The sequence below is a fragment of the Capricornis sumatraensis genome, chromosome X, assembly GCF_032405125.1.
Source record: "Capricornis sumatraensis isolate serow.1 chromosome X, serow.2, whole genome shotgun sequence".
Classification (NCBI taxonomy): Eukaryota; Metazoa; Chordata; class Mammalia; order Artiodactyla; family Bovidae; genus Capricornis; species Capricornis sumatraensis.
This window is the reverse complement of record NC_091092.1, coordinates 17,187,815-17,428,198: the sequence shown is the minus strand read 5'-3', so window position 1 is coordinate 17,428,198 and position 240,384 is coordinate 17,187,815. Positions and strand designations below refer to the sequence as shown.

At 43.4% G+C, this 240,384-nt stretch overlaps 1 protein-coding gene and 1 non-coding gene across 5 annotated transcripts; both read right to left on the bottom strand.

Moving 5' to 3' along the window:
- Positions 1-21,142: 21,142 nt before the first annotated feature.
- Positions 21,143-198,195, bottom strand: TMEM164 (transmembrane protein 164). Of its 4 annotated transcripts, none has more exons than XM_068962581.1 (6): positions 197,806-198,195; positions 128,259-128,308; positions 97,920-97,986; positions 51,605-51,683; positions 24,446-24,546; positions 21,143-22,761 (listed from the first exon to the last, which is right to left on the bottom strand). In XM_068962581.1, exons 1-6 carry the CDS (start codon positions 198,193-198,195, stop codon positions 22,555-22,557), a joined length of 894 nt encoding a protein of 297 aa, XP_068818682.1. In that variant the 3' UTR covers positions 21,143-22,554. The 4 variants fall into 4 exon arrangements, with proteins under 4 accessions (XP_068818682.1, XP_068818684.1, XP_068818685.1 ...); XM_068962583.1 differs by lacking the exon at positions 197,806-198,195 and adding an exon at positions 144,882-144,950; XM_068962584.1 differs by lacking the exon at positions 128,259-128,308 and having other exon boundaries at positions 197,806-197,863.
- On the bottom strand, positions 96,840-96,912 carry TRNAC-ACA (transfer RNA cysteine (anticodon ACA)). The gene has a single exon. It is a non-coding gene; the product is annotated as a tRNA-Cys (tRNA).
- Positions 198,196-240,384: the final 42,189 nt, after the last annotated feature.

Below are 240,384 nucleotides of genomic sequence, written 5' to 3'. Positions count from 1 at the left end.
GCATATATCAGGAAGAGAGCAGATACAGAATTTAGTGCCTTTGAGAAGAATATAATGAAGTGGAATTAAGAAGGGTTAGAAAAAAGGCAATTTAGAGAAATATTCTTATAAAATTTTATTGTTTGTATATGTGAAACAACAGATTAGACAAATTGCTTACTCTTGAGTATTTTTTTAAGCTGAAAAAAATTATTTTGAGCAAATAACCAAAAAGAGACACATTTCTATTATATATTAATTTAAATTTGTTAGCCTTAGGTTTCAATAAGTCATGATTGGCCAGAGACAATTTTAGCTACCATTTAAAGAAATGGTAATGATAATCTAGTGAAACAAAAGTTCATACATGTCGTGATTTTAGACATGTTTATCATGGGGACAATACTGGAGTTTTAGAAATACTATAAAATCGCTTGAATCTCTTTCTGCACTACATACTTTTGATAGAAACACATTTACTATATTGAGAAGATGTTATGTTACCCCTGCATAAATAGAATTGGCATTTAGGTATGATATAGTTGCTAGAGCCCAGCGCATTTGCCCGCTTGTTTTCCCATTATGTATACACAGAGAACTTCCTCGTGCCAATGGGAGGTCTGTATGTATACCCCAGGAAAAATGACAGATGACTCTGGAGAAAGATCATCTTCATATTTTGGTAGTTCAGTTCAGTTGAGTTCAGTTGAGTTCAGTCGCTCAGTCGTGTCTGACTCTTTGCGACCCCATGAATATATATAAATATATGTGTGTGTGTAAACATTTTTTTTCAAACAGGAAACAAAGATTTCAAGTGATGAATATAAGTACGGTGCAGAACATATAGTCTGAAACTACACGATGTCACTGAATATCAAGATGGCATATTATACATGTAGTTGCTGTGACAAGTAACAGACTGCTAGTTCAGAATTTGAAAACCCTTTTCTAGTTTGTGAGGTGAATTGGCTGAATTTCTTCTGCTGGCCCTTGCAGCAAAGCCAGCTGCTTTTGTTTTTGATCAGAGTTCTCAGAAGTTTTTTGGTATTCCTTCATCCACAGCATCCGTTGTTGAAATAACCATTTTCAGTTGTGATGCCTTAACTAAGAAGCCAGTTGTTAGCCTGAAATGGAACCTCGGTAGCCAGTTCCATTGAACCTAGAGATTAGTTAGAGAAACCTAGCTGTTGGCCTTTAGAAAAGGATTTTGAGTCCTTTCATTTCTACTTGGGAGCATTTTGGAGCAGATTAGTCTTTCAGTATAAAAACAAGTGGCTACCTGATGGAAATTTTTTCTTGCCCTTTTAGGGAAACTGAGCACAAGCTGAATGATATTGTCTGCTGCAAAAAAAAAAAAAGTAAATCAAACAAGCAAACTGAAGAGAGACAGAATAGACCAATATTGATCCATCTTATCCATCATCTCATCAGTTCAACAGGCTCCTCATCCTGGGTGAGCTCATGGTTAGAAGTTTTTTTTTTTTTTTTTTTTTTTAAAGAAAAGATCTATTACATGCATATGTGAGTGTGTATACAATATATACATATGTGTGTATTAATGTATTTAACGGTGCTAATCAATCTTGAGCAGGTCACGTGACTGGTCATGCGGACTCTAAAATCATATCAGATTTTTTAAAATTCTTGATATATGCAGATGTTATACAGATTTTCTTACCAGTGTAATAATGTTATACTGAAGAAATAACCATCCTGCAGGCTTCAGAGGACGAGGTCAGCAATATTTCCCACCGTGGCTTGGGGGAAAAGGATAGTTTTGTCTCCTTTTATATTCAAATTAATGCACAGTGCATTTTTTGTGTCTAAGTAGCTGTTGACTAAATGATTTTGTAGTGTAAAAGGTGTTATACAAACTTGTAATGGTGTGCTTCAAACAAATGCTAGACCCTTTCACCTTTGTCATATATTACAAAGCTGTTAAATATGTGGTTTGAATTAACTTTGAACATGTTGAAATATGTAGCATGTGTTTTTAACTCAGACGAAGATTCTAATTGCACAGGTTGTGTTCTAGCCAGTTGTGGTTTATTTGTTCAGAAACACAAATGTGAATTGCACTCTTATCACCAGAATATTGTATAAGTTCAGTGATCTCTAAACAGCTCAGAAGTAATACTTGAACTTCATTTGAGTAGCACAAAGTTTACATAGCCCCCCTTTTAAATGTTAATTAGTTCCATTTATGTTTTCTGTTTTTCAAGTGCAACTGGGTTTTTTTTTCCTCTTGGAAAATAGTACGTATTTTACTTTGGTATGTAGCAAAAGGCTTCCATTTCTGGAAGGGTTCTCTTGTTGTTAAACAAGGTCAGCCAGGTACCAGATTCTAAAAGAACAATTGCCCCTCCCCCTTCTCCCCTTAAGTGGCCTTCTGACTGTAGGAGAATGTGCTACTGCCCTGCCCGTCTCCCCTATCATGAGAGGCCGGTGTGATTGATGGAGGAAGTGCAAGGCTTGCTCTTTACCCACCCCATCCCCCAGGCGCTCTTAAAGCAGTTATAAGATTTTCAGTCCACTGCATACAACCCCAATGCCCAGCACACCGGAAGTTTGTATACTGGCCTCTTTTCATGTCTTCAAATGTGCAGGAAATTCAAAAACTGTCACCTGGAATAGGTCCCATCTCTTCTGTGTGTTAGATCAAACCAAAGAAGCCCCCAGCCATGCCCAAATGCTGCTCCAAAAGCCTGCCTTCCAGTCCTTACAAAAACCTTGCAGGATTAAATGTGTTAACTTTTTTATTTTTGTACAGTTTCTAAGTGATTTTTGCTAGTGATGTTAAATTGAATTAAGTTTATTTGAGGGGTGTGAGCACCTCCTCCATTGAAATAAACTGGTGACTTTCCTTTTATTTTTTAAGAGCGGAAGCCCATTGTGTGCCTCTCGATTTAAGGGTTTCTGATTACATTATTCTTAAGACCAGCATTGATCCTTTATATACAAAGATATGTTTTCCTTGTTTTTTATTACTGTTTCAGAAGAAAATAAACCTTTTATTTTGCTCTGGACCCAGTAACTGCGCTGGTACATAGACGCACTGAGAAAACAAACTTTTGTAACCACCTCTGACTGTTTTTGTATATGAAAGTTGATTACTTTTGAAATATTTGGATCTAGTTTCTAAGTTATTTTAGTGTTTTATATGTTCCCCAAAATTACTTTGAATCAGTCACCAGCATAATGAGTTCTTGGTGATGCAGTGGTGAGACTTGTAATGAGCAAAGCTACCTGGAGTAGCTCTCTCGTCCTCCCTTTCTTAGTACCCTGTTTTTTGATTACAGTAAGACATCACCAATTATGTGTAACCCCTTCAAGTATAACTAGATCCGCCTTCCTTCCACATTTAATTGCTTAATAGTTTGAAGAAACTATTGGAAATGGGCATTTTATATGACATGTATGGCTTTAAAATATTATTAAATGAAGAAAAAGAAAAATGAGAAGGTTTATGTGGGTCTGTAAGGTATGGCTGTGGAAAGATATTGTAGTAGTTTTGACACTATTGTTATTACCTTTAAAATCATTTACCCAATAAAATGTTAAAACTGAATTACCATTTGTGGTTTCTTTCTTTAAGCTGCCTCACCAGAGGATTTGGGCCTCGTGGGTACTCCTTAACTAAAAGCTAACAGTTGAAGCTGCTGAAATAATATGTGTGCAGGCTCAGTCGCTTGCTCAGTCGTATCCAACTCTTTGTGACCCCATGGACTGTAACCACCAGGCTCCTCTGTCCATAGAATTTTCCAGGCAAGAATACTGGAGTAGGTTGCCATTTCCTCCTCCAGGGATCTGCCCAACTCAGGGATTGAATCTGTGTCTCTTGCGTCTCCTGCATTGGCAGGCAGATTCTTTACCACTGCTCCACCTGGGAAATAATATACTTAGGAATGGACACAGATTTCTTTCCAAACTGGCACTTGGGAAACCTCATCTGCTTACAGCTGTTCCCTACCATATGAGTTACCTATGTCATTCTTGTGCCCAGCCCTAAATCCTGGCCTACTGATATTCAGTTCAGTTCAGTCACTCAGTCGTGTCCGACTCTGCGACCCTATGAATTGCAGCATGCCAGGCCTCCCTGTCCATCACCAGCTCCCGGAGTTCACCCAAACCCACATCCATCGAGTCGGTGATGCCATCCAGCCATCTCATCCTCTGTCGTCCCCTTTTCCTCCTGCCCCCAATCCCTCCCAGCATCAGAGTCTTTTCCAGTGAGTCAACTCTTTGCATGAGGTGGACAAAGTACTGGAGTTTCAGCTTTAGCATCATTCCTTCTAAAGAACACCCAGGACTGATCTCCTTTAGAATGGACTGGTTGGATCTCCTTGCAGTCCAAGGGACTCTCAAGAGTCTTTCCCAACACCACAGTTCAAAAGCATCAATTCTTCGGTGCTCAGCTTTCTTCACAGTCCAGCTCTCACATCCATACATGACTACTGGAAAAACCATAGCCCTTACTAGACAGACCTTTGTTGTCAAAGTAATGTCTCTGCTTTTGAATATGTTATCTAGGTTCGTCATAACTTTCCTTCCAAGAAGTAAGCGTCTTTTAATTTCATGGCTGCAATCACCACCTGCAGTGATTTTGGAGCCCCAAAAAATAAAGTCTGACGCTGTTTCCTCTGTTTCCCCATCTATTTCCCATGAAGTCATGGGACCAGATGCCATGATCTTCATTTTCTGAATGCTGAGCTTTAAGCCAACTTTTTCACTCTCCTCTTTCACTTTCATCAAGAGGCTCTTTAGTTCCTCTTCACTTTCTGCCATCAGGGTGGTGTCATCTGCATATCTGAGGTTATTGATATTTCTCCCGGCAGTCTTGATTCCAGCTTGTGCTTCTTCCAGCCCAGCGTTTCTCATGATGTACTCTACATATAACTTAAATAAGCAGGGTGACAATATACAGTCTTGATGTACTCCTTTTCCTATTTGGAACCAGTCTTTTGTTCCATGTCCAGTTCTAACTGTTGCTTCCTGACCTGCATACAGATTTCTCAAGAGGCAGGTCAGGTGGTCTGGTATTTCCATCTCTTGAAGAAATTTCCACATCTCTTGAAGAATTTTCCACAGTTTATTGTTATCCACACAGTCAAAGGCTTTGGCATAGTCAATAAAGCAGAAATAGATGTTTTTCTGGAACTCTGTTGCTTTTTGGATGATCCAGCGGATGTTGGCAATTTGATCTCTGGTTCCTCTGTCTTTTCGAAAACCAGCTTGAACATCTGGAAGTTCACGGTTCACGTATTGCTGATGCCTGGCTTGGAGAATTTTGAGCACTACTTTACTAGCGTGTGAGATGAGTGCAATTGTGTGCCTACTGATATAGTCTAGCCTTTATTGGGCAGTCTACCCTGGCCATGGATCTGAGGCAAGCATCAGACTTCAATTCCAGTGGCAACATGGCTATACTTAAGCCTGTTCCCAATTTCTTCCAGATCAGTGTATTACTGGGTCTTCCCCTCTGGGAGCTGGTAGGGGGTAGTAGCAGTGCCATCAGGGTACATCACATATGTAAACTTATTACCAATTTTCCAGTTCCAAAGTGATATGAGATGAACCCTATTTGCCACTTGAGCCTGGGGAAAACATCTGCATATCAGGCAAGGTAACTAGTGCTACTGCCATCCAAGCGCCAGATAGGAGCCCACATCAAGCAAGGGATCTCTTGGTGTCCTATCTCTATCAGCTGTTGCCTTATCTCTTTCTCTGCAGAAAGGCCATCAAGGACATTGCTGAAATACCTCTGGCTCTTTCTAAATCATTTGCTGTCTCAGTTTCATAATGCATATTTCAGGATTAATTGCTAATGAATATATGCAGGACAATTTTCTGTTTCATCGCCCCAAAGCCCCACTCCCTGTGTGAATTTGATGACATGTGCTCATGTCAATCACAGTGGCTAAAAACAGCCATCTTGGCTCTAGAGGACTATTGTGGTTTGGAATAGTGCTCCATTAAGGCAGCCATCTGCTCAGAGGCAGTTTCATCATTCATGTTTAATGGTACACAGGATTTTTTAATGATTTAGATGATATTAATAGGTTCAGGTAGAATGAAGTAATTTAATGAGCCCACAGCGTTCTTTTTTAATAGCATTAGTGGTTAACTCAGTGATCTGGACCGATTTCAACTTCAGTAATCACACTCCACCTACCTAAATTCTTCCCAGAGTTTCAGCACTTCCCCTCTTTAGACTTCATGCCCCACTGGGCACCTTTTAAATTGCTCCACTGCTTCAGAGGGCAAGTGTGACTGTGTGGAATGCGGCAGTTCCTCTCTGTTGATGGGAAATACTGTCATATCCAGGGGGTCCCATCACTGTGAGCTGGGAGGAAGTCTGCTGTGGGAAAAATCACACCTGGATTCAGAGCTGCCGCTCAGGAGAGCCCAGTTAGTGAATGGCAACCATTTTCAGAGTATGGCTTCTCCCACTTTCTGCAGCTCTTAACCGCATGAGCTAAGACACGTGTGGGTTTTGGCCAAGCTCTGATGGCTTCCCATCTGTCTGTCCAGGCTTTTCCCCTTCTGGAGGAATAGCTGAATGGAAGGATGCAACTGAGGCACGCCCTGGATACACTGCTTTGGCTATTACATTCAGAGGACTTCCTTGATTCCTTTAACCCTGTTCCAAACCCCAAGCCTGTTGGAAGAAATCTTTTCAAGAATCAGAAAAAACTGCCTTAGGACCCAAACCAGTCTACCTCTTCATCCCAATAACTTAGTTATCACTATGATTTAAAATGACCCTTTTCTTACTATGTTCCAAGTATATGGACTATGCCTCTCAAATAGTTTCAATGGACCCACCCAGAGGGCTAGTAGAAGGCATGTGCTTTACATAAATGAACACTGACCTATGCTTGCAGATTTCCATCCTGACAGATGATCACATTAGCTCAACAGAGGCTAGCAACAGAGGTTAGCTGTAAGATGCACTAAGACAGGAGCACTGGGTGGTGTCTGCATTACGGGCCTCTGTGCTCACAAGTGCCCTGGTGTCCTTGAGTGCCTACTCCCTCTCTAAAAGGACACAGCCAAGTCACAAGGGGCTGGTAATTTGTTCAGCCTTTAGTGTCCCTCCATGCTGGAAGAACCTCTTTGCTTTTTAATCAGAATCTTAGCTGGCACCTCATTAAGTTACAAGTATGAGATTAAAAACAGTATTTCATTGTTTTAAAGTACAAATGTATACCAGTTACTCAGAAAGTTAATGAGAACGACGAGGCTGTTTGGGTGAATATAAAAATTTGTAATTGGGGTGACAGATGACAGAGTCTCAGCGCTCCATTGATTTCTGTATTGTTTTGGCTGTACAGCAGCAACAAGGTCTTGATTTGCAAACAGAAGAGGTAGTATTGTGTAGTTTTATGAAAGTGAGTACACATTGGCCTAAATTCTAAAACCCCAGTGCAGACACAGCCTTCTGAACCAGACCTGACAAGGAAGGCCTGCAAGAAGTTTGGCATCTTGCCAGAGGTTTGAACATAATATGTCAACTTGATGGTTCCTGCTGACCCACTCGTGGTCTTCAACTGCCATTCTGAATGCAACACATTATAGATGTTTTAGTTAGGTGGGGTTTTTTTTTTTCAGTTTGTATTAGTGTTTCAATATTATACATTTAAAGACACACACTTTTTTTGAATCAAATGTTTATGGAAACTTCAATCAGTTCCAACAGAATGCCAGGTCCCGTGGGACAATCTGAAAACCACTGCTGCCGTCCCAACATGCCCAGTTATTTTGAGAGCCTTTGGCAAAGCGTCATTTCATCTCCTTTTCCATTTTGGCCTTTTCTTCCCAAATGTCAGGCTCAACGTGATCCATCAATATTTACTGAGTGCCTGTCCCCCCAGAGGCAGGGCACTGTGCTTGGTTACAGAATAAAGATAGTATCATTTTGTAAGACAAATTAACAGTCCACTCTGAGCTAAGAGTTGTGAGCAGCATATAAGTGTGTTCCAGCTGGCAAAAGTCATTGACTGGGGCCCAGATGATACTGGGATGGCTTTATAGGGTTTCTCTAAATGGCTCCCACCTCACCGTGGCATTAGAAGAGAGTTGTGGCAGCCTTGTTGGGAAATGGCATTTCTTTGGCCCTCCTATGTATCAGCAGTAGAGACCACCCAGAAACCAGGCACTGTCATGGTTCCTTTTTTTTTTTTTTTTGTCATGGTTCCTTGAGTGGAGGACATGCTTTGGTCTCACAGTGAGGCTGTCTTGCTCCCTAGCAGGAGTGCCAAGGTGGCTGGGCAAGAAATTACATGATTGTATAAGAAATAGGTCTGTGTAAAAGCAGAATGGCATTTGGTGTCACAAAGTTTTTTTTTTTTTTTTTTTACTGCAAAGCTGTCCTCTGGAAGGCATCAGAACCTTCCCATGACCAGGAGAGAGAGAACTAGGCTGTTTGCTCTATGAGGCTGCCTTGCAGCCAGAAGAAAGTTCCCAGCATGTCAACTAATGGAAAAATCCATTCATGGGGCAGGAGGAGAGATAAGATAGTGAGGGAAACCCACCCAGAGAGGGAAATCAGAGTCACCTTCTGAATCACCCGCTACACAGAAAGGGCAGGAAGGCAGTATTAAATTTGGATATTGTAAAACAGGAAACACAACTGGTACACAATAGAATGTTTAAATCACGTCTTAACTGACAGGAAGCTGCGGAGAGTCACAGCCATTGCCTAAACACCAGGCAGATTTGAAACTAGGAGTTGCTCTTGTCACTTTTCATCCAACTAGCATTTTCATCTCAATATTCTGGAAGGATCCAAGGTTAGCATATGTGTTAATATGTGTAAATGGATTTGTGCGTCTCAGCATAGGAGACAGGGGTGGGCCAGACAGCTGGCTGGGCCAGTCAGGATCCCCACTCCCACATAGCCTGCCAGAGCCAGAAAGGGGGTCATGGATTGGAAAGAGTAAGAAATCCCCATCTTGTTGAAAGGACAGTACTAGTGTAACACAAACATTTCCTTAAACTTTCTCTACTTCAGTCAAATGAATTCCAGGAACTCTGCATGGAGACATTGCCACCCTGCTGGCATAGGTGTCAGCAATGGCCCCTTTCCCAGAACTGTGGTCAGTGACATGGTTGTTTACCTTGCCTAGCCTATGTGGTCCATGGCACTCATGAATGATGGGGTTGAAAAGAGGAACCCCGGGTTAATCCAGTCATTCAAAAAGGCTGGGATTGCTCCTACAGGGTACATGGTCCTCCTTGGGCCCCTCCTTCCCCATTTTGGTTTGTACCACTCCAGTAGAATCTGTGGCTTTGAAGAAGGTCAAATAGAAATTGATAATGGTCAGCCCTAGGCTGGTAAAGCGCAGGCAACACATTTGCTCTTGGGAAGGTTATCCAGTGAGTCCCGCGAGCAGGGTGCACAGGGCACTTGAGAGTTTAAAAGAAATTTCGTTCTTTTCACCTCCTTTTATTGACTTTTTTTAAATTAAAGTAAAATCCACAAAACACAATGAGCCACTTGAAAGTGTACAGTTCAGTGGTTTTAGTGTCTTTGCAATGTTGTACAACCAGCAGCTCTCTCTGGTTTTACAATTTTTTCATCACTCCATAAAACATTCCATCTCTATTAAGAAGTCATTCCCCTTTTTCCCTTGGCCATCACCTAAGTAACCACTAATCTCTGTCTCTCTGAATTTGCTTAATCTGGACATATCATATAAATGGAGTCATTCAACATGTGACCTTTTGTCACTGACTTCTTATACTTAGCATAATATTTTCAAAGTTCATTCAAGTTGCTGCGTGTTTCAGTACTTCATTCCTTTTGATGGCTGAATACTATTTCATTGTATGTATAGACCACGATTTGTTTATTTAATGTCCACTGATGGACATTTGGGCTGTTTCAATCATTTGGCATTTACAAATAATGCTGCTACAAATGTGTGTCTTAACTTTTCTGTGTGGACACAGGTTTTCATTTCTCTTGGGTAGATACTTAAGGATAGAATTGCCAGATCATGTGGTAATTCTATGTTTAACTTTTTGAGAAACAAACTATCTTCCATAGTGACTGTACCATTTTACATTCCCACCAGTATGAAGGTTCCAGTTTCTCCACATCCTCACCAATACCTGTTATTATCTTTATGATAACCATTCTAGTGTGTATGAAGTAGTATCTCATTTGTAGTTTTGACCTGCATTTCCTTAATGACCAGTGATGTTGAGCACCTCTTCATGTGCTTATTGGTCATTTGTAGTCTTCATTGGAGAAATGTCTATTTGAGTCCTTTGCCCAATTTTTAGTTGTGTTGTCTTTCTGGTAAGTTTTAAGAGTTCATTATATATTCAGGATATTAAACACTTACAGATATATGATTTGAAAATATTTTTTCCCATTCTCTAAGTTTTTTTCACATTCTTAATAAGGCCTTTAGAAGGACAAAATTTTTAAATTCTTATTAAGTCTAATTTATCTAATTTTAATTTTGTTGCTCTTGTTTTTGGTGACAAATCTAATAATCTATTGCCAAATCCTAGGTCATAAAAATTTAGCCCTGTTTTCTTCTAATAGTTTTAGCTCTTATATTTAGGTTGTTGGTCTGTGTTGAGTTAATTTTCCTACATAGTGTACTGCCATGGTTGATTTTCTTATGTTGAACCACTCTCACGTTCCTGGGGTAAATTCCACTTTGTCATGGTGTATGATCCTCTCAAAGTGTTGTTGGATTTGGTTTGCTGGTATTTTGTGGAGGATTCTTTGTATCTATATTATAAGGATACTGGTCTGTGATTTTCTTGCGGTATCTTTGTCTTGCTTTGGTATTAGGGTAATGCTGGCCTTATAGAATGTGTTACGAAGTATTCCTTCCTCTTCTTTTTTTTTTTTTTTTTTTTGAAAGAGTTTGAATAGGATTAATGTTAAAATTTTAAATGCTTGGTACAATTCACCAGTGAAGTCTGGGTTTTGGTGGGGAGGTTTTGGATTACTGATTCAGTCTCTTTACTTGTAGATCTGTTCATGTTTTATATTTCTTCTTGAGTCAGTTTTGGTAATTTCCATGTTTCTAGCAACTTTTCCATTTCATCAAGACTAATTTGTTGGCATACAACTGCTTATAGTATTTTCTTATAATCCTTTTAATTTTTGTAAGGTTGGTAGTAACATCTCTGCTTTCGTTTCGAATTTTAGTTGTCTTTTTTTCTTAATGAGTCTAGCTAAAGAGTTATCAATTTCATTGATTCTGTATATCCATTCTTTTTTTATATGCCAATAAAAAAAGAATGGATATACATTTAAGCATAACTAGCTTATTTTGCTGTACTGCTGAAACATGGCATTGTAAATCATATTCCAATAAAATTAATAATAAAAACTAAGCATATTGCAAGAAATATATGCAGAAATTTTAAAAATTGGGTACATTGTACTTACATTTTCATTCATCCCAAAGCATTTTCTAATTTCCTTAGTGATTTCTTCTTTTTAACTATAATTGGTTATTGTAGTGTGTTGTTTGATTTCCACATATTTGCAATATTATCAGTTTTCCTTCTGTTTTGGATTTCTAGCTTCATTCTATTTGGTCAGATAAGATACTTTCTATAATCCCAATCTTTTAAAATTTATTGATAGTTGCTTCATGGCCTAATATATGATCTATCCTGGAGAATGTTCCATGTATACTTGAGAAGAATGCATGTTCTGCTCTTGCTGGGTAGAGTATTTTGTATATGTCTCTTAGGTCTAATTGGTTTATAGTGCTGTTGAAGTCTTCTATTCTTCACATATATATTGTCTAAATTTTACCCATTATCTAAAGTGGAATACAGTAGTCTCCACCTATTATTGGAGAACTGTTTCTGTCAAATGGACAGGTCTGTCAATTTCCCTTCATATCTTATGGAGCTCTGTTGTTTGGTGTGTATGAATATACTTGTTATATCTTCTTAATGAATTGATCCTTTTATCAATAAAAGGATAACATTGTCTCTTGTAAAAATTTTACACTTAAAATTTCTTTTGCCTGATATTTTGTAGCCACCTCCACTTTCTTTTGGTTATTATTTGCATTAAATATCTTTTTCCATCCTTTCACTTTAAATCTCTCTGGATCTAAATTGAGTCTCCTGTAGTCAGCATATAGTGGATGTCATTCAGTCACTAAGTCATGTCTGACTCTTTCTGACCCCATGGACTGCAGCATGCCAGACTCCTCTGTCTTCCACTATCTCCCAGAATTTGCTCAAATTCCTGTCCATTGAGTGGGTGATGCTTTCTAACCATCTCGTCCTCTGCAGCTCTGTTCTCCTGTTGCCCTCAATCTTTCCCGGCATCAGTCATTTCCAATGAGTTGGCTCATCAACTCATTGCCAGAACCCCCTGGACAGTATATAGTTAGATCATGTCTTTTTAAAATTCATTTTGCCAAAAGAAAAGAAAAACAATTCATTTTGCCAATATCTGTCTTTTAATTGGTGAGTTTAGCCCATTTACATTTAAAGTGATTACTGATAATGAAGACCTTTTTTTCCCTGCCATTGTGCTGTTTGTTTTCTACATGTCACATCTCTTTTTCCTCCAATACAGTTTTCATTTGTGTTTGATGGACTTTTTTCTAGTGTACCATGTTGATTCCCTCTTCATTTCCTTTTCTGTATCTTTTATTTTCTTAGTGGTTACCATGGGGATAGAATTAACATTCTAAATTTATATAGCAATCTAGTTTGATAAACTTTCTTTTCCTTTTAAATAGACTATAATTTCAGAGCAGTTTTAGGTTCACAGCAAAGCAGAGCAAAAAGTACACTGAACTCTCCATACATTGCCTGCCCCACCTCCTCCACCTCATACACACATAGCCTCTCCTACTATCAACATCCCACACCACAGTGCTACATTTGTTGACTGATGAACCTGTATTGATACCAATCCAGAGTTTACATTAGGATTCACTCTTGATACTGTATATTCTGTAGGTTTTGACAAATATATCTACCATTATAGTATCATAGAGAGTAGATTCCCTGTCCTAGAAATCCGGTGCTTCACATATTCATGCCTCCCCCCAACTCTTGGTAACCACTGACCTTGATCAGCCCCTTTTTAATAACTACAATAGCCAATATTTATGAAGTGCTTACTATATAAAGAGGACCATATTATACACTTTTCAAACAGCCTTATGAATTGCCCATTTTACAGAATCTAGATCAAAGAAGTTACCAGTTACCCAAAGCCACCTAGCTACAAAGTGGCAGAGCCAGGATTCAAACTGAGTTTGTCAGAGTCGAGAGACAGCTTTTTATCATTCACCCTGCTGTCTTGATGAAGATGAAGATGATGGTGAGAATGGTGGTGGCAATCATGGCAGTAATGGTAGCAATAATGGCATCTAACATTTATGGAAGTAGTGCTTACACTGTGCCAGGCACTGTGTCAAGTGTCTTATCTATTTAATCTTCACACCTACTCTAGGAAATAGTTATTACTATTATAACAGCAATCTCCCTCAAATGCACAGAACCTACTAAGTAGAGGCTAGCGACTATGACTGCAGACTTCATTTTGACTATCCACCATCTCTCTCTAGGTCTAAAGATGGCAAAAACATAGGACAAGTTCTTTCCCTGAAAATTGGTTGGCTTGGTTTTTGAAGTTCAAAATCCAAGGACTTAGACTTGACGTCATTAGACTCCTTCTTTTCCAAGAACACATGAGGTCTGACAGCACTGCTCTCCGACGGGCAGGGCAGATTCTGCCTTTGGCTGTCCAGCCTTAGTTATTGTCTTTCTTGTCAAAGGAGGACTACCCCCAGGCTTCTAGGTACACAAGTAGGGCTCAGAAATAACCCCCTAATCGGCCTCATCAGCTTTGAAGGAGGCCTCTGCAGGAGGGGCCTAAGTAGGCCACCACTTTAACCCAGTTACATGAGGGCAGCTGTAATCCAGGCTGATCATGTCTTGCTAAGCTCTCTCAGCGGGGTGGGGGAAATGTCCAAAAACTGCTTCCTGTGCCCAATTATCCCTGGATCTCACTGCAGACACTCCTTCCCTTTCTGGAAGAGCCTGGCTTCAAGACTACAAGGGCCAAGTTTAATTAGAGTGGCTGCCAGGACTGAGGGAAGGTTGGAGGCAATTTCCAACTGTAGTGAATGTCCATGGGTTAGGCTACCCTAGGTGCTGCCAAGGTGCTGCTTTTCCTTGAAAGGCCCACCACGTAACGCTTCTTCCACCTTGCTGGAGGAGGTGAGGAAGTCATTGTCTACCTCTGTACGGGCCAGACAACTGCTTACGTCAACCCAGGGAGTTCAGGACAGGCTGCGCTCCTTTCCCCTGCACACACCCCCCCACCCCCTGCTCATCTCTGGCAATAAGCAGCCCCAGAGATCCCCAGGGAAGCAGGCTGAGCCGTCTGGCCAGGCTCTGGTTGGGAAATAAAGAAACCAGAGCTGCTGGGGGTGGCTGGCCTGGCTCCCTCCCTGTCAGTTGGCACAGTGGGCTTCCCTGTGTAGGTACACTCCATCTCCTTTCTCTCGCCCATGAAACACCTGCCCCGAGAGAGAGCTCAACAAAGGGGGCTCCCTCAGATCAAGAAGCTGAAAGTTTGCCTGGCCTGGGTGGATGCTGGCAGGGAAGAAAGAGAGGATGGAGTATCAGGAGGAGACTATATGCTAAAGTTTAGAAGTTTTTCCAAATGGATTTTCTCTACCAGGAGGGTGACTCTCATGGAAAAGAGGAAGAAGAATCAAAAGTTAACAATGATGGCATTTCAGTGACTCTACGATACTTCAGGTTGAAAGATGGCTATTTTATGTACTATTGAAAAAGTTGCCAATTAAACTGTCATGCCACTGACTGTAAGGTGCATTCCAAATCTGGAGATATTAAAATTATATTTTTAGAAAGTGTCTTCGCGTCAATGAAATACAGAAAAAAATGCCTTAAAACTGAGGTTATCAGTCTCTTACACACCCCACAGACCCCAACCACACAGGGCACAAGAAAGCACAGTGGGTGAGTATAGTCAAAAGCCCAAGCAACTCCTACCCTCTGAGAACAAGCCTAGTAACCATACTGCCTGGAAACAGGACCCCCTTACACTGGACAGGACACTGCAGTTTATAAAGCCCTCTCACACTCATTTATCTCACTTGATGTCTCACCTGGAGTTCAGAGAGGTCTGACTTTGCCAAGGGGACCTGGGATCTAAGAATGGATAGAGAGCCGGGACCACAGCCCCCATCTGCTGAGCTCCACCACAAGACTCTTCCAACGACCACAGAATGACCACTACCTTAGAGAGGGTAGAAGACAGACTAGTGAGGGTGTAACGAAGTGACTTTTAAACTCTCTTCCCAATGAAACTACTTACAGAACCTCAGTGTACAAAGCAGAATAAACGTGAAGTTGTTTTGGGTGAAACAAGGGGAAAGGCCGGAACCTAACCCACTCTGCCCCCACCCAGCCCTCATCCTGAGATGGCCCCTCAGAAAGCTCCCCAGAGTTCCTGAAACTCTAAGGAACAATCTCCGAACCTCTGGGATTAAGGGGCTTCAACTCTCTTCGTAATATTCTTTTTCAAAGTTGGATTTAGACATTCTTCTTCATAACCTTTTGGCATGTCTTAAAATTTTCATTAAGAAATGGCACTGGTATAGATGGGCAGGTCAAAGAGCTGACTCACAACCTGGAAGCTTAAAGTCAGAACAAAACCAAACAAAAAGTTTGCTTTGAATTACGGGCTGGGCTGAGGCCTGGGTATTGAGATTCTTTGTAAAGCTCCCTAGGTGATTCTAATACGAAGGAAAATTTACAAGCCCCTGTATCAACAGCATCCCATCAGCTCCAACACTCTGGAAATCTGAGGGTGTCCTGGACCACACAGGAAGGCCTCTAGGGGGCAGAATACTGGAGAATCCTGGGTCTTCCTAAAAACATGAGGAGATTGGGGACTCCTGGTAACTAGGGAAGGAGCGGCTGAAGGGACAGCAAAGCGGGCAGCACCTCTTGCAGGACCCTGGATGTCGAGGGAAGGGGGAGGGGAAGGTGGCAGAGAGCAGGGAGAACTGGCGGCTGGAGCAGAGATGCAGCTGGGGATGGGTCATTCGTCAGCCTGACATCTGTGGGTCTCTGTCCCTCTGCTGGCCTTGGCAAACCAGGACAAGGGGAAACCTCATTGGGGGATCAGATTGTAACCATTCGAGCTGCTCCCTATGCCTCAGAGGTGACACATTCCACGGGCTGGTGGGGCTTTTGCCACGCAAACACCAACACTGCCTATGTGCCCCAGGGAGTGGAAGGGGGACCCTGGAGGGGATGAACAGCTGCAGGGGATGCGGAAAAGCAGTTGCTGCCTGGCCCACCCCCCAACCAGAGGTCTAGAGAAGGGTCAGGCGAAAGAGATGCTGTCTCTGTTCTCTAGCCTCACAACACTGCCTCCTCAGCCTGAATCCCAGCTACATGCGACCCCTAAAGAGGAGCAAGATGGGGCCTTCCAGCTGCAGCTTGAGGTATCCAGGCCAAAGGCACACAGGCCCATGCAGGAGAACTCAAGAGATGGGCCATAGCTTGTGTGGCCAAGGTTTCTCACTCGGGGTGCCTCCCACCATTTTGCAAAACTCGGGGATAAGAGTGTGGTTCACAGAACACGTTCCAAGGACCAGGTCCTTATCCTCAAGGAGCTCAGCGTCTACAGAGGGACAGAGCACCCTAGTGAATTTGAAAATGGGGAGGCAAAGCAGTGTCCTGGAGTGAGCACCAGGGGCTACAGGAGCTGAGTGGAAGGGTACCTCATGGATACTGGAGCTCACAGAAGACTGCATGCAGGAGCCTGCACTGGAGCTGAGTGAGACCTTTGGACAAGCAGGGAGATGGGGGCAGCTGAGAAGCAAGCGCAAAGGACAAGGCAAAGAAGTGGGAAACCGCAGGGCGTGACCAAGGGGAGTTCAATACGGCTGGAACAAAGGGTCTGCTATGGATGGGTCTTCATGGAACATGGAGGTGAGGAGATGAAGCCTAGGTGTTTACAAGGCCCCAGGGAAGTGATGCAGTCAGATCTCCACTGGAAACTGTTGCCTGCAGTAGAGTGTACAGACTGGAACAGAGACCGTCGGCAGACGCATGAGCCCTGGAGAGAGGTTGCCGTGAACTATGTCATCTTTCTGACATGGAAGACACACAGAAGGGCCACAGGACCACCTTCTCTCACCTCCCTCTGGCAGCCTCTGCCCCTGGGGCAGCCCTGGCCTGGCCCTGTGCAGCGCCATCTTGTTTACTTGGAGGCCTTTCAGCTCTGCTCTGCAGCTCGCCAGGGTCAGGTAGGTCTGCTGGTAGCAAAGGAAAAGATGGGCCTGACTCCCCTGCCTCAGCACTCGCACAGTCCACCTTCTGCAGCACTGCCTGTTTCTCCTCCCGTTCCTCTCAGACCTGGAGCCCCCTGCTGAGGGTCTGCCCAGTCATCCCAGCACCCCAGATGGGCAGCAGAGCCCAGGGGTCAGGGTGCCAAGCACCTAACCTCTGGAGCCTCACAAAACTGGCTCCTAGGCCAGCTCCTCCATTGGTTAGCTCTGAGTCCCAGTTTTCTCAGTGTCTGCCTATACCATAGGAACAGCACGACCAGTCCACTCACCGTGCTTTTGAGGGGATCACATCCTGGAAGGCATGTGGAGGGACTTAGTGCCCTGCGTGTCACATGGGTGCAGCTATAGTTTTACTGACAAGAGAACCTGGGGTCGCAAGCAAACGAGTGACTTGCCCAAGCTTGTGGTTTTGTGGTCCAGGATGGCAGGGCCCATCCACTCTGAAGGCCAAGGCTTCTGACTCCTGGCCAGTGAAGGAAGCCCACTTGCCCTGGAGGCCCCTGTGGCTAGCTGTGTCCCCTGTAGAAGCAGCAGCACCAGCCAAAGTCTGAGTACAGTGTCTCTCTGGTGTGAAGGTGGGCATGGCTAATCATAGTCACCACGGGGTTCTCAGTCAGGAGCCCTAGAAAGCCAGGTCCAACTGTTCCCCAGGGGCAAATTACCTCCACATGGCACGGTCTGACCTGTGTCAGCCTTGGCCCTGTGCTGAACAGAGCTGGCCCCCGAGAAACTTGGGATGAAGGAGCCTGATCGCATCTGGTTTTAGAGCTGCCTCCTGTAGTTCAGTCTTCTAGCACGTGTGAGGTCCCTTGAGGCCAGGGTCCCTCGAGGCCAGCAGATATCCCCAGCTAACAAGCCCTGTGAAGAGCATAAGGCCTGCTGGGTCCCTGGTGGCAGCAGGCAGTGGGGGGGGCTTCAAGGCCACACGACTTGAGCCATGCGACTCCAGGGGCGGAGCTGTGCTGAGCAAGCCCACTGCCCCATGGTGGTCCTCCACAGCCTGGATGGCCAATGGCCCCTTTTGTCTACTTTTCAGAGCAGCGGCCCTTCCTTCTGAGAGGCTTCTGGGAAGCAAGGCCAAGACTCATTGGTTCTCACAAATCTTTTAATAACAGTAAATGAAGGAAACATTTAACAGTAAGTGCCATGGTGAGGGTTCCTTTTCATTCAGGGATCTTCAACAACAGAAACACCTCAATCTAACATTCAGAGTGCAAAGTACACGAATGAATGATCATTTATTTCCAAAGGTGACTGCAGAAACCATTTTGGTACAATCAAAAGGGCTTTACAAAACAGAGAGAACATTACAAAATGTCCCAAGAGGTGAGCAAACTGGCAGGGGCACAGAGCACCCAAGAAGCAGCTTGGCGAAAGTACTCATCTACTCATCCTGCAGCTGGTTAGGGGACTCACAAAAACTGGTTCTCCAAGGGAGTCACTTCGGGGGCAAGCGCCAGGGAGGGGGTCTGCCCAGGACATAGCAATCTCCCCTTGAGAATGAGGAAGGGCTGTGGGGGGGTGGGGCGGCAACAGAGGCAGCGCCAATTTCCTGGCAGAAAGAGTTACAAGCTGAGCTATCTTAGTCTCTCTACCACAATAACACCAACAGAAATGAAGAAATTCTTCCAAATGTAATACAAAGCTGACACCAAAAGAAAGCAGGTTTCCAAAACAATAGTTTGGCTTGCAATGACTTTTTTGTTTTGTGTGTTTCGTGCCCCGAGTAGCTAACCAGTGTAGAAAACGTCACGAGAGCAACAATAAGCGACTAGGTTTTCCTGAGCACAAGGGACTCACTGTATGCACAGAAGAGGAAGGCTCATTTCCACTTACAGACCCTCCCCAACCTCAGAGGGCAGGGCAGCCTGTGCAGTGAGGACGCCCCTCCTCATAGTCTGGGGCTTTGCTCCTGATGCCCTCCCTGAGGCCTGCTCCCCATTTACCAAAACCAACACTGGCATTTTGTCTTACAGTGGCCATACCGGCCCTTCTTCTCCCCTTGCCCACCTCCCCATCTCCCCTTCAGATGACCAACATCTACAAATCCAAGGAATTCTTTTTTGCCAAGGTATGTGTGTGGGGGGAGATGAACGGTCTTCCACTAGCCCCCCACCACCAGCACCATGCTGACAACCCGGTCTCTGTGTGCCGCTGTGTCTGCCCCACAGAACAGTGCACTGACGTATCAACGACCCCAACTGCAAAACCCTGAGGGAGGCTGCAGCCGAGGGGCTGGTCTGAGAGCTGGACTTGAGGCACCAGATGGGAAAGGGCCCCGAACTCCCTGCCCCACATCATGGCCACCCTGCCCGCAGCTTCCGTGAATGCTGAGAAGCCAGTCCCGAGAGAGAGAGAGAAGGTTGAGTGGGGGAAACTGAGTCTATGGCTTCCTCACAAGCTGACAGAGAAACACATCACTGGGCCTCCAGAAAGAAGATGGACCAAATCATCTTTGGTATGCAGAACCAAATAGAAGGGGTGGAGGGTGGGGTGGGGTGGGGGCTACAAGCAGGTGGGACCAGTTCTCTGTTATTTGGAGCTGATGCCCGTAAGTTGGCCAGCTGAACAGACTGTTCTCATTGGCCCAGATCCTCAGCCGAGGCTACCTAGGGGCTGGAGGGAATACTCCTTTTCCCTTGCTAGGGCTGTTGTAAAAGAAAAGTGCCCACTTCTACAAACACCCTTCCAGACACATATGGAGCTCCCACACACTGGCAAACGGCATATGGAAACTTGGCCAGGCTGGCTGGGGAAGCTCCTTGGCACTGACAGGAGAGCCCCAGAGAGGCGCAGGAAAGCCTGGCCCCATGGTGGTGGGGGCCACCCTCCAAGGCAGGCCACTGAGGGTCGGGCCAGGTCACCTCTCCACGTGGGCCTGGCCTAAGGGAAGAGTCAGGTACAGCCCAGTTCAGATGCCTGCTGCTCCCCAGCACCTCACAGGCCATGGCTCCCTGTGGACCCAGTGGACAGGGCTTGCTCTCTGTCCCTTCCCCTCTGTGTTTCTGAGCAGTGCACCCCCAGAAGCAGTGCACCCCCCTTCCGTGGACAGGTACACCTGCTGCCGGCCTGGTCAAGCCAGGCACATGGCTTACACTTTCTTCTTTCCTGCCAAGCAGCAGCAAAGTGCCAGCCAGCCAGGGGCACTGAGCCACAGCCAGGGCAAAGACGAGCTTTCGGAGGCAGGCCAATGTGAGGAAAGCGTGAGCTGACTGGCACCCTGCACCAGGCCCGAGACAGGGAGGAAAAGAGTGCTCTGCCACTGTGCCCTTGGTGGCGCAGCGTCTGTGCCACCCAGGCTGCTGGCCCCCAGCTGAGGCAGAGATTCCAGCCCTGGTCAGGACAGACCCCCAGGGGCTCCTCCTATGACCTCACTCTAACCTTGTATTTTATAAAGAGGTCAAAGGAGCACTGAGGCCTGGCCTCCTTGGCCAAACCCATGCACAGCCAGTAGACGGGGTGAAACCAGCCACTCAAGAGGTACCTCTTCTGGTGGCAACCCAGAGCATACCACACTCCTGCAACCCCACACCCTGGGAATTGATGGCATCAATGCCAGCATCCCTCTGCAAAGAGATGGGCCCCTCCATGGACGCCTCCCTGGGCCTCGCCCTGCTAGAAGAGATCTCCTCCATTCTGCTGCCTCCAGTAAGTCCACTTGCTAAAATAATGACTACTGAATCACTGAAACTCAGTCTAGGTCTGAAACAGTACACCTGGAATACTGAAGGAGCCCAGGGCAAGTGGGCTGCCTAGACTGGGAGACAGGGTGGGGGATGGGGCAATCAGAGAAGGTCACAGAACTAGCTTTTGTTATTAAGTAATCTCTTTTTAGTAAGCACCGACAAAGAGTCAGCAAATGCTACCACCTCCCTTCTGGAGGTCCACGTATGACTGAGGCTATCCTGCAGCCAAAGGTCTTCCTTTCTGAGCACTTGAACCTCTAACCAAGGGGACCTGATTTTTTGGTACCTGCCTTTCAATCTAGACATGTGCTATAGGGGTGGGGAGCATGTGACGTTCCCCCGCCTCAAACAATTCAGCTCTGATGCTGGCTGCAGTGATGACATCTAGTCCTAGGGAAACCATGCTGCAGGACCTGTATCCTCCCAAACCTAGGATGCTCATATATCCTGTAAAACCACGAAATGGACAGACAGGTGTCCTCCAGAGACAAGCCCTAACGCAAGGATTCTCTGAAGTCAAACATCCCCAAACAAATAAAGAAACAAAACCCCGAAAGCCAAAAAAGCCCAACTCTAGCTCATCTTTCCCTGAAGCTGCCTTTAAAGAGACAGCGAGCATTTAAGAGGCACTCAAAATTAAAATGTCATCTGTTATCAACATTACACTAAAAGCAAGCCTATGATTCAAATCACAGTTTTCTCAAGTTACTACTTCTGTTGATTAATTTCTATGCTCACTTCTGACAGGGATATGGGTCAGGTCTCAGCTCTCAAGTAGAATCTCCCCAAGGTCCCAAACTAGTATTAGCTGTGGATATTTTGACCTAGTTCCCTTTGGATTTGCTGTTGTAACAGCACTCATGGGCCTCAGTGGAATCTAGCCCCTCGGATGGTAGCACCCCTAAACCCCACCTCTGGCAGTATCTGGAGGGAGTGACTGGTTGGCTGCTTGCTTTGAGTCACGGGACACCAGTGGGAGGAATCTGGCCAGTTCTATTTTGGCCATGAGCTGGGAAATCCCTTGGCTCTTAGCTTGCCGCTGGTATAGAAACAAGGCCTCGGTCCCCTTATGGCGGGGGCTGTGCTGGAGACAAAAGGGGACCCCAGCGTACGCCTGGAGATCCCTGGCAGTGGAGAAATCAAACACATCCGCATCGAAAAGAACTACTGCTTGTTGTTCCCTTTCTCCTCAACCAGCTGTTGTTAAAGCGCCAACAAGCAGAGTGAAAGCCACTGACTACTGTCTCACCACATACGGCCTCAAGGAGCAGGGAGAGCGAGCCCTCAGCACTACACCCCAGGCTCCAGGAGCCATCCTGGGGGAAGAGGTGGGGAAGGAAACGTGTTGGAAGAAAGGGGCAGAGAAGAGGGAAGAAGAAATACACTCGGCGAGCTACTGCCCTCTCCCATGAGTCCATCAAGAACTGGGTGTCCTCCAAGTCAAGTCAGGACTTGTTTCCTCAAGGGGAGAAAAAAACAAAACAAAACCCCAAACAAAACAAAACAAACAAACAAACAAACAAACAAAAAAACCACAAGCACCTTCAGTCTATTTTCTTGGCTGGAAGCCGGAGCAAATCCAGCAGATATTTACACAAGGGCCCAGCCATGTATGAGAACAGGATGACCAGCTTCCCGTGGGTCATGGTCATGAGAGTCTGGTGTCCCGAGGCCCAGATGCGGTACCAGGGGCCGTAGAATGGGTCTGAGATGGCCGGACACAGCATGTTGTTCAAATTCACTTCGGTGACCTGCAGGGACAAGGGAGGTAGAGTGAGCGTTCACCATCCTGAGGCTTTCTCTGGCTTCTGCCAGTTCAGCCGTGTCTACCTAAGGGGGACTAGACAAGGAGGGATTGACAAATCCCCACCTGTTCATAGCGGGATCTTTCTCCCCTAAGTTTGGGTCATGGCCAGAGCCCTTTGGAGGTGATGGAGGAGGCTATCCAGTGGAAAAGCTGGTCTTGCCTTTGGGTTGGGCCCAGAGTCCGCTGACGTTCCTAAGTATTTACTATGTGCCTAGACCCGGACAGGTGTTGTGGGATAAGAGAGCCATCAGCTGCATCGTCCCTGCCTCTGCATAACTAGGCACCAATCAAGTTGGGGTGATTAGTCTACTACAGCTGACCTCAAACCAGACGGTGCTCACTGGCTCTTGCCCACCATAAGATCTGAGGTGTGTACAGAACGGGGGCGGCAGAGACCTCAGATAAGATCTGATGAGGGAAGTCATACCATTCTGAATGGACTCATGAAGAATGGATGGAAGTAATGCTGAGGAATGGAGTGAACAGAGCCCTCCATGTAGGAGGCACAGGCTGAGCGAGGTCTGGAGGTGAGACCGAACATGGTATGTATGGTGACATGGAGACACTGACTCCTGTGGAATCGAGGAGTCACAGTGGAGACAGGTGTGAAGGGAAGGGCGTGATGGTCATACTGCTTCCTTCTGAGAGCACAGGGGGCAACCGTGCTATTGGCAAGGAGCTCAAACCACCCCCAGGCCAACCAGAACAGAGCAACACACCAGGGTGGGGAAGAGGAAATGACCGCGTTGACAAAGGCACTGGTGACATCAGTTACGTGCCCTAGTCCAGCCAGGTCCCACAAGACTCCACGCGGCTAACGGTACATTTAATGCTGCTCACACACAAAACCAGGTATGCCACTCCTGCCCCGAGGACGGCCACGACAGCTGCCTTCCAAAGTCCTTCAAGCCCATTCTCCTTAAAAACAAGTCCTCACCACCTCTCAAGAGAGGTGGGGGTTTGTGCTGTGTCACAGATGGGTGGAGAACACGCTGCCCTGAAGGATAGATAACGTGACACCCAGAGCAGTGGCAGAGCCAGGACTTGAACTTGGGTCTCCTACCCAAGCCCCAGCCTACTGGTAGTCACTTTGCCACCAACAGATACACCACCTGGGCACCGAGCAATCTTGGGCTCTGGATAACTCAACTACTGAGTCCAGTTATCAGCCACACTCCAGGTAGGTCTGAACGTCCCAGAAGGCTACGGGGGTCACCAACACCACACTTCCACTGGCCACGCAGCTTTGGGCCTGGTGGTAGGCCAAGAATGGACCCAAGGTCAGAAGCCTCCCCAGGGCCAGGGTCAGGGTCCTGCCTCCCACACAGGCCACAGCAAACCACTGTCCAGTGCAGCTCACTAATTCCGACCCAAGTGGCCATGAGTGAAGGGCCTCCTTGCCTCTCCAGGGATGAAAGAAACAGTCATTACTGAAGGATTCAGAAAGCTCTTTGGAGAGGCCAAAACTGTGGATTGTAAATCAGTAACCCAGACACAACAATCTGACAGTGTGGCCTTTGGCATCTCGTATTTTCAAAACAAAATGATATACCAGCGCCAACCAGGATTATCAAGATTTATGAAGAACTCCAAACAGAAGGGATAAAATGGGATAGAACCAAGCTTACCAGGCCTAGGATCTGCAAGATGCTGAAGTGGTAGAAGAACATGAGGCCAGTTGAGAGAAGGGCCCACCGGAAACTGCTGAGGGGCTCCGGGGTGTAAGCACCTGGAGAAAAAGGGACATGGTGAGACAGCAGGGGTGGTGACCCTTCTCCCTCACCCCCCGAGGGTGCAGGTGCTGAGGCCATAGCCGCCATCTGCTGTTTTACCCACTTCCGCTGCCCTGTGACAGCTGCTCAATAGACAGCCCCACTGATGAGCTGGGTGACTCTTACCACCTCTTCCCAACCTCTGTTCTGCCACGTAATGCTGGGGCCATTCTAGAGAGGACTTTTTTTTTTTAAACTTCTGTTATAATAGTAACAAAGTTGGCCCTTTGTATCTACAGATTCCACATCCCCAGGTTCCACCAACTGGATTGGTCCATGATAAGTTGATCTTGCAGGTTCCACAACTGCAGATGCAGACAGCCAAGTGTATTACACCATTTTATGTGAGGTGCTTGAGCATCCTTGCATTTTCGTATCTGCAGGGGTCCTGAAACCAGTTCCCCTTGGATACTGAGGGACAACTGCACATGCTCACTAAAGGAAATTTCGAAAATGTTAAAAAGGTAGAAATGAGATGGAGGAAAAGAATACACCCCCAACACTCTACTTACTAGCTGAATGTGACCACTGCTAGAATCTGGTGTGTCTCCTTGGTTCTTTTTGCCTTGAGAGTTTCTCTTCCTTCTTCTTCTGATTACTGATTGGAATGTTACTGTATACACAACTGCACAGCCTTCATTTTCACCTTTATTCCTATCACTCCCTCAAGATTCTAAAGAGAAACATCATTGAGGAAGTGTGGCATGGTGGCTGAGCATGCTAACTTTGACATCACACAGATTTGGTTTCAAACCTGGATGCTACCACTTACTGCCTGCTTGACCCAGGAAATGTTCTTTAAACTCCGTGTTCCTCACTTTACTTGTCTGTAAAATGGGGCTACTTCCAAGAGTAGTTGTGAGGAGTAAAGGAAAGAATATGCTGAGAGCTCTCAGTATGGAATGTGGTGCAATGAAAGTGTTCAGTATGTGTCAGGTACTGTCATTATTGCATTATTATTATTATCATCCAGATAACTAAAGAATGTGTCATATCCAGTTATCATGCCATTTCCTGATCTTTAGACAACTCTCTCCCACTGCAACAGCAAAAACTATGTATTTGTCCTCTATCATCACTCAGAACTCCCATCCCAGTAGGCTTGGGTATATGCTAGACCTTGCACAGTAGGGAATAGCTCATAGAATGCTCTGGGTGCAGGCATCCTATAATGGGGGTACTCCACAATGAAAGAAATGTGGAATGCTCATCTCAAGCAAGTAGGCAGCAACAGGAGGAGTATTTTCCCAAGTCAGTCTTTCACGGATCTATCCACTTATTCACCAGTTATTAAACACCTATTATATTCCAAGCCCTGTGCCAAGCATTGGGGATAGGCACACAAAGGAGCTGGGCTCCCTGCTGCCTCAGACTCATGATCTGGTGGAGGCGGCAGACAAGCTAGGCAACAGTGAGAAGCTGGCGCAATGACCCAGGTCTGTGCCACGTATAATGGGGGGACGGAACTCAGCTTGGCAGAGGGGGCACAGAGCTGAGTCCTACTGGACAAATGGGACTAAAAGAAGGGCCTAGGAAAGCAGACATTTCTACTGCTGCTAAGTCGCTTCAGTCGTGTCCGACTCTGTGCAACCCCATAGACGGCAGCCCACCAGGCTCCCCCGTCCATGGGGTTTTCCAGGCAAGAGTACTGGAGTGGGGTGCCGTTGCCTTCTCCGAGACATTTCTGGGAGTGAGCCAATTCACAGAACTATGGGGAAGCACTGAGACTATAGAGGCCAGTGTGATGGGGCAGTGAGCAGGAATAGGCCTCAGAGGTTCGTAGGGTTAGGCTGCTCCCAGCTGGGCCACATAGGACCTTAGGAGCCGTGCTGAGGGCTTTGGGCTTCATTTTGTGCTGCAGGGTCATGACACTAAATGCCTGAAGCCTCAGGCAGGCAATTAACTGGGAGCAAGGGAGCGACCAGGGACAATGAGCCATCAGGGATACTGGAGACCCACCAACTGGAAAGGCTAGGCCCCTTCTGAAGAGGGCAGTCCCCACTCAGCACCACCCAGTCTCTGCCTTACAGAGACCTGGGCCCAGAGCTGACAGTGTTTTCACTTTTGCAAGAAAAGCCAGAAGTGGGGCACTTTCATACGGAATTTCCTGATTTTTAAATGTTGGCAAATAATTCAAAATGTTTTAAGACTGTTCAACGGACCAAACAAAACATGTCTTCTTGGAGAGCTCTCAGCCCAGGGGTGGCCAGCTTCAAGCTCTGCTGCAGAGCCACAGAAAGCAGAAGAGAGTATGTGAAGCAGGAAAGTGAGGTTGATCATACGTGTGCTTGAAAAAGACCACCCTGGCCTCGGTGTAAGGGATGGGCTACAATAGGCGGGGCAACCAAGAAAGAGAGTGCTTCTGGAGCCCAAAGACAGAGGAGGATGGATGGCTTTGAAGATAACAACAGTGGCCCTGGCTTCTAGCTGGGCATCACTGGGTTGATGGTGCCACTTGCTGTGATGGAGAAGAGGAAAAGGCAGATTTTGGAGAGAAGGTGGAGAAATGAGGCCAATTTTAGACATGTTGGAGTTGAGGCGTCCATGAAATACCCCAGTGAAAGTGTCTCTTGGGCTGTATGCACTCTGGGAAATACAGCGTGATGGGGGTGGCGGTGTGGGCACTGGAGCTGGGCATTCATGGGTTCTCAAATCCTGGCTCTGGTTGCTTAGCGACCTCAGGGTCGTGCACCAAGCACTGTATCTCAAACTCAATTTCACTCATCTACAAAATAGGGTGCTGTGGCCTACTTCACAGGGTAGATAAGATCATTTAAGCCATGATTGGAGTGCCATATCTGGGATTTAACAAACGCTGATTATTTTCATTATGATATGAACTGCAATCTCAATGAAAAGGACAGGACAGAGCATCCAGCCACGGGTGTCATGAGCACAGGACGGTAACCAAAGTCACAGGAGCCTATATAGACACAGCAAGGAAGAAGGCCAGAGGCAGAACACCATCATCAGGAGGGGGAGGAGCAGAGACAGGGGGACCAAAGCCTCCTGGGTCTTCTGGGGAAGAAGCTCAGGCTTGCTCCATGAACAAGGTGCAGGATCACTGCACACCTGAGGCAGAAAGCCCTTTGAGAGCGTCAGAGTCATCTGTCCACTTTATAGATGGACAAACTGAGGCCAAGAGATGGCCAGCACCACAGCCAATGTCAACAGCAGAGTACTGGGCTCTCAGACAGTGCCAAGGGACTCAGTGCCCTCACTGCCACCTCTCCAGACCTCCATCACACCACACTGTACCAGCTCTTTGTCTACCCATCGAGATGAGGGCCTCGGAGTTGAGGACCGAGTGGGATTCCTTCCCGAGTTCCTAGCATCTAGCACAGCACATGGAATGCACTTACACTGGGTGCGTTTTCCTGCCTACGGAATGAGTGGGAACTGAGCCCTGTGTTTTCATCCTGGCTGTTGAGGACATGAAAGGGAAGAGGGAACCTGGAGGATCCACAGGTGCCTAGAACCCTGCTGAGCAGGTTTTCCCAGGTATCCCTTCCCTTCAGCCTGTGCTTGGCTCCCCTTGGTGGCATCTGGGCAGTAGTAACAACCCTGTGGGTGGTAGCTGGGGGGAAGGGGGGACAGGAAGGACAAGACAGGGAAGTATCCTCTGCCACGCTTCAGCAACCCTCCCCTGTCCTCCCCTAAAGGCCCTGTCCCACCCTATGGTAAGGGGTCAGGGCGGGAGCACTCAGATACTGCCAGGGGGTCCCGTGTCTCAGTGCTCTTACTGCCTCTAGTTCAAACCCCGACTTGAATACCATTCCTTCTGTGTGGCATCATCCATCTCTAAAGGCTGACAACCGAAGAATAGATGCTTTTGAACTGTGGTGTTGGAGAAGACTCTTGAGAGTCCCTTGGACTGCAAGGAGATCCAACCAGTCCGTCCTAAAGGAAATCAATCCTGAATATTTATTGGAAGGACTGATGCTGAAGCTGAAACTCCAATACTTTGGCCACCAGATGAGAAGAGCCGACTCACTGGAAAAGACCCTGATGCTGGGAAAGACTGAAGGCAGGAGAAGGGGATGACTGAGGATGATGGTCGGATGGCATCACTGATTCAGTGGACAGGAGTTTGAGCAAGCTCCGAAATGATGAAGCACAGGGAAGCCTGGTGTGCTGCAGTCCATGGGGTCACAAAGAGTCGGACACGACTGAACAACAACAAAATCCATCTCAAGTCAGACTATCAGGTCTCTGAGGGGCGGGCAGGTTCTGAATCCCTACTTCACCTCCAGCACCAGATACACAGTAGGCACTCAAAAAACAATCACTGCTGCAGAAAAGGGTGGTACAGACTTTCTGGAGCATCCATAACCTCTAAACCTTTTGGCTCAACAATGTTACTTTGAGGACTGCTGCCGAATACCTCACACACCCAGCAAACAGCCTGTATTTACACAAAGACATTTACACTTGCACTATGTACTGCAGTGGGACACTGGAAACAAACCAATGCGGGAGATAAGTACACTCTGGTGCCTCAATATTATGCAATAGTCCCTGCCACTCAAATGACAACCAGACAAACTATATACCTGTGCAGAAAAGTCCCCAGCTCGTGATGCCAAGTGTAAGTGACGGAACCAAACAGTATATCAATGATGAGAAATGTGGCTTAGTGGTTTAAAACAAAGGCCTTATGGTCAGACAGCCTTGGGTGTGAGTCCTGCCTCTGCCATGGCCTAGAGTGTTGACCTTGGGCAAATTGCGCCACCCCTCTAAGCCTGTTTCCTGTAGTAACGTCTATCTCTCGGGGCTGCTAAGTGGAGTAAGAAATATAAAAAAGTAAACACAGCAGCTAGCCTGGCACACAGATGGCAGCTGCTATTTTTATCATGGCAACCACAGCCATCCAAAATCTCAGAAAAGAATGGAAGACAAGAAATCTTGTAAAGAGGTGAGCTTTTTCTATGAAGGGGGACTTTGATTGTGGTTTCCTCTGACTTTTCACTGCTGATGGATTTTTTTTCACTGCAAAGGTGATCAAATATTCAATTTCTTTTACAAAAGAAGAAAAAGAGAAAGCACCGTGAGAATAGATGACCCAGTCTACACAGCTATATGCAAATTGTATGCAAACACACATCATTCCTTTTTTATATACCTGGATGTGGCCCCTGGGAAAATCTCAGTGAAAAACCAGTTTTCTTTTAAAGGAAAATAGAAACTTAGGCACTTTCAGAAAAATTAAACACATAAAACTTTTTTTTAAACTTTTAAGAAAAAATAAATGTGACATTTGCTGCTAGCATCTTCTACCCCAGGAGGATAGAAGCATTTCAACTCTAAAGGTAGGAGGAAACCGAGATAATAGCTTTTTCTGAAATCGATTTCTGCCAGAAGGAAGCTTTAAGAGCGCTGGGAGAGATGTCAATGTGCACCAGCAGCCACGACAGACCCCCAGAGGCCTCTCCCAAGGGTCTGTTCTCTAATCCTCTAATCCCAGATGGGAAGGCCTTACACCAAGGGGATGAGACAGGGCAAGGCAGCATCCTATTCACCAATCTTCTTCCCACTGCATTCAACTCATTCACTTTTACATGTTATCCATTCATTCAACATGGACTGGGTACATGTTGGGCAGACTTCATGCTAGGAAGTGGTGATGCGGAGGCACAGGTAGGCCTGTGAGCAATGAGACAGCGTGATAAGCTGTGCCCTGTGTGTGCGTGATCAGTCATGTCCGACTTTTTGCAGCCCCCAGGCTCCTCTGTCCATGGAATTTTGCAGGCAAGAATACTGGAGTGGGTTGCATTTCCTCCTCCAAGGGATCTTCCCAACCTAGGGATCAAACCCGCATCTCTTGCATCAACAGGTGAGTTCTTTTTACCACTAGCACCACCTGGTAAGCCCAATAAGGTCAGCACCTCTAAGTAATGGGCACCCCGAGGAAAAGGAGCTGGAGAAGATAACAGTTGGGGTGAGTTTTGAAGAAAAAGGAGGAGATGAGGACAGGAGCTTAAATGAAGGGAAGAACATTCTAGGCAGCGAGTACAACCTGGGAAAAGGCATGGAGACATGGAACAGCATGCTGTTTGCGTGGAATCCCAAGCAGGTCTGTGTTGCTGGAGCATCAGGTGGGAGGGGGACATGTGCCACGAAATGAAACTGGAGAGAGGTAAGAGGGCTCAGGTCAGGAAGAGCTTTGTCTGCTGTGCCCAGGAACTTGGCCTTTATCCTTTATACAAGAAGAAGCCATTGAGAGGTTTGAAACAGGCAAATAAATGCAAGATCAGATTTCGGTTTCAGCTAGCTTGACTGCTCTGGCAGCAGTGTGGATGATGGGCAGGAGAAGGAGAAGACTGCAGACCAGGTTGAGTGCTGCTGCAGAGATGGATGACTTGGCGATTTGGACATGGAGGAGGTTTCTAGGGTGACCCCCTAGGTCAATGAGTTCAGGAACAGAGAGGAATCGATTTAGGGGAGAGGAGAGCTCAGGTTGGGGGCATGCTGACACTGAATGCCTACAGAGTACCCCAGGTCTAGAGCTCAGGAGAGGGAGATGGCCTGGAAACAGAGCTTGGGGTATGGGTAAGAACAACAAGCAAGAGTACACAGAATGAGATTAAAGGACCAAGGACAGAGCCTGAAGAACACCAATACACAGAAGATCCCAGAAGAACACAGAAGATGGTCTTCTGTCAGGAGAAAGAAGATCCATGAGAAGACAGGACTGAAGACAAGATTAAAGACTGTAACAAGCCACATGTGGCCATTTCCATTTAAATGGATTAAGATGAAGTAAAATTAGAACTCTGATTCCTCAGTAGCGCCAGTCACATTTCAAGTGCTTGATAACCACACATGGTTAGTGGCTACCATACTGGACGGGGAAGAGATAGAACATTCCCATCATCACAGAAAACTGCTGGGAACACACTTCTCTACAGAGTGCAATAAATACAACTATTTCCACTGGGTTTGGCAACATGCTGATCCCTGGTGATCTCTGCTGGAGCAATTTCGGGAAAGTAGTGAGGCATGAGCTGAGTGGTAAAAGATTGAAGAAAAGGCTTCCACGTAGCTACGGTAAGGAAGAGAATGCCAGGAAAAGGGAACAGGATATGCAAACTTACAGAGAAATCATCAGCCACACTCCCAGTGTCTCAATCAACTCTCTGAATGACCCTTTCACATCCTTTTGCTCTTTCATGATCTACCACTTGACACAAAGACCCTGCTTTATCTCTAGTACTGTAAAGCAGTCATCGGTTTTTTTCCTTGGGCTCATACAGGAAGAGTGCGTGCCAAGTTGCTACAGTCGTGTCCAACTCTTTGTGACCCTATGGACTGTAGCCTGCCAGGCTCCTCTGTCCATGGGATTCTCCAGGCCAGAACACTGGAGTGGGTTGCCATGCCCTCCTCCAGGGGATCTTTCTGACCCAGGGATGGAACTGTAGTCTCTTACATCTCCTGCATCGGCAGGAGTAGGAAACGTCTTTCTTTGCATTGTTCTCTCCAGACCATTGTCCTTCCTTTCTCCCGAAAACCCCACAACCACCATACTGTACCACCCACCAACTACCCTTCCCTTTTACAGCTGCCTACAGACGTACAGGTCATGGCTTTCAATATTCCTCAAGGATATTAGTACCTGGCTCAGCACCCCTCTCTCTAAAAAACACTGCTGCCATAGCTCTTGCTCATTTCAACATGTATCTAATAGGAACCCTTGCCTCTCGGCTCCTCTCCTCAATGATTTTGTCCCCATCTCACCTCAGCCAGTCATTCTCAAGGTCATGCCTGAGATCTGATAATTATGAATATCTGTAGCCCCTCATTAAGTCGAGTATTCACCACTTGTATCTTTCCAGCTGGCCCCCTTTGGCCCCACTGGAGTCTGCGGTCCATGGGTCCTGCCATCTTTTTTGTTGTCCCTCACAGTTCCTTCTCTCCTGCATTTCCATGGCTCATCACTCGAATGATCCCTGCCGTACACCTTTGATAGCACGGCAACTCTCATCACGCCTGTACTCATCTTGAAAAAACCCCAGCCCTGCTTAAGTCAGTCCCAACCTGCTCTCCTTCCCTGCTTGCACCTATACAGTTCAGTGCGGCTGGAGAAAAACAACAGTGCTGGCTGTTCTCATTTCAGTTTCGTGATCACACACCTGAAGGGCATCTTTCGTGTTGCCAGGCAATCATAGTACACTCCCCCAGCGCATTCACTCTCTCAGGTCACAATTTAATATTGTCTCCTCGCTTCAATACTTGTATCCCATCCTCACTCTCAGATGAGGACCCTGATTCCTACTTCACTATGAAAAAAGAAATCAGACAAAAATTCCCATAAGCACTCATGATCGCATCTAAGCATGTAGCCACATCAGCACCCAACGTGCTGTGCCTTCATCTTGTCCCCACGGATGAACTGCCCAGGATCCTACCCAAGGCAGGCCTTCCCTTTTGTACCCCAATGCCATCTGCTCTTGCCTCCTCAATATTTCCCCAAAAACTCTTTCCTCTTTCATCGAGTTCCTCCTCTCTACTGGATTATTCCTATTGGCATATAAACTAAACACACTGTAACTAACAGCTCCCATTCTAAAACAAACGCACACACACTTGACCTCACTTCGCCCCTGCACATTCCATTTCTCTGCTCATCTTTACAGCAAAACTCCTTGAGAGAATTCTCCATACCTGATATGGAGATATGGTAGCCACTGCCATTCATGGCTAGTTAACATTTGAGATTTGGCTAGTCTGAACTGAGATATGCTATTAGTGTAAAAAACACTACCGGATTTCAAAGGATGTAAAATATCCCAGTAATGATTTTACAGATTATTCGGGAAGGATAATATTTTAGATACAGTGGGTTAAAATCAGTTACATTATTAAAATTAATTTCACCCGTTTCTTTTACCTTTCTTTAGTGTGACTACAAGGACATTTGCTATCACTTGTGTTGCTACCAAGCTTTTACTGGACAGCACTTGTCTACACTGCCATGGCTACAATTCCTTTCTTCCAGGTCTCTCTCAACCCGAGGTCATCAGACTTCCGCATCTACCTCCCCGTTCTCACCCACCCCACCTCCACCGCACCAAAACAGCTCCTGTCCAGGTCACAAATAACCTTTCCATTGCTAAATCCAATGGCCAGTTCTCAGGCCTCATCTTAGGCACCCTCTGTGTCTTGCAACGTTCTTCACGTGGCTTCTGGGATGCTGCTGTCACTGCTTCCTCCTCAGCTCCTTGACCTCTAGATGATGGAGAGAATCAGGCTGCAGGACTCAAGAGCTTTTCTCTTCTCTACAGACTTTCATTCCCTAGGTTATGTCAACCAATCGCGTGGCTTTAATACCTGCTGATGACTCCAACGTTTGCATCTCAGTCTGGACTGCTGCCTTGAACTCCAGGCTCACACAGCTCACAGTTTGCTTACTATCTGCACTTGGATATCTAAGTGGGCGTCTTTCTCTTAAACCCAGCTTTTGATTTTGTCTTCTATGGTAGATCGTTACAGCACTGGTTTCCAGTGTCCACACCCTTATGAATTCCTTTCCCACACTGATTTGGCCATATGGCCCATCTGGCTAAGCCAGGCAACTTGCTTTGATCAATGGGACTTCAAAAAGATGGGATCAGAGGCTTGATAAGTTCTCATGCACTGGGGCTTGCCCTCTTGGAATGCTGCCTGAGACCCCCATGTCATGAAATGCTTCGTCAATAGAGAGGCCCAGCCATTCCAACTGTACCAGTTGAGTCCAGGCAGGACCAGTAAGTAGAAAAAAAATGTTTTAGCTCAGGCAGCTATAGCAAAATACCATAAACTGGGTGGCTCAAACATTAGACATTTATTTCTCACAGTTCTGAAGGCTGACAAGTCCAGGATCAAGGCCCCGGTAGACTCGTTTGGTGAGAACCCACTTCTCTGTCCACAGACAGACAACTTTTGGCTGTGTTCCCACATGGTAGAAGGAGCTAGGGAACGCTATGGCCTCTTCATCACGGCACTAATCACAATTGTGAAAGCCCCACCCCCATGACCTCATCCAACCCTGATTATGTTCCAAAGACTCCCACCTCCAAATATCATCACATTGGGGGGTTAGGACTTCAACATATGAATTTTAGGGTTGGACACACATATTAAGTCCATGACAAAGAATTACTCAGCTAACCTACACAACTGTGAAAAATAACAAGTCATTGTTTTAAGCTACTAAGTTTGGGGCATACTATACAACACTAGGTCACTGACGAGCACTCCCACCTCTCCAAAAAAGCAATAAACAAGCACAAAACCCCTTCTGCCAGGCTTCCTTATCTTCATAAATGGCAATCCATTTAAGTTACTCAGGTCAAAAACCTTAGAGTTATCTGTGAGTCCTCTCTCTCACATCCCACGTCTGATCCATCAGCAAATCCTGTTGGCTCTCCCTTCTGTATGTATCTGGAATCCAATGAGTTTTCTCCGCCTCTACTGTTAGTGCTCAAGCCACTGGTACCTCCTTCCTCTTTTATTACAAACATTACTTACAGATCTCCCTACTTCTACCCTGTGCCCTTACAGGACAGTCAAATTTCAGCATAGCAACTACGTGATCCCTTGAAAGACGAACTCAGATCATGTCAGTCCTCTGCTCAAATCCCTCCAATGGCCTCCCATTTCCCTAAGAAAACAGCAAGTTCTTAATGGTCTATGAGACCCTAGATATGATTTGTCCCTCACCTATATCAACTCTCTGACTTCCTCTCCTATTACTTTCCCCTTCCTTCACATGGCTCTAGACATACTGACCAACTTGCTATTGCTAGAATACTCTAGAAAGACTCCTGTCTCTGGGTTTTTACACTCATTATTTTCTCTGCTTTGTATACTCTACCAGATATCCAGAAACCTGCAAGCCTTTGCTCAAATGTCATATTCTCAGCATGGCTGTCCTTCACTCTCCCCACCCACTCAGCAGCACTATGCCCCTCACCAGCTTAACTCTGCCTGTATACACCTAACATCATCTGACTTGCTATATATTTTACTTATTGCTATTTACTTATTTCTTTACTGTCTCCTCCCACAAAAGAATATAAGCTCTGTGAAAGCAAGAATATGTATTCCTTTTACTCGCTGCTTTATCCCCACAAGTGCCTAACAGCAAGTAGGGGGTTTAATTCCTATTTGCTGAAAGAATGAGGCAAGTGGCCCAGTATATTCAAGAACTTTATATCATTGAGTCTCAATGGACTATCAAGTGGAGACAGAGGCATAAACAGGAGATGAGGGCCAGTTCTTTAAGAAGTCTTTTTGCAACACTGGAGACGGGAATGGCAACCCACTCCAGTATTCTTGCCTGGAAAATCCCATGGACAGAAGAGCCTGGCAGGATACAGTCCATGGGGTCTCGAAGAGTTGGACATGACTGAGCAGCTTCCACTTTGCAACATTAGATATACTGAACTTTACAAGTCACCTTGAGGTCCAGTTAAAAGGTGGGCTCTGAGGCAGTCTGGGGTGGGGGCTGGAGACTCTGCATTTCTAACTGGCTCCCAGGTGCTGCTGGTCCTGAGACTATACTTTACATGGTAACAGACAGGGCTCCTCATCTGGCGCCTGATTGAAATAGGGCAAGATAAGAGGCAGGGAGACCAGTATTGAAGCTGCTGTAATAGACCAAGTCAGGGATGAACAGATCTGAACTAAATAAAACGAAAGGTGTGTTATGTACTAAGTTGCTTCAGTTGTGTCCAACTGTTTGCAATACTATGGACTATAGCCTGCCAGGCTCCTCTGTCCATGGATTTCCTAGGCAAGAATACTGGAGTGGGTTGCCATTTCCTTCTCCAGGGGATCTTCCTGACCCAGGGATCAAATCGCCTCTCCTGTATTGGCAGGCAAGCCCTTTACCACTAGTGCCACCTGGGAAGCCCAAACTAGGAGTAGTAGGAATGAATTTGAGAAATGATCAGATCCAATTGATTGGATTGGATGGGAGGGGGGTGGTAAAAGGCCAATGATTATCTTTAGATTTCTGGTGTGGGTGGTGGTGCCACTCAGTGGGATGCTGAACATCGGAGAAGGTGTAGATTTGGCGAAAGGGGATGAAACGACAAGTCTAGTTCCCGACAACGTCACGCCACCTCTGCTGCCCTCTAAATGAGAAACCTTCATTTTTTTGCCTTTTTTTGGCCACACCCATATGGGATCTTAGTTCCCCAATCAGGGATCGAACCCATGGTCTCTGCATTGGAAGCATGGAGTCTTAACCACTGGACCCCCAGGGAAGTCCCAGAACCTTCACTTTTAGCTTCTGCCATAGTTACCCAGAAGACAGATGATCATGGACGTGTGACTTCCCATCTTTGGCTATTGAGTGCAGGCCCAAGTCAGGACTCCTGCCATCTGGGCACCGGATCAAATGAACTATACCCTCTAGCCTGCTTAATATAGGGGGAAGTGGAGACTGTCCCAAGTTGGGGGTCCATGTGGAAGGTCAACTTGGTTGACCTTTTTATCCTGAGGGGTTGGAGAGCCCACTCTGGCTAGGCCTCACCCTCAAGTGCCCAGTGGGCCACTTACCTACGGTGAAGACACATAAAGACCCACCTTCACCCGTGAGGATCAGAAAACCAGCCCTCTGCGAAAAGCAGAGTGAGGACCCTGAGCTGGCAAAGACTTCAACAGGGGGACCTGACCTAGCAGACAGGCTAGGAGTCCAGACCCAGGTCCCAACTTCCGTTCTTCCCCAGTTGCTGTGAGACCTGCTGTGTGGATCAAAACCCCTCTAAGCCTCAGAGCCCTGCTGGGGGATCTAATCTCAGGCTCTCCGTACCTTACAGGAGCATGTAGGGGTAGAGAAGCTAAAGGGGCACAGAGGTACTTTAGAGGAAAGTACTATTTAAACACAAGCCCCACTATGCCTCACACACGTTCTGCAGTTAGTACTGGTTGGGTCTCTGGTGAGCTTTCATCAAGGGGAAGTCAGCTCTTGGGTCATTTGATGCAATGAGGCTACACCTTCCATCTGTATCAGAATCCCCTGGAGGGCTTGTTAAAAGGCATCTTTGCTGGGTCCCACCCAGGACTTTCTGATTCAGTAGGTCTGAGATGGGGCCTAGAATCCAGAATCTGCATTCGCATTTCTAATACATTCTCTGATTAGGCTGCTAGTCCCAGGACCACGATGCAAGAGACATAGGCTTCCCCACTGTCTCAGCAGTAAAGAATCCACCTGCAAGTCTGGAGCTGCAGGAGACATGGGTTCGATCCCTGGATCGGGAAGATCCCCTGGAGGAAGGCATGGCAACACAGAATACTCCAGTATTTTTGCCTGGGAAATCCCATGGACAAAGGAGACTGGCAGGCTGCAGGCCATGGAGTCGCAAAGAATAGGACACGACTGAGCGCCTGAACAACAAGCAGCACATCAGGTGAGTCTGATGCTAAGTCTTCCAACCACGCTGCCTTAAGAGGAATTCTGGAGCTGGAAGATGTACCAAGAGGTCTAGGGAAAACTACCAGTGTGGGAGGCCTTGGTCTGGTCAGATGTGAGGAGCAGTGTCTCCTGGAAGCTGATAAAATTAAGGCAGGAAATACTTGACTTAATCCACTGCTACCACAAAGCACTCCTGAGCCCCAAATACTTCCTCTTCAGCAGGGAAAGTCTTACAGTCTTCAGAAACTCACCTACCCACCCTCCTCCACAGGGCTCAACCCAGGGCCAATTTCTCAAATTCCCCGCTCTTCCCTCACTCAAAACACCCCTCAGGAGACTTCAGAATCCACCCGAATCCCTTAGCCTTTCCCCTGCCCCTCACCCCCATCAGCCAAGTGGAACTGAGAAGCCAGTGAAAGAGAAATTCCCCAGCATCCTAAAGCTAGACAGACACCAGGGTAGTGAGCTAACCTGGGGTAAGGAAGAAACAAAGGGCACCACCTGGAACTGAGGGTGGTATGAAAACCTGGGGACATCACAGGCCAAAGCACTCTTGCTTTAACTGTCCTAGAAGCTAGCACGGGGCTGTATTGCAACCCTCACCTTGCAAAAGATAAGTGTAAAGCTCAGATCAAACAACATGGGAGTTCTCACATTCCAGTTTCCTGCGTGTGTGTGCTCAGTCACATCCAACTATTTGAGCCCCATGGACTGTAATCTGCCAGGCTCCTCTGTCTGTGGGATTCTCCAGGCAAGAATACTGGAGTGGGTTGCCAGGCCTTCCTCCTCCAAGGAATCTTCCCAACCTATGGATCAAACCCACATCTCATATCTGCTGCATTGACAGGTGGGTTCTTTAGCACTAGCGCCACCTGGGAAGCCCTTGGGAAGCCTGAGATGTCCCCTTGGACTTCAAAAGAACCTTGTCACTTTGCTGCAAGCCTGAGTGTCCACTGTTCCAAGTCTGAGTGTCCACTGTTCCAAGTCTGAAACAAGAGCGCCCTCTAGTGAAGCACATAGGGGTTTCCAAAGAGCCTGGCGGCAGGGCTTGCTAGCTTGCCTGTGCCTGGCTGAGTACATGAGGACACTGACGAATCCCTTCTCAGGACAGTGTTTTACACGCATAAAATAAAATGCAGAGGGTTACCAAAGAAGCCAATGACATTAAGAGATGATTATCAAAATATTTAAACAGATTTGTAATACAGTACTTATGCTTCTTTACTAATGTGTTTAATAATAAGAGCTAGCAGCTACTATAATTTCAAAGTAGTGATGAGCATAAACAGCACTCTGAGCTCTCTGCCACAACTGTAACCTGATAGGAAGCCATCTGCGATTGCTATTGACAACAAAGCCACAGGTAGGACTCATTCCTACATTCATGTGCTGCGTTTCTGCTGGAGGTTAGTGAAAACAAAAATATGATTATTTTTCTCATCCAAGTTAATGGATTGCTTAATTCCTACTTGTGGATCCCAGGTTAAGAAACCGTGCTTAGATGAAAACTGCCACAACGAACCAACCAAAGAACCCCCACAAGGATGGAGAAGAGGGAGTTCCCAGAGCGGGGAGTTGTGCCACCAGCCCCACAGGTCCTCAAGCTGGCTGTCATCCAAGCTATCCCGCTGGAAACCCAGGGAAACCCAACATGGTGGCCCCACCAGTGTCAACTCCCTCTGAACCTGCCACCTGTGCACAGAATGGCCCCTCCGCCTCTCCAGCCCAAGGAGACCTGGCTCTTAGGATCCAGAGCAGGAAACTATATGAGGTGTCAACACCAAAGCTGCAAGTTCTCTCGCCCAGTCCTGCTGCCACAGAGGTGCTGGGTGCCTGCTCAGCTGACATTAAAACAGCCCATTTTCATTGTTCCTTGGATGACCCTTCTTTCAACCCAGATGCGGAGTCCTCCTGAAGAAAACTGGGTGACCGGACAGACTAGTACTGGAAGAACCCAAGGAAATGTTTCAGGGGGAACCCCCTCAGTGCTGGCCACCAACTAGAAGGTTGAAGAAGAGCTACACTGTCCAACGTAGCAATAGCTGTTTCCACTGCAATTCAAGTTTATTAAATGTAGAAATTCCCCAGTCCTAGCTCTTCAGCCGCACTATCCATATTTCATCTGCTCAGGAGCCACCTGGAGCTGGTGGCTGCAATAATGAACAGAGTGGATACAGAATATCTTTTTTATCACAGCATATCACAGCACTGGAACAATCTAGACTTATCTCCTCCTCCCATTTCCCGCAGCACTTACTTCTCTTGTCATTACCCTCCTCAGTCTGCCATCAAGCCCTTTCATCCTCAGCAGCTGTCATCGCCTTGTAAGTCATCCATTTCCCTTTCTCTCGATGCCTTCCATGCACCTTCTCACAACCAGCCTTCATCTTGGCACCTAAAGGTGCCCAGCCTTAGCCAGAGAGGAAGGGGAGGAGGGGAAAGCGGGGCAGAGGGGCCCTTCCCTTGGCTCTGCAAGGCCCTTCAGCCCTCCTTCCTTAACACTCTTAAGCACCTCCTCCCCATCCCTTCTCCAGTGGCCTTACTTCGCTGGAATCCTCTGAAACAATGAGGCACTCTGGGGTCACCAGTCCTTTCATGACAATTTCTCCTGCCTTAGCTACCAGGAAAACCAGCCACTCCTCCGGTTGCTCTGACGATTCCTGCCATCTCCTTACATTCTTCTTCCTGTCTATTTGCAGGCTGATGCCCCCAAGGCCTTATTTGCAGGCTGATTGCCCCCAAGGCCTTTTTCTAAGTACTGATTCTTCCACCTACACAGCCAGCCTGAATCATCTCATCTACTCCCGTGTTTACATCCACCACTTTGATACCAAAGACATTGAAGTCCGCCTCCAGCCCAGACCCCAGAATATTCCAGAAGAATATTCCAGAAGAACTCCAGAATATTCCACCCAACTGTGTCCTAGACATCTTAGTCTGATGAGCCTAGAAGTACCTTAAACTCAAGTAAACTCATCTTCCTCCTTAAAATATGCTCCTTCCTTCTGAGTTCCCTCTCCATGAGGGGCACTCAATCCCCCAATCACACTATGGCTAACCAGACCAATATCCTGGGGCCTCAGAAGACTTCATCCTCTCCCTGGCTCCTATAGCATCTTATTTATAATAAATACTAGTAATTTAGTGAACATTAATTTAAATTCAAATAAAACATGATCTTAATTATCGTCATCTCCTGAAATGATGAAAAGACAAGACTGCCACCTAGTGGCTAAACACAGATTAAACAATTAGATACAGAATTATTAAAAGTATATGGAACTTTCAGGAAAATGTGCCTTAGGTCGCCTAGGAAAGTCAGACATAGATCCAGAGACGAGTTGCTCCTTTGGGCTGATTTGTAGGGGAGGACACAGACTTTGCCAGGCCAAAGCAGAGAAGCTGGTGTGTATATGCGGTGGGGGGTGGGGGAGGGGAGGTGGGGGCAGCAAGAGTGGAAGCAGGTGGGGCTTTGAAAGTAAGGAAATGGGAGCTGAAGTCTAAGTGATGGGAAATGAGGTCAAAGAGACAGGCAAGCGTCAGATTGTGAACAGTCTCGAACGCCCATAAGGCAGGAGTTTGGTCTTTATCCTGCATGAGAATTTGAAGCAGTGGAGAGAATTCTTATCAGATTTGCTCTCTTTAGAAAGGTATTCTGGAGACTGGACAGTAGGCAGACTGGGTGGGAGGTAGGGGTGATCGGGGAGGGGGGCAGGGAGACGAGGCAAGAAACAAAGTACTAGTCCCAGCAATGGAGGCTGAGACCCTGCGCTAGGACAGGTTGGGGGGACAGAGAGGAACGTCCAGTGTGCAAGCATTTGGAGAATCTGGATCCTCAGAACTTCTGAACTGATTGGTACTGGGGGTGAGGCAGAGGAGGGGATCCAGGAAGCTGGCAGGAACTGGGGCTTTGGCACTAAGTAGAGGAGGAGGGAGAAGAGCAGCTTGCAAGGAGGAGCATGGAACTGAGGAGGCTGGCCAAAGATATCTCCTCAGGCCTGCAGTCAGAGCTACAGACGTGGAATGCCAGGATCGCCGAGACAGGCAGCGCAAAGGAGCCCAAGGAGAAATGGCCAGAGGAGGAGAATAACCAGGAGACAGGTGAGGCATGGGATTCAAAGGAGAAGCAGACATCTAAAAGGAGGGCTGCCAGCAAAGGCAAGTCCACTGACAGACACTCTGCATGGGCAAGGCTGCGGCTTCAGAAGTCAGCAAGGCACAACCTGACCCCAAGAACCCACAGTATACTTGGAAGGTAAGATTTGCAATTAACAAGAGGCAGTGAAGTGGTTAAAAATAATAACAGCAGCAGTAATAATACCAGAAAAAGAGAATATACCATTTACCATGTATCAGGACCTTTACATACGTGAGCTCACTGACCCCTCACAACACACCTACCAATCCCCATTCTACAAATGAGAAAATATGCAGATGGGTGAAGGCACTAGCCCGAGGGCCAACACCAAGATTTGAACGCAATGTCCAAACCTAGCAACTACCTATAGTGGTTTCAAATGGCAGTTTAAGCTCTAGTGCAGGGGTGTCACAAATTCCTTGGGCACTTCGGGGCTCTGGCTCAAAATAAAGCTGCTAAGTATAAAAATTAAAAAGATACAGGGTCATGAAAGAAAACAATACAATATCAAAATACAGTTATTAAAATACTTTTAAAAACTTTTAAAAATGTTGAGGTGATGATGAAGTGCAAATGATTTTCCAAGAGATCTGAGCAGTTGAAACAAGCAGAAAGTATCCGATTTATATGAATGGCAACTTGCCAAGGAGTGCAAATGCAACCCAAGGACTGTGGTTTGCTGTGATTCAGAACTGAAGGAAATACTACATTTCAGTTGGAGTTAATGCAAATGAAGATGTGATTCTCCCCCTACCCCCACTCCCCGTATCCAGTATCATGGACTGCATAAGTCTAGTGAACTTTGTGCAGATTCAATCAGCTCAACATTGCCCTATGAAACTCTTACCGAGTGCTTAGTCCATGGAAAGCGCACAATAAATGTTAGCTTGTAAGATGTCTAACAGAATATGGGCAATGTGCAGTGTGTGGATATACAGTCTTTCATTCAGTCCAGAAATATGAAGAACAAGAGAATAATTCCTGTCCTTGGGGTGATGGGCATGTAAACAGACACTTAAACCAAATCACTAACATAGCAAAAGAAAATAAGGGATATTTTTTTAATGACCTTGGAGTAAGGAAGGGCTTTCTAGTCCTGACTCAAATTCAGATGCCATGAAATAACAGATACATTACACAGAAATATAAACATCCTACATGGCAAAAATAAATCATGCGCAAAGCCACCCTGGTGGCTCAGATGGTAAAGAATCTGCCTGCAATGCAAGAGATCTGGGCTCAATCCCTGGGTTGGGAAAATCCCCTAGAAGAGGACATGGAAACCCACTCTAATATTCTTGTCTGGAGAACCCCCATGAACAGAGGAGCCTGGCGGGCTACAGACCATGGGGTCACAAAGAGTGAGAAATGACTGAGCAACTATACTTTCACTTTAAAGTTATAAAACAGATGACAAAAGTGGGGGAAATATCTGCAGGTATATTACAAAAGACTAAAGAGCTCCCAGGATTCAATTTTGTATTTAAAAAAAAAATCAACAAGAGAAGAATGAGCACATGAGAGGAACACATAATTCAAGGACAAGGAAATCGAATGCCAATTTAAACATGTATAAAGAGGCTCAGCCTGACTCAAAGTAAGAGAAATTCAAATTAAAAGTGGATCAATATACCATTAGTTTTACCCATCAGATGGGAAGAAAGTGGAAAGTTTGGAAATATACTCCTTTGGTGAGGCTGTGTGGAAACACACTCTTCCATATTGCTAAGAAACATTTAAATTGATAGAACTTTTGGGGGTCTGGAATTATTCATCAAATTTACAAACACATATACTCTCTAACTCAGCAGTTCCACTTAGGGGGATTTATTCTTTAGATACCCTTGCATACTTGGAAAATGGTATTATAGGTTCAAGGTCATTCGGCACATTGTTATTTATATTAGCAAGAGGCTGGAAACAAAGTGAATGTCTACCAAGAGGAGAAGGAATAAATAAACAAAGTGTTGTAGTCTTGTGTCTAAAAGCCTCGCAAGTTGGGTTCAAATCCTGGGTCGGCTACTTACTATCTGAATACCAGTTTCCTCATCTACAAAACAGAGGTAACAGTAACACCTACCCGAAGGACTGTGGTGGGGATTCAATGGGGTAATGTTATGTGAAGAGCTGGAAACAATGTCTGACGCCTGTCACAGAGGGGCTTTGGAAAGGCAGATTGAAAAGGGTCAGGTAACCTTTCATTTCTTTTATTAAAGAAGAATTGATTTATAGTATCATACCAGTTTCATGTGTACAACGTGTGGGTGCTTAGTCACGTCTGACTCTGTGTGATCCTGTGGACTGTAGCCCGCCAGGCTCCTCTGTCCATGGGATTCTCCAGGCAAGAATATCAGAGTGGGTTGCCATATGCGCTTGTAAAAACATGTCCCTTTACTTCAGAGTACGGAGGTCAATTCTAACTCAACATTCATTTGTGTGATTATTCAATTCACACCTGGCTCCTCCCCCAACATTATGAATTCTATGAGAGGAGGGGTGGGATGGGGTCTGATTTTCACTCATCAGGGCATCCCAATGGCCAGCATAGAGCCTGGTTAGAAAGAAGTGAGGTGAGGTGAGGTGAAGTCGCTCAGTCGTGTCTGACTCTTTGCGACCCCGTGGACTGTAACCTACTAGGCTTCTCTGTCCATGGAATTCTCCAGGCAAGAATACTGGAGTGGATTGCCATTTCCTTCTCCAGGGGATCTTCCAGACCCAGGGATCGAACCCGGGTCTCCCGCATTGGAGGCAGACGCTTTAACCTCTGAGCCACCAGGGAAGCCCCGAAGGCACATATAAATATGCTGCTATGGTTTGAATGTCTGTGTCACCAAAAATAAATGTGGTAAAATTCCAACCCCCGAACGTGAAGGTATTGGGGGCTGGGGCCTTTGGGAGGTGCTTAAGCCATGAGGGTGGAGCCTGGGAAGTCTGAGATAAAAATCACCAGCATGGTCACCTTCTTGTGAGGCCCCTCTTCCTGGCTCATAGCCGGCCCCTTCTTTTATAAAAGACACACCAAAAGGATCCCTCGTCCCATCCACCATGTGAGGCCACAAAAAGAAGGGGCCAGCTGTGAACCAGGAGGAGGGGCCTCACAAGAAGGTGAGCACACTGGTGACTTTATCTCAGACTTTCCAGCCTCCAGAACTGTGAGCAATAAGTTTCTCTTGTTTGTAACCAGCCTCCAGAACTGTGAGCAATAAGTTTCTCTTGTTTGTAAGCTACCCAGTCAGTAGTATTTGCTTGTGGCAGTCCAAATGGATGAAGACATATGTGTTACATGCATGGATGAAACAGATGCGGGGGTAGAGATGATTCCCTGCTTCTAGCTGGAGTGACTGAGTGGTGCCATCTGTCAAAAACCACAGGGCGAGAAGCAGGGCTGACGGGAAGATGAGTGCACGCGGGTAGGCCAAGCTGCGGTGTGCTTGACACATTCAGGAAGACATGCTGGAGTGAACTATGTGAAAAGGAATCTCCTAAGATTAAGGGCTGCCGAAGGTGACCTCATGGCCATCACAGCACGGGCTGGTAGCTAAATTGTGTAAGCACGTGAGACCACAACAGGACTAGCAGAGCAAGAGGTGAGCCCAGAACAGAACTCTGGGGAAATCAACATCTCAGAGGACAGAGGACTGCAAGAGACTTGGGAAGGCATGGATGGTGAGATGGGGATGGAGTGGGGGGTGGATACTGGAAGCCTTGAGAGTAGAATATTCCAAAAGGGAGTGGTCAACAACATCCAGTGTAGCAGAGGGCAGGCAGGATAAAGCCTATGAGACGGTCACCACATTTGGTCACATAGTTGTTGGAAATCTTTAGAAGAGTTCTTCCCATAAAGAGGTGGGCAGTGAGGTAGACATCTGATGGTGATGTTCTGATGAATGAAAATAACTGAGAGGAAGGCTCATCAGATGTAAACAAGTGTCACTCAAAGTTATGTCCTATTCATGACATGATTTCAAGTGGTAAATAGATAAACATTTAACTTAAAAGTGATATATTTAAAGTGTATTAAAATAGGACTTCCCTGGTGGTCCAGCGGTTAAGAATCCAGCTGCCAATGCAGGGGACATGGTGTCAGTCTCTGGTTTGGGAAGATTCTGTACGCCGTGGGGCAGCTAAGCCTATGTGCTGCAACTACTCAGCCTGCAATTAAGAGCCCACGAGCGGCAAGCACTGAAGCCTGTGCGCCCTAGAGCCTGTGTTCCGCAACAAGAGAAGCCACCGCAATCCGCAGCCTGCACACTGCAACTAGCGAAAGCCCAGGCACAGCAAGTAGAGGCTCGCCACAGCCAAAAATAAAGAAAATCTTAAAAAGTGTACTAAAATAGATAATCAGTGTACTGAATCTAGGATTTCACAAGCTTCTCTTAAAAACAAATATATCTTAGGAAAAAAATTAATAGGTTTAATATCACATACATAATAATAGATGCGAATACATGGATAAGGCAAAAAATATTATGTCTTAAGAACTAAAACTTGGGAAATATTGTCTGGACTACTTTATGATGTGAGAGGAGGATAAAAGATATAGTTGGGTGGAGTTAAAGATTTTTAGACTAGGGAAGACTTTAGTATACTGAAAATCCAAGCACTGATGATCACGTGACCAATTGAGGGCTAGAGGTTCCAGAGGAGGCGGAAGGGACGCAGTGGAACCACAGCCGGGTGTGACCGGCCATGGCCACGAGCAGGAGGAATACCGCTCCCTCCAAGATCGGAGGGAGGAACGTAAGGATGGGCGTGGGTAGCGTGGAGGGAAGTGGCTGAGGGAATTCCCACTCGAAAATCTCTTATTTCCCCAGTCATTTGTTGGGAGAATATCTACTGAGAGTGGAAAGGATTGGAAGTTTGAATAGACTGGACAGGAAGTTTGGAGTGGGAGGCCAAGCTTTGTCACAAGATTTCTGAGGGCAGAGTGTAGAGACACAGAGTGAGTGAGTGATGGTGCTGACTATGATAATAGAGATCATGGGATTTCACTGGCCCAAACCTGAAAGAGTTAAGAAGTTTTCTCACAAGACTAACAGTCGGCACTGGGATTGGACACTAATCTGAGTGCAAGGCACAAGGGAGTGAGATATGCTCAGGAACTGGTAAAGGGAAAGTTCCAGTAACTTGTCATGGTGGTACAGCTGATTTGGAGAAAAGGGGAGGTTGGAAGAAGCACAGATTTGGGTCAAAGAAAAGGACATAATGCTTATGATCTCGGAAGAGTTTTAGGGGAAAGCAAGGTCCTGAAAGGGGAACAGAAGTCACTATAATTAACAAGCTCACACACTGAGAAGCTGGGGGTGGGATGAGCAGTCCTCACCCAAAAGGTTCTCAGGATGCTGGCTAGAGCTGTATTGAAAATAGTGAGAGTGCCATGGGCCAAAGGTACCTAGGAATGCAGGGAAAGTGACCAAGAGGTTCGAATGATGGTGGAAATCAAAGAAAGAGGTAAAGAGGATGGTAAAGAAAAAAGCACCCACACATAAGGCAGAGACGAAAAAATGGTCTGGAAGAGACAGTGGAGAGATGGGTGGCATATGGGGCTGGGCAGATACAACAGCCTCAGTTAGATGGTTTCAGGCAAGAGATGGGAGGACTCTGTGTTTTGTGAAGAGCTGAGGCTGGGGTTATAAAACATGTAGGTCCACATTTCAGAGCTGACAGGAAAGGAAACAGAAACAAAGAGTGTGGCTGGAGGAAGGAGGAAGAAAAGCACAGCGTGGACAGGAGAGGCCATGTTTACTACGAAGGTGCCAAATGGCTGTAGCAATGATGAGAGAGAGATTCCCATTAAGCAGGACCTTCCCTTTCAGGGACACAGGGCTCCTTAGCATGGGGGGTACTGGAGAGGAGACCTAGTCTGGCCTTGGGTAAAAACTTCTCAAACACTTATTTCTACAAAATTACAAGAATTCTATTAGGGAAGAGAAGACCCAAACTCTCAGCTTTTTGATTTCCAGGAAATCCTCTTTCCCCTGTTCACTCCAGTTCCATGTTCCCTCTGGAAGGCCGACATCAGGCTCATCCTAAGGTGAAACAACATCAGGAAACCCAGATTTCCCCAAATGCTCATGATTTCCCCCAAGTGAACAGCAGATGGCAGCAAAGAGCCAGAAAGGAAGCTGAGAACACAAGAACCCAGAAATGGTAAAGCAGGGAAGGTAGAAAGGCTTCAAAAACCCTATGACACTCTCAGTTGTGTCTATCCTCTCAAACAGGCACTCCTTGTGAAAGGACTGGGCCTGTCTGGTTCGTCTCTGATTCCCTGGCACAAATCCTCTGCACACAGTAGGTGTTCAACAAGCACAGGCATACCTCGGAGTTACTGCAGGTCCAGTTCAAGACCATTGCCATAAGGCAAGTGAGATGGATTTTTTGGTTTCTCAGCACATATCAAGGTTACGTTTATACTCTACTGAAGAAGAACTAAAGAACCTCTTGTTCAAAGTGAAAGAAGAGAGTGAAAAAGTTGGCTTAAAACTTAACATTCAGAAAACTAAGATCATGGCATCTGGTCCCATCACTTCATAGCAAATAGATGGGGAAACAATGGAAACAGTGACAGACTATTTTTTGGGCTCCAAAATCACTGCAGATGGTGACTACAGCCATGAAATTAAAAGATGCTTACTCCTTGGAAGGAAAGTTATGACCAACCTAGACAGCATATTAAAAAGCAGAGACATTACTTTGCCAACAAAGGTCCATCTAGTCAAGGCTATGTTTTTTCCAGTAGTCATTCATGTATGGATGTGAGAGTTGGACTATAAAGAAAGCTGAGTGCTGAAGAATTGATGCTTTTGAACTGTGGTGTTGGAGAAGACTCTTGAGAGTCCCTTGGACTGCAAGGAGATCCAACCAGTCCATCCCAAAGGAAATCAGTCCTGAATATTCATTGGAAGGATTGATGCTGAAGCTGAAACTCCAATATTTTGGCCACCTGATGAGAAGAACTGACTCACTGGAAAAGACCCTGATGCTGGGAAAGATTGAAGGCAGGAGGAGAAGGGGACAACAGAGGATGAGATGGGTAGATGGCATCACCGACTCAATGGACATGAATTTGAGTAAACTCTGGGAGTTGGTGATGGCCAGGGAGGCCTGGCGAGCTGTAGTCCATGGGGTCGCAAAGAGTCAGACATGACTGAGCGATTGAACTGAACTGATACTGCAGTCTATTAAGTGTGCAAGAGCATTATGGCTTAAAAAAGACCAATAAACTATTTTCTAACAAAGATATATACATTGCTTTTATGTTTTACACAAAACATGCCTAGCACAGCATCCTGCACACAGAAAACACTGAATGAAAAGTAGGCATTGATGGTTATACTGTGGTTGTTATTACTGTTACTATTATTATAGCCTCTTTTCAAGGCCAGGCACCAGAGGAAAAGGGAAAGACTCAGGGGCAGTGGGTGAACGCACAAATTGGATCTAACAGAGTGTGTGTGTATAAATCTGAATCCCTTTCTTAGCTTGGTTCCCCCAAACAGTGCAGCTATAGATTCAATAGAAGGCTGCAGTGGAGTCAGTCACTTCTAGAAAGTGTAGCTTCCCAGATGGGATTTTTTGAAGAGGTGGGGGAGGTAAAGGCTGCTATCAGACCACTCTGACTCAGCCAACCAGCAGACTTTTATAATGCCTCAGAATACAAATAGTTTTAACTAATATCCGTGCACATTTGGTCAAAACTTGCATCCCACACCTCAGGAACCATGAGCGGTGGGGGTCTGGAGGCCTGGGACAGCTTCCTGTCTGGTTCCCTTCAGAATGATTGTACCTCTGAGACTTAAATATTACTAGGAAGCTCTTTCCTGAGAAATGGCATAGGTCACCTGGATATGGAAAGTCAGACTTCTCTTAAAGCTCAGTCAGGAAAAAGGGTGTGTTTAGAGCAAATTAAAAAGAAGTGCTCTTTGACAATGTGAGCCCCCATGTGGCAGCACAGGTAAAAAACAGCCTCAAAGAACAGAGCTAGAAGACTCCTAATTGACAGAAAGCAGGGAGTCTTGACTCCATGGAGAGCAACAGTTTCCATCCTCCTACATGACCCCCAGTTGATGGGTACTTAAGGCTCCCTCGTGCTGGGAGTTCTTAAAAATTAGCTAGAATTTCTGAGTTAGAGGAAGCACAACTTCCAAACCATCTCCCAGAAGGCTTTAGGGTCCATGTGGCTTCATGGAATTTTTAATGTGATAGAAATGAAACCCCTGCTGCCCTGGGTGAGGTTAGTCTCCCAGCAAAGTCCCAGGAACCAAGATAGAGAGGCTGGTGGCTCAGACTAGAAGAGATTGACTTCCAGGTATGGGGCCTTTCAGGAAGGTCAGAACATTAAGAAGGGCCGGGGGGGGGGGAGGGGGCGGGTCTCACAACTAGTGTAGAATGAGTGAACTCCCCTTTCCTTTAGTCTAACCCAACAGAAGGAGGTGGATCATTTAAGGGTCTTTGTTTGGCTATGGTTTTTCCAGTAGTCACGTATGGATGTGAGAGTTGGACTGTGAAGAAAGCTGAGCGCCGAAGAATTGATGCTTTTGAACTGTGGTGTTGGAGAAGACTCTTGAGAGTCCCTTGGACTGCAAGGAGATCCAACCAGTCCATGCTGAAGGAGATCAGCCCTGGGATTTCTTTGGAAGGAATGATGCTAAAGCTGAAGCTCCAGTACTTTGGCCACCTTATGTGAAGAGTTGACTCATTGGAAAAGACTCTGATGCTGGGAGGGATTGGGGGCAGGAGGAGAAGGGGACAACAGAGGATGAGATGGCTGGATGGCATCACTGACTCAATGGACGTGAGTCTGAGTGAACTCCGGGAGTTGGTGATGGACAGGGAGGCCTGGCGTGCCGCGATTCATGGGGTCGCAAAGAGTCGGACACGACTGAGCGACTGAACTGAACTAAACTGTGAGGTCACAAACAGATCAGCCTCTTGACCAGGTTGGTTGTCTCTCCCTTTGATCAAATGAAGGTTTCCATGGTCTGTTTTACATGAAGATGGCTGCTCCTTCACTAGCCTTTTCCCTTAATCCCATAATCCCAAATTCCTGGACATCTTGCCCCTTTCAGTATCTTTTCTGGTTCAGACAGGATGCATATAATGAGCAAAAGCACAAGGTCCCTCTACCCTCTGCTGCACGCTGAGGCAGGGAGAAGGCAAGAGCAGAAGTGAGTGACAGAGTGTGGGCACACTCTGTCCATGCAAGCCCAAGGCCACCACGGACAAACAGCCTGAGGCCTCGGCCCTGGGACGGGCTGTCAGTGGCCTTGAGCTCACGCACACAAAGGATGAGAAACCACCAGGCTCTGTGCAGGCCTCAGCTGTGCCCATTTTTCCACTGCCTGGTGTCTGGCATGAAACATACTGCAGAGACTCAGTCAGGGAGATAAGACACCCAAGAGGTTGTGACTGCCCCCCTCAACAGAAGAAGAGAAGGTAGGTGTGGAGCTGGCACAGGGATGGGGTTTGCTGGCCTTACCTCCTTTCCAGAGCAGGTAGATGGGCACCACGTAGAGCATAACATGCTGAATGTAGTAAATCTCCAATTCAAAGGGGAGCTGCAAGGACAGGAGGGAGAGGCGTTTCAGAGCAGGAAGCACTCATTCTAAGAGATTCTTGAGTTGAATGCCTGCCCTCCTCTCAAGGACCCACAGCTTAGCAAGCCCACACACTTTAACCAGTTCAACTCCCTTCACAATTAGAGAAGAAACAATGAAATGACTATACCTATGACCTAGGCTAGTCTTCCAAAGTGCATTTTGTAGAGATAGTACTTGAAAAATGCTCCACTCAGACAGTGTGGTTAAAAATTTAAGAAAGGTTAAACACAATCTATCTCCTCCTCCCTTGGAAATTCACCGTGTAGGTCAGTGGTAGATTAAGGACCTGAAAGTAAGAAGACTGCTTAACATTGTTTGTTTGGTATTTCCTAAACTTGGTTAGCTAGTGCATTTGTTTAAAAAAAAAAAAAAAGCACTTCGTGTTCTGCAGAATATACTTGAAGAAACACAGCCTTACATCACTTCCTGCTCCTACTGAGTAGCTGGTGGACTACTTAAAAGTTTATGTCTCATTGGACAAGAAGAACATACAGGGTAGGATTTATTATTCCCAGTTTCCAGATTTAAAGGTACTGATTGCCAAGTCTGGTTAAGTCGCGATCCAAGAATAAAGAGTTTCTCCACTGGATACTTGGGGTCAGTCCAGGGTTAGCCCTAATTTTGGGCAAAGACTAAGCAGCTGGGCCAATTCTGGCATGGCTTGCCAGAAAAGAGTATCCCCACCCTCCTTCCAACCAACATGCTCATTCATTCACTCCTGCTTCCCATTTCGCTCAAAATGGAAGCTCTAAATTACCAAAGTGGAGTGTGCTTTCAACCTGGCACAGGGACCGTGCTTCAGCGCTTGGCAGCGGGTGGAGAGTGGAAACAGCTGTGCAGTCTAACTCGATTCCGGGAAAAGAACTGCAGCCGCTGGCGAGAGGCCTGGCCTCCAGGGCTTACACAGCCCTACACACACAGACACACAGATACACACACCCCCCACCAAGGGGAGGCCCAAGGAAACAAGGACACCCAATGCAATGATCAGCTGCCTCTCTACGAGCGAGCACAGAACCAAGCCTGTGAGCTCATGAGAGGGCCCAGTTCTGGGCTCCCCACACCCAGGAACCCAAGGCCTTGTGCCAAGGAGTGAAACCAAAAGATGGCAGAGCTCCAAGACTGGGAGCTGGGAGGACTGTGGACCCTGCTCTGGCTACTGAAAATAAAACTCACGCAGAAGGAAAATTTCCCACTGACACAGATGATTATTTTGTACTCAAGGAAATGTAAAATCCCAGAAAAAGAAACAAGGCTCCCAGTGGGTCTGTAGAATAGGGTCGTGGGGTTTCACAGTGAGTGAGCACCACCAGCAGGAGCTAACTTTGGATGCCTGAGAGGTCCACGGGGTCCCTCAGAGCAATGTGGTCTGGGATCACCCTACTATTAATAAATTAACTGACTTGATTGCAGTCCCACAGAGAGCAGGCAAAAGTTTCAGGAAGGCTCAACTCTCTGGCTGTTAAGCCGAATCTTCAGGTATCTAAAGGACTAGAGCTCTTCCCAAAATGGGGTCTGGGACTGCAGGCTGCTCGCCCACTGCACGGAGCAGAAAACCGGGCAGAGGGCCGGCAGCTCCTGGTCCCAGGTCTCCAGGCAGCACCCTTGCTTAACTCCCAGACTCAAGCGTTATTTACCCACCTGGACTCGCGGGGCCCCCTGACTTCCCCTCCCTCACACCTCTCCTGGAAAGCAGACTCCCCACCTGCACGTCCAGGGAGGCAGGTCAGCGCTGCGGCCGCAAGCACAGACTCTGGAGTCGGTCAAAGCCCTGTTCCCGATTTGATTCTGCCGCTTAATAATAGCTCCATGGCCTTGGGCAAGTCAGTTAACCTCTCTACCCTACTTCTGGCACTGGTAAAATTGAAATGAGAGTGTTGTAAAAATCAATTTTTGAACGATTTTACTAGAACAAATATTTGTAGAGTCCCTATTGTGTGCCAGGAACCATTAAGCAATTTGCTCACTATCAGTTCACCTATTAATTCACCTGCGCTGCTCCCATTAGCTCCATTTTACAGATGAGAAACTGAGGCACAGAGAAGTTGAGAGAACTTACCCAAGGGCACACAACTATTTGCTGACGCAGCCCAGATTTAAACCCAGGTGGGCTGGCTCTAAGTTCCCAGTCTTAGCTTATAGCCTCTGCTACCCCACGCCCTGCTCCTTCCCGCCCACAAAAACGCTAACACCTGGGACATACACCCTGGTAACAAGCGGGGAGGCAACAGAAGCACATTAGGGGCAGCAGGAGCAGCAAGTGTCCTTCACCTGGGGACTAGGCCCAGTCCCTCCCTGTTCACAGGATCCCCACCCTCATGGCCTGCTCTGCCCCATGTGGCAACAGGCTCCACATCACACAGTGGCTAAGCGTGGCCTCCAAAACAGACCTCCCAGCTCCCACTGGAGCTCTGGAGACACGTCAGTCACAGATCTCAGCTGGGCTGCCCAGGAGACTGCCCCCATCAGCAGTGTCTTTCCTGCCTGTTTCTCCTCCTATTCCAAGAGTTCTCTACCTCAGAAGGCCACAGAGAGTGTTCAGCTAGGTGTGGGCACCACTGACAGCCAAGGCCAGGGAGAGGAACGGAAGGGGATGAAAGAGGAGAGCAACATAAGAAAACCGTGAAGCGGCAGGAAGCAGAGAGCTGAAGGCAAGCAGGAAGCTAGCTACTAGTGGTCCTTTAATAACAAAGAATATTTAGAAAGTACTTGTGTGCCATGCCCTGTGTTAAATGCTTAACATGTGTTATCTCACTTGATTATTGTAAGGTTCCTATGAAGCAGGGACTGTGGTCATCCCCATCACACAGATAAGGAAACTAAGGCACAGAAAGGTTAAATAACATCCAAAGAAGAAGAGGCACGGCAGCGATGGGGATAAAGGACATACAGCAATTGAGCAGAAAAGGCAGCTTGCTTTACAGAGCACTGAACCTGAGCCCAGGAACTCTGTCATGGAGGCTTCCCTTTCTGTTTTCCTCATTTGATAAACATTTTCTCTGAAATGTCATACTTCCCCCAGAAGTTCTATTCAGCTAATTCATCTCTGCCCTCTAGAATGGACATCTGGAGCTCCACTCTAATGTACATATCAGCTGTACATGTCCTTTTCAGTGGGGGGATTCCCAGAGCTTTAGACAAAATGTCCCATCATTGCAGTTGAAAGCCAAAGGCAATAAAAACATTTTCAGCTACATAGGTTGTAACATCCTTCTCATGTCCAAGTCAACACCTTTTTTTTCCCCCCCTTTTTTTAAGAATTAAAAGAGCAGACAGCTAAAGTTCTCCAGGCTTCTCAAGTCAAATTGCCTGAAGCATGAAGTGCATGGGCTCCATCCATGGAGATCTGGGGCCTCCTTCCTCCCGACCTTCCACCCTGACAGTCACACACCCACACTCTGCTGTGGAGACGACCCACACCCTGTGTGCCCTACAGCCCGTCCCAGTGTGCCCTATGTCCCTGGTTACTTTTGCCACCATAAGAAGTCCAATACTCCCAGGTCACCAGCCAATGCATGAACTCTAATCCCCACATGGCTTCCCACAAATTCCCAGATCCAAGACCACCTTCCACTGCTCCCCAGTGCTTGAAATCCTTCCCCTCTATCCTCTGGAACCCACTATTATTTGCAAAGCCCCTCTATCTTCAAACTCTTTTCTGAGCAGTCAGTTCCTTCACCTTCTTTGGTGAAAACCTGGCCCCTTCTCTAAGGACATGGCTATCTCTACAGCCCCCTCAAGTGGTGGGTGCTTTCCCTCCCATGTTGCCTTGTAACCCTGGGCCAAGAAGACTCCGGTCTGCTCCCAGAACATTCTTTCTTCCTTCTTCCTAACCACTCCCTGGGTCTGAACATTCTTTCTACCTTCTTCCTAACCACTCCCTGGGTCTGAACCTCATGTCATCAGACTCTCCCACCCTCTACTGTTCTTGCTGTACTCATCCTAGGGACCTTTCTTCTTACTGCTTTCCAATCTGCCTTTGTCAAAATTTCTATGTTTTCAATATTTAGCAAACACCAGTCTGTAATGCTTTGACCTCCATTCCCCTCGAGTTTTCACCTCCATCTCACCTCAGCTCTTTATTCCCATGGTCACACCCACCACTACCAACACCTGCAGCCCTTCTGTAAACTCTGCCATGCACTCCACTCTGCAACCAACACCACCAGTCTACCCAACTCACTCCACGCCCTGGGACCTACATCTACTGGCCCTACCACTGTTCTATGGGCCCTCACAAGCTCATGTCCTCACCTCTTTACTTGCCCATCACTCCCTTCCATATGTTCTAAACCCTTTTCCCTACTTGCCTTGAAAAACCATATTCCTGGTTAAACTGAACTCTCTGCCTTCACGTTCCTCTGCTACGCAAGTAAGCGTAGTTGGAGAAAAATGTAAAGCTATGCTGTTAACTCTTAAAATTCATAACTGCAAATTTTGAGTGGACCCTTAATGCAACCTTATAATTCAATTATATTCCCAAGTCCATGCACTCTCATCTCTCCTGGATGATTCCTACCCTTATTTTCACAACTTCTGCGGTCCTCAAACCTTTTCCCATCCACCCTCTCAGCTAGTGGCATGGCTCTCTATTTCACTGGGGAAAAGGAAGCAGCTGGAAGAGAACATCAACAAGCTCCCAGCTTCACACCACCCTCCTCCCTATACCATCCCATCACTGCCTCCTCTGCCCCTGCTCTGGAGGAACCAGCCATGCTACTGGTTAAGGCTAGTCCCGGGTTCCCAGGCTAGATCCCTTCCCCTCTCGCCTACTCAAGGACACACCAGCGATTGTCCCATTTTCACTAGATCGTTCCCATCAGAAAACAAACAAGCTACAAAATCTTCCAACTAAGACAAAACCTTGATCCCACTCCCTCCTCCAGCTGTCACCCCGTATCTGCTTCCCTCGACAGCAAATCTCCTCAAATGGCTTGTGTCTCCTCACTGCCATCATTCCCCTCCTCTGAATTATCCTTCCATCCACTCCAATCACATTTTCACGCCCACCACTCCCCCGAAATTGCTTTGACTGAGGTTACCAATGACCTCTATGTTCCTAATTCCTCTACACACTGAAGGAGCCCAGAACCACGTCCTTGGTTCTTTTTTTCTCCCTACTCTCACTTACTGGATAACATTATCCAGGTTCCTGGTTCTAAACACTTATCCATATACTAATGACTCCCAAATGAGTATTTCCAGCCTAGAGTCAGGCTGTTAAGACTGAAATTCTAGGACTTCCCTGGTGGTCCAGAGGCTAAGACTCCGTGTTCCCAATGCAGACAGCCTGGGTTCAATCCCTGCTCAGGGAACTAGATCCCACATGCCACAGCTAAAGATCCTACATGCCATAAGTAAGACCTGGCAGAGCCAAAATAAAAATATGCTTTTAAAAAAGACTGAAATTCTAGCTCCATCATTTAGTTACTATGCACCTTTGGGCCAATCACAATCTTGTAAAACAGGAATGACAACAGTACCTACCTCATCAAGTTGTGATAAAGTTTGGTGAAATAATGCATGGAGAGCTCCTGGTCCAGTGCTAGAATATGATATATATATATACTCAATAAATGCTAGCTGTTGTTATCATCCTCCTCTTCAACATCAATGCAGCCAGTGAGTGGTGAAGCCAGGATCTCAACTCCGGCTCACAAGACTAATGCCAGGTCTCTCTGGGTCAAAAGGTGGAGCTCATTTCATCCCATTATTCCACCCTGGCAAGAGCCTCCAGCAAGAGATGGTGACCAACCTGGGCCAGCCCACAGCCCTAAGCCACAAATCACTATTTCATCAGATGACTGCTAGGATAACTTTAGCTTGCCAGCTCAATCCATTTTTTGGCCCACCTTTAAGTGACTTTCTCCTGGAGACTTCTTTATTTCTCAAAGAAATTTCAACACTGTTCTCTTCTTCTCACCCCTGACAGTCCCATTCTTACACTCAGCCAACCAATTGGAAAAAAAAGCCAACCATTTACTGAGACACTCCCAGGTGGCAGGTAATGTGCCCAGTTCTGGGTATGCAGCCACGATGAAGACATAGTCCCTGTCCTACAGGAGCTCACAGTCTAGTTGAGAAAGCTCACAGACAAAGGGATAAGGTCAGCACAGCAGAACAGCATGGAGGGAACTGTAGATCAAGCATTGGATTTGGCCTGATTTTTTTCTTTAAAAGTTAAGGGATGGTCCTGTATGATGTGCAAGGGATATTGGTAGAGGCAGGCAGACCAATTAGCAGCTGGCAATAGCAATGTCGAAATGAAGCTTGAGGGACTTGCCTGGTGGTCCAGTGGTTAAGAATCTGCTGTGCAATGCAGGGGACACAGGTTCTATCCCTGATGGGGGAACTAAGATCCCACCTACCTCGGAGCGACTAAGCCCACGCACCGCAACTGCTGAAGCCCACATCCCACAACTAGAGAGTTCATGTGCTGCAACGAAGATCCCACGTGGCGTAAACAGGACCCAATGCAGACAAATAAATGAGTATTTTTTAAAAAATCGAACTTGGAGGCAGAGACAGCAAGAGAACATAGGATGGGAAGGTTTGAGAGAAGGTAAGGAAGTTGAATCACCAGAACTAAGTAACTGATATGGATGAGGGTACATAGGAGTAAGAGGAGAAGTGAAAGAGAACTCCCAGGCTGATGGCCTAGGTGGCTGGTGCGATGTCGGGGCTTCTCTCTAAGCTGGGGACTACAACAAGGAAGCAGGTTGGAGGAGGAGAGGCATAAGAAAACAAAGTAAGACCTTTGTTCTTTGCTGAATTTGTGAACCCAGTAGGAAAACCTGGTGGAAATGCTCATCAATCAGTGGGAATGTGGGCTGGATCTCAAGGAGGCTGGAGAGGATGAGAAGAATTGAAAGGCAAATGATATACACATATGTAAAACGCAAATACAAAAAAGGATGAAATCCTAAAAGGCAATAGAAGTGCTGAGATTCTCTTTACACACCCCAATACAACACGTTATACAGCCCACTCTACAGACCCCTGGTCTATGGTATTCTTTCAAGGGTGAATGGGTGGCAAGAAATGGAAGTCGTAACTCCAGGGGAATATCAATAGAATTGGGAGAGACCTGAACATAGTTACAGGTGAAAGGAAGGAGCCAGTGGGGAGATGCAAGATGACGAAGCAAGAAGGGCAGGAGGCACTGGATGGTGACAGGTACTGGAAGTGGGACCCAGAGCACATGGAGATGAGGAGGGAAGGACAAGTTGAAGTGAGAACAGCTGTAAGAGGGAAAGACATGCTGGGAGTGGAGGCAGCTCATGACCCAGGGGGTCCCACTAACCTGGCTGGGAACTTGTGTTACCAAAGGATCCATGGCTGCTGATGAAGTGCAGAGTGAGTGTGGGTGATTACAAAGCGAGGACCCTGCTCTCAACTCAGCCCCAGATTGCAGCCTCGCCAAAGAAATCAGGGGATCAAACTGGATCACGGTATGGTCTGAATGCCTGTGTCTCCCTCAAATTCATGTCTGATGGGATGGTATTAGGAGGTGGAGCCTTTAGGAGATTAGGTCATGATGAAATCAGAGGCCAAGAGCTCCCTTACCCCTCCCACCCTGTGACCCAGAAGAGGGCCCCCACTTGACTCTGCTGGTACCTGGATCTCAGATTTCCAGCCTCCAGAACTGTGAGAAATTTCTGAGGTTTAGAAACCACACAGTTCATGGCATTTTCTTTTAGGAGCCTGAACAGACTAAAACAATAGTCTGCCTTCAAGGTAAAAGGCTGAAGCCTTTGGTAATGTTCTGGCCAACCAAGCTGGGCTTTGGAACACTCTTCATTAACTGACCACAGACTTCGACTGGGGCTATTGGTGCTGCAAATTCCTTGGGACTAAATACCACTCGTTAGAAGAGCCCAAAAGGAATGCCCACAACCTAAAATCAACCACAATGCATTCACAAAACAGAATACCATGTGCTATGAAAAACAACAAGGTGCCCTGACAAACACTCAGACAAATCCAAATCTGGAACATTCTGGCAAAATGACTGGCCCAGACTCATCAAAATGTCAGTGTTATGAAGGAGAGGGTGTGTATGGGGGGGAACTGTCCCTAGACTTTCAAAAAGTAAAATTAACAAAACCTGACGAGATATACAATCAAAACCAAACATGAAAGTCAACTTGATCCTGATTTTAAAAAGTAAAAAAAGACATTCTTGGAATGAGTTGGGAAAATTTGAATATAAACAGATTATTAGATAAAGCAGTATTACAGAATGCTGATAATTTTGTTGAGTGTGATTATGGTATTGTGGATATACAAGAGAATGTCTTTTTCCTTGAGTGCTGCAGGCTGAAGAATTTAGAACTGAAGTGTCAAAATGTCCACAATCTGGGGGGAAATGATTCAGCAAACATAAACAGAAAAACAGAGACAGTGAATAAGGAAAACCGGCAACTGTCGAACCTAGCTTGAGGGTATATAGTCGTTGTTCATTATACTTTTCTGTTTCAACTCTTCAGGATGTTTGAAAATTTTTATAATAAAAAGTTGGGAAATTTTTTTAAAGTAAGTAAATTTAAAGAAGGTAAATCTATATGAACTCATATGGCAAAGTAACAAATACTTGCATATATGAACAAAGCTATATACATAAAGATGTTCACTGCAACATTATCTGTAATAACAAGAAGTATCTAATAACAGAAAAGCTAACTGAATGTCCACTGGTAGAAAAATCATCAAAAAAAAAAGTACTCTGGAAGACTAACTCTGCAACCACTTACAAAAAAGGAGGTATAACCATTTATAGGCAAAACTGAGCCAATCTATTGAACAAAGCATGATCCTTCTTGTAGAAGAAAAGGGACTGATTAGTTTTTGTACTTCTATGTTTTTTTTTTTTTGATGTGGACCATTTTAAAACTCTTTATTAAATCTGTTACAATACTGTTTCTGTTTTTTATATTTTGGTTTTTTTGGCTGTGAGGCAAGTGGGATCTTGGCTCCCTGAGTAGGAATCAAACCTGCACCCTGTGCATTGATTGGCAAAGTCTTAATCCCTGCACTGACTGCCAGGGAAATTCCAGTCTTCGTACTTTCAGATGTCTGTCAATGAATACAAAAAGGACTGGGATGATATTTACCAAACTCAGCAGGGGAACAGGACTGGGGAGGACAGGCTGGCGCAGGGAAGGGGAGACTTAGACTTGGTTTCTAGATATTTGTATAGTTGGATTTTTATGTATTCATTTATTAATCATGTAGCTAAAAGTTTAAAAGTCAAAAAAAGAAAAGGTCAAAAGAGTAATGTTCCTCTTAGCAGCAATTACCTTTGGGGAGTAGGCAGGGAGAACTTTCATGTTATAGTCTTATCTCTCTATTGCAGGAATCCTTAACCAAGAGGTTGCATTAAGCTATTACGGATGATCAGTGTTTAGGAACCCCCTCTCTTAGAGTATCTGAATATGTTCTAGACCCCCTCACAAGTTCCTTGTTCTCAATTTATCGTCCCTTGGGACCCAACTCCCACCCCCAGTACAGACAAGCTACCCATGGCCCTACCAGGCACGTGGAATTCCATCTTACACTCAAGGTCTGATGTGGACCATAAAGAAGGCTGAGCATTGAAGAACTGACGCTTTTGAACTGTGGTGCTGGAAAAGACTCTTGAGAGTCCCTTGGACTGCAAGGAGATCAAACCAATCAATCCTAAAGAAAATTAACCCTGAATATTCATTGGAAGGACTGACGCTGAAGCTGAAGTTCCTAGTCACCCGATGCGAAGAGCCAACTCATTAGAAAAGACCCTGATGCTGGGAAAGATCGAAGGCAGGAGGAGAAGGGGAAGACAGAGGATGAGATGGTTGGATGGCATCACCAACTCAATGGACATGAGTTTGGGAATGCTCTGGGAGATGGTGAAGGACAGGGAAGCGTGGTGTGCTGCAGTCCAGGGGGTTGCAAAGAGCCGGACATGCCTGAGCGACTGAACAACAACAAAGTTCCTGGGTTGGTTTCACAGTTGTTTATAATATTCTCCATGAATAAATAAACATACTTATGAATAAAATTAAAGCATGCCATGTATGGACCAATGTTGAAATTTGCTACGAATCGAGAATTATAAATATGATTTCTTTACAAAGCTCTGTCTAAAAGAAAAAGGATAGGGGTTTCACTAAATGACTTGTCCAAGGTCTCAAGGCTGAACCAGAATGTGAACCCAGGCAACTTGGCTCCAGAATGCATGACCTGAACCACTGTTGTCTGTTGTCTATACCAGGCTGTTCCCCTGATAGAAAAAAAATAGGGACTACTATGAAGCCTGAAGACCTGACCCAACCCCTAGCTACCACGATACAGGCACTAGCCATCCAAGACCCCAGGGGGCTCCGAAGCCCCCGAATCCAGATTTACTACTTCTTTAGACTGAGCCAGAGCTCGAATTTCATGTGGAAGAAGGAGTTTAGCATTAAGTACACAAGAAGGTACTTCAGGACTTAGAAGTCCAGCCCTGAACATGTCATTTGACTTTCTACTCAAGGATGGAAAGTAAATATTTGCACGGCTCTCTCCACAGAACTCTGCAGAAAGGCTCATGACACAGATTGTTCAAAAGGTCTACAAAGGAACCAGGGCAGCTGCAAGTCAAAAGACAGTCGGCTTGTATACAGAGGCCAAGGCACAACTGCAGAATGACGGTGCCAGGGCTGGCCTTCCTGCTCGGAGTATGTGACTAGGGGCCCCAAGAGGGCCTTTAGCGCCACTGACAAGAGCAAGGCCTCACTCTCCTCCGCCTTGGGTTACAGATTCCACACAGAAAATGTAAGCCATGTAGATTGGGAGGGACGAGAGTAAGGGTACTAAACTTCCAGGCCCTCATCTGCCCCAGCACTCTGTGATGCCATCTGGGTCAATTTAGCACCTTCAAAGGACTTGAGCATCAGATGGCTTGAAATAAGGCCAACCCCAGACTAGCACTAGAGCAAAGGAAAGGATAAACACATCTGAGATTTGGCTCTTAGCCCAGCAAAACAGCTGGACACTCAGTACCCAGTACTCACTGCCCTCAACCAAACAACCACAGTGTCTGGTTAACCTTCTACTCCTTGGGGGCCCTTGCTTGAAGGCAACCAGTGGGCCAGGCAGCCATTTGTAAGGCAGGCTTCCAGACACTGTTGCTTCCAACATGTTCCCCTAACGAGGCCCATCACCTCTGCTACCAGCTGGAGTCAGGTTCAGGAATCTTTTCAAGCAAGGGAAGGCAAATGTCACATGTCCCCTTGAGGCACGTGCCTTGAGAAGAGGCCAGGAGATGGTGCTAGACCACCTCCTGACATTAGTAGACTCTGTTCACTTCTCTTTCTACTTCTCTCCTGTTTCATTCTCCCGTTCTCAATCTCTTCCCAGGCTCCGAGACTGCTTCCAGGATTTCTACGAGCACTGGAGAGTAATAAACTAGTAGCTCCTGGCTAATCTGACACACAGAGGATGCGCAGAATCTTTATTTTCATCACACATTTTTAGACAAAGAATCTTTTTGACCCACTGGGATGGGGCCCAACATTTCATATTTCAGTGAGGATCTCAAAGGTAATCTGGATACAGGAGTGCTTAACTTACTCTTAGAGAAATACTACAGTAGGTTATCCTCCAAATGACAGGTGTGAATTTACAATATTTTCTTCCAGAAATGACAGGCAGTTCCCAGGATAATGTACTGATAAGGATAATGATGCAACTAGTGTTCAAACTTGAACTAGGAGCTATTCCATGTTCAAGGTCAGGAGGGGCGGAAGTGAGATGCCCCTTGTCCAAGGTAAGGAGCAGCGGCTGAGCTTTGCTGGAGCAGCCATGAAGAGATACACCATGTCCAAGGTAAGAGAAACCCAAGTAAGACAGTAGGTGTTGCAAGAGGGCATCAGAGGGCAGCACACTGAAACCATACTCACAGAAAACCAGTCAATCTAATCACACTAGGACCACAGCCTTGTCTAACTTAATGAAACTAAGCCATGCCCGTGGGGCCACCCAAGATGGGCAGGTCATGGTGGAGAGGTCTGACAGAATGTGGTCCACTGGAGAAGGGAATGGCAAACCACTTCAGTATTCTTGCCTTGAGAACTCCATGAACAGTATGAAAAGGCAAAATGATAGGATACTGGAAGAGGAACTTCACAGGTCGGTAAGTGCCCAATATGCTACTGGAGATCAGTGGAGAAATGACTCCAGAAAGAATGAAGGGATGGAGCCAAAGCAAAAACAATACCCAGCTCTGGATGTGACTGGTGATAGAAGCAAGGTCCAATGCTGTAAAGAGCAATACTGCATAGGAACCTGGAATGTCAGGTCCATGAATCAAGGCAAATTGGAAGTGGTCAAAGAAGAGATGGCGAGGGTGAACGTCAACATTCTAGGAATCAGCGAACTAAAATGGACTGGAATGGGTGAATTTAACTCAGATGACCATTATATCTACTACTGCGGGCAGGTATCCCTCAGAAGAAATGGAGTAGCCATCATGGTCAACAAAAGAGTCTGAAATGCAGTACTTGGATGCAAAAATGACAGAATGATCTCTGTTCGTTTCCAAGGCAAACCATTCAATATCACAGTTATCCAAGTCTATGCCCCAACCTGTAATGCTGAAGAAGCTAAAGTTGAACAGTTTTATGAAGACCTACAAGACCTTTTAGAATTAACACTCAAAAAAGATGTCCTTTTCATTATAGGGGACTGGAATGCAAAAGTAAGAAGTCAAGAAACACCTAGAGAAACAGGCAAATTTGCCCTTGGAATACAGAATGAAGCAGGGCAAAGACTATTAGAGTTCTGCCAAGAAAATGCACTGGTCAGAGCAAACACCCTCTTCCAACAACACAAGAGAAGACTCTACACATGGACATCACCAGATGGTCAACACCGAAATCAGATTGATTATATTCTTTGCAGCCAAAGATGGAGAAGCTCTATACAGTCAACAAAAACAAGACCAGGAGCTGACTGTGACTCAGATCATGAACTCCTTATTACCAAATTCAGACATACATTGAAGAAAGTAGGGAAAACCACTAGACCATTCAGGTATGACCTAAATCAAATCCCTTATGATTATACAGTGGAAGTGAGAAATAGATTTAAGGGACTAGATCTGATAGATAGAGTGCCTGATGAACTATGGAATGAGGTTCGTGACAATGTACAGGAGACAGGGATCAAGACCATCCCCATGGAAAAGAAATGCAAAAAAGCAAAATGGCTGTCTGGGGAGGCCTTACAAATAGCTGTTGAAAAGAAGAGAAGGAAAAGCAAAGGAGAAAAGGAAAGATATAAGCATCTGAATGCAGAGTTCCAAAGAATAGCAAGAAGAGATAAGAAAGCCTTCCTCAGAGATCAATGCAAAGAAATAGAGAAAAACAACAGAATGGGAAAGACTAGAGATCTCTTCAAGAAAATTAGAGATACCAAGGGAACATTTCATGGAAAGATGGGCTCGATAAAGGACAGAAATGGTACGGACCTAACAGAAGCAGAAGATATTAAGAAGAGGTGGCAGGAATACACAGAAGTACTCTACAAAAAAGATCTTCACAACCAAGATAATCACGATGGTGTGATCACTCACTTAGAGCCAGACATCCTTGAATGTGAAGTCAAGTGGGCCTTAGAAAGCATCACTACACACCCATGGCAGATTCATGTTGATGTATGGCAAAACCAATACAGTATTGTAAAGTAAAATTAAAAAAGAATAAATAAATAAAAATAAATTAAATGAAAAAAAAAGAAAGAAAGCATCACTATGAACAAAGCTAGTGGAGGTGATGGAATTCCAGTTGAGCTACTTCAAATCCTGAAAGATGATGCTGTGAAAGTGCTGCACTCAATATGCCAGGAAATTTGGAAAACTCAGCAGTGGCCACAGGATTGGAAAAGGTCAGTTTTCATTCCAATCACAAAGAAAGGCAATACCAAAGAATGCTCAAACTACCAGAAAATTGCACTCATCTTACACGCTAGTAATGCTCAAAATTCTACTAGCCAGGCTTTAGCAATACATGAACCGTGAACTTCCAGATGTTCAAGCTGGTTTTAGAAAAGGCAGAGGAACCAGAAATCAAACTGCCAACATCCGCTGGATCATGGAAAAAGCAAGAGAGTTCCAGAAAAACATCTATTTCTGCTTTATTGACTATGCCAAAGCCTTTGACTGTGTGGATCACATTAAATTGTGGAAAATTCTGAAAGAGATGGGAATACCAGATCACCTGACCTGCCTCTTGAGAAACCTATATGCAGGTCAGGAAGCAACAGTTAGAACTGGACATGGAACAACAGACTGGCTCCAAATAGGAAAAGGAGTACATCAAGGCTGTATCTTGTCACCCTGCTTATTTAATTTGTACGCAGAGTACATCATGAGAAATGCTGGGCTGGAAGAAGCACAAGCTGGAATCAAGATTGCCGGGAGAAATATCAATAACCTCAGATACGCAGATGACACCACCCTGATGGCAGAAAGTCAAGAGGAACTAAAAAGCCTCTTGATGAAAGTGAAAGTGGAGAGTTAAAAAGTTGGCTTAAAGCTCAACATTCAGAAAACGAAGATCATGGCATCCGGTCCCATCACTTCATGGGAAATAGATGGGGAAACAGTGGCAACAGTGTCAGACTTTATTTTTTTGGGCTCCAGAATCACTGCAGATGGTTACGGCAGCCATGAAATTAAAAGACACTTACTCCTTGGAAGAAAAGTTATGACCAACCTAGATAGCATATTCAAAAGCAGAGACATTACTTTGCCAACAAAGGTCCGTCTAGTCAAGGCTACGGTTTTTCCTGTGGTCATGTATGGATGTGAGAGTTGGACTGTGAAGAAGGCTGAGCGCTGAAGCATTGATGCTTTTGAACTGTGGTGTTGGAGAAGACTCTTGAGAGTCCCTTGGACTGCAAGGAGATCCAACAAGTCCATGCTGAAGGAGATCAGCCCTGGGATTTCTTTGGAAGGAATGATGCTAAAGCTGAAGCTCCAGTACTTTGGCCACCTCATGTGAAGAGTTGACTCATTAGAAAAGACTCTGATGCTGGGTGGGATTGGGGGCATGAGGAGAAGGGGACGACAGAGGATGAGATGGCTGGATGGCATCACGGACTCGATGGACGTTGAGTCTGAGTGAACTCCGGGAGATGGTGATGGACAGGGAGGCCTGGCGTGCTGCGATTCATGGGGTTGCAAAGAGTCAGACACGACTGAGTGATTGAACTGAACTGAACTATCAGCTTATATAGAGATATTTCAGGGGAACACTGAAAACAGAAAGATGGCCAAACCAATGAATCATCATCCTGATGAACATCCTCCTGACTGCCCCAACAGGAAGGACATAGACATAAGAGAGTTGGAAAACAGGACCCAAACTTTCACTTCTGGTAATAACAAATGCTAGTTAGTACTTAAAAGGATCCATAATCCCCAAAAGCCACACTTCATTGTAGAAGTATACTGGAAATACAAATTACTCTACCCCTAATGGTAAGGAAAATTCAGTTTCAAATCTTAATGATGAGCTGGAGTAATAAGGGAAGAAACTAGTTAGTTCCACTAAAATCTTGTAACCGCCAGCCAGCCCTCACATGGGTTTACAACCCAAATTTATATAACCTGGGTAATCCAAAAATGCTAGGTTGAGAGTTTTATTTAGCATGATTCCAGACTGGTAGCCCTCAGGCACCTGATAAGAACAAAAACATATCTTCTCTAGAGAAATCCAGGACTCAAAAAAAAAATCCCCACAGAATTTTTTTAAAAAAATAAGTAATGTACAATAAAGAACAATAATAAACAACAGTAATATTTAAAACAAAACCTAAAGAAGCTAAGAACCAGTAAAAACAGAGCTTTAAAGACCTCAGAATAGTTACAGACTATGTTTAGTATATTTGGAAAAAGGAAAAATAATTGAGATTTAAAATTCTTGATAGCTTTAATTTATATGTTTAATTACTAATTAGAGGTAAAGAGATAAGGGAAATACAGAGCTGAAGAAATTGTCCACAAAGCAGTAAAAAGTAGGAACAAAAAAGATTAAGATGTGGAAGACAGAGTAAGAGGAGCTAACATAGTTCTATATGCAGTCCTAGAAGAAGAAAAGAGAAGGGAGATGCAATAGTCGAAGGCAAAATAACTACCGATGTTCAGAAACCTGATGAACATGTATTCACAGATCCAAAAAGTTCAAAGACCCTCAAACAGAATAAGCCAAAACAAATCAACATTGAAACAAATCCTACTAAAACTGCAGAACACCAAAGACAGAAAATCTTAAAACCAACCAGAAAGAAGAGATTTACTTTCCAAGGAGTCAAAGTTAGGACTGAGCAATTACTTTTCAAGGCAATGCTGGAAGACAGAATATAGTAAAATTATATCTTCATTGTGCTGGGAGAAAAATAATTATGAACCAAGACTTTTATAGCCCGTGAAAATCTCTTTCAAGAATCAATAAGGAAAACAAACATTTTTAGGCAAAAAAAAAAAAAAAAAATTTTGTCTTCGATAGGTCATCTCTAAAGATATTTCTAAAAGATAAAATTGCAGCAAAGGCAAAGTTGTGTCAAATGGAAGGTGTGAGATGCAATAAAAAATAGCGAGCAAAGTGGTAATTATGTAGGTAAATCTGAATGAACTTTTTTACCTAACATAAATGTCTTATTTTAAAGAGCTAAAATAATACAGAATTAAAATACATGACAATATAAGCACATAAGTTGAGGGTAATGAATAGAGTTTAAATATTAAAAGGTCCACAGGCAAAGAATAAAGTAGTAACTATTTCACAGCATACATACTCCAAAGAATATACTCGAGTAAAAAAAAACAAAAAAAAAAACTATCAAAAAAATGTCTACATAGTTATACATGAATTTTCATAGCAGCATTATTCAAAACAGCTATAAAGTGGAAACAATCCAAATGTCTATCAACAGGTAAATGGATTAAAAAAGTACTGTATATCCATACAATTGAATTTTAGTAGCCAATATAAAGAAATGGCATATTAATAGATGTTACAACATGGATGAATCTCAAAACGTTATGCTAAGTGAAAGAAGCCAAAAACCAAAGGACAAATAAATATTTTCTGATTCCATTAATATGAAATGTCCAGAACAGACCAATCTATAGAGATAGATATTGGATCAGCTGTTACTTAGGATTGGGGGTTGAAGGGGCGGTGGATGTAAGCAGACAGAAAGATGATAGCTGAATAGTACAGTTTCCTTTAGGGGTGTATAAAAATGTACTAAAAGTGAAGTGTGATGGCTGCACAATTCTGTGAATATACTTAAAAAACTTTAAATTTCACACTTTAAATGAGTGAATAAACTCAACAAAACAAGGACCAACAAAATGTTATAAGATCCTTGTATTATTTGAGAGAAAAGGTCTGACTAATTCTAGCTCTGGATATCTTTGTTAACATTGGTAGGATAAACATTAAAAAGAAAAACCCAATAACTGAAATACTGTGTACAACTTCTAAATCAGTAAAAGGAAAAAAAGAATAAGAAAAGATCCAATAAATGCCCTCAAAAGCCTAGACGAAAGGGGGGGAAAAAAAGACAAAATGCTCCAACCTGGATTTATAAGCTGTATCAAATGGTGGCAGACCAAGTGACATCCAGCAGTAGGCGCTGGAGTTTGGGTAAGTGAGCTCACATTCTACCCAACCTGCTTCATGAAGAGGTTCTCTGGAGAAACACACTCCTTACTGAAGACTTGGACCCGCCAAATAAATACCACCTTGGGATAAGACATCTCCTTTTGGTCTGCAGGGATCAGAGGTATTCCTCCAATTAGTTAAGGCCTAGAGGTCCTGGGTTTTAAAGGAAAATAAGTAATTCCGTGCTGAGAGGTCATCTGAGTTTTGACACACAAGCTAGTTTGAATTATCAACAGTGAAATGGGTGGATAACTTGTATACATAGGGCTCAGTGTAAGAATGCCTGGCTGCTTCAATAAAATCATGAGTGCACTTTGCATTTGCTGTCATAGACAGGGCTCCTACATCTCTCTCTAAGGCAGCCTGGTGTCACAGGATACGTATTTGTGCTGTGGTTATCCCATGTATTGGAGCTGATTGATGGGAATGCTGTCCAGTCCCTGACCAGAGGAGGTGTGTTGGGAGGGGGGTGCTCCCCCAATTCTGGCTGCTGCGCTGGCACAGCAGGGGAGGGAAAGTAAAACTGAAATACATCTGGAATGACTCTTCTTGCCTCAGAGCTTACTCAGTTAAAGAAAAAGATTTTTTTCTGGTCCCACCTTTGGAACTAACAGTTTAGTCTTTAGCCACATAATAATACCCTGCCAGAAGAAAGTTCCAGATGATATTTTCTCATGGACAGCTCTAGCCCTGCATGTGCCAACAGCAAACCCCTGGCCCCTACTCCACAGGGCAAGTCGCCATCACTTTGCTCAACACTGGAAAACAGAACAGGGGGCATCCCTTTTCCCCATATGGAAGCTGACCTCTGGACTAGTTTGAAGAGTAGGAAATAGCAGTTATGTACAGTGAATGTGGTATAAGGCCCAAGTATGAGTGGTCTAATTCTTTTGACACTGTCTAGATCACCTACAAATTGGACTTCTTTCTCATCAGTCATTATCTGGAACACCCACTCCATATAGAACCATGTCGTGTGTCCTCACACTCCTCCAGCACACATGTGCATGTGCACGCATGCACCACACACACACATCCCTAAAGCCCTGTTCATCAATTCTTGTTTCCATTGGTTGTGTTCAGTGTGCGCTAAGTGGCTTCAGTCGTGTCTGACTCTTTGTGACCCTATGGACTGCAGCCTGCCAGGCTTCTCGGTCCATGGGATTCTCCAAGCAAGAATACTGAAGTGGGTTGCCAGTCCCTTCTCCAGGGGATCTTCCTGACCCAGCGGTTGAACTTGCGACTCTTACGTCTCCTGCATTGGCAGGCGGGTTCTTTACCATTACCACCACCTGGGAAGCCCTGTGTTTCAGTGTGCCTCCATAAAATGTAAGTGGAGAGCAGCAGTTAATGTCTACTTGGAAACAAATTCTGGAAATCCGAAAGCCACAGGTAAACCTCTTTCCTGGCTAAAGACGTCTTGGTAGCATCTGGAGCCAACAGGGTGCACCTGTCGCAGGTCAGCGGCTGATGCGAATACAAGAGTGGAGGGTTCCTTCTGCTTTGATACTCGCTGTCCTTGGAGGAGGGGGGGAAGCATGCCCGGGATCAGCAGGGGGAAAGATGCAGCATTCTCACCTTCTTGTCAGCCTGACCTCTGCCCCCATGGGACAGCCCCCAGAGGGCACCTGTGAGTCAGATCAGAAGCAGGGGGGAACCAGGCAGCTTCTAGAAGATTCGTGGTCTTCTCTTCCTCTCCATTCACCCTCCAAATAGTCATTTCTAAGTGGCTGTCATCTTAGAAAAACATACTTCCTGGTCTATATGGACATGTTCTGCTTCTTTAGCGCCCCTGTCTACATCCCCTCACCCCCACCTATTTTGGGCCTACATAATTTACAACTCCCAGAAATGCCTGAGAAGCGGCATATGCGCTTCTGGTGCCAAGCCTGACCAGTTTTACAGATTTTCATTTAGCAGGTGTCTGTTGCTAAATCAGTAGCAGCTGCTAATTGCTTTTCCTCCCTCTAACCTTCAGACAAAATGAAACATCTGGTGTTCTCTCACTTTGGGTTAAAATCAGCTACCTTACCATCCCTCCTCTGGGCTCCATTTTTATTAAAAAGCTGTCAGCTGATGCCTGGAGCTGGCAACAGAGAGCCAGGTGGCCCCTGACAAAGGGCAATGATTCTAATGGCAACTTGGCAGGCTAAGGCCGCCTCCTGGCCCCAGACCTTAGGGACAGACAAGGGATTGCTTGGGCACCAGTCCCCACCAGGTGGAGCCTGAAGTCCATGACCACCCAAGTTACATGGAGCTTCATTTCTTGAGTGAGGACTCTGAGGATCTTGCCCCCTCTTGCTGGCAGTGCCTGCCCTACCCTGAATCTGTTCCAGAGGTGGGACCCTACATGTCATGTCGCTTCGCTCTCTCTTCCAGGGGAGGAGAGTGGCTATTCAATGCACACATGCTTCTACCGCCATGAGCTGGAATCTCAAGGGTAATAAACTATATACGGTGGTGGAAATTATGAGGACCCCATCATTTATAACTTCAATTTGTACCAGTGTTCTTTTGTAGCTTTTTCAGTCACCTTTTGGTTCTGCCGTTTCCTTCCCACCCCCCAAAAAAATCTGTTGGCTGGGACTCATAACTGCTTTTTTGATTCTAAGTCAAAACCATTCTTAAAGGTACCTTTATAGCAACTCAGATATTTTACATTATTAATAAATAATAATCACAGCTAATCTTTATTGAGCACTTACTACTGTGCATCAGGCATTGGGGTAAGCACTTTACATGCATTACCTTATTGAAGATTTAGAAATGATTAGGACCGCCCTCATTTACAGTAGGCAACAGGCTCAGAGAAGGCCTACTGATGTCGTGGAAGCAAGACTGGAACTGTGATTTAGGTGGATAAGAAGTCTGTGCTTTGCTGATTGGGTATTTGATGATATTAAGGAATTAGTGATAATGATAACAGATACGATAATGGCATTATGATTATATATATGAGTCCTTATATATTAAAAGGTGTATAATGAAATATCTACAGTTAAATTTCCATGAAATTTCCTTTAAAATCATCCAGGTAAGAGAAATGAGTAAGAGAGAGAGACAGTGTGTGTGTGTGTTTGTGAAGGTGGGGAAGCAGTTTGAGATAGAGTAAGGTATACTGATGAAAAAAAAACACTAGCCATGAGTTGATCCTTGTTGAAACTGGGTGGGTAATGGATTTTTTTTTTTTACTTTTATATATATTTCCATTTTCTTTAATATAAAATTATACACATACTGTACACTATATATATATTTTTTTACTTTATTTTACTTTACAATACTGTATTGGTTTTGCCATACATCAACATGAATCTGCTACGGGTGTACACGAGTTCCCCATCCTGAACACCCCACCCCCCACCTCTCCCCCATACCATCTCTCTGGGTCATCCCAGTGCACCAGCCCCAAGCATCCTGTAAGTTGCATTGAACCTAGACTGGCGATTCATTTCTTACATGATATTATACATGTTTCAATGCCATTCTCCCAAATCATCCCACCCTCACCCTCTCCCACAGAGTCCGAAAGTCTGTTCTATACATCTGTGTCTCTTTTGCTTTCTTGCATACAGGGTTATCGTTACCATCTTTCTAAATTCCATATATATGTGTTAGTATACTGTATTGGTGTTTTTCTTTCTGGCTTACTTCACTCTGTATAATCGACTCCAGTTTCACCCACCTCATTAGAACTGATTCGAATGTACTCTTTTTAATGGCTGTGTAATACTCCATTGTGTATATGTACCACAGCTTTCTTATCCATTCATCTGCTGATGGACATCTAGGTTGCTTCCATGTCCCGGCTATTATAAACATTGCTGCGATGAACACTGGGGTACATGTGTCTCTTTCAATTCTGGCTTCCTCGATGTGTATGCCCAGCAGTGGGATTGCTGGGTCATAAGGCAGTTCTATTTCCAGTTTTTTAAGGAATCTTCACACTGTTCTCCATAGTGGCTGTGTTAGTTTGCATTCCCACCAGCAGTGTAGGAGGGTTCCCTTTTCTCCACACCCTCTCCAGCATTTATTGCTTATAGACTTTTGGATCACAGCCATTCTGACTGGTGTGAAATGGTACCTCATTGTGGTCTTGATTTGCATTTCTCTGATGAGTGTACACTATATTCTACAACCTCCTGACTTGAGCAAGATCTTCCTTATCCCTAACTTCTCAGCTCCTACCATCAAACTTTCTTCATTTGCTACCCATGCAGTAACCACCCTCCCCTTGGAGTTACTAAACCCTGTTTGTCTTCAAGTTTCCAGTCATTTTACTCAAGGTCCTCGGTGTGTGGAACATAAGGGGAGGCTAGGAGGGCCAGATGCTGAGGTAAGAGGAGGGCATCATAAAGACTCTATTTCTCCATTCTTTTTATGCAACAAAAAACTAAATTCATCTTTTCACTACTGCTGCTGCTGCTAAGTCGCTTCAGTTGTGTCCGATTCTGTGCGATCCCATAGATGGCAGCCCCCTAGGCTCCTCTGTCCCTGGGATTCTCCAGGCAAGAATACTGGAGTGGGTTGCCGTTTCCCTCTCCAATGCATATATATGTGTTAAGTCGCTTCCATCATGTCCAACTCTGTGCGACCCCACGGACAGCAGCCCACCAGGTTCCTCTGTCCACGGGATACTCCAGGCAAGAGTACTGGAGTGGGTTGCCATTTCCGTCTCCGTTTTTTCAGCGACCACCTGACAAAGGAGTATTTGATTGAAGCCTTAAATAACTATGTGGTAGGTAACATTATTATTCCTGTTTTACAGATGAGGAAACTGGATGAAGTAGCTCAAGTAAACCCTGAAGTCCTTCCTAAGAACAGGCACTGCCCAAGGGCATCTGTGGTATAGTAAGAAATAGATTTGGTATTTGTCCCCATTCCAGGCACAAAACTCCTAAAACTCTTTTAGGCATTTCCTAGTCAAGGCTATGGTTTTTCCAGTGGTCATGTGTGGATGTGAGAGTTGGACTATAAAGAAAGCTGAACACCGAAGAATTGATGCTTTTGAACTGTGGTGTTGGAGAAGACTCTTGAGAGTCCCTTGGACTGCAAGGAGATCCAACCAGTCCATCCTAAAGGAGATAAGTCTTAGGTGTTCATTGGAAGGACTGATGTTGAAGCTGAAACTCCAATACTTTGGCCACCTCATGCGAAGAGTTGATTCATTGGAAAAGACTCTGATACTGGGAAAGATTGAGGGCAGGAGGAGAAGGGGACAACAGAGGAAGAGATAGTTGGATGGCATCACCAACTCAATGGACATGGGTTTGGGTGGACTCCAGGAGTTGGTGATGGACAGGGAGGCCTGACGTGCTGCGATTCATGGGGTCGCAAGGAGTCAGACACGACTGAGTGACTGAATTGAAGTGATAGGAGTGTCTTTTGTTATTCATGAGGAGCTCCTTTTGAGCACACCCAAGTTTATGCTGAGAGAACTTAGGGGAGGGCCCCCTAGATAACCACAGGATGGGGCTGGTCCCCAGGAAGTGATAAGGAGGGTGGAAATTTGTAGCTGCACCCACTGCTCTCTGGGAAAGGGTGGCTAAGGATTAAGCTCTATAAAAACTCTTGAATAGGAAGAGTTGATAAGCTTCCCAGTGGGTGAACACATCTGTAGGCCAGGAGGGGTGGTACACCCTAGTTTCATGGAAGAAGTGTCTGTGCTTGGGACCCTTCTGGACTCCATCCTCTATACCTCTTCATCTGGCTGTTCATCTGCTTTCTTTAAAATATACTTCCTAAAAAAGCAGATTGGTAGTGTTTCATTGCTAAGTTGTGTCCAACTATTTGCAACCCCATGGACTGTAGCCCAGCAAGCTTCTCTGTCCATGGGATTCTCCAGGCAACAATACTGGAGTGGGTTACTATGCCCTCCTGCAGGGATCTTCCCGACTCAGGGACTGAACCCATGTCTCTTGCAATGCAGGCAGATTCTTTACCACTTAGCTACCAGGAAGCCCCAAATAACTGGTAAACAAAAGCAATGATTCTCTGAGTTCAGTGAGCAGCACCTGCAAGTTAATGGAACCTGAGGAGGGAGTTCATGGAACCTCTAATTTTTGGCATATCACTCAGAAGCATAGGTAACAACCTGTACTTGTAACAGGTACCTGAAGTGGGGGCAGTCTTATATGACTCAGTCCTTAACCATTGGGATCTGATGCTATCTGCCAAGAGTGTCACACAGAATTAAACTGTAGGTCATCCAGCTGATGCTACAAAACTGTTTGGTGTGGGGAGCCCCCCACCACACACAGAACATCCCATTCAGCATTTATGCAACAGGAGAGGTGGAAAGGGCACTAGTCTGGGAGCCGCAGACCTGAGTGGGGATCCTAGAGCTGCTACTCACTGGCTGTGTGGCCTCAGGCAGGTCATTCACCCTTTCTGGTCTTTATTACTGGTAAAATGACATAGGTGGATGACATGAAATTCTCAGGCCCACCAAACCTCTAAAGTTCTAGGATCTGGTTACTTTTTTAATTCAAGTTTTTGAACTTGACCTTTACTCCTCTCGGTTCCACTAATGTTATCTTTCAGGACTTTTTTCGAATATTGAAACTGGTACCCAATATAATATAGCTTTCCTTCTGAGCTTTGGGCCACAAGCAAATCTGACACTTCAGTCAGTCATCTGTGCCTTAATGTAAATCAGTTCAACAAACCACTAGCCAGCTAACTGTATTACCCATTACCATAGGTAATGATTCAAAAATCAAAATCAAAATAGCTCTTCAACCTGATTTGGGGCACCTCACCTGTTTATGCCCTGTGCTCAGTCGTGTCCATTTCTTTGTGAGCCCATGGACTGTAGTTCACGAAGCTTCTCTGTCCAGGGGATTTCTGAGGCAGAAATACTGGAGCCAGGTGGCATTTCCTACTCCAGATTGAACCCAGGTCTCTTGTGTCTCCTGCATTAGCAGCTGGATTCTTTACCACTAACACCACTAACACCACGTTATGCTAGTGGTAAAGAATTTCAAATTCACCTGCAGTGGATTTCAGGTTCTAATATTAACTTTTTTTTTTTATTGAAATCTAACTTACATATGGGGACTTCCCTGGTGGCTCAGATAGTAAAGAATCTACCTGCCAATGCAGGAGACTTGGGTTTGATCCCTGGGTTGAGAAGATACCCTGGAGGAGGGCAAGACAACCCACTGCAGTATTCTTGCATGGGAAATTCCATGGACAGAGGAGCCTGGAGGGTTATACTCCATGGGGTCACAAAGAATTGGACAGGACTGAGCAACTAACACTTTCACTTTCAACTTACATAAAGTGCAAAATATCGTAACTTTTGTCAAGCCCTACAGTGTAGGCCTCATTTATATTAGTTGAATGACTGACTAGGAAGACTTCCGCCTTTATCAGGTACTGTTCCAACCATACCTGTTCAAAGACAGGTGTCCTTAAAGGAAAGAACAGAAGCAGAACAAGAATTTAGCAGTACTGAGCTGCCTTTTCCCCTTTCTACACTAGATACTGGTTGTTTCGCTTTCTCTCAGCCTTGCTTCCCAGGCCTTTCCAACTGTCATGCACACAGCAATCCAAAGAGATCTTGTTAGAATGCAGAGTTTCATTTGGTAAGTCTGGGATAAGGCCCAAGGCTATGAATTTCTAACGAGTTCCCAAGGGAGGCCAATTCTGCTGGCCTGTGGAACACATTTTGAGCTGCAAGGACTCAGCGCATAGTGAGGAAGGTGCAGTGGTGGAGTGGAGAGAGAGTGGGCTTTGTAAACAGAAACCTGGGTTCTACCTTGCAACTTTTTCCACTCACTAGCTCAGTGCCTTTGGGTAGACTGCTTCATCTCTTTGCATCTCAGCTTACTCCTTATAAAAATGAGATGAGTTTCATCTCAGGGCAGCTGTGAGGATTAACTGAGATGAGGGAGGTAATAAATCTAGCACTGTTCTGGGCATATACCTCTTGTGCTTCTGCTCAGTCGTGTCCGACTCTTTGCGACCCCATGGACTGTAGCCCGCCAGGCTCCTCTGTCCATGGGGTTTCCCAGTCAAGAATACTGGAGTGGGCTGCCATTTTCTCCTCCAGAGGATCTTCCCAACCCAGGGATCAAACCTGCGCCTTTTATGTCTCCTGCATTGGTGGGCAGATTCTTTACCACTAGTGCCATGAAATGGTAGCTATTTTCGTGAAAGTCGAACCATGTCTGCCATTCCCTACCTTTGCTGTTATGAATCCTAAAGATTCAGATTTGCCAGTGCCACACCTGGTGTGTATAATATTCTAACCTTCTGCTGTGCATTACATGTTTGTGTGCCCGCCCCACCAAATTTACATGAAGCCCTAAATCCCAATGTGATGGTATCTGGAGGTAGGGCCTTTGGGAGGTAGCTAGTTTTAGATGAGGTCATAAGGGTGGAGTTCTCCAGATAGGATTAGTGTCCTTATAAGAAGAAACACTAGAGAGCAAGAGGGCTCTGTCTTAAACTTGTGAGGACTCAGCAAGGTGGCCATCCACAAGCTAAGAGAGCCCTCACCAGAACCTGACCTTGCTAGGCTAACATTGTGAGCTCAGATGTCAGGCCTCCAGATTGGTGAGAAATTTCTGTTGTTGAAGTCAGTCTATAGTTTTGTTATGGCAGTTGAAGCTGACTAATAACACCTCCTCTAAGCATACCAGCTATCCAGTAAACATTTATTGAGCTCCTACTGTATGCCAGCCCTGAAGCCTTTCAATTCCCTCTAGTTCCCTCACAGCAATGCAACATCACTGTACTTTAAAAGAAACTCTAGAGAACAAGATGGCAGAGGAGTAGGTGGACGCAGAGTACATCTCTCTCCACGGATACATCAGGAATACACCATCAGACACAGAAGTGCATGCAGAACACCAGCTGAGAGTGGACAGGAGTACCTGACCAGTGGAAAAGAATATAGAGAATCACACAAAACTCGGTAGGATGAAGGAACTAGGGGGAGAAACACGAGTGTTAGTAGAACTGGACCTGCCCTTTGCGGATGGCGGAACTGAAGCAGGGGTCTGATCCCCACAGCAGAGCAACTGTCTGAGTCAGAAGAGAAACATTTAAGGCTGAGAGTGAAACAGCTGATCTGTGGCAGCCTAAATGGAATAAAAATCAGACAGTCCTTGCCCACAGCCATACATACCCTGGGCAGGAATGCTGGTCTCCTGGAAGGGGCAGAGGCTGGGAGCAATCCCAGGGCAAGGGCTGCTGTTGAATGCAGAGACGGGTGGAGGGGATGTGAGGGAGGAGACAGTGGTGAGAAATGCTAGTAGAGGAAAGCCAGGCAGCCATGGCAGCATGGTGATACCACTGAGTCACGCACAGGGGGTGGAGCCATCACCATAGTCTCTCTCTCCCCACATGCCAGCATCAGTGCTGAACAACAGAGAAGCTGGCCCATCAAACGCCTGAGGCACTGAACTACACAGTAGGCCCCCACCCAGGGTGCTCCTTTAAGTGCCTCAGGCGCCAATCTACAAAGTAGGACCACAGTTAGGGAGGACCCTAGCTGAACAACAGAGCAGGACCACAGGTAAGGGACCCCTCTAAGTGCACGAATGGGTGGAGCTACAGAGAAAGACTGGCCAAAGATGACTTCTAATCACCAGCTAGAAGAGGCTCAATAAAAGACTGATAGGGCCATAACTCCTGTGGTGGAGGCAGTCTATGTCCCTGCACACTTGGTGCCACCAGGGTTCCCGCAAGCCAAGCAGCTGCACCACCTTCACGCTCAACTCTCACTGGGGCAGAGCTGCCACAGGCAGAAAAAAAAGTCTTGCATTTATGGATGCAAGGTCACTTCAATCATGTCCGACTCTTTTCAACCCTGTAGACTGTTGTCTGCCAGACTTCTCTGTCAGAGAGGGGCTTCTCCAGGCAAGAATACTGGAGCGTACTGGCCAAGACTGGTGGCCATACACTTCTAAAGCACTATATTTCCTACTCCCCCAGCCTCCAATCCCTCTGAGTACCTGGTGCTGCCAGAACCCCAGTGACCCAAGCAGCTGCACCACCTCCACACCTGGCCTTCAAAGGGGTAAACCCAACCCCTCCAGGGTAGCCTCAGGAGCAAACTCCAGTGGACGACCCACATATAGAGGTGGAAATAAAACCACAACTGAAAGCCAGGGGCAGGGTGGCAAAAGAAGAAGATCCAAAACCTTCTGACCAGCTGTACAAGCTGCAGATTAAATCCACATGATCAACTAAGCAGACTCTGTGTCTGTGGAATATATAAAAGGCCATAGAGAGTGCCCACACAAGAAAATGCACTAGCTCTGATAGCTGTGGACATTGGAAGCAGAACACACGGGAGTAGGACCAGACTGGAAACTGAGCAGCCCCCACAGCAGGTCCAGAGATCAGTAGACTATTGGAGGGCACCCTAGGGAGGTAAGGTAAGGACTCTGACAGCAGTGACTCAAGAAAAATTATTATGCTTATTTTTTGACTTGTTCCGTAGATTCTTTAGGATTTCTTCTTTTTTTTTTTTCCCTTTCTTCCCCCTCCGTTGTAGTTGTCAATTTTATTGGCACTAAGAAATCCAATTAAGCTTTGATCTCTTTTTTTTCCTCACTCACATTTTCAAAAGTTGTCATAAATCTCTGCCTCTACATTGGGCTTTTGAAGTTCTATGGAATTTTCCCTTTTTCCCCTTTGTTCTTTCTTCTTCCTTTTTTCTCTTTTCTCATCTTATAATTTTAATTTTTAATTTTTTTATTAATTTTTTTAAAATTTTTTTTTGTGTAGCTTTAATTTTTTTTTTTAATATTTTTACTTTATTTTACTTTACAATACTGTATTGGTTTCGACATACATTGACCTGAATCCACCACGGGTGTACATGCGATCCCAACATGAACCCCCCTCCCACCTCCCTCCCCACAACATCCCTCCCTCTTATACTTTTTCTATATTTATTCCTTTGTTTGCCTTTCCTACTGTTATTTTCCCCTTACAGTTAATCTTTAATGTATATAAATCTTCATCTACCTCTTTCTAACTTTGCATATCTATTCTTTCTTTCTTTCCTTTCCTCACAGCATATTTGTTAGTTTTGTTTTCATTGCTTTATTCCCACTTGGAACCTTGCTTTACTTTTGTTTTCCAGTTTCTGCTAAAATTAGTTTTGTTCTCAACTCGTAAATATAATTTTTGATTTCCTTTGTTCATGGATGAATCTACTGCACCTTATTTTTGTTGGACTGTTTTGGCTTCGCTCATGGACGTATATGTATATGTGTATATTCCATTACTTTAATTATTATTTGCCTGCTTTTATAACTGCCATTTGTCTGGGGTTTATCTTTGGTTTCTCGTTTTTGGATATTTGTTTTCCTCTCCCTTAATGCCATTACAAACCACTTGTGGAATCGTCATTCCTGACCAGAGAGCCTTTGGAATGGGAGGACTGACTCCAAGACCCTAGACTACCAGAGAAATAACCCTGGGGAGTATCAAATAGTGAGAACTCACACAAAAGAGACCACTTGAATACCAGACCCAGCATCACCCAACCACCAGTAGCACCCTGGGCAGGATGCCTCATCTAAACAACAAATAAAACAAAAACACACACCAAGTCATCAGCAGACAGGATTACCACCTCACTCAGCCTTGCCCATCAGAGGAAAAACGAACCAACAAACAAATAAACTCAACACAAATCTTACTCTATACGAAGCTCACACAAAACACTGGACCAACCTGAGGAGGGCAGAAACGAAAAGGAAGAAAGAATTCAACTTTGAAGCCTGGGAAAAGGAGACCTTAAACACAATAAGTTAAAAAAAATAATGAAAAGGCAGAGAAATACTACACAAATGAAGGAACAACCTAGAAACACAGAAGTCCAAATAAATGACAAGGAAATAGGCAAACTACCTGAAAAAATAATTCAGAATAATGATAGTAAAGATGATCAAAAACCTTGAAAACAAAATGGAGAAAATGCAAGAATCAATTAACAAAGACCTAGAAGAATTAAAGAACAAACATACAGAGACAAAGAACACAATTACTGAACTTAAAAATACTCTAGAAGGAATCAATAGCAGAATATCTGAAGCAGAAGAACAAATCAGTGAGCTGGAAGATAAATGGTGGAAATAACTTCTGAAGAGCAGAATAAAGTAAAAAGAAGGAAAAGAACTGAGGACAGTATCAGAGACCTTTGGGACAACATCAAATGCACCAACATTTGAATTATAGGGGTCCCCGAAGAAGAAGAGAAAAAGAAAAGGTATGAGAAAATTTTTGAAGAGATTATAGTTGAAAATTTCCCCAACATGGAAAAGGAAATAGTCAATCAAGTTCAAGAGGCACAAAGAGTCCCATACAGGATAAAACCAAGGAGAAACTCACCAAGACACGTACTAATCAAACTAACAAAGACTAAACACAAAGAAAGAATATTAAAAGCATCAAGGGAGAAGCAACAAGTAACATACAAGGGAAATCCCATTCACTCAACAGCTGATCTTTCAGCAGAAACTCTACAGCCCAGAAGAGAACAGCAGGATATATTTAAAGTAATGAAAGGGAAATATCTACAACTAAGATTACTGTACCCAGCAAGGATCTCATTCAAAATTGACAGAGAAATAAAAAGCTTTTCAGACAAGCAAAAGTTAAGAGAATTCAGTACCACCAAACCAGCTTTACAACAAATGTTAAAGGGACTTCTATGATCAAGAAATACAACAGAAGGAAAAAGATCTATAAAATCAACCCCGAACAATTAGAAAATGGTAATAGGAACATATATATCAATAATTATTTTAAATGTAAGTGGGTTAAATGTTCCAACCAAAAAACAGACTGGCTGAATGGATACAAAATCAAGACCCATATATATGCTGTCTACAAGAAACCCACTTCAGACCTAAAGACACATAGGGACTGAAAGTGAGAGGATGGAAAAATACATTCCATGCAAATGGGAAGCAAAAGAAGGCTGGACTAGCAGTCCTCATATCAGACAAAATAGACCTTACAATAAAGAAGATTACAAGGGATAAGGAAGGACACTACATAATGATCAAGGGATCAATCAAGAGGAAGACAAAACAATTGTAAATATCTATGCACCCAACATAGGAGGACCTCAATACATAAGACAAACACTAACAGACGTAAAAGGAGAGTTTGACAGTAACACAATAATAGTAGGAGACTTTAACACCCCACTCACACCAATGGACAGATCATCAAAACAAAATTAATAAGGAAACACAAGTCTTAAGTGATACATTAGATGAGATGGATCTCACTGATATCTTCAGGACATTCCATCCAAATGCACAAGAATACACCTTCTTCTCAAGTGCACATGGAACATTCTCCAGGATACAGCACATCTTGGGTCACAAATCAAACCTCAGTAAATTTAACAAAATTTAAATCGTATCAAGCATCTTCTCTAACCACAACGCTATGAGACTAGATATCACTTACAAGAAAAAAGAAAAAAAAACTGTAAGAATCACAAACACATGGAGATTAAACAACACATTTCTAAATAACCAACAGGTTACTAAAGAAACGAAAAGGGAAACCAAAAATATTCTAGAAACAAATAACAATGGAAACTCAACAAGTCAAAACCTATGGGATGCAGCAAAAGCAATTCTAAGAGGAAAGTATATAGCAATCCAATCCTACCTCAAGAAACAAGAAAAACATAGAATAGACAACCTAACTTTACACCTAAAGTAACTGGAAAAAGAAGAACAAAAAACCCCCAAAATTAGTAGAAGGAAAGAAATCATAAAGATCCAAGCAGAAATAAATGAAAAAGAAATGAAAGAATAATAAAGATTAATAAAACTAAAAGCTGGTTCTTTGAGAAGATAAACAAAATGGACAAGCCTTTAGCCAGACTCATCAAGAAAAAAAGAGAAGAATCAAATCAACAAAATTAGAAATGAGAACAGAGAGGTTACAACAGACAATGCAGAAATATAAGGATTATAAGAGACTAGAGACTATTATGAACAACTATATGGCAATAAAATGGATAAACTGGGAGAATGGACAGATTCTTCAAAAAGTTCAATCTTACAAGACTGAACCAGGAAGAAAAAGAAATTATGAACAACCCAATTACAAGCACTGAAATTGAATCTGTGATTAAAAAAAAAAAAATCTCCCTAAAAACAAAAGCCCAGCACCAGATGACTTCACAGGAGAATTCTATTAAACATTTAGAGGAGAGCTAATGCCTATCCTTCTAAACCTCTTTCAAAAAACTGCAGAGGAAAGAACACTTCCAAACTCATTCTACAAGGCCACCATCACCCTGATACCAAAACCAGACAAAGATGACACACAAAAAGAAAAGTACAGGCCAATATCACTGATGAACATAGATGCAAAAATCCTCAACAAAATTTTAGCAAACAGAAATCAGCTACACATCAAAAAGCTTATACACCATGATCAAGTTGGGTTTATTCCAGGTCTGCAAGGATTCTTCAATATATGCAAATCAATCAACGTGATACACCATATTAACAAACTGAAAGATAAAAATCATATGATCATCTCAATAGATGCAGAAAACCTTTGACAAAATTCAGCATCCATTTATGATTAAAACTCTTCAAAAAATGGGCATAGAAGGAATCTACTTCAACATAGTAAAGGGTATATATGATAAGCCTACAGCAAACATTCTCGATGGTGACAAACTGAAAGCATTCCCCCTAAGATCAGGAACAAGACAAGAGTATCCACTTTGCCATTATTATTCAACATAGTTCTGGAAGTCCTAGCTAAAGCAGACAAGAAAAAGAAATAAAAGGAATCCAGATCAGAAAAGAAGAAGTAAAACTCTCACTGTTTGCAGATGACATGATATGATACCTAGAAAACCCTAAAGATAGTATCAGAAAATTACTAGAACTAATCAGTGAATTTAGCAAAGTTGCAGGATACAAAATCAATACCCAGAAATCATTTGCATTTCTATATACAATGAAAAATCAGAAAGAGAAATTAAGGCATCAATCACCTTCACCAGTGCAACAAAAATAATTAAATATCTAGGAATAAACTTATCTAAGGAGACAAAAGGACTGTACACAGAAAATTATAAGACACTAATGGAAGAAATCAAAGACAGCATAAACAGATGAAGAGATATTCCATGTTCCTGCATAGGAAGAATCAATATTGTGAAAATGGCTATACTACAAAATGAAATCTACATATTCAATGCAATCCCTATCAAATTACCAATGGCATTTTTCACAGAACTAGAACAAAAATTTTCACAATTCATATGGCAAAACAAAAGACCCTGAATAGCCAAAGCGGTCCTGAGAAAGAAGAATGGAGCTGGAGGAATCAACCTTCCTGACTTCAGATTATACTACAAAGCTACAGTCATCAACACAGTATGGTACTGGCACAAAAACAGAAATATAGACCAATGGAACAAGATAGAAAGCCCAGAAAAAAACCATGCACCTAAAAAAAAAAAAAGAAAGAAAGAAAGAAACCATGCACCTATGGGTACCTTATTTTTGACAAAGTAGGCAAGAATATACAACGGGGCAAAGACAGCCTCTTCAGTCACTGGAGCTGGGAAAACTGGACAGCTACATGTAAAAGAATGAATTAGAACACTTCCTAACACCATACACAAAGAGAAACTCGAATAGGATTAAAGACCTATATGTAAGACCAGAAACTATAAAACTCTTAAAGGAAAACAGGCAGAACACTCAATGACATAAATCAAAGCAAGATCGTCTATGATCCACCTCCTAGAGTAATGTAAATAAAAACAAAAGTAAAGAAGTGGGACCTGCTTAAACGTAAAAGCTTTTGCACAGCAAAGGAAACTATAAGCAAGGTGAAAAGACAAACTTCAGAATGGGAGAAAACAATAGCAAATGAAGCAAATGACAAAGGATTAATTTCTAAAATATATAAGCAGCTCATACAGCTCAATGCCAGAAAAACAAACAGCCCAATTAAAAAGTGGGAAAAAGACCTAAACAGACATTTCTCCAAAGAAGACACAAAGATGGCTAACAAACACATGAAAAGATCCTCAACATCACTCCTTATTAGAGAAATGCAAATCAAAACTGCAATGAGATATCACCTCACACTGGTCAGAATGGCCCTCATCAAAATGTCTACAAACAATAAATCCTGGAGAGGGTGTGGAGAAAAGGGAACACTCTTGCACTGTTGCTGAGGATGTAAATTGATACAGCCACTATGGAACACGGTATAGAGATTCCTTAAAAAACTAGGAATAAAACCACCGTATAACCCAGCAATCCCACTCCTAGGCATATACCCTGAGGAAACCAGGGTTGAAAAGGACACGTGTATCCCATTGTTCACTGCAGCACTATTTACAATAGCTAGAACATGGAAGCAACCTAGATGTCCATCAACAGATGAATGGATAAAGAAGTTGTGGTACATATACACAATGGACTATTACTCAGCCATAAAAAGGAAAGCATTTGCGTCAGTTCTAATGAGGTGGATGAATGTAGAACCTATTATACAGAGTGAAGTGAGTCAGAAAGAGAAAGATAAATACCGTATTCTAACGCATATATCCGGAATCTAGAAAAATGGTACTGAAGAATTGATTTACAGGGCAGCAATGGAGAAACAGACATAGAGAATAGACTTATGGACATGGGGAGAGGGGAGGAGAGGGTGACACATATGGAAAGAGTAACATGGAAACTTACATTACCATATGTAAAACAGATAGTCAACAGGAATTTGCTGAATGGCTCAGGAAAGTCAAACAGGGGCTCTGGATCAACCTAGAGGGATGGGATAGGGAGGGAGATTCAAAAGGGAGGGGATATATGTATACCTATGGCTGACTCATGTTGAGGTTTGACAGAAAACAGCAAAATTCCGTAAAGCAATTATCCTTCAGTAAAAAAATAAAAAAGAAACTATAAGCTTTCACTTTTCTTTTAAATATGCTTAAGATTCCTTTCTTTAATTTGCATGTAGGTGATTTTAAACCCTGAAGCATTACAATGCCTTCCTTGGAAAGATATTTCCCACCACAAGCAATTCTAAACTGTGAATGACTAAGTACCTCACCATTAAAAAACTCTACTACCCTCGGTTCCCCAAGGACAGATATTTATTAAAATTTACTAAAGGAACTTCCTCAACTTGATAAGGGCATGTGCAAAAAACCTACAGCTAAAGTCATACTCAATGATGAAAGACTGCATGCTTTTCCCCTAAGGTAAGATATAAGACAAGGATATCCATTCTCGCCACTTCTACGTAACACTGTACTGGAAGTTGTAGCCAGGGCAATTTGCCATGAAAAAAAAATACAAGGCACCCAGATTGGAAAGTAGAAGTTAACCTATCTCTGTTCATAGATAACACAACCTTATCTACAGAAAATCTTAAAAAATACACACACACACACACGTTATTAGCAGTAATAAAAAAGTTCTGAAAGGTTATAAGATTGATACAGAAAAATGAACTGTAATGAGCAATCTGAAAATGAAATGAAGAAAACAATTCCATTTGCAGAGGCATCAAAAAGAATAAAATACATAGGAATACATTTAACCCAAAAAAGTGTGAAATCTATATTCCAAAAAACTAACAAAATGTCACTGAAAAAAAATTAAAGAAGACCTAAATACATAGACAGACATCCTGTGTTCATAGATTGAAAGACTTAATATTGTTAAAATGACAATATTCCTGCCATTACTCTATAGTCAATGTAACTCCTATCAGCATCCCAGCTGGCTGTTCTGCAACAAATTACAAGATGATCCTGAAATTCATATGGAAATACAAGGGCCCCAGAATGGCCAAAATTATCTTGAAAAAGAATAACAAATTTGAATGACACACTTCTCACTTTCAAAACTTTCTACAACTCTACAGTGATCATCAAGACAGTGTGGTGCCAGGATAAGAATAGACATATACATTAATGGAACAAAACTGATGGTCTAGAAATAAACTCTAGTTGATTGATTTTTGATAAGGGTTCCAAGACATTTCAACAGGGAAGAGTCTTTTCAACAAATAATGCTGGGACAACTGGATATCCACATGCAACAGAATGAATTTGGATCCCTTCTTCACATGATATATAAAAAGTCCTAAATGCAAGATCTAACACTATGAAACTCTTAAAGGATATTTGTAAGACCTCATGAACTTGATTACATACTATTGTGTTAGACATAACACCAAAGGCACAAGCAGTCAAAGACAAATTAAAGAGAGTAAACTTCATCAGTGTTTAAAGATTTTGTATTTTAAAGGATGCTATCAATAAAATGCAAAGACAACCCAAAGGATGAGAGAAAATATTTCAAGTCATATACCAGATAAGGGTCTACTATCCCAACACATAAGAACTATCACAATTGAACAATAAAAAACAAATAACCCAATTTAAACATGGGAAAGGATTTGAAAAGCCATTTCCCCTCAGAACACATAAAAATGGCCAATAAGTACATGAAAGGGTGTTCAACATCATTAGTTATCAGGGAAATACAAATCAAAACCACAGGGAGATACCATTTTACACCTTCCCAAATGGTTATAATGGGGAAAAATCAGGTAATAAAAATTGTTGGCAAGGAGGCAGCAAAACCAGAACCCTCAATATATTGCTAGCAGGAATAAAAAAACAGGGAAGCCACTCTGGAAAGCAATCTGGCAGTTCCTCGAAAGGTTATTTAAACATGGAGTTACCATATGACCCAGAAATTTCACTTCTAGGTATACACCCCAAAGCAGTCAAGATTGTACCCCACCAGGCTCCTCTGTCCATGGAATTCTCCAGGCAAGAATACTGGAGTGGGTAGCCATTTCCTTCTCCAGGGGATCTTCCCAACCCATGAACAGAACCCAAGTCTCCTGCATTGCAGCCAGATTCTTTACCGTCTGAGCCAACAGGGAAGTTTAGTCAAGCAGGTATCTTTCCAGGACCATTCACAGTATCACTATTCACAACAGCCTAAAGGTGGAAACAACCCAAATGTCCATCAATGTGTGAACGGATAAACAAAATATAAGATAGCCAACAAAGACCTGCCATACAGCACAGAGAACTATACTCAGTATTTTGTAATGCCCTCTATGAGGGAAGGCAATCTGACACACTGATCACTGTGCTGTACACTTGAAGCTGGCACAACATTGTAGATACAGTATACTTCCATTTTTCAAAATGTGGTATACTCTACAAAGGACTATTATTATTCAGGCATAAAAAGGACTGAAGTATTGATACACGCAACAACCTGGATGAACTTGAAAACTATGCTCAGTGAAATAAGTCAGTCAGAAAAATGATATGATTCTATTTACATGAGATCTAGAAAAAGCAAATCCACAGGGACAGAAAGGAGAGGAGTGGTTGCCAGGGTCTGTGGAGGGGAGGAGTAGAGAGACATCACTAATGCTTTTGGTGGGGGTGGGGGAGAATGACGAAAATATTCTAAGATTAAATAGTGGCAATGGTTGTACAACTCTGTAATACACTGAATTAGACATTGAATTATACACTTCAAATGGATATACTTGTATTAATAGATTTTATCTCAATTAACACTCCCCCCTCAAAAAAGTGACAACAGGGAGAGAGAAAGAGGCAAGGACTCATTGCCTCTTTGTGGCGTGCTTTTAAATGTTCAAAGCTCTTTGCTAATTCTTCTGTTATCTTTTGTTATCTGCTACCTTTTCTTCAAAAAGCTATCTGTGAGGTAGACAGAGCAGATATCACTAAGCCCATTTGACAAATGGGGAAACTGATGCTTGATGGGAAGGAAGCAAACTCAGTCAAAGTCCCAAGGTCAGCGGCAGCAGACCAGGCAGGGCCCTAAGCAGTGCTGCCAGCACACTGGAATTGCCTGGGGTGCTTTTGGAAAATGCTTACATTTTGAAATTGGCTCTGCTGCTTCTAGGGTGCAGTCAGAGCTGAGAACCACTGATCCACACAGATTGGGGAAACGGAACTCACCCACTAGATAAGGCTTTGACTGCACAAAGAAACACTGCTGACCACTCGAGACTGTACTGCTTACAACTTGTTCAACAAATCTTGCCTGCTTGATCTAAAAAAAACAAAAAAGAAACATGGCTTGGGGGAGTGGCTCGAGGTCAAGGGAGAAATATTGGTTGAAAGAGTCAGAGGCTGTGCCTTCTAATCGCCATTTTTGGAAAACAGAACTAGTGCAAAGAACTATTAAACTGGAGGCAAAGAGGCTGCTGCCTGTCATCCTCACTCATGGCTGCCACTCTCCGCGAGAGCGGGGAGCTTGGGTGTTACTGAAAAACCCAGGGGTCTCGACATTTCATTCAAATGGGAAGAAACACCAGGAGTGGGCCTAATTCACCTGTCAGGAGGGAAGAGAGAGAGATGGCCAGTTCCCTAATCCAACAGTCTGTCTGGGAAACACACACACACACTGCTAGTCAATGTGGAAAAGAAATCCTGCCAGGGAATTTTAATCTCACTCCACAAAGCTAATTCAGAAACAAAGCCCTCTTCACATCAACATCACCCAACCAGGGAGCTGGAGCCAAGGCCCTGAAGGCTAACATAAAATAATACAGGCCAACAGGAGCCCAGTTCGACCTCTATTTGGAGTAGTAGTAACAACAGGAGCATCTAACACTTATTAAACACTTACTGCGTGCCAGGCACTAGACTAAGTGCTTACCTTATGTATCTCCATTCGTTCAAGCTCCCATCTACAGATAAGAAAACAAGGTCACTGAAGTGTGTAACTTACCCACGATCACATGGATAAAGACAGACGAGCCAGCCATAAAAGCAAGGATCTGCCCACTCCAGAGTCAGCCACCTGACCACTACATTATACTAACTCTTAACAACCACACAGAGATGAGAAGACTTTGAGAATATGCTGCAAACAATCTGAACATCTGTTAACTATTCAATGATCCTATTTCAGTTTTTTTCTGTATTTTCTTTATTTGCTATTATGAAGATATTACTTTTGTAAAGAAAACATTTACACAATTTCAAGGACAGAGGCACAGAAGCCTCATGCTTTTGGTGTTTTTCTTTTTTTTAATATGTTGAAAAATAACCCCTTTTGCATTGATGGTACTTATTTTTTATTTCTACTTTCCCGTATTTTACAAATTTTCATCACTAAATATGTCTTTTGCTGTCATCAGGAAAACAGCACTATTTTAAGTGGTTTAAAAATAATTCACTTGGGAAAAATATCTCTCATCCCTCTGGTATCACACCTAAGACATCATACTGGACATGTGTGCAAAAGATCCCTGGAATTCCTCTGCAATAATCGGGTTGATGGACTAATTCACTTATTCTATCTGTGGATACCACCATGTGCTGGCTGCCCTGCATAGAGCAGATACCACAAAAGACACTATCCTTGCCCACAGACGCTAGTTATGATGCAGGCCTGGGAGCCTGGCAAGAGGCTGAATATACACTTCAACCAAACTATGGAGTGCTAAGCAGCTATTGGAAAACAACTGAGCTATGTCCACACCTGAAGAGATTACAGATTCTACAGTTAGGTTAAAGGAAAATACACTGGAGGAATGTTTGCAGTTCAATGCCGATTGTTCAAGAAACCTACAACCAAACAAACCAACAACCCTAGAAATGTGAACATCTCCATCTGCACTTATGGGCAAAAGAAAAATGTGGAAACATATACAAACAATTAACACAACTTACCCCTGGGAAGACAGGATTGAAAGTTGATGAGGTTAAAAGATTGGCTTTCTCTTTATACTTGTTTGATTAAATGGTTTTTTCAAGGAGCATATCCTTGAAAAAAAAAATCCTGAGAGTATAATCAGTCCTCCAAATCTCTAACGGATATTGTATAAAATTTACACAAAAACTTAACTTGGCTAAATACTTGAAAATAAAAGGAAAGAGGTGGAAGGAAACCCTTGAGCTTTCATATCAGAAAGACAGACATTCTCAGGCCAGTTCTGTCAATTCTTGTGTATCCCTGAGCAAGTTATGTAAACTTTCTAAGGTTTAATCTGTTAAATGGCAGTGCTAACCAGATGGCTCAGTGGTAAAGAATCTGCCTGCCAGTGCAGGAGACATGGGTTTGATCCTTGGGTCAGGAAGATCCCCTGAAAAAGGAAATGGCAATTCACTCCAGTATTCTTGCCTGGGAAATTCCATAGACAGAGGAGCCCGACGGGCTACCATCTATGGGGTCTCAAAGAATCAGACATGACTTAGCAACTAAGTAACAACAACAAATGAAACCAAGGGCAGTCATCAGCTACATTTCTTAAACCATAACTTGCTTAATAAGTAACATCCTGTAACCTGCCTTCGCCAACCAAGCTCTCCTTAATTGTTCTTGCAAACTGTGTACCTTCCAAGCTACGTAGAGCTTAGACAATATATCACAAGACTCCTTTAGGCATCCCCTATAGATAACAGCTCTGATATTATAGTAATGGTTGCTTAAGTTGTTTTTTCAGGAACATGGAGCCAGTCTAGCCCATTTCAAAGTAGTCAAGACCATCAACCATTCAGCTGGGACTGAGAGTTATCTGATGGATTACCTTTTGGTATCAGAGAGCCAAAAACTCCATCCTCAGATCATGCTAAGGTCACCATTTTCTGAACATGCATCTCAAGAAGAAGTAGGTAACTCAGCTACACTTGCACAGAACGCTGATTACTTCATCTTTTTCTTCCCTCCAGCCATCTTTCCCCAGACCTCAGACCACCCTGCTTCCTTGTACCATAAATATCCTAAGCCCCTCAACTTGGGGCAGGTGGATTTGAGATTGGTTTTCCTCGCTTGGCTGCCTTGTAGGGCAAACCTCAGCATCTCAGCATTTGGCTTCCTGCACACTGGGCAATGGAACCTGGTACAGTAACACTAATACCCACCTTTCACAGGGTTTCTGTGAAGATCAAAGACTAATAATTAACAACTAACGCTGATGGAGGACTTCCCATCTGCCAGGTGCTGTGCTACATGCTTTACACATACTAACCGCTTTAATCCTCAGAGCAGCTTTAGGAGGGAGGCACTATGATCACCTCCATATCATAGGTGAGAGCGTGGAAGCCCATTCAAGTTAAGTAACTTAGCCAAGTTCCCTTTCTCCCTCCCTCTCATACACACACAGCACAGTCAGGGTATGAACCTGGAAAATCAGATCCCTGAGTTCATACTCTTAACAACTCTACTAGGGTGACATATTTGTACTTGTGAAAGATTTTGTGGTTGAAAAGCCCCATCTCCCTGTAAGAATTCTTACTGGTGGTGGAAAAGGTAAGAAGTACACATAAAATCAAAACACTCCAAGGGCTAAAAGACGTGACAGAATCAGTGTCACAGGATGTCTTCTGGTGATTGGCAAGTAAGTGGCAAAGTCTATATAGGCAAATTGGAGTTCATGACTCTCCATCCTGCTCTTTAGACTCTCAAGGAGAGTCTACTATTTCTTACCTCCATACCTCTGGTCCCTTAGTTGAACTATCACTTTCCTCTGCAGTTTGCATGCACATTCTAATAGCCCTTCAAGGCTTGGTTCAGGCTTTACTTCTGCATGGAGCATTTCTGGACCACTTCATCCAATGACCTCTTCAGGACACAGTGCATTAGAGCTCAAAGTCTTTAGGTTTAGTTTTAGTACTTACAAATCATGTATCTCAGAGAAGGCAATGGCACCCCACTCCAGTACTCTTGCCTGGAAAATCCCATGGACGGAGGAGCCTGGAAGGCTGCAGTCCACGGGGTCGCTGAGGGTCGAACACGAGTGAACGACTTCACTTTCACTTTTCACTTTCATGTATTGGAGAAGGAAATGGCAACCCACTCCAGTGTTCTTGCCTGGAGAATCCCAGGGACGGGAGAGCCTGGTGGGCTGCCATCTATGGGGCTGCACAGAGTCGGACACGACTGAAATGACTTAGCAAGCAATCATGTAACTCTGAGCAAGTCATTTAGCTTCTCCAAACCTCAGTTTCCTCACAGGTAAAATCAGGTTCTTGTGAGAATTAAATAAGAATATTCATAAATTACCTGGCACACATTCACATTAGATGCTCAATAAATGCTGATATTAATCTTCTTCCCATTTTTGTAGAACTTGGAACAATTACAATTTAGCTATTAAGCCTGTATTGCCTTGCAATTCTCCTTTCTCATGATTTTGACTCTAACATTGCAATCACATCTAAGGCATTTGTGCCTTATCCTTCTAACTAAACAACAAGTTCCTTGAGGGCTGGGAATGAACTCTGGTTGCTTTTCCATCTCCTGAAGCATATAGCACAATATTTAACAAAAAATGTGCTCAATAAAAATTTGGATTGACTGGCATTCTGTAAGACTTTCAAAGATTAATCTCAAAATACAGGCAGTAATTAGACCTATTCTAGGCCAGTCCCTAGAATTTGCTGGAACCCCAGGCTTTCTCAACACCATCCATGTCCCCATATACTTTGCATTCATCTGATCAGAAACATACTGGCCTTTGTAGAAGGTTGAGGCACAATTTTGGCTGAATCAATTCTTCAGAAAGCTAAGGCCTCTTTTGAAAACAAGCTTTTTCTATTTTAAGTACTGTCAAAAAGCAAAGGGACATTCTGTCCCTAGTTCAAGTCCAAAACCCAAACTATAACTTTTAAAATAGCTCAATTTGCCACTTACAGAAATAACTTTTCTAGGTCAATTAGCACGTTTCAATGTACCAATTAGCAAAGAGTAACATTCTCAAGCCGATTTGCATCCGTGACAGCAAAGTGTTCCCAGCAGCACACACGGGTACAAGGTGTGCCGGCGGCAGTCACATCTCCAAAACATGATGGTGGATAGGGAGCAGCTGCCCCAGGAATGGGAAAAATCATTATTAACCTCTTCCACTCAGTCTGAGAGGTAGGAACATTCAAGAGAAACATCTAACAGAGAACAGGAACTGGGTAAAAGGGGAGGGGTGGTAAAGGAGGAAGACAGGAACTAATGTAACAGATCAACATGGCTACACAATAGGGCAATTTTTGATAATGAGATAATAATATACTAGAGGCTTTGAGCCTTGATGAAGAAAGGAGCTTGATGAAAAGAATCATTATCATTCATCTCCTTATTGTTCTAGTAGAAGACAGATGGCTACAAACATAAATAAATATAGGCCAGGCTAGGGCTCTGGTTGGAGAAGGGGCTGACACAGTGCTGTTTCTTTTCTCCCTCGCTCAGAATACTTCATATTCATAAGAAGTTGTCATGGACATTTGAGGGTAAAAGGCTCAGGGTTGGGAATGCAGCTTGGGTCCCGTGCCTCATTCTGAGGACCAGATCAACAGCTCTGCAAGGTCTAAGAGCTATAACTGAAAAGCTAATATGTAACCAAGTTCCATGGGCACCCTGCTTAGCTCCCATGTCTTGGCTTGCACTTTCCAGGAGGTGGTTTAGCCTGAAATGGATGACATTCTCTGCAAAGTCATGGGTACAGATAAGGAACCTCATTACCATCAGACTGAAAAACCACTGGCTATACAAGCAGCTACTAGGCAGTTCATCTATTCTCTACGCCATGGACTACTTACTGACAGCTGGGGCTGGGGATCTCAACAAGGAATCCATGGATGGGCTTCTGGGAGAAAGGGGCAGGAGGTGGCGGTCTGTGTCCCTCCTGAAATTGTATGCAAACTTGTCTTTGTGCATCTGGGAAGAGGCTCTACAGTGCTCATCAACTTATCAAAGAAGCCTACGACCCAACTCTTCTAGACCCAACTCTTCTACTTCGAGAGAAGCTAAGCAGCATCTCCAGCGTCTTAATTCACTAGCATTCATATTCAAACTCACCCTAAATGTCAGTCAAACAAAGGAAAAGGGCTCTGAAGTCTGAGTTAGGAGACCTGGGTTCTAGGGGCATCCACCTTGGCTTCTTAGGCAAGTCATTTATCCATCTAAGTCCCCCTCGGGGCTTCCCTGGTGGCTCAGATGGTAAAGAATCCATCTGCAATGCAGGAGTCCTGGGTTCGATCCCTGGGTTGGGAAGATCCCCTGGAGGAGGGCGTGGCAACAACCCTCTCTTGTATTCTTGCTTGGAGAATCCCCAGGGACAGAGGAGCCTGGCAGGCTACAGTCCATGGGGTTGCAAAGAGCAGGACATGACTGAGCGACTAAGCACAAGTTTCCCCTCTAGAAGATTAGCTCAGACAAGCTTTCAGCTCTCTGATAATCTAATAATAGTTCCATGATACATTTCCCTTCCTTCCCTCCAAGAAACAAAAGTGAAATTGCCCTTAAGGCACTTCATCTGAAGTCAAAAAGAGACCTACTCTGAAATCCTGGTGGTGAAGAGTACTTACTTGTAATATGGGCCATTGGAATAAATCTTCTTTCTTCTAAGGTGTCAGCTTCTAAGATGAAGAACCAGGAGGAAGTTGGAGCTGGGCATTCTCTAGCTGGTCTGCAAGCCCCAGTGCCAATAAGGCACAGGGCAGAAGACCACATGGAAATTCACTGATGATCCACATCCTTTAGCTGACTGTGGAAATTTCCTCTAACTCCCTCACTGTCTTTATATGAATGTATATATGTTTGTATTACTGGTATACACACCAATTAGCTCATTCTATTTTCCTTGTTTCCTCATTATAGCTAAGGAGGAAAAAGAGGATTAAAAAGCATCAAGGGCCAAGAAGGAAGAAAGGGCAAAAAAAGTCCAGAATTGACTTCCTGCCTAATTAGATCATCAGGCTTAAAGAGTTGCCTACCTTCCTGTGCCTTATTTTGTCAATCTGAGCTCAAATAAGGGGTTGCAAAGTAAAAAGTCCTGAAGGTCAGGGTAGCCTAGGAGGGGTCCCAGCCATTTAAAGTAACCAGACCAAAGCCAACTGTCAAGACATATGCAAATAGAGCCACCATCCTGAGCTTTTATTTTAGAAAAGGAATACAAGATTATTTACCAGCCCGACTGGAATTGCTAGTTAACACAGAGTTCATCAAAGAAATTTCTATGTTAAGAAAAGTTACTTGGATATTCTTGATAAGCTCGCTGACTAAAGCTTGACATTTATTTAGAAAGTACTGGGGGTCATAACGAATAGAATAACAAATCTGCCATTAGAGAGGGGAAGAAGAGGAAAGGGGGAAAGGGAGGGAAGGAAGGAAGGACAAAGGAGGGATGGACGAAAGGAAAGAATTTCTACTGATGGACTCTCTGAACGTCAGTTTCCTCCTCTATAAAAAGAGGCTATAATACTCAGCCTTCACACAACTTAATAGCTACCTCCCACAACTGTTATTTGAAGTGAATTCGCTCAGTCATGTTCGACTCTTTGCAACCCCATGGACTATAGCGTACCAGGCTCCTCTGTCCATGGAATTTTCCAGGCAAGAATACTGGAGTGGGTTGCCATTTCCTCCTCCAGGGGATCTTCCCAACCCAGGAATCGAACCCAGGTCTCCTGCATTGTAGGCAGACGCTTTTACCATCTGAGCCACCAGGGAAGTCTATTATTTGAAACGACCTTGTAAACTATGAAATGCTATCCAAAGAGGAAGGATTATCATTTTGAGATTTAAACTGTGATATTAATGCATGAGGCAAATTTAAGTCATAAAAACAGAAAGCAGCAGGAATTATTTCATGTGTGAGTTCTTGTCCTGAGTTTTCTCAGCCAGCCTGCTAATCCCTCTGCAACCCCACATATGGGAGTCTGAGGACGGGGCCCGGCCACTCAAGCCCTACACTCCCACTTCTCTCTGTACTGGTTTAGCACCCAGCCACCTGCCACAGTGGGGTTCTACTTGCTAGCCACTGGGGAGATGTGAGGGCCAGACTTCTCTGTGGGTTTGGGGGAACAGGGAAGAAATCTAATTCTTGCCCAAAGGTGTCTCTGGCAAAGCAGGCTGACTTTGAGGCTCCCCAGTAGATTATTCTGGACCAATGTGGCTGAATCCACACTGGAGGCCCTTAGAACACCTGGAAGCCTTGGTTGAATGGGTGGAGCCTCCTTTCTGTTCACCAAACCCTTCCAAAAGCTTCTATAGGCTTTTCTGATCTGTTCTGCTTCTGGCCTAAACCCTTACTAAAGCCCCAGAGTTCCATACCATACTCTCACCCTCATCAAGCTCCATTACATCCAAACAGGGTTGCATCAAATTGCAACACTGAATGTGTAGGTATGTAAAAACTTACATGGAGGGGTCAAAGGTAGAAATTACCATGATTAATATAAATAAGCTAAAAGGATATATTGCATAGCACAGAGAATATAGCCAATATTTCATAATAATCTTAAATGGAGCTTAACCTATAAAAACATTGAATCACTATGCTATACATCTAAAACTAATATAATACTCCCAATCACCTATACTTTAATAAAAAAGATTAAAAAATAAAATCTCACATGGGGACATGACTCAAGGATGAGGACAAGCACTGGATAACACAGCAGCGAGCAAATACCATTTTGTATGTTGCTGGTATATTTCTAGAAGGGGCCACTTACCAGCCGCGTATTCACCACAGGAAACAGCAGAGCAAGAAGAGCTCCATTCAACATGTGCATCTGTAGCCTGGAGAGGAAAAAAGATAAAGTGCAGGTCACACTCTGACTGTGATGCAGAGGCAGACAAAAATGTGTCAGGTTATGCCATGCCAGATGGGAGAGTGTGTATACAAGAGGTTGTGTGAGTGAAACAGAGCACTGGAGTTGGCACACATGCGTAATAAATTAAAAGCAGCACATTTTGCATGAGCTGAAATGTTCTGAAGAGCACCAGCGCCACCTCAAAATCCCCCAAACACTTGGTGAACAGGCTTTGGTTACAACACTTCATTGCATAATTAGCTCTGCGCTCCCTAAACATTCAGTCCGTCCCAATCTCAGCTCCAACTGCTGTGGCTCAGGCAGCCTAACAAAGGGGCACTGCGGGAGCCAGGTGTTATTACACGACTGTGTTATTACACGACTGTGTTATTACAGTAGAGACCTATTTCTCAGAGCCAGGTTGCTTATTTACACAGCCAGGTCCAATCCTCCTCCCCAAACAGAGACCTAGGCAGGAAAAGGGCAGCAAATACAACCCAGGAAGACAACTTCAGTGTTTTGCAAATAGGCTCCCTTGCTTTCTTAGAAATACCTTCGGGCAGAAGTGGCAGCCTTCCAAGCTTTCTTTTATCTATTTTATATATGGGGTTCTGTGACTAAAAAGCAAAACAAAAAAGAAAAGGAGAAAACCACTAGTCTCCAGCATTGGGTAGTGATCCTGTTTCCCAAATCCAGACTTGTTAAAACACATGCTAGGAACCCTTTATCAGTCAAGAACAAGCAGGTCAGGAACAAACTCCGCCTGTGTGAGCTGTGGGAATAGGCTGAAGCAGCTTCCTTTATCATTCAAGGCAAGTGGGCCCTGAAGATTGAGGGAGAAGCAAAGAGTGACATTCTGTTCCTCCTGCAGAAAAGCTAATTTGATGGGGCACATACAACCACCACTGAGTCAATGTGGCTTCTGGACCTCAAGCTCACTCTTGTGAGCACACACACACACACACACACACACACACACACACACACACACACACACACACTCACACACTCACAGCAGTCTCATGATAACTAGGATCTCTCTTATGCCCTTACTGGGACCTAGAAGAACATGAGCTCTTCTCTTGGAACTCACGGACCTGTGCCTAAGACTAAGAGACCATGTAAGGAGTCCCCAAGGGAACACCACACAAGCCCCAAGGCTGCTTTTGGTTCCCCCCAGTCTGTTTCTTTCAGCTGCTTGTTGCTGGCAATGCTGTGATGATGGTGATCTGCACTTAACATATCCCAGGCAAGTATCAAAGTAACTGCTTTAGGTAAACTCTCTCACTGAACTTTTACAGCACTTTTATGAGATGGGTACAATTATTTGTCACATTTTGTGGATGAGGAAACCAGGCTCAGAAAGGTGAAGTGACTTCATCAATGCCATAGGACAGTAGAGTCACAATGCAAACCCAGGTTTATCTGACTCTGAACTTGTATGTCCATCTCGCTATCTTGCATCATAGCCTGCCTCCCTTCCTCCACTGCAAATATGACCTCAAGTAGTTAGGGGTGCTCCACTTTCCTTCTTTTTGCTTTCAGGGGTCTCTCTTACCACCTTCTTCATCCCCTGCTCCAGGTTTAATGAGCTTTCAGGTGATGACTGTCAGGAGCTTGCTCTTAGGCCACATCAGACCAGCAGTCCTACAGTTTAAGAGGGCTTAGCTTGATCCATAAAAGGGAGGGGGCAACATCAATGCAATGTCACTCCTGCCTCCCTGGATTGGCACATTTTTAAAACAGGGTCTTTCTAGGAGGCACCTCATACTCTCAAAAACTGATTGGTGAAAACTCTGGCTCAAGCCTCAATGCCTGGAGCAGGGGTCCTTAACAGCCATTCTGCGGCTGTTAAGGGGGTGAAGTAACACGTGCCCAACTCTGTCCCTGGACACTCCTAAGTGACAATCACAGCTAAAACACTCACTCTGGCAGAGAAAAAAAATCTCACTGAGAGTAGAGGTAAAGCTGACCTCTAGTAACAGGCTTTGCCGCTGGCCTTAAAAGAATATCATTTACACAAGGCCAAGTAGATACTTGGGCACCAAACCTTAAATCCTGAGGATGATGGAACTGATTCCAAAGGCCCATGAATGGCCAAAGATAAAGAAAATAAAAGTCAACATCCAGATTCAAAATAAACAACCGAGATAAAGACAAGTCTTGTTCTGGGCCCTCAAAATTCAGTTCCACAAGCTACATACAGGCCAAAAGGTCTTACATATCACTAATTTAAAATATATCTAATGCATCAATATATTGGGCAATTTCATGTGCCAATCACTGGACTAAATATTCAAATGCATCATCTCATTGAATCTGCATGTTTTTTATGATAATCAGTACCATTTTCAACCTCATAGCTGAGAAAAACAAAGCACTAAGTGATTAAGTGACTTGCCCAAGATCAAATGGATAATAAGGGGCAGAGGGAGAGGTCACATTCAGATTTCATCAAGTTCCAAGCCGGTGTTTCTGCTGCTGTATCCTGCACTTTAAATCCATCATATGAACATTACAAATGTTGTATGTGTGTGTGTGCATGCCAGACAAGAGACCATGGGGCAGGGAAGATCATTCCTAAGAGCAACAGAAGTCCTTATGTGTTCTGTGGCAAAGCTGGCCCAACTACCCAGCTGCACTGCCCTCTACAGACACAGGGCACAATACAACAGGTCAATGATTGCCCAATCAGAGTTTTTGCTTTGTAGCACCTCCAGCCTGCCTCCCAGATTACTATTAGATACTGGAAATGGATAATGAACCACTAGAAAAGCCAGTGAGAGGGCTTCCCTGGTGGCTCAGTGGTCAAGAATCTGCCAGCCAATGCAAGAGACACAGGTTTAATTCATGATCTGGGAATATCCCACATGCCTTGGATCCACTAAGCCCGTGCACCACAACTATTGAGCCCACATACCACAACTATGGAAGCTGGGGCGCCCTAGAGCCTGTGCTTTGCAATGAGAAAAGCCACTGCAATGAGAAGCCCGCAACCAGAGAAAAGCCATGCAGCAATGAAGACCCAGCAGAGCCAAAGCATAAAATAAACAAAATTGTTCAGAAAAAAACAAAGAACATCCAGTGAGAGTTCCCTCATCTGTACAATGGGAATAATAATAGTACCAACTCACAAAATTATAAGTGGTTGATATCTATAAAGTGCTTTTAAAAAGTGCATGGCATATATTAAGACTCAGATATACGTTTCTTAAATAAATGGTGAAGAGCTCATCTAAAAGCCTCAAGATTAAAAGGGGAGAGGGATCATGAACCACTGGGGAAAGCTTAACTGTTATAAAAGTTCAAAGTGTGAAAAAAGGTCAAGAGGGAGCAAAAGGACAGACTGAAGGCCAGAACCATACAGTAGAGACTGGAGCTGGACCCCAGGTCAGTCACGCTTATGAACCTTCTGGCTGGCTCTAACACTTGGCCATTACCATTGTCACAAATATTTTGCCAGCTTTTTCTGTTTCTATGTAGGATACTAAGCTAAGTTATCTTAGTTGGTAAGAACCTGGGGCAAAATGGCAATAGTCATGGGTTTGATTCTCTGTCACGTCAATTATTTCATTGAATTTTGGCTACAACCGTTTGTCCACTACTGTGTGTTAATATCATTCCAGGTGCTATAGAGAAATGTGCTTAGTTGCTGAGTCTTATCTGACTCTTTGCGACCCCATGGACTGTAGCCCACCAGGCTTCTCTGTCCATGGGATTTCCCAGGCAAGAATACTGGAGTGGGCTGCCATTCCCTTTTCCAGGGGATCTTCCTGACCCAGATATCAAACCTGGGTTTCCTGCATTGCAGGCAGATTCTTTACTGTCTAAGCCACCAGGGAAGCCCAGAGAAAAGGAGATCAATATAATTAAGATGTAGTCTATTTGTCCTCAAGAAAGCTGACAATCTTATTAAGAAGCCCAAAAATTGAAAATTTAGAGGAAAAGTAGTATAATGGTTAAGAACTTTGTTTTGAATCAAAAGTGAAAGAAAGTGAAGTCACTTAGTTATGTCTGACTCTTTGAGACCCCAGGGACTATAGCCTACAAGGTTCCTCCGTCCAAGGGATTTTCCAGGCAAGAATACTGGAGTGGGCTGCCATTCCCTTTTCAAGGGGATCTTCCCGACCCAGGGATTGAACCCGGGTCTCCTGCATTGTAGGCAGACGCATTACCGTCTGTGTGAGCCACCAGGGAAGTCATCAGTTCAGTTCAGTTCAGTCGCTCAGTCGTGTCTGACTCTTTGTGACCCCATGAATCGCAGCACGCCAGGCCTCCGTGTCTATCACCAACTCCCGGAGTTCACGCAGACTCACGTCCATCGAGTCTGTGACGCCATCCAGTCATCTCATCCTCTGTCGTCCCATTCTTCTCCTGCCCCCAATCCCTCCCAGCATCAGAGTCTTTTCCAATGAGTCAACTCGTCGCATGAGGTGGCCAAAGGACTGGAGTTTCAGCTTTAGCATCATTCCTTCCAAAGAAATCCCAGGGCTGATCTCCTTCAGAATGGACTGGTTGGATCTCCTTGTAGTCCAAGGGACTCTCAAGAGTCTTCTCCAACACTACAGTTCAAAAGCATCAGTTCTTTGGTGCTCAGCCTTCTTCACAGTCGAACTCTCACATCCAGTTCTGACTGTTGCTTCCTGACCTGCATATAGGTTTCTCAAGAGGCAGGTCAGGTGGTCTGGTATTCCCATCTCTTTCAGAATTTTCCACAGTTTATTGTGATCCACACAGTCAAAGGCTTTGGCATAGTCAAGAAAGCAGAAATAGATGTTTTTCTGGAACTCTCTTGCTTTTTCCATGATCCAGCAGATGTTGGCAATTTGATCTCTGGTTCCTCTGCCTTTTCTAAAACCAGCTTGAACATCAGGAAGTTCGCAGTTCATGTATTGCTGAAGCCTAGCTTGGAGAATTTTGAGCATTACTTTACTAGCATGTGAGATGAGTGCAATTGTGTGGTAGTTTGGGCATTCTTTGGCATTGCCTTTCTTTGGGATTGGAATGAAAACTGACCTTTTCCAGTCCTGTGGCCACTGCTGAGTTTTCCAAATTTGCTGGCATATTGAGTGCAGCACTTTCACAGCATCACCTTTCAGGATTTGAAATAGCTCAACTGGAATTCCATCACCTCCACTAGCTTTGTTCATAGTGATGCTTTCTAAGGCCCACTTGACTTCACATTCAAGGATGTCAGGTTCTAGATGAGTGATCACACCATCGTGATTATCCGGGTCGTGAAGATCCTTTGTACAGTTCTTCTGTGTATTCTTGCCACCTTTTCTTAATATCTTCTGCTTCTGTTAGGTCCATACCATTTCTGTCCTTTATCAAGCCCATCTTTGCATGAAATGTTCCCTTGATATCTCTCATTTTCTTGAAGAGATCTCTAGTCTTTCCCATTCTGTTGTTTTCCTCTATTTCTTTGCATTGATCACTGAAGAAGGCTTTCTTATCTCTTCTTGCTATTCTTTGGAACTCTGCATTCAGATGCTTATATCCTTCCTTTTCTCCTACATTCAAATCTCAGCTCTACTACTTACTGGCTGAGTGACTTTGGACAAACCACTTAAGATATGTGATTCAAGCACTTCCCTGGTGGTCCAGTGGCTAAGACTCTGCACTTCCACTACAGGGGATACAGGTTCAAGCCCTTGTTGGGAAACTAAGATCCCATATGCCCCATGGCACAGGCAAATGAATAAGCAAATAATAAAAAGATTTTAAAAAATAAAGAAAAAATATGTGATTCAGTCTTCTCAGTAATAAAATGGGGCTAATAACAGCACCAATTAAAAGAATTGTTGAGAGATGTAGTAAGACTATGTAAAGTGATCAACACAGTACCTAGGACATAGTAAGAACTCAATGCATCATAACTATTATAATCCTTAATGAAGCAAGGTAAATGAATATCGTATTATTCATAATAGATAAAGCTATTACAAAATCCTCACGAGATGATGTATATTTGAATTTAACACTTGATTACAACCAGGAATCTAAAGATATAGAACAGATAAAACTTCTTTGAGTGCCTGGAAAGGAAACTTTATAGAAAGGAACTCTCAAATGAAATTATAAAATATTTTGAATGGAACAAAAAATTACATTAAAATACAACATGTGAAAATGTGTAAGATGCTTATAACTGAAAATTCTTATTTTAGGAAAAAAGTATGATCTCAAAGCAGTAAACCAAGATTCTAACTTGAGAATCCAGAGAAAGAAAAGGACAATAACCCCAAAGCAAGCAGAAGGAATGAAATAATAAAGGCAGAAATCAATGAATATAAAAACAAATACAATAAATGAAGCCAAAAGTTCACCTTTGAAAAACCAATATAATTGCGAAACCTATAGGCAGTATCACGTGGATAAAAAGAGAATGCTAAAGCTATCAATATCAGGAAGTAAAGAAGGGATATCACTACAGATCCCCAGGAATTAATAAGATAATAAGAATATACTATGAATATTTCTATGTACATAATTCAACAACTTAGATAAAATGGAGAATTTCCTCTAAAGCCACAAGCCACTACAACTCACCAAAGATGAAACAGGTTTAACCTGAATAGTTCTATTAAAGAAATTATGTACACACACACACTGGAATATTATTCAGCCACAAAAAAAGAAACCTTGCTATTTGTGACAACATGGATGAAACTTGAGGGCATCATGCTAAGTGAAATAAGATAGAGAAAGACAAATTACTGCATGATCTCACTTATATGGAGAATCTAAAAACAAACAAACAAAACAATAAACTCATAGATTTGGAGAACAGACTGGTAGTTGCCAGAGGCTGGGAGTGTGGGATGGGCACACTGGGTGAAGGAGGTCAAAACTTCTAGTTGTAAAATAGATAAGTCATGGTGATGTAATGTACATGACATTACATGGTGACTATAGTTACTGCAATGGATATTTGAAAGTTGCTTAACAGGACAAATCTCAAAAATTCTTGTCACAAGAAAAAAAAAAGTAACTATGTGTGGTGATAGATATTAACCAGACTTACTATGGTGATCATTTCACAGTATACACAAATATCAAACCATTATATGATATACTGGAAACTAAGACTCTGATGCTGGGAGGGATTGGGGGCAGGAGGAGAAGGGGACGACAGAGGATGAGATGGCTGGATGGCATCACCGACTCGATAGACGTGAGTCTGAGTGAACTCTGGGAGTTGGTGATGGACAGGGAGGCCTGGCATGCTGTGATTCATGGGGTTGCAAAGAGTAGGACATGACTGAGCGACTGAACTGAACTGAATATAAAGTTATATGTCAATTACACCTCAATAAAAAATGTGTAGTTAAAAATATTCTGAATAAGACTCACATGGCTTCAGTAACCAAATCTACCAGATATTTATACAATCTGGTTCAGAACACTGAAAAGGAGTAAGTATGTCTCAACTCATTTTACGAGGTCATTATTACCCAGATACCAAAACTAGTGCCGAAGAATTGATGCTTTTTAATTGTGGTGCAGGAGAAGACTCTTAAGAGTCCCTTGGACTGCAAGGAGATCAAACCAGTCAATCTTAAAGAAAATCAACCCTGAATATTCATTGGAAAAACTAATGCTGAAGCTGAAGCTCCAATACTTTGGCCACCTGATGTGAAGACATTAATCATTGGAAAAGACCTTGATGCTGGAAGAGATTGAAAGCAAAAGGAGAAGGGGGACAGCAGAGGATGAGATGGTTAGACAGCATCACCAACTCAATGAACAAGAATTTGGGTGAACTCCGGGAGATAGCGGAGGACAGAGGAGCCTGGCTTGCTGCAGTCCAGGGTGTCACAAAGAGTCAGCCATGACTTGGCAACTGAACAAACACCACCAAAACTAGAGAGGAATGGGTGCGAGGGGAGGTGGGATGTTGAGTGGAAGAGGAGGAGGAGGAGGAGAAAGAGGAAAATTAAAAATAAACTAAAATCTTCACGAACACAAACACTAATATCCTCAATAAAATGGTAGCAAATCTAATGCAGCAATATAAAAAGAACACTACTCCATGACCAAAAAGGGCCTGTCCTCATCATGAAAGGTTGATTCAATATCTGGAATTCAATTAATGAATTTCACCAAATTAACAGTATAAAGAATAAAAAGTGTATGATCATATCAATTCATACTAAAAGGCATGTGTCAAAATTTAACACCTATTTATGATTTTAAAAAACCAATAAACTAGCAATTGGAGGGAACTTCCTCAACCTGATGGCTTCCCGGGTGGCTCAATGGTAAAAGAATCTGCCTGCCCATGCAGGAGATCAAGGAGATCTCCCTACCCAGGAGATTCAATTCCTGAGTAAGGAAGATGCCCTGAAGTAGAAAATGGCAACCCACTCCACTGTTCTTGCCTGGGAAATCCCATGGATAGAGGAGGCTGGCGGGCTACAGTCCAAGGGGTCACAAAAAGTTGGACATGACTGAGCACACATGCACTCCTCAACCTGATAAAGGACATCTAAAAAATGTTATGCCCCAAATCATACTAAATGATGAAAGACAGAATTCTCCCCTCCCATTAACATCAGGATCAAGACAAGGATGCCCACTCGCAGCACACCAATTCAACATCATGCCAGTAGTCTTACCCAGTGCAGTAAAACAACAAAAATAATAGAGATTGGAAAGGAAGAAATAATACTGTCTCTGTTTTCAAAGACGGAGAGGGCAATGGCACCCCACTCCAGTACTCTTGCCTGGAAAATCCCATGGACAGAGGAGCCTGGTAGGCTGCAGTCCATGGGGTCGCTGAGGGTCAGACATGACTGAGCGACTTCACTTTCATTTTTCACTTTCATGCATTGGAGAAGGCAATGTCAACCCACTCCAGTGTTCTTGCCTGGAGAATCCCAGGGACAGGGGAGCCTGGTGGGCTGCCGTCTATGGGGTCACACAAAGTCGGACACAACTGCAGTGACTTAGCAGCAGTTTTCGAAGAATTATTATATGTGTAGAAAATTCCAAGGAATCAACAAAAAAGTTCCTAAAACTAATATATGATTAGCAAGGTTAGTTGCTAAAACTAATATATAATTAGCTAAGTTTAAGGATTGCAAGGTCAACACAAACATTTCTGCATAACAGCAGGGTAAAACTGGAAATCAAAATTTTTAAAATATATACTATTTACATGATCTCTTCCAAAACTGAAATACTTGGGTATAAATCTAATAATATATGTACATAATCTATATGCTGAGAACTACAAAAGACTGCAAAATCTATATGCTGAGAACTACAAAATGCTGATTAAATAAACTAGAGATCTAAATATATAAAGACATACTGTATTCAAGGATTGAAAGGCTCAACATAGAAAAGATATCAATCCTCACCAAAATTATCAATAGATTCAATGCAATCTAATCAAAACCATAGAAGGGTATTTTGTAGAAAACAGTGAACTTACTCTAAAATGTATATGAAAGGGCAAAGAAAGAAAAACTAGAATAAATTTGAAAAAGCAGAAGATGAAAGAATCACACTACCTTATTTTAAGGCTTACTATATAAAATTATAGACTTCCCTGCCTGGTGGGCTGCCGTCTCTGAGGTCGCACAGAGTCAGACACGACTGAAGCAACTTAGCAGCAGCAGCAGCTGTAGCTCAAACAGTAAAGAATCTGCCTGCGATGCAGGAGACCAGGGTTCGATCCCTAGGTTGTGAAGTTCCTCTGGAGAAGGGAATGGCAATCCACTCCAGTATTCCTGCCTGGAGAATTCCATGGACAGAGAAGCCTGGCAGGCTACAGTCCATGGGGTTGCAAAGAGTTGGATACAACTGAGCGACTAACACACACACACACACACACACGTATAAAATTATAGTAATCAAAACAATGCAATACTTGCCAAGAAAAGCCATATCAGTCAACAAAACAGAACAGTCCACAAATAGACCCACACTGATATTGTAATTTGATTTTTCATCAGAAGCTTTGCAGGCCAGAAAGCATGGGCTGATACATATTCAAAGTGCTAAATAGGAAAAAAAGAAAAAAAAAACCTGTCAACCATGAATCCTATATCCTTCAAAATAGGGAAATTAAGACATTTCCAGAAAAGCAAACACTGAAGGAGTTTGTTATGACTTGACCTACCCTGTAAGAAATGCTAAGGGAGTCCTGCAGACTGAAATGAAAGAACATATCAGACAGTAAACCAAAGCTGTATGAAGAAATAAATATCTTCATAGAGGAGAAGACATGGGCAATTATAAAAACTAGTATTAGTGTAACAACAGTTTGAAAGAATAATTTTATCTACATGATTTAAGAGAGTAATACATTTCTAAAAACACATTAGTCTAAAAGCTAGTGTTACTATTACTTTGGTTTATAATTCCACATTTTGCTTTCTGTATAATTTAAGAGACTAATGCATGTAAAATGATTAAGTTTGGGGGCATATTTGTATACAGATATAATTTTGTGACATCTCTAACTTAAAGGGGTGGTGATGAAACTGTAAAGGAGCAGAGTTTTTGTATATTATTGAAATTAAGCTAATACAAATTCAGTGTAAACAGTAATAAATTTAGGATGTTATATGCAATCTTCATAATAATCGCAAAGAAAATATTGGGTTCCCAAAAAAACTCATTCAGGTTTTTCTATAACGGTTTATGGAAAAACCCAAATTAACTTTTTGGCCAACCTAATAGTTTCAGAATACATGTAAGAGGAAACAAGTATTAAATTGTTATACTACCAAAAGAATCAGCTAAACACAAAAGAGGACAGTAACAAAAGAAATATGTGACAAAAGTTTATAAAGTATATAGAAAACAAACAGCAACATGACAGAACTCCCTGCTTATCAATATTAACTTTAAATGTAAATGGATTAAACTCTCCAACTGAAAGATAGAGATTTATGGAATGGATTAAAAAATATGATCTAACTATATGCTGTCTACAAGAGATGTACTTTAAATCCAAAGACAGAAATAGGTTGAAAGTAAAAGGATAGAAAAAGATATTCCATGCAAATGGTAATGAGAGCAGGGGTGGCTATAATAAAATCAGACAAAAAAGCTATAAGAGTTTACAAGAGATGAAGAAGAATATTATTTACTAGTAAAAGTTTCAATAGAGCAAGAAGACATGACAATTACAAACATTTATGTACCTGATAACAGACTATCAAAATATATGAAGCAAAAACTGACCAAACAGACAGAAGGAATAGACCTACAAAAGGAGTCATAGACTTCAATACTCCACTCTCAACAGTCAGACAGAAGAAAAGCAAGAAATTCGAGGACTTGAACAACACAATACACCAACTAGATCTAACAAACATATACTTTATAACGAACACTTTGTTTTATAAAGTGTTTTATAACAAAACACTATTTTTCATAACAAACACTTTATTTTACTTGACAACAAAATTTCTATTCTTCTCAAGTGCATGTGGGTCATTTTCCAGGATAGACCATAGATCAGGTGGCAAACTATTTTGATAAATATTAAAAGATAGATATTATACAAAATATCTTCCCTAACCATAACAGGATGAAGTTAGCAATCATTAACAGAAGTATAGATGACCCTTGAACAACGAGGCGTGGGGTTAGGAGCACCAATACCCCATGCAATGGAAACCTGTGTATAACTCTATAGTTGGCCCTCTGGATCCAAAGTTCCATATCCATGGACCTAACCAACCACAAACTGTGTAGTATTATAGTATTTATTGAAAAAACCTGGGTATAAGTGGACCCATAAAGGACAAATCCATGTTATTGAAGAGCCAACTGTAAAAAGGGAAAATTTACAAATTTGTAAAAATTAAATACATTCTTAAAAATCAGCAGATCAAAGAAGAAATCACAAGGGAAAGTAGAAAATGAAATGCAGATCAAAATCATAGTAACAGACTATCTTACACCATTAGAATGGCTACTATGAAAAACAGAAAATAACAAATGTTGGCAAAGATATGGACAAATTGGAACTCTTACACACTGTTGGTGGGACTATAAAATGGTATAGCTGCTGTGTAAAAGAGTATGGCAGCTCTTCCAAAAATTAAAAATAGAAATATTACATGATCCAGCAATTTAAATTCTGGGCATATACCCAAAAGAATTGAACTCGGGGATTCTGTGGGATATTTGTATTCCCTTGTTCATTGCAGCATTATTTACAATAGCTAAAACATGGAAGCGACCTAAGAAGTGTCCATCAACAAGTGAATGGATAAACAAAATGTGATATATACATACAAAGAAAGACCATTTTGTCTTAGAAATTCTGATACATGCTACAATGTGGATGAACCTTGAAGACATTATGCTAAGTGAAACAAGAACAAATTTTGTATGCTCCCACTTACATGAGGTATCTACCTACAGTAGTCAAAATCGTAAAGACAGAAATGCTGGTTGCCAGGGACTGGGGATAGGAGGTATTGGAAATCACTGTTTAACAGGTCCAGAGTTTCAGTTTTTGCCAAATGAAAGAGTTCTGGAGATGGAGAGTGGTGGTGTTTGCACAACAACATGAATGTACTTAATGCCACTGAACTACACAGTTAAAAATGGTTAAGATGTTATATAAGTTAAAGTATATTTTATCATAAAAAAAAGAAAAAAGATCTCACAGAACTGTACACCAAAAAGCCAACCCTACTGTGGCCTAATTAAATAAAATTCAAAAATATATAAGAAGCAAAACACTGAACTCTCCCAGCCTCAGCTTTTAAAACTACAGTGATTCAAGATTCTAAGCCTTTTAAACAATGCTTTTTCACTCTAGCTTTAACACTAAAATCTATCAACATACAGAAAGGTATAAATATAATAAAAACCTCTATGTCCAGCATCTCATTTTAACAAATTTAAACATTACTGGTTTGGCTGAAGTCTCATGTAACCTTCCTGAATACCATCTCTTCCATTCCTTAACCAGATGGAGCCTTTATTCTGAAGGTGTTGGGAGTCATTCTGATGTTTTATACATTGTGAAACTTGTACATATCCACAAGCGATACATGTTATTATTTTATGTTTAGTCATTAAATAAATGATAAATGATATACTCTGTGTGTCTTCTGCAAATTACATTTCATTCAACAGGGCTTCTTCTAATTATCTGTGCTGACACATGTAATCTGTTTTTCACTGCTGTAAATTATTCAATTATATGACTATATTAGAAGGAAGTTATACACTGTCATGTTGATGGAAGTCTGGATCTACTTTTTTCCCTTCAGCCAGGAACTATGTTGAGATTTGCTTTCTGTAATTTGTATTCTAAAAACAATAGATATATTTCCATCACCCCAGAGCCTAGGGTTATTACACTCTGACCTTCTGTTTCCATAAGCCCTTGGTTTGACAGTGCATACATTCTGCCCACTGTGTGAGGCCCCACAGCACAGGCCTGTTATACAGCAGGGAATGCAGTTAGGATCTTACCTCTTTTAATGTGTTTAGCAGAAAGCATGACAAAATCACTGAATCTAGGTGGAGGTCATACCCATCTTTGGCATTCTGTTCACCCTCCAATATGTTTGAAAATTTTCAGAATAAAAGTGTGAAAAAAAAAACAAACCAAGTAAAGGAAAACAAACAAGTACAACAGGAAGGCTTAGCTGGCTTGGCCTGTGGGCACAAAGATAACTTCCTGGCTGCAACTGGTGGTTTCCCACTTCCTTGCTCTGAACCAAATACAGCCACACAACTGCAGAGGCTCCAAAACCTTGCTTTCTGTTAATTTCAGGAAGTTGGCCAAAGGCTCCATCTGTAAGGCACCTAATAACAGGCATTACTTATCTGAAGGCACCTTTCATTCTGAAATTCTACTTATCTGTGTAAGTGCAATTTCCTTCCGTGGGATCCTAAGTCTAACAGTGAAGTAAGTACGCATATGGTAAAGCATCAGGACAAGGATAATTCTGTTATTATTAACATCTATTGACTACTTAGTCTATGTGAGGTTTCATGCTAAGAGATTAACATGGATCATCGCTCATCTAATTGTCACCGCCAAAGAAGTAGTTACTATTCATGGCCTTCTTTGACAAAGGAGGAAATAGATGCTAAGCCCTTAAGCCTTGCTCAGCAGGTTTAAGAAGTAGCAGAACCACATCTATAACATGAGAGCAATAAGCCATCTACTTCCATTGCTCTCTTCAAGATTTCATCAAATCACATCTATCCAAGAAACCAAATGTCAAATAACAGAGCATAAATACATATTATGTCCATTCAAATGATGAAATATTATGCAGTCATTAGAAATCATGTTTAGAAGAATATTTAGTAACATGGGAAAATAATCATGGCATATTAGCTTTTAATATATTGCAAAGTAGCATGTATAGAATAATCTCAATTTTTTTTTTTTCAAGAAAAGGCATATATACACAGAAGACTGGGAGGAAACTACACCAACACATAAATGGAGGAATTTCAGTTATTCTTATTTTCTGTAACATTTGATGTTTTCCTTCTAGTGAGCATGGATTATTTTTATAATGAGACTGAAACATGTCTTCTTCATGTCTACTTACTTTTCTTTTTCTTTTCTTTTCTTTTTTTTTTTTTTTGCTGCACTACGCAGCATGCAGGATCTTAGTTCCCAGACCAGGGACTGAACCCTTGCACCCTGCAGTGGAAGCATGGAATCCTAACTACTGGACCATCAGGGAAGTCCCCCTACTTTTTCATTACCCACTGCACAGCCCCTACATAGCTTGCCTAAACCTTATCTATTATGTTGTATGATTTTTCCCTCCTAGAATTACTTTGGCCAGTAATTAGCAGAGTAGATTTTGAATTTGGCTTCCAAAAGGACTAGGTGAGCTAACAAAGTACAGAGAGGCCCCAAAATGATCAGTCCCCATTCCTCTGCTGAGAACTCTTTTCCATGCTTCCCCAGATGGGAAAAGTCATCTGTATCCCCAGTCTTGCTTTCACCAGGAAACAGTATACACCCAAACACATGTTGAAAGCAGAACAGCCCAAGGAGGAAGAAAAAAAAAAAAAAAAAGTAGTCCCTGCTCCAAAAACCTTCAGAGAGACTTTCAGGAGAGAATTTGGGGAAATGAAAATGCTAAATCAGAAATTATGGACCAAGACTGTAGAAGTCCAAGTCCCCAGGAGAGAACAAAACTGAGTATGTACACATGGAGAGCAAGGCTGCCTCTGCTGTATACAGAAGGGAAGGAGAGCTGTGAATAATCTGAAAGCACCTTCTGTCTTCTGAGCATTAAGAGTATTAAGGAAGAATATGTATAGTCGCAAGGCAGCAACCTGGCAATGGCTCCCAGGACAGAAGACATCAGAGAAGCTTCTGCATCAGAAAGGAAATTGGGCTCCTTGAATTGCTGCTTATTTACTATGGATTTTCTAGGTTCCTGATCTCTTTCCCTCTGACATCAGCAGCATTCATATGTAGGGTTTCCTCTCCCTTGCCCAGAACAGAGTCTTAAGAAAGCTGCTCAGGTCAGAGGCAGTTTCCCAAACACCCTTTTCAGAAATAAGTCCAAAGCTAGACCAGGTGAGATGCCAAAAGGCTGTTCCTCTGGGGGTTCTGAAGCAGCTGGTCTGTTGCACACTGGGAAAGGGGGTGCTGAGATAGATGGTGAAACCAGTCAGTTACAACAGGTTCAGCCTAAGCCAAGCTCAGAAACTCAGGACAGTCCTAGAGATAGGAGTCTCTCTGGGGAGAATCCTGCTGCTTAAAAATTGGAATGGGATCTAGAAAAACAGATGGTCACGAGGCTACTGAACTCTCATAAGGCCAACAGGGCATCAATCTTGCAATGCCAAGATCACATGTCAGGTTGTCCTAATTGCCCTTATGCACCCCCATGCTTCCCTCACCCATCTTGGCTCACACCCGGCCTACAGTCCTCTCTCCAACCAGCAATACACCCCCCTGCTCTCTGTGGCACAGATGAAATTTCATCTCATCTCCTTTAAAAGCCTCTCCAGACTGAGTCAGCAGACACTCATGACCAAATAATTCTTCCTGCATCAAAGATCCACTACCCCCATGTGTACATGAAAACGAACAGATTGAAGGGGTTCAGTATTGGGGTTGCAGGTCCCCATAACCTATACTTTCTGAGGCACAGATGTAGGCCAGCTCTGGGCTATGTAATTTTCTCACCTGGGGTGGGGTAGGGGAAGAGCTCTCTGCCATTCCAAGTGCACAGATCAGTGACTCCTTCCACAAGTACTCCCACCCTCACGAGTGCACAATCAGAAAACCAGGCACCTTAAGCAGTGGGTGTTTGCAAGGCAGCTAAGCTACCTGATAACAACCCAAAGCCAGTTAAGTTTCCTTTTCCTTCATCTATTCCTTCAAAACACCCCAGCTCAGAGAGAGGAGCATCCCCAAAGGCTGCTTTCTCTAAGCAGAGCACTGTGTGTGCATGTGTGCCTGCTCAGTCGTGTCCAACTCTGCAACCCCATGGACTGCAGCCCGCCAGGCTCCTCTGTCCATGGGATGCTCCAGGCAAGAATACTGGAAGGGGTTGCCATGCCCTCCTCCAGGGGATCTTCGTGACCTGGGAATCAAACCTGCATTGCCTGCATTGCAGGTGGATTCTTTACCAAGGGCTCCTAGCACCTTGGGAAACCAAGAATTCCATCCTTTTCTAAAAACAGCAGCCTGGGCACCAAACAGGAAGCTGAAAACTAAGGCTACCAGCACTCCAGCCCTCTATGGTGGCGGGATCCATGGAGACTGGGCAGGGGGAGGGAGCGCTTGACACCCAGTGATGATGACACCTTCCTTCCTTCAGCCTGGAGAACAGATTCCAACAGAGACCAGGAAGCTCTCAAACCACCCAGCGCTGCCCAAGGCTGCTCCTGGCCACATCTGCAGGTCCCGTGACTGGTGGCCCTATGGCACCAGCCCCACCACTCAGCTGCCATGGAGACCTCTTAGATTTCCTCCAGCGTCACCTTCAGATGGGATAGTTAGTGTTAGTTAGTCAGTCGTATCTGACTCTTTGTGATCCCATGGACAGTAGCCTGCCAGGCTCTTCTTTCTGTCCATGGGATGCTCCAGGCAAGATACTTGAGTGGGTAGCCATTTCCTTCTGCAGGGGGTCTTCCTGAGTCAAGAATCGAACCTGGGTCTCCTGCATTGCAGGCAGATTCTTCACCGTCTAAGTCACGAAGGAGGCTCTTTAGATGGGGAGGATCGTGTAAATGGATGTGGGTATGCTAACTCTGCTCCAAAAACAGCATTAGATGCACCTGCTTCCCCTGTGGAGATGGGAGGCCATGCATGGCTAGACTTTAGGCTCTTTCTTTCCAGGTCTGGGAAAAGCTGAGAGCTGGGGAGGAGGAGCCCGTCCACACCACCAAAGGAAATGTGGTCTGGGGTCCCCAGGGCAGCACTGTTTCCAGAGGCCAAGGGCCCTGGTCTCCAGCTGACGAGTAAATCCCAGTGGCAGATCCTGGTAAAGAGGTACCGTAGCAGCTGATTCAGACTAGTGGCTGCTTCTCTTTATCCAGGGAGCCTGTTGTGGTTAGTAACTGAAAACCCAGAATCTTCCAGCCTTGGGAAGAGAGCAGGTCATCTACAGGAAGCATGACCAGTCACAAAGAACAAAGGCCGGGCTGGCTTTTCAGTTGCATCTGATATGAACCCTTGTGACAGCTGCAGAGGCTCCCCAAGCCTCACAAGGACAACAAATCCCTGCTCAGATCCTTATGCTGAAAAGTGTGACTGTCAGCTATGTATCTCTATTCCTAAAGAGCATGGGATGCTATGACGAGGATGAACTGTGAAGTTCCCGAACTCACCCCCCTCTAACTATGATATGCCTTTTAACTGCTACTCCAGAAATCTATCTCACTGCCTTGAAGCTTCAAGCAAAGTCCCCCTCTTACTGTAGGCATGGATTTCCTCTTTCTTCCCTCTTTCTGTATGGTAATTTTTAAAATTTATTTATTTTTGGCTGTGCTGGGTCTTTGTTGCTGCGTGGGGTTTTCTCTAGTTGTAGCGAGCAGGGGCTACTCATCATTGCATTGCACAGCCTTCTCAATGCAGGGGCGTCTTTTGTTGCAGAGCATAGGCTGAAGGGCACCAAGCTTCAGTAGTTGTGGCACTTAGGGTCAATAGTTGCTTTTCCCAGGCTCTAGAGCACAGGCTCAATAATTGTGACCAATGGGCTGAGTTGCTCCACAGCATGTGGGATCTTTCTAGATCAGGGATCAGACTCGAGTCTCCTGCATTGGTGGGAGGATTCTACCACTGAGCCACCAGGGAAGCCCCTATCTTAACCATTTTTAAATATATAGTTTAGAGGTATTAAGTACCTTCACAGTGTTGCACAACCATCACCGTCACCCATCTCCAAAACTTGTTCAGCTGGTCCTCCTGTTTTTGAAAAGTTTGATTAGAACACCACCAAACTCATTTGTATACATACAGTACTGGTCTATGCTACTTTCAAGCTCCGGCAATACTTATGGAGTTAAAACAAAGATCAGATCAGATTATACACAACATCCAAAACACTTACTATCTGGCGCTTTAAGGGAAAAGGTTGCTATCTCTGCTCTAAACCAAAGCATAAGGAATTCCCTGGTGGTCCAGTGGTTAGGACTCCATGTTTTCACTGCCAAGAGCATGGGTTTAATCCCTGGTCAGGGAATTAAAATCCCACAAGCTAGGCGGCATAGCCAAAATTAGAAAAAAAAAAAAAAAGTATTTACACACACACACATTGGATTTATAGTTTAAAATAGTATTTGCTTAACTACCACTAACACAGCTTCTCCTAGCTCCCCACTAAAATACCTATCAAGATACAGAGAATGATAAAACTCCCCCAAATTACTTAAAACTTAGACTGATGGGCATCCTACTATGATTATCTGGGAGAAATCTCCATTAACATTAAAACTAATGCTGAAATGAGGAAAAAACAATCTGGAGCCAAGTCTTGCAGCAGAAATCTGAAACAAGACAGTAAAACATTGAGTGGTTATACCACAGTCAGCCTCACAGCTTAGCAATGGAGAGTTCATCTCACAGCTGGGGCAAAACCAGCCAGGCCTCCACTCCAGGGCTACCGTTTGCAAGGGAAATCAACAACTCCCCAAGCCGGTCTATATCCACTTGGAGACTCCTCCCATAAACCAAAAGGGCTGAAGTGATTGCTTTAGTGCCTTCACACTGCATTCTGGAAATGGGAAACTTCACAAGTAAAACTCAGGTACCAATGCATATGGGAGGCTGCAGTTCTTCATCCAGTTTATATGTTCAGAGTGTCAGAGAATCTAGTAAGTAGGAATAAGCAATTCCATATGGGTCCAGCAAAACCCACCAGATGAAGCTGTTAGACACTGGGAAACAGGCTGGAAGCTCAGTGCATCAACCTGGCCACCAGGAGTGGGGCTGAGAAGGGGTTCTAGCCAATACCAAAGAGAATATGAGGAGAGTCAAATGAAATCCACATAATCTATGTCTTTAACAAAGCCTAAATCAATCTTCCTTCAAATATGCATCAACATACACCACAGACTGCATGCTTCCTATGAAAACCTCTAGCAGCAGAAGGGAAATGTATAGCATTCTGAAGAGTTTGAAGAACCACAAAAGCCTTCATTTAGTGTCGGAACCGGAAGAAATATTTTAGAAAATTGCATCCTCAAGAGAATACAAGAAAACATGAATTCTATGAAATAGGTATAGAAAGCCATTGGAATAAAACATATCAAGAAAGAAAGATAACAAAACTGGACTGAAAAGAGAGTTTAGCAAACCAAGGAAGAATTACAAAACATATTGTAGCAGCAGAATTAAACTTCACATTGGAGATGGCAAAGAGCCAAATCTATCAATTCATAATATGGAGGCCAAATCTGAACCTCTCCCAAGTATGCAGAGGAAATGGAAAGCTGACCATAGAAATGTGACAAATTATTAGAAAATCTATTAATGTAACAGATGAAATGGGGAGATCAAAGGAGAAAACCCAAATGAACCTCTCAATAGATTCTCAAAAAACATTAGCCAAATTCAACAACAATTCCTGATTTTATAGTTCGGGGTGGGGGGTGATGGTGATTTTAAAATAAGATAATTCTTTAACATTATAAAGGATGTTTTATTTTAACCAATAACCAACATCAGAATTAAACGTGAAAACACTAGGAACATTTCCATTAAAATCAGAAACAAGGCAAGAATTCCTGCCAATACTACTATCATTTAACACTGTCCAGGAAGTTCTAGCTAAAACAATCAGGCTTGAAAAAAGTTTTGCTCATTAAAAGAAGACCAAGTTATCATACCAGAGTTGATACTTTTAATTTCCAAAGTAATCAAAGTGAAGTAACTGAAAAACTACTAGAAGAGTTAAGCATGGTGGTCAAATATAAAATAAACATATAAAATCAAAATCTTTCCTATGTACCAGTAATAATCAGTTTGAACATAGAATAAATCATATCACAAACTATAAACTCTCCAGAAATTACATTAATAAGAAATCTGTGGGATATACAATCTGCACACATCTCTAAAGAACATACAAGAGAACTTGAATAAATTAAGAAATCTACCTTGTCTTTTCTTACATAGACTCATTATGGTAAGGACATTAATGAAATTTTATATTTAAAGTAATTCCAATCACAACAACAGGATTTGGGGGAAGAGTCTGTCAAAAACTTTTTTTTTTCCTTTTTTTTCTTTTACTTTATTTTACTTTACAATACTGTATTGGTTTTGCCATACATCAACAGGAATCTGCCACGGGTGGGAACTCATGACAAAAACATTTTAAGTTCATCTGGAAGGGGAAAAAATGGTTCAGATGAGCTATGAAAAAAGTGTAAGTAAAGTAACAGTCTGGGAAGAATGGTGAAGAGAAATCTGGCCTGCGAACTGTTGCAAATACAAGAGTCTGAAACTGGTGGTGAACCCAACAGAGACACTGACGGAATGGTATAACAAGCCATCCGAATAAACCTCAGTGTCAGGGAGGAAGAAATTTTCCTCTGGCCTTCTGGGTTCTTCTGGCTAGTCTAAGAATTCAATTGACGTGAGACCAATTAACAGGAGAAAATCATAAAAAAGTTTAATGACATGTATACAAGGGAGAGACCCAGGAGAACTGAGTAACTTGCCAAAATAGCTGAAACCCTCAGCGTAAATACCATCTTAGAGAACAGATATGTGAACACAGCAAGAGAAGGAGAGGGTGGGAATGAACTGAGAGAGTAGCATTAACATATACACACTACCATGTATAAAACAGATAGCTAGTGCTGTAAAACACAAGACGATCAGCTTGGTGCTCTGTGATGACCTAGGGGAGTGAGATGGGGAGCAGGGTAGAAGGCTCAAGAGGGAGGGGATATATGTGTATTTATAGGTGATTCATTTCATTGCACTGCAGAAATACAACTCTGCAAAACAATTATCCTCCAATTAAAAAAAAAAACATCCTATGACAAACCATAATGGAAAAGAATATTAAAAAAGAATGTGTGTGTATATATAACCAAATCACTTTGCTGTACAATAGGAATTAACATTTTAAATCAATCATATTTCAATAAAAATAAATAAAGACAAAACAGGATGATAGAGGTAGGGGTTTGGGACTTAAAAGGGGAGAAAGGCAAGTCAAATGGAGATGGGAAAACAAATGTTTGGTAAACAAATGCTTGCTGGGCCATGAAGAGAATGAGACACAGAAAACTCAGTTTCCCCCACCACACCTAGCTCATGCTCTGTAGATTATCTCTGGTGAGAGCAGTATGTCAAAAATCAGCCCTTTATTATACTTGAGGCAGCTAAGAAGGAGGTAAAAAGGAAGACTTTCTGAGTCTTCTGTTAATCTTTAAACTAAGAACATATGTAAATTAATCCTCATGCCACAGTGACGGGGTGGCAAATTTTGCTCCCCTATGCTGGCATATATAAGAATTTATGTATGATAAAAACGTAACAGCAGTAACCATAGGGAAATAGTTAATCAACAAACAGTGCTCAAATAAATGACAATTTGGGCAAAAATATTCTACATCCCTACCTCATACTACGTACAAAATGAATTTTAGATGAACTGACAGCTAAAATATTTGAAAACAGATTAAAAAGCTAGATTGTCTACCTGATCTTAGAATGGTAAATCTCTTCAAGCATAAAAGCACTGGTAAAAGTAACCACGGTCTGAAGGTGGTACAGAAACCAATCAATGTAACCAATAAAAATGTAGAATATACATCAAAAGCATTGTCAACAAATTAGAAGGCAGTCCGGGAAAAACATTTACTGCAAAGGTGATAAAGGGTTAATACTCTTTATATATGGACAAGTCATGCAGATCCACAAGAGGAGAAATAATTTTATATAAAAACAAAAATGACAAAAAAGTGACATTTCACAAATTAAAATAAGTAATGTGTAATAAGCATAGTATGCATCTGTTGGAAATTTTCTATAATGAAATTTGAAGCAGAAAAAAAAAATGAGGAAAGGGCAAAAAGAAAAAGAAAAGCTACCAGAGGAGCTGGGGAGTACCTGCTCTCTTTCCTTTTTTTGGGTGGCAAAAGAGAATCTAATTTATTAAGAACCCAAAAGGCAGGCTGATTCATATTATGCAACAGGGTATTTTCCCTAAAGGTAACTGCAAAAGGTACCTTTTTTGAAGTCAGTAGCAGGAGAGAAAGCACAGAATGGCCTCTAAGGATATAATACTCAAACTTGAGTGGGAGAAAGACTTCTGTGGCTTCGATGTTGAAGATGGTAGATAGCTCTTTAGATGAGAATCACTCAAAACAGCCAAATGAATAAAAAGAAAATGGCTCAGACTCAGAGACATAGACCAACACTGCCTGTACAGACTCGATACAACATGCATCCACAGCATGGAAGAGCTGGTAACGGGATGGGGGATAAGGGGCCAAATGCTGCCAGGCTGGCATTCTAGGACATGGACATCAACCATGCCCAAGGTTGCTGCAGTGGAGGCTCCATGTTTGAGGGACATGTTTCTCCCTTGGGCAGCCAGTTACAGCAGCTGACTAAGCAGGTCACATGTCAACTGTGGGGCACATAAAGGGAGCACTCTGGGACCCAGCCAGAACACTGGGGAACCATCATTCCCTCTTGTCAAGTGCAGCGTGGGAACCCTGTGGAGAGTTCCGCCCCTTTCCCACCCTAAAGAGAATTGCCAGCCCCTGCGCAGCACAGTGCTTGCAGCCTGCTGGGCACACCATACCCCTTTCCTGCAGTGACTGGGCATGCCTCCATGAAAAGCATGCCAGCCCCTGCTTCGCTGGGAAGCAAACAAACTCACGTGTGGCTGACACAGCAAAGGGCCGCTAGAAAAAACAAGAGATGGGTAGGTAGCACTAGTCAATGCACCCACAGCAGGGCCTGTCTGTGTACACTGAAATTTATGAAATTTTAAATCAGATCATGGTTGTTAACCCTTTCTTTCAATAGTACCAGAAGAACAGAAAATACTCTCTTAAGCAACATAAGGCAGTGATTAGGAGCACTGGTCCTGCAGTCAGAGAGATACTGGATCAAATCCCACCTACACCACTTACAAGCCACTTAAATCACATAAACTTTCAGAGCCTGTTGTCTTGGATCAAATCCCACCTACACCACTTACAAGCCACTTAAATCACATAAACTTTCAGAGCCTGTTGTCTTGATCTGAGGGTACCGTTTGTACCTCCTACATAGGTGTGCTGGGAGGACTAAATGAGATATCCATGTTAAATATTCCCCACCTTGACTACACACAATAAACCCGATTAAAAGCATTAGCAGGAAGAGGAAGAAAGGGAATCCTGACTCTGCCACTATGTAATCTTCAGTTCAGTCGCTCAGTTGTGTCCTACTCTTTGTGACCCCATGAACCGCAGCACGCCAGGCCTCCCTGTCCATCACCAACTCCCAGAGCTTACTCAAACTCATATGTCCATTGAGCCGATAATGCCATCCAACTGTCTCATCCTGTCGTCCCCTTCTCCCCCTGCCTTCAATCTTTCCCAGCATCAGGGTCTTTTCCAATAAGTCAGTTCTTCGAATCAGGTGGCCAAATTATTGGAGTTTCAGCTTCAGCATCATCAGTCCTTCCAATGAACATTCAGGACTGATTTCCTTTAGGATGGACTGGTTGGATCTCCTTGCAGTCCAAGGGACTCTCACGAGTCTTCTCCAACATCACAGTTTAAAAGCATGTAATCTTAGCCAAGTTATCTAAAATCTCTTGGCCCCAACTGATTTATTTGTCATGTGTATAAAATATACTCCCTATCTCATGACATTAGTTGGAGGGTTAGATAAGATCCTTTAAGACAAAGTCCTTTAAAAACAGTAAACGGAGCTGTACTATTAGAGTTATCTACTTTCTAAAACAATGATTTTCAACCTCACACTGCACATAGTATTTTCACAGTGGAATAATAAGTACCCATGAAAAATTATGTGTATGGTTAAAAACTTGGATGAATCTCCAAGGAATTATGCTAAATTAAAAAAAAAAAAAAAGCTAATCCCAAAGGTGACATACTGTATGACTGCATTTATATCAACATTTTTGAAATGACAAATTTAAAGACATGGTGAACAGATGAGTTGCCAGGGGTCAGAAAAAACATGCAAGTGGGAGGGAACGAATTTGGCTTTAAAAAGACAACAGGAGGGATCCTCATGGTGATGAAACTATTCTTTGTATTGACTGTATGTTTGTGATATCATAGCACAGTTTTGCAATAGGTTACAACTGGAGGAAACTAATTAAAGGGTATATGGGATCTCTCTGTATTTTTCTTATAACTTATACATCATAATGATGTTTGTTATATTTTATTTTACATATCTTCTCAAAATATAAAATTTAATTTAAAAATGATGTGAGCAATGTGAGTACATGATAATAGGGGAAAACCTGTGATATCATCAAGTGAAAAAAAGCAGAATAAAAACTATGATTAAAGAAGACAAAAAGTAAAGAAATAAGCATAAATCTTGAGAGATTAGGCAAAAAATAGGAAAAGAAAATAAATATAAAAAGTTGAAAATTAAGTAAATATATATATGAAAAGTGAAAGTGAAAGTCACTCACTCGTGTCCAACTCTTTGTGACCCTATACAAAGTCCATGGAATTCTCCAGGCCAGAATACTGGAGAGGGTAGCCTTTCCCTTCTCCAGACATCTTCCCAACCCAGGAATCAAACCCAGGTCTCCCGCATTGCAGGCAGATTCTTTACCAGCTGAGCCACAGGGGAAGCCCCCCTCCCCAAATATATATATATATATATATATATATATATATTAAAAAAATCAAAATAAGGTAAAAGGGATAAATATATCCAAAACCAGGTTCTATAAAGCCACCAAAAATAGATAAAAGTGCTTACTAAACTGACTAATATATAAAATGAGACAGAACATAGAGTCAGAAAAGACTAAGCCCAAGAAAGAAAAATATGACTACAATGAGGAGAAAGGCTTCTTTAAGTACAAAACTATATGCTCAACTAAATTCATGGCAATATTTTTGAAAACGTAGAATAGATAACTCCTCAGTTCAGTTCAGTTCAGTTACTCAGTCGTGTCTGACTCTTTGTGACTCCATGAGTCGCAGCATGCCAGGCCTCCCTGTCCATCACCAACTCCCGGCGTTCACTCAGACTCATGTCGATCGAGTCGGTGATGCCATCCAGCCATCTCATCCTCTGTCATCCCCTTCTCCTCCTGCCCCCAATCCCTCCCAGCATCAGAGTCTTTTCCAATGAGTCACTCTTCGCATGAGGTGGCCAAAGTACTGGAGTTTCAGCTTTAGCATCAGTCCTTCCAAAGAACACCCAGGGCTGATGTCCTTTAGAATGGACTGGTTGGATCTCCTTGCAGCCCATGGGACTCTCAAGAGTCTTCTCCAACACCACAGTTCAAAAGCATCAATTCTTCGGCACTTAGCCTTCTTCACAGTCCAACTCTCACATCCATGCATGACCAATGGAAAAACCACAGCCTTGACTAGACAGACCTTTGTTGGCAAAGTAATGTCTCTGCTTTTCAATATGCTGTCTAGATTAGTCATAACTTTTCTTCCAAGGAGTAAGCGTCTTTTAATTTCATGGCTGCCGTCACCATCTGCAGTGATTTTGGACCATACAAATGATCAAAATGTACCCCAAATGATTTGAATATATGATTTACCATATAAAACACTGGAAAGGTGATTAAGGGTCTACCAATTGAAAAAGGTACTGAGACTTCATATTTGGGCTTTACAGTTGAGTTTTATCTGATCTCAAAAAACAAACAAACAAAAAAAACCCACATAATTTCTAAGGGTAGTTAAAGTATTCCAGGCCAGAGAAAAGAAGAAAATTCTGCAGTTCATTTTATGTAACCTACATAATTTTAATCCTTATACCTGAAGAAAAGAATCCAATAAAAAATGACTCCAATCTCACTTATGAATACTGAGGCCAGGCTCTAATGGCATTGAAACATGTATACTATCAGATAAGAAATGAATCACCAGTCTATGTTCGATACAGGATACAGGATGCTTGAGGCTGGTGCACGGGGGTGATTCAGAGAGATGATATGGGGTGGGAGGTGGGAGGGGGGTTCAAGATTGGGAACTCATGTACACCCGTGGTTGATTCATGTCAATGTATGGCAAAACCAATACAGTATTGTAAAGCAAAATAAAGTAAAAATAAAAATTAGAAAAAAAAAGATTGACATAGAATCCAGCAATGTATCAAAATAGTAATATATTATTTCAGTAATGTAAGAGTTGTTCAAAACCAGATATCTAATTACATAATTCACTATATCAAAAACTTAAAAAAGATGAGAAATCATTGAAAAAGCATTTGACAAAACACAAAAACATTCCCTTTTAAAATATCGCAAAGTAAATGTGGAAACTACTTAAAAATACCAACAGCAAATATGGAAAAACACAGAAAACATTTCTATTTAAAACTGGTTATAGACAAAGTGGCCCACCAGCATCGTTTTTATTTAATGCCGTCTTTGAGTTTCTAGCAAAAAATAGAAGAAAATTAAATAATTAGAATAACCATTGGAAAGAAAAGATAAACTATCCATTCCAGTATTCTTGCCTGTAAAATTCTATGGACAGAGGAGCCTGGTGGGCTACAGTCCATGGAGTCACAGAGTCCGACATTACTGAGCACAAACAAACACACAAGGCCCCACCCTAAATCCAGGGTGATCTCATCTCAAATTCCACAATTACATGTGCAAAGATAGTTCTTCCAAACAAGGTCACCTTTGCAGGTTCTGGGGTTACAACTTGGGCATAACTTTGGGGGCCACTATTAAATCTGCTGCAATCTGATAAGAAAAAAAAGATAAAACTAAAATAAAAGTTACTGGAGCTAACAAGACAATTTGGTAAAATAGCTAGATATGAAAAGTATTTTTTTAATTAATAAACTTTTTCTATTTTAGCAAGAGGCATTTAGGAATGGAAAGGAGGACAATATTGCACTCCTAATGAACAAAAAAGCTCTTAATTCTTTAGAATAAATGTATCAAGAATGGTATAAAATAAGATCTGAACAGGAGGAAAGAAATAACCATTTCTTAGACAAAAAGAGCTATGTATTTAAAAAGTGATTCTCACAAAATTGAAATATAAATTTGATGCAGTTCTAATTAGAATCACAATAGGATGGGGTTGGGGGACTGATTAAATGATATTAAAATGTATATAAAGAAAAAATGCCAATGAATAGCCAAAATAAATATTTTTAAGCTAATTTAATCTAATCAACATGACTATGGTAAATAAGACACAGATAAAACAAGAGAATTCATAAATGGATCCCTGTATATAAAAGGTTTAATGACAAAGATAGTAGTTTAATTTACAAGGGAAAGTAGGAATTACTTAACATATTCTGCTACTACCACTGGTTATCCATCTTTGAGAAAACAGTCTCAACAAAGACTGGGAACCCAGAAGCTATAAAAAACATTATCATATTTGGATATGAAAAAAAGTATGTAGAAAAAATTATGTGGCAAAATATACGATCAGTAAAATCAACATATACAGATTTGGGAAATATGTCTGTAATAAAGATGGTAGCCTGAGGGCCAATATCCAAAATATACAAAGAGGCCTTACAAGTTAAAAAAAAATACAAACAACCCCTAGGAAATGGGTAGGTAATATGAGCAGAAAATTCAAAGAGCAAATCCAACTGGACAAAAAATGAGAGAATACTGAAATGCATTATTAGCCAAGGAAATACATCCATTAAGTTGTCAAAATTATAAAAGAATCCTAAAACTTGACGCTGATAGGGATGTGAAAAAAAGGATAATCTCATATATTACATACAAAGAGAAAAAGTGAATTATAACAGCCTGTTTTTATAAATTGATATGGTAACAAATATTTATTTACAAATAAACATTTGTGTGTGTGTATACATGTGTATAAATTGAAAGCACCAGTATATAAGGGCATAAGCACAATGATGTTTAAATTCAGCATGGACTGTAGTGGCCAAAATCTGGAAAGAATGTATATGTTCATTAGTAGGGAAATGGCTAAATAAATTGTGCATCCACAAAATATTTTCTAGCCTTTTAAAAGACAAAGAGCTATACCAAGAGGTTTCACGGATTTTCATGGGATATTGTTGAGTGAAAATAAGCAGGATGTATATATAGGATTCTATTTTTATAAAACAATGAACAAAAACAACAAAACATTTCAAAACCCATTTGTGTGTGTGTGTGTGTGTGTGTGTGTGTATACCTACAAGCATGAATAAAAATATAGAAGAAAACATACTGGTTTGGTAATATACAGGGACAATGTGGAAAGACAGGGCAAAGGCCAAACCAAACGAGGAAAACGAGGGGCAGGGGAGGACTACTAAAACAAACAAATCCAGCAATTATATTTATGTATTTTATATGTACAAACACATATAAATTGAATTAAGTTTAGAAAGGATACAGTAAAAAAGAAAACAAAACAAAAAACAAAATATGGTCTCTGCTTGTTTAAAAACAAGGAGGGCAGTAACCAAAATAATTTCTTGGTAGGATTAGTAATGGTGTTTATTTTCTTTTTGTGTGTGTTTTTGCATTTTCTATAATGAAAATTACAACTCCCATAATAATGAAATAAAAACCAATAAATGTTACTTTTAAAACATTTCACTGAAAGACTGAGTCCATTTTGGGAAATCAAGGGAAGGAAACAGGGTTAAACACCCCTTTCTCCTTAGGAGTTGTCCAAGTAAGAAACTTATGAAATCGGGACCAATCATTACCCCTCATCCAGCAGAAGGTTATTCACCTAAGGCAAGAGAATAAGTGGCTATTCCAAGGAGCTATTTAAAGCAACAAATGGGGTATATTTTCCCCTACCTCACACTTTAATGACTTAGTAAATCAGAAAGTCATTTACGCCACTCTCAATTATCCAAGGATCTGCTGGGCTCTCTACTTTTTGCCCCCTCCCTCTGGTTTGGGGCCATTTCCCTGCTCAGAAACAGCTCCAAAATGGGGGCTGGGGAAGGGGGAAAGAAATGAAATTCATTGGGTCGATTTAGCGTCTCATTAGCAACTCTAATAAAAGGTTTGATAAGCGAAATGGTCACAACTCCTGGTTTACATGAGGCTTCCAGGACTCTTGAGAATTTCATTTAAGTAAACTTGCTTTCAGACAAACACGATTTGCCTGCAATACACTTTAATAGATTTGGATGCTTGTTATTTTAAAGAAAGTCAGGGCTTGTAATAAGGTGATATTTTTCTCTCCTCACTTTAATTTGCATTTTAACAACAACAAGAGCAATAAAAGATAAAAACACAAGAACACAGGCCTTCAAAGTATCCTCAATGGAACAAGAGAACCACAGTACAAAGATCTGTGAGTAGAGGAGGGCTGTCTGGCCGCCAGCAGGCTCTCAAGAGAAACTTTAGGAGGGTGGCAACCTTCCAAGGGAGTATGTCTTGGCCATAGACCACCACCACAAGGAATCGCTAAAAGGGATCTGCCAGAGCTTACCGAAAGCACAAAGGCCAAATCTCTACATAAAACATCTCCCTGTTTCATTGGACCCTTGAAGACATTTGTCTCTTGGGAAGCCCAGACACACAGCATCACAGGTTCAATGTGCTCACAATGTGTTCACCATCCTATTTTACCAAGCAGACAAAGCAATTCAGCAACAGCAACAGGAAAACAATTTGCCCTTACTTGAAGATGACGATTGCTCCTGGACATGGAGGGCAGGCCAGGAGAAAGATCTGCAATGGAAGAAAAATTAATTATGGTTATCACAAGAGATGCTGGACACAGTGAGACAGTGTTACTTTAATAATGCTAATTCTAATGCTACTAAATAATAAAATAACCAAACTCTTACACAGAAAAATATATATATAATATAAAAAACTTTAAAAGACAAGCAAGTGGTTTTCTAAACATGTTTGTGTTTGTACATGCATTTATGTGTGCCTGTCGTGGCTGTGTGTGTGATGGGGAAGGTGGGGGAAAGGGGAAAGAGATGGATGGAGAGTGGAAGAAGTAACTGTTTGGAGGGTAGGAGATGGGGAGAGCTTTTCCTTAAGCCATTTCAGCCTCACTTCCTTTTAACCTCTAGAACACTCAATTTTTCACAACTTCGGTATAATACAAGTAGCCAGGATAAGAAGTTTTTAAACCAGGACAAGTAAAAATGGATTCTGAGCATAGGATAAGCACACAAATACCCTCCGATTTGCCTCCCATGGGGGAAGGTGGGTTAATCAATGATTAACTTTGCCAGATTTAGCAAACAAAAACACAGGATACCAAGTTAAATTTGAACTTCAGATAAACAATGAACAATGTTTTAGTATCAGTATATCCTGGAACATGGAACATACATGTGCTAAAACATTATTCATGATCAAAATTCAAGGTTAACTGGACAGCTTGTATTTTTCATCTGGCAATCCTATTGACTTTGCCACCCCCAGGCTCTTAATTTCCCTTTGATTTTGAAGGGGAGCTGAATTTGCTACCCCATAGTTTGTTTGTTTGGCACAAGGATTATTTTAGGCTGATTGTTTTTAAGAAACAACAGACATAGGAAAAGCTCTGAAAACTGTGTAGAAGTTACCTTTCTGTATAATATATTTACATTTATATGGAAAATCTCCATTTGTTCAGGTGTCTCCCTCTAGGAAAAGGTAACTCTAAATCTTTATACTCTCTCAAGGGGGAAGGCAAGGACCTAAATCTGTGTAACAACCTTACCCTTGTTTACTGCACTCTTCCTGGTCACCTCCAGGAACTGGCCTTCTCCTCCACCCCTACCTCTCAACCACTACCCAACATGTTTATCTTTAGCTAGAGATGGTATTTAAGGTGGTAGCTTAGGCCATTTCAAGGAGTTCATTTTCCTGGGTCTCCCCCATGTATATAGGAGGTATACATATTATTAAACTTCCATTGTTTTATTATTTTATTATTAGCTTCCTGTTAATCTTACTGTGGAGGGGGGGTGTGTCTCAGCCAGGAACCTAGAAGAGTAGATGGAAAATTATTTTTCTTCCCCCACATTTGATTGGTTTGTTTCAAAGCCTGACTAGTTGGCTCCTCTTCTATTCTCCCTGCTCAAACCAAACAAAAAGAACCTGATCCTTCTAAGAGACCATCAGTTCCATGCTCCTTGGTTTGAACTAGCCTTAGAAACCCACAGCAGTGGCAGTTTGACTGCACCAAGTCAAACCTTGTTTGACTTTGCTCAAGGGGGACAAAGAAAGCCCTGCAGAGCAGTTGTACAATGTGCAAATTCCTGGGCTCTCCCCATGAGGAATGCTGATTCCATAAGTCAGGGGTTCCAGGAATCTGTGCATTTTAACAAAAGCCCTAGGAGATTCAACTATTCTAAGCAGCCAAGTGTACTCAAGGTTTGATCAAAGACATTCAGCAGGACAAAAGATTGACCAAAGAATGAAACTCATGTTTATGGAGTGACTTCACCTACGGCGACATAATGGTGCAGATTTACAAAATCATTGCTATGTGTTCCTCTCTTGTGGTGAGCATTTATGAATAGACATTATTGGCATTATGGGCCGGTTTGGCTTTGTCCCGGGTATCTTCTTTATATTCTGTTCTTCAGTTCTCTCAGAATCTACATTTAAAAGGAAAGGGTACTCTAAGGAAAATCACTCTAAGTATAGATACCTGAATCCCTGCAGATTAAGAGAAAGAATGGGGAAGAAAGGGTCCTGAAAGGAACACAGCCGGGAGTCCATCACTCACACAATACCTCACCAGAGAACCCACCAAGAAAAAAATCCATTGAGAATGTTACTTTCCCCTGTAGATCAATTTGATTAAAAGTGCAAAGCCAATGATAATTACAGGTCCACAATCCTTTATTTGCAATCGCCAAATCCAAAAAGGTCTAAGAAACAGAACGTGGGGTTTGGTTTAAAAAAAAAAAAAAACTAATTTGGTAGCAGACGTGACATGATCTGAGCTGAGGCTCTTTATAGACTGTCTTTATTCCATTTATGGTGAGTATTCATATGTTTTCCACAATAAGAATGCACTTTGATTACAGGGTGCTGTCCCAGATCCCATTGGCAGTGTCTGTAAAACACTCCACACTCTCAGTATTGCCTTTCTAAAATCCAAAATATTCAAGACTTCTGAAATACATCTGACCTTCATGGTTTGGGATAAGGACTGTCAACTTGGAATTTCAATCACCCAAACATGAACTTAACCCCACTTCCCCACCCTACCCGTCAGAACAGTACAAGAGAGAAAGAAACCAAGCTGGTGTTCTTTACCACTGACCGGGAAGCAAAGTTACTCACCTTAGGCAAGGGACCAAGTTGGAGGCTGTACATAGTTACCCAGCATCAGGCCATCAAAGGCTACACTCAGAAGCTACAGTATACAGAAAGCAGACAGGGGCCCCCAAGCACCTTGGAAAGAATTCTTCTGGAGTCACCTAAGAGTCATGCTAGCAATCTTTCTGAGCTTCTGGAATACCCTAGATACTTCCAACACACTAAAACAGAGAAGCAAAAATGCAACACGCCCCCCTGACCCCACTTTTCTATATACACATCCGAGGAGATAAGCAGATTCTTGGGGGAGGGAGGGGCAATTTCCCTGTAACTGCCCCATTTGGCTGGTTCAGATCCCCTATGTCCCTATACGGGGGAGCCCAAAAACCTCCTGAAGAAAGCAAGCCTCCAGTCCCAACTTAATCATGGATCTGATTTCTTTCGAGGCAGCCCATCTAGTCTTGACTCTTAAGTGAGTTTTCCAATAGTTACTTGCCTGTGGTCATGTCATTTCCAACCAACACACTGGCTTTCCTCATCTTGCCTATCTATCCCCAATACCAGGATAGAGGGTATCTTCTCCAAGCAACTTTTAAAATCAGATACATGGAGAACATCAAAAAAGCAGGCTTGAAAAAGGACCCCGACCCCATTCTATTTCTTTTCCAGTAAACTTATGGTCTCCTCTGGCAACTTCCTAGATTTATGGCACTAAACCTCTCTGCTTTGTCATGCTGGAGCCACATCCATAATCACCATCAACCAAAGGATCAGAGTGAAGATAAGATGTTAATTCAGAGGCCCAAAGGCCCCCAGCATTGGCCCAAATATCGCTGCTCTCTTCTTTGGTTGGCTGCCAATGGCCTCCAAATTTTGTTGGCGTGTGTTTTAGCCTAGCAGACGGAAAGCTAAACTATCTCTTCAGCTGCAAATAGAGTGGGAAGAGAGGACACTTGAAAGCGCAAACAAAGAGGGCAGGAAGATGAGAAGGCATCTGAGTACATCCCAGCACCGCCGCGGCACTTTGTCTTCTTGCTGCCATCTGCCCGGATAGGCATCTGAAGAAAAGAGCAGGGAGCATAACAGAGAAATGCTACTATGCCCTTCCACTGACCCACTGTCTGGGAGGCAAGCACGGTTTTGTTATGAAATCCCACTTTACAGATGGAGAAACCCAGGGGGAAGGTTCTGATGAGGTTTCTGGCAAGAACCCAGGTCCCGTAATAAACTCTCAACACTTTTCACCTCACACCTGACATGGTCCCAGCCTCATGGGGGATTCTCTTCTTTAGACTCTCGCCCTGTCCCTCAACTCCCACAGCACACATGGAGTCACCCCAGGGTCGTCACATCTGTACCACAACACAGCTCCTCCAATCTCCTCCTTACAACCTGAGACATCTCAAAACACAGACCTGCCTGGGCAGCAAATTATATTTACCCAGATGGGTTTCAGGGATTCAGAGTCCAGCATTCCCTAAAGACAGGCTCACGTTACATCCAACCAGCTTCATTCTCCTATCTACTGGGTGCTGGCGATTCTCAAATCCTTACAGAACTGAAGTCTTTTGGGGCTGGTTTTTCCTGGAAAAACCTGCAGGTTCCATTCAAAAACCTCACTCTCTCAGCTTCTTCAGGAGACAGTGACTCTCTGTTATCTTGCCCAGAAACTCGAAAATTTCGTTTTTTCCTAAGCACATAATCTAGGTACCAGCAGCTGTACCAGCTGATCCTCTACCTCGGAGACACTCTAGCTCCAGGTTCCCACCTTCTCCACCCAAGCTCTCAGCATCATTTGTCCCATTTCCTGTTCTTGTTTCTGTTCCATGGTCATATTAGCCCCAAGTTCACTGGCATCAATACCCTGTTCCCTGTCGAATTCTGCTCAACCCCAGTATCACATTCATTAACCCCTCATGGTCATAACACTGAAAGAAGGTAATTTTTGTTCATAGGAAGAAGTGTTAGTACTATGAGAAATGTAGGCGGGAAGAATGGCCAGTCACCAAGACCATCCTAAGTGAGGGGCTAGCCAGGTTAAGCAGTGGAAGGACGAGAAAACTAAATCAAAGGGAAAGAGAGTGATAGAGGGGCAGGAGAGTGGCATTTGGCTTGCAACACAATCTTCCGAGGCCGAGCTCCAGTTCTCTTGGCTCCACCACCTAGTAGGGCACCCATCTATTTGGGGGTTCTTAAAGGAATGCCTATAAACATAACCCACTCTTGGGGCCTCATCTTCTCTCTCCTTGGACTGATGAAATGATTTTCACTGGTTTCTTGCCTCCAGACACACTGCTGGTAAGGAGGATTGCTCTAAAATGCATCTCTGATCTTTCCTTTAGAATCCTTTAATGGCTGGCCAGTAACTACAGGAAAAGCTCAAGCTCCTTAGCAAGGCAGGCAAGGCTTTCTCTACTCACCCTGCTGATCTCTACAGCTTGCTGGCTTCGGGCACTGTCCCAAACTGTATCTTGAGCCTATTCCATGTCATAAACAGGCTTCAATAATCTCATTTTCTAGTAGCTTCATTTTATTCAACTATATGGATATGCAACAATTTACTCAACCCATCTCTTCCTGTCACACATGTAAATTATATCTAAATTTTCAGGTCCTTCACTATTTAGTCTACATTTTATAGTAGCAGCCTACATTTAGTTGGCAACCCACTCCAGTATTCTTGCCTGGAAAATTCCATGGAAAGAGGAGCCTGGTGGGCTACAGCCCATGGGGTCATGGAAGAGTCACATACGACTTAGCGACTAAACAACATTTAGTAGTAGTCTACATTTAGTATTTGGTCTCTCACTAGAGTGAAAATTTCTAGGTCTTCAAAGGGAATATGGATTTTAAGGCTTTTTAACCTACAATTCTAAACTGCCTTCCAGAAAATGTCTTTGAATTTGTACTCCTGCCAGCAACATATGAGAAATATGTTTCTGCTACAGCCCGGCCAAGAGGTCATTATCAGTTTTAAAAGGCAAAACACTAAAAGGGAGCAGAATTTGCCACCGTCAAATATGTCTCTTTGTCATAAAGACTATTTTGAGCTTGTTTAAAAAAAAAAAAAGCAGCAGATACAGGAGACACCCTGAAAAATCAAGTAGAAGAGATTATTTTCATAAGAGATATTTGCATTTATAAAGAAAATCTCCATTTGTTAGGGTGTCTCCTCTCTGTACAAGGAAGAGAAGAAAGACTGAATTTCTAGAAACTCTTATGACTAGAAAAGGCAGCAACTTCTGCATACAATCTTACTCTTGTTTACTGTGCCTCTCCTGGTCACCTCCAGGAACTGGCTCCCTCCACCCTTTTGTCTTTAGCTGGAGATGGTATTTAAGGTGGTGGTTTGGGCCCTTTTCAGGGAGTTACTCAGTTTTCCTGCATCTTTCCAACACACACAGGAGATACACAAGTTATTAAAAGTCCATTTGTCTTCCTCTTGTTATTCTGTCTTTTAGTACAGGGGAATCTCAAGCCACGAATGTAGAAGGGTAGAGTGAACATTAACTTTACTCCCCTACAACGCGCGCACATGCGCACACACACACACTTACTTCACTGCTTTAATGTGCGTGCCTCAGATTACCAGAAATATCAAACTATTTTTTAACATGAGTTTGGCCAGCCGTATTTCTTCTATTGTGGCCTTGCCTATTTTTCAACTGGTGTGTTCTTTTTCTTTATTGGGTTATAAGAAGCTATTTATGTTTTAATGCCATTTAATACAGACCCCTTGACATTTATTGCAAATATTTTTCCCATGTTGCCATTGTCATAGCTCCGGTTATGGCAGTTTTATATGGAAGTTTTTGTATCTTTATGTAATTAGATATATAAATTAGATATTTCCTTCATGGTTTCTGTCTCTGATGTCATACTTTGAAAGTTATTTACAATCTTGGGATTAAAAAAAGAGTCACCAATTGTTTTCGTAATATTTTAAAATTTTAAATCTCCAAATCAAAAATTGCATTATTGTTCATCCTACTCACTCTTCCAGAATGGCCTTCTCATCTTTCCTCTTTCGGCTACCTCTTATTTAACCTTCAAATAACAAAAGAAAGCATCATTTCCCCTTGTGCATGCTTAGTCACTCAGTCAGGTCCAACTCTTTGTGACCTCATGAACTAAAGCCTGCCAGGCTCCTCTGTCCATGGACTTTTCCAGGCAAGAATACTGGAGTGGGTAGCCATTTCTTCCTCCAGGGGATCTTCTTGACCCAGGGATCAAACCCATGTCTCCTACGTCTCCTGCACTGGCAGGCGGATTCTTTACCACAGAGCCACATGGGAAACCCATGATTCCTTCTATCCTCCCATTAATTCTTTCTGCTAATTTTTTCTGAGAAATTATCTTTTTTGTCAGTATAAGGAACTGACAAAGAGCCTTCTCTCAAGGATTTAGACAAAAAGGAAATTAGAGCACCTACTGACAAACTCTTGGGCTTCAAAATCAACATATAATGTATTTAAAACATAGCAAATGCATTTTAAAGCTAGAATGTTCCTAGACTTGAAAGACCAGTTTGTAACCTGTTTGAATTATCCCCAAAGAAAGAATGGGGTTGACCAAACACTGAGGTACAGAATAAAGAAAGTCACAAAGGCATATATATTTGGCAGTTTCCACATCCAAGGGACCAGGAAATCTTAGCTTGTAAATCTCAAGTTTCCTGGTCCCAGTGCCAAAATCACCCCTATTAAAAGAATGGAAGTGGAGTAGGGAGCATTGCTAAGCGGTGAATATTATGGGCTTTAGAGTTAAGATAGATTTCGGCCACTCACCAGCACTGTAACCTTGGATGAGAGACTGGAGGAATTTTTATCTCTAAAATAGGGATAAAAATAGCATCTATGTCTCATGAGGTTTTGGAGAGGATCAAATGAGATAAAGCAAGCAAAACACTTGGCACAATGTCTAGCACATAGCTAGCACTCAATACATAGTAGCTATAATTATTCTGATTGCAAAAGAAAGTCCATCCCTACTGTGAGCTACATCAGCAAGAGCTTCTATTAAACTTCCAATTCATCTAACTTCACTTGTTCTATTCACTTGTTCTTCACTTGTTCTTCCCCTGCTTGTAGTATAATATGCTAATATGGTATTTGGCTTCCTTGTCCAGCTGCCTACAAGGAGAGAATACTGAAACACTCAAGGTGCAGTTTCCTCATCTGTCAAATAGGGATTACATCAGTACTATCTCATAAGGTGGATATGGGGATTAAATGTGTGAAGCACTTAGTGTCTGGCATGTTGTAAACAATAAAATAAATATGAGCTACTGATAGCATCATCCTTCTTGGTTGCGCTTTCTGTTGTCCACTCACTACAAATTCCATCCAGGCCCACAGCAATTTCTAGTTCCCACACAAAGCCTTCTCCAATAACTCCAGATAACACCTCTTTTTTGTCCAATGGCCTCTACAACTCATTAGGTACTTAATTTTATTTAATTGGGGCTATTAAATGGTTTCCCTATGGTTGCACAAAATGCTATAATAGACTGAGAGCTAGGATTGGATTATCACTTGTTCCCTCCTGACAAATTTGAAATTGGCATAGATGAGTCATTGAACAAAGCCCAAAGTTGTTTGTTGGGTAATCAGGGCTCTCAACAATGTGGCCCTCAGCTGCCTTGCCAGTTGTATTTCCCACTATGACTCAGGTTTTCACCCTGAACCTCAGTTTCTACATTCTAAAATACAAAAGAATAACAGTGCTTGCCTTCAAAATCTTAAACTCAACTATTGTTTGATGCAGATAATAAATGCTTTCTACATATTTCCATCTAGATGGCACATAGGTATCTCATGCCTAAATCTGAACTTGCCATCTTCTTTTCCTAATCTCTTCCCTTGCTAACTGCTCCCTCAAAAAGTGGAAGAACAAGGACAGCTGTTCCAATAGTAGAATTCCAACTGATCTGAGAAAGGCAGAAGGCATGAGGGAAACAAAATTAACATCAGGTAAACAGTACAGCAATAAGTGAGGCAAGAACCATTGGTAGAGGCTGACGAGTAATGCAAGATTATCATTTTTGCACTTGTTAATTACAAAAGAAAATAGTAACTTTTTGGTGGAAAAATTTGACAGGAAAAGATTAGTTAATTAATTTCACCAATAATAACACATATCATCATGTCCCCCGGATATGATGTACCAAGAAGGGGATGACATCACTTCTGTGGCATTTCTGCCCAATGACTTAAATCTAATCAACAAAAACAAAAGCAGGTAAGTCCAAATAAAGAACACTTTACAAAGTAACTGACCAGTACTCTTCAATATTGACAAGGTAATAAAAGATGGAGACTGAGGAACTGCGATGGATGGAGGAAATTAAGACGACCTAACAACCAAATGCAATGTGGGATCCTGGATTTCATCCTAGAACAGACAAAAGATGTTTGTGGGAAAAACTGGTGAAATAGGAATAAAGTCTATAGCTTAGTTCAAGTATCAATGCTAATTTCTCAGTTTTAAAGATTTTATCATGGTCATGAGAAATGCTGGGCTGGAAGAAGCACAACCTGGAATTAAGATTGCCGGGAGAAATAGCAATAACCTCCGATATGCAGATGACACCACCCTGATGGCAGAAAGTGAAGAGGAACTAAAAAGCCTCTTGATGAAAGTGAAAGAAGAGAGTGAAAAAGTTGGCTTAAAGCTCAACATTCAGAAAACGAAGATCATGGCATCCGGTCCCATCACTTCATGGGAAATAGATGGGGAAACAGTGGAAACAGTGTCAGACTTTATTTTGGGGGGCTCCAAAATCACTGCAGATGGTGATTGCAGCCATGAAATTAAAAGACACTTATTCCTTGGAAGAAAAGTTATGACCAACCTAGATAGTATATTCAAAAGCAGAGACATTACTTTGCCAACAAAGGTCCATCTAGTCAAGGCTATGGTTTTTCCAGTGGTCATGTATAGATGTGAGAGTTGGACTGTGAAGAAAGCTGAGTGCTGAAGAATTGATGCTTTTGAACTGTGGTGTTGGAGAAGACTCTTGAGAGTCCCTTGGACTGCAAGGAGTTCCAACCAGTCCATCCTAAAGGAGATCAGTCCTGGATGTTCATTGGAAGGACTGATGCTGAAGCTGAAACTCCAATACTTTGGCCACCTCATGCGAAGAGTTGACTCATTGGAAAAGACTCTGATACTGGGAGGGATCGGGAGCAGGAGGAAAAGGGGACGACAGAGATGGCTGGATGGCATCACTGATTCGAAGGACATGAGTTTGAGTAAACTCCGGGAGTTGGTGATGGACAGGGAGGCCTGGCGTGCTGCGATTCATGGGGTCGCAAAGAGTCGGACACGACTGAGCAACTGAACTAAACTGAACTGAATACAAGATGTTAACATTAAGGGAAGCTGATGTAAGGGAATATAGAAATTCTCTGCGATATCTTTACAACTCTTTCGTAAACGAAAAATAATTTTAAAATATAAAGTTTTTACACATTACTACTTATAAAATAAACAAGGTTTTACTGTATAGCACAGGGAACTATATTCAATATCTTGTAATGACCTATAAGTGCTTCCCTGGTGGCTCAGTGGTAGAGAATCTGCCTTCCAAGCAGGAGATGAAGGTTAGATCCCTGGGTCAGGAAGATACCCTGGAAAAGGAAATGGCAACCCATTCCAGTGTTCTTGCCTGGAGAATCCCATGGACAGAGGAGCCTGGCAGGCTAAAGTACATAGGGTTCCAAAGAATTGGACATAACAACTAAACAACAAAAGTAACCTATAATGGAAAAGAACCTAACTATATATATATATATATATATATATATATATATATACACACACACACATATATATATGCGTATATATACACACGTGTATATATATACACACACACTTACATAACTGAATCGCTGTACTGTACAGTAGAAACTAACACAACATTGTAAATCAACTACACTTCAATAAAAATTTTAATAAAAATAAAATACAAAGTTTGTGTTTTTTTTTTAAGTACTATTATCCCATCAATTTGCCTGTCTTCAAACCCCAGAGCTATCTTTGATGCTGCCCCTCTATCTCAGGCCCCATATGTAGTCTCTCCCCAAGTCTTGTAACCTTGACACCTTAACCTTTTCAATATATCTCAAATCCATCCTTGTTATCATTTCCTAGTTTCAGTTCAGTTCAGTCACTCAGTCGTGTCCGACTCTTTGCAACCCCATGAATTGCAGCACACCAGGCCTCCCTGTCCATCACCAACTCCCAAACTCATGTCCACTGAGTCGGTGATGCCATCCAGCCATCTCATCCTCTGTTGTCCCCTTTTCCTCCTGCCCCCAATCCCTCCCAGCATCAGGGTCTTTTCCAGTGAGTCAACTCTTCGCATGAGGTAGCCAAAGTATTGGAGTTTCAGCTTCAGCATCAGTCCTTCCAATGAACACCCAGGACTGATCTCCTTTAGGATGGACTGGTTGGAACTCCTTGCAGTCCAAGGGACTCTCAAGAGTCTTCTCCAACACCACAGTTCAAAAGCATCAACTCTTCGGCACTCAGCTTTCTTCACAGTCTAACTCTCACATCCATACATGACCACTGGAAAAACTATAGCCTTGACTAGACAGACCTTTGTTGGCAAAGTTATATCTCTGCTTTTCAATATGCTATCTAGGTTGGTCATAACTTTCCTTCCAAAGAGTAAGTGTCTTTTAATTTCATGGCTGCAATCACCATCTGCAGCGATTTTGGAGCCCCCCAAAATAAAGTCTGACACTGTTTCCACTGTTTCCCCATTTATTTCCCATGAAGTGATGGGACCAGATGCCATGATCTTTGTTTTCTGAATGTTGAGCTTTAAGCCAGCTTTTTCACTCTCCTCTTTCACTTTCATCAAGAGGCTCTTTAGTTCCTCTTCACTTTCTGCCATAAGGGTGGTGTCATCTGCATATCTGAGGTTATTGATATTTCTCCAGGCAATCTTGATTCTAGCTTGAGCTTCTTGCAGCCCAGCGTTTCTCATGATGTACTCTGCATATAAGTTAAATAAGCAGGGCGAGTCCCTATTCATTTTCTTCAACTACTGCAACAGTTTTCCTATCTGATCTCGAGGCCTCCAGTGTCTCCTTCTTCACTCTAGTTCATACAGTATTGCCAGGTTCCTTTTCTTAAACACAACCCTGGGACTTCCCTGGTGGTCTAGTGCTTAGGAATCCACCTGCTAGGGACTGGGGTTTGATCCCTGGTCCAGGAATTAAGATCCCACATGCCCCGGGGCAACCAAGCCCATGTGCCACCTAAGCCCACGTGACACAACTACTGAGCCTCAGCACCCTAGAGCCTGTGTTCCACAACAAGAGAATCTTCTGCAGCAAGAAAAGCCACTTCAATGAGAAGCCCGTGCACCACAACTAGAATTAGCCCCTTCTTGCCACAGCTATAGAAAAGCCCATGGACAGCAAGGAAAAGCCTGTGTGCTGCAGTAAACACTTAGTGCAGCCAGAAATAAACTAAAAAGAAAAAAAACAGAGCACTGATCATGTTATAGACTTCACAAATTTCAGATGATACATTCAACACAATCTCTAGCAAAATCTCAACTGACATCCTTATACAATCTGAGAAGCTAACACTAAAGTTCACAGAGAATTGCAAGGTATCCCAAATAACTAGAGCAATCTTGAAAAGAAGAATAAATAGGAAGACCCACACTACCTGATTTCAAAACTTACTACAAAGGAACAGTAATAAAGACACAGTGGCGCTGGCATAAGGATAGATGTATAGGTTAATGGAAAGAATTCAGACAAATCCCAAAATAAACCCTCCCAACTGATTTTCAACAAGGGGACCAATACTATTCAATGAGAACAGTCTCTTCAACAAATGGTCCTGGGACAACTGGATTTCCACATGTATAAGAATGACCTTTGGACCCCTACCTCACAATTGTCTACAGAATCAACACAAAATCAAGCAAAGACCTAAATAAAAAAGCAAAAACTACAGAATTCTTAAAATTAAACATAATGGTAAACCTTCATGATCCCAGTTTGGCAATGGATTCTTAGATGTGACACCAAAAGCAAGAGCCACAAAATATAGGTAAACTGGACTTAATGAAAATTAAAATATTTTGTGCTTCAAAGCATACTATCAAGAAAGCAGAAAGACAACTCAAAGAATGGCAGAAAATTTTTGCAAATCTTGTCTCTCACACGGCTCTTTATGCAGAATACATAAGTAGCTCTCAAAACTCTAATAATAAAAAGACAAACTATCAAGTTCAAAAGTGGGCTAAGGATTTGAATAGACATTTCTTCCAAAGAAGACACATGAATGGCCAATATGCACATGAAAAGGTACTCAGTATCATTAGTCACTAGGGAAATGGAAATCAAATCTACAGTGAGAGACCACTTCACACACATTAGAAAGGCTAAAATAAAAAAGACAATCACCAAGTATTCATGATGATGCAGAGTAATTGGGAACCTCATACACTGCAAGTAAGGATGGAACATGGTGCCCCAATATGCGAAAATAGTTTGGCAGTTCCTCAAAAAGTTACACACAGAGTTATCATAGGACACAGTAACTCCACTCCTATATACATACCCAAGAGAAATGTTCACAGAAAAACGTATACATGGGAACTTCCCTGGTGGTCCCATGGCTAAGACTCCGCACTCACAATGTAGGGGCCCTGGGTTCAATTCCTGGTCAGGGAACTAAGATTCCACATGCAGCAACAAAGACCTGGTGCAGCGAAATAAACTGGGGGAAAAAAAAAAAAACTTATACATAGATACATGGATGTTCATAGCAGCATTACTCGTAATAGCCAGAAGGTGGAAACCACCCAAATACTCACCAATGGATGAACGAACAGATAAAGGAAATGCGGTATACCTATACAATGGAATATTGTTTGGCCATAGAAAGGAATGAAGTTCTTACACATGCTATGACATGGATGAACTTTAAAAACATTATACTAAGAAAAAGAAGCTAGTCAAAGTAGACTATATATTATATGACTCCATCTCTGAAATGTCCAGAATAGGCAAGTATATAGAAGCAGAAAGCAGAGCAGTCACTGCTTAGGCATGGGGGCAGAACAGGTAGGGGAGTGATGGCTAAATGGTATGGAGCCTCTTTTTGAGTTGATGAAAATGTTCTAATTTGACTGTGGAAATGGCTACACATACCTGTGAATATATGAAAAATCACTGATTGAACACTTTAAGTGGATGAACTATATGGTAATGAAGTATATCTCAATAAACTATTAAAAAAAAAACCTCAGATGGCTCCTTATTCCTTGTTGAATAAAGTCCAAATTCCTTAATTAGGCATTCCAGTCCCTCCCCTTCCCCATCCTCATTTGACTTCCTCCACCCACCAACCAGCTTCATTGTTCACTATCCTTTTTCACAAGCCTTTCTCTCAAACCAAACTGAATTATTTACCACTATCTATATACCCCATGCAGTTTGTCTTTCCCCCTGCTGGTCCTTTTCCCTGGAACTCTCTCCTCACAATTCTTATTTATTAGTACATATTCTGTTTTATACAAGACCCTGTTCAAATGCTCCCTCCTATGCAAATCTTTCCCCATCCTTCAACCCACATATAGTAGGCTTTCAAAACTCTATTTACTGTAAGAATGAAGATAAGTCGTCCTTCCACATGATGGTTCCCACTGCCAGATGATAATCCTCTCGAAGCCACAACTGCACTTCTCTCTTCCTTTCCTAGTTAAAGTAGCAGTTCACAGCTTCAAGACCCCTTTACTAAGTTCCTGAGAATGGTTCCGAACTGCTAGTCTCTACTTCTCCTGAAAACCTTCTGGAGATGAAGCAAGCTGGCGTTGCATTATGCCAGGGCCACCGAGTATAGGTGTGTAGGTTGTGCACTGCACAACCCTAGTGGCGCCATTCAATTCTAGTCTATGTGAATGGCACCCTCTCCTAGGGTTGTGCAGTGCATAGCCATTCGTGGCGGCCCTGCTTGGAAACATCCAGAAATTGGGAGCAAAGCCAAAAAGAGCACTCAATGAGAAGAAATCACATGAACTATATTGCTGGTGAGAAGTGGGTATTTTCCAAACCTTATGAGGAAGATGAAAAAGAACTCAGGAGAATAACATGGTCTTAGCACACACAGTGTTTGTATGGAATGACAAAACAGAAACATCCAAGAGAAAAATCATCACTGATGTTTTTTTCCAGCAGTGGAAAGAGAAAAGGACCCATGATCTCGTCAATACAAAGGTGTGATGTACCTACATGGTCTCTCTGATAAGATCCTTCAATTCTGTTAGGTTCTGATTTTAGGTTATCAAATAAGCACCTGTGTAATTTGGCTTCAGGAACCTTGCTCTCAGGAAAGGTATGACCAGGCTGATAGACACAAGTGTTATGTGTCTATACAGATCTCTCTCCCATCATCAATCCATTCATCTGCCTTGTGGTTAATCAAGCAGTCTTTTATAAAGTTGGGGAGTGTGAAACCAACATGCATAGGCAAGCTGATAAAAACTAGGCTTTAAACCTACCAATCATTTTGCAGACTTAGGACCCAGGTCAACTGTGCCACAATGGCACAGACACCTTCTAAATCCCAGCCAGAACAGCCGGCAACAAGTCCCCCTCTGACTACCACGTCTCAATAGCAAGCAGTAATAAAGCATGCGTACAGGGAGGCAAAAATGGCTGGAAAGATGGACTGTGAAGACAAGTGATCTAGTAGCGGAGTCCAAGTATGCCAGACGATGGCTTTGTTCCTTCTTTTGTCCCCACTCCAGTTTAGTTCAGCCTTCCATTTTTGTATTTGCTCTTCCTGGCATATTTCATTCCACTTCTTCTATCTCCTCCAGAGAATTCCTGAATAACATCCACCCCAACTGATCATTCCTTTTCTGAAAGCCATTTGCACATACTGGTACTATACACTTATCACTCCTTTCTGTTGTAATTAGTAATAGTAGTGATGATGATGACAATGACAATGATATTAATAATAATAATGGCAGCAGCTACGCTTACTCCTTGGAAGAAAAGTTATGACCAACCTAGATAGTATATTCAAAAGCAGAGACATTACTTTGCCAACAAAGGTCCATCTAGTCAAGGCTACAGTTTTTCCTGTGGTCATGTATGGATGTGAGAGTTGGACTGTGAAGAAGGCTGAGCGCCGAAGAATTGATGCTTTTGAACTGTGGTGTTGGAGAAGACTCTTGAGAGTCCCTTGGACTGCAAGGAGATCCAACCAGTCCATTCCAAAGGAGATCAGCCCTGGGATTTCTTTGGAAGGAATGATGCTAAAGCTGAAACTCCAGTACTTTGGCCACCTCATGCGAAGAGTTGAGTCATTGGAAAAGACTCTGATGCTGGGAGGGATTGAGGGCAGGAGGAGAAGGGGACGACCGAGGATGAGATGGCTGGATGGCATCACGGACTCGATGGACGTGAATCTGAGTGAACTCCGGGAGTTGGTGATGGACAGAGAGGCCTGGCGTGCTGCAATTCATGGGGTCGCAAAGAGTCGGACACGAATGAACAACTGAACTGAACTGATTCTTTACTGAGTGCTTCACTAGATGCCGAAAACTATATTCGTGTGTGTGTGTGAGCACGCCCATGCTCATTCACCCATGTCATTTCCAACTCTTGCAACCCCATGGACTGCAGCCCACCAGGCTCCTCAGTCCATGGGATTTTTCAAGTAAGAATACTGGATTGGGTTACCATCTCCTCCTCCAGGGGATCCTCCAAACCCAGAGATTGAACTCACATCTCCTAATTGACAGGCAGATTCTTTAGCACTAACACACCTGGGCAGCCCCATATTCATGTATTCCTCACAGCAATCCTGTGAGGTAAGTGCAGTTCCCCACCCCACCCCACTCCACCTGTTTAAACATGAGGAAACTGAGCTAAGGAAAGGTTAAGTACTTGCCTAAGGTCACACAAGTAAATAAGGAAAAGAGTCAGGCCTTGAATCAGAACTGTCTGGTACCAAAGATTTTGCTTGCAGCCAATCTTACCTTTTGTCTCCCGCTTTGTCTTTTGACGATCTTCATCTGCCACCACTCTCCATAGTGCCTAACACCACGTCAGACACAGAAATGCTCCCCCAGGATATGTATGCAAGGCTAACTCTGTTCCCTGGCCAGAGCCCAGCCCAAGACGCAAGCTGGAAGAGCAGGCAAGAAGGGCAGTGAGTACAGAGAGACATGACCCACTGGGGGGGCCATGGGAGTCCTCTTCCTCTGACTCCTTTAGGGCAGGATAATGCTGCTACCTTGACCTCAATCACAGAAACATTCAGAATAGGATGGATAACCTGGTTGTCTTACAACTCATCCAGACAACTTGGAAGGAACAGAGCCTAGGCCAATCTGTGAAAGGGCTGGGTGCTATCCAGTTCCCTAAAGGAAGGGAACCAACTGTATCAGGGTCACAGCCACTGAGAAGCTATGTGACTATGGTCATGGATTTTGGCAGCAGTGAGGAGCGGGGAGCGGACAGGAGTATTTTTCAAGAAGAGAGCTTTACACTAACTAACTCTCTCTCTCTCTCTCTCTCTCTCACACACACACACACACACCCCTCATTAAACCTGTTTTCTCATCTTTAAAAATGGAAATAAGAATACATACCACTTGAAGCACTGCTAAGGTATAAAATGAGACTGTAATAAAAGGACCTACCACCTAAAGTCTACATTAGTTTGTCCATGCTGGGGTTTGGAGCACACACAGAGATACAAGGCATAGTTCCTGTCTGCAAGAGTTCAGAATGTATGACAAAGAGTCTGATCTAGCGTACTGCCAGCACTCTGTCAACCAGGTATAAATATAAAGCTGGTTGGTAGATTACCCCAATTCTCAGTAGGACATTTTGTCAGATGAAAATTTTGGCAGGAAAGAAGAAAACTGCTGGCAAGAATAAAGGTTGCAGTTTACATCTTTGCCTCCAATCTATCATCCACACCTCCATATTAGAAAACTGGGGAAGGGGACTCTACAAACCGCTATTTTGGAAGTGACACATGTGAAATGTTCTCTTCCTTCACATTTGTCACCATTTCTCATTTGATACTGCATGTGTACGTGCTAAGTCACCTCAGCCATGTCCTACTCTTTGCGACCCCATGGGTAGCCTGCCAGGCTCCTCTGTCCATGGAATTCTCCAAGCAAGAATACTGCAGTGGGTTGCCATCCTGTGTTAAATGCCAATCTTCCCTGCGAGACTGTAAGGTCCTGGAGGGCAGTGGCTGTGTGCTGGTCTTTGTTATAGATCCAGAAACTGACATAATGACTGGAACATTCAAGATGCTCATCAGATACTTGTTGAATGAACAAACCAAACAAACAGATGTCTCTGGTAGGTGCATAGACCTGATTACCTAATCAAAAAAATCACTTTAAAATAGTCAAGCCTTGTTTATGCATAAATGCCTCTCAAGATTTCCAAGAAACTGGTAATGTTGGTTTGTTTCTGGGAAGAAAAAGTAACAGATTATGGGGTCAGGGGTTGGAGGAAATTATACATGCCCTTCAATTCTTTTCAAATTATTTGAGTTTTTCAATAACAACCAATCAAACATAAAATCTGAAGGAAACACACGCTGATGATGAGAGAGACAACTAGGGGATTTTATTTGCTACGTGTCATATTCTTGCAATGTTTCAGGTTTGGATCACAGGCGTGGTACTGCCTTTATGTTGTTGCTGTTGTTTACTTGCTAAGTCATGTCTGAGTCTTTGCAACCCCATGGACTGCAGCCCTGTCAGGCTCCTCTGCCATGGGATTCTCCAGGCAAAAATACTGGAGTGAGGAGAGTGAAATTGCTGTGCCTCCCCATAGGTAAGCTCCTTCTTCAAGCAACTGGAAAGATTTATTTTAATCCTCGAGACTGCCTCAAGCCATTGTTATGGCCCAGACATGAAGCCAGCTGGATAATTGGACTTTTTTTTTTTAAGCAAAGGTGCCACTCTTTTGTATGTGACAGTAATGACACGGCAGTTAGTTAGGTTCTTTAGCTCCTCAAGTTTTACGGGTCACTCTCCTAAGCAGAAAAAACTAAGGTACAGAAAAGTTGATGATATTCTCCTCACCTGTCTAAGACAGTCCAAAACCCAACTGTTTGGCTTTGCTGTTAAAACTCAATGGTTCTAATGATACAAACGAACTTATTTATAAAATATAAACAGATACACAGACAGAAAACAAATTTATGGATACCAAGGGGGAATGCAGAGACATTAGAAAGCAGAGGCATTATTTTGCCAACAAAGGTCCGTCTAGTCAAAGCTATGGTTTTTCCAATAGTCATATATGGATGTGGAGTTGGACTATAAAGAAAGCTGAGTGCCAAATAATTGATGCTTTTCAACTGTGGTGTTGGAGAAGACTCTGGGGACAGCAAGGAGATCCAGTCAGTCCATCCTAAAGAAAATCAGTCCTGAATATTCATTGGCAGGACTGATGCTGAAGCTGAAACTCCAATACTTTGGCCACCTGATGTGAAGAACTGGCTCATTTGAAAGGATCCTGATGCTCGGAAAGATTGAAGGCGGGAGGAGAGGGGGACAACAGAGGATTAGGTGGTTGGATGGCATTACCGACTCAATGGACATGAGTTGGAGTAAACTCTGGGAGTTGGTGATGGACAGGGAGCCCTGGTGTGCTGCAGTCCATGGGGTTGCAGAGAGTCAGATGGTACTGAGCAACTGAACTAAACTGAAGGGGGAATGGGTGATGGAGGAATAAATTAGGAATTTTGGATTAAAATACACACACCGACAAGGATTTACTGTATAGCACAAGGAACTAAATTCAATATCTTATAATAACCTCTAATGGAGAGTGAAGTCAAAGTCGCTCAGTCGTGTCTGACTCTTTGCAACTTTGTGGACTGTAGCTCACCAGGCTCCTCTGTTCATGGAATTCTCCAGGGAAGAATGCTGTAGTGGATTGCCATTCCCTTCTCCAGGGGATCTTCCCAACCCAGGGATTGAACCCAGGTCTCCTGCATTGCAGGCAGATTCTTTAAGGTCTGAGCCACGAGGGAAGCCCAAGAATACTGGAGTGGGTAATCTATCTCTTCTCCAGGGGATCTTCCCAACCCAGGAATCAAACCAGGGTCTCCTGCATTGCAGGCGGATTCTTTACCAGCTGAGCTACCACAAAGATCTGAAAAATACATAAATCTGTATAACTGAATCACTTTACTGTACACCTAAAACACTGGAAATCAACAATACTTCAATTTAAGAAAAAAAAAAAAAAACCCTCAATAGTTCTAAATGCTGAATGCACATTAGGATCTCCTAGCCAGTTAACTGAAAATAAAATCCCAATTCCTGAGGCTCGGTCCCCTAAATCTTGACGCAACTGATTGAGCCTGGGGCCTAAGCAGCATTTCAGAGCACTCCAGGTGATTTCAAAGTACAGCCAGGTTCGCAAACCCCAGTTCTACCCACTGCTGAATACCGTAGTATCTTTCAAGAGCCCTCAGTCGCTATTTTAAAAGTCTTCTTTAAGCAGTATATTCTCCTCAAAAAAAAAAAAAAAAAAAAAAAGGCAGGCCAAAGAAGTCTGTAACCAAGACAACAAGCTCAGAGCACAAAGAGATAGGTCTTCTGTGATTTGCAACCAAAGGAAGCAGAAAAGGAAAAGTAGACACTGAAGAATTGACAGGAAACTAGAGAACAAAAGGCATGGTGTCTGAGCTGCTGCCCAACCAGGCAGCACATCAAACTCCTGCTGCATCTTCCGGGCTGGGTACCTTGACACACAAGCTCTCAAGAAGGAAAGCAGCCCTGGATTAGCAAATGAAACCCTTAAGAACACGCTTTCTTCTTAATTGAACTTCTGACCCCCAAATGGGAATGTCTGCTTTGGCGAAGGTTGCAAACCAATTTCTTTCCTCCAGGTCCCCTCTTGCTTCCCTACCTGCACCCGACCCTGTATTGCGAATCAGTGTGACAATGAAAACACGAAATCCGCATGGGCTTGGAGTTTGAAAAAAAAAAACGTTCTTCCTCTGTATGTGCTCTGACCGTGGAGCTCGGGTTTTGTTCCCAACTAGGGGAGCACTGAGATAGATGAAAGGGCCGGGGATGCTGCAAATTGAAAGCCAAGGAGTTGGCCTTTTGTTCCCTTTTTGCAGTCAGGGGCTATTCTGGAAAGCAGAAATCAAAAAGAAAATACAGCCTGCGATGAGCTGAAATTGGACAAAATGTGATGAGGCATAAATGAAAAAAAAAAAAAGAGGAAGAAAGAAAAGGAAAAAAAAAGGGGAAAGGGAGTCTTTCTTTACCAGAAGAGGTTCTTTTCTGAAAACTGCCTCAAATTACAACACTTTCCACATTTGGTTCACTCCAGGAAGCTTTGCATTGTTACCTAAAACCAAAACGCTTTTTATCACATTACAAGGAGAAACTGAGGCACATGCAAACAGCCCAGAATTTGGTGATGCATGGCTTCAAGAATGTCCCTTCTAGGCTCAGTCTATTTCCCTCAGTCCAGGCAGTTAGACAGACAAATGAGAGTTTATTCAGTGACATTAAACAAGAGGTGTGGAAACAAAACCATGATGGAGCAAAATACTGGCGATTTGAAGGACTACAAAACTATATGCTGCTGCTGCTGCTGCTGCTGCTGCTGCTAAGTTGCTTCAGTCGTGTCCGACTCTGTGCGACCCCATAGACGGCAGCCCACCAGGCTCCTCCGTCCCTGGGATTCTCCAAGCAAGAACACTGGAGTGGGTTGCCATTTCCTTCTCCAATGCATGAAAGTGAAAGTGAAGTCGCTCTCTTAAAGTGGTGTAAGGAATGACATTCATTATGCTATTGGCCTGCCAGTCTCCAAGGACTTTGCGTGGCCTGATGGAAGAAGGCTTAACCTCTCACAAGTCTCTGAGGTTGGCTTTAGGGCTTATGATATTTTTAATTAGCCACCTGTTAGCGGTCTTCTTCACCAGGGAGAAATACTCAGCCTGATGGCAGACTCCTGGAGTGTGTCCTACAGGAAGGTAGATGGGAAATGAGCTATGCTGCCCTCTCCAACCAGCCACATACCTTCCACAAGAATCCAACCTTGGATCACAGGCTTTACACCTAGAAAAGCCCTTCTTTCCCTTCCTCTCCAGGGACCAGCAGATGGGAAAACTAAATTCCTTTGAACTTTACTTACGCAAAGTTTACTTAGTGTGACCCATTAGGCTGTTTCCTTTCATTCAGTACTATGGCAAATTCTATTCTGAGCAGAAGAAACACACAAGAATCATAACCAGAAATACAAATAGCATTAAGGTCCCTATACAATTCTTAACAGATGACACAGGGCCCCAAACCAAATGGCCGAAAGGCTACTTCTAGCTCTATAGGAGCTCCTTAAAAGTAATAATAGTAATAACAGCAACCACCACCACCTCATTTATCAAACCACATGCTTACCAATTAAATGCTCCAATGGTATAAAGAGTCCTAAATGGTATTATCATCACACCAGCAGAGTGATTTCAGCAAATCGCATAATCAAGAAATACCCACTGAGCATTCAGTCATGTTCTACACCCTGAGCAGATGTGCAATCCTAGCATAATAAAGAGCCATCTGTTAAGTCTCAACTGCATAAGCAGTGCCTTGGGTAAGTTGGACTCCCTGCCCTCTCCCCAGGCCTCACATTAATGAACCAAACTGAAATTAGAGAATGTACTTTTTGCATTCCTTCACCCTTCTGCTTCCCTCAGTCTATCACCAGTAATGATCCTGGTCAAGTGATTCGAGACTGCCTGGAATATCCACAGAAGGGGAAGCTGTTTCAATGCATGCAGACTCTATTTATAGAACGGATACCTCTGCAAGAAGATATAATGGCCTGGGAGTCAAAGGCTTTAGATTCTATTCCCAGGACAGCTGCTAACTAAAGGACAGACTCAGGCAAAAGACTGGCCCTTTCTCAATCTCAAAGCCCACATCAGCACTGGACCAGATCTGTGCTTCTCAGAACCACGTAGCTGCCCATGGGTATGTCTCAGCAGGCAAAGAGAGGTGAGGCAAGTGATTTATGATGAATAATAGAGTACTGAAGTTGGCTGCAGTATGGTGACTGCAGCCATGAAATTAAAACACGCTTACTCCTTGGAAGAAAAGTTATGACCAACCTAGATAGTATATTCCAAAGCAGAGACATTACTTTGCCAACAAAGGTCTGTCTAGTCAAGGCTATGGTTTTTCCAGTGGTCATGTATGGATGTGAGAGTTGGACTGTGAAGAAAGCTGAGTGCCGAAGAATTTATGCTTTTGAACTGTGGTGTTGGAGAAGACTCTTGAGAGTCCTTTGGACTGCAAGGAGATCCAACAAGTCCATTCTGAAGGAGATCAGCCCTGGGATTTCTTTGGAAGGAATGATGCTAAAGCTGAAACTCCAGTCCTTTGGCCACCTCATGAGAAGAGTTGAGTCACTGGAAAAGACTCTGATGCTGGGAGGGATTGGGGGCAGGAGAAGGGGATGACAGAGGATGAGATGGCTGGATGGCACCACTGACTCAATGGACGTGAGTCTGAGTGAACTCCAGGAGTTGGTGATGGACAGGGAGGCCTGGCGTGCTGCAATTCATGGGGTCGCAAAGAGACGGACACGACTGAGTGAGTGAACTGAACTGAAGGTGGCAAATTATTTACACATCTATTCATTTGTATCTTATCCCTCCTCTAGCTCACTTGCAAAACACTTTTTGCCACATTATAAGGAGGAATTAAAGCTGATGTAGACGCTTTCATATGCTTTCTTGGATTGGAGGGCAGAGGTGAGGTATGGATACAGCAGTTGCAAATTCTACACAACCCAAATATTATCTTCTTATTTATGCAGCCCTCAGCTTAGTCTGTTGAGCACACGAACATCCAACATGGGTACAGCAGCTACAAAAAGGCTGAGAGCGCCTGGGCTAAATCATTCATTCAACCTGCTGTATTCTGAAGAAACCACCTCCTGCCAGGCCCCAATCTAAGTACTGGGGAAATAACAGCAGGTTAACCAAGACATGGTCTTGGCTTCTGTGGAGCATTTTGTCTGGCAAGAGGGAAAGGAAGTGACATAAAACACACGAATTAAAACCTATGATCAGAATTCTGAGAGCCTGTAACAGAGCCACCACTGGGCAGCAGGTGAGGGAAGGAGGCTGCAGAGGGAAGAGTGTGGGTAAGGTTTCAGTGACCCAGAGGTTACAAAAACATGTTCAGTGAACCCAAAGCAGCTCCTTTTGCCTAGAGAATAGAGTGCGAGGGGAAACCCATAAGAAATGATGCTGGAGGCATGAGCAGAAGCTAGATCACACAAGGTCTGGGAAGCCATGTGAAAGACTTTGAATTGTTCCCTCCCATGAGTCCCTATGATTCTGCTCAGAGAATGCAACTCGGATGTGTGAATATATGCCAAGGATCACAGGTCTGAAACTCTGGTGCTTTTTTCCCATAAAAACATTGTTAGGGAGACTTCCCTGGTAATCCAGTAGATAAGAGTCCACCTGCCAATGCAGTGGACATAGGTTCAATCCCTGGTCTGGGAAGATTTCACATACCATGGAGCAACTAAGCTCATGTGCCACAGCTACTGAACCTGCATGTTGCAACTACGGAAGACCATGCACCTAAAACCCATGCTCCACAACAAGAGACACCACTGCAATGAGAAGCCCAGGCATCACAACAAAGAGTGGCCCCAGTGCAATTAGAGAAAGCCCACACACAGCAACGAAGACCCAGCCCAACCAAAAATAAATAATAAAAAACACTGTTTGGAACCCTGCTGAGGGGCTGAGGGACTCTACTTCCATTCCATTCCAGATTAAACAGGCTTTTGCCAGCTGGTCTGGGAACCAGAACCCCAAGAATATTGTTTCCACGGGAAAATGCAATCTGAATTCTAAACAGATTTCCAAAGAAACCTTTGGAACAAAACCCATTCAACAGTTGTTGGGGAATGCTTGGAAAGCAATGAAACATAGGACCTTGCTTTCCTCCATGGAGCCAGTGTTTGAAAAAAAAAAAAAAAAAAGACTGAACACTACAACCACTGTCTTAAAATAAACACAATATCCTCACTTTGATTAGTAGGGTTATACTTAGGTACAACCATTGAGTGGCACCATGTATTCATATACTTCAATTACCACAAAACCCCAAATATGTGGCAGATGACTGGCTACTTCCAATCTAAATAAAGACAAGGCAGAAATGGAGAAGAGGGTGGTCTCGTTAAAAAGAAACATGGATGTAAACCAAGTCAGTAACTTCTACACAACATTCCTATGTCTGTGCCTCTTCAGGCAGGAACTCAACAAATATTGAGATGCTGCTGCTGCTGCTGCTAAGTCGCTTCAGTCGTGTCCGACTCTGTGCGACCCAATAGACAGCAGCCCACCAGGCTCCCCTGTCCCTGGGATTCTCCAGGCAAGAACACTGTAGTGGGTTGCCATTTCCTTCTCCAATGCATGAAAGTAAAGAGTGAAAGTAAGTGCCATCTAATTCTGTTTAGTCAGTGTCTCCACTTTTCTTCAATTTCCTTTCAGTAGAGAATCCTTACCTATTAGCACTCAGAAAAACACTTCCTCTTCCCACTTTCACATGGAAGAATGACCTACTTCCCCCACCCACTCATTCAGTCTAACAGTAAGGGAAATGGAAGTGGTGGTAGTTTCCCAGAACCACCCTCCAAACCCCCTCAGGTCATTTTATGGAGCAGTAATTCTCCAAGTTCAGGGTGCATAAATATGACCTGGAGACGGGTGAGTCATATCCCCAGGTCACCCCCCCTCCCCCTTACCTGGACTCAACAGGCCTGGGGAAGGGTACAGGAATCAACATTTTTAAAAGGCATCCAAGGTAACTGAGGCAAATGGCTTAAAAACCAAACCTTGAGAAACTCCACTGTGGAAATTCTAGCCAGCTGAGTCCCCACCCCTGAGCTCAGTCATGTCCAACTCTTTGTGACCCCATGGACTTGATAGAATTCTCCAGACCAGAATTCTGGAGTGGGTAGCCATTCCCTTCTCCAGGGGATCTTCCCAACCCAGGGATTGAACCCAGGTCTCCCGCACTGCGGCACATTCTTTACCAGCTGAGCCACCAGTGAAGCCCTGAACTGAGAATACCAGTTGCCAATCAGAACTGGCTGGGTGATCTGATGTGAGACAGTGACTGAGGGCAAAATGGACACAAGAGAAGAAAACAGCATCCCAGTCAGTGTGCCCCCAGCTATACTTTAGTTTTTAAAAATCCCATATTTTTACTTTAATCCAAGCAGATGGCACTGCCTTTCCAGCAATCTCCTCCTGGCACCAGAAAAGGAACTCAACAGAGACCATTTAGAAGGAAGGTATAGAAGTGGGAAGAGAAACAATGTTAATTTGCTTGGCCCTGCCCCAACTTGCTCAGCCTCCTTACCTCTCCTGATGGTTGGTTTCCATTTCTGGAACTCTGCGCTGCTGTGGCAGAGAAGAGAGGCCAAGGTGGGGCGGTCTTCTCTGACTCACATTAATGTTTTCCTCTATTACATGAATAATCAAGAGTTGACTGGAAAGAGGAATAAACCAAAGGCAAATATTCTACTGAGAGGTTAAATAGGATAAAGAAGGCCCCCTGTTGGTTGAGAGATGTGAGGTGATAAATGAACAGTCAGAATCCCTGCCTTTTTTCATTTTCACTGTTTGCCAGGAACACAGATTTAAAACCCATAACGTCAGCACTGAGCCTGAAAGAAATAATCAGGTATCTGTTTTTTTCCACTGTTCCTCATAATACCCAGAAGAGTCTTCAGCAGTTCCTGTTAACCCTAAAAGCCTAAATGTTAACCAACTGTTGTTGATTCAGCCCCAAATTTACAATTGTGGACCTAGATCTGGTCTATTTTATTGTGGTAAGAACATTTAACATGAGATCTATTCCCCTAACAAACTTCAAATGTACAATAGAGTATTGTCAATTATAGCGCAATGTCATACAGCAGAGCTCTAGAACTTGTTCATCTTGTATAACTGAACCTTTATGCTCACTGATTAGCAATCTCCCAGGCCCTGGTAACCCTTCCCTCCCAGCTTCAAGTAACCACCATTCTACTCTGATTCTATGAAGTCGACTAGTTACATACCTCATGTAAGTGGAATCATGCAGTATTTGTCCTTCTTTGACTGGCTTACTCCACTAACCATAATATCCTCAAAGTTCACCCACGTATCATGGCATATGACAGGATTTCCTCCTTCTTTAGACTGAATAGTTCCACTGTGCATTTTTATATTTTCTTTATCCATTCATCCATCGTTGCATGGCATTCGGGTTGTTTCTGTATCTTGGCTACTCTGAATAGTGCTTTAAGAACACTGGTTGGCTAGGTATCTTTTCAAAAGCCTGATTTCAATTCTTTCAGCTAAATACTCAGAAGTGGTAAGTAATTGCTGGCTCATATGGTAGTTCTATTTTTGAGGAATCTCCATACTGTTTTCCATAGGAGTGCACCATTTTGCATTCCTATCAACAGTGTACAAGTGTTCCAATTTCTCTACATCTTCACTAACACTTATATATATTTTTCTCGCTATTATCAAGACATGGAAAGGCAAGTGTTGGTCTGACCATTTTTACTGAAAGAAAACAGTCCTACTCAAGTTGACTCAACAAAAAGAGAGGTTTATGGTAAGAAAACAGGTATTCCATGAGAATCTGTGTGGGATAATGCTTGGCCTTAGGGGATCTGGAAGGCGGTTCTAGGTCCAAGGTGGTTACGAGGAACAGCTACCCTGTCTCTCAGGGCCTCTTCCCTCCTCTTACTGTTTCCTCATGGCTTCTCTCTCCTCATAGCACCAGCTTGGACTTGACCTGACATGCCTGCTTCCCTCCCTGTCATTTTTTGGCTCCTGTCCCAGCTGCTGCTGCTGCTAAGTCGCTTCAGTTGTGTCCGACTCTGTGCGACCCCATAGACGGCAGCCCACCAGGCTCCACTGTCCCTGGGATTCTCTAGGCAAGAACACTGGAGTGGGTTGCCATTTCTTTCTCCAATGCATGAAAGTGAAAAGTGAAAGTGAAGTCACTCAGTCGTGTCCGACTCATAGCGACCCCATGGACTGCAGCCCACCAGGCTCCTCCGCCCATGTACTGGAGTGGGGTGCCATTGCCTTCTCCGCTCCCAGCTGCAAACTGTCTTATTTAGTCTCTCAGCTTCCCAATTCTAATTTCCTAGGAGAGGAAACTGAATGGCCCAGCTTATCTTATCAAGCTCATACTGCATCCCAGGTGACCCACTGGCTGTTTGGGGGACAGGTGGCCACTCCCAGTCCAGTCAGCCTAAGGCAGGGAGGCAAAGTCTCCGGCACAGTTCACGGCTACTGCCTCCTCCCATCCCAGCACAGCGGGCAGGAGTGGTTTGCCTTTGAAGGTGATATGGATCCAAAAGCACAGTAAAATATATATGCCCAAGTCTGAGGCTTTGCATGTAATTTGAAAGTCAATAATATGTCCGCTCATGAGCTTCCAAGACCCATATTTCAACCTTCATAATTAAGAAAAAAGATAGCATCTGACCTCAACATAGGCTTTAGCCCTCAGCTGCCTACTAAACTGACCTTTTTAAACTGGTAAAAAGAATCCAAGTGTGTTTTAAAGAGGAAAAACTTTAGTACTTTAATTAGGCTTCCCTGGTGGCTCAGATGGTAAAGAGCCACTTGCAATGCAGGTGACTCAGGGTTCAATCCCTGAGTAGGGAAGATCCCCTGGAGAAGGAAATGGCAAACCATTCCAGTATTCTTGCCGGGAAAATCCCATGGATGGTGGAGTCTGGAGGGCTATAGTCCATGGGTTGCAAAGAGTTGGACATGACTGAGCAACTAACAAAAAAATAAATAAATAAAAGGCAAAAACACTGTGCTGGCAGCTCCCTGAGATAGACAGGAAAGGAGAAGAAAGTATTAGACAAATCCTGATAAATGGATACCACTGGCCTTTAGCCCATCTCTCTTGATAGTCCTTCAGTCAGCTTGCTTTACACCATATGAGCATCTTATCTTCCTCCAAGTTTCTCCAAGTAGCATGTGAGGTCAGCGTTCAGTGTTAAGTAGAACAAGCGAGCAGCATCACAAACCGACAGATGGCAATTGAGAGCTTATCACTCTGGGATTATTTAATTCCCACACTGGAGAGTAAAGCATTCTGACAGCCACTTCATAATGGCTGTCAGACACTTTAACCACTTTCAGGCTAAACCTTCCCCTCCATAACCTTATTTCCTCCCATCAATTCCCAGATGAAAAAAAAAAAAAATCATAAATGCCACGCCTGCTAAAGTCAATAGCTTTGCTAGTGACAAGTGCCTAGACCAAAGACAACACAAAAACACTGACAACCATGGAGAATAAGAGACCCAACAGGTCAGAACAACAAAAAATCTGATGGTGGCCATTTGTAAAATGAGGAAGAGATGATGAGAAATTAAAAGGTTGCCTTGCTTTGAAAACAGGTTTCTCAAACTCAGACTAAATCCTACTGGAGTTGAAGAGATTCCAAATGGGGTTTCAAAGATCAGAGCTGCAAAATCCTAAAGTCTTGTGAAAGATTTTGATATTTAGTCTTATCTCACAATTATCCCTGAGCAGCTTAGTTTATTGAAGAGTTTTCCTGGAACTTTTAGTAACATTAATTGAGTTGCATCTTATCACTCTGGGTAAGTTGTGGTAGCTCTGGAGGAGGGAGCAGGCAGAAACACACTCTGTTTCTGGTACCCAATAGCAGTTATCTTTTCGTCCCATGAATCACCTATTATCCCATGAGTCACCTATTATCCCTTCTTCAAAATAGCCCTTCAGTCAGAAAACCAAATATCGAATACTAACCCATATATATGTGGAATCTAGAAAAATGTTATAGATGGCCTTATATGCAAAACAGAAATAGAGACACAGACACAGAGAACAAAAGTATGGATAACAAGGGGAAAGAGGGATTGAGAGATTGGGATTGACACATATACTCTATTGATACTACGTGTAAAATAGACAACGGATGGGGACATGTGTGTAGGACAGGGAAACTCTACTTAATGTACTGTGGTGACATAAAAGGGAGGCAAATCCAAAGGGAAGCAGATACAGGGAGCGGATATATGTATATCTTGGAGAAGGAAATGGCAATCCACTGCAGGATTCTTGCCTGGGAAATCCCATGGACAGAGGAGCCTGTCGGGCTACAGTCCACGTGATCGCAGAAGAGTCAGACACGACTTAGCGACTAAACGACAAACATACGTATACGTATGGCTGATTCATTTTGCTATGCAGTAGAAGCTAACATAGCATTGTAAAGCAACTATACTGCAATGCAAACTAATTAAAGAGAAAATTAGCCCTTCAAAATCCCTTATGCTTCTTTCTCATCATAGATATTATACAGCAATTAAAAGGAATGAAGTCACGCTACATGCACTGGCATCTAATTCTACTGCCCAGTGAGGACAGTTTCAGATTGTAAGGAATCAACCCAGTTTTGTTTAAAAAAAAAAAAAAAAAGATAAAAGATCTGAAAGATTAAATACAAGCCGTTAACGATTATCTCTGGTAGATAGGATTATGGAGGATTTTCACTTTCTTTTTTGCCATTTTTCTTACAAAACATGGGCCTGTGTTTCTGTTTGGGGCTTTTTTTTTTTTTTTTTCAATCAGGAAAAAGATATTTTTAACCCTCTGCAGTTCATTGGTAGGTAGTACCAACATGACATTGGTATGCATCTCTAATTTGTAGGTTCTGGAGTGGCTGGAAGGGAAAGAGTACCACAGAAGGGTCTCTTTTACAAGAAAGCCATTCATTCTGTTTATGGAAGTCAGCACTCAGTATGTACATCCCATGAATGTGACAGAAGGCAGTGTACACAGAAGTCAAACACAGTGGCTCTGGAGTCCAGGTTCAAGTCTCAGGCTACTCCAAACTTGTTTTAAGCTTCCTCCTCTGTTGACTGATGATTCTGTACCAAACACTTGGAACATGTCAAGCATATGATGTGCTCAGCAAATGGTAGCTATTCTGAAAGAGTTGTAATTGAAAATCATTTTCATTTAATTTCAGTTATAATGTCTCCAATTTAATTTAAAATACTTTCAGCATAGACACTATAATATGTGTGTTTATTAGTTTTCTACACTGTAGGATAGTTAATTAACATTTAGTGCTATGCTAGAAACCCAGTACCACTAGCTAGCAAGAGTTGATTCTGTGCATCTTTCCCTGTTAGTTTAGTGAGGGCAGATTGTTAACTTGAAAAGGACCATGCAAATTGGCAAATGCTATATATCAGGACTTTTAGTGTTTAACCAGTACCTCACTGTTAACATCTGAAAAACCCTAACTGAGAATACACATTCAAGGGGTGATTAACTACAATTCACGGCTATTTTGAAGAAGGGATAATGGGTGGCATATGGGACAACAAGGTTGATAACTGCTGTTGGGTACCAGAAACAGAGAGCTATTCTGTCCGCTCTCTCCTCCAGAGCTACCATAACTTCAGTTCAGTTCAGTCGCTCAGTCGTGTCCGACTCTTTGTGACCCCATGAATCACAGCACGCCAGGCCTCCCTGTCTATCACCAACTCCCAGAGTTCACTCAGACTCACGTCCATCGAGGCGGTGATGCCATCCAGCCATCTCATCCTCCGTCGTCCCCTTCTCCTCCTGCCCCCAATCCCTCCCAGCATCAGAGTCTTCCAATGAGTCAACACTTCGCATGAGGTGGCCAAAGGACTGGAGTTTCAGCTTTAGCATCATTCCTTCCAAAGAAATCCCAGGGCTGGTCTCCTTCAGAATGGACTGGTTGGATCTCCTTGCAGTCCAAGGGACTCTCAAGAGTCTTCTCCAACACCACAGTTCAAAAGTATCAATTCTTCGGCACTCAGCTTTCTTCACAGTCCAACTCTCACATCCATACATGACCACTGGAAAAACCATAGCCTTGACTAGACAGACCTTTGTTGGCAAAGTAATGTCTCTGCTTTTGAATATACTATCTAGGTTAGTCATAACTTTTCTTCCAAGGAGTAAGCGTGTTTTAATTTCATGGCTGCAGTCACCATCTGCAGTGATTCTGGAGCCCCAAAAAATAAAGTCTGACAATGTTTCCACTGTTTCCCCATCTATTTCCCATGACTTACCTGGAGTGCAAATCAATGAATGTTGTTCAGTTCGAAACTGAGATCTTTAATTAAAGCCCACAATCAAGAACTCAGCAAGGAAAAGACAAACTATCCAGTTTTTAAAAGTAGGCAAAGAACTTGAACAGGTATTTCTCCAAAGACATTAAATGGCCAATAAGCACATTATTGGTTATTAGGGAAATACAACACAAAACCACAATGAGATACCACTTCACACCTACTAGGATGGCCATAATTTTAAATTATAAAATAAGTGATAGCAAGAAGGTGGAAAAACTGGGACCTTGGTACATCACTGGTAGGAATGCAAAATAGTTCAGCTGCTGTTGAACAGAATTCTACAGTTCCTCAAAAAGCTAAACATAGAATAACCATGTGATCCAGCAATTTCACTCCTAGGTACATACCCCAAAGAATTTAAAAAAAGAGACTGAACAGATACTTGCAAGTCAATGTTCATTACAGCATTATTCACAATAGTCAAAGGGAAATAATCCACGTATCCACAGATGAATAAACAAAATGTGGTATATCTATAAAACAGAGTATCATTCAACCTTAAAAAGGAATAACACGTTACATTATGCATGACCCTTAAAAACACTGTGCAAAGTGAAATAAGCCAGACACAAAAGGACAAACATTATATGACTCCACTTATATGAGGTAGCAAGACAGGCATGTTCAGAGAGACAGATAATAGAACAGTGGTTCCCAGGGGCTGGGGGAGGGGAAAATAGGGACTTACTGTTTAATGCTTAATGGTAAGGAGTTTATATTTGAAACGATGAAAAGGTTTTGTAAATAGTGGCGATGGTGGCAGAACGTTGTGAACATAATTAGTGCCACTGAACTATGCACTTCAAAATGGTTACAATGGCAAATTTCATTATATATATATTTACCACAATATAAAAATACTGTAATATATCAAAAATCATTAATTGTATACTTTAAGTGGGTGAACAGTATGGTACATAAATGATATCTCAATAAAGCTTTCTTTAATCCCTCAAGCAAGTCATAGGGAAATTGGGGAGGGGGTGATGAAGGCATTCTCTACCTTGCTTATGGCATATACTGGTCAAAACTTGCAAAACCCTATCCTAAAAAGGGTGAATTTTACTGTATATAAACTATACCTTAATTTTTTTTAATGGATAAAAAGCTATACTCAAATGCTTCTATGAAATCCTTCTAATGGTTTGTTAATTAGAGCAATGGACATTAGAAACATTTTTCACTGGAACTTCTCGGTGCTCAAGATGAGTGGACCAGTTAGAAGTATTTAGACACTCCCACCCTTGCAAACCTTGAACGTAAGAGTTGGCCAGCCCAATGACCTTCACCTCTTGGGAATGACACACTAGGTTCAGGAGTCCCAACAAATCTTATGTATAGACATTTAATGGAGGTTTCAAACGTGCCCTTTAGAAAAGTAAGGTGAATCCTATAGCTAGAATACTGTTACATCTATCTCCAGGGAAACTTTCTCACAAGACAGTGGTTGGCAACAGGAGATGGAATGTCTCTGGGCATACAGATCAGGCTGTCTGACTGTTTACTGCCTGATGATTAATAAATGTTTGTGTGGTAGAATTTGATCTGAATTGCTTCCACTGTAATATCCTGGTTATAGGGAGAGACCCTTATAGCCCTCACCTACCTCTAACTGTTGAAAATCAGTGATACTCACCAAAACAGAATCAAGTAACTGGACAACCAAATTGGTTTATTAGATATCAATTTGCAACAAATATTTTGGGGACTTCTGTACAATCAGGGGTGTGTCTGATTTTGATAGTTTCCTTCGAGTAAAATCAAAACATCAACTTTCCCATTCAGGCTACATGGCTAACAGGGATGAGGGAATAGAAGCTGTTCATGTTTCTTACTTATTTACAAGGTAATCCATTCTGAAAGAGATGGGAATACCAGACCACCTGACCTGCCTCTTGAGAAACCTATATGCAGGTCAGGAAGCAACAGTTAGAACTGAACATGGAACAATAGACTGGTTCCAAATAGGAAAAGGAGTATGTCAAGGCTGTATATTGTCACCCTGCTTATTTAACTTATATGCAGAGTATATCATGAGAAACGCTGGGCTGGAGGAAGCACAAGCTGGAATCAAGATTGCCGGGAGAAATATCAATAACCTCAGATATGCAGATGACACCACCCTTATGGCAGAAAGTGAAGAGGAACTAAAAAGCCTCTTGATGAAAGTGACAGAGGAGAGTGAAAAAGTTGGCTTAAAGCTCAACATTCAGAAAACAAAGATCATGGCATCCGGTCCCATCACTTCATGGGAAATAGATGGGGAAACAGTGGAAATAGTAGCTGACTTTTTTTTCTGGACTCCAAAATCACTGCAGATGGTGACTGCAGCCATGAAATTAAAAGACGCTTACCTCTTGGGAGGAAAGTTATGACCAACCTAGATAGCATATTAAAAAGCAGAGACATCACTTTGTCAACAAAGGTCCATTTGTCTAGTCAAGGCTATGGTTTTTCCAGTGGTCATGTATGGATGTGAGAAAGCTGAGCGCTGAAGAATTGATGCTTTTGAATTGTGGTGTTGGAGAAGACTCTTGAGAGTCCCTTGGACTGCAAGGAGATCCAATCAACCCATCCTAAAGGAGATCAGTCCTGGGTGTTCATTGGAAGGACTGATGTTGAAGCTGAAACTCTAATACTTTAGCCACCTGATGTGGAGAGCTGACTCATTTGAAAAGACCCTGATGCTGGGAAAAATTGAGGGCAGGAGAAGGGGACGACAGAGGATGACATGGCTGGATGGCATCACTGACTTGATGGACGTGAGTCTGAGTGAACTCCGAGAGTTGGTGATGGGCAGGGAGGCCTTGGGGTGCTGCGGTTCATGGGGTCACAAAGAGTCAGACATGACTGAGCGACTGAACTGAATCCTACATTTTTAAAATTAAAGTACAATTGACTTACAATATTATGCTAGTTTCAACTGACAATATACCGATCCAGTATTTTGATACATCACAAAATGATCAGCAGGATAAGTCTAGCTACCATCTGTCATACAAGGTAATACTATTAAATGACTTTTGTTTCGTGGAAGGATTTCCCATTTAATCTGCTGCTCACCTAGGTATTTTATCCCAAGGGTCAAACTTTACCATATGGATCCAAGAAGAAGAAAAAAAAGAAAAGGATGACATTTAGCAGTAGCAAAGATCAGTTTGGGGGCACATCAGAGGCAATGTGGTTATGAGCCCAAGCAGTAGGTAACTTCAGAGGAGTGTGGAGGGAGGTTCAGTGAAACAAGAGAAAGCAAAAACCACCAGAAGGAAGTGAAGGCTTTTTTCTGTTCTTTCTCTCTCTTTTTTTTTATTATATTACCCTGTATTGTGTCATCATGAAGTAACCGTACACAACTCCTTACAATACAGATAAAGGCTGTGGGAACTCACATTCTAACAGAACTAACAGAGTTGCAGTTACAGCTCTGAGGTCTTAAATCGCTAGGGACCTAGATCAAGGGAGACCATGACATGGTTCCATTTCCCTGAGTATTTTATAAAGGGGACATGCCTCGTCATTTCACTTAAAGGAGGTTGATCTTGAGAACAATGACAGCCAATTATTAAGCCCATGTGCCAAAGTCAGGACAGGGTTATAAAAATATAAGCAATGTAATAAGGAACACAGTGGGGGCAGTAAGGAGCAGATAGAAGGAAGAAGTAGAAATGTTCAGCCTAATTGAAAAGTTGGGTAGGGAGAAAGCAATGAGACTAAAAATCTCCTAATGAAGAAAATGAGAAAATTTTCACTGGTCCTTCAAGGAAGTGGACCAGTGGGAACAGAATGGATGGGCTGCCAGGCTGTCTTGGAAGGTTCAAGAAGCACACACCCACAAAGGGCACTCACTAGTGGTGACCAAACAGCTGGTCTCCCCTCACATAGGTGGCCTCTCCCACCTCCCAACTCCAAGCCTTCAAAGCTGGTGTGGATCTGAGCCACAGGAAGACACACAATAACTGGAAACTAATGCAAAAATAAATCATTTGTGTTCTCTGATGGGGCTCGGTTTTGATGGAGTTGGTGAATCACTACTGCCCAGCTCTACCCAATAAAGGACAATCAATAACTCCCTACCCCTGCCAGTAGTTTGCAGCCCCCTGGAGGAGGCAACCTTGCGACACCACTCTCTCGTCACTCTTCTTCTCGTGAATTGCTAATGGCTCCCTGTTACTGACCATATCAAGTCCACCTGTCTCCTCTAGATAGTCCAGCTTGCTGTGCTTTGCCTCTGCTTGGCCTCTGCTCAACCATCTCCCTCCTTGCCCAGCGAAGAGTTCCCACTAGAAGCACTTTCCATTTAGAACCAAACTCACAGCTTCTTCACTTACCACAGTTCTACCAGGATCTGGGCTGCCTTCCCAAAATTCCAAGCAGCCACCATGTCAAGATTACTGTAGATTATTATAAATACTGAGCTTCTCTTAGCCATACTAAAAAAGGGGACTGTACCTTTCAATATTCTGTATGATCCTGCCCTGTCCAGTATGGTAGCCACTACTACCCATGGCTATTTATGGCTATTTCCAACTATTTAAAATTGAATAAAATGAAAAAATATCAGTTCCTCGCTTGCAGTAACTACATGTCACTATCCCCACATGGCTAGGGGCTACTGCACTGGAGAGTACAAATATAAAACATTTCCATCAAAATACAAGCTTCTATTGGCTAGTGGAGTACTAGACTATACACGCAAGAAAGAAATAGCCTAACGTGTGCTAAAATTGTCATTTACCACCTCTTGGAAACCTTGAGGAACCACGTTTAATAAAAAGGAATGTATAGGACTCAGGGATACAGCTCATCATAAGTAATGAGGAAAGCATTCTTATCACTGATCCCAAAGAGCTCTGCAATCACAGGTAATTACCATACTGCATTTTTCTTAGCTTGTTCTTGTGGGGGGGAGGGTAGTCATTGAAGTCACAAGCAGCAGACCTCAGGAACCCTTCAACAAAGCATTGATAGACTAGTCAGACCTCTGTATACTAAGCTCCTTGGTAGGTTCTGGGAACCAAAGGGAGAGCATGACCCAGTCCCTGCCCTGGGAAGAAAGTCCATACACAGAGAACTACGGAAGGAGGCAGAAAGGAATAAAGGCTGTAAGAGAAGGACCTCGGGGCAGAGAGATCAAATAAATGGGAGGAAGAAGGGAGGGCTGCACGGACAGGGAGATGACTTCAGATCTGGATCAAGCTATAAAGGATGAGTAGAATTTTGAAAAGGAGGTTGGAGGATGAAAGGGGAAAACTGCATAAGCAAAGGGGGAACGAGTGCCCAGGGTGTATTTATGGCTGAGTGAGACAAGGAAGAAATATGACAGCTAATAAACAATTCTTTGAAAATTTCCCCAAGCACTCTAATAATCAAAGAATACATTAAGATGCCATTTTCACAAAGATTTTGCTTTAGTGAAAATCTGTTGGCAAGGACGAGATGGAACAGGCTTTCTTCGACGCTGCTGGTGGGAATTAAATGGGTACTACGATTTTGAAAAGCCATATTAAGCTCCTTAAAAACATTCCTTCCCCTTGACCTGATAATTCCATTTCAAGGAAAATGACCTACACAAAATAATCTAAATTATAGAGATTAATGCACAAAGCAGTTTTTTTTGCAGTCATTTATAACAGAAAATAACAGGAAATGATTAGGTAAACTATAATCACCTTATAGAATGGAGTACTATATAGCTGTTAAGAATTACACCTATGACAAATTTTAAATGACATGCAAAATGTTTGTGAGAATGTTATGTGAAAAACAAAATCAGGTTATAAGTTTGGTACGATACAATACATAGTCACAACCATATAAATCAATATGAATAGAAAAAAGAAAATAAAGCAAAAATATTAACATTCTGGTAAGAAGATTGCAGGTGATTTTTATTCACCATACCAGGACTCACCAAACTATGACCCACACACCAAATCTGACCCACTAATTGATCTGTATATAAAGTTTTACTGGAACACAAACACATGTTCATTTCTATACTGTCACTGTCCATGGCTGATTCTGTGCTACAAGAGCAGATCTGAGTAGTAGTGACAAAGACAAAATAGTACCTACTATCTGGCCCTTACATAAAAATGTTGCCAACCCTTGTATCTTTCAAATTTTCCATAGTAAGTAGGTATTAATTTGCAATGGGCTTCCCTTGTGACTCAGCTGGTAAAGAATCCATGTGCAATGTGGGAGACCTGGGTTGAATCCCTGGGTTGCGAAGATCCCCTGGAGAAGGGAAAGGCTACCTACTCCAGTTTTCTGGCCTGGAGAATCCCATGGACTATACAGTCCATGGGTCACAAAGAGTTGGACATGACTGAGCAACTATCACTTTCATTACTTTGCAATAGTTTTCTAAAAGGTGTACTGCCACTTCCCTGGTGGCTCAGATGGTAAAGCACCTGTCTGCAGTGCAGGAGACCAGGGTTCAATCCCTGGGTTGGAAAGATCCCCTGGAAAAGGAAATGGCTACCCACTCCAGTATTCTTGCCCAGGGAATCCCATGGACAGAGGAGCCTGGTGGTCTACAGTCCATGGTATTGCAAAGAGTCAGACACAACTGAATGACTACCACACACACACACACGAACAAGCTAACAACCTCAGATTTTATTCTGCAAGTAACTGGGGGCTCTAGAAGCTTATGAAGAAGATAGGACATGATCTGACATGATCACTAGATCACCTAAGAAGATGGAATTTAAACTGAATGCCAGGCAAAGTCTGTGATTCATCAGCGGCTGTGACTCTGGGCCACTCCCCATTTAAAGGGGAAGATTAACTTAAGATGTGGCTTGTTTCCAAACTTCCTCTTGTGAATTCAGTTCAGTTCAGCTCAGTCACTCAGTTGTGTCCAACTCTGTACAACCCCATGGACTGCAGCACACCAGGCTTCCCTGTCCATCAGCAAATCCCAGAGCTTACTCGAACCCATGTCCATCAAGTCGGTGATGTCATCCAACCATCTCATCCTCTGTTGTCCCCTTCTCCCTCCGCATTTAATCTTTCCCAGCATCAGGGTCTTTTTAAATGAGTCAGTTCTTCGCATCAGGTGGCCAAAGTATTGGAGTTTCAGCTTCAGCTTCAGTTCTTCCAATGAATCTTCAGGACTGATTTCCTTTAGGATGGACTGGTTGGCTCTCCTTGCAGTCCAAGGGACTCTCAAGAGTCTTCTCCAACACTACAGTTCAAAAGCATCAATTCTTTGGCACTCAGCTTTCTTTATAGTCCAACTCTCACAACCATACATGACCACTGGAAAAACCATAGCCTTGACTAGACGGACCTTTCTTGGCAAAGTAATGCCTCTGCTTTTTAATATGCTGTCTAGGCTGGACATAGATTTTCTTCCAAGGAGCAAGCATCCTTTAATTTCATGACTGCAGTCACCATCTGCAGTGATTTTGGAGTCCAAGAAAATAAAGTCTCTCATTGTTTCCACTGTTTCCCCATATAATTGCTATGAAGTGATAGAACCGGATGCCACAATCTTAGCTTTCTAAATGTTGAGTTTTAAGCCATCTTTTTCAATCTCCTCTTTCACTTTCACCAAGAGGTTCTTTCTTTCTTCTTTGCTTTCTGCCATGAGGGTGGTGTCATCTGCATATCTGAGGTTATTGATATTTCTCCCAGCAATCTTGATTCCAGCTTGTGCTTCTTCCAGCCCAGCCATTTCTCATGATGTACTCTGCATATAAGTTAAATAAGCAGGGTGACAATATACAGCCTTGACGTACTCCTTTCATGATTTGGAACCAGTCTGCTGTTCCATGTCCAGTTCTAACTGTTGCTTCTTGATCTGCATACAGATTTCTCAGGAGGCAGGTAAGGTGGTCTGGTATTCCCATCTCTTTCAGAATTTTCCAGTTTGCTGTCATCCACACAGTCAAAGGCTTTGACGTAGTCAATAAAGCAGATGTTTTTCTGGAACTCTTGCTTTTTTGATGATCCAACGGATGTTGGCAATTTGATCTCTGGTTCCTCTGCCTTTTCTAAATCCAGCTTGAACATCTGCAAGTTCACAGTTCACATACTGTTGAACCCTGGCTTGGAGAATTTTGAGCATTACTTTGCTAGCATGTGGGATGAGTAAACCTCCTCTGAGGAAACCCTATGAAATGGTCTCCTGTAATAATGACCAATCAAATTTGCTCCTGCAAGGGAAAGGGGAGGCCATATGCAAATTTGTGACTTCTGCCTGGAGAGACAGTTTAAAAGTTCAGGGTGGTAATCCTCTATTGGTGAAGTTAGTCCTCATCTTCCAAACTTCTTCCTGTCTCCTACTTTTCATTTATATTCTAGAAGGGTACAGGGAGATGATATTGGGTAAAGGGCAGGGATGGGCAGGAAAAGGCATAAAAGTAAACAAAAACTTTTAGACACTTCTGTCTCAAGGGCCCTTAAGGAGTCACTAGATCTACCTACCCTTAGAATATGGTCAAGGCCCTAAATCCTATCTCCAAGGAATATGGTCCTTCGGGTTTTTTCCTTAGAAAGAGGAAAGATGGTTTGTCAGAGAAAGCCTCCTGTCCACAGGTTTTCTGCAGGTTCTCTAAGCCCTCAGCATCTGCCTCAGGCCTGCTTCCCCAGGCGTACTGCAGTAACCAGTTCATACAAACCACTGTTTACTCATTCTCTCAGGAATGAACACAGTGAAAGGATGGAAATGGTCTGAAGACAAGTTTCGTTTCAAATAAACACACTACCAATCATAAAAAAAGATTAATCATCTACAGAATGAGAAACTTCAGACTACCATAATTTCAGGTCTGGAGGCAATAAAAATATAGTAAACAGGTCTCTGGGTTTTGGCTGTTTTTTCTTTTTTCCTTTTAAACACACGATATTTGGGGGCATTTCAGCAAATGAAAGCTGGGAATTTCACTTGGGGCACTTTATAAAACAGAATGATTTGCATGTAACTCTGGTAGCTGTTTTTTAGAAGTTGATTTATGTTGTATTTTATTGGTTCACAGGAGATATTGGAAACAGAATGCACTGAGGTGCTCAATTATTTAACAGATCATACTTAACATTTTATATTTTAACATATACCCAGTGCCAACAATTGTTCTCACGAGCTTTCTAAACCATTAAGCTGCACTCCTCTCCTTCTTCTAAATCAAATATAAGTAATTTGTTGTCATAGCAATGCTTCTTCCCACTCCAAAATAGTTCAATACAGGCTTTGTTTCTGCAGACAACTATCTGTCTACCAAAAATTGGTCATTATCTGCCATCTTCTTGACAAATGTCTTATTAAATTTTGCTGCCTGGCTTCTACAGTCATCAGGAGACTGTATTTCTATGGCACTTTCTAGCACATGTACAGGAAAGGGGCTTATAAAAGCCCTGTGGAATTGCCTGGAAGCATATCACAGCTAAGTCGCTGAGTGACAGCCCATCTCCCCAGTCATGATGACATCGATCCTTTGCATTATTACCCAGCTTAACAGTTTATAGAGTGCTGCCACTCACTCCACTGTACTTAAGGCAGTACTGGGTAATGCTTTCTTATATGCTTCTTCAATTCCCTGCATTGAGTGGGCTATTGAACAGGGCATATCAGTAGTAAGCTACACTTGTTCTGACCTTTATCCTCTAAGGCTAAGTTCTGCTTCTCTATCCTATTGATGAGGTATCTATTAAGCAGCTGAGGGCAATTAAATAAGCTTTGGAATTGCAAATAGATGGAACATCTGAGACACAGGATATCATTTGGCCAGTTGCTTGTGCAATGGCTCACTGACAGATATTAACTGTTCAGATAAACACACAAGACCATCCCCCCAGAGTCAGCAACAACATTCATGCTAATCTCATATTTGTAGAGCTTATTAGTTAACAAAGCAGTTTTGCAAAAATGGTCTTACTTCGACTGTACCGCTTGTCTATCCATCCCCCTAACAAATGTAAACACAGCTGGGTTAGGATATGAGTACCTAAAATCTTATTCCCTGCCTTACAGTTTACCCTTTTAAAATAAGAATGAACAATTGGTATTTTCAAGCCCTGACCTTTATTTCACGCAGCCATAATCTGTAGAAGCCAAAACCACCCTCCCCCACCACCATAACCATTAGGTTTGAATTTCTTTCACATCAAAATAAAAACAAATCAGAAGGAAAAGAATCAAGAGGGTGAGGAGAAGAGATTCTTTGACATCAGCCACAGTCTTTAAAAGGAAAAGAATAGGGTTGAGGAGATGGATTTCCAGGAAATTTCCCTTTTCTTTATACATTCCTGTACTTTTAAGGTTTTTTTTTTTGTTTCTCTATGACCATATGTTACTTCTATAATCAAAAGATAATGAGAGTGGGTCCTAACTGGCTCACCTGCTCCTCCTTCTTTACAATTCTCTGAGAGGGAAGGAGGCACTAGTGAAGAGGACCAGCTCACAGTGCTTATTTCAGAAATACAATCAGAACCAGGGGCTGCCCTAACAGAGCCTGAAAATGAGATTTCACAGAACTACACAGGCTCAAGAGCTGAAGCTGAAAAGTTCTATTCCCACCCAAATGTGACCAGATGTAATTTGTCTCTCTGTATGACTTCCAGCTTCATGTGGTCTGATTCTATTTGAGAATCTAATAAAAGGTGTAGTTGTTGCCATCATTTCTGTTGCTTGGTCCTCCTGAGTGCTTGTCTCCCACAGACTTGATTTTCTTTCTGCAGAGTGAGCAGGAGCTGATTAATTATTTAGAATCCCTATGCAACTATTATCTCAATTTCTGCACACCTCACCCCTGTCAGGTGGAAGGGGAATGAGCACTACCCACATAATTACATCCACTGAAACTAAAAGGCAGAGAGGTAACTCAATTTGAGCCATATCCCACAGAAAATGCTAGGCAATAAGAAGCAGAGTGCCTAAGGGTCTGAAACCTGTCTGACCAACCAATAGTAATGTCTATATGGCCCAAGAGAAATAAAGCTCTCTTTCCCAACCTCTTGCCCAACCCAAGACTGTATTTCAAAACAGCTTTCAAAACTGTTTTAATGATGACAAAAAGCCTCTGGCTCTTGAGGATATGAGGGTGTTAATTTTGTTTGGCAAAGTCAAATTGCTTCAAGAATTTAATTCTATGCCTGGGAAGGTGCAATTTGGATTTTAAATGTGTTTCTTCCCTGGAACTCAAAATCCAATTTACCCAGCCCCCCTAGAAGGATGCTTTTGCTTTCACCAAGTCACCCTTACTAATCTACCTACAGGCAAAGTTGTGCCTGTCTTGAACACCTATCTTGAGCATTTCATTAATGGACCTAACAAAGAAAGGGGAAAAGTAACTTACTACCCCTAATAACATAGCAGTAAAATGCATAAAGTAAAAGTTGACAGAACTAAAAGAACTAGATTGGCCCACCCTTGTGGTGGTAAATTTTAACGGTCCCAACAACTGATAAGAGTAAGCCAATGAAAAACTGGGTAGGGGTGTCAAACAGGAGCAACATTAACAAGGTTGATCTAGTGGACACCAGCCTCATGCTGGGCCACAGAGCATCAAATTTCAAAGAATCAGACCACACAGACCACATCCTCTGATCACAATGTTTCTAAGTTAGAAATCAATAACAAAATAACTTAGAAAAGGTTTAGCAACGTTAAAAAAAAACATCCTAAATACCCCATGGGTTAAGAAATCACCATGGAAATTATAAACTAACAACAAGTTCCAAGTATCCTTGGAACTAACAACAAACAAAATACTGCATACCAAAGTCTGTGGGATCCAGCTAAAGCAGCACGTGGCTCAAAATGATTAGCCTTCAATACTTTTCGTCAAATAAAGTCTGAAAATAAATGAGTAATAAGCATCCAACTTAAGTTAGAAAAAGAACAAGGTATAAAACTGAAAACATTTTAAACTGGTTTACAGAACAATTTTTTAACTAGCAGAAATAAGACTCATACTACAAAGAGGATTAATAAAGCCCAAATTGCTTCCTAGAAAAGATAACAAAACTTACAAATCTCTGGTGAGGTTGATTTTTTAAAATAAGTAATACTATCAATGAAAAGGGAGCTGCCTTTTTCATATCTGCAGTTTCTATAGTTAAGAGGCTATTAACCATTTTAAACCTCTAAGTATGAACATTTAGGCAAAATGGTCACATTCTTAGAAAAACAAATTACTAACACTAATTAAAAAAGAAATAGAATACTTGAAAATTTCTACCATCATGAAAGAAATTGAAGCAGTAGTCCAAAATCCTTCCACAGAAGACACCAAAGCCCTGATGGTTTTACTGGCAAGTTCTAGCAAGTACTCAAGAAACAAATAACTCTCGTCTTCTGCAAACTATTCCAGAGTTTAGAAAATGAGGAAGCATTACCCAACTCATTTTATGAAGCTAGTAATAAAAAACAAAACTTTACAGGGACAGTACGAGAAAGGAACCACAGCCAGACTCATTTCTGAACAGTTGTAAAAACACCAAATCTAATTCTAGCAAATCATATCCAGGAACAAGAAAGATAATGCATCGTGATCAAGGTCATTTCATTTCAGGAATGCAAAGCTGGTTTAGTATTAGAAAATCAACATGATTTACCACATTGAAAGATTAAAGACCAAAAGTAATATGATCACCTTAACAGATGAATAAGTCTTTGATAAGAAGCAACATCCATTTATGACTAACAAGAAACAACTTAGCAAACTCAGAATAGATGTGAACTTCTATAGTCCAATAAAAGATAACACCAAAAATTTTACAGCTTAACACCTGGTTAACAGACGGTAAAGAAACTGCCTGCAATGCAGGAGACCCAGGTTCAATGCCTGGGTTGGGAAGATCCCCTGGAGAAGGGAATGGCTACCCACTCCAGTATTCTTGCCTGGAGAACCTCATGGACAGAGAAGCCTGGCAGGCTACAGTCTATGGGGCCACAAAGAATCTGACACGCCTGAGTGACTAATATTTTCACTTTTCACTTTCAACACCACACTTCATGGTGAAACACTTCAGTGTTTCCATGGTGCTAGAACCTGCCTGCCAACGAAGGTAACCATAAGAGACCTGGGTTTGACCCCTGGGTTGGGAAGATCCCCCGGAGGAGGTCACAGAAACCCACTCCAGTATTCTTGCCTGGGAAATCCCATGGACACAGGAGCCTGGCAAGCTACGGTCCATAGAGTTGCAAAGAGTCTGACACGACTGAAGAGACTTAGCACACACACACACCCTTTAAGACAGGGAAAAAGACAAGGGTATCTATTATTGCCACTTCTGTTAAACACTGTATCAGAGGTCTCAACTAGAATGGTAAGGCAAGAAAATGGTATTAAAGATAAAATGACTCCAAAGGAAGAGACAAAGGTTTCACTCATTGTAGATTATGATAAAAAATGAACAAAAATCAACTGTATTTCTGGACATCAGCAAATAACAATTACAATGTGTAATTTAAAAAGGAAAAAAAAAAAGACCAGAGACTTTACAGGAGAACTGACCCTGAGTTTGGTGTCAGACGACCTAGTTTCTAAAACCAGCTTCAACACCAGCTGGCTAGCAATTTAGCTATTTTGTACCCTACCTTTTAAATTCTTGTGAAGATTAAAAGAGTCAATAGGCAAAAAGCATTTAGACCAGTGCCTGATTCCAATGTATTCTTTTTAATGGCTGAGTAATACTCCATTGTGTGTATGTACCATGGCTTTCTTATCCATTCGTCTGCTGATGGTTCTAATGAGGTGGATGAAACTGGAGCCTATTATACAGAGTGAAGTAAGCCAGAAAGAAAAACACCAATATAGTATACTAACGCATATAAACGGAATTTAGAAAGATGGTAACGATAACCCTGTATGTGAGACAGCAAAAGAGACACAGATGTATAGCACAGTCTTTTGGACTCTGTGGGAGAGGGAGAGGGTGGGATGACTTGGGAGAATGACACTGAAACATGTAAATTATCATATGTGAAACGAATCGCCAGACCAGGTTTGATGCATGATACAGGGTGCTCGGGGCTGGTGCACTGGGATGACCCAGAGGGATGGGATGCGGAGGGAGGTGGGAGGGGGGTTCAGGATGGGGAACATATGTACACCCATGCGTGGATTCATGTCAATGCATGGCAAAACCACTACAATATTATAAAGTAAAAATAATTATAAAATAATAATAATAAATAAAATAAGGCAAAGAACAGGCATAAAGGAAAAAAAATAGACTTGTACCTGGAACAAAGTAAAAGCTGAATAAATGTTAACTGTTATTATCACTGTGAAGAAATAGTTAATAGGCCTATTATCAAGAGCCCTGAGGTTCAAATTATTGGACTCTGACATCTCATGGGTAAAAAAGCCAGGGAGCCACCTGTCATAGTAGCCAATGGAACTCAGCCATGTTGTCCCTTAGGCTTGGCACCGAACTCCCACACCAAACATACAGCTCATTACTCATACACCCTGCTGTCTTCAGTGCAATTAGCAAAAGCACACACCTTTTCTCTGGAGATTTCCGCCCCAACTTCCCAACTCTTTTAACTGACAGCTAAAGTCAACAACTTCAAGCTTTCTGTGAGGATAAGATCCAGAGTTCTTGACGGTTCTTGACGGTTACTCTTCATCATCAAAAGACAAGGCAAACCTCAGCCCCTTAGGGCAGACTAATGCCAGGAGAGTTTCTGGAGGTATTCAAAGAAAGGCTGTTATTTGTTACTGCCTCCATTTCTTGAGGGAAAGGGGATAGACCGTAACTAATATTTCTTTGAGCACCTACTATGTTCCATGCACTTTTCTCAGGGCTTCACCAATATTAACTCATTTAAATTCTTTCTGTAATCTAATGAGACAGATAGAATTCTTAGCACCATTCTACAAATGAGACAGTGATTAGGTGACTTACTTAAAGCACAGAGCTCAGGAGTGACAGAAATTAGCTTCAAATCCAGATCTGTCTGCAAAGCCCTGCACCAAGCTAGAAGAGAAAGAAATAAAGGGGGGAAGTGGGTACTGTGTGTATGAAGCAATGCATGTCATTTCTCCTTCTGTGAGACCAGAAGGCACAACTCCAGTGGGGACACACACGACCATCATGTGAATAGAAGACTGAAAAATCAGCAAACCAGCAGGGTTTCCAAGTTAGTGTTCATGATGTAACCAGGTAAAATGCTGCTGCCATTTCGTGGCATGACTGAGCACTATTTTTTTTAAACCCACAGAAATACTGCCCCTATGCGGCCTCATTTCACCCTCTCCTTCTCTGAAAACCAAGATAGTCATGACCGGGACACACACTCCTATGAGTGTACACAGACCCCGGTGATCATGAATAAGGTAAAATCGGGCAGGAGCTGAAGAACAGGATGTGCATGCCACTTGGGTTTTGATGTCTCCTGATTTTTATTTAACTCCTTCTACACAGCAGGACTGCCAGGGTGACTGACTTCATGGCGCACAAGCGATGAATACCCCCAGCTGCTTTGATCTGGGACTGGTGAGCAAAGACTAACATTTGTGCTGCACTGACTATGTGCCAAGCCCCACTGGCATCATAAACCACCCATCAGGGCTTCCCCTTCCCTGTCCCCAAGTAAATGATTTTGTTCCCCCTAATGGCAGTACCTAACCTGAATGGCAGAAGAGATAACAAGAGCTTGGCTTTGGGGGCAACCCCTCACAGCCCTTCCTGATGCAAGCTGACTGCTACATGTATCATCCAAGGTTCAAGAATATCCACATCCAAACACCCCAACAATAACATAGAAATAGTTTGGAAGATCCAAGCTACCCTTCTAACTGCAGGACCACATAGGTTTTATAGGTTATTAACTTTAAGTGTTCTTGAATACAAGATGATTTTTGATGACAAAACAGATAAAGGAAAGGTCAGTTACACAAGACCTAGTTATGGGTCAACCTGCTCTTAAACTCTGAAGGGAAATAAAAGTTGCACATACAACCTGCTGTTCAGATTGCTTCCTTTCTAAAAACCACCATCACCCCAAACCCTCTTACAAAACAGAACACACATTTTAATCATTCTAACCCAGAGCAATAAAACATGAGTGCCCCCTATTTAAGTGCCCTGTTACCCTTTCAGTTTTTATTTGATCTTCAGAGAATACTTTTAGCACCACAACAAGTCTTGAAATTAAATAACTGCCACTTTAACAAAGCTGATTAAATTTTGAGTTGAGTAAGAAGCTACCTGAAAAGAAACTATTTCTTTATAAACTCCTGAGGAAAATCAGAACCCGTGTGTAACTGCCTAAGCATGGTAAAGCCATTTGAGATTAACTGACCCATCCAGGAAGCTCCTGAAGGCACTATGAGATTCTCCCCACCTTTACACTTCTGATGCACTTTGTCCATCATCCAGTTCCTTGACTTTTCCATTCTGCCAGGAAGTGAGAAACGAACCAAAGTGTCATCAAATGCACGAGTTGGGAGGGATCTTAGATATCATCTGGTCAAACTTTCATTCACAGATGTGGAAAGTGAATCCCAGAGAAGGGAAGTAACCTATCTGACTTCGCAGTGTTGGTGACTGGCAAGTCTCCCAATACAGTCCACCCCACAGTAGAACAGAATTCTGCTACATGGGACTCTTCTCTTCTAATTCTTTAAATAGGCTTACCGAAAGCTGGCAGACTTTTCTTCATCCATAGGAAAAATATAATTGGTAATCTCTTTGTATTCTTGCCTGGAGAATCCCACGGACAAAGGAGTCTGGTGGGCTACAGTCCATGGGGGCAAAGAGTCGGACACGACTGAGTGACTAACATACACACACAATCTCTTTCAATGACAAGCTCCACTAGCCTAACAGTTAACACCACCAACCTTGAAGTCAGCCAAACCTATATGTCTGTACCAGTTTGACCACTTTCTAGCTATGTGGCCTTGGGCATGATACTTAAACCTCTCTGAAGGTTATTGTCTTCATCTGTAAAATGGGAATGCCAATCATAGCACTGATCACACAGGGCATTCAATACATATTAGTTGTGACTATTACTGGGGCTTCCTAGGTGCTATTAGTGGTAAAGAACCCTTCTGCCAATGCAGGAGATGCAAGAGACATGGGTTCTATCCCTGCATCAGGAAGATCCCCTGGAGAAGGAAATGGAAACCCACACCAGTATTCTTGCCTGGAGAATCCCATGGACAGGGGAGCCTGGTGGGCTACAGTCCATGGGGTAGCAAAGAGTCAGACACGACTGAAGCAACTTAGCAGGCATGCACGTGACTATTACCACAATCTGGCACAGTGGAAGGCAGAGCTGTTAGCTCTCTAAACCTTGTCTGTGTGGGGAAGGGGCCCAGGGAAGAACAGCCCAGAATCTCTACCTGGAATTATACCTGACTCTTCAGAGAAAGCCCCAGATTTGGAACTGAATTTGGGGCTTGGGAACTGGTAGGGAACAGGGCTAGAAGAAACAGCCTGATGCTGGCACCACTAGGAACCCATTGCCACTGTACTAATTCTCAGGCCTGCACAGAACACCAGGCCACCTCCTTCCTCTAAGGTAAGACACAACAGTTTAACAAAAAAAGGAGTGACTGAGGCAGAAAAGTGATAAACCTACTAAGCCTGGGAAGCCCATTAGAAACAGCAGTTTTGAAAAGTGCCCTAATTAGACACAGAGGGGTTAGAGTCAGTGGCTGTTTCAGTAAAGGCAAAATTCCCCATCTTTAGGCCTCTCCCTGCTGCTATTTAGTCGCTCAGTTGGGTCCAACTCTTTGTGACCGCACAGATTGCAGTCTGTCAGGCTCCTCTGTCCACACGATTTTCTAGGCAAGAATACTGAAGTGGGTTGCCATTTCCTTCTCCAGGAGATCTTCCTGACCAAGGGAACAAACTTGGGTCTCCTGCATCGGCAGGCAGATTCTTTACCACTGAGCCACCTGGGAAGCCCCTTAGGCCTCTTGGGCCTGAGCTATAATTCCAGTGGTAACCAGTGCTGACCCTCCCTAGGCAAGCTTTTAAAAAAGACTAAAATGCAAACACTCTTTCCTCAGCTATAAGGTAGTGAGAGCATACAGCACAAACTAGAATTCTTACTAAAGTTTTAACGCAGGCCATTAGGTTCACTTGCCCTTCAGCTGATCAACAGAATGTGCACTAAGACCTCAGAGGGAGGCAGCCCGACGCTCCGGCCCTGATTTTGCCATCCCCAAGTGGGCTGACCTTGGGCAAGCAGCTTCCTGTGCTGGGCTTCTTTTCCCCACTGCAAAATGAAGGGTTTGAACTAGAGGAACTTCAAAGGCCCTCTGACCTCTAGCATTCTCCTGTTGTAAGTTCTCCACATCAAAATGCAGTAATTAGACTATAAACGAGCCTTGATAATAAGCTCCCTAGGGAGCAGAAACCGTATCTGATGTTTCCGGTGCATCTCACAGTCCTGAGTATGATGCACGGCTCAGAGTCATTGCATAGGACATGCTGAGGGATACGGATTCCCACAGTGCTTAGAGTATCAGACACTTTACACATGCCAGGTGGTTCGCAAGCCTCTCCCACCAGACTTCCTGAGTATGTCAGGTTTTACCATTCCTGGGTTTTTAAAAGCAGCGTTGCACAGGGAAACAAAGCTCCTTGTCACTTCACGTGACAATAATTGAATACCCAAGTGCCAGGCACCCTTATGAGGGGCCCTGCAAGTACAACTATTGCTCTTGAGGAACTCCTGAATTTTACCTCATAGAGCTTATTAGATCTCCCCAACAGGCGAGCAAGAAGCTGGCAAACAATGGGATGCACGTTTTACAAGTAATGCACCCACAGGCTTTGGGAATACACAATACACAAAATAGGTGTATTAAAATAGTGTTAAATACACACAACACACAGAAGCTTCAAAGGGCCAGTTTAGGCTCAGAACACATGTAATCCAGTCTTCTCCACTAGTGGTTTCTAATCCTAGTTGCATATTAGAATCACTTGAGGAACCTGAAAAAATGCTCATGTGTAGGCCCCCAGTCCAGACGATTAGATAAGAATGGGATGGGGAAGACAAGTACTGGGATTTTTAAATGTTTCCTTAATGACTGCAGGAGCAGACACGGGTGAGGACTCCTGGCCTCCACCTTCTCCATCTCCAACTCTAGTCCCAAACTTAGTGACAGGTCCAGCAGGTAACTCGGAGGCCTGCGAAGTCACAGAAATTCCATTTCGCTCACTCACCTGACTATTCTCTGAGCCATTAAGATAACTTTGCCACTGCCAAAACGTTTTTGGCCACCAAAATTTAAACAATGAGGGGCTTTCTTAATCCTCAGTCAGAGGAGGCAATTAAGTAGTCCAGCCTCTACCCCAGTCACTGTATGGAAGGCTTACTTGGCCTGAGATCTCATCCTTTTGGGGGAAGCTTCTCTACTCCTCAAACTGTAATTTGGCTTTTCTCAAATGTGCTACTCTTTGCCTCATCTGGATGTTTCCTTATAGCTAAGAGTATTCGTTCCGTCTGCAGCTAGGCCCCCAACCAGTCTCTCCCCCAACCCCATCCTCTCTTGCCCCCCTCATATATACACATGGCCACTTTGCTTTGCTCTTTTAATTCATTCTTAATCAGCCTCTGCCTGTCTCTAGGCCACCTTGCCACTCTTCTACTTAATCCCTTTCAGCTGAAAACCCTGGCCATGGGGTCACTGCCTCATTCTAGCAGCCCTGTCTCACTGTACCCCCTGCCTCACCCCCACAAGCCATAGAGGCAGCAAAGGCTCTGTGAGCACAGTCTCTCACCCACATGGTGTCTTCTCAGCTGCCAGATCCTCTCTCGTGAGTTGGCTTCCTTCATCCAATGACTCTCTTCTACTGAAACTGCTTTCCCAGGCTGCCTTTCTTTTTTTACAAAAATATTTATTCTCAATTACTCAAGAAATTTGTACTTAGACCAAATTCCAACAATGCAGAAATGTGTTAGGTACAAAGTGAGGGTGTCCCCCCTCTCCCTAATGACTCAGGATTCAACACTACCGAGTACACATTCTTCCAGACTTTCACGAGGTGCTTATACATGGGTTCGTATCACACATACTGTTGTTTCTTTTTAACAAAATATTGTTACCATCTTTCAAAGGGAATACAGAGATCAGCCTCCCTTTTAAAAGCTGTACAATATTCCACTGGTGGGAGGTGCCATTCTGCCACTGGTGGGCTGTTTCCTAATCTTCTCTGATGCCATAACAACCCTGCACACAACTCTTCACACACGAACATTTCTAGGGCAACTATTTAGAAGTAGGTGGGCCTTTGGCCACCAGACCAGCCTGTACTCACCAATTCCAAGTGCCTTTTCTCAAGCCTTCCTTGGTCTCAACCTCTTTGCCTCACATGACATAGAGGACCTGCTTCCTGAACTTCCTTCCTGCCTTGGGCATCCTTCTGTGTCTGCTTCACTGAGTCTTTTCTTCTGCCCACAAAAGCAGGCATTTCACAGAATCCTCTTCTTCTTTCTCTGGTTTTGCATGATGGTTGCGTCTTCTCCCCTGCCATCTTCTCTAAGTGAATCCCTCCTAAATCATTTTGCCATCCCAACTGCATCTCAACTGCAGCCTCAACATCTCAAACATCTGAGACTCAACAAACCCCCAAAGTGAACTCCTGACCTTTTCCTCTAAGCCTCGGTTACCTCATCCGAAAAACAAAGGGAAAGGACTAGACTCAGTTAAATGCTTTTTTAAAAAGTTAGGAGTCTAGTATGTACTAGATGTTGTGCAGGGTAAGAAAAAAAAAAACAGAACATAGATTCTGCATTCAGAGAACACACAAACTAAGAAGTGAGGGAGCGACATAAACAATTATGTAATACAAGGCAGGATCAAATGCTAAAATAGACAAGAATGGCTAAATCTGGCATAAAGGCTTGAAGAAACCTTCACAATGGGGAGTGTTGAGCCTTGAATGATGACTGGCATCTCAACAGGAAGAGAAAAGTATTTCTGACTGAGGGTACAAAGTGAACAAAGTATAAACTCAGAGTCAGAGAAATGTGGAAGATCATGTTACATGTGGCTGGATCAGAGCACATATGCAACAATGTACTAGAGTATAAAGCTGGGAAATGGTTGAAACCAAGCTCCAGAAGGTCCCAAATCTTACCACAAGGAGCTCAGGCTTTCTCTAAAGGGTTTATCTCTCTGCCATTCTCTGGCTGAGTAATAGTAGCTGCCTAAAATACTACGCTAAAGACGATTCTGAACCTACATGGAGATGCATGTTAAGCAAGCATGCTCGTGTTTTGATTAGCAAGGCTGGCCCAGGGTGCCAGATGCACCACAAGGGGCATCTATCCAGCTGTCTGCTCTCCTTGCTGAAGGCAATAGGGAGCTATCAAGGGCTTTTAGGCAAGGGAATGGCAGGACCCAACATGAATTTTCCTTGTATCATTTCTGGTAGCAGGATAAATGATGGACAGAGCAGAAAGACCCCAGGAGAAGGCAAAATCAGTCAGCAGGCTGCTGGTAAGAAGCCAGATAGTGGTGATGATGATCAACAACCAGGTGAATTAGGGCAGAGGAATCAAAGAAGAAAAGCAAGAGATAAATGGGAGAAATAATGAAAGACAGAATCAAAATGACTCAAGAGACTCTGATGGTGGAAGAGAGGAGTGGAAATGTGTCAAAGTTTCAAAGGACTTAACCCAGGTCACTGATGGACTGCAGTGCCATTAACTAAGATAGGGGCCCTAAGGGAAAAGTATCGTAATCCTTGCTTTTCACTCCAAATCCTCCAACCACTTTACTTAGCTTTGAAGCACTCTTAAGTACACTAGCAGGGAAAAGGCAGAACATGCACTGCTTGATGGACCCAGCATTTATATAACCTTACACATTAACCTACTATCCTTCCTTTTGCCAGCTTGTCAAAAAAATATCATGTTGAATTGGTTCACAATGCCTTTCAGGTCTTTTATATCCTTCTGCTTCTCTATATGTTCATTCTATTATTTTTTGAGTGTTTGATGTGGAAACCAACTAAAAAATCTTAATTCATCTACTTAAAGAATACTTGTAATAGATAGTGGAACTACATGTAATCTTGTTCTGTATTTTCCAAGTCAACTAAAGGTGTTATCATACTTTCTTAATTAAAAAAAATTAAAATTAAAAAATAAATATCCATCAATATCTAATCCTAGGATAAGATAAAACCATTGAAAAGACTTGTCTTTGAATGCTCATGCTCTCAAAAAAATTATTTTTCCTATTTAGACAGTGCTTTCCAGCTACAAGACACACTTGCAAATCTTCTTTTACTTGACTGTCACATTTACCCTGTGAGGTATGAAGGGCAAAGAGAATTCCTATCTTATAGATAACATACTTTGTGGTTGCTATGCACCAGACATTGATCTAAATACTTTCTATGGAGCTATGCAATGAATTCTTGTAAGAAAACCACAGATGGTATTATCCCCATTTTACAAAGACGAAAACATACCCAGAGATGTCAATTAACTTACCCAAAGCAACACAACTAGAAAGCAGCAGAGCTGGGATTTGAACCTGGCCAGTCTGACTTTAGAGCCTAGACTCTTAACTACCACACTTTATATAAAAAGATGAGTCCCAGAGAGGCAATCTGACTAGCCAAAACTACTAGGTTCTGCCAACCAGTCAGGGATGAAACCTACAGCCAAGGCCCAGGTCTGGCTAATACTTAATCCAATGCTCTTTCTATTACTCTACATTGTTTACCAAGATGAAATGACTTCCCTGGGCTGGTCAATTATTTTGACCTTTTTCCTCTTTGACCTTTGTCACTTTACCAGAATGAGGTTCTAAATTCACTCACCTGCTGTGGAGCCTCACACAACTGTTTACTTAAAGGATAGGATCCAGGTCTCTACTTAGAGAGAAAAGATGACCTCAGTTACAGCCCCAACTGAATGGCTCCCATTGCAAAACCATCAATATCTCGCAGCAGATGACACTGACTTGCCATACAGGCTCACTGAGCATATACCACTCCCTAGACTACCTGCCCAGGGCAAGCAGCAAGCAATGGTGGCACTGCAGCCTGCTTCCTCTGTGTAAGAGACGAAGCAAGGGCAGAAAAACACGTTGGAAAAGTAGTTGCTATAGCGGTCAGGTAGAAAGGTGGCCTGCAGCTGTGAGAGCCTCGCTTTCAAGCCTGTCATAGACAACGGTGCTCAAAAAAATAAATAAAACACAAGATTTCTGTTTCTCTACTACTGGGCAAGAACAAAAGTCCAGCTTCTTTTATGCTGGAATGGTAAGGGGTAGAAGGAGGCCATGAATGGCACTACAGAGTGACAGCGGACCATCTCTGCTTCCACTGAGCTCTGTGACTTCGGGCAAGTCACTTCACCTCTCCGGCTCTAGGTTCACTCATCTGGAAAAACAAGTGAGGAGATGATCTCTGAGGTTCTGTTTTTTTCAGCTCTGATTTGGCATCACTCAGCCATTTCCATCCAGCAAAGTGTTGCTAGAATCTTTTCTTCAGTATCTGTAAGTCAACCAAAGAAGAAATGGGCTACAACAAAGGGAAAGAAGAATGCATGCTTGCATGCTTAATCGCTCAGTCGTGTCGGACTCTTGTGATCGCTTTTAACTGCAGCCCACCAGGCTTCTCTGTCCATGGGATTTTTCAGGCAAGAATACTGGAGTGGGTTGCTATTTCCTTCTCCAAAAGAAGAATTAGATAAAACAAAAATGGCTTTTTGCGGAAGGCTGAAAATTAGGTAATATATAGGCAGTAGACTTAAGCACAGTATCTGAACCAAGATACATGCTCAAACTGTTAGTTTATCATCACTTCCATCAAAAATGTTATCAAATAGTATTATCAAAAAGGATTACCAAGTACAGTTTATATCAAAAGTATTATCATCACTACTACTCCTAACTTTTAGAGTGTACAGAGATAACCAAATATTATGATGAGCTCTTTCTCCTAAATTTAACCCCCTTTTGCTCATATAACCCTATTTCAGGTTTATGGTATTTCAGAGGTCTGGGACAGGGGGACCCTAAATGAGCAGTGGCACCAACTGTCCTTAGGGTCTATGGACATTTATGACTGAAGAGTGAGAACCCAATCCCAAGGGAAACTGAAGGAAAAATAAGAGAGAAATGGGAGGAGCCAGGATTAATCTTCAGTTCACTGCAAACTGGCTGTAAAGAAACAGGTGTGGACCACAGTGTACTCTGCAATTTGTTTTTCAGTTCAGACCCGAAGCAGGGAGTAAGAAACTTGGGAAGATGATCCCAGCCTGGATTCCATGTGTGTCCATCTGAGTAAACACAGCCCTAGCTGTGAGGTATGGCCAAACACTGCTCAGCCAGGCAGAGCCTTTGTGACCTCACAAGTTGAATGCAGCCTCGGCCCAAAGGCCACTGCTGACCTCCGAGGCCCAAGACGGCACCCCACCCCATCCCCACCCCCACCAAGAGCCTCGCCCGGGGAGGACAGGCACAGGGCTGGGGGTCACTCAGTTCTCTTTGCTCACTAGCCAGAAACCCCACCAGTAAAGAAGGGAAACTGGACTTTAGCTTGGTGCCAGCTTGCAGGGCTATTTTGAGGACAGCTGAACTGCAAACTCCAGGGCGCTCCTGCACAGGGAAAAGGAACCCAAAGGTAAAACCAGCCCCTTTCCTCAGGGGCCTTGAGAGTCCTCCTGTGACTAGGGACCAGGGAAACAGGGAGAAAGGCCCAGACGAAGCAGCAGCCTGCAGTCAGAGGTAGCTCAACGGGCCAAGGGTAAAAGCGGTGACGATAATAAGGTATTTATGCACATGACCCTGAGCAACATTCCTGCAGGGCATGAAATAAAGTGCAGCGACCAGCATGCACACTCTCTCAAGTGCCTGGGACTTAGAAAAGGAAACTCTACAAATGCCAAACGACAAGGAGCAAAAGTGTGGGTAAGAAGGGGACCCTTGGGTACAGGCTCCCTTAATTTCTCAGGGTTGTCCTTTGTTTTAGGAATGCCCTCCAAGCCAGTTCCTCCCAGGGAACTAGGATTATTACAGAAAACCTGACCTTACCCCAAGGAACTGCCTATTTACTCACAACACTTGCAAATAAGCCTGAAGGCCTATCAATGGCCTTGCTGGGGTGGGGCATCCCAACCCCAAGGCTGTGAAACCACAAGACTTAAAAATGAGAGGGTTTCCATACCTGGGAGATACTCGAAGAATTGTCTTGTTTGTTTGTTTGGTTTTTCATCCATTTGCTGACACGTCAGGCAAGGCACTGGTCTATGTTTAACCTGCCTTTCTCCTCTGATAACTTAACTCTGGGAACAAGCAGCAAGTGAGACAGTTGCACTATCCTCAGTCAAAAGAAATTAATGAAGAAGTAAAAACTCAATCCACGCACCTGTTTCTGCCCAGCCCCAAACCGATCCTTTCCTGCTTCTGTCATGTTCTCGTTGGTTTCCTAGGCTACCGATCTCAAGACAGCTGGCATCAGAGAGCCAGTCCATTGATGAAGAACAGCAATAATTAAGCCCAGAGGTCCCTGGACAGCCAAGCATTCCACCAATGACAGCCATCCTCCAAATGCTTCAGGAAACACTGGGTGATTTACAGTAACTTCTAAATTTCCCACAAAGCTATCCTTAGGCCTTGAACAATCAAGCAACCCTGCCCTGCAGAGATTATGTGGGAGCCAACTTCATGGACTCAGTATTTTTGCCTACCACATGAAATGAAGATGCCAGCGAAGTTTCTCTTGGGTGAGATTCTTAGAGCTGCCTTCCTGTATCTAATTTCTGTCATCTTATCTCACAATCAGGCATCCAAGCTCACAGCAGTAGCAGCCATAAGGATAACAAAGCTCCTTATCATCATCACACATCACATCACAGCAAAAAAAAAGTATTGACTGTTTACTATCTTAAGTGTTTTATTATTCTTGTCTCATTGTTTCTTTCTCATTATTGTCTTACAACAGCCCTGCAGGGTAGATTTAATTATTCCGATTTACAAATGTGGTCACTAGGGGGGGGGGTCAAAGAGGTTACACAACTTGCCAAGGGCTACACAGCTACTGGTAGGATCTGAACCCAGGCTTTTATCAAACTAGAGTCAGCTTGTGTGTGTGTGTGAGCGCGTGTGCTCCATTGTGTCCAATTCTTTGTGACCCTGTGGAGTGTAGGCAGCCGTGGGATTTTCCCTCTGTCCGTGGGATTTTCCCTGACAAGAATACTGGAGTGAACTGACATTTCCTCCCCACCTGGGAGGACTTCCCTGGTGGCTGAGATGGTAAAGCGTCTGTCTACAATGCGGGAGACCCGGGTTCGATCCCTGGGTCAGGAAGACCCGCTGGAGAAGGAAATGGCAATCCACTCCAGTACTACTGCCTGGGAAATCCGATGGACAGAGGAGCCTGGTAGGCTACAGTCCATGGGGCCGCAAAGAGTCGGACACGACTGAGCGATGTTCCTGTTCCCCACCTGGGAAGTTTCCCAGCTGGCACTAAAGAACCCTTCTGCCAATGCAGGCGACACAAGAGACATGGGTTCCATCCCTGGGTCAGAAGATCCCCTTGGGTAGAAAATGGCAACCCACTCCAGTATTTCTGCCTGGGAAATGACATTGACAGAGGAGCCTGGCGGGTTACAGTCCATAGGGTTGCAAAGAGTCAGACATGACTGATTGTGCGCACACAGTCAGCTTTTACCCAGAATGACCTGAACCACTATATAGTAGTTCTATATACTACTGTGCATGCTAAGTCGCTTCAGGCTTAGTCGCCAGGCTCCTCTGTCCATGGGATTCTCCAGGCAAGCATACTGGAGTGGGTTGCCATGCCCTCCTCCTCCAGGGGATCTTCCTGACCCAGGGATCGAACCTGCATTTCTTATGTCTCCTTCATTGGCAGGCAGGTTCTTTACCACCAGCACCACCTGGGAAGCCCCCTATTACTCCTATAGTACTATACAGTACTATTACTACTACCGTTGTCCCTTGCTATCCATGAGGGATTGGTTCCAGGACCCCCCAGGGATACCAAAATCTGCAGATGCTCAAGTCCCTTGTATAAAATGGTGTCGTATTTACATGCAACCTTGCACATACTCCCATATATTTCAAATTGTCTCTAGATTACTTACAACACCTAACACAATATAACCAGTTTCCAGTGCACAATAAATTCAACTTTTGTGTTTTCAAACTTTCTGAAATTTTTTTCCCTAATATTTTCAATCTGTAGTTGGTTAAATCTGCAAACTGGAACACACATTTATGGAGGGCTGACTGTACTATGAAAAGCTGCAAACATTTATTGCTGACAATGAGCCAGAATTTCTGCCAAATGTTTAAGTTATTCCATTTAATCCTCACAATAGCCCTATTAGGTAGGTAGTGTGATTATCTCCATTTTACAGATGAGTGAAGTTGATAGCAGTTAAGTAACACGCCTACGGTCACACACAATTCATTGTTGTTTGGATGCTCAGTCATGTCTAACTCTTTTGCGTCCCCATGGACTGTAGCCTACCAGGGTCCTCTGTCCATGGAATTCTCCAGACAAGAATACTGGAGTGGGTTGCCATTTCCTTCTCCAGGGGATATTCCCCACCCAGGGATTGAACACGTGTCTCCTGCATTGGCAGGCAAATTCTTTACCACTACCCACCCAAGGTCACATGATGATGTAGCTCAAATACAAACCCAGGAAATATGGTCCAAAAGCTCAGTCCACTCAGCCAAACCTTCATTAGGAAAAGGAGGCATTTCTAATGCCCAGCTTAACTTAGCCAGATTCATTGCTGTGTCCCAGTTCAAACCTACTGGGTCCCAGTGAGAATTTCCCAAGTAAATACCAAGGAGGAAACCTGTCTAGCCCCTCTGTGTATGTGCCAGTAACTCGGATCAGATGCATCTAGGAAAAGAACAAAGCCCTTTCTAGAAGTCTCTCCTAGCCAGTTTCCCTCGTGTCCAGCAGCCTCTCCTAATACTCTACCCAGAACATCTAATAAGTGTTCACCCAGGGCTCCCAGAGCCGTAGTTAAGGGCCTTAATGTGCAATCTGGCTCTGCGCCTTGTTTAATCAGCACCTGAATGAAAGTCTCTTTGCTAGCAACAGCCTGAGCACAAAGTCTTTCTGCAAACACAGCTGGTCGACTGGCAAAGGCGACTCAATTCACAGGCAAAATACACCCTGAGTTTATACCACCACTGATGTGTGCTGAAGACAGGGAGACTGGAGGAACTGAGATGAAATTAGAATGGGCTCATGCTTCCTTTGGGCTTCCCAGGTGGCACAGTGGTAAAGAACCTGCCTACTGATGCAGGAGATGCAAGAGACATGGGTTCAATCCCCAGGTCGGGAAGACCCTCTAGAGGAGGAAATGGCAAACCATTCCAGTATTATTGCCTAGGAGAATCCCCAAGACAGAGGAGCTTAGCAGGCTACAGTCCATGGGGTCACAAAGCATGGGACATGACTGAGCAACTGTCATGCACGTTTCCTTTCTCCTCAGATACTCTCGCCTCTCACTCTCCTACCAACCTAACACCTGCCCACAGGACGTGGCTTGAACTGGGTCTGCCCGACAGTCCAATCCTCTCTAAGGACTGTCTTAGAGAAGAAGGTCTCTTGCCATCTATTCCGTTCCCTCAGAGCCACCAGGCCCACAACCAGACTCATCCTGCCCTGCCTGCCTCCCTCTGACGTTTGCTCCAGCAGCTACTGTTAAGGGTAGGCAGCCAACGGAAAGATTCCCCCAACCCTCCGCTTCAGGATCTCAGGCTCGCAGCAGGTCAGTGTCCCTTGACACACCACACACTGACAGACACGCAAGCCATGCCCTGTTTAGCTGGCAGCTCTTTCTCTGGGAAAGAGCTGAGTAAACAGAGAGGAGCGTGCCCAGAAAAGGAGGAGCCCTCCCCAGGCCTTCAGATTTAACTGCTGTATTCAAGAGCACCTTGGAGGGAGACTTACCCTGGGCGTTCAGCAAGTAGGACAGTAAGACACCAATAACCCCAGTTCTCAGGGTGGGGGAGGATGGGAGGTGGAGCAGGAGGGAGGCCAACAACTGAGCAAGGAGCATGGGAAAGGCCACCTGCTCAAATTCTGAGACACACCTCAAGTAAGGCTAACAAGGGCCTTTTAAAAAGTCCTGCCCTCCCCCACCTCTGTTGCATCTGAGCCATTCACACTGCAGTATGAACCTCCTACATGGAACTGATTTATTCCTGATTTCCTTGGAGATAGGACCTCCTCTAGTGAAACAAGCGTTTAGATGGAGTTGATCTGGAGCTTTGAGTACTCTGGAAAGAGGCAAACTTGGATGGGGTGAGTTGGGGGCTTGGCGGGGGAAGACTTGGAAGCAGGGGAAAAGAAATAGAGAAGAGAAAGGTAGAAGAAGAGCATCAAAACATTGCATCAGTTCTACCTTCCTGGGGGCAGCAGCCATCCCATGAGCCACTAAAACTCATCTGGTGGGGGGTGGAATGCCTGCTACCTCATTTCCTGCATTTAATGCCTGCTCACTCTCCTCTGTGTTCCGTGTGTCTGTCCTTGACCATGTGGGCCCTCCTTGGGACAGCAGAGAGAACACAATGCTCTATCTCACAAGCCCCCTATCAAGGACTTGTGAGCAACTGCAGCTGTCTTATCAACAGGCCAGAAACGACAGAGCATTCCAAGTTTTATGTGGTTTGCCAAGGGAGAAATACAAAAACACTACCTGTCCCCTGATAATAACATGCAAACGACTCCAGGTAAGAGTTGTAAAGCTTTCCTGTGAAAGAGGAAGCAACTCTGTGCCTTTACATGTATCGTTTCCTATGCCAAGAAACCCTTTCCTTCTGCAACACCTAGCCACCTCCTAGTCATTCATTCACATGTATATTGAGCACCTACTATGAGGTGGGTCCTATGAGAGCCACTATGATAGAAAATAAACAAGGACCCCTGCTCTCAAAGAGCTAACATGTCTCCTTAGTGAGTCAAATGTCGCCTCCTCCAGTATGCTTTCCTTAATTGCATCAGGAAAAAAGAAAAACCCTCTGGTCCTCTATGTTTTGTTCAAACCTGTTACCATACACGTCACATTGTAATTTAGTTGATCTTTTTTTTCTTGCCTGTCTCAACTGTGGGCAACATGAAAGCAAAGAATGTTTCTTATTTACCTTTGAATCTCCAGTGCCTGGCACAATGTTTGACACACAACAGGCACCGGACAAATGTTTGCTGAATACATGCAAGAATGAATACATTTCCATGAGCATTTAAAACTAAAGTCCTGCAAATAGAGAACTAGGATGCAATAATTCTGTGTCAGTATTTCATCTTGTTAGTTCCCAAAGATCTCCAACACTGCAAGAATGGCAAAGGAGTGTAGGAGGACTGGAAGGTGATTAAAAAGAGGTTTGGCTGAAATCCTCCACTGATAAAAGCCACAGGCACCCAACAGGCCACTGGAAAGCCAAAGTTACCTTAAAATCCACCTCACAATAACTCAGGGTCTTCAACCTCTAATTTCAACCACCTTATTTTACACCCACATAAATACCGAGGTACTACCAGAAGACCAAATGCCCACCCACAGGCCACCAGAATCACACCAATCAGGAAGAGCATCTGAAGCAACATCGCACCTCATGCTTTGCTGCTGCTAAGTCACTTCAGTCGTGTCCGACTCTGTGCGACCCCAGAGATGGCAGCCCACCAGGCTCCCCCGTCCCTGGGATTCTCCAGGCAAGAACAGTGGAGTGGGTTGCCATTTCCTTCTCCAATGCATGAATGTGAAAAGTGAAAGTGAAGTCGCTCAGCTGTGTCAGACTCTTAGCGACCCCATGGACTGCAGCCCACCAGGCTCCTCTACCCATGGGATTTTCCAGGCAAGAGTACTGGAGTGGGGTGCCATTGCCTTCTCCGACCTCATACTTTAGCCACTAGATAATGTCTCTCAGTGTGGGATCTAATGCTCACCAGCATCAGAATCACTGAGGAGACTGTAATAAATGCAGGTTCCCGTCCCCACCCTATAGGACCTAGACTGACTTAGACTCTGAGTGGAGAGCCAGGCATCTGCATGAGAACAAGGCTCCAAGGGAATCTTTCACAAAGAAAATTAGAAAAGCACTGCACTCCACATCAGGTCCAGTCAGTCAGTTACTGGCAGAAGATGCTCTCAATTTAACAAAGGATATGAAAGATCACGATGTGTTAGTGAACTCAGTTGGAGGTGGGGAGTCCTTTCATGATGTATGCGTAATCAAATCATGTTGTGCACTTTAAATATCTTACAATTTTCTTTGTCGATTATACCTCACAAAGCTGAACACAAACAAAGTTAACAACAAAAATATATGAAAGACCAGAAGTTGAGAAGTCTGGCTCTTGCAAAGGGTATTTCAATGAAGCATGATGACAGTGAACAAGCTATTGACAAATATAAAAGGGGAGAGATAGAAAGTGAGTTATCAGCTTAATAACAGTTTTTTTAATGTCTGATATTAAAGGAGGAAAAGAAGAAAGGAGACATTTCCAGATGTCAAACCAAGGGATTTAAGACCAAGATCCAACAGTGCAATTTCCTCAGTGCAATGAAAGTGAGCAGAAACTTGGGGCAGAGAATGGGCTGCAGTTCCTAATAACCAGCTCTTTGTGATGGAAATTCAACAAAAAGATGTGTGAGCTGGAGGCAAAACCACCTCTCTTTCTGGCTATTTCAAAAAAAAAAAAAAAACCCAGACAGGAGTTTCTCTTAATAGGCACAGGAGACACAGGAACTGTGCCCATGAGACCTCAAGGGAACACAGACAGAACCACCGGAGGGAAAAAGAAAAGAAAAAAGTCAGTTCTGTCAGCCAGTCAGTCAGCCAGCATTATCCAGGCACACTACACATTAAGCAATTAATGTGCACATACAGTATTGTATTAAGCTCTGCAGGGTGTTACAGAGGGGAAAAAAATACTACCCCTTTCCTTAAAGAAAAGTATACACGCTAATGGTTGAGAATGAACAAACATGTAAAATCAAACAACCCAGTTGAACACTTACCAAACTACCTACTTGTATACAAAGCCATGGGCTTCCCTGGTGGCTCAGATGGTAAAGAATCTGCCTACAATGCAGGAGACCTGGATTCAATCCCTGGGTTAGGAAGATTTCCTGGAGAAGGGAATGGAAACCCACTCCAGTATTCTTGCCTGGAAAATCCCATGGACAGAGGAACCTGGTGGGCTACAGACCATGGCGTCACAAAGAGTAGGACATGACTGAGCAACCAACGCTTGCAATTTTTTCACACAAAGGCAAATGTTAAAGAGGCTAACAGTCTGAGGAATATTCAGAGTTGGGAAAGGAGGACAAGAGGTATTGGTGGAATGAGTGGAATAACTGTGGAGTCAAGGTCAACTGGAAAGTTTCCCAGAGGAGAATCTTCAGGACCATCTACAGAGGGGAGGAATCAACGACAGATCCCATGAAGACAGTGATGAAGGAGGTGCTTCCATGGCAAAGGGACAAAAATTCAGGGGGGCCTGTGGATCACCCCCTGAGTAGGAGCCTGCTGCATTCTATTACTTAACAGCAAGCTCCAGGCTGCATTGTATTAACAGGTGCACAGTGAGAAAAGGCTGAGAAAGAAATCTTTCCTCTCTGCTGGGTGTGGGCTGGACCTCTGGTCACAGTATCCAGTTTTATAGACTGTGTATGAGAAGGGTATGCAGGCGCAGGCAAGGATCCAGAGAAAAGCAACAGAACTAATTAGAGGAACGGATTCGAAGAGCTATCAAGAAAGGTGAAAAGAAGTTGAGGTTTGTCAGTTTCTGAATCAGAGGAAAAAAATCTATTGGTCATCTGCCAGCTCTGATCAGCTGTACCTAGCATCTGTTTAAGTGACCACAGAGCTATTCAGAGGATTAAAATGCTTTGTTTCCATGTGGCCCATTTCATGAAGAAGATCAAGATAGGAAAAAGCTAAATAACTTGCTCGGGTTCCCTAGCAGGCGACAAGCAAAACTGGTATCATCATTTTAAATCCCAGAGCTGTCTATGGGTTGTTTAATCCACCAATGCACACCATTTCCCTTATAATGGAAGGGACTTTGTCAAAGACTGTAACAATGAAAAATTCTCTGCAAATTTCCTTGGGAGAGAATATAAAACAAACTAAAAAGGAATGTCATGCCTCACTGCTGAGGCCCATATAAACATCACCCCCTTATGTCCCCCTGGACTGATGGCACAGGACACAGTCCATCTGATAAGCCAGCAGATGGCTGGATCCCTCATTGCACCCATTACCCACCAACATCAGTTGCAACCAGGAGCAGTTATCAGTGCTCCAGGCAACAGATGGGGATGAAGAGGTGCGGTTGGTCTGAAAGTCAAGGAGGCAGGGGACAAAAATGCCTAGTTCTCAAATCTATCAGGTTTTCTCTAAAACAAATCCATCACAGAGCAAATATAACATACCCGTGTACATTCAGTGAGTTCCAAAAGGTGTCACAAAAAGCTCAGGACCATTCTGAATATGTGCCATTCTGTGCTTTCGGCAGAGTGACGTAGGAAAGTAAACAATGAGACAAAAGCAGGTTAGCCATATTTGGTGGACATCAGCCTTCTAATATATCATAAAGACAGAAAAATAGCAATGCTAACTCTTAAAAAAGGATGGGGCTCACTTGGTCTTAAAGGCTAAAAACCAGAGGCTTGGTGCTCAGGGGTCAATAGCATCAGTTATTATTTGGCAAATGTCCAGCTGAGATCCAGAGTGCCTTATGCACAGAGACACGGAGGGTTAAACGGCATATGCTATGCCCCACCAGGTTCACGGCCCAACTGGGAGATACTGACAGACATACACAACCAACCGGAAGTGGACAATTAGACAAGACATCCAAAATTTGATCTTTGCCTTAAGTTCCTAAGACAGAGACAATCTAACTAGATGCAAAGGATAAAAGGCCATGAGTTTTTACAGACACAATCAGTCAAACTGTCTGGCATTTTAACCCTTCCGCTAAGAAACTGTAGATTTTAGGACTTAAATAGCTATGAGAATCTCTTCCTGCTAAAGCCCCAATTCCCACTGTTGACAGCTGGGTTCTAAAGCCACCCCTGCCAGTACCTTGCTGGCAGTGTGATTTCCATTTTGTTCTGTTCTGTTTTGTAAACAGCATAAACAGTCAGTAAATTCATTCCGTGTCACCCATACGGACTAGCTAGCTGGACTAGCTAGCCACGCTTGAAGAATTACTTCTTGGTGTAATGGGTAAACACCACTGATATTCAGCAAGGGGTTTAACAGTGGTGCGTTAATCCTGGTGCTTGCTGATTCCAAGAAACCTCAAGCATTCCCGGCTTAAGTCAGATGTGAGAAGGTGCTGGTTTAATCCTACAAAGCTCCACCAGTCCCAGGTTCCAGGGCCCTTGAGATAATAGACGAGGCGAAAAACAAACCTGACAGCAGGAATATTATTCAAGAACAGGACTCGAACACAAGAAGTACCCTGCCCTGTGCTTCTAAAGCTGGCAGTTGCCCAAAGGCAGCATGGCTATGAGGAGGGTCTGTGTATCAAAGGCCTTGGGAGTAAATAATTTACAGCCTGAAAAATGGGAGGTAAGGAGACTAGTCATTCTCCCTCCAGTGCTTCCATTTCCTGGCTGAAAGTAATACTGCCCTTAGTACAAACTTACACTGCCTCTGCAGAACAAGGCCTTCTATAAAGCTATAATTGAGTCATCTTATTGAGAGACACACATCAGAAATGTTTCTAAGCTCCTGCTTTCAATTCAGCTCATGTCTCCCTTTCCTTATCAGGACCTCTGAACTCCACAGAATTTACTGCCATGATATAGGCTAACTCAGCTAATTCACTTGCCAAAGTATTTGTATTCAACACTTCCCCTTTGGAACACACACAGTCATAGGATAAATTTTAACATCTCTCTGTCCAGGCTCAAGCTTATCTAACATAACCCTAAAGAAGATAGTGTGTGTGAAAACGTCTTATAAAAGTTAAGAGCTAGACAGATGTAAAGTATTATTAATACTAACCCCATGGACGGGCTTCCCTTGTAGCTCAGTCGGTAAAGAATTTGCCTACAGTGCAGGAGACCCGGGTTCGATCCCTGGGTTAGGAAGATCCCCTGGAGAAGGAAATGGCAACCCACTCCAGTATCCTTGCCTGGAAAATCTCATGGACAGAGGAACCTGGTGGACTGCAGTCCATGGGGTCACAAAGAGTCGGGCACGACTGAGTGACTAACACATGACTAACACACGACTAACACACAACCCCATAGACTATAGCCCCCCAGGCTCCTCTGTCCATGGGATTCTTCCCACAAGAACACTGGAGTCGGTTGCCATGCCCTCCTCCAAGGGATCTTCCCAACCCAGGGATCAAACCTGTATCTCTGGCATTGCAGGCAGATTCTTTACTGTCTGAGCCACCAGGAAAGCCCAAATACTAACCATACTTATTATCGTTAGTCATTACTGTAGCCAAGTTAGAAAACTGTTTCCATCTGTTGTAATGGCATGGGACAACAGCAAAAGCATAGTGACAGGAATCAGTTCACAGTTCCCCAAACATCCATCTCTCTGTAGCACTCAGCCCCTGAGGGCCAACATCATCTATATGGATCCCTAAGGGTGGCCTTCTCAGGTTTACTTTATGGGGAAGACACAGGGAGCGAAAGATGAGGATGAGAAGATGAACCATGACCACCTGAAATTGGCGAGGAGACCAAAAGCCATTTCTGGAATAGCTCTGTGTGGCACCCCCGGACACTGCTTATGAAGGAAAGAAGCACAGCACACAGATTGTCAAGACCTAGAAATTCAACTCTGCCTCGTTTTGCAGCCAGGCAGACTGACAGCCAGGACAAGTACTTTCCCCAAAGTCACACAACTAATTAATGCCAGAACGAAGCCTCCAGAGTCTTCTAAAAGCCTCTAAAAACCTTTCCACTGAAAACCATGGTGCTGCCAGGTTTGACGTCATCACCCCAGCAGCCGCCCCAATCGGGCTGAATTTAGCTCTTTGTTGACCTTCTAGATATGTGGTTGTCAGAGGCCTCAAGACCCCTTTGTCGAAGAGGCACCCTCTGACCCTCACCACCTGCCATCCAAAAAAAGCACTCCTGTCCCAAGGGCCTCACATAGCAATGGCTGAGATGCGTTGTTTCCTTTCATTAACAAAAAGCCCATTCATTTAAAAAAAAAAAAAAGAAAGAAAGAGGACAGGCTCAAATTTACACAGAAGGTCTAACTGGGGGAGCCCTTGGGTTTCCTGTGAATGGCATCACTTCCCAAGAAGACCTCTTAAAAAAATGCTACCCACTCCAAGCCTACTGGATGCTTAGAGCCATCCCATCACTAAGAGCTGCTTTATTCTAAATCTGTCTACACCTCCTTACCACATCTGCAAGACTGAAAGGGGTCTGTGGTCATTCACCAGTTTCCAGATTGGGAAAGTGAGGCCAAGAACCTGCCATCCAAGGACTTCCTACAACACAGAGCTAGCAAGCATCCGCAGCTTAAGTAGGCAGCACCATGCTGATCAGCATCAGCCTCCCAGAGACTGCTCTGCATTCCGAAACCCCAAAGAGGGTGGGTTAGCTTTCCAACCCAGAAAGCTAATTCATCTTTTGGTTGCAAGCGAGCAACCTCCCATCCCCGAGTCCCCCCGCCAGGCCTGTGAAACCGAGACAATTATCTCAACCTCCTGCCCCACACAAGGTTGTCACGAGTCTCCTGAGAAAACAACCTTCTACAAATATAAAAGCAATAAAGATGCTAATGACAGGTTTCACAACTGTCCCTGAATAAAACACACCAGGTTTTCCACAGCCTGAAATCTAAAAGAGACAGCCCCCCATCCCACCCCGCCCCTTCTCTTCCTACCCTTCCGTGATATTATAGTTTTAGACCATCTCTCTACACAGGCTGAGTACAAAAAGACAGTCTCGCTCTTGGTTGGTGCTCACCCAGATTATTTTTATGTATCTGGCAACTTTCCTTTTTCAATCTCATTTGTTTTTCTTAGCACCGCTAATGGGAGATAAAGAAATCAGCTCTCTGGGCACCCCTGGACTGTGACCTCAGGAGAGAGAATAAGAGTGATAAGATGGAGAGGTTTGCAGGAAATAAATACCCTCTCACCACAGACAGAGAAGAGGTCACGAGTCTGCCTGGGGTCTGCTTCAGAGTGCAGTGAGTTGGAGTTTGGTGCTGCTCTGACACCTCAGAACTCAAAAGGCAGACCTCACTCTAAGACCGTAAACTCCCAAAAGAAAGTCATTAAGAGAAACCTACAAAAGTATTTCCCCCAAGTATGACAGTGGAAACTGGAACCTTCTGTGACCACCTCCAGGAAAGAAAGCCACCAGGCCTCTGGGAAATTGTGGCAGAGGGAATGTGGGGGGGGGGGGGGCAGAGGGAATGAGGGGGGGTGTTGGCCCATGGCTGCCCTCTGGTGATCCAGAAAGGGAACCTGGCTGGGGTCAGACTTCCTGCTGGCAAAAGGCCAGGGTAGGCCTGGGAGGGGAGGGGCCGCTGGCCTGAGTGCTAGACTTTCCCAGGGCTCACCACCACCGTAGGGCTGACGCATTGTGCAAAGGTGGAAGGAAGCCAAATCTGAAATCCGCACCCAAACAGCCACTCGTTGGAAAACCATTTTTAAGGGTCCCACCGCCCGCAGGGGTGAGGTGCTCTACGCGGCCAAGTGTCTTGAGCACACAAATGACTCTGCTGGCTGAGGCTGCCGGGAAGGGGTGGGGGAAGTCAACAGACTCACATGCATCATGGTGACCAGGTGACAGGGGTTGAGCAGGTAGATGACGGTCTTGGTGGCGAACTTAAAGCCCACCTCCACCCCGAAGGTCAGGCACAAGGCTACTAAGAGCAGATTCTTGCTCAGGCTCTCTTTGCCTTCCTCTGGCCGCTGGGTCACCTGCTCTGGCTGGCAGCCACGGCCACCCCTACCGTCCTCCTCCGTCTGCCTCAGGATGTGCCGCAGGGCCACCAGGATCTCCAACAGGGCCAGGGTCAGGACCACCACACTTTCCAGCAGCCGCTGCTGCCAAGAGAGGAAGGCAGCACAGTCGGGGCCCCCATTGCCCGCAAAGCTGGGGTCCACGCCCCCATAGAGCCAGTCCAGGAGACTTTGGTAGCTATACCGGGACATGATGCAAAGTGGCTCCCCACGACCACCGTGCAGGAAACGAGAGCGAGATGGAACACGAGCCCCGAGGGTGGCCCGGGTGGTGGGACATATACGGAGGGCACACCCCCGCCCCCGCACCCCCCTCCGGACACCGGGGCAACTAGAGCAGGGGACGGGAAGCTACACGCGAGGCCCGGGGCCAAGTGCTGGCTCTAATTTGTCCCTACGGCTGCCTGGGGAGCCCCCCGCGCTTCTCCAGTGGCCACCAACGAGGCAGGGTGGAAACGAGCCGTTGGCCAATCTAAAAGGAAGGAGAGGAAAAAAAAAAAAGGTCTCAAAGAGGCAATTGCATCGGGAATTACGAGGCGGGGAGGGGTAACTAGCGAGGGAAGAAAAGGGGAACAGGGCAGTGGCGAAGCAAGCAGGGGTCGGGGGAAGTCGGAGGCCGGGAGGGTCAGGGCCAGGGTTGAGGGGACGCGGCAGGAGCGAACCGGGGGAGACGGTGAGGGAACACGCGGCGGCCAGGATGGGAGCTGGCGGGGCCGGGCCGGCGGGGAGGGCGACGGGGCTGGCGGGGACGCCGGACTCCTCGTCTCACGCACTCGCCACAGGGGGATCGCTTACTCCTGCAACCGCGTGGCCGTCTCTGCCCCCAGCGAGCAACTTCGCCGCCGACGGGCCCCTCCGAGCCAATTTAGAGCCGTCCCGGGCCAGCCTCCCGCCCCCGGGTACACCCCCGAGCCCCCAGCTCCACCCCCCGGCCCCAGACGCCCGCCCTCCGGGCAGCACCTCCCCCAGCCCGCGGCTCGCCCGGGACCTGCCCCCCTCGCGCGGGCAGCGGCGGGAGGAAGCCAGGAGGGAGGGAGGAAAGGCGGGCGGGAGGCCGGGCCAGCCGGGGGCTGGGCTCCGGCCGGCCCCCTCCCTCCGCCCCGGCGCCGCAGCTTCCCGCGCCTCCCGCCCGGCCCCAGAGACGGGTCGCCGCGCCCTGCGGGGCTCCACTCACCGGCAGTCGGCCCTCGGCCCCGACTGGGCGCCCGCTCGGCTCCCCGCGCCCCGGCGCTCGGCTCCCCCGGCGGCCGCCACGGCCGCCGCGCACGGCTCCTCCTCCCTATCTTCCTCCCCCTGCAGCGGCCGCGCTCGCTTCCTCCTTCTTCCCCTCCCTCTCTCCTCCCCCTCGCCGCCGCCTCCCCGCTCCCGCCCGGCTCGGCCCCTCGCCGCCCCCCCACTTCACGCCCTCGGCCACCCCGCCCGGCCGCCTCCCCTCTCCGGCCTCCCCGCCCCCCAGCCGCCTGCACTCTTCACACCTCCCACTCCCCCTTTCGGCGCCTCGGCCTCCCCCTCCCTCCCCCGGGCTCAATCCCCGCCTCCTTCCCCTCCTCCCCGGCCTGCCTCGCGTTCTGCGCTCGCCCGGCCCGCACGCGTGCACCGCTACCCTCCCGCACAGCCGAGTACGGAATTCGCTCCTCCGCGAAGCCGTTTGGACCGACTCCGCCTCCTGCGCCCCGGTTCTCCAGGGCGCTTCCTTAGACACCGGGCACCTAGTAGGCGTTTAGCCGGCCCTCGCTGAGTTCTTGGGGGAATGGACGAGCCTGTCTAGTGATAAGCCCCTGGGCTTTGGGAGGTCCGCTGGGTGTGACCTACTCTTCGCCTCTCCTCCAGACCTCCCTGAAATAGCAGACTTGGGCAGGGCCAAGACGGCATCTTCTCCACCTTTGTAGCCACAGCCCTACTCTCCACTTCCGTCCTAGACAAGGCTTCTTTTCCTACTTTGCCCGGCCGTTCTCCCTCCTGCTGTGCTCCGATGTTTCTCTATCTAGCCTCCGGCCACTCCCTCTCCAGGCTCTCCGTCTCCCCTTTCTCCTGCCACGCCTTCAAGTTCAATCGTACTCTAGCTGGAGGAAAAGATGGAGGAAAAGAAGCTTCCCCAGACCTCTTTCCGTCCTCCCCCCCTGCGAAGGAGCAGCTGTTTCCAACCTGCGCTTGACCGAGAGTCCTGCCACTTAAACGCCCGCCAGGCTGTGGAGGGGCCCAAGAATTGGACAAGGGCTGCTAGCAGAAACAGGGCCCCCTCTTCCCTGCTGCTTCCTACCTATAGACTGGGATTTGCTTTTCTTTGGGCAAGGAAACAGGAAAAAGACCTTTTCAAAATCCACTTTGTGTTGGTTTAGTATCTATTGAAAACTCACAAACAGGGAAATAGCCAGAAAAAAAACAGGCACCTTGCCTGGGAAACACCTTCTGATGTTGGCTGCCAGCCATTTTCCTGCCGACCTTTCCAGGTCTGGTTTTCCCCCACCTGGCCTCAGAGCCAGGTAGCTTTGCACAGACAGCATCCACCTTAGGGCCTGATGCTCTCAAAGTGCTAATTAATAAAGAACAACAACAAACAAGGATCGATTCAGCAGCTCACTCGTTCTCCGTCGGTGTTTTGTTAAATCCTCTGCACAGTAACATTAAGGGTAAAACTGGAGTTCTGGTGATGACTGTAGCCTGAGACCTCAAGTTCCTGTCTTCAAGGAGGTAAGAAGGAGAGGATAGCACTCAGTAAAAGGCTTCATTAATCCATGCAGAAATCTTCCCTCTTAAGTCAGTGAAGAATCTGCCTGCAAATGCAGGAGACCAGGTTGAATTCCTGGGACGGAAAGATGGAGAAGGAAATGGCAACCCGCTCCAGTATTCTTGCTTGGAGAATCCCAGGACAGTGGAGTCTGGCAGGTTACATTTCTTGGGATCCCAAGAGTCGGACACGATTTCGCAACTAAACCACCAATCCATACCGAACTTTTTTGGGAGTTCGGCCTAGAGGGTCTTGTGTTTGCAAAATGATTGTGTTTAGTGCCAGGCCAGCTTCCTCACCTGAGGCACAAATTCCTCTTTTTCAAAGGTAGAATAGCCAAGTGTTTTGACGACTCTGGGATACTAATAATAATTATCCCATTTACTTGCTGTGTCACTTTGAGCAATTTACCTCTCTGTACTTCAGTTTCCCTCTCTCAACCAAACAGTTATCAGTGATCTGTTATCTAATTCCTAGGATTATACACATTTACATGAATTGAATTGTGTAGCCAGTGCATAAAAAGTGCTCAATAAATGCTATCCCTAATCCCCATGTAGTTCTGCATCGATGCAGCCGCCCCCTAGCCCCCTACCCATGCAGACACACATTCAATGCCCTCCCCCACATCTTGGTAAACAATCCTATCCCGCCTTCAAAGCCCACATGAAATTGCACTTCCCCCAGCCCCCACCACCCAGCTCCCAGAGTGCTCTCTCTCCTGTGAACTTGAACAGCAGTTGTTGCCTGCGCTACTCATTTTATTCTGAATCACTTACTGCCTTCCATTGTTCTCTCATTGTTAGTTCTGTCTCCCACACTCAGATCTTTGACAGCAGGGATGGGTCTTCATCTTTTCTAAATCCTCCTCAGCACCTAGCAGAGTGGCAAACATAGTAGGCACTAGGCAGACACTAGGAGAGTGTTGTCCCCATTATTGTTGTTTTGTCTCTTTTGCCACCCCATGGACTATTGCCCGCCAGGCTCCTCTGTCCATGGGATTTCCCAGCAAGAATACTGGAGTGGGTTGCCATTTCCTCCTCCAGAGGATCTTCCTGACCCAGAGATTGAATCCCCATCACCTGCGTTGGCAGTCAAGATGGATTCTTTACCACTGAGCTACAAAGGAAAGTCTGTTGTCCCCATAGATAAAAGGTAAACAATAATTGAGCTGAAACAGCAGGTCACATTTTGGAAACTCAAAAAGCTTGAAACAAATGTACTGATCATTTCCTTGCTGGGGCACAGCCCATTGGCTTCTTGTCTCTGAACAGTAAGAAAAGCAAACGAACTTGGTTTTTAAAGTAGAACCTTGAAGTGCGGTGAAAAGGAGACCTGGACTTTGGGGAAAGTCACCTCTCTGTGCTTCCATGTACTCAGGTTAAGAGGAGGGGGAGTGGACTAGAATGGCTATTTTTTTTAGCTTTATTTATTTTGGCTGCTCTGGGTCTTCGTTGCTGCATGCGTATTTTCTCTAGTTGCAGTGATCGGGGGCTACTCTTCATTGCAATGCACAATCTTCTCATTGTGGTGGCTTCTCGTCATGGAGGACAGGCACTAGGCACACGAGCTTCAGTGGCTGCAGCATTCAGGTTCAGTAATTACGGCACACAGGCTTTAGTTGCTTCACAGCATGTGGAATCTTCCTGGACCAGGGATCAAACCTGAGGTCCCCTGCATTGGCAGGCTGATTTCCATCCACTGTACCACCAGGGAAGTCCTAGAATGGTTTCTAATTCAGCCTTACCACCTTTCATCCGAGTCATGTTTGATTCTTAAGGGAGAAACCTCATCTAACTGGCTTGGTGATCCTAGCCACCTTTCTGCCTGTTGAGACAGTACCCTAAATTCTTTTGTCCAAAGTACTTTTCCCAGCTATGAACTCAGCTGACCTGCTATGGAATGCAGAGTCAAATTATCATCTCCGTCATACCACCAACTAGCAGCTCAGAAAGGTGTGGTGACGCCTAAGATCACACAAGTTCATGGCAAAGTGAGGGCTAGCATTTGCAGTTCGACAGCACAGGCCAGTGCAAGCTTGCTCATTGGCTTGGCCATCTGACCTTTTCTCCTCTTGCACTTCATATTCTTTGCATCCACTCCTGTCCTACTCACGATGTAACCTGAAAGTGAAATGCATGCATGACTGCCCACAAGCAAAGAACAATGCACAATCCCAATATTATACAAGTGTTATCAGTAAAAATAAATGGCATGTGTATGGAGAAGATTGAAGAGAGAAGCCTTTGTATTGATCTGACTATCTGCTTACTGCTTCTTCCTGCCCCCACCCCCTGCTGCATTCATTCAACACTAGCATTCATTCCACAAATATTTACTGGAACTCTTATTACAGTCTTATTATATTATTATTGTATGGGAAAATGCTAGACTTGTGGGCAAGCTCTGCCTTCAGGGAGCTTAAAATCTAGCTAGGGAGGCATGTCAAACAAATGGAAGGTTAGATAACAATTAAGGAGGGAGGTATAAATACAAACCAAGCAGGTAAGAGCTGCTGCCACCAGAGAAAATCTTGCATATGTCAAGTGAGTTGCACAGTCAATGAGCTCAGTAGTTCAACACCAGGCGGAACTCATCTGTGGGGAAAAAAGTCAGCATGGTAGTGAAGGGGAACAAAATCTGTCACCCCAAAATATGCCTTGTTGGCATAAGGATTATTTTAGGCCAATCATTTTTAAGAAACAGTACACAGAGAAGAACTTGTGCTTTTGTAAGAGATATTTACATTTGTAAGGGAAACCGCCATTTGTAAGGGTGTCTCCTTCTCTGTACAAGAAAGAGAAAGATGACTCCAAATCTCTAGTAACTCCTATCAATGCAGAAGTGACATTCTATTCTTTGCGACCCTTTGGACCGTAGCCCACTAGGTTCCTCTGTCCATGGGATTTTTCAGGCAAGAATATTGGAGTGGGTTGTCATTTCTTCCTCCAGGGGATCGTCCCGATCCAGGGATCAAACCCGCATCTCCTGTGTCTCCTGCATTGCAGGCAGATTCTTTACCTGCTAAGCCACTAGAGAAGCCCCTATCAATGGAGAAGGCTACAAGTTAAATCTGCAGAACAATCTTATCCTTGTTTACTGTGGTTTTCCTAGTCATCTTGAATAACTGGCTCCTTCCAACCTCAATATCATTTGTCTTTATAAGATGATAGTTAAAGTGGTAATTTATGCCATTTCAGGGAGTTACTCAGTTTTGTGGGATCTCTCCCATTTACTGCATACAAAACCAAGTTTCCCCAAAACTGAGTTTCCATGCTGAGTTTATGATTACCCTCTCTAGCCAAAACTTTATTCCCTTTCTTGTCCTGCCCCTGTTCCCCTCAGCGTTGAGGAGTATCAAAGAAATGGGATTGAAACTGAGCGGGACCCTGTAGGGCCCTCCCCAGTACAAAAGCCCCTCTGCATGCTCCTTTCTAACTTGTAGAAAAAGTAAGTCTTTCTTTAGTCTCCTAGGTGTTCCCTGAGTTCCAAGGGCAGACTCGAGTAGTTACTAACAAGTTCCTGCGCCCAGCACACACTGAGGCCAAACAAACTGCAATGTCAGCGTTTGGAGAAGAGAAAGGTTTATTGCAGGGCCAAGCAAGGAGAACAGGTGGCTAATGCTCCAAAACACCCCAACTCCCTGATAATTTTTGGAGAGAAGTTTTAGAGGCAAACTTTGGGGTGAGGACTATGGGGTTTGTGGCTTACTTCTGATTGGTTGGTGGTGAGGTAACAGGGTGCTGCTCCAGGAATCTTGTACTCAACCAGAAGTTACCATCCTCCACAGGTTGAGGCCTTAGTTCCCACAGAAGAGTTCAAAATATTCACAGATATTGTTACATATATACTTTGAGGAGGAACCAGGACCTGTGCTATTGTTTATTGACAGCTCCTCCTTTGTTTGTTCATTCTCTTGCTTCCCTGATTAGCAACTGTTTCAACCTGCCCTTTGAAGACCCCCTGGAGAAGGAAATGGCAATCCATTCCAGTACTATTGCCTGGAAAATCCCATGGACAGAGGAGCCTGGTAGGCTACAGACCATGGAGTCACAGAGTCAGACACGACTGAGCAACTTCACTTCTTCTTCTTCTTGGTATTCAGGGAAGTTCTAGAGGCTGAAGCCTTTTTCCAACAAACAAGAAAAGGTGAAATGGAAACAGTTTATACTCAGGAGGGCCTTAAAGTTTCAATGAGGAAATGCAGAAGCAAAGGGAAAGCAGTTAAACAAGAAAAGTAATTACAGTGTTGTAATGTTGCTCAGTCATGTCCAGCTCTCTGTAACCCCATGGACTATAGCTCACCAGCCTCCTCTGTCCATGGAACTTTCCAGGCAAGAATACTGGAGTGGGTTGCCATTTCCTCCTCCAGGGGATCTTCCCAACCCAGGGATCAAACCCATATCTCCAGCATCTCCTGCAGTGGCAGGCGAGTTCTTTACCACTGAGCCACCTGGGAAGCCCATAATGACAATAGTTCAGCAATAAAACAAAGTTCCAGTTTCTCCTCAAGGGATATACATAACAATCTGACATATATCCTGAGTTTTCTGCAGGAACTAAGACATATACCCCTACCCAGGTGAAGAGTGGTGACTACTTGCTGAACACAAGCATGTAGACCTCAGATTGGATGATTAAGATGCCAGAAACATCAGTCTGTTATCTCATCACCAACCAATCAGAAGAAAGTCATGCACCCTGCAGCCCTCCCCTAAAATGTTGCCTTTGAGGCAATCCTTCCCTTAAAAGCCCTTCCCTGAAAGCCTTAGGGAAGTTCAGGTCTTCTGAGCATGAGCCGCCCATACTCCTTTCTTGTCACCTGCAGTAAAAGCTGTACTGGCCTTCATCACAACCTGGTGTCAGTAAATTGGCTTTACTGTGTGGTGGATGAGCAGACTCGAAGTTTGGTCCACAAACATATATAGGAGGTATACATATTATTAGATCTTCCTGGTGGCTCAGACAGTAAAGCGTCTGCCTGCAATGTGGGAGACCCAGGTTCTATTCCTGGGTCGGGAAGATCCCCTGGAGAAGGAAATGGCAATCCACTCCAGCACTCTTGCCTGGGAAATCCAAACATCCAGGAGTTGGTGATGGACAGGTTGGCCTGGCGTGCTGCAGTCCATGGGGTCACAAAGAGTTGGACACAGCTGAGCAACTGAACTGAAACATCTGTTTGTTTTTCTCCTGTTAATCTGTCTTTTATCACAGGGGAGTCTCAGTGGAGAACCTAGAAGGGTAGAGGGAACATTGTTTTTCCTTTCCTATAGCAGTTACTCTTGGGGGTCACTAACAGGAAAGGAAAGAAGTCTTTCAGAGTGCAGGCAGTGTTTGTATCTTGATCTGGGTGCTGTTACATGGGTCCACACGTATGTGAACATTTATAGACCTCCACACTTGCGAGTTTTGCACTTTACCACATACAAGTATACCTCAATTTTTAAAAACGTTCAGAGAAAAGAGAAAACACCTAGGGCAGGAATTGCCAGGAACTTCTTCATGGGGAAAGTGGTAGTGTTTAACTGGAGATGTGAATGAATCTAGGCCAGTGCTTGTCAGCTCTGGCTAAAACTGAGCAGGTACCGAGGCCTTTCTGTGTCCCCTGTTTCTTGTTTGCAGGAATAAGGTTTCAGCCTCCTAGACCTTCGTGTTTACCAAAGGGCAGATTCAAATATTTGCTAATCAGGGAAAGGAGGGAATGCAGAAATGAAAAAGGAGCAATCAAGAAACTGCGGGGCAGGGTCCTGGTTCCTCCCCAAGGGAAATACACAACAATATCTTTGAGCTCTTCTGCAGGAACTAAGGCCCCCACCCAGGTGGAGGATGGTAACTTGAGGCTGAGCGCAAGGTTTCCTGGAGCAGTGCTCTGTTACGTCACCACCAACCAGTCAGAAGAAAGTCATTTACTCTGTAGCCATCATCCCAAATTTTGCCTATAAAAACTTCTCCCCCAAAACTACTGAGGAGTTTGGCTCTTTTTTATTTTTTAAAACATGAGCCACCCATTATCCTTGCTAGGCCCTGCAATAAATTTTTCTCTGCTCCAAACCCCAGTGTTTCATTTTGTTTGGCCTCACTGTGTGTTGGGCACATGAACTTGAGTTCAGTAATGGCTATACTTTAGAATCAACTGAGTAGCTTTCTAAACATACTGATTCTTGGGGCCCACCCCAGGCCAACACAATCAGAAGCTCTGGAAGTAGGTCCTTAGTATGGGTTAGTTTTTTTATTTCTTTTTAAATCAGGGTTCAGATTACTATGGGTCTGGTCACTATAGCAAGAGTATCTAAAGCTGATCAAACACCAGTAAACGGTATGTTATTGTTGTTGTTTAGTAACTAAGTCGTGTCTGACTCTTTCTGACCCTATGAACTGTAGCCTGTCAGGCTCCTCTGTCTATGGGATTTTCCAGGCAAGAATACTGGAGTGTGTTGCCATTTCCTCCTGCAGCAAATGGTATACAGTATCTCATGGACATGAGTTTGAGCAAACTTCAGGAGATAGTGAAGGACAGGGAACCCTGGTGTGCTGCAGTCCATGGGGTCACAAAGAGTCTGACACAATTAGTGACTGAACAACAACAATCTCATTTAAGCCTCCTAATAGACAACCCTGAGAGACAGGTACTCTTGTTATGATCCTCATCTTACAGATGAGAAAATAGAGGCTCAGGTCATACTGCCTATAAGTGTCAAAGCTGAATTTCACCCTAGATCTGTTCACCCTAAAGCCTGAACTGATATACACTATTGCTTGGCAGCCAGTCATGTCATGGGAAAGCATAGGCAGATGCTCTTGATAGATGAGCTGGCTGTACATGAAGACATGGCTTTTTAAATGTTCTCTTTTTTTTATTGAGAGTGAACTTACATATATTAATATGCACTATTAGTCTTAAGTACCATGAGTTTGACAAATGTATACACCCCTGTAATCACTAGTCAGATCCTGATACGCTGACCCCCAGTCAATCCCCACCCCAAGAGGCAACCATTGTTCTGATTTCTATCATCATAGATTAGTTTTGCTTAAACTTGAATGCCATTTAAGTAGAATCATAAACATGTGCTTTATTGCATCTAGATTATTTTGCTTACCCTTCTGTCTGTGAGGTTCATCAGATCATTTCTTATGTCAGGAAATAAGTACTAAGGGTATAGGAGATGCTAAACCAATCACACTTGGGACCCACCAGGGCTCAGGGCTTTCATTATCAAGCTGGGAACAGATGGAAATCAGAAGCCCTTCTCCATCTCCGTCACTATAGTTCCCAGCCATGTTCCCATTGCTGATATTGACAGTGGGGCCTCTGTGTTGTATTTCTACTGAACTGTTCAAGACATTAACCTCATACAATCTGGGAAGCAGCAGAAGCCAGCTTTCTGGTGTCAGAGGTATGTGCTGCAATGAAATTGGCCTCTGGACTCCAGGAGCCCCAGGAAGAATTCTGGTCCCTCCAGTTTTGGAAAGATCTCAAAGAACATAATTAACATTTGGTGGGAGGTGGGGAGGGCATTTCTGATGCAACCTCATGTTAGGAAAGTTCAATAAAATCCTTGTACTCCCTTCTATTCCCTGTCAGAACTGAGCCCAGAATACCCATGGCTGATCCCCAAATAATACAAATTGGACTCAACTACTCTCCCTTTCCTTCCTTCATCCTTCCACCTCCAAGCTAATGCCAGCCTCTCGTGTTCAGGTACTTAATTTTTGTAAGCAATTCCAAATTTCCAGATTTTCTAAGTCCGTTGCTATATGCTAGCTCTTCTTCTCATGGTAGAAATGATACAGCTATTTTGAATGGGTTTAGTCACATGGACACAGCTTTATTCTCCATTCAGGGTCTCCAGCATGAGGCAATGATAACTCCAACCTTCACAATGTACAGAGCTCTTTCATCAGGGCTGTGAGAGGCAGAACATCACAATCCTTTCATTCTATTTCCTGGCTTTATTTGGGTTTCCTTTCTATGACCTTGAACTTTGATCTTTGGACTTTATTTGTAAGTCTCCTGGAGTCTCCAGACATCAAACTAACCTTTTCATATGGTTCCTGAGTATCTGATAGATCTTTTTGTTTGTTTGCTTTGTTGTTTGGCTCACTAACTTACCTGCTTTGATCCATCTAGCAGCAATTTTCACTTGCTCTCCACTGGATCACTTGATAAGAAACCTGACTGACTAGTTGAGAAAAACACTATGTTCAGAGACAAAAGCAATCCAGGTTCTAGCCTTGGGTCCTTGACTTGTTACCTAACCAACTTCACCCTTTGGTTTCCTTATATTTGACAGAAAGGTACAAATTCCAGCCTCTCTTTGTTTCACAAGTATATGTTCAGGACAAATAAGAATATACAACTGAAGGGACTGGCAATCCAGATCCTAAGACTCTGTGCTTCCACTGCAGGGGACACAGGTTCAATTCATGGTCGGGGAACCAAGATCCCCCATGACACAAGGAGCAGCCTAAAAATAATAATAGTAATCAATTTTTTTAAATAAATGTAAAAAAGAATATATACCCAAGTGTCTCTGCAATCTCACTGATCTATAAATTCAAAAGATTATTACCATCATTAAATCTTAAATAATGGGAAAATAATGTTTTCACAAGGGAAGCCACTTAGAAGTATATATATCAGGTACACACCAAGGAAAGAAATAAAAACTTCAGGGACAGAACACATGAAAAATGTCTTTGCTTTGGGGTAAACTAACTGAACAGAACTGACATTATTAAACCTTTTATTTATCTCTAGACAGCCCAAGCCAAGTTGAAGAAAAAGTTCAAATTAACAAATCATTCCTCAAGCTTCCAAATTTAAACTTTCCCTTAATTCCATTAATCAGCTATCAGTGGAGAAATGTTTTCTTGGTTTGTAGTCCTAAGTTACCACTTACTCTGTCATGAGAAATTCAATTTGGCATTATTTGGCTATTTAAATCACAAAGCAGTCAGGTGGTTGTCTTTTTTCCAGGGGTTCCAAGAACCGTCTGTGGTTAAATGTCACAGGCTCAGGCAGAGCCAAAAACTTGCTGTGGCATACTGGGCAGAACAGGGAACTCTTCAGGACTTGGGCTGCTCGGTATGCCCTTGACACAATCTGGGAAAGCCTGACTGGGCGAAATGTCATATAGTTGAAAGCACAAGAGAAAAGCGGCAGCCAGGACACCTGGGTTGAATCTAATTCACTTGGGCTAGTCGCTCCCTTTCTTGGGGGCTCTGCTTTCTTTCTTGGAATCCAAAAGGATTTCAGTCACTGACCTCTAAATTCCCTCCTAGCTTTAATAGATCTTGAAAATAATCAGGAATATTGGTGTGAAAAAACAGGCCTTACAAATGTGGGCTGCAGTTTGGAATCCTGCCTGACGAGCTCATTTGTCTCTTTCTGTACCATGATGCAGAGTTCCCAGGTGGCACTAGTGGTAGAGAACCCACCTGCCAATGCAGGAGACACAAGAGACACAGGTTCGATACCTGGGTCAGGAAGATTCCATGGTATCGGAAACAGTCAGACATTACTGAAGCAACTTAGCACACACACACTCATACCATGATGCAGCAATGAAGAAATTGCTCCAATGAATAGAGATATAAGCTGATTCATTTCAGGCTAAACTAGTCCCAAGTGCATGAAGGATGGTACACCCAGCATTTTCCTGATTTCTACTGGTTGCATGTCCTCACACCATTTATTATCCTTCTTTTTAGTAAACATGTATTGAGGGCCACTCTGTGTGAAGTAGTATGTACAAACAAGCATTGTATAGCTAAAATTTCACAAACAACGTATATCTCAGGTATTAGAATGCATAAACACACCTCCATTATTTTGCGGAAGTCGACTGTGTGTGCTCAGTCACTCAGTCGTGTCTGACTCTTTGCAACCCCAAGAACTGCAGCCCGCCAAGCTCCTCTATCTATGGGATTCTCCAGGCAAGAATACTGGAGTGGGTTGCCATTTCCTTCTCCCGGCTATCTTCCCAAAGCAGGGATCAAACACGCATCTTCTGTGTCTCCTGCATTGCAAGAGGATTCTTTACCACTGAGCCACTGGGGAAGCCCTTAGAAGTCAACTAGTGCAAGAAATATTTAAGTATCTGATGCTGAAATTAACATAAAATAAGTATAGACTTTATTTCATGAATCAATATTTGAATAATCAAGTAAACAAACAAATCAGACCTGAAATCTGAGAGATATAGGCCAGTGATGAGCTTTTGCAACTCCAGGCAAATGACTTAACCTCTCAGAGCCTTTTTCTTCATATGTGTTATGCTATTCGAAGTATCCACCTTGCAGGGTGGTTGTGAGGATCAGTGATGTAATATGTATGGAAAGTAGCTAGCACTCTGTCTGGCAAGTAAGCCACTAAATAACTATTTGCTTTAGGGATTTTTCCTCCTTTTCAATTCCGGATATTCGTGTTTTAATCCTAAAGCAGAAATCAAATCTATCCCAAGTGGGTCAAGTGAGCTGATTTTCTGTGGACTAGAATACCCTTTTACTTCTGTAGCCTCAGGTGAAACTGACATCCTGTCCCGCCACAACATTGCAGGAGTGTTATTAGAAACCACATACTTTCCTGCAGGGGAGGAAGAAAAAAGGAAAGAAAGAAAACCAAGCATCTGGTACATGTGCAATTGATTTGGAGATGTGGGCAAGCTGGCATTGTGTAGTTGCTCTTTTCCTGAAGTGCAGCACTGTCAGAAATCAATATGCTAAAAGCAATTTTGGGAAGCTAGCTCAAGAATCCCTGGGGGATTCTGAGAGCTATTGCTGCATCCATCCTTGCTCTGTGGAAGTCCCCTACCCTCACCTGGTACTCTGTAAGATAAGCAGTCAGGGCACTCTTTCCTCCCTCCCTGTTACAGAGAAGATAAAGCTATTCTGTCCCTTGTGGACAGACCCAAGAGCTTTGAATCATTGTTCTAGCAGTAGAGTCAAATTGAGAATAGAAGATTGACTTCATTTGACCTGAAATTATTAAGGGATACTGATAATAACACCCCCTCTTGAAGCAGACTAAACAGTGTCCACGGCTAGGTGAATTTGCATCTCTTCTGAGAATTCTTGAGGGGAAATGTGGCAGGAGCAATCAACTTGCAAATTTACACTTAGATCTCAATCTACATCTGAGAATTATAACGTTATTGGTGATAATAAAAATAATAACAGCTTTCACTTACTGAGCAGTTATGTGCTGAATTATCTCAACCCTGTGGGGAAACCAAGGCTCTGAAAGAGAGAGGATAAGTAATTGGCTTAAGGTTCCACTGGTAATAAGGCAGAAATAAGAAGGGCAAATTTCCAAACCAGGTCTGTCTAAATGCGGATCCTGACCAGCTACACTCCACACCACCCTGCCTCTTGCCCAGAGTTTTATAGGACTCGTGGCTCATTCCTGCCAAATGACCGTCTATGTTTGGAGAACTCATTTGTGGACAAGAGCACAATCTCTACTGTTTGGAACTGGAACGTCGAGAAGCAAATGAGCCACATAGGGTTTGAGCCCAGGACCTCAGCCTCATGATCACAATACTTTTATCTTCTGAGCACTTGGTTCTACCTCCTATCATTAAAGATGGGTAAGCTTTTCACTTGCTGCTTCAAATCAAGATGTGATTTAGCTGTTTCAAGGACTCATTTGGCATAGCTGGCATCTGCTTTCAAAACACTTGGGGATTGAATATCTTCAGAGCAATTCCTTCTTGGATAGGGTTCTCCGGATATTGATGGGTTTGTTTCTAAGGAAACAGAGACAGAAAGAACAAAGGGATAAGAAACAGGTGTCCCCACTTTGCCCTTGGATTGGCCCTAGCATGCTAATAGCTCGTCTACACCAGAGGTTCCAAAAATGAAGGTTTATAATCAGATTTTTAGTTTATCTCCATGCATCCCAGCCTCTTTCCAGAGCTTCCCCCACTTGGGGCTACCTTTTGTGGCAGAACCTTAACTTCAGGGCCACCTTACTCCTTCCCTCCAACTCTTTTCTTCATCAACCCTCCACCTATTCTTTCATCCAGATTTTGTCTCCAGATGCACTCCTTCTCCTGTAAAGGATACTCAGTAGGACATGCACATGACCCGTACAACTCATGATATACTGTTAGTCCACAGCACAATTATGGATTCCATTCCTTTCCACATTTGACATTTCCTTTATTCTGGCTTAGAAACTTGCAGGAACCATATGTAGAGCAAGGTAAAATTCATCATTAAGGCAAGTGAACAATAAGATGCAGTGACTGTATAAGTCTCAGCTGGAAGCTTTCTGTTTTCCCCTTTGGAATGGGACATTTCTGACCTGGCATTTCCTGGTTCTTCAGAGGTGTGTAGAGCACAATGTTACGTGTTTTTACTGCTTTTATATTTATTCATTTTTGGCTGTGCTGGGTCTTTGTTGCTGCACTCAGGCTTTCTCTAGCTTCAGGAAGCAGGGGCTACTCTCTAGTTGTGGTGGGCAGGCTTCTCATTGCGGTAGCTTCTCTTGTTACGGAGCACGGGCTTTAGGGCACGCAGCTTTTAGTAGTTGCAGCTCCCAGGCTCTAGAGCACGGGCTCAACAGCTGTGGCACATGGGCTTAGTTGCTCCACGGCACGTGGGATCTTCCGGGATCAGGGATCGAACCTGTGTCTCCTCCATTGCCAGGAGGATTCTTTACTACTGAGCCACCAGGGAAGCTCAAATGTTATATGAACTTACTCATGTGAATGAAGAGTGAAGGGATCCACTAAAGAAAAATCTAATTGGACTTTAAAATGCAAATACAGTGCAGCATAGTGCCTACAGTTAATTATAGTTAGTTAATACACAGGACCTGTATTGTGTACTTGAACATTTGCTAAAAGGGTAGATCGTATGTTGCATTATCTTCCCCAAAATAAATAAATCAAGAAGGTAGAAGGAAGATTTTGGAAGTGGTGGATATGTTTATGGCATTGACTGTGGTGATGATTTCACAAGTGTATGCATATCTCCGAAGCCATGAAGTTACACACACTAAATAGGTACAGTTTTTTGTATGTCAATCAAAGCACAGTAAAGTTGCTTTAAAAAAAAAAAAAAGGCAAACGTAACTGGGGACAGGGTACCGGGGCTTTCTCTGTATCATTTCTTACAACTGCATGCAAATCTACAATTATCTCAAAATAAAGTGTAATTTTAAAAAAGCAAATAAAAGAAGCTCTTGTATAGGATTTAGTCAGGAGTTCCTAAGAGAAAGAGACCCATGGACAACTGGATCCAAAGACTTCTGTTTCCTGCAAAGGTCAAAGGAGCTCCAATTCTGGGTGCAGAAACCATGACCTTATTAACATTCAATTGATTAAAAGTGAAAGAATCAAAACAAAACCAAAAATTACACAGAGAAGAATGAGATTATTTCTCATACTGTTGTTTATTCTCTTTTTTGACCTTCAATGTGATGTTTTCTCACTGCAATAACTGAAGCAGCCACATCGTCTGATTAGGATGGTCAGGTCAACTCCGAACAGGAGAGATCTCCCCAAATGGTGATTCTTTAAAAAGGCGGGGGGCGGATTTATCCATCTTCTAGGGCCATTTGTATCCTCTCCCAGCCCTGTTGGCCTCTCTCTTTTTCCATCCCATCACATCATCCAAAAATTGGATTTTGTCCTATTTTCTATAGAAGACAGACCAGGCTTGCCTGGAAAGAACACATCCCTGGAGAGATTAGGCTCTGACTAATTCTCATTTCTAGCATCTAAAGGCAGAGGATTAGATTAAAAAATAAATAACATAATACTGTGCTCCAACTGCACTGTACACAAGCTCCCTAATATATGGCATTTTTAATGGCGACTGGCCAAGGTGGTTCTTAGAAACGGATGGTCAGTACTATATTGGTCAAAAGGCCCTACGCACCTAGGAAGAGGACAAGAGAAATAACTTAGATTTAAAGCAGAAAAATGACTTCTGGTTTCTCTTCCTGTTCTGATGTAAACATTCAAAGTCATACACTTCACATTAAAGTCTGTACAAGTTGCGTGGATGGAAGGGGGCAGAAATACTATTTTGTTTTAGCCAGCACCTGAGGCTAAAGTTTCCGGTAACTACCATTAAGCAGGACAAGCCTGGGTTTTCACTTCCTTTTCCTCCTGATGCCCCTCCGAGGTCTTTCACTGCTCCTCCCGTCTTTTTTTTTTTTTTTAAACAAACATTTATTTTTATTTCATTTAATTGGCTGCACTGGGATTTAGTTGTGGCACACAGGCTCTTCGATCTTTGTTGCAGCATGCAGGACCCAGTTCCCCAACCAGGGATGGAACCTAGACCCCCTGCAGTGGGAGCCGCGTCTTAGTCGCTGAACCACCGGGGAAGTCTCACTCCCTTCTTTTACCTTCTGTCTCTTCCTAACCCTGTCTCCTTCTGTTGTTCCTTTTCCCCTGGCCCAGAAAATCACGCTTCCTTTCAAAAGTGTTAGTCACTCAGTCGTGCCCAACTCTTTGTGACCCCATGGACTGCAGCCCACCAGGCTCGTCTGTCCATGAAATTTTCCAGGCACGAATACTGAAGTGGATTGCCGTTTCCTTCTCCAGGAGATCTTCCCAACCCAGGGATCGTTCTCAGGACTCCTGCACTGCAGGCAGATTCTTTACTGACTGAGATATAAGGGAAGCCCTAAAGGAAGGGATCACTGCAGATGGTGACTGCAGCCATGAAATTAAAGGACGTTTACTCCTTGGAAGAAAAGTTATGACCAACCTAGATAGTATATTCAAAAGCAGAGACATTACTTTGCCGACTAAGGTCCATCTAGTCAAGGCTATGGTTTTTCCAGTGGTCATGTATGGATGTGAGAGTTGGACTGTGAAGAAGGCTGAGCGCCGAAGAATTGATGCTTTAGAAGTGTGGTGTTGGAGAAGACTCTTGAGAGTCCCTTGGACTGCAAGGAGATCCAACCAGTCCATTCTGAAGGAGATCAGCCCTGGGATTTCTTTGGAAAGAATGATGCTATAGCTGAAACTCCAGTCCTTTGGCCACCTCATGCAAAGAGTTGACTCACTGGAAAAGACTTTGATGCTGGGAGGGATTGGGGGCAGGAGAAGAAGGGGACGACCGAGGATGAGATGGCTGGATGGCATCACTGACTCGATGGACATGAATCTGAGTGAACTCTGGGAGCTGGTGATGGACAGGGAGGCCTGGAGTGCTGTGATTCATGGGGATGCAAAGAGTCGGACACGACTGAGCGACTGAACTGAACTGAAAGGAAGCCCTTCCTTTCAAATTCAGCCTAATGTTCAAATAGTGCCACCTGACCTGGAAACTCGGCAGATATGATCATCAAGCTCTCATCTTTGTCCCCTCGTGCTCTGTGTCAACTTCCATTTGTGGGGTGAGACTTCCCAGCTACCCCTAGCCCACGGAGTAACTCATGTTAATCTGGCTATGTTGTGGCTAATGGAGGGAAGATAGGGAAAAAATGGCACGTCTGTGTTTAGGGGACTTCCTTGGCTATTTTCCAACCCTACAGAAAAGCACGGGCTTCTCTGGTGACTCAGTGGTAAAGAATCCGCCTACAATGCAGGAGATGTGGGTTCGATCCCTGGATTGGTAAGATCCCCTGGAGAAGGGAATGGCTACCCACTCCAGTATTTTTGCCTGGAGAATCCCATGGACAGAGGAGCCTGGCAGGCGGACTGAAGCGACTGACCACACATGCACAGAGAAGCATAGTTGCAATAGGGTGGCTCTGCTGTTTCCCTGCTTCCCACCTTCCTCATGTCCATATGCCAGGATTCTTACCTATCCCTCTGGGCAGGTGAAAAAAAACACCTACTAAAATGACTATCGCTTCTTAGATCGCTCTAATCATCCTCGAGAGCAACGTTTGAGGTTTGGAGAGGATGAGAGAGGAACAATGGAAGGGAGAGAAGTGGCCTTCTCTGCCCATTCAGCCAGTATTATACAGAAGGCTTCTGTTATGGAGTCCCTTTCCTTACTGTAGTGACAAATGAAATTAGAAGGCGGAGGGAGGGTTTTTAGGGAATCAGAAGAGACGCTGAAATCATATTTCAGAGATTTAATTTTTTCCCTAATCAAAGACAAGTTGGAATGGTGACTTGAATCCCAAGTAAGGCCTGAGCATGTGATGAGAAGAACAGAGCCAAGCTCCAGTACCCAATGGGTATTATCTGGGTAGCACTATAGTGTGATGGTTGAGAGTAAGAGGCTTTGAAGTAAGGGACAGCTGGTTCAAATCCTGGCTCCTTCCGTTACTGGCTCCACTTGTGCCCTTAAGCTCATCTCTCACCCACTTAAGGAGACCACTTCAGGAATTCTCCTCTCTCTCTTGCATCAATAATTTCTTCCTCTCTACACGCTACAGTATCTACCAACTCAAATCCTCCATTCACCCCACCCACATCCCTCTCCAGCTTCTGCCGCGCCTCTCTTCTCTCTGTTACAACAAAATTCCTTGAAAGAGCTGCCTATATTCACTGTCTATAATTCTTCTCAGCTTCTCTCTCAAATCATCTTCAATTAGAGGTTTATCACTCCATCAAAATAGCTTCTCTCAAGGTTTTAATGAACCTCCATGTTGTCAAATCTCAGTCCTCATCTTGCTTGACATTTCATCAGCATTCTAAACAGTTGAACCCTCCCTCCTCCTTGAAACACTGTCTCCCCATGGCTTCCAGGAACCATTCTCTCACCACCTACCTCACTGTGCACTCTGACCTAGTGCCTTTTGATTTCTCCTCTCAGTCCTGACCTGGGACCATTGGAATAACCCAGAATTCAGACCTTGGACGATTTCTTCTTTCCATGCTCTGCCCCTAGGTAATCACATCTGGTCCCATGATTTTAACTACCCTAGATACATTGAAGATTTCCAAATCTGTATCCCAGGTCAGACTTCTCTCAACTCCAGATCCATCTACCCAACTGTCTATTCAACATTCCCTCTTGAAGATCAAATAGCCATCTTAAATGTAACATGTTCCAACAGAATTCCTGATTCCTCTTTCACAAAGCTGGTTCTTCTCTAGTCTTGCCCATCTCTATTGATAGCAGCTCCAACCTTCTAATTGCTGAAGTAAAAACCTTGGGATCATTCTTGACTCCTCCTTCTTCTCCCACATTCCATACCCAAGACACCTGCAAAACATACCAGACTTTTCTTCAAAATCTGACTGGTCTCCCCATCTCAATCACTACTATCCCCCTAATCCTGGCCACCATCGTCTCTCATGTGAACTACTGCAACTGCTTTCCAGCTCATCTCCTTGCTTCTGCCTTTAGTCTCCTAAAGTCTGTTCTCACTCAACACAACAACTTGAGTGACTCGTTTAAAATTTAAGTTAGATCACATCATTCCTCATGGAATATTCTCCCATGACTTCCAATCTCACTCAGAGTAAAAGCTGAAGGTCATATAATGCCCTGTAAAGCCCTACATGATTCAGTGCTCCTCCCCCACAAACCCTCATTCTTACTATTTTCCAACTTTACTCCAATAGCACTGGTCTCCTTGCTGTTCTTTAAACATCCTACATGGTTTCCCACTTTTGGGCCATTACACTGGCTGTCCCTCTCCCTGGAAAATTTTCTCCCTGGACATCCCCATGGATCACCCCCTTCTTTCTCGTAGGTCTTTGCTCAAATGCTATCTCCTCAGAGAAACTTTGGTGTTAAGTCACTCAGTCATGTTGCGACCCCATGGACTGTAGCCCACCAGGCTCCTCTGTCCGTGGAATTCTCCAGGCAAGAATACTAGAGTGGGTTGCCATTTCCTCCTCCAGGGGATCTTCCGACCCAGGGATCAGACCCAGGTCTCCCACGCTGCAGGCAGATTCTTTACTGTCTGAACCACCAGGGAAGCCTTACTCACTTTATTGTCCCTCTTAACAAATATCACCATTTGCTATGTTACAGTTGTATTTGATTCATGTCTGTCTTTTCGCAATGTAAACTTCTTGGGAGTAGAGTGTTTGTTTTATCTACTGCTCTTCTCCTTAGCACTTAGAATAAAGCCTGACATAATATTCAATTAATATTTTCTAAATGAATGAGTGACTGGGTGAATGAGTCTCTCTTCCAAGATTCTTCCACACAGAACAAGCCCTCGATAATACTTAGGGTAAAGCAGCTGCAAAGAACTGATCACTCCAAAATAAAAGAGATCCACATTTCAGTGAAGAGTAGCCTTTGTATCAAAAGAAATGTTGACAACTCTACACCCCCTTTTTCTGCATGATCCTCATCCTTGGAAGTAGGGATATGAATCTTTATTGTACAGATGAATAAAATGATGAGGCTCAGAGAATTTAACATTTCCAAGGACACCTAGTTGGTAAAAATTCACCAGCTCACCCATTCACTTGTTCATTCCCTTAACAGTTACTGAGCACTTACCATCTGCCAAGCACAGTTCTAAAAACTAGAAATACAGCAGTGAACAAGAGATATGAATTTTCTGCCCTTCATGGAGCTTAAAACTCCAGTGGAGTTAAGGATCCTATGAGCAAAAGATGCTTAAATGCTGTTTCATTGACTTGATTTATTGCTAGTGGGTCAGCTGATAGCCCTGGAACCAATCTTCTTTAAAATGAAGAGTCCCACATGGAAGATGTGGTGTATCCTGGTGCTGCTGGAATTGCTGGTTCAGGGACTACACTTTGAACAAAGTCTAGTGTAAATACACTCTCTCTAGCAAATAGGAACATCTACTTGGCCCCTGTCCTTTCATACAACGCAGTCTAGGCGGAAGGGCTAATTACAGCATGTGGAGCAAATTTCAAGTTACCAAGACTTGGGATTTCCTGACAGGGGTGTTAAACAGGGCACTGGGAACTCCAGAAGCAGAGATGCAGCTGAGCAGGCAGCATCAGGGAAGTAAGACACAAGATTTCAAGGTCAGAGCCATTGGAGCATTCCAGTTCCTGGGGGAGAGGGGAGGAGGGAAAGGACTGGAAAGAACAGAGCAAACTTCCAGTTACAGAGGATTCATGCCTGCACACTAAGTCGCTTCAGACTCTGTGACCCCATGGACTGTAGCCTGCCAGGCTCCTCTGTCCATGGAGTTCTCCAGGCAAGAGTACTGGAATGGGTTAGCATTTCCTTCTCCAGGGGATCTTCCTGACTCAGGGATCGAACCCACATCTCTTACGTCTACCTGCATTGGCAGGCAGGTTCGTTACTACTGGCTTCACCTTGGAAGCCCTACAGAGGATTATCAAGGCCTAAACAGAAGCTCAGGAACAATAGACCAGAATCAGAACAGAGAGAGAAAATAGGGGCTTGAACTCGGGTTGATTATGGAAGTCATCACCAGAGTGTTATGGCAGGACTTGTCTTGAATCTGAGCATTGAATTAGAGACCCTTAAATCCCTGGAGGGCAAGGTGGGTCCCATAGATGGGGTAGAGCTCATTGGGCCTATAGATTGGCATTCAAGTGGCTCCAGGGGGAACTATAGAAAAAGGAGAACTTTGGGGATAGGAAACCAAGCAGACTCCTCACTGTCCCTATCAGAAATTCTTAGAACTCACCAAGAAGCAGAAAGCGTGATGGACTTTGTTTTGAATGGCATGGCCCAAAGAGGGAAATTTAATATTGATTATTGGCCAGAGATAATGAAAAAAAAAAAAAAAACCCAACACTGATTTCTCTCCTGTCAGAATAAAAAGCCCTTGGATGTGAAGACTATTAAACTATAGCACAGAGCTCTGTTGAGAGGGAAATGATGGGAGAGATGGACAAAAGAGACAAAGGGAATCTGGTCTTTAGAAAACTGTGCCTTGATGAGTTAAGAGGAAATGTAGGAGGGACCCAAGGAAGCCAGAACCTGACTCTGCAAGTGTCATACCAGTATCTGTGTGCTCAAGTGAACTTGGCAAAAAAGGATGACTAAGCCCCAGCTTCCTGGAAACTCACTAAGTAAGTGGCCAGGAAAGTCTGCCATCCCTCCTTCAAAAGGAGCCAGAAAGGCAGTGTAGCCCCACTGACTCAGAGCTGCATAGTGGTAGCAGTACTGGTTATGAATATGGCTTCTAGAGCCAAACAAGCCTGGGTACAAATGCCTACTCTGCCACTTCACTTCTTTGGGTTCTCAGTTTCCTCATTTGTAAAATAGGAATGATAATAAAACCACCTACGCCATAGAACTATGGTGAGAATTCAAGTACTCGATGCGCAGAAAGGATTTAGAACAGTACTTGGCACATTGTAAGTGTGGATTAAGGGTTAGTTGTTACTGTTGTCGCAACAAGGAAGAACTGGAAGGAATACCATGAGAGTCCAATGCTCTCACAGGTTAGAAAAAGAGCCTGAGGTCCAAAGAGAAGCAGGCAATTGCTCAAGCTCACCAGCAAGCTCAGAGCAGGGCTCAGAACAGAAACTGGGTCTTTTGAGCACTATACTCTTCCCACCACACAACACTGACTTTTCAGAGGAGTGGCTTCCCAACTTCTTAAATCACAAATACATTTTACACTGTAATCTACCCATGCACACACACACACACACACACACACACACACACACACACACTGACACGAGATTTGTGTGAAACAGTACTTTGAAATTCTACATTCATTCACTCTGTTATTTCCTTCTATTTTTTGAACAACAATGATAACAACTAGGAGAAAAAAACCCACCAAGGTCAGGAGCCAAGATATTATATCCATTAGGGGAATAATAGCCAGTTGGAGGCTATTACACCTGTGAGGGGTGACACGCATAAGAACCCATGAGAGACACTTGGATGCTTATTGAACAGAGGATAGAAGAGGCCAAACCTGCCTGGTTAACACTAAATAATCATATCCTTTTCTTCTAATTACCACATCAGTTCAGTTCAGTTCAGTTCAGTCACTCAGTCGTGTCCGACTCTTTGCGACCCCATGAATCACAGCACGCCAGGCCTCCCTGTCCGTGACCAACTCCCAGAGTTCACTCAGACTCATGTCCATCGAGTCCATGATGCCATCCAGTCATCTCACCCTCTGTCGTCCCCTCCTCCTCCTGCCCTCAATCCCTCCCACCATCAGAGCCTTTTCCAGTGAGTCAACTCTTCGCATGAGGTGGACAAAGGACTGGAGTTTCAGCTTTAGCATCATTCCTTTCAAAGAAATCCCAGGGCTGATCTCCTTCAGAATGGACTGGTTGGATCTCCTTGCAGTCCAAGGGACTCTCAAGAGTCTTCTCCAACACCACATCATACTACCCCTACTCCAGAGAAATCAGAAGTATTTTGGGCATTTTGAATACTACTGCTATGAATATTCATTAATAAGTTTTTGTGTAGAGGTATATGTTCAGTTCTCTTGGATACATACCTAGGAGTGGACTAGTTGGGTCATATGATTACTCTGTATTTAACTCTTTGAGGAGCTGCCAAACTATTATACAAAATGACTGCACATTCCCACCAGCAATGTATGAAGATTCCAATTTCTCTACATCCTCATCAAAACTTGTTATTATCTGTCTTTTAAATTATAACCATCTTAGTGGATGTAAAGAGGCATCTTATTATGGAGTTGATTTGTATTTCCCTAATAGGAAAAGGAGTACGTCAAGGCTGTATATTGTCACCCTGCTTATTTAACTTCTATGCAGAGTACATCATGAGAAACGCTGGACTGGAAGAAGCACAAGCTGGAATCAAGATTGCCAGGAGAAATATCAATAACCTCAGATATGCAGATGACACCACCCTTATGGCAGAAAGTGAAGAGGAACTAAAAAGCCTCTTGATGAAAGTGAAATAGGAGAGTGAAAAAGTTGGCTTAAAGCTCAACATTCAGAAAACGAAGATCATGGCATCTGGTCCCATCACTTCATGGGAAATAGATGGGCAAACAGTGGACACAGTGTCAGACTTTATTTTTTGGGCTCCAAAATCACTGCAGATGGTGACTGCAGCCATGAGATTAAAAGATGCTTACTCCTTGGAAGAAAAGTTATGGCCAACCTAGATAGTATATTCCAAAGCAGAGACATTACTTTGCCAACTAAGGTCCGTCTAGTCAAGGCTATGGTTTTTCCTGTGGTCATGTATGGATGTGAGAGTTGGACTGTGAAGAAGTCTGAGCGCCGAAGAATGTATGCTTTTGAACTGTGGTGTTGGAGAAGACTCTTGAGAGTCCCCTGGACTGCAAGGAGATCCAACCAATCCATTCTAAAGGAGATCAACCCTGGGATTTCTTTGGAAGGAATGATGCTAAAGCTGAGACTCCAGTCCTTTGGCCACCTCATGGGAAGAGTTGACTCATGGGAAAAGACTCTGATGCTGGGAGGGATTGGGGCAGGAGGAGAAGGGGATGACAGAGGATGAGATGGCTGGGTGGCATACCTAACTCGATGGATGTGAGTCTGAGTGAACTCCGGGAGATGTTGATGGACAGGGAAGCCTGGCTTGCTGCGATTCATGGGGTCGCAAAGAGTCGGACACGACTGAGCAACTGAACTGAACTGAACTGAACTGTGGTTCATGGATTTCTCATTGCAGTAACTTCTTGTGTTGCAGAGCTTGGGCTTTAGGACACACAGGCTTCTGTAGCTGCGATGAGTGGGCTCAGTAGCTGTGGCACACAGGCTTAGTTGCCTCATGGCATGTAGAATCTCCCCAGACCAGGGATCGAACCCATGTCCCCTGCATTGGCATGTGGATTCTTAACCACTGGACCACCTGGGAATACCTTTTTTGCTCATTTTAAATTTTGAATTATACACATTTCAGATGCCAAAACATAAAAGTATTAATAAAGTCTCACCTTGTGGGAAAGGCTATGTAATATGAGCCTCAAATTAAAAATTGTCAAGAATGAAATAATGTTAAAGATGTGGGTAGAGCAAATTTCAAACTGTACTTAACAATTATCACATGATTTTTGACTCTGGCTGGTAAACTGAGATTTCTACTAGACTTTCTCAGAATATTCTTGAATTTTTGGAGTTTTGAATGTTTCAAAATCTTCATGAAGACTTTGAAATAAAACATATCCACCTTCCAAAATCAGAACATGCTTCTGAAAGGAAACACAGTGGTTACCTTTTTAAAATTATTCTTTATGATGTCTGATGTATACATTAAAGCACATCAGATGTCCTAGTCATGAGTGAACAGCTCAATGAATTTTTGTGCGTGTATATACTTGTGTAATCACTGCCTAGATTAAGACATGAAACACGTCATCATTCCTCAGGCCCCTTCCCAGCCTACACCCCACCTCAGAAGTAACATTATTCTGACTCGTATCACCATTATGGTGATATGCTTGACCTCCATTTAAATGGAATCAAGCCATTTATCGGAGAAGGCAATGGCACCCCACTCCTGTATTTTTGCCTGGAGAATCCCATGGATGGAAGAGCCTCGTAGGCTACAGTCCATGGGGTTGCTAAGAGTCGGACACGACTGAGCGACTTCACTTTGACTTTTCACTTTCATGCATTGGAGAAGGAAATGGCAACCCACTGCAGTGTTCTTGCCTGGAGAATCCCAGGGACAGAGAAGCCTGGTGGGCTGCCGTCTCTGGGGTCGCACAGAGTCGGACACAACTGACGTGACTTAGCAGCAGCAACAGCAAGCCATTTATATATTTTTTGTATCTGACTTCTTTTGCTCAGCATGTGAGATTCATCCACATTGTTTTATGTGGAATGGGAAGGGAGTCTGTACAGGAAGAAATGATGATAGAAATGTGTTTGGTTACATACCAGAAGATTGAGAATAAAGTGAGTGAGGTTTCTCACAGAGAAGGGAGTTACAAATAAGAGAGAGGATAAGATTAGAATGAATCCCATGGAACTGGATTGGACTTGGACATATTGATATGAACTTGTGATATATTAATTTCCTGCTATAACAAATGAACATAAAATTAATGACTTAAAACAACATGAATTTATACTCTTATAGTTCTGGAGGTAAAAAGTCTGAAATCAAGATGTCATCAGGGTTGCACTGTTTTGAGAGGCTTCAAGGGAAAATCTTTTTCCTTACTTTTTTCAACTTGTAGAGGCTGCCTACATTCTTTGATACTTGGTCTCATTCTTCTATCTTCAAAGTGCATCACCCTGACCTCTGGTTCCATCACCTCATCTCCTTTTTCTGTAATCAAATCTCTGTCCCTTACCCTCTTGTAAGAACATTTGTGTTTACTTTGGCTCTACCCAAATAATCCAAGAAATATCCTTATCTCAGGATTTTTAACTCAACAACCTCTCCAGATTTCCTTTTACAATGTAAGGAAACATATTCACAATATCTGGGGTCAATATTCAGCCTACCGCACATGCACACTAAATGTATACATGACTAGGTATAGAAATGGGCTTCCCAGGTGGCTCAGCTGTGAAGAACCCTCCTGCCAATGCAGGAGACGTGGGTTCAATCTCTGGTTCGGGAAGATCCCCTGGAAAAGGAAATGGCCACCCACTCCAGTATTCTTGCCTGGGAAATCCCATGGACAGAGGAACCTGGTGGGATACAGATCATGGGGTTGCAAAAGAGTAGGACATGACTTAGCAACTAAACAACAACAACATCAGGTATAGAAATAAATATAGAAGTAAATGTGTGTGTATGCATGTGTGTGCACATACAAATCTTGGCTTCTAAATACCATTGTCCAGTGAAATAGTTGGGTCTCCTTCAAGAAACAGCTGAGCCCAAAGCTGTGGCAAGAATAGTACAAGGTAAGCCTGAAAAAATCTTTTTATACTTTTGAAGAGCAATGAAGTACTAAAATAATAATAATAGAGGTATGTCAAAAGAAATATAAGCCAGCTGGAAGGGGCTCCTATTGACCAAAATGGTCATTGAAATTTTGTGCATTAGCATAACATTTTTTTTGTGCATTAGAATAAACAGTGAAAAAAAGAATGTGTTACAATCAGTGAATGTAACTGATTGTAACACATTAAATTATATGGGAAATATCGAGTCTGTACTGTTATAAGGAAATAAATGAGGAACTAGAAAAATATACTAAATGGGATTAACAGCAGACCAGATATTGCAGAAGAAGAAAGTTAGCAAACTGGAAGACATAACAATTACATGTCTAGCAAGAAAAGTGGAGAAGGCAATGGCACCCCACTCCAGTACTCTTGCCTGGAAAATCCCATGGACGGAGGAGTCTGGTGGGCTGCAGTCCATGGGGTCACGAAGAGTCGGACAACTGAGCGACTTCACTTTCACTTTTCACTGTCATGCATTGGAGAAGGAAATGGCAACCCACTCCAGTGTTCTTGCCTGGAGAATCCCAGGGCCAGGGGAGCCTGGTAGGCTGCCGTCTCTGGGGTCGCACAGAGTCAGACACGACTGAAGCGACTTAGCAGCAGCAGCAAGAAAAGCCAGAAAGAGAGAGTAAGAGCAAGGCAGAAGTCTCAGTCTTTTATAACCTAATCTTAGGAAAGACATGCTACCACTTTTGCCTTATTTTATTCATTAAATCCAAACCATTAGTTCTAGCCCACACTCAAGGGGAAGTGATGACACTAAAACATAAACCCAGGAAGTGGGAATCATTGGGAACTGTCTTAGAAGCTGACTATCACAGCAATAAGAACTATTCTAAATTAAACACAAAGAGAAAAGGGAGTTAAAAAAATGATGGTGCATCAATAAGCTGTGGAATTACTGGTGGCCTAATACACATGTAACTGGATAGGTGAAGAATAGAGGTGGAAAAGAGAAAAAACATTTAAAAAAATAATGGCCCCAGATTTTCCAAATTTGATTGAAACTATAAGCCTATGGATACAAAAAGCTCAACTAACCTCAATCACAAGGACAAAGATAACTACCTCAAGGTACATCATAGTCAAACTGCTCAAAACCAGTGATAAAGAGAAAATGTTAAACACAACCAGAATGGGGGGAAAGTCATATTGTATATGGGGAAACAGAAGATAAGGAAAACAGCAGGTTTTTCATGAGAAACATTGCAAGAGAGAAGACAGCAGAGGAACATCTTTAACGTATTGAAAAATATTGTGAATTTAGAGTCCATATAGGGCTTCCCTGGTGGCTCAGAGGGTAAAGCATCTGCCTACAATGTGGGAGATAAAGTGAAAATATCTTTTAAAACAAAAGGCTGCTTCTCTTCACACAAAAAAGGAACTTTATAACTATTTGTGGAAACAGGTGGTAACTAGACTTACTGTGGTGATCATTTCATAGTGTATACAAATACTGAATTACTATGTATTCAAATATACAATTTACAATACACAGTATATAAATATTGTCATTATGTACACAAATGTATATATATGCATACATTGGTGGTGGTTTATTTACTTATTTTTTAGTTCTACCAATTTATTGCTACCAACCCATCTCCCTTCACCCTCCTCATGCATGCATCCTCAGTTATGTAACCCCATGGACTGCAGCCAGCCAGGCTCCTCTGTCCATGGACTTTTCCAGGCAAGAATACTGGAGTGGGTTGCCATTTGCTTCTCCATGGTGGTGGTTTAGTCTCTAAGTTGTGTCTGACTCTTGCAACCCCAGGGACTGTAGCCTGCCAGGCTCTTCTGTCCATGGAATTCTCCAGGCATGAATACAGGAGTGGGGTGCCATTTCCTTTTCTGATGCATACATTGTGGACACACATATACAAAAGACAATATACAAATATTGAATTCATTACACCTGAAACTATTATAATGTTATATGTCTATTGTACTTCAATTTAAAAAAACAGAAGCAAAACAAAAATAAAAACATTACTGAGAGAAACTGAAGAAGACATAAACAGATAGAAACATACCCAGTGTTCATGGTTTGGAAGACAATCCATTTTAAGTTACTTTTTGTTAGTAGTGTAAATCGGGGGTCCAGTTTCATTCCTTTGCAGAGGTTATTCAATTTTCTTAACATGATTGGAAGACTTAATATTGTTAAGATATCATTACTACCTAGAGTGGGTCTGGAGATTTTTTTTTAAATCCTAAGATTCATATGGAATCTTGAGGGGCCTAGATGGGCAAAACAATGTTGAAAAAGGGAACAAAGCTAGAGGACTCACACTTCCTAATTTGAAACTTTACTACAAAGCTATAGTAGTCAAAACAGTTTGGTGATAAAAGTATTAGGGTACTGAAAGACTTTTCAGCAATTATTCCAAAATATTTATCCAAGTTTATGGCAATTTCTAGTCCCTAATCATAAGGCAAAAAAAACAAAAATAGTGTGGTACTGCCATCAGTTCAGTTCAGTTCAGTCGCTCAGTCATGTCCAACTCTTTGCGACCCCATGAATTGCAGCATGCCAGGCCTCCCTGTCCATCACCAACTCCCGGAGTTCACTCAGACTCACATCCATCAAGTCAGCGATGCCATCCAGTCATCTCATCCTCTGTTATCCCCTTCTCCTCCTGCCCTCAATCCCTCCCACCATCAGAGTCTTTTCCAATGAGTCAGTTCTTTGCATGAGGTGGCCAAAGTGCTGGAGTTTCAGCTTTAGCATCATTCCTTCCAAAGAACACCCAGGACCAATCTCCTTTAGAATGGACTGGTTGGATCTCCTTGCAGTCCAAAGGACTCTCAAGAGTCTTCTCCAACACCACAGTTCAAAAGCATCAATTCTTTGGCACTCAGCCTTCTTCACTGTCCAACTCTCACATCCATACATGACCACAGGAAAAACCATAGCCTTGACTAAATGGACCTTTGTTGGCAAAATAATATCTCTGCTTTTGAATATGCTATCTAGGTTGGTCATAACTTTTCTTCCAAGGAGTAAGCGTCTTTTAATTTCATGGCTGCAGTCACCATCTACAGTGATTTTGGAGCCCCAAAAATAAAGTCTGACACTGTGTCCACTGTTTCCCCATCTATTTCCCAGGAAGTGATGGAAAGACAGACATATAGACCAAGTGAATAGAATAGAGAGACCCCAAAAGTAAATCCTTGCATATATGGTCAACTGATTATTGCCAAGACAAATCACTGGGGAAAGGGCAGCATTTTCAATAAAAGCTGCTAGGAAAACTGGATATCCACATGCAAAAGTTGGACTCTTATCTAACACTGGTGGTGGTTTAGTTGCTAAGTCTTGTCCAACTCTTGCGACCCCATGGATTGTAGCCTGCCAGACTCCTCTGTCCATGGGATTCTCCAGGCAAGAATAGTGGAGTGGGTTGCCATTTCCTTCTTCAGGGGATCTTCCTGACCCAGGAATTGAACTCAGGTGTCCTGCGTTGCAGGCAGATTCTTTACCAACTGAGTTATGAGGGAAGCCCTATCTAACACTAAATAACCAATTAATTGCCAATTAATGAGACAAATGTGCAATTATTGAAAGAGTTCACATCAATACAGATATTAAAAGGAAAGTAAGGGAATGTTATAAACAACTTTATTCCTAAAAAGTCAATACCTTAGATGAAAGACACATTCTGTGAAAACTCACTTAAGAAGAAATAGATAACATGAATATCACTGTATCTATTAAATAAATTGAATTTGTGGTTAAAACCCTTCCCACAAGGAAATTCTAGGCCCAGATTTAGAGAAGAAATAATATAAATTCTACCGAACCCTTCCAGAATATTGAAGAAAATGGAAATCTTCTAAACTTACTTTATGAGAACAGCATTACCAAAGTAGGCACAAGAAAGCTAGACCAATACCCTTCATGAACCTAGATGCAAAGATTCTAAACCAAATTTCACTAGTTTGAATCCAATTATTTGAAAAGGAGATAATACATTATGACCAGCTAGATTTTATCTCAGAAATGTAAGACATGTCTAATATTTTAAAAAATTTCTTTATTTTTAATTGGAGGATACTTGCTTTACAATGGCAACCCACTCCAGTACTCTTGCTTGGAAAATTCCATGGATGGAGGAGCCTGGTAGGATCCATGGGATCGCAAAGAGTCGGACACGACTGAGCGATTTTGTACTTTTGTACTTGGCTTTACAATATTGTGCTGGTTTCTGCCGTATATCAACGAGACTTTTCTGATATTTGAAAATCAGTCAGTGTGATTCAACAGCTATGAAATTCATCTCACAACCCAATAATGTATTACCAACTGCAGTTTGAAAAACATTATGTGGGAAAAGATAAAGAACATTGCTTTGCATGTTACCTTACTTATTTGCTGTTCACCGTTCATCCTCTTCCTATTTGAAGGGGAATCTCCCAAGATGTGAGATATTGGTGGAACACCGTACCCTGTCTCAACTAGGGAAGTTGAAGAATAGAGATCTTCTCCTCCTCTCCCTGCATTCCTAGGATGAAGAATCTGGAGCAACTGATCAAGAGACAGAGGTGATTTGTGTCTAATCACTATAGTTTTGACAATGCTTAGCCTCACTATCTCAGCCGTACTGTTGCTGCTTCATGGTGGCCTCTGGAACCCTTTTGATTCCTATCATCTTCCAACCCTGGCCCTCTAACCTCCCCTTGATTTGGGGAGCTCCCCCTCCTGCCCCAACATCCTTTCAATATGTATTTTTTTGGTGTGTTTGATTAGTTTAACTATAATTGGTTTTTTCTACTTACAATCAAGAACCCTGGCAAAACAGAGAAGAAAGGGGAGAGTCATGTAGAAAAAAATTCTGCAAAGACCACCAAACTTCAATCAAGCAGGAACTAGCTATTTTGTTTAATAAACTTCAAACCCACTGACGTGAAACCCTAAGATAGCTTTACTTAGGGTTAAGGAAAAGAAAAATATGTTCAGCAATTTTTATATAGTAAATAGAACCTGCTAGTTTGCTCCAGATGCCCGGACTATGATCTCATCTTCAAAGACATTTCCCACAGGGCTAGCTTGGGTGGCTGGGCACTGAGGTTTGTTTTCCCTTTCTCTTGTCAATACACAAGGTTGGGTTTATAGAGTGAAGAGATGGGTAGTGGCTGTTTGCCATTGGTAGGGGAAAGATGGCAGAGAGACCATGGATTTGGACCTTCCCCAAAGCAATCAAGACCACATTCTCTGTCTAAACAGTTCAAGGCCTTCACGACCTGTCCCAGCCTGCTGTTTTTCCATTACTACTTGTCCCTTCCCTTCTATATAACCACATTTTCTAATTCAGTCTCATCCACTGGTTTTCAAACTGATCCAATAAAAGGCTCTAAGGTCTGATGGAAATAAAACTCAAGCCAGGAAAGCTTAAAAAACACTGCTTTGGGCCACAATGACCTCTTCTTTCTCTGACTTTGTCTTATTTTGTCATGGATCACATTCCACTTTACATTGAACATTCACAGGTTATATCTTTTTCTTAAATTGACGTAGTGTTGTTTTATAACACTGTATATGTTTCATCTGCACAACATATTTCTACTTCTGTATACACTACATTGTGCTTTCTTTCCATCATCACCATATAGTTGCCCTTTCCCACTGGTTACCATTATGCTGGCCTCTGTATCTATGTGTTTGCTTTTGTTTACTTTGGTTTGCTCATTTATGATTTTTAAAAATATAGTCCACATATGAGTAAAATCATATCGTATTTGTCTTTCTCTGTTTGACTTACTTCACTTAGCATAATACCTTCAAGGACCATACATGTTGTCCCAAATGGCAAGATTTCATCTTTTTATGGGTGAGTAATATTACATTATATATAATCTTTCTTTATCCATTCATCTGTCAGTGGGCACTTAGGTTGGTTCCTTATTTGGCTGTTGTAAATAATGCTACAATGAATGAAGGGGTGCATGTATCTTTCTGAATTATTATTTTCTTCAGATAAATAACCAGAAGTGGAATTGCTGAATTGTATAGTAGCTTTATTTTTAATTTTTTGAGGAGTTTGCCTACGGTTTTCCAACTTACATTCCCACCAACAGTGTGTCAGGGTTCTCTTAGGTTACATCTTGTCTTGGCTTCCCAGTGAAATTGGAAGGTTTTGGACCACAATGAGGTACCATTTCACGCCAGTCAGAATGGCTGTGATCCAAATGTCTACAAGCAATAAATGCTGGAGAGGGTGTGGAGAAAAGGGAACCCTCTTACACTGTTGGTGGGAATGCAAACTAGTACAGCCACTATGGAGAACTGTGGAGATTCCTTAAAAAACTGGAAATAGAACTGCCATATGACCCAGCAATCCCACTGCTGGGCATACACACTGAGGAAACCAGAATTGAAAGAGACACGTGTACCCCAATGTTCATCACAGCACTGTTTATAATAGCCAGGACATGGAAGCAACCTAGATGTCTTTCAGCAGACAAGTGGATAAGAAAGCTGTGGTACATATACACAATGGAGTATTACTCAGCCATTAAAAAGAATACATTTGAATCAATTCTAATGAGGTGGATGAAACTGAAGCCTATTATACAGAGTGAAGTAAGCCAGAAAGAAAAACACCAATACAGTATACTAACACATATATATATGGAATTTAGAAAGATGGTAATGATAACCCTGTATGCGAGACAGCATAAGAGACACAGATGTATAGAACAGTCTTTTGGACTCTGTGGCAGAGGGTGAGGGTGGGATGATTTGGGAGAATGGCATTGAAACATGTAAATTATCATATGTGAAACGAATCACCAGTCCAGTTTCAATGCATGATACAGGACGCTCAGGGCTGGTGCACTGAGATGACCCAGAGGGATGGGATGGGGAGGGAGGTGGGAGTGAGGTTCAGGATGGGGAACACATGTACACACATGGCGGATTCATGTCAATGTATGGCAAAACCAATACAATATTGTAAAGTAATTAGCCTCCAATTAAAGTAAATAAATTTATATTAAAAAATAAAATTAAAAAAAAAGAAATTGGAAGGTTTTGGAATGAGTGCCAAGCTCATTCCTAGCACTTAATAAACACCAGTTGAATGAATTAATTAATGCATGAATGAAAATAATAACATTTATTCATTTATTGATTACTATGAGCCAGATACCATGTTAAACAATTTGCATGCATTGTCTCATTCAGTCTTCACAACAAACCTATGAAGTGGGTTTTGTTAATATACTCATATCATAAATGAGGAAAGTGAGCTTCAGAAGACGGAAATGACTCACTCAAGGTCACACATATTTACTCAGGTGGGCTGGCATTTAAACTACTACTAGTCTCAAAATTTTCCCAGGTGGGCTTCCCAGGTGGCGCTAGTGGTAAAGAACTTGCCTGCCAATGCAAGAGATGTAAGAGACAAGGGTTTTATCTCTGGGTTGAGAAGATCCCCTGGAGGAGGAAATGGCAACCCACTCCAGTATTCCTGCTGGAGAATTCCATGGACAGAGGAGCCTGGCAGGCTACAGTCCATGGGATCGCAAAGAGCTGGACACGACTGAAGTGAAGCCAGCAAGCAGCCATGAAATTAAAAGATGCTTGCTCCTTGGAAGGAAAATTATGACCAACCTAGATAGCATATTCAAAAGCAGAGACATTACTTTGCCAACAAAGGTCCGTCTAGTCAAGGCTATGGTTTTTTCAGTAGTCATGTATGGATGTGAGAGTTGGACTATAAAGAAAGCTGAGCACTGAAGAACTGATGCTTTTGAACTGTGGTGTTGGAGAAGACTCTTGAGAGTCCCTTGGACTGCAAGGAGATCCAACCAGTCCATCCTAAAGGAGATCAGTCCTGGGTGTTCATTGGAGGGACTGATGTTGAAGCTGAAACTCCAATACTTTGGCCACCTGATGCAGAGAGCTGACTCATTGGAAAAGACCCTGATGCTGGGAGGGATTGGGGGCAGGAGGAGAAGGGGACGACAGAGGATGAGATGGTTGGATGGCATCACTGACACAATGGACATGGGTTTGGGTGGACTCTGGCAGTTGGTGATGGACAGGGAGGCCTGACTTGCTGCGGTTCATGGGGTCACAGAATTGGACACGACTGAGCAACTGAACTGAACTGAAGCGAAGCCAGCAAGCAAAGTCTCAAAGGTAGCATGATTCAGAGAGTGGAAATGTTAAGGACTTTCAAGATTTAGTTCTGAGATACCAGATGTTCTCAGACAGAGTTGGCAGGTAAAATATCAAAAAAGTAGGGAAAACTCATTAAATTAAGTTTTATTGAAGACAGAAGGAAATGGAAACCAGAACCAAGTTAGGGCCATTGAGTCACTCTCTCCTGACACCCTCTCTCCCTCTAAGCCCTTTGCCAGATATACAGGGTTTCTATTAAGTGAGAGCAGCAACCCACATTCATTCACATGGACTGAATGAAGCAACTAATTGTAAAGAAATTTTCCGTGGTTCCCAGATACTAAAACATGTACATGTGAACCAGCTATATATGTGGAAGCTAGCTCAGTGCCTGGCACATACACAGTAGGGAATTAACAGGTGAATCATTCATGTTAATTGTTGGTGTCAATAAAGAGAATGTGTATTAGGTGCCTAATGTGCACAATACTCTGTGTAATTTCATAGTTTCTGACTCACATAATTCTCACAACCATTCCTTGAATTAGATGACTTTACTGCAGTTTAACAAATGAAGAAACTAAAGCTCAGAGTGGTTACAATTTCTTCAAAGCCACACTGATCTGATACCAAAACCCATGCTCTTTATAATATCCAATACCAATAAATAACATGTATGTTGATACAAACAAGTGGAACAAAAAGGAACATGGCAACCAGTTCTTACTAATACCCTAGAAACACCTATGGTTTGAATTCAACTGAAGGATGAAATTCATTCAAAGTTGTTGGTGGCCCCTTCCAGCAGCTCAATTAGACTTTACAGAGGATAGCAGCTTAGAGAACAGATATTCTATCCCTCTAGGAGCCAAGGTCCACTTGAGGCTGACTTAAGGCCATTTCATAGCCGACCACAGGACTTAGTCCGACCCCTTTCATCAAGAACCTTCTGGCTTAATCATTAAAAACCACTATGAAGTATCATCTGACACTGATGAGAATGGCCAGCATGAAAAAGTCAAGAAGTAACAAATGCTGGAGACTGTTGTTGGGAACGTAAATTGGTACAGTCACTATGGAGAACAATATGGAGTTTCCTTTAAAAAAAAAAAAAAAAGTAAAAGTACAGTTACCATATTGTCATCCTGCCATCCCACTCTTGGGGATATACCCTGAGAAAACAATAATTTAAAAAGGTACATGCACCCCAGTGTTCATTGCAGCACTATGTACAATAGCCACGACATGGAAACAACCTAAATGTTCGTCAACAGATGAATGGATAAAGAAGATGGAATTACTCAGCCATAAAAAAAGAATGAAATAATGCCATTTTCAGCAACATGATAGACTTAGAGGTTATTATATTAAGTGAAGTAAGTCAGAAAGAGAAAGACAAATATCATGTGAATCATTTATGTGGAATCTTAAAAAATATGATACCAATAAACTTATTTACAAAACAGAAATAGACCCATAGACACAGAAAACAAACTTATGGTTTACCAAATGGGAAAGGAAGGGTGGGGGGGGGGCGATAACTAACAGGGACCTACTGTATAACATAGGGAACTATACTCAATATTTTACAGTAACCTGTAAAGGAAAATAATCTGAAAAAGCATATATGTGTGTGCATGTCTATAAATGAATCACTGTGGTGTACACCTGAAATTAACACAATGTTGTAAATCAACTGTACTTCAATAAAAATAAAACAAAAAGAACTCTTTTTGCTTGGTAAAAGCCAGTGAGTAGCACAGCAAGCCAGTGAAACAATGAATCTTTTGGGGGAAAGACATAAGCAAGGTTGCTCATTCATAATATTGTCCTCTGCCAGAGGCTGCTTGTCAACTCCCCACACTATCTATCCTCATGGCTTTTCAATAGTAATAGGAGCTTTAACTGCATATGATAGGCAAGGTAAAGATCGCATTTTCCAACATCCCAGGCAGCTAGATGTGGCCGAGTGACTGGGTTCTTAGTCAGTCAGACTCAAGTAGAATGGATATTTGCAATTTCTGAATTGTGCCCTGAAAAGAAAGAAGCATATGTCCCTCTCTTCTCCATAGGTGAGGGAGATTAAGAGATACAAACTTCCTGTTGCAAAATGAGTCACAGCTATGAAATGTACAGTGTGGGGAATATAGTCAATAACTATGTAATACCTTTGTATGGTCACATATTGTGACTTGACTTATCTTGATGATGATTTGAAATGTGTATATACCAAATCACTGTGTTGTGTAACAGGAACTAGCATAGTGTTGTAGGTCAATTACAGTTCAAAAAACAAGAGAAAAACAAACTCACAGAGAAAGAGATGAGATTTGTAGTTACCAGAGGTAGGGCGGGGGTGGGGGATGGGGGAATAGGATGAAGGTAATCAAAAGGTACAAACTTTCAGTTATAAGATAAATAAGTACTAAGAATATAATGTACAACAAGATAAAGATAATTAACACTGCCATGTGTTATCTATGAAAGTGGTTAAACGAGTAAATCCTAAGAGTTCCCATCACAAGGAAAAAGTGTACTTTTTCTATTTCTTTAATGTTGTGTCTATCTGAGATGATAGATGCTCACTAATCTGAAAATGTGATGATCATTGCATGATGTATGTAAGTCAGATCATTATGCTGTACACCTTAAACTTACACTGTGCTGTATGGCAATCATGTCTCAATAACATGGGAAGAATAAAAGAACGGAATATGCCTTTCACTGGCCATGTGCTCCGTTCCTATAAGCTGGAATGTTAACAAGGTGGGGAGCAACAAAATAGAAGAAGCCTGTGCGTTTAACATCTCCAAACCTCTATGTTAGCCCTGGACCACCTCCTTGGATTATTAACTGAGTGATAAAAAAACATTGAAAATATGTTATTTTGGAGTCCCTTATTAGAGCAGTTGAGCCTGTAGCTAACTAATAAGAGAACTAGTGTGAAGGTTCTTCTGGAAGATTGGCTTCTTTGGGTGTTTTGCTCTAAACAGTTCGAGATAGGAGGACCTTTATGTCATCTAATCCAAGGTTCCGCTATTTCAGCTGAGATGCAGAGAGGAGGAAAGAGCCTGTCAAAGATCCCACATTGAACTTGTCCTCATTTTCAGATAGGCCAGTTTCTAAAAGCAGGTCTGCGGCAGCCCCTTGAAGGCTGGCATGCTGGTGGACTGTGGTGGTTGATGTTTTCAAAAAGCAACGCATTATGAAGTAATTGGTTAAACTGTAAAATAGTGACACTCAATTTTTAAAATAGTAATGATTTATCTCATCACACTTTTTCCTGGGAATCAACATAAATACACAACCAGATATCCAGCCCTGACTTTGTAAAAGTGATAATTAGAGAACTTAGCTAAAGTAAACATTGAGTCAGCCAGGTTGACAGTTGGACAACAAGCGTTCAGTGAAATGAAAGTATTAGTCACTCAGTTGTGTCCAGCTGTTTGTGACCCCATGAACTGCAGCCCACCAAGCTCCTCTGTCCATGGAATTCTCCAGGCAAGAATACTGGAGTGGGTTGCTTGTTCAAAGTATACATAAAGCTTCTGGTATGTGGAAAGCAGGCTCTGAATTCACTCAGTTTTGTAACAGAGCATCAACCCAAACAAGTATCAAGTCTCCGGAATGCTGAAAATTCAGTTAAGCAAATGAGTCTGTTTTACCTTCAGCAAGTAGGAGTGAGTGCCAAAGATAAAAAAAAATATTTGTTGACGAAATGATGTTACAGAGAGGCTGTCTTCCTGCATCGTACTGATGACTCCTCATCTGATCATTTTGTGACATCTTTTCCTCCTCCTAAGTTGCTTCAGTCATGTCCGACTCTGTGCGACCCCATAGACGGCAGCCCACCAGGCTCCCCTGTCCCTGGGATTCTCCAGGCAAGAACACTGGAGTGGGGTGCCATTGCCTTCTCCAATGCATGAAGGTGAAAAGAGAAAGTGAAGTCGCTCAGTCATGTCTGACTCTTAGCGACCCCATGGACTGCAGCCTACCAGGCTCCTCCGCCCATGGGATTTTCCAGGCAAGAGTACTGGAGTGGGGTGCCATTGCCTTCTCCAACATCTTTTAAGAGCTGCTAAGTATTATTAGAAGGGGCTTCCCAGGTGGCGTGAGTGGTAAAGAACCCATCTGCCGGTGGAGGACATGTAAGAGACATGGGTTCGATCCCTGGGCTGAGAAGATCTCCTGGAGGAGGGCACGGCCACCCAAATCCCATGGACAGAGGAGGAGCCTGGCAGGGTCCAGAGGGTCGCAAAGAGTGGGACATGAATGAAGTGACTTGGCATGAGTACTATTAGAACCAGCTTTAGTATGATTGTTTGAGACAAGATATAGTAAAGACTCAGATCATGGCCTTTGGAGATGGGTAGACTTTGGTTTGAATCCCAGCTCTGTTACTTACTAGCTGTTTTTCCTTCATGCCTTCAAGCCTTTATCTTCTTCTCTTTTTTTTGAAGATTTTGTGTTTGTTTTTTAGTGAAGTCGCTCAGTCGTGTCTGACTCCTTGTGACCCCGTGGACTGTACCCTACCAGGCTGCTCTGTCAATGGGATTCTCCAGGCAAGAATACTGGAGTGGGTTGCCATTTCCTTCTCCAAGAGATCTTCCAAACCCAGGGATCAAACCTGGGTTTCCCACATTGCAGGCAGACGCTTTACCCTCTGAGCCACCAGGGAAGCCCTTTTTGAAATGATATTATTTTATTAAATTTATTTTATTGAAGTAATGATGATTTACAATGTTGTGTTAGTTTCTGGCGTATAGTAAAGTCATTTATATATATATATATAAAATAACTTGCATCTGCTAATCCCAAACTCCCAATCCATCCCTCCCACACCCACCCCTCCCCCTTGGCAACCATAGATCTGTAGGTCTGTGAATCTGTTTCTGTTTTCTAAATAAGTTCATTTGTGTCATATTTTAGATGCCACATATAAGTGATTTCATACAGTATTTCTTTTTCTGACTTACTTATTAGCATGATAATCTCTAGGTCCATTCATGTTGCTGCAAATGGCATTATTTCATTCTTTTTTATGGCCAAGTAGCATTCCAATGTATATGTGTACCACCTTTTCTTTATCCATTCATGTGTTGAGGGACATTTAGGTTGCTTCCATGTCTTAAGTCTCAATCTTCTCATCTGTGAGATGCAGATAATATTCCTTGCCTCACTTGGTAATTGCAAGCATTATATATGCAATGCTAAGTCATTTCAGTCGTGTCCGACTCTGTGCAACCCCATAGACGGCAGCCCACCTGGCTCCCCCGTCCCTGGGATTCTCCAAGCAAGAACACTGGAGTGGGTTGCCATTGCCTTCTCCAATGCATGAAAGTGAAAAGTGAAAGTGAAGTCGCTCAGTCATGTCTGACTCTTAGTGACCCCATGGACTGCAGCCCATCAGGCTCCTCTGTCCATGGGATTTTCCAGGCAAGAGTACTGGAGTGGGGTGCCATTGCCTTCTCCTTATATATGCAATAGTAACACCCAAAGCTCTTAGCACAGAAGCTGGTATAGAGTATGCTCAGTTAACAATTTCTGCCATTATCATGGTGTCTGTACATGAATACGACACTGAAACCTGTTTGAGCAGAAGGCCTTCACAAAGCCTTCTCATAGTAAGGGCAACAGTTGTTGTCTTTTCTGGTATCACAGACTTACCCAGTAAATGCGAGGAAAATGCAGATGTTTGGGTCCTACTGCCAGAGCTTCTGATTCAGTGGCCTGAGGTAAAGTTTTTTAAACTAGACTACCTGTATATTATAAAAGGAATATAACTTAGGAACAGTTAGATGGAAGAGATGCATAGGGCAAGGTATGGCGAAAGGGCTTTCCCCAAATCTTCACACATTCACTAACCCAGAAGCCCCTGAGGTGAAGCGTTTTCTTACAGCTTTCCAGATATTCTCATAGATGTGTTCTAAGAACTGTACTTTAAGAGAGGCCTAGGGTCTAGAATGCCTCTATAGGACCTGGGAGAAGGCTGTCAAATGATTTCAACAGTTGAGCTCGACGCTTGGTCTTGGCTCAACGCTGTGAGACTGACACCCTCCTCACTGACGCTCTTGCTTGGGAGTGGTGGCTGAAGGTCTCCGAGCTCTGGGCTCTCTTGGTTCTGTCTTTGGTCATTGATGGTTCAGAGTTGAAAAATGTACAATTTAACTTTCTTCAGCTGCTTTTACCTGCTGCTTCCTACAGGCTCTCTCCCCGACTCCCCTCTCTCAGGAGACACAAGTGATTGCTGACCACATAAAAGGGAGGCTGTTAGAGCTATGGTTCATTAAGCTGTGGAGTGAGGAGCACTCCACTTAACAATCGTCTTGTTCTCATTGAAATTAGGCCTGGAGAGTGGCTGATAATGAGATAAAGAATGCATCTTCTCCGGCTGGTGCATACAGCCCCTGCGGTTCAAAATCCCAGGCTCCCCATGCCTGTCTGAGCTCTTCAACTAGGATGCTTGCTTCTCTAATGTTGAAATCAGACCTAAGGACAACAGACACACTGTCCTGCCACTCTGTGCAAGACCCCAGAAGATATTTAGCCTGATTTTAAACATGCGCGCACACATACACACACGTCCCCTTTAATTGGCTAAGATAGAAAAAGGTTGAAGTTGCTACAAAACAATCTGTAAAGCTTTAAGATTAACAAAGTTTTCTTTTTTGCCAAACCGCACATCTCATGGGATCTTAGTTCTCTGACTGGGGATGGAACCGTTGGCTGTCAAAGTGCTGTGTGCTAACCACTGAACCATCAGGGAATTCCCAACAAGGTTTGCACTGACACCATCC

Bases quoted from the DNA above. Each gene is read 5' to 3' on its own strand.
- TMEM164 (XM_068962581.1), bottom strand. From the start codon at position 198,195: ATGTCCCGGTATAGCTACCAAAGTCTCCTGGACTGGCTCTATGGGGGC. The intron at 128,309-197,805 runs GTGAGTCTGTTG...CTTCCATTGCAG, and splicing joins ACCTGGTCACCATGATGCAT to ATCTTTCTCCTGGCCTGCCC. The intron at 51,684-97,919 runs GTAAGTGGCCCC...CTGTCCTTGCAG, and splicing joins CTGTGGTGAATACGCGGCTG to CTCCCCTTTGAATTGGAGAT.